Source organism: Trichosurus vulpecula, chromosome 1, assembly GCF_011100635.1.
Source record: "Trichosurus vulpecula isolate mTriVul1 chromosome 1, mTriVul1.pri, whole genome shotgun sequence".
In the NCBI taxonomy this organism is placed as follows: domain Eukaryota; kingdom Metazoa; phylum Chordata; class Mammalia; order Diprotodontia; family Phalangeridae; genus Trichosurus; species Trichosurus vulpecula.
This window is the reverse complement of record NC_050573.1, coordinates 498,884,225-499,172,582: the sequence shown is the minus strand read 5'-3', so window position 1 is coordinate 499,172,582 and position 288,358 is coordinate 498,884,225. Positions and strand designations below refer to the sequence as shown.

General features: G+C 41.6%; 1 protein-coding gene across 5 annotated transcripts; it reads left to right on the top strand.

Moving 5' to 3' along the window:
* Positions 1-94,267: 94,267 nt before the first annotated feature.
* On the top strand, positions 94,268-273,415 carry PEMT (phosphatidylethanolamine N-methyltransferase). Of its 5 annotated transcripts, none has more exons than XM_036741691.1 (7): positions 94,268-94,289; positions 112,892-112,999; positions 194,963-195,078; positions 224,644-224,789; positions 248,420-248,531; positions 266,939-267,013; positions 273,061-273,415. In XM_036741691.1, exons 2-7 carry the CDS (start codon positions 112,907-112,909, stop codon positions 273,116-273,118), a joined length of 600 nt encoding a protein of 199 aa, XP_036597586.1. In that variant the 5' UTR covers positions 94,268-94,289; positions 112,892-112,906; the 3' UTR covers positions 273,119-273,415. The 5 variants fall into 5 exon arrangements, with proteins under 5 accessions (XP_036597586.1, XP_036597583.1, XP_036597584.1 ...); XM_036741688.1 differs by lacking the exon at positions 94,268-94,289 and adding an exon at positions 94,768-94,868; XM_036741689.1 differs by lacking the exon at positions 94,268-94,289 and adding an exon at positions 94,774-94,882.
* Positions 273,416-288,358: the final 14,943 nt, after the last annotated feature.

The following is a 288,358-nucleotide window of genomic DNA, read 5'->3' as shown; positions in this document are numbered from 1 at the left end:
TTCTTTTCCACTACCCTGGCACAGGCTCTCATTGCCTCACATTTGGATCATTGCAACAAATAATGTGTTGGTTGGTCTTGTGAAAATGGATATGCTAAAGAATTGGAAATTGAGGGTTTGTCCATCAATCTGGGAATGGCTGAACAAGCTGTGGTATATGAATGTAATGGAATACTATTGTGCTATAAGAAATGAGGAGCAGACAGACTTCAGAGAAACCTGGAAAGACTTATATGAACTGATGCTGAGTGAAATGAGCAGAACCAGGAGAACACAGTAACAGTCATATTGTGCAATGACTGGCTTTCATAGGCTCAGCTCTTCTCAGCAATGCAAGGCTCTAAGGCAACTCCAAAAGACTCATGATGGAAAATGCCATCCACATCCAGAGGAAGAGCTATGGAGTCTCAATGCAGATGAAAGCATACTATTTGCTCTCCTTTTCCTTTGTTGTTTTGTTTTGTTTTGTTTTGTTTCTTCTTTCTCGTGGTTCCTCTCATTAGTTCTAACTCTTCTTTACATCATGACTAACGTGAAAATATGTTTAATATGAATGTGTAAGGAAAGCCTATATCAGATTGCATGCCATCTTGGAAAGGAGGGGAAGAGAGGGTACGAGAGAAAATTCAAAACTCAAAATCTTATGGAAGGGAATATTGAAAACTAAAAATAAACAAATTATATATATATATATATATATATATACACACATACATACATATATATGTATATGTCTTATATATATACATATACATATACATATATATATATATATATATGATATATAACTACCTTGATTCACTTGAGTTTCCCCTCGCCCCTTAACTATCCACGTAACTGAGAAGAATTGTACAAAAACTGGCTGTATTAGCTAAGATACAGAGTGACTTGACATACCAACAATCCTTTGTGGTGATCGAGAGTAAACCCAGCTGGACGTACAGAAACTCAGCAACTCTGAAGCCAATTAAGCTCATACCAGCCCTGAAGCAGACCCTGAGCCATTTGGTGGTTCATGGACCTTCAAGAGACATCCTTATCTTCAGAGATTCCCTTAACTGTTGGTTGTGGTGTTCTCAGAAACATCTTGTCTTATGGTTTTTGGAAACATTTCCTTATCTCATTTGTGCTTTAGACTTGAACTGCCCTGTCCTGCTTATCACCAAGAATGCCTCCTGATTTGTGTATCAAAGAGCCTCAGCTTTGATACCTAGAATTCCTCATTCCCCTGTATCCTGGATCTCCCCTTCCCCTTGGGAATGGGCCTCCCTGACTCATTCATTTCTAGGACCCGCCCAATTCCCTGCCTTCCTTTATTTGAAAAGTATAAATAACTCACCCTTTCTAATTCCCCTTTGAACAGATGAAAACAGTCTCACTGTTCCAAGTTGCAAGCTCCTTCTCAGGCAATAAATCTTATAATAAACATAATAAATTATAATATATATTATAATTATAATAATAAATCTTATAATCTTTGTAAACTGTGATCGAACTCTGGTTGATTCCAGGCCCCTCCTTTTGGACCATTTTTAACAGTTCACAAGGGTTTTTAATTTAACTGTCTCTACTGCAAGCCTCTCCTCCATCCTCCACTCAGATGCCAAATCGATCTACCTAAAGCACAGGTCTAACCGTGTTACCTCCTCTTACTCGATAAACTCCAACGGCACCCTATCACCTGCAGGATCAAATATCAAATCCCCTATTTGACATTCAAAATCATTTATAACCTGGCTCCTTTCTACCTTTCCAGTCTAGTTACACCTTACACTCCCCTCCCTGACACCTACTCGGTGATCCAATGATGCTGGTCTCCTTGCTATTCCTTGAATAAGACACTCCACCTCTGGATTCTGGCCATTTTCACTGACTATCCCCATGCCTGGAATGCTCTCCCTTATCTCTGCCTCTCAGCTTCCTTGGCTTCCTTCAAATCCCAGCTAAAATCCTACCTTCTGCAGGGAGCCTTTAATTCTAGTGCCTTCCCTCTGTAAATCCTCTCCAATTTATCCTACTTCTGCCTTACTTGTACGTAGTCGTTTGCCTGTTGTCTGTTTCTCTTATTAGACTGTGAGCTCCTTGAGATCAGGCAATATCTTTTATCTTTCTTCAAATCTCTAGTATTTAAAAAATGTTGATTGATGAACTGAGTTCCAGAGCTCTGAGCTGCAATGGACTAAAGCTGGTTGGGTATCCACACTAAGTCTGGTCACGCTTTCCCAGTCATCAATGGAGTGAAACAAGGCTGTGTGCTTGCTCCCAAGCTTTTTAGCATGATGTTTTCAGCCATGTTGTCAAATGCCTTCAATGAGGAAGAACATGGCGTCAAAGTCAGCTACTGCACCAATGGTAAATTCTTCAACTTGAAAAGGCTACAAGCCAATACCAAAGTGGAGAGAGTGCTGGTGCATGATTTTCTGTTTGCTGGTGCATGATTTTCTGTTTGCAGATGATTGTGCACTCAGTGCAGCCTCTGAAGCTGAGATGCAACAAGGTATGGACCAGTTCTCTGCTGCTTGTGCTAATTTTAGCCTAACGACACCAAGAAAACACAGGTGCTCCATCAGCCACCACCACACCATCCATACATGGAACCATCAATTACAGCAAATGGAGAAATTTTGAAAGCTGTGGATAAGTTCACTTACGTTGGTACTATACTTTACAGGGATGTACACATTGATAATGTACACATTGATGTACACATGCATTGCCAGAGCTAACTCAGTGTTTGGGAGGCTCCAAAAGAAAGCGTGGGGGAGCAGAGGTATCAGACTGCCTACAAATCTGAAGACGTACAGAGCTGTTTTGCTGATCTCGTTGTTGTATGCCTCTGAAACCTGGACAGTCTACCAGTGCCATGCTAGGAGACTAAATTGCTTCCATCTGAATTGTCTTAGGAAGATTCTGAAGATCACCTGGCAGGATAAGGTACCAGACACTGAGGTCCTTTCTCAAACTAAATTGCCAAGCATTCACACTCTGCTTCAGAGAGGGAAGCTCCGAGGGGCTGGCCACATTGTTCGAATGCAAAAGGTATGCTTGCCAAAAAGACTATTTTATGGAGAACTTACACAGGGCAATGCTCACATGGTGGTCAGAAAAAGCCATACAAGGACACTCTCAAGGTCTCTCTGAAGAACTTTGGAATTGGTTATATGCCATAGGAGACACTGGCACAGGACCACTCAGCATGGAGTGCCCTCAGAGAAGGTGCTGTGCTCTATGAGCAAAGCAGAATTGAAGGAGCTCAAAAGAAATGCAAGATGTGCAAATTTAGAGAATCCACCCCAAATGTTCACACAGACCATTTGTGCCCGACCTGTGGTAGAGCATTCTGAACTTGTATTGGTCTGATCAGCCACAGTTGGACACACTGAAACTTGACTCTAACATAGTGATGTCATTTTGGTCTCCTTTGAGAATGAAGGACAACAACCAGGCACCAAAATAGTGAGCCCTTGGGCATGGAAGGAAGGCTTAATGCTTGAGGAGGGGGGAGATTGGAAACTGCAGGATAAAGTTCCTAAACTTATCAGCAGTGGGATTAGACCCTGTGGGTTGCCACTGTGCTTCCAATCTAGATGAAATAAGGAGGCAGTCTCAAAAAAACAAAAAAAAGATACACTCTGAAGGGGAACCACAGGTTTAACAAGATGGTAGTTTGTCTCAAACAATGCAACTTTTTTTTTTTTTGACACCTGATTGCCAATGATGTGGCTTCTTCATCCACTACTGATGAGGGCAGAGTCTCTGGGAACCCCCTTGAACTGTCCTTGAATCTTCCAACTAGATCTGGTCTTCCTCTAAGGCCATAAGCCTTACATTATCATTAGGCCCAAATCTCTACCTAGCCTTGCCCTTAATCGTCCAGCTACTTCCCACCCTTGATACTATCAATATCCATGCCTTCAGCTACTTCCCACTCTTAATCCCATTCTCTTGGTTCCTGGAGTCTGACCTCATCTTGTCCTCCTTAGACTCCTCCTCAAGACCCTCCCTAAAGCCCTCCTCCAGTCACCCCAGACCTCCCCTCAATCCCTCCTACAATCTTTGTGTATATAATCTCCATCTTGCCTCCATGAAGGTGCTCAGGTTCAATCTAGCTCAGTAGGTTGAATCTGGCTGGCTTGTGAAAACAGGCGTCACAAAGGGTGGGATTTCTTAAGATGACCCATTATGGTGAATCCCTAATAAACTTTGTCTTTTCCCTTAGCTGAGAAGGCTTGAGTCGAATTCTTTAGGCAGGACCCAGCGAGTTAGTATTTTGGGGTCTCGAGCACCCCTAGAAACCTATGTTTTCTTACCATCATTATTTTTTTAGACCTTTTCACTACAAGGTATGATTTAGTATATATGTCACCCTTTTAGATTGGGTAAGGCAGTCCCAGAGAAAGGAAATTATTTACCCAAGGTCATACAGCAAAGTAGTGGTAACCCTGCCTGTTGCCCTCAAAGTCATTCCGCTCCAACCCCAATCCTGGATCTTTTCTCTGAGGGCTTTCCTCTCAACTAGTAGTTTGTTACTACCTGAAGGACCTAGCCATCCAATCCCCACCTCTAGGGGTAGTGTCTAATAAATTTCAAGGGTTTTCTTTTCCCAAGGCATTTACATTTTAATAGGAGTCTCTGAGCGACAAAATTCCCCTTTTCCAAGTGGAATTTTAGGCACAATTCCTGATCCTTTGGGGAAGGTGTAGTCTTACATCCTTCAAACTACAGAACAATATATCATTGGCTTCGCGTTCTGCCAAACAGCTTGGTGTAATGAAAAGATCACTGGTTTGTTGTTGTTCAGTCATTTCAGTCATGCTAGATTCTTTGTGATCCCATTTGGACTTTTCTTGACAAAGATACTGGTGTGGTTTGACATTTCCTTCTCCATTTTACAGATGTGGAAGCTGAGGCCGACAGGGTTAAGCGACTTGCCCAGGGTCTCACACAGCTATTAAGTGTCTGAGGCTAGATCTGAACTCAGGAAGATGAGTCTAGAGTCAGGAATGACTCTAGGCCCAGTACTCTATTCACTGTGCCACCTAACTGCCAACATCACTGGATTAAGGCTAAAAAACATGCGTTCAAGTCCCAATTCAGCCACTTACTAGCTTTAACCTAGTTGAAGTCTCCACAAGGAAAACCCCTTTAAATTTCTTTTCTGGGTCTTTTTTTTAATATCTCTGGCTGCTATAGCTGTGACCTACTGAGGGAGATGTCAGGACACATTTTAAGAAGTAAAACTAAGTTACAACCTTTCTGGACCTCAGTTATCTCATCTGTGAAGTGAGGGCAATAATCCCTGCCCTGCCTACCTCACAGGGTTGATGTAAGGATTCAGGAGGTAAATACACGTGGGTGATCCCCAAATTGTGAGAACACACAGCTTTGGGGATCATTGGACTTCCTAGGCAGGGCCAAAGTCCTGAAGAAGAACCCTGTGATAATCCCTAGGGAAGGCTGTGCAGACCACAGGACTCTCAGAGGAAGACCAAGTGGTAGCCCCCCTTAATTTGTGGGGATCACAGGGCCTCCTAGGGGTCAGATCCTAAGGAAGACCCAAGTGATGGCCCCTTAGGATGGCAGAAAGAGCACAAGGCTCCCAAGACAGGGCCGGAAGACCCAAGTGATGTCCCCTTAAGAAAGCTGTGCAGACCACAGGACTCCCCAAGGGAATCCAGAGTGGTAACCCTCTTAACATTGCAGTGGGGATCACAGGGCACCCCAAGGCGAGATTGGTGAGTAAGCCTTGGATGAGCTTTCACTGCCCATTGCTTCCCTTCACTTGACCTTAAAAAGATCCATGTGGTTTGCCCATTCTCACCCAAAAAAAGAGGAAGACATTTTATTACGTTCTTCAAGAGAGCGGGTATGGTACTCACTAGAACACTCACTTGGATGCAGCTGCAGGAGCAGGGGTAACCATTCCCTCCACTCCTGCTAGAGTTATGGTTACTTTACAATCTTTATATTTTACATAGTATTCCTAGGTTATACAGTTTATACAGGTAGGATAATAAAGATACAGAAGCAAAAGTGAAGTTAATTAGATTTTCCTTGTCTTAGTTTAGGATTAAACTACATTCTTTTACTTCGCCTACTTTCCCTCTTTAACATATGCAAATTATGCAAATCAGTAGGCCTGGATTCTTGACCCTAGATAAGCTTGAACTGGTTCAAGCTGTTTAGCCTCTCTAATTCTCCTGAGTGTCTTCTCAAAAAGCATGCACATGCGTACAAGCTTCTGACCTCTCACCTGACCGACCTTGAGGCCCGGTTTCTGCTAAAGCTGGGGTGGGGGAGGGGGGGAAAGTACACCTTTAGTTCTGTGGAAACAGAACTCCTCCTCCCATTTCTTACAATAATTATAATGCCCATAATAAATACATGGGATTATTAGAGGACATATAAAGCTGATACTCAAGGGAAGAACTGTGGGTTCTGCAAAAAAAAAAAAAAAAGTCCCTCTTCTGTCAGACCCTTACTGCTATCAATTCTCAGAGATTTCTACATTCTATATTCCAAGAGGCAGAAACCTTGAGGGAGCAAGGAACAAGCTATCTCTTCTATTTGAGATAATCAGGAAATTCCTTTTCAAGGTACACCTCCCTACTCCCCTACCAAGATGTACCAGCTCAGATGTTTACTTTTCCTGCTTCCTGCCCCAAACCTGTCTGGGTTAGGAGGACCCCACTGAGAGAATACACAGTGTACAGGAGAGAGAATGCTGGGAGGCTGGAGGGTGGGGGTTTCTCTCAGAGAGGGCATTGTCTTCACTGAATGTCCCACATTCCAGTCTGGATTAAACCTGTGACCTGGTTAAACTGACCTCTTTTAAGCAACCCAGATTCACTCTTGATTGATGTGAATTGTACCAGCAGAGACAGAGTTTCCATAAATAGAGAAGGGACTAAGAAAACTTAGAAGTGAACTAGTCCATCAGAGGAGTTTTAGAGTCAGGGAAACTGAAGTCCAGAGAGAAGCCACCTGCTGGAGATCCCATGGTGAGTTAGTGAAAGCACCAGGTTTAGAACTCAGGGCTCCCTCACTTCACTCCTGACTCCAGATGAGCTGACGTATAGGTGTTCTACTAGGTGACCTCAATATCTCTAGGCTCCTTGAGCAGAGATGCAATTATGGATCACAATACCTGAGGAAAATTCATCTGAAGGAGGAAAAGAGGAGGTTGGTCGCAGAGGAGGAGGAGCAGATGTGTCATTGCAGTTGTACTGGGGAAAAGGGGGAAGCTATCTCCCAGAGGCAGCTAGGTGGCGCAGTGGTTAGAGCACTGGGCCTGGAGTCAGGAACCTGAGTTCAAATTCCCCCTCAGACATGTACTAGCTATGTGAGCCTGGGCAAGTCGATTAACCTCTATTTGCTTTAATTCACTGGAGAAGGAAATGGCAAACCGCTCCAGTATCTTTGCCAAGAAAACCCCATGGACGGCACTGGCATGATATGGTCCATGGAATCGTAAAGACTCTAACACATCTGAACAACAGTTTGCAGAGAGTATAGCCCACACCTCTATAGGAATGAAAACAGGCCTCTGCATAGGAATGCCACAAGATACCACCAGCCATGGCAGTTGAGGACATTTGCAGACCTGCTTACTCTAGTGAAGAAATGGACCCAAACTGGAAGGCCTGAGCTGGGGTGGTGGCTATGTGAATGACAAGAGGGAGACAAATGAGAGGGATATCGCCGAGGTCGAATTAACAAATCTTGGCAACTGAATCTGTATGTGGGGTGAGAGCCAATGAAGGGTCAGAGACGACTGAGGTTTTGGACCTTGGTGATGAGAAGGAAGGTGGTACCCTTCCTAGAAACAGGGCAGTTACAAAGTCATTCTGCATACTATACTTCTCTTAATGGAGTTGAAAATCAAATTTAACTTTTTTTTTGGTTCCCATATCACTGTTGTATTTTGAGCTTGTAGATTATTAAAATCCCCAGATCTTTTTCAGATGGAAGGTTTTTCTAGTTATACCATCCCCATCTTGTACTTACGAAGCTGATTTTTTTTAACCTAAGTGTTGATGCCTATTATAGTTCATCTTATTAAATTCAACCCAATGTTTCAGACTTTCAAAGATACTGACGCTGCCATTTGGTACGTTAGCTATGTCTCCCAGTTTTATGTCATCTGTACATTTGATAAGTATGCTTCTGTGCTTTTATTCAAATCATTGATAAAAGTGTAAAAAGGCATAGGGCCAATAGCTCAAACCATCTCATAAGAGCCTAATATTTCAAGGCAAGCATTTACACCTGTGTGAGGTAAATAAAATGTGAAGACTTCACAGGGGAGATATGTATAAATACATATCATCTATATCTATACTAAGAAATGTTTAAAAATCAAGAAATAGGGAAATAGGGAATTGAAAAAAATTCTGAGGCCGTGAGAGTCTGATGGCTCCGCCTCTGGGAAAGTTTACCCTGAAACTTTCTGTTCTTTCTTCTGGTTCTGGTTTAAAAATTTGCTCAGTAAGAATAGGGTCACTGTGACCTGCTTTCCTTTACTGTAAAAGTACTGTAAGAGAATGGAGAGGGTCTCCCCCTCCCCTTATCCTATTCTCCTTTAGATTTATAGAAGTCAACTCAGTTGTAATCATTAACTAAGGGAATGGGAATTGGAGTTTCTGTGCCTCAATTTCCCGGTTCTTTGTCTAGCTTTCTTGCTCAGATTGTAAGCCCACCTCCCAGCCATTGGTGAGAAGGGTCAGAGGTGGGCGGGAATTCTCTTATGTTAGGTATAATTATGGATGCCTTGCTCCTTGTAAAGTGCCTCCCTTGCTGGATTCATTCTAGTGGGGGATGCCCAATTCTCGAGAATTGAATAAAATTTATTTCTGTTCCCACCCTGAGATGGCTCCCTATTAACTTTTAATTGGTGAGGGTCTTTCATCCCACATACACCTTAGAAATCAACAAATACTAGAAATCAGGGCTTGATTGAGTGTGTTGTTGCTTGTCTAGACTTAAGAAGGATAGAGAAAATCTTAATTCCAGTTAAACTTAAAAGTGTGTCATCTGTACATTTTCCCCATAAGAGAGCTGGTCGTTAAACATTTACCACCACATTCCTGGGCTAAACACAGATCCTTGGGACTCTCCATTAGGGACCATGGCAACTCTGACCCTTTGATGACTTTGGGTCCAGCTATTCAATCAGTTTGGAATCCACCTGATAGTATTATTCTCTGATCTCGTCTCTGTCTTTTCTTCAGGAAGAGATCGGGAGATTTTGTCAAATGCTTGACCAAAATCTAAGTAAATGCTATTTATTCCATCCCCCAAGTCTACCAGCAAAAAGATTAGTCTTGCTTGACTAATTCCTGATGAAGCCATGCTTGCTATGATCACTGCTTCTGTTTCTAGAGATGTTCACTCCATCTTTAATAATATGCTCTTTAATTTTTCTTTTTTGGGTTTTTTCTTTTTTTGGAGGAAGGCAAAGCAAGGCAATTGGGGTTAAGTGACTTGCCCAAGGTCACACAGCTAGTGTCAACTGTGTGAGGTTGCATATGAACTCAGGTCCTCTTTACAGGCTCTATTCACTGTGCCACCTAGCTGCACCCCCCACTTTAATTTTTCTAGAAATCAATGTCAAACTCACTGGCCCACAGTTTGCCGGTTGTATTCACTTCCCCTTTTTGAAACATTTGTCCTTGTCCATACCACTCCTATTCTCAATAGTTTTTCAAAGATACTAATAATAAATAGCTAACATTTATGTATCGCACCCACTATGTGCCAGGTACTATACAAAGCACTTTACAAATATTATCTCCTTAGAGTCTCACAACCCTGGGAGGAGGTGATATTATTATCCTTATTTTACAGTTGAGGAAACTGAGGCAAAAAGCAGTTGAGACTTGTCCAGGGTCACACAGTAAGTGTCTAGTGCTAAATTTGAGGTCAGGTCTTCCTGACTCCAGGGCCAGTCCTCTATCCGTTGCAGTGAGCTGCTAGGCTCACTTTTTTTTCAGGAGACGGGGATATTAGGATATAGCCACCAGGCATGGTGACTTAAACTCACCAAGAAAGGTAGGAGCTCTCTTACTATTTTGGTACTTATCTCAGGTGTCAATATCCTAATAGTCATTTTTTATTTGCCCAGAATCACAAAAGTGGTAAGGAGCAGAGATGGAATTGGCAACTGGGTGGCATGATGGACAGAACTCTGGACTTGGAGTCGGGAAGATCCAAATTTGAATTCTGGCTTAAAAATCTACTAGCTGTGTAATTCTGAGCGAATCAATCTTTCTCAGGCTCATTTTCCTCAGTGCTAAAAAGTAGATATTAGTAGTATGTAGTAAGGATGAAATAAGATAATATACGTGTTTGTCCTTTTAAAGTTGGTTGCTGATTTAAGTTTATTGAGATTTGTAAGAAAAAAGTTACTGAAGCAATTTACTTCCTGATTGTGAATTCTGAGACAATGATGATTTTTGAATGTAACAATCTGTCATAAACCAGGGAGATCTAAGCACCAGAACTGGTGTATGATTATGGGCAAAAATGATTTAGCAAATTGTAGACAGAAATGAGAATTTGATGACAAATTATAAATCAAGGTTAAGGTCATTCAGAGAGATGATTCAGAGTCTGAACCCAGAAAGATAAGAGAGAGGGGTGAAAGGATAGATTTCAGAATTTCATCAGTTAAATGTGAAGCTAGAAGTGATGGATACTAGTACTGCCGCCCTAGAAGAGGAACAGATTGGAAGCAGAACATCAGAGAAGACACTCAGTGAATCAGGTTTGATTGAGGTATCATTCCCAGTGAGGTGTTAGTCAAGCACATTATGGACCAACTCCTTCAACACAGCTTCCACTAGAATGAATGAAAGACATTAATTAAAAACCTATTTTCAACACTTCCTGGGGGCAGAAAGAGAACAATGACGTTTACAATTCCAGAATGGTGAGCTACCAGAGCCTATGAGTTTTCCTCACTCACTTTCCTCCTTGGAAGGTTTCTGTAAATGTTTACCCACCCTCACCCACAGATACTAAGTGAATTAGTGGGGGAATTGGACCTAGGTTTATGTGTGGATTGTGATGTCTCTAGTATTTATGCATCTGCTTTAATACAGATGAGTGTCTGGGTTGTTGTTATTTCTTTCGCCTTTGCTAAGTAAATAGTTATGCTTAAGATCTAAAAGTATCATTATTAGGGTTGTTGTTTGTCCTTCATTCTCCAAGAGGACTATGACTACAGGAAGGTGACGCTATGACTTGCGAGTGAATTGGATTTAAGTGAGGAAGAGCTGTACAAAGACATCAGCCTCACTTTTCTCCTCCTGAGTCATATACATCCAGTGGTAAGATACAGATCAGGATGACTGGAGATGGCCACCATCATTGTGATGAATGAATGGTTGTATACCTGGAAATGCATCAATGGGGTCTCAGGAGGTAAAGGAGTGAGTTGGGAGAGTATGTTTCCCCCTCAAAGGGGGAATTCCCCTGAGAGAATTTGAGAGTTGGGGGCAGTTAGGTGGTGCAGTGAGCAGAGCACCGGCTCTGGAGTCAGGAGGACCTGAGTTCAAATCTGGCCTCAGACATTTGACACACTTACTAGCTATGTGACCTTGGTCAAGTCACTTAACTCTAATTGCCCTGCCTTCTCCCCTCCAAAAAAAAAAAAGAGAATTTGAGAGTAACTGGTTAGTAGTTTTCTTTCTCTGAGAATCTAGTCTTGTCAGTGTGAGAGCAGATTAGAGAAACAGAACTACCCCAGAAAGTGGGCAGGTTTCCATATGCCCATATGAGAGATATGAGGGACTACACAGTGGGAGATATGCCCCAGTGACTGGTATATATGTTTAATAGTTGGAAACCTTAAAGGGCTAACTAAATGTTTTTATTTTGATTGTCATCACCATCATTATAACCCAGATTCTCTTACTGCAAATCCAGCATTTTTTCCATTAATGATAGGGCAAGTATTTGAAGGTTCCCTTTAGGGCAATGGAGAGCAAATGCAGGTATTCGAGTAGGAGAATGACAGAAAAGAATATTATTTGGGAAAGAGGAGTCTGGAAACTACGCCTGGGATTCAGGAGAAACTGAAAGTTATCAGGCAGTGATTCTCCGGCTCAAATGTACCAAGTGAGCCCAGGGGAGAAAGAAAATCTGTTGAGGGCTAATGGAATAATTTTCTCCCTTATCTTCCCAAGAATGATAAACCGAATGCTGTCCTCACTCCTCACTGCACTCCCCTCAACCTCCTCTCAAAGACTGTTCAGACAAATGACGGTCTAGAGGGATAATTAGAAAAGGGATTAAGGATTAATCCTTCCGGGGTGAATAAATCTAAGATCCTCAAGTGACTCAATTATTCCGTCCATGAGCAAGGGAGGTCGCAGAGAGGGCCTCTTGGAGCCGCTTCGCTCTCGTCTCCTGATTAGGGGCTGTGAGTAATGATCTCCAGATTGTATTTCCGGCTGGGAATTTGGGACCACGCAGAATAATTTCTCTTTCCTGTGACAACCCTTCAAATACTTAGGATCAGAGGGTTTTAGAGTTTAAAGGAACCTCTTAGGTCATTTAGTCCAACTCCCTTGTCTAGCAGGAAAGAAAATTGAGAAATGAAGTCATCTGGGTCAAAATGAAGTCAAAGAGAAAGTGTCATGACTCAACTTGAAGCCAAGCCTCCTGACTCACAAATCCATGGGACTCCTTACCACGAAGCTGCTCGAAGGTGGCTTTCTTTAGCTTCTCTAAGCTAACCACTCTCTGCTTTTTGAACTGAGCCTTGTAGCATGTTTAGGGAACCCTCACCATCCTTGCCATCACCTCTGGCCACACATCAGCTCTTCAATATTCTTCTTTAAGTGCCGTACCCAGAATAAACACAATACTTCTCATGAGGCCCAAACATGGGTACATCTTAGCAGGACTGTGATTCCCTGCCCCTTTATTCTAGAGTCACAGGGTGTAGTAGCAGTTAGATTTGAAGATCTTTCCCACCCATTAATAGGCCATGTGACCTGCTTACATCACAGGAAGCCTAAGTTACATCGTGGGAGAAGCTTCCTGACAGGAAAAGGAAGTTATGTCACAGAAAATGCTGAGAGAGAGAGAGAGAGAGAGAGAGAGAGATGTTATGGCTGCTGATGGCTGCCCTCATGATTGTTAGAACTGGACAGGCTGACTTAGCTGTGCTGTGAGTTTGTTTTGGGTAAGATCCCAGCAGGGGCTTGGAGAGGTTTTGGGATGTTGAGGTTCCATATTGTGATATTCTGTATTGAATGTTTTGGGTTCCTTGCTCTTATGATGAAGTGGACTGACTGGCTGTGGGAGCTGAGCATTTGGTTACGGGATAAGGTTCTCTGGTGTCTGAATAAATGGTTTACTTCTTCTACCTTCTATGTGGAGAGTCTCAGAACTACATAAGCATTTTGACAATTATCATCTACATTGTTATTATTGCCTTATCGTTACACAGGGGTGAGGAACCGGCAGCCTTGAGGCTCGGGCCACACTTGAGGACCTCCAGGGCCACATGTTACCTCAAGGCCACAGGTTCCTCACTCCTGTTTCAGATACTTGCTTCTATTATCGCAGCTTAAGCTCTTAGGATGATTTCATTCTCATCTTTTTCAACTGGGTTCAGATCAGAATAATCCTGGAACAAGTAGCTATCCAGCTACTTTTTTATATTTAATGTCTTGTGGACTTTTGAATCCTTGGATAAAATGAGTGAACCAACAAACAAATAAAGTATTGGGACGTAATCTCTTCTTCTGCAGGCTCTCTTCAAGTGTCTTTGTGACAACTCCACTTGACAGGTTGGTAAGGGTGATGCGAATGATAGGGTGTTGTTGTTGTTCAGTTGTTTCAGTCCTATCTGACTCTTGGTGACCCCGTCTGGGGTGTTCTTGGCAAAAATGCTGGAGTGAGGGGCAGCTAGGTGGCGCAGTGAGTAGAGCACCGGCCCTGGAGTCAGGAGGACCTGAGTTCAAATCCGGCCTCAGACACTTGACACATGTACTAGCTGTGTGACCTTGGGCAAGTCACTTAACCCCAATTGCCCTGCCAAAAAACAAAAACAAAAAAATGCTGGAGTGGTTTGCCATTGCCTTCTCCAGGTCATTTCGCAGATGAGAAAACTGAGGCAAGCAGGGTTAAGTGACTTGCCTAGGGTCGCACAGCTAGTAAAAGTTTGAGGCCAGATTTGAACTCACAAAGAGGAGTCTTCCTAACTCCAGGCCTAGAACTCTACCCACTGGTCACCTTGTTGTCCAAATGGCAGCTATGGCTGTGATACGAATGATGAACCAGCAGAAGAGTCTGAGAAAGGGTAGTTGGATAGGTAGGAAGCAGAGCAGGAGAACGTAGTACCACTAAAACTGGGAGAGGAGAGTATATAGAAAAAAGGGTGGGCAGCAGTGTAAAATGTAATAGGGAGGTTGAGAAGGATTAAAAATATTGTTCATACATCTTTACACATTGGTGTTATGTCCTGGTGATTGTGGGCAACAGTTCTGTCTGTGATATTGCCATGGTGCAGTTTGTTGGATTCTCAAAGATAATCTGTATTTGTAGTACAGGGATTTGTCATCTGTTACTTTATGAAGGATCTTGAGCTTCCTGTGTATAATTCTGGCTGGCTGCTCTGTTCTTCTAGGTTTTTAGTAAGTGCCAAATGTTGTGAACTTTGGTGTTATGTTGTACACTTTCTATCATTTCCTTGCATAATCATCAGCAAAGTATTCTCAGGGAGAGTTAGGAGCTGGAGTGTACCAGGTAGATCATACCACTGACACAGCCAATACCATCTTCCCTGAGACCTGAGTGAAGACAGACCAGGACCTTGGTCCTAAGAGTCTTGGGAATAGCAGTAATCCCCAGGCTACTGATCTGCTTCCAGCTGTCCCCTCCTCTCCTCCTACCCAGCCATAGAAAGTACCTTCTATCACTGCCACCACCACCACCAATTGCTCCCAATGTGCCTGAAGAAAAGACATGAGGCACATGTGCCAGGCTGGTCAAACCGCCATTACCACTTTAACTACCACCTCCCCTCAGATCCTAGTGGAGACAACCAAAGATCTTGTGCTGATGAGGCCCATGATTATCAATGCCTCTTAGCCCTACTTCCGGCCCATCTCCTAGAAGCTTTCATTGAGGGGATCATTCCTTGCAGAGAAGGGGCCTGCCATCCCACCAATACCAACCTCCAATCAAATGCCACCTTCAGGAAGGTGGGTCCAAGAGTCCCAAGAAAAGCAGTGGCTCATAGACCCTACCCTGCTTCCAACCCAGAGCCACAGCCATTTTCCAAAGGAGAAACCCTTCTGTAGATGAGACTTGGTCATTTCTTCATGTGCTGTAACCCTGCTTCTTTAGTAGCCAAACTACTGAAGACCCAATTCTTAAAGCCAAAGTCTTTGGAATTCTCAAAGGTTCATCAGGTACATATATAGTTTTATCAATGGAAATGACAGTAAAGATGTGTTCTGCTTTACTTCTGTACTGTAAGGACAGAACCACTGGGCCTTTCGATCTGCCCTGCAGCTGAACCTCCTTTATACTGCCTTTCCCATGTTCCTTGAATGTGTTGTCTCCAACTATTAGAATATAATCTCCTTGAACGCAGTGACTGTCTCTTTTTTAAAATCTGTATTCCCAGGACTTAGCATATACCATCTAATCACTTAATAAACGTTTTGCCACTCATCCATTCTATTTAGAAAGGACAATGATGGATTTAAGGCTAGATTAGAACCATAATAAGTGGAGCTTTGTGCTGTTTGGGTTTGGAGGTTTCTTTGGTTGAAGATAAAGATGAAAAGGAGTGTCCCACTCTTGGAATGTGGGTGTTATGGGTACTACAGACAGGGTCAAGATCATGCCTTCCCTCAATTCCAGTTACTGTCCTTAATTCCACCTCGACAGACAGACTTTTATTTGTATAGATACGTATAGTAAGAAGAACATCTAAGAGTCTCTTGCCATGTAGGTTTGTCTAGTTCTTTCCCTAAAAGGCAGGAAAACTGTCCCAGTGCCTTAATTAGCCCAGGCTCATGTTGACTCAGCTTCTTGATTGCTTAAGTGCATAAAAGTGAAGTCAGTGCCCTTAAGACATGTGAATCACCATACTCCTCCGACCTGCTGACCCGATATGTTTCTGTATGAAGACAAGAGGTGGCCATGTCTATCCTAGCCAAGCACTGTACCCTTCCAGAGGATTCTTTCCATGCAAACTTCTTTTTGTTCATTGTTAAATGATTTATTAGTGTTTCATCTCATTCCAGTATGGCCCCTGAGCTACCAACCCAGCCTGATTCCAGCCTGGAATATTACACTTGGGAATATTTGGGTAGTATTGGAACAGAACGGGATCGTGGCTCACATCATTCCCATTATCTCAGGATAATGTAAATACAGAGGATAGGTCGCTAGGATGGCCAAATATGGCAGCCTAGCACCCTGTGTGACAAGGCCTTTCTGGTGGCATTTGGAGAGAAAGGGCTCCACTGACATGAAGCAATTAGATAGGTAGGTATTAATGGACAAGGCAACATAGAGAAAGCCCTGGGTTGAGTTCTCACTGGTGACTGTCAATGATTCTAGAAGCTGAATTGTCAACATAAAGAAAATCAAACTCAAACTGGCTCAGCACACTCAGCAGCAAGAGACAAAGCCCTTGGCTTTTATTTATTTGTTTTTAATCATATGTGCCAGGCATCATGCTAAGCACTGAGGATGCAAACAAGGAAGGTGCCTTCATGGAGCCCACAGCTTTTTCATTAATCTTTTAGGCCATTTCTTGCAAAGAAGTTGTTACCAGTAACATGCTATTTACTCCTGCCATGAGCTTTTCCATTGTTCTTTGGGTTATTTGTTATTGTGATTTGTTTTCCATTATGGCTATGTTCTATGATTCATAGCCATCAATTGATCAATGAGCAAGCATTTATGAATCACTCACTATGTGGCAGGTACCATGCGAGGAATATAAAGACAAAGGAGCTTACATCCATTGGGGGAATACATGTTCAGAGATAAGTAAATTTAGGATACATACAAAATAAATGCAAAGTAGTTTCAAGGGGGAGGGGGACTCACTTGGGGGGGAATCAAGAAAGACCTTGAATAGAGATAGGGGCTTCCATAGGTGAAAGGGGGGATGAAGGAACATTCAAGGAAGATGGGAAAGACAGTATAAAGGAACATGGAGCTAGAGAGCACAAAGACACAGAGGTGAGAGAACCTCCTCCTGAAACCTTTGGCACCATCCTTGGTGGTGATCGCTGGAGCTCTTGGTTTTAAAAGACCATGACATGAAGGCCAAGGGGCAGCTGATAAAACTGATACAAGCAAAAGTAAAAGATGAGATGATGAGGACAAAGACTGCTTGGCCCTAAGCAGAAACCTAAAGGCTATGGTCAGGAAGTACCATCTCTGACCCAAAGGTTTTACTGGAAAATGTATTAAATCCTTCTGAGATCAAGGCTAAAAGAGAAAAGATTAGAAGCGAAGGTGAGATGGGGACCATCACTATTACTGGAGGTAAGGAAGCCTTGGGCTTATCCCAGGCTGGGTGAACTTTTGCCACCAAGGAAATAAGGAGGTTTCCAAAGAAGTTTAAAAAGCAACCTCATGAATCCCAGGCAATGGCTGCTGAGGACCTGGTCCAGTTGAGCAAATACAGGAATTCCTTCCATCAGCTTGGGGGAGGGGAGCTCTCAGAAGACTCATAAAGCCAATTAAATAAGTTAGATGGAAATCATTCTTTGTCCCTTGGCTAAGATGAGGGGTTGCACATACCTGGCCCCATAAAGATTAATTCCCAGTGCAGTCAAACTAGAGGGATATCAGCTACAGGTCTAGAGGCCCCATGCCAAAGTTAAAGTGCCCTAGAAATGGGTAGGGGGTGCTACCAAATATATAAAGGGTGGCTGGATAACAACTAGGTTACCATGATACTAATGGGCATATGGGGCAACCCAATTTCCAATGGAGAATTCAAGAGAGATCAAACCACCAAGGGGAAGGACATCCTCGCTCAGGTGGAAGTAAGTGGAAGACCTTTTTCTGAGGTCATAGTTGTGGCAGCTAATCAAGGCAAGTGTATTCTAGGAATGGGTATTATGAACTCTTGGGAGATGGTACCTTTACAGGCCCTTTTGGCAACCTCCATGATGGTTACTGTGGGTAGGGCCGATGAAAAACAGCGAAAGCTGATTCCTCTCTAGTGATGAATGTGAAGGAGGCCAGAGTACTTCATCATACCAGCTCCCTTTACAACAATCCTGAATGGTCAGTGAAGAGGGTGTATGGTACCTGGCCACTTACAGGGGACTGCAGTGAGCTTGACAAAATCATCATTGCTATTACTACAGCTATTCAGCACCTGGTCAGTGTGGCGAACCAAGTAACCAAGGGCTCAGGTGAGTGATATGGGGTTATCAGTCTCACCAATTCTATTTTCTTTCTCCTATGGTTAAGCCTAGTCAGAAACCATTAGCTTTCATCTTAGAAAGAGTTCATTATACTGTCACTATTCTTCCCTAGGGCTATCTGAACCCTCCCTCATGCTACCATATTCTAATGCGCAGGGACCTGAAAGAGTATTGATGTATACCACTGATGACATGATAGTGACCAGATCAGGCAAGATCACAGTGGCTGAAGCCCTAGTGGCCCGTGTGAGGAACAACAGGTGGGAAATCAATCCTAAAAAATCCAGAGTCCAGACCACTAAGTCAAGTTTTGGGAACGTACTTGATAGAGAGAACCTAGGGATCCTAGATATAGTCCAAAATAAGCTATTGACACTCATTTCTCTATAGCGTAAAAAGGGAGTCCAGTAGTTTATTAGATGGAAATTAGGAAAAGAAAATGGAAAATGACTATAATAGGAAAACAACCATTCCACCCAACCAAATTCTATGTAATTGTAATGATCAAATTTGGTCTTCAAAAGAGATGGAAAAAATGTACCTCCCTCCGGTCCTTTCAGTTTCCACAAGATTACAAGTGGGGAACCTTACTTTTATTTAATCAGATTTGATTTATATGTTGCTTTGTTTGCCTGAACTCTTCTCCCCCTCCTTTTCGAGTTCTTTGTGAAAAGGGGAGGGGACGGTCAAGGAATACATTCAGAAATGAAAGGAATCTAAAAACTATATATTCATACTTTTTATAAAATCTAGAATTCTATAGCCCAATCTATAAGTCTATATAATATCTACATCTATATATTCTATGCCCAACAAAGTCCCTCCTTTAAATTAAAGGATAAGGAAAGGTGAGCAAACTTGAGTTGATGTTCCCAATGCAATTGTATATCAAGAAAAAGCAACATATTAACCATACCAGTCTGATTAAGAATTGGAGGCTCTGATCTCTTGGACATTATATCATTGCCTTTCTCTTAATTTCAATTTCATTTCCTTTCAAAGATAACTAAAGGCTAAATTAATTCGTCTGCAGGAATTGACACACGTAACGCACACACGCACGTGTACCCACACACGCGCGTGCGCACACACACACACACACACATATGCAACTCCAGCATGCTGGGCTCAAAGATTCCTTGTGGTTTAAAAGCATCTGATGCTGACACATCCTTCTAGTCAGAAACTTCCTTAGGGCATTGCAAACCCAAGGGAATTCTTCCAGCATGAAAGCCCTGCTCCTCCCTATTCTCTATTGGCTAATAGGAAGTAGCTCAATGAAGCAGTCCAGGAGGGAAAAGGAAATAGCTGGTGCTGTAAAAGATCTGGTCTTATTATCCAAATATCAGCTGATAAAGGTCCTAATACTAAGGCAAGAGAGTGAAACTGCCCTTCTGTCTTCCTGTGACACACACCTCAAGCTGCCCTTTTGAGATTTTTCCCTTTTGGGGCTGTTCTTGGCATCCTCCATAAGCAAACACACACCATAACCACAACCCATGAACACCAATGTTGGGGATCTATACTAATTTCCTCCTGGTACCATATTCTTTGGAATGGGATTATAGAATCGTCCATTTAGAACTGTAAGGTATCTCAGGGATCATCTAGTCTAACAACTCATTTTCCATATGAGGAAACTGAGGCCTAGAGAAATGAAGTAACCCATCAGGTGGTAAGAAGCAAAGTTAGGATTTAAACCAAAGTCCTCTCAATCTCGGTTCAGTGGTCTGAGCTCAATTTTTTTAAAGTATTGAAATGATATTGTCCCTATTTTGTTTTTATTTTTATTTTTTTATTTTGTAACAGAGCTACTCAAACAGTAAGAGACATTGCATCCAGAAGAGATCAGAGACACACTTTTCAGATGGACATGGACCTAAAGAGGCAGTGCTCTAGCAGGACCTCTAGCAGCAAAGGAGAGAGCTAGCTATGTACTCAAGAGAAAGTGAGCCCTGGAAATCAAGTAGAGACCAGAGTTGAGCTGAAGAGAGGCCCGGACTCTGGGAGTCCAGCAAAGACATGGGACTCTGCGGAGCTGCATGAGGACCTCATGAGGAGAGAAAGGAAATTGCAGCCCTGCAGTATCAGAGATGTGAACTGTCTTGGTCATATGGATTCCTCACATCTGAGTCTTGCTATCTTTATGCTTTACATTTGTACCCTACCCTTCCTCCGATTTGTGGGAGAGTTCCTCACATTTATGAGGGGTGTGTTTTGTAACTACTTCCCTTACTAAAAATCTTAATAAATACCTTTACTAAGAACTAGTCATGTTAAAGGGAAGCATATTGGTGAGGGTATACATTTTGGGAGTACAGATCCACAGAATAACCCAAGAACTTGGGGGTAGCAGCTAACCCTTGGGAGTCTCAATCTGTAAGTGAGAGGGCAAGGCAGAGGAATAGCCAAGAGAGGGTGCCACAAAAGGAATGGTTGGAGGGGTAAGGCAGGAGAAGAGATAAAGTCAGAAATAAATCAGATATAAGACAAAGGGTATCAACAAAAATAAGACAAATGTTTTTGAAGCAAGAGCAGTATCTTATATTTGGTGGGGGAAGTGTGGTACAGACCTGACAGCTTAACATGCTGTAGCTACCCAGAGGTTTGAAAGAATCTTTAACAAATCTAAAAACTGCAGAGCCTGAAAGGCTAATCATGAAATAAAATAGCTGGAAAATAAGCACTTTTCCACCCCCAAACTCCAAAGAGGTCAGCTTTAAGAAGTCCCAGCAGAGACTCAGTGATTCCATACATAGAGATTCCATAAAAAATTCATTTCCTTTATGACTGTTTTCCCTTGATAATCTACTGACGTTCTGATTCTGGCTGCTTTCCAGGCCTCTGGTCAGAGATGTCTGACGTCACAACTATCCATACTCTTCATTCACATCATTAGGAACAAATGTTCATAGCCCTAGAGAAATAGGAGAGTCAGCAGCAGCTGAGCCTTCATTTCATCATTCTGTTTTCCCAATGATTGGGGCTAGAGAGATGGGAGAGAAGGTTAGGCAGAGAAGCAGTGCTATATAATTGAAAGGCTCTAAGGTGAACTAAGAGTGAGGGCCCCCATTTCCATATGCTTATAATAACAGTGCCTAAGCTACTTACCTTACAGGGCTGATGTAAGCACTCATAATGGACTTTAATGTGCTGCGCAAATGGAAAAGAGCTATACAAATTGAGGTGGCATTATTATTAGTTGTCAGCCTACGCGGCCTAATTTGAAGGGCATGAAGAAATCAGCTTTGCTAGAGCTTACTATCATGTCTGAAAGTCCCTCATTAGTGCTTCATTTCTTTGGCTTAAGGCTTGTTTCTCCAACTCCCCCTCCCCACTTAAATAAATGTTATTGATATCTTTTGTTTTTATATCACCAAAATTTTTCCTAGTATCCCTATTCTCCCCCTCCCAGAGAGCCATTCTATGTAGCAAATGTTGTTTGTTCTTCATTCTTAAAGAGGACCATGACATCAGGAAGGTGATGCCATGACTCGAAAGTGAATTGGATTTAAGTGAGGGAGGGCTGTACAAAGTCACCAGCCTCACTTTCTCCTCTAGAGCCATCTGGGTCCAGTAGCAAGACACAGATCAGGATGACTAGAGATGGCCCCCATATAACAAATGATAATTGTTTAAAGGAAGAAGAGGGAAAAAAAAGCAAAAAGCAATTAATACAGCGAGAAAGCCTAAAAATATATACAATGTTCCCTTTCTGTGAACCTCTCAGTTCTACAAAGTTATGGAGTGGGGAGGTCTTCTCATGTATCTTCCTTGGGGCCATGATTATTCTCCACAACTTTTCAACATTCATTTTCCATTGTTTTGTGCTTATTGTTCCATTTCCCAATTCTCCTTTTACCATGCAAAGCCACCTGGGGGGAGAAATAAATGAAGCCTAATCAGTCATTAACACCTCGGTGTGAATTACTCATTGACACCACAAACATGTCTTGCTAGGCCAAATTTATTTCTTATTGGGTTCCCCCCACAGGTTGCTAAACAAGCAGACCAGGGAGATTATGTGGACATAATCCACCTAGATTTGGTGAAATATTTGTACTATTCTTGTGGACAAGATGGAAAGATATGGACTAGATATCTGTGCAAATAGATTTGGAGAAAGTTCAATGGCTGACCTAGAAAAGTAGTCACGGATGGTGCAATGCCATGGTCACATCACATCTTAGGAGTTAAAGCAGGAAAGGACCTGGGAGGAGGGCATCCAGTGCAATCCCCTCCTTTTACAGATGAGGAAACTGAGGCCTAGAAAGGTAACCTGCCCAAAGTCACATTTGGCAAAACTGAGATTTGAATCCAGATTCTCTGGAACTTTTTCCACTGCATCATGGCAGAAGAGACTGCTAGTGGATCTCAGTTTGGCCATAATTGGATATATGGGGTAGAACATTGAGGAAGGGAAGAGAATAAGCATTTATTAAGTGCCTCATATATGCCTGGCACTGTGCTAAATGCTTTACAAATATTAGCTCATTTGATCCTCACAACAATTCAATGAGGTAGCTCCTGTTATATCCATTTTACAATTGAAGAAACTGAGGCAGACAGTGGTTAAGTGACTTGCCTAGGGTCACATTACAAGTAAGTGTCTGAGAGGGGATTTGATCAATCAATAAACATTTATTAAGTGTTTAATATGTGCCAGGCTCTCTGATAAGTGCTGGAGGTACAAAAAAAAAAAGACAAAAGACAGCCCTGCCCTCGAGCAGCTCACAATCTAACTCTAGGCTCAGTGTTCTACTCAGTGTGCCATCTAGTTGCCTGGAGTCAAGGATAATATTATACTTTTGAACCTGAGTTAACTAGAAGTGTGGAAGCATGTTGAAAACTTTTTAGCTTCTCTAGAGGTACTAAGAAGTAACATTTTTTTCAAAAGCCCTTTCCAAAATCCTTGGAAAACCTCTTGCCTTTTGGTGAAGGCCCAGATGAGATTAGATAACAAAATTTGTAGTTGACCCAGTTAACTCAGTTGATTGATTTCTCCCAGCTCTGTTCAACAGCATATGTGTATGAGTGAAAGAGGTGGCTATTGGGATTGACAATGTATAAGCATCAACAGGGCAGGGAAAGAGTTTGACTATGGAGTTGTTGAGACCAAGGAGAGTTGAATGCTCGTCAAATTACGAAGAAGTGACAATTGGCTATAAAAGTATTAACCAGGAGCTTAGTTAGGGTTGAGGTCAGTTAGAGGCATAAACATTTCCAAGTAGTTAAAAAGGAAAAAAAAAAGATGTTAACTTTTTATGGTAGCAAAGAAGCAGAAATAAAGTAAGTGCCCATGGATTGGTGAATGGCTAAAACAGAGTACATGTGTACCTTCATGTATGAAGATAATGAAATACTGTGCTCCAAAAAATGACAGTCATGATGAATACAGAGCACAGAAGCAGTGCTTTGTTATTCATTCATTCTATTTAGAGGAGATGATAATGGATTTAAGGCTAGACAATCAAAATAACAGCTAGGTGACACAGTGGATAGAGTGCTAGGACTGGAATCAGGAAGACCTGACTTCAAATCCAGCCTCAGAGACTAGCTGCGTGACCCTGGACAAGTCACTTAACCCTGTTTGCCTCAGTTTCCTCATCTGTAAGATGAGCTGGAGAAAGAAATGGCAAAATCTCTCCAGTATCTCTGCCAAGAAAACCCCAAATGGGGTCAACAAATAGTCGGATACGACTGAAAACGACTGAACAACAAACAACAAAAGAATCAAAATGAGTGTAGCTTGGTTCTAACTGGGCATAGAGGTTTGTTTCAAGATGAAAATAAAGGGAGCTTTTGACTGGGGGATGGCTGAACAGATTGTGGTATGTGAATATAATGGAATCTTACTGTGCTCTAAGAACCTACAGATATAATCAATACAGAAAAATAAGGAAAGACTTCTATGCACTGATGCTAACTGAAGTAAACAGGGCTGAGAAAACAATATACACATAGTCTCTGTGATATAAATGGAAAAAAGATTAACTGAAAAATAATCAAAACTGAATTATATAGAAATTATAAAGAACAAACTTGGTTTCCAAGGAAGAGATAGGAGAAGATAACCTTTCTCCATTCCTTTGCAGAGTCCTGGATCCGTAGGTATAGCACTGTGTACAGAAGATTAGATTATTTTCAATGTTTTGAGATGTTTTAACCAATTTTTCTTCTTTCTCTTTTTCTTTAATTTTTTTTTCTTTATAATAAGGGATGACTTTCTGGAAGAGGAGAAGAGGAAAGCTATAGGGGGAACTCTTGGGCACATAAAAACAAAAGATATCAATAAAAATCCATGTAAAAACTTAACAATAATTAAAAATAAAAAATGCAAATACCCAACAAATACTCTGAGATTGAAAATCCCAACCAGTTTGGAGAGTAGGGGAAATTGTGTGACTTCTAGCAAGCATATTTTATTTGTATTCCTGCCACAGCCAAGAGACCTGTTACTTGTATTCTAAGTTGAGAGAAATGGTTATTTCCTTCTTGTATTAATAACTAATTATGAATTAGGATCAAGGTTTTCCCCCCTTTCTACCTCTTTATCCAGAAATCCATCATTGTCAGAAATCTTGGACAAAGCCTTCCCCAAACAGGCTGACAGAATTGGTCAATTCCTGTTCATTCTGTTTGGTCAGACACATCAGGGTGGAAGTGGATTCCTCCTTTGATATGTATATTGATAATCTTTTGACCAAGTCTTGGGTGATCCAAGTCAGCACCCCCAAGACCCTCATCATAATGAGCCCATACCTCACTATATATTCATTTTCTCATTAATTGTTAACCAATCAGAGTTGATTGCCACCCTCAAGAATACCCATTCTTTCAAGGACATATAACTGTGAGCCCACCATCATAAACAGTCTTTGGCATTTGAGAGGGCCACTGACCAGTTTTTATTAATAAACACCCTAGCCTTGTTAATAAAATGATTAAATTACCCAGAAACTATGTCTCCTGAACTTTTTAAATGTCACAAAGCGTAGGCTGATCTACCTCCTGGAAAAGGTGAAGGAACTTGAAGAACTCATCTCTCATACTCCAGATTACTGGGAAGAATGAAGTGTTCTGAAAATAGATAAATGCAAGGCTTCGATGGGGAAGGAAAAAAGGAAGCTGAGGTAAGAAAGCAAGGTGACTCTTAGGATGTCAGAGAACATAATAATATTATTTTCGTATAATTATTCATTAGAAGTATAGTTATACTAGCTAGCATTTAAATAGCTCTTTAAGGTTTGCAAAGTAGGTTACACATGTTAACTTATTTGATGATTACAAGTTACCCTGTGAAGTAGATGCTATTATTATAACATTTACTACCAATAGCATTTTATAGATAAGAAAACAGACTGAGAGAAGATAAATGATTCACCCAGGGCCATACGGCTAAGTGTCTGGGGCAGTATTTGAACTCAGGCTTTCTTGATTTCCAAGTCCCAAACTTTACCCACTGTATCACCTGCCTGCACAGGGGAGAAAAGAAAAGAAAAGGACAGTTGTGTAATTGGAGCTTAAAAAACATTTTGGAGGTTCTTGTTGAAGAGGAAGGAGTCTGTTGCGAAGAAGAAGAAGGAGGAGGAGGAGGAGGAGGAGGAGGAGGAGGAAAAAGAGGAGAAGAAGAAGAAGAAGGAGAAGAAGAAGAAGAAGAAGAAGAAGAAGAAGAAGAAGAAGAAGAAGAAGAAGAAGAAGAAGAAGAAGAAGAAGGAGAAGAAGACGAAGAAGGAGAAGGAGTAGGAGAAGGAGAAGGAGAAGTAGGAGGAGGAGTAGGAGGAGAAGGAGAAGGAGAAGGAGGAGAAGGAGAAGGAGAAGGAGAAGGAGAAGGAGAAGGAGAAGGAGAAGGAGGAGAAGGAGAAGGAGAAGGAGGAGAAGGAGAAGAAGAAGAACAGGAAGAAGAAGAAGAAGAATGCCAAAGGATGGCATAATAGAGACAAAAAAGCTAGCAGGTAATATCATCAGTTAATGGGCAGAGGAAAAATTAAATAGCAGTAGTTGGTGATTTGATGCTTAGGGACACGGAAGGAGCTCTTTGTTGAACTGATAACAAAGATGTCTGTTGTCTTCCTGAGGCATATATCCAAGAAATAATAGAGAACCTCTCAAGGCTTTCCAAACAGATAGCATCTACCCACTTGTGCTTATTCATGTGGGCACAAATGATACTGCCAGAAGCAACCTAAAAAATGTTGCCAATGATTATGAAGTCTAAATAAGAAATTAAAGACCATAGGGAAACAGGTTGTGTTACCTCACTCTTGTCATTTGAAAGCAAGGGATGAAGAAGAGAAAAATTAATTTGGGAAGTGGAAATACTGTCTGAGAAGTGTCTAAAAATCAAGGCTTAAAATATAGGCATGACAGATTCCTAGCCAGAGATAGAGTACATCTAACAAAGGCTGGTGAGGATATCTTACTGGTTGTCTTACAAATCTAACCAAAGGGGCTTAAAAAGGTGGGGGGGGGAGTGGAGGAAGGAAAAGACTGCCTATTTAGTGCTGCTAAGATAGACACCATAAAGAGTAGCTATAATAAAGGAAGAGAATGAGATACCTAGAAGTTCATAGGAAACAAAATCCAAGAATGGAACCAGTAGTAAAAACCATAGCCTCGAATATCTACATACAAATGGCCAAAGGTTAGTGTATTGGCAATCAAGATGGACTCTTAGCACTTTTTCAACCAAGTGCCCTTGAAGAGTTTTGGCCTTCATCTCCTTGATTGAATTGGGTAACTAAGGTGGAGCTGAGGTGGGGCCCATGAAGGGAGGTCTGATTATATCTTCGATCCCAAGTAGGACCAAAACCCCTAGCTATTAGGTGCTAAGTTGATGTGGTCATGAAGCCCTCAAGGTCCTAGCAGGTGGTGCTAACTCCAGAGCCAACAGTAAGAGCGTAAGTTCTGGTCACTCAGATGATGTTTGATGACGAACTAAAGAGTGCATAAAAAGAAAAGACAGAGCTATTTGCTTAGAGCTCTCATTCTTGGTGGTGAGCAATTTGGAAGACTCTGGGCAGCTGTGGTAAGAGCCCTCCAGCTTGTAATCCCAGATGTTCAGACTTTGTTAAATTCTGGTAACTATGCATTGAGATTTGAATCAGACAAGGTCTGTCTGTTGATGTTTGTAATTTGTTTGTATTTGTTCTGAAGCTCAGGGTGCTGGCTTTTCCCCTGATCTAAGTGAATGATATTTGTATGTTGGATTAAAGTAAGATTGTTAACCCCTTAATGTTGCTTTCCTTAGTAAAGCAGATCTAAAGAACCTGGGCTTGCAGCGATCTATGAGCTGGTCGTTGTTGGTTTTACACCCGCACAGCGGCTGCTAGCCGGATTGTGGCAACGGTTAGGCAACAAGCAAGGTCTAACACAGAGAGGAAAATTTGTGTTATAAAGACACAACAGGGATTGAGACTCTGTGGAATGAAATTCATGACGATGGATGTGGGTAGGTATGGTAGTAGTAGTAGTAGGAGTGCTAGTAGTAGTGGTAGTAGTGGTAGTAGTGGTGGTAGTGGTGGTAGTGGTGGTAGTAGTAGTAGTCGTAGCAACGATAATACCAATAATGGCTAGCTACATTTATAAGATGCACTTTACAAATAGGAGATATTCTGATTCTCACAACAACCCTGGGAGGCAGGCAATATGATTATTATCATTTACAGATGAGGAAACTGAGGCAGACAGAAGTTAAGTGATCCAGGACTCAGGATCACATAGCCACTAAGCATGTGAGGTCAGAAGGGGTGGGTTAGTGCCATTTATTAGGAAGGCATACTGTGAGAGGAAATCAGGATCAATACGGCCAAGCATAGTGGAGAGTGTTTGAGTGAAGGTCAACAGAGGGAGAAATATACGTGACTCTATCACTGGAAATTACTCTAAACCACTTAGACAGAAAGCAGAAATAGATAAAGAGTCTGGGAAACAAGCCTGGCATTGGGCATGATATAGTAGTCATGAGGGACTTCAATGATCAAGTCATTTCCCTGGAGTTTTCTGCCTCTATCTCTTTTGTCTACCTTTCCACTCTCACAAAAACAAAGAACTAACAACTTTTTGACTTGCATTAGTGATAATTCCATTCTTCAAAGATGAAGGAATCATAAAGGGAAAACTTTATAGGACTGATCCTCATTCACAGGGAGGAACTAGTTTCTGGGAGTGGAAAGACAGGACTCCTGGAGTTTGTGAGAGAGGAGAGAAAATCTGGGGATAGTCTGACATGCACTCTAGATTTTGGCAAATAGATTTCAAATTAGGAAATAAATATCAAATTTAGGAGCAACATCTATTAGTCATCTATGGCATTAAGACTGGAAGGCCCCTTTCATATAGTCTAGGTTTTCCCTTAAAAAGATGATGAAACCATCCCCAAGACTTAATTGATGCAGGAGACTAAGGCTGAACAATTGCTAGAGCTTTCCAGTCACCTAAGGCTTAAAAGCCTAGGGCAGGGTGGGGAACCTGCAGCCTCGAAGACACATATGGCCCTCTAGGTCCTCAAGTGCAGCCCTTGAATTGAATCCAAACTCCACAACACAAATCCCCTTAATAAAAGGATTTGTTCTGTAAAACTTGGACTCAGTCAAAATGTCACACCCAAGGACCCCAGTGGGAGTCACTCCATAAGCTTGATGGACTTCCCACTGCCAGTCAAGTGAAGCAGACCCTTCTGATCCAATGCATTATCATGGCAATGAGGAGTTAGGGGGAGCTGTGCCCAACTAAACCAATGCCTATATCTGTTGAATATCCTTTCCATGCCATTTTTGAATAATATCCTCCCTTTATTAAAAGTTATATGGTCTACATCAAACATGTCCAATGTGGGAATTTTATTGTTTCACCAGCATGTTTATTACAAGAGTTTTTTCTTTTCCAGTAGAGGGGGGAGGTGGGAAGAAAAGAAAATACGTTTAATTGAAAAAAAATGAAATTAATACATGTAGTAAAAAATCTGTAAGTGTTTCATTTTTTCCAATCCTGAGTCTAAACCGCTAAACCAGCCTGAGTTAGGCCTGACCCAGAACAAAGGATCCCGTGGATGAAACCCCTACAAAGGGAGTTACCCCAGAGGAATGAGAGCTACTCAAGAATAAAATTCTGACCACATAAAGGGAAATAGTTATGAGGAAGAAAAAATTAGATATATCTGAAGATACGGGTTGTAGACACACAGGAATTCACCAACAAACAGCCTTAAAAATGAAATGTACAGAAGACGGGAGCAAGGCCAGGTAACAGATGATGAATTTAAGAGCATGGCGCACTCTGGAGAATAACAGCAGGAGTGTAAAAGCTCAGAATGAGCTGGGGTTTGTGAGGGAAATAACAGACAGCAAAGGATTTATTTGTTTGTTAAAGCTGTATAAGGGGCAGAAGAGAATCAAGGAGAGATGATACCTTGGCTTGAAGTGGATGGGACAATAAGCACAGTAATGGGCAAGGGAGAGAAGGCAGAGCTGCTCCTCCTCATTTTACTCACAATTCACCTTTATGCCAACAGAACGAAAATGACCAAGATGGGGTCAGTTGATTCCCAAGAAAAGCAAGGAGATGCTAAGAGAGCACCTTTTTGCCCTCAATGAAGGCAAACCACATGGTCCAGATGAATTATGTTTCCAGCCCTGAAACTGACAGATGCGATTGTTGAGCGTAATATTTGAAATATTGTGGAAAATGGGAGAGTTGCCACAAGACTGGAGAAAGGCAAATGTCCCAATTTTCAAAAAGCCAAGGGAACAGTCTGCAAACAACAAAAACCAATGAGTTTGCCTTTGATTTCTAGGAAAATTTAGAACAGATCATTAAAGGGATGATTAGTAGACACCTGGAAAAGGGAATGGTGATTACCATGAGTCAGCATTGCTTCATCGAGAACAGGTCATACCAAACTAACTTTGTTTTCTTTTCTGGCAGACTACCAAGCTAGTAGGTTAGGGGAGAACATTATGGATGCAGTTCACACCGGTTTTTGTTTTGTTTTGTTTTTGGAGGGGGGAAGGCACGACAATTGTGGTTAAGTGACTTGCCCAAGGTCACACAGCTAGTAAGTGTGTCAAGTGTCTGAGGTCAAATTTGAACTCAAGTCCTCCTGACTCCAGGGCTGGTGCTCTATTCACTGCACCACCTAGCTGCTCCCTTCACACCATTCTTAACCAAGATTGTGATAATGTATCTCACACTCTTCTTTGGAGAAGGTGAAGAGATGAGGACTTGATGACAGGATAATTAAATGATTCATAACTGGGTAGATGGTTGGACTTAAGTTAACATGGCAGGAAGTCTCCAGTGCAGTATCCCAGGGACATATGCTTTGCCCTGCAATTTAATATTTCGTCAATGACTTGAATGAAGGCATGATCACCAAATTTGTATATGACACAAAGGTGGGAGAGATGGCTAACACAATGGATTGTAGAGGCAGAATTGAAAAAGATTCATCTGTAAAGTGATAGAGGTGGATTTAGATGGCCTCTGATGGCCTCATGAAAACAACGACATTTATATAGTGTTTACGATGTGCCAGACACTGTGCTAAGTGCTTCACGATTATTATGTCATTGATCCTTACAACAACCCTGGAAGGTAGGTGCTATGATTATCATGGACATTCTACAGATGAGGAAACTGAGGCAACAGGGGTTGAGTGACTTGCCCAGGATCACACAGCTAGTAAGTGTATGAGGCTGGATTTGAACTTAGATTTTCCTGACTCCCGACCGCCAACACTCCTTTGGAGAGGGGATGGAGCATAAGTTCCTGTTACTGTTCTCTACTACTGTCAATCTCTCTGTCCACACCTCGGTTCAGTGTGGCCTCTACACAGTTACCAAAGTAATTTCCTTAGACACAGATCTGACCATGTACTTAAAAACTCCACTGGCTTCCAGTGACCTCTGGAAAAAATAAACTCTTCTCTGTCTAACTTTAAAGCCAGCTAGGTCCCAATCTATTTCATTATACATGACTCAATTTCTCAGTCTGGCTAAAGACTGACTGTCCTTTTTTTCTTCACACACGGAATACCTGATCTCCAATCCCTTCTTATTCTTCCTCAAGAATCCTTCACTTCCCTCCAGATACCATGTCTATCCTGGTAGAATGTAAGCATTTGGAAGAAGGGGTTGTTTCATTTTGTAGCTTTGTGTCCCTATCCCCTAGCCCAGAGCCTAACACATTATGAGCGCAACTTAATAAATGTCTGTCAATTGATTATCCTCGGCTGCTAACTGTCTATGACTGCACAAAGTGGTTGCTTCGTTTTCCTCATCTATAGAATGAATTTACAATAACCTGTCTTGTGGTCCTCAGACTGCGACGTCAGAGTGAGCTAACAGATCAAATGTACTTTGGAAACTGTAAATACAATGAAGCATAAAGTTGGGTCGACATTGGAATTTTCACTTAGAAATGGAGTCAAGATACTAAAGATAATTGGGGCTCCTTTTTCTACCTCACTACCTCCTACCCATTCCGTTTTTAGTGTCCCAGACCCCTGAATTCAGCCTTGCAATCTTCTAATAAGGCACCAAAGCCTTCAGTTTCCTGGACAGATGGTCATTACCTGGTAGCTAGCAATGGGCCTGGGGTCAGAGTGACCCACCAGGTGACTCTGCTTCAAAGCATTGTACTGCTGTCCCAAACACCTGCCCTTGCTCTTTGAATAGGCCCTGGAACTGATACAAGCTTTCCTAGCAACAGGTTGAGCCTGGCAACCAAAGCTGGCCCCTGGTGTATGTATGTCTATATGCATGTGGTTGTGAAGCTGTTTATGAAGCTGTTTTCTTCAAACTAGAAGCAAGAGAAAAAAGGAAGGACTAAGACTCTTTCTTTCTTTCCTTCCTTCCTTCGTCAGTCATGTAGAGGGGGAAGCAGGTGCTCTCTTTTCCCACAGAGAAGACAACCTGGGTATCGATCATTCAATCGACAAATATTTATTAAGGCTCTTTGCTAGCTGCTGTGAAATAGAACATAAGACTAAGTTCCTACAATCTACCTAGAGTTGCAAGCACCCAATATGGAAAGGTAACTGACTGTGCCAGGCAATATGCCCCAAGGGCCGAATACTCGCCATGTGCTGGGAATCGGAGTCTCAGGACTGGGAGATATCTGGGAGACCATCTAGCTAAATAAGAAGGCCTTCTTTAATATCAATTAAACAAATCAATCTGCAAGTATTATCCAGTGTCCCCTTGGCTACAAATGTGCCCCTGCTCAATGGACTCCGAACCCCTCTGGATGTTCCCACACAGCCCTTTCTACAGACGTTCCTCTACTTAAAATTCTATTTTTCCTTTATCGTTGTTCATTGTTCAGTCATTTCAGTCATTCAACTCCTTGTGACCCCATTTGGGGTTTTCTTAACAAAGATACCCCACTGGTTTGCCATTTCCTTCTCCAGCTCGTTTTACAGATGAGGAAACTGAGGCAAACAGGGTGAAGTCTACTATGTGCCAGGCACTCAATGCTAGGTTTTGGAAATATAAATACAGTACAATGAATAACACAGTTCCTGCTTGCAAGGGACTTACATTCTGATAGAGGAGATCACAAATGCATATGTAAGTATCTACAGAAGTATGAAGAGAATAAATACCAATGAATTAGGTTGGTTGTTGTTCAGTCGTTTAGTTGTATCCAACTCTTCATGACTGATATACAAAGTGTATCAAAGCAAATACAAGGTATTTATGCTGAGAGACAACATAGAATAGTGGGCAGACAGCTGGTCTTGGGGTCAGGAAGACCTGGGTTCAAGTTCTATCTCACACATATACATTTTGTGACCCTGTGCAAGTCCTTAAACATCTCAGTGCAATTCTTTAAGGTGATAGGGTACAGAGAAGGTGCCAATCTGCACTGGTGGAGGAAATTTCTTGTAGGGAGTTCCCTATACTAAGAAATCACAGTTCCAGTTATATACAGGCACACATGTGCACACACACTGACACACAAAGGGGAGGAAGAGAGGTGTGTTTGACTAAAGAGAAAAGGAAAGGCTTCATGTAGAAGATGGTATTTGAGTTTAACTTTGAAGGAAGTTAGAGATTTTAAGAGGCAAAGGTAAGAAGGGAATCCATTCCGGAGATGAGGGTGCAACTGATCAATAAATACATATTGAAAAAGGGCTTACTATGTGCCAGGCACTGTGCTAAGCACCGGGGATACAAAAAGAGGTAAAAGACAGTCCCTGCCCTCCAGGAGCTTACAATCTAACGCAAACACATAGAGATGGGAGTTGTTTGTGAAGAACAGCAGGAAGGCCAGTATGATGGACCAGAAAGTTTGGGAAGGGTGTAATAACCCTGGGAAAGGTCAGCTGGAGTCAGGTTATAAAGTGCAAAACAAGGAATTTATACTTCATCTTAGAGAAATTAGGAAGCTGTTAATTCTTACTGAAGGGTAGGAAAGTGTAATGTGGTCAGAGCTATTGTTTGGAATGATCACTTTGGCAGCTACATAGGGGATGAATTAGAGAGGAAGAAACCTGTGGCATTGAGACCAATCAAGAGGTATTGAAATGGGGGCAGCTAGGTGGAGCAGTGAGTAGAGCGTCAGCCCTGGAGTCAGGAGGACCTGAGTTCAAATCCAACCTCGGACAATTGACACATTTACTAGCTGTGTGACCTTGGGCAAGCCACCTAACCCTGATTGCCCTGCCCTCCCCCCTCTAAAAAGAAAAGTATTGAAACAACATAGGTTAGAGTAATGAGGGCCTGATATAGGGCAGTGGTGTCATGTAAGAGGAGAGAAAAGTTAACATGTTTTAGAGATACAACCAACAAGACTTGGTGACTGACTGGACATTACTAGAACAAGGAAGGTGAGGAGCTGAGGGAAGGGAGATTTGGGTTGAAGATGACACCTGGATTGGTACCTGGGCCAACTCGGGAGCAGATCTTAGAAGGATCATTGCTCTTTTAGCGCTCCAGCACCTGGCTCTGGCACATGGCAAGACCATGAAGGAGATCTAAAGTGTTTTCAGCAGCTGTCCATCAATATCCTCCTGCAGCATGTCTTCACTTATACCCTCTTGCTAACTCTGACCCATACCATGTTTCAGTCCTTTACCCCTCATACTTCTAAAACTCTCTTCAAAAAACAAACATAAAAAATACACAAATACAATAGCAAATCCCTGATTTATCTCTAGTTTCCTCAGCATACTCCTGTCGGTAGAATCTCTATTGGTAGAAATCTTTCCCCATCCTCCCACTCCCCCACTTCCCCATGATATCATCAGTGAAGGAAGCTTCCAGGTGTGGAATTCCTTCTACCAATTAAGATTCACATCTGTTCTATTACTTATAATCTTAGATGCCACCTAGAAGCAGCTAGGAAGACCTGAGGTCAAATCTCACCTCGGATACTCACTAGCTGTGTGACCCTGGGCAAATTACTTCCCAGGTTGTTGTGGGACCAAATGAGATACTAATTGTAAGGCACTTGGCACATAATATAATTGCTTATTATTATTATGCAGCTTAGGAGTAATTATCCAAGTCACAAAGCCAATATGTGCCAGAGAGAGAACTTGGACCAAGGTCGCACTGGTGGAAATGGGATAAGCCATTTAATGATGAAGTAATAATGGGTGATAGTTGCTAATGTGTCCCCTCGTACCTAACACTGTATGGATATTTCCTGAGCCTTCAGTGCCAAAGGAAACATTCAAATGGACCAGCCAGTAGAATTTAAAAGAGCTGGGACTACAGATAATTTTGCTTAGGGAGATACATGTTCATATCACACCACATGGAAAGCCCCCTCTCTACCTATGTATGACCAGCCTCATACATAGGGAAATAAAGGTGTCATGATGCAATAAATAGAATGCTGGTTCTAGAGCTGGAAATGAACTTAATTCAAATTCTTCCTCAGACATTTACTACCTGCGTGACCCTGAGCAAGTTACTTACCCAAGTTAAGTCTCAATTCCTGTGAAATCTATAAAACAGGAATAATAAGTCCAATAGCACCTACCTCACAGAGTTATTCCAAGGATCAAATGAGATGTTTGTAAAGTGTTCTTCGAATTGTATTAAAGCACTAAAGCACTATGCCAATTTCAATTATTTCCTAGCTATAACCATTCTTTTTAGCAAATATTTTTACATTACTTTGTATTTTATTTTTTCTCGATTATACGTAAACAAAAATTTTAACATTCTTTTTTAATTTTGAGTTTTTTAAATAATATTTATTTTTCCCAATTAAATGTAAAAACAATTTTTGACATTCATTTGTAAAAATTTGGAATCTCAAATTCTCTCCCTCCCTTCCTCTGCTTCCCCATCCTGGACAAGGCAATCAATTTGATTATACATGTGCAGTTATGCAAAACATATTTCCATATTAGCCACGCTGCAAAATAAAATGCAGACCAAAAAACCCAAGAATGAGAAAGTTTAAAAAAGTATTTAGTGAATATTTATTAAGCACCTTTGGGAGTGGAAGAGGTTATAGATTTGAATTAGATATGGTTCTTTTTCTCCTGGAGCTCAGAGTATGTACTATGGGAGATAAGTATAAAGATAATTAATAGCATCTCACATGCTATATGGTGCTTTAAGGTTGGCAAAGTGCTTTTTAATACATACTCTCGTTTGATCATCACTGTAATACCCTGGTGAGGCTTAAAGGAGTTATGTGACTGGCCTATGGTCATTCAGCCAGTAAGTATCTGAGGTAGGATTTGAATCTAAGTCTTCACTCTATAATCTACATAACATGCTGCCTCTTCACTAGAATGTGGTCCTCACTTAAGAGAGGACAAGTAGAATGATACATATTTCATAAGAGAAAGAGATCACCGTTGACTAGGGACAATAAAGGAAGGTTTCATGGAGCAGATGGCATTTGAACTGGACTGTGAAAGAGGGGTAGAAATTAGACAAGTAGAAGTGGGTATAGGGAGGAGTAGGGAGAGCATTCTGAATCAGTTAACTTTTTTGTGTTGTAGACCCCTTTTGTAGACTGGTGAAGCCTATAGATGCCATCTTAGAAGAATGTCTTTAAATTCATAAAATGTTTGTTGTTGTTCAGCCTCCATTTTCGAAGAGGACCAATAACATCACAGGTGATGTCTTGACTTGCACGTGAATTAGATTTAGGTGAGGCAGAGTTGTACAATGTTATCAGCCTCATCCTCTTCTAGAGTCATCAAAATCCAGCGGCAGGACAAGTCAGGATGACTGGCGATGGCCCAGGATGGAGTAGACATCTTGGTGTGTTCAATGTCTAACCGAGCTCCAAATGCTCCATGGGGCACACTTCAGCCACCTTCATGGCATTGGAACAAATTGTTCTTATCCACCCATCCTGCTGAGAGAAGTCTCCATGTGCTTAGGGTAGACACCTCCCAACTCACTCATAGGTTTAAAGCCTGTTGGTCATCCTCAACCTGGTTTAGCACATCTACTGAAACAGTTTTACTGGGGTGTAGCAACTGTGTATGCTATAGCTTCTTGGAGCCACAGGTGACAGTTGAGTAAAAGTGGAAAGCAAAGGTGGATGAGCAGATTTGAAAAGGGTTCAGCCATCCCTCACACCAGAGGTGCTAGCCCTCCCTGAATACGCACACACATACACATACACACACATACATACACACATATATATACCACATATATACATATACACACACATATATATATACACACACATACATATATATCTCAAATGCATAAAATATAAAAAATTACAAAGGAAACCAAGTATATTGAAATACAGTTATCAAAATACATATTTTAAAATCCAAGTTTACAGAGTCCAGGTTATAGAACAGAGGAGATTAGAAGATATCAGAATTCAGTTTAACAGATTGACCAATCTTAATTTAATTTAAGACAACTGATAATGAAATATGAGGTGTTCCAAAGGCACAACTTTTAGCATTACTGGCTTAAAACTGCACGAAGATCTTTAGAACAACTTGTATATTTCCCCTTTCTCCATAGAGAGAGGGTAGATTATGGATGTAGAGTGTTGCCCATGTTTGTTTGCTTTATACTTTCTCTTTGTTTAGAAGGAGTATTTTGGAGGCAGGGAGAATATATTAGGAAGTATAAAAATAAAAAGCACTAATACATATCATGAAAATTTTCAGCATTCATTTTTATAAGATTTCGAGTTCCAAATTTTTCTCCCTCCTCTCCCCTCTTCTGAAAATGTATGTAGTTTATACATATGCTAAGATGTCAAACATATTTCCATATTTATCACAGTTGTGGAAGAAGAAGCAGACCAAAAGTAAATAAAACCATGAGAAAGAATAAAGTAAGTGAAAATAATATGCTTCGATCTGCATTCTGAGTTCACCAGTTCTTCATCGGATATGGATAGCATTTTCCTTCGTGAGTCCTTTGGACTTGTCTCCAACAGATTTTTTTGAAAAAAAATTGCACCCATGTTGGATACATTTCTAGGCAATCCCACAGGGCTCTGCACTGGGCCCTCTTCTCTCTTCCCTCTATACTATTTCATTAAGTGATTTCATCAATTCCCATGGATTTAATTCCATTTCCTGTGTTGATGATTCTCAAATCCACTTATCCAGCCCTAATTCCTCTGCTATCCTCCAGTCTCACATCTCTAACTGCCTATTAGAACTAAACTAAAAGTCCTGTAGACAAACTGAACACATTCTCTTTCTCCCCAAATCCTCCCCTTCCTAATTTCTCTAGTACTGTCTAGGACCCAACAGTCCTCCCTGGCAGCGAGGCTCACAACCTAGGCGCTGTCAATAACTTCTCTCTCTCCCTCCTCATATCCAATTGTGCCTTTTTGCCAAGGCCTAACATCTTCAAAATACACCTCCTTCTCTCCTCTGACACCACCACCACCACCATGATATAGGCCTTCAACACCTCATGCCTGGACCATTGTGATAGCCTGCTGACTGGTACCCTACCACAGGTCTCTCCTCACACCAATCTCTCTTCTATTTAGGAGTCAAAGTGATCTTCCTAAAGTGTTGTTCTGACCAGGTCACACATCCCTCCAACCCCACCTCAATAAACTTCACTGGATCCCTATCACCTCTAGGATCAAATATAAAACCCTCAACTTGGCATTCAAAGCCTCTCATAACCTGACCCGCCCACCTTACACCCTGCCCCCCAGTCCATTGACACTAGCCTTCCTTGCTGTTCCTTGAACAAGAAAGTCTATCCCCCACCTCCAAGTATTTTCCCCTGGCTATTCCACACATGGAGCACTTACCTAGCTCATCTCTGCCTCCTGGCTTCCTTCAGGTCTCAGCTAAAATCCCACCTTCTACAGGAAGCCTTTCCTGATCCCTCTTAATTCTAGTCCCTCCTTCTGTTGATTCTTTCCAATCTATCCTGTATCTATAGCATGTTCATACACAGTGGGTTTGTATGTTGTCTCCTCCATTAGACTGTAAGCTCCTCGAGGGCAGGGACTGTCTTTTGCTAGTGCTTAGCTCAGCACCTGGCACTGTGTAGGTCTTCAATGATGTTTATTCATGGACTCAGTTCTTATTAAGCCTTAATCATTGAATGGATGCTGCCTCAGTCAAACTGAGACCATTAAAGACCTTAGCTTGAAAAGGCCAAGGTCTTCCAGTGCATCCTGGGGCATCTCCGGTCCATCTCCAGTTGTCCTGATCTATATCTGGCCACTGGACCCAGATAGTTCCGGAGGAGAATGTGAGGCTGGTGACTTTGCACAGCCCTGCCTCACTTAAATCCAATTCACTTGCATGTCACGCATCACCTCCCTGATGTCATGGTCTTCTTTAAAAATGAAGGACAAACAACAACCTCTGTGAACAGAAAAGAAGATGCCCACTGGGGCCCAAACTGGAATTGGCTAGTTGGGCAATATGTCTTTGTTTTCTTTCTTTTTTTTTTTCTTTGTCTGTCTGTCTCTCCCCCCCTCCCTCCCTTCTTCCTTCCTTCCTTCTTCCTTTCTTTCTTTCTTTCTTTCTTTCTTTCTTTCTTTCTTCTTTCTTTCTTTCCCTTTCTTTCTTTCCTTTCTCTTTCTTTCTTTCTTCCTTCCTTCCTCCTTCCTTCCTTCCTTCCTTCCTTCCTTCTTTCCTTCCTTCCTTCCTCTCTCTCTTTCTCTTCCTTTCCTTCCCCTTTCTTTCCTTCCTTCCTCCTTCTTTTCTTTTCTTCCCTTCTCCTTTCTTTCTTCCTTCCTCTTCCTTCTTTCTTTCTTTCTTTTCTTTCTTTCTATTTTTGACTAGGTAAAGAGGACATTCTCTGCTCAGTTCTTATTAAGCCTTAATCACTGAATGGACATTGCCTCAGTCCTTACTTGAAAAGGCCAAGGTCGTCCATTGCATTCTGGGCCACCTCCGTTGATCTATATCTGGCCATTGGACCCAGATGGCTCCAGAGGTGAAAGTGAGCTGGTGACTTTGCACAGCCCTGCCTCACTTAAATCCAATTCACTTGCATGTCATGGCATCACCTCCCTGATGTCATGGTCCTCTTCAAGAGTAAAGGACAAACAACAAGAACAGCAAACAATTGACTGACTAGCTGACAAAAGTCTGTTCCTTGCAGTTGTCATCTTGGTCTCATGGAATGGAGTATAAACTCACTCCCCTAGCAAGGAGATGGGGGAAGCACAATTTATGTTGGACCACGTTTGGAGGAACAAAGAGCTTAGTTCAGCTGCCTAATAGGGTAAGTTCTCTTTTGTGCCCAAGCCTCTCTTACTGTAAGTCTCTTTCCTCTTTTCTCTCTTATGTGAATTTCAGGGTATTTGTAAATAGTTTGGTTTTGTTTCCTTGGTTTTTACTTTCTGGGGCAAGGTCATCCCTCTGATGGGCTCAAGGCATGAGTCATTCAAGGCTAGAAGGGGGGTATGCCCCGCTCCTGAGGTCATCACCGCTGCTATCCACAACCAAGCAGGGTGACTCGTTAACAGCCCTGGGCACAGTGACTCTTAAAGACAGCTGGTAACAAACACACAGGTGGAGCAAGAGAGAAAACAACTAAACTGAGAGTTCACAGGTGAGGATTCATTTGGTTCAACAGAAAAACACATTCAAGCGCCTGCCATTATCTGGAACCTAGCATGTAGTCTTTGCACTTTTTTTTTAAAAAAGAATCTTTTTAGGCAATATGGGGATTAGGAGTTGATATACTTAGCAAACTTTTGGTAGTAAAGGTTACAGTTAAATTGTAAAGCATCAGTATCTTGAAGAATGGCACTTGAATTCATGTAATCCTAGAATTAGGGTAGCTAGGTAGATACAGTACCAGACCTGGAGTCAGGAAGATTCATCTTCCCGAGTTCAAATCTGGCCTCAGACACTTATTAGCTGTGTGTCCCTGGCAAGTCACTGAACCCTGCTTACCTCAGTTTCCCCATCTGTAAAAATGAGCTGAAGAAGAAATGGTAAACTACTCTAGTGTTTCTACCAAGAAAATCCCAAATGGGGTCCTGAAGAGTGGGACATGACTGAAACAACTGAACAATAAATAGGTCTCTAGGCTACTTACACCAGCAGCTCTAAATAATTTGGGGCCATTTCAATTGGGGATTTGCCCAGTTTTGCACCTCATCTCTTTAATTGTGGATTTAAAGGTCATGTCTCTTGAATTTCAAACATCAAAGTCAACCAGGAAGATGGTGGAGAGGGCAGGACAGTCTTCCTGGTCCTCATGAAGTCCGATCCAGTGGAACAGGAACTCCCTGAGAGCAGAAGCTATTTCTTTTTCTCGTATAGCCAGGGCCTGGCCTGGTCCTTGCATGGAGTAGCTGCTTCATAAAAGTTTTCTGTTTTTACTATTGCCACAGTGCTGCCTTAGGTGACACAGTGCGGTGCGAAGGGGAGTGCGTGACTAAGAGTCAGGAGACACGGGTTCTAGTCCTGGTTCCTCCATTTACTAACTCTGTGACTTTGGGCAAACTCTTTAAGCCTTACTTCAATTGAATGCCAAAAAAGGGGAGGGGGGGGATAATTTCTGTCTTATCTTTGTCATTTGGTTGAAAGTATCAAGTGAAGGGACTTTGGGAACTGGAAAGCACTGTCAAGTGTAAAGGAATGTGGCGATGTGACAAATGATGATAATCAGGAGGTAGCATAGTACAGCAGCAGCTAAATGGCACAGTGATACAGCCCAGGGCTTGGAGTCAGGAAGACCTGAGTTCAAATCTGGCCTCAGATGCTTACTAGCTATGTGACCTTGGGCCAGTCACTAACCTCTCTTTGCCTAGGTAGCCTAATGGATAGAGCGCTGGGCCTGAAGTTAGGAAGACTTGAGTTCAAATCTGACCTCAGATATGTACTAGCTGTGGACCCTAGGTAAGTCACTTTACCTCTGTTGCCTTAATCCACAAGAGAAGGAAATGGCAAACCACTCCAGTATCTTTGCCAAAAAAAAAACCAAAAACATAGACAGTCTGGTCCATGGGGTCAAAAGAGTCAGATATGACTGAACAACACCAAACAGTACCGTGGACAGAATCCTGACTCTGGAGTCTGTAACAGCAACCACACTGGCATACCCAGGATGGCTGCTAGCAGATCTGATTTTCTAAAGGAAGCACCTTTAAGGGGGTCAACAATCTTACTTTAAACATGTATACATATATACATATATATGTGTATATATATGTATATGTATATGTACACATATATATGTATATAGTGTGTGTATGTATATACACATTATGTATACCTTAGTTCAGGAGAAAAGTCAGCACCCTGAACTTCAGAGAAAATACAAACAGAAATTACAAGCAGAAAAAATAGCACAGATCAACAGACAGATCCAACGGTCTGGCCACAGAAATACATACATAGTTACCAGAGAGAGAGAGAGAGGCACCAACATCCGGGTTTTCAAAGCTGGGGGGCTCCTTAATGGCTACCCAGTTCTCATCTGGTCAAATCACACAAACATTCTTCCAATGAGTGAGCCCCCAAAGCAAAACCTCACCTCAGAGTATATATACCTTTCTTCAGGGCCAGAGGGCATCACAAACCCTCCTGATTCAGTGCCTAATTAGAGATTAGCAAAAGATTTGAGCCTTCCAACAAGCAAGCTTCCCCTAAGGCAATTCCTTCCCCCAGTGGGCTGGAGCCCAGTGAGGCCTATTAATGGGCTGGGAAGATCTTCAAATCCCAATCAGCATTACAGAGTCAGAGAACACTCATTCAAATTCCTCTAGTGTTTATTATTGGGGGCAGGGAACAAGCATTTATTAAGCACTACTATGTACCAGTCACTGTTCCCAAGTGCTTTACAAACATAATCTCATTTGATCTTTGCAACAACCCTGGGTAGGTGCTTTTACAATCCCCGTTTATAATTGAGGAAACTGAGGCAAACAGAAGGAAAGTGACTTGCCCAGGGCCACATAGCTAGTCAATGTCTGCGCGCCAGATTTTAACTCAGATCTTTCTGACTCTAGGCCTACCATTCTATCCACTTGACCTTGGACAAGTCACTGGAGCTAGTTCTCAGTTTCCTCATGTGTAAAATAAAGGAGTCAGACCAGATTTCCTTTGAGTTCTCTCCAGCTCTGTGTCCATGATTCTGTGATGATGATGAATCTTCTTGACACGTGTGGTCGCGAAGTCACTCTAGAAAGCCCCTGTATCACAGAGAAGGTCTAGTCTTACAGTAATCCCCCATTTCTGCCAGGCTTTCAGACGCCTCAGGCCTCTCCTCTGATGTCTCCTTGCCAATGCTGCCATTTCTTGCCTCATACATAATGATGATTGTGTAGAAGGGGGGAGGAGGGTGAGAAGGGATTTGCAGTCTCTGAAATGGGAATGACTAAAACATTAATGAATAAATGGAGGCCCTAAACAACAAATAAAAGAGCTGAATTATGGAAAAGTCAAGGAGATTGATCCCGAGATAGAGCCACCTGACTAGTGTCAGAATGAGGGCGTATTCCTGTGGGGACACAGTGAACAGTATCAGATGCAAATCTTCCTGGAATCGGGTTCAAGTTGACCTCAGAGCATCCAAGGTTCGCTTTAAGGACATTCTAGAACCACAGACTATCAGAGCTGCAGGGACACTTAAAGTTTGTCTATTCGAACTCCCTCCTTTCACTGCAGAGACTACAAAGCTACAGAATACTGAGGTCTTGGAATCGGAGTCTCTGAGCTGTGATATCACTTAGGCCAACCCTATCTTAATAGGAACTCCTTCTACACAAGTGCAGTCTCCAAGATTACACAGAAAGCTCTCTTAGCATCTGACTCTTTGACTCTGTGTGTGTGTTTGTGAGAATGTGTGTGAGTGAGTGTGTGTGTGCATGTGTGTTTGTATATACATACTTAAGCCATGATCTAGAAGATAGAAAGGAGTTCTAAGAAGGGACTATAGTTCATTTTTTAACAATATTATTTATATACATGTACACAACATACTTTATGAATAACAGAAAATGATTGTAACATGCCTTAAATAAAGGAAGGTAGATGCTATGCTTCCTCTGTGAGTGCGTAAGAAAATTCTTTTTTCCTAGAATATCTTTAAAAAAAATTTATGGAATAAAACAAGCATTTCCATAACATGGTACAATTTTTAAAAGATGGATTACACATGAAACTGCAAATCTACTATTTGCAATTTGCTATTCCTTTTAAATATACAACAAAATTATCACGTATATTTCATTTTTTCTGGCTTCCCCCCAAAGGCTACCATTAGACACAAACACACACAAATAAACACACATACACATACATATACATACAAATATATATATATATATATATACACACATGCATATATGTAAAATTATTCTGTACATACTTTTATCTATCAGTTCTTTCTCCGGATGCAGATAGAATCTTTCTTTATAGTTAATTTGGGTATTTATAATAGTAAAAATAACTTTTTTGCTCAAAAATAAACAATTTAGACTGTAGTTCTTAATAAATTATGAAGACTGGAGGCAGCTAGGTGGTACACTGGATAGATCATTGGCTCTGGAGTCAGGAGGACGTGAGTTCAAATCCAGCTTCAGACACTTGATACTTACCCTGGGCAAATCACATAAGCCTGATTGCCTCACAAAAAAAAAAAAGAAAGAAGAAACATACTATGTTTGTGTTTCTCAGCTAATATAGAAATATGTTTTGCATGACTGCACATGTATAATCTATATCAAATTGCTCGCCTTCTCAGAGTGGGGAGGGGAGGGAGAGAGGAAGAGGATAAAGAGAAGAGAGGGAGGGAGAAGAGAGGAAGAGAAAAGGAGAAAGAAAGGAGAGGGAGAGAATCTATCTCTAGTTCAATCCCTTCATTTCACAGAAAAAGAAACTGAGGTCAAAGTGGGGGCAGTCATTATTCCAAGGTTAGTCAGCCCAGTTCTAGTACATGATGGAAGACATCTGTTCTTTGTCCATGCGGAACTCGAATCCTTGACTAAGGCTCAAGACTCACACATGAGACTCACAAAAGAAGCAAAGAGGCAATGCTAGGCATTCCGTGGTCGAGTTCTACATTGTGTGGTGCTGAAAGAAATGCCATAGCACTTCAAAGGAGAGGCAGATCAGGGTGGGCTAGAGCCATCAGAGTACAGTTAAGGTAGGACTTAAGCCAGGCCTTGAAGGATGAGAAAGAAATGGAGTTGTGTAAAAAAACCAAAAAGGATCAGACATTCAGACAGGTGAAGCAAGGGGAGGAGGGGTGTGGCTTATCCCTTTGATAGAGGGAAGTGGGGCAGGATCAGGACCTGTGATTTCATTGGGATAGGGAGATGAGGAGATTCTCTCTGTTAATACAGAACAGCGCCTTCTCTGCACCTCGGAATCTTAGAGAGTTCTCTGGGGGCACTGAGACTCACCCAGGGTCACAAACCAATAGGTGTCAGAGATAAGGCTTGAACCCAAGTCTTAGTGACTTCGAGGCCAATTCTCTATGCACTGCTTCCTTCCTCTCTCTTTTTTAATTGATTAAAATACTAAAAAGCCTCCCCTAAGCGCCAAAGGAAAGAATAGCCCCAACTCCTTCTCTCTCCCTTTTTCTCCCATATTTACTTCCCCTACCTTTGATTTTGTTTCCCCAAAGCCTAAATTCTGGAGCTTCACTCTTTTGGGAGAAGTCTTTGGAGAGAGAAAAAGAGATTCTGGGAAGAAGTCACCATGTAGGAAGCCAGGCCGAGATCATTTACCACACTAGAGACTTTGGGAAATTCCCCCTTGAGTGAGATCAGAGCTTTACTCAGTTGAGCAGAGGTGTCCCCAGGGGTCTGCTGAGTGCAGCTCAAGTACACTCGATAGTGCCAGCTTTTAAGTTTTTAGTGTGAGCCTTTATACTTGGAAAATAGGCAAATGCTACAGATCAGGGCTTGATTTATTGTTCTGTTGATTGTCTAGAGTCTCCAGGGGTGGGGGGACCTGCGGCCTCGAGGTGAGGCCTTTTGACTTGAGTCCAAGTTTTACAGAACAAATCCTTTTATTAAGGAGATTTGTTCTGTGAAGCTTGGATTCCGTCAAAGGGCTGCACTTGAGGACCTAGAGGGCCACGTGTGGCCTCACGGCCGAAGGTTCCTCATCCTTGATTGTGATAAAGAAAATGGTAATAATGAATATTAAACTTTAAAACATTTCTTTTTTTTTTCCAGAGAGACATTTTACCAGCATATCTCTGTTGGGATCTCTCTCAATAGTCACAGATTGGAAAAGTAACATCTATTCTGTCTTCCAGAGCACAAATGTCACCATATCTAACCAGTGGTACAACACATAGAGCGCTGGACTAGAAGAGACCTGAATTCTAATACTTACTGCCTCTGTTATTGAGTGCCAGGTTTGATAGGAGGTTCAAAGGCGATAATGCATATAAAGGGCTAGCTAAATGTCAGCTGCCAACATGATTGTTATAACCACCTGTGTGACATGGGCCAAGTCAAATCTCTTCTCTGAGCCTTGATTTCTTCACCGTAAAGTGAAGGGCTGGGCTAAGAGCTCGTAGGTGCCAGCTGTAAGCAGCTTGGTGTTGCACTGGATAGACCCCTGGGCCTGGAGTGAGGAAGATCTCAGTTCAAATCCACCTCAGACACTTACTAGCTGTGTGACTCTAAGCAAGTCATTCCATCTGTTTGCCTCAGTTTCCCCAACTGTCTAATGAAGATAGTAACCTCATCTACTTAGCTTGGCATATAGGGGTTGTTATATAAATGCATATTTCTTTTCCTTGCCTTCCAACTCTCAATCTTATGTTCTTATGACACAGATGTTTCCTGTTGCCATAGCAACAGCAGCAGTGCTGATGGTGACAATCTAGTCTGCATTTGGGAGGAAGGAGTGGTAGCAGCTATCATTTCATAACCTTGGCCCCAAGATGGTAATCCTAGATTTCCAGGGGAATGTTTTCACTGCCTCAATAAAAAAAAAACAAAACCTACATAGTAGAAAGATCAATAGCCTAGGATTGAGGGGACCTGGGTTCTAGTACCAGCTGGCATTAATTCTCAGTGGGTTAGTGGGTGAGTCACTTCTGCCTCCATTTCTTGCTCTGTCAAGGGTTAGATGATATCCTTCAAGGTCTCTTCAAGCTCTGGTATTCCATAGTTCTAATCGGTAATGGGAACCCGGAGGTATGATCTACCAGATTCTATTTAAATTTCTTTCTTTTTTTTTTTTTTTTGGAGGGGAGAAGGCAGGGCGATTGGGGTTAAATGACTTGCCCAAGGTCACACAGCTAGTGTGTCAAGTGTCTGAGTCCGCATTTGAACTCAGGACCTGACTCCAGGGCCGGTGCTCTACCTCACTGCGCCACCTAGCTGGCCCATCTACCAGATTCTATAACCAATAGAATCAATAAAGCAAAACTGTATGTAGTCCTTCAGTCAGAGCACAGATCTTCCTGAATATTTATGCTCCTGACATGAAAGATGGAGAGATGTAGGAAGACAATAGTAAAGTAAAGTAGGATGAGATCAGGACAGTTTGGTGGCTGCTCAAATGATTATGAATGGTTCAAAAGCAGCTTGAGAGTGGTCAGCACTCAAGCGCCTTAGGAATTTGTTCTGAGTGCTTATCATCTTGAGATAATATACAGAAAGCACTCTGCGAATTTTAAAGCGCTGTATACCTGTGGTCTCGTTATTAAAGGCATACATGGTACGCATTTTTTTAAATGTTATTTGGTTGTGTGCATCTCTCCATGATCCATCCCATTGTGGGGTTTTCTTGGCAAAAATAATGGAGTGGTTTGCCATTTCCTTCTCCAGCTGATTTTACAGATAAGAAACACATGCTTAAGCCAAGTTGGATTTTGGGCAATGGCTCCCTATCCAAGGGAAGGCAATCTGGTGGGATCCCCAACAGGCAGCTTGTTAGTGGAAGGAAGAGAAGAAACACTGTCATTTTCACTTCTGGAATACCATCCCCTTCCCCTTTTGGTGTCTCCAGAGCCTACCAATCTTTCAAGGCCCAGATCAAATCTTGCCTCCTCTATGACCACCTCAACCCACACTCTGTACCACTCATTGGCCATCTAGTAGTTACTACTACATGACTACTAGTAGTAGTCATGTGTTAGTATCTTATTTCACAAATGAAACTGCAAATTCCTTAAGGTGGGGTGGGGGGCATATCTTATACTTCTTTCTACCCTTTGGGGTCTCATGCAGATACTATGTTCAATCATATATATGGATTGACTTGAATAAAATAATAATAACAATACTCTTATTATATAATGGTTTACAATTTACAAATTGGTTTCTTTGCAACACCCAGGAAGGTAGGAAGAATAAATTCTTTGTTATTTTCAGTCATGTCCAATTTTTTGTGACTCCATTTGGGGTTTCCTTGGCAAAAATACTGGATGGATTACCATTTCCTTCTCCAGCTCACTTTATATGTGAGGAAACTAAGGCATAGAGGGTTAAGTGACTTGTCCAGAGTCAGATAGCTAGTAAGTGTCTGAGGACAGATTTGAACTCAGGAAGATGAATCTCTGACTTCAGACCTGGCATTCTAACTACTACGCCACCTAGCTGCCCCCAATTTAATAGTTGCTCCTATTTAATAGTTAATAATACTAGTTATTATCAATATGGAAATGTGTTTAATAGGAATGTATGCATAGAGCCCATATCAGACTATATGCTGTGTTGGGGAGAGAGGGAGCGGAAAATTCAAAACTTATGGAAATGAATGTTGAAAAGTGAAAATAAATTAGTTAATAAAAAATTAAATTAAAAATAATACTAATTATCATTTAAATGACACTTTATGGTTTGCAAAGTGATTTACATATCTTATCTCATTTGATCCTCACAACTCTCCTGGAGGAAGTTATTATTATCTTCATTTTACAGAGGAGGAAACTGAGGCTGGGTGTTTTGTTTTGTTTTTTTTGCCCAGGATCACTCCGCTAGTAAGTGTGCAAGACAGGATTTGAACTCAAGTCTTCCTTACTCCAAGTCCAATACTCTTATCTCCTACTTATGTCACCTAGCTGTCTAGATAAGGAAACTGAGGCCCCAAAACTAAGTGACTCTCCCAACATTAGTTAAATTGAATGTTCTTTCTCCTGTAACAACACCACAAAAGCTTATGAAGAGATGCCGGACCACTTCATCCTCCTCCAGCCTGGGCCAGAAAATGAAAGCGAGCACTTGTCATTTCTCCATTCAGCGAGGGGAAGGTGCCCTGACCTGCTGAACTCCACATATGCTCCGAATTTCAAGAGGAAAAGTGGCTCACCAGAACCACACAGGATCATCTGAGCTCCCTGGGACTCACGTCTGGGACTTACCCATCAGCCTGTGGGTGGAAGGGTTTTCTCAAGGGGGTTCCCCAGCTGGGAAGAAAATGGATTCAGCTGTCTGTCTTTTGCCTTTTTCTCTCTCTCCTGGTGGTGACCAGGGAAGAACACTAGAACAGGATTCAGGAGATGCGGGTTTGACCGGGTTCTCTCACTGACAAGCTGGGTTTCCTCCTCCGTGAAACTGGAGAGATGGATGAGACTGTCTCTTATCTCTTATTAGATTATCTCTTCGGACTCCTTTTATCACTACAGCCTATGACCCTTGTGGAAAAAAACACTGAGACCTCAAATCCTTAAGTGACATGAGAAGGAGGATGATGGTGGTAGTGGTGGTGATGAGAGCTAACATTGTCATGGCACTTAAGTGGGTCAAAGGGCTTCCTATATATATATCTCATCTGATTCTCACAACGGTCCTGTGAGGTAGAGGCCATTATCTCTCATTTTATTGATGAGCAACTTGCTTAAGGTCATGTATTTACTAAATTGTCAGAGCTGGAACTCAAATCCAGGTCTCCAATTCTCCATATCTTTCCATTTCTTCCACTCCCTTCTGGCTAAATCGTTTTATGAAATGAATGAACTGACATTCTGGCTTCCAGATCAGACTGCTGTGTGTTTGGCTCGAGTCCCTTAAGAGATTTAAGGGAAGAAGGACAGAACAAGAATGAAAGAAAGAGGCCTGTCAGGATAGAGAAAGGAAGAGAGTGAGGAAAGGAGAGGAAAAGGTTGGGTGGGGGGGGAGAGAGAGACAGAGAGAGAGACAGAGACATAGAGAGAGAGACAGACAGAGAGAACAGACATAGACAGAGACAGGAGACAGAGAGAAACAGACAGAGAGACAGAGGACAGAGAGGAGGAGGAGGAGGAGGAGGAAGGAGGCGGAGGGGAGGAGAAGGAACGAAAGAGGGGGGGAGAGGGAGAAGAGGCAGAGGAGAGGAGAAGAGAGAGGGAGGGGGGAGGGAGGAGAGAGAGGGAAGAGAGGAGGAAGAAGAGGAAGAGGAGGAGGAGCGAAGAAGGAAGAGAGAGGAGAGAGAGGGAGAAGGGGAGGAGAGGGGTAGAGAGAAAGAGAGGAGAGGGAGAGAAAGGAGAGAGGGAGGGAGGGGGAGAGAAGAGAGAGAGGATGAGGAATGAGCGTTCTTAAAGAGCTATGGATAGGTGTGGATTTTGTTTTGTTTGTTTTGTTTGCTTTACTAGTTCCCACATCAGCCGAAATATAGGTGAATTCTGAATCAAAAGGCCTGAAAACAAGGATAAGGGTGTGAAAATATCGGACTACTTACAATGAGTCACCTCCTGAGTTCCCCAATCCAGCTGATGCATTGTTCAATCATTTCCGTCATGTCTGACTTTTCATGACCCTATTTAGGGTTTTCTTAGCAAAGATACTAGCATAGTTTGCCATTTACTTCTCCAGCTCATTTTCAGGTGAGGAAACTGAGGCAAACAGGGTGAAGTGACTTGCACAGCGTCATCCAGTTAGTAAATGTTTGAGGCTAGATTTGAACTCAGGAAGATGAATCTTTCTGACTCCAGACCTGACCTCTATCCTCTGTGCCACTAGCTGCCCCAGCTGAAGCTATAACTAACCATTTTGGAGCTCAGGGCGAATTATGTTCCAATTCAGTTGGAGGAGGAGGTTGCATTGCTTAATAAGACTTGGAACAACTTGGCTGGGTGGGATACAGGGATGATAGCAGCTGGGGCAGGTACTACCTAGGGGGACACACCATGAAGAGAGGAGGGAAGAAGCATTCAACATCTACTCTAGTTAGTTTTATTACTAACTCACGCTATACTGAGCTGTTTCTAAAAGAACCATGAGTGTTAATCAGTCTTCTTTCAGTTTTGGCTTCTGGTTTGACCAGGACTCATTACAACTATGCTTTAGCTTAGGAGGCTCTTTGACATGGGCAAGTTGTGAGGGCGGAGTCCTTGTCCTAATTGCCAACCTCATTGGTTGGAAGGGGGGTAAAACACATTAATATAAATTAATACTGTACTGTGGTTCTGTCTTGCCTACCTGAAACAGTTAATTATTTTACTGAATCCAAGTCATTTCTGACAGAGAGAGAGAGAGGAGGGAGAGAGAGAGAGAGAGAGAGAGGAGAGAGAGAGAGAGAGAGAGAGAGGAGAAGGAGGAGGAGGAGGAGAAAAGGAGGAGGAGTGGAGGAGAGGAAAGGAGAAAGGGAAGTAGGGAGGGGGGGAGAGAGAGAGTGGAGAGATGTCCAAATAGCAGAGTTTCACCATGCTGTCTGATGTCTCCCTGCCCTAAAAACAATTTTAGGGAAAAAAATCTTGAAGAAGGAAAAGATCATCATATATTGTAATACAATTTTGGGTTAACATTTCAGAATAGTCACTACTCTATTCCTTCCTAGACATTCCAAGGAGGGGAAGCGGTGTCCTGAGGGCCATGGTGTAACATGCTTGTAATCCTTACCACTGTGGAGAAGAAGGATGGATATCTAGAGCCTGGAAGTGTTGAACTACAGTAGAGTTGAAGACAAAATATGGAGATCCCCAGGAGCAGGGGCCCATGAACTTATTCTTAAAATCATTTTGATAACTGCGTTTCAGTATAATTGATTTCCTTCGTTGAGTTGTTTCAGTAATGTCTGATTTCGTGACCCATTTGGGGTTTTCCTGACAAAGATACTGAAGTGGTTTGCTGTTTCCTTCTCCAGCTCATTTACAGATGAGGAAACTGAGGCAAACAGGGTTAAGTGACTTGACCAGGTCCCATAGCTAGTAAATGTCTGAAGTCAGATTGGAATTCGTGAAGATGAGTTCCTGACTCCAGGCCCAGCGCTGTATCCACTGCACCACCTAGCTGCCCTTCCTTCGTTAGCCCATCTACTTTATTTTATGCAGTTGACATCACAAGACTGCCAAAGGGGAGCATGGCACAAAAAGGGTAATTGATTGATCTAACCAGTTTTGTGAAATGGCATACTTTTAACTTGTGACCAATCTAGGGATAAGGAATTTTCATCTTTAAGCTTTGTTTGAAGAAGTCACATTTCTATTTATTGACTTAAAAGCACCATTTTGACCTTTACACATAATAGCTAACACTTACATGTACTTTAGGATTAGTGAAGTACTTGCATATATTATTTTATATAATCCTCACAGCAATCCTGTGAGGCAGGTCCTATCTTCACCATTTTACAGGTGAGGGAATTTGGCCTGAGAAAAGCGAAGTGATTTTGCTCTCTGCCATCATACAGGGCTAATAAATAACAGAGATGGCATTTGAACCCAGCTGCTTGGGATATAAGGGGTGGGGGTGAGGATGAGGTGGGAGGATCCCAGTTCTGGGATCGGAACTATAGCTATTCCCTTTGTGATTTTGGATCCTATCCCTGCTTAGAGTCTTTCCAGGCGAAAAAGAACTCATTGGAACCGTGAACTGATCCAACCATTTTGGAGAGCAATCTAGAATTATGCCCAAAGAGTTATAAAAGTGTGTATACACTTCAACCCAGCAATGCCACTATTAGGTGTTTCCCAAGGTGATCAGGGAAAGAGGAAAAGAACCTATGTTCTAAAATATTTAGAGAAGTTCTCTTTGTGGTGGCCAAGAATTGAAAATTGAGGGGATGTCTTCTTGGGGATGGCTAAACAAGTCGTGGTATACGATTGTAATGGAATATTACATGATGTAAGAAAGCATGAGCTGGTTGATTTTAGAAAAACGTGGGAAGACTTGCACGAAATAATGAAAAGTGAAGTGAGCAGAACCAAGAGAACATTGTATGCAGTAAGAGCAATATTGTTCAAAGAATAATCATGAACAACCAAGTTATTCTGAGTTATTATTCAAATCAACTACAAAGGATGGCTGAAGGAAAGTGTTATATTCTTCCAGAGAAAGAACCAATAAAACAGAAGTACACATATTATAGTTTTACATCTATTTATAAATCTGTGTCAAATGGTGGCCTTCTTTAGTGTGGAGTGGAGAAGAAGGGAGACAGTTTGAACTTAAATGTGACAAAAATAAATAATAAGAGAAACTAGCCAAAAATCCTCATCCCAAGGTTGACTGATGCCTGAAATAGTCTGGAGAATGTTTCAGGAATCAAATACTCACTGGAGTAAAGAGTCATTTCCTAGGAACTGCTCAGTCCTTACAATCTCCTTAGAATAGGGGTTCTCAACCTTTCTCTCATCATGGACTACTTTGGCAGTCCAGTGAGACCTATGGATCCCTTCTCAGAGTAATATTGTATAAGATAAAATACACAGGATTACAAAGGAGAGCAATTATGTTGAAATACGTTCATCAAAATACTTTAAAACACAAAACAAAACACATTCACAGATCACAGGCTAAGAACCCCTGCAAAGGTGTTCAGGCCTTATCTTTTCTTTCTTTTAAATCAGCTCTGACTACAAGAAAGAGCCCTATTTTTAGTAACTTGCGTACTATGAATCCTGTGCTTAGCTTCAGGGAGACCTTTATGGAACAGTTATGAGTCATGGAAGAAATAAATGACAGAGACAGATCCCTGGTGACTAAGTCACAGAGTCCTGAAGATTAACCTTGGGCACCAATGAGGCATTGCAAATTTAGGTTGTTTCCATCAATACAGGTAGGCAGCTAATATCTCTCCATCTTTCCATACATCTGGACAAATTCAGCTAAGGATTATTGACGCCGACTTTTTTCAGGTACCCTGAGATGCCCACCCCTGCCATGTATATCTTCCTAAGGAAGGAAGCTATGGTAATATCTTGCCTATCTGGAACTCAGCAACTTTTCACACCCACATAACTAAGAATTTCAATTCAGTCAAGCAAATATTTATTAAGTCCCTACTCTATATGTAAGGGGGCAGCTAGGTGGTACAATGGACAGCGTGGAGGCCCTGGAGTCAGGAGCACCTAAATTCAAAGTTCAAAATGTGACTTCAGGCACTTACTGGCTGTGTGACCCTGGGCAAGTCACTTATAGGTTCCTCAGTTTCCCCATCTGTAAAAGGAACTGGAGAAGAAATGGCAAACCAGTCCAGTATCTTGGCCAAGAAAACCACAAATGGGGTCATGGAGAGTCTATCTGAGTGAAATGACTCAACAGCAAGGAAACATGTAAAACGACTAATTCCAGAGGATTATAAAGCTAGAGCTGGAAGGAACCCCAGAGCCCACCTAGTCCAAGCTCCTCATTTTACAGATGTGGAAACTGAGAACAGAGGAGGTTAAGGGACTTGCTCAAGGCGTCGTAGGTAGTAAGCCCCTGACGTGGAATGTGAGCCCAGGACCTCTAATCCCAGGCCAAGGTTGTACTGGATAATTTATAAGATCTCTTCAAGGTCCGATGTTCTGTGATTCTTTTATACTAAATGTATGATGCTAGGCATTAGGGAGAAAGGATATGGGGAGAAATTTAGGGGATTTACAAACAAAACATAATAATAGCTAACATTTATATAGCGCCTATGCTAACAACCGTGGGAGGGAGGTGCTATTGCCGGTTTTCATGTCTGACTCTAGTGACCCCATTTGGGGTTTTCTTGGCAAGATACTGGACTAGTTTGTCCACAGCTAGTAAGTGTCTGAAGTCACATTTGAACTCAGGAAGATGAGTCTTCCTGACTCCAAGCCCTGCATTCTATCCACTGAGCCACCTAGCTGCCCTCAGGTGCTATTATTATCTCTATTTTACAGATGAGTAAACTGAGGCAAACAGAGATTAAGTGCCTTACCCAGAGTCATATAGCTAGCAAGCATCCTTGGCTAGTTTCGAACTCAGATCTTTCTGACTCTAAGCCAATGGTCTATCCACTGTACCACCCAGCTTTCTCTGACAAAACTCTCCCCAAAACTTTATAGGAATATTATGTGTGCATTTAGTATGTACTTGGTGACAAATAAAAAGAAAAATCAAGCTTTTGAAGGTGATTTTTGGTCAGTACCTATGATTTCATCAGCCTAAGTAACTCCCCAGTGATGGAGTTCCCTCCCCAGCAAAGACCCATAACATTCTGCAACAAATAGTCTTAGAAAAAGGACTTCCTGGACTCTGAGAATTTATGTGCCTTGTCTGGGATCACACAGACATACTCTGTCAAGATCTAGATTTAAACCTAGGTCATCCTGCATTTTGAAACCAGCCCTCTATTTACTTGATTAAATCATCAAGCCAAATTTCCCCTGACCTAGGTGCCAATTATAAAGATGTACCTCCATGATTTTCTTTGAATGGTAGAGAGGACAGGATATGGTTAACGTTTTTTACCTCATTCTCCTCCACAGCTTCTAGGCTCTCAGTTTGGGAACATGGATGGTCTTAGGGACAAGTTGGAGAGATAGGTGGAGAATAAGAAATGTTGTATTGGTTTTGTTTGTGCAAAGCTTTTTAATTTATATAACCAAAATTACCTATTTTACATTTTGTTATACTCTCTATCTCTTTTTTGCTCTGAATGCTTCCCTTCTCTATAGATCTGACAGGTAGACTATTCCTTGTTCTTCTAATTTGCTTTATGTCTAAATCATGTACCCATTATTTGTATATGGTGTAAGATGTTGGTCTATACCTAGATTGCGCCCTATTATTTTCCAGTTTTTGTCAAATAGTGAGTTCTATCCACCTCCATTTTATGGGAGAGTTCATCCCATTCACATTCACAGTTATGATTGCTAACTCTGTATTTCTGTCTATCCAATTTTTCCTCCTGTTTTCTCTCTCTCTTTCACACCCTTTCCCTCCTTGACAGTGTTTTGGTTCTTTCTACCACCTCTCCTGGTCTGCTCTCTTTTCTGTCAGTCCTTGATCCCCCTTTACTTATTTTCCTCCCCTCCTATTTTCCTGTCAGGTAAGAAATTTCTATATTCAACTGATTATGTTATTATTCCCTCTTTGAGCCAATACTGATAAGAATAAGGTTTAAGCAATGCCCCTTGCCCCCCTCCAACTTTTCCTCCACTGTAATACATTTTTCATGCTTCTTCATGTGAAAAAATTTACCCCATTCTACCTCTCCCTTCTTTCTGCACCTAGTGTACTCCTTTTTATCATACCTTAATTATTTTTACAGCATTCCTTCAAACTCACCCTATACCCATGCCCTCTGTCTCCCTCTGTCTAAGTATATTCCCTCCAGCTGTATGTACTATTAGTGGTACAATTTTTAAGAATTACAAGCATCATCTTCCCATGTAGGGTTGTAAAAAGTTCAGCTCCATTGAATCCTTTATGTTTTCACTTTTTCCCTTTTAGGCTTCTCTTGGGTCTTGATATTGGAGATCAAATTTTTCACTGAATTCTCATCTTCTCCTTATGAAAGCTTGAAATCCTTATATTTCATTGAATGACCATACTTTTCCCTTGAAGAGAAATCTTAATTTCACTGGAAAGGTGATTCTTGGTTGTAGTCCTAGCTTCTTTGCCTTTTGGAATATCATGTTCTATGACCTCCAGTCTTTTAATATTGTAGCTGCTAAGTCCTATATAATCCTGATTGTGGCTCCCTGATACTTGAATTTTTCTTTCTGGCCACTTGCAGTATTTTTTTCCTTGACTTGATAGTTCTGAAATTTGGCTATGATGTTCCCTGGAGTTTTTATTTTGGGATCTCTTTCCTGAGGTGATCAGTGGATTCCTTTCAAGGCCTATTTTGCCCTCTGGTTCTAGGATATCTGGGCATTTTTCCTTTATACTTTCTTTTTATTGTTTTTTGTTAATAATATCATATTTATCTTTAGCGATATGCATATTTAAATATGAAAATGTACAGGTAAAACAATAATAAAATTAATCATTATCAGTTTCTTCAATCTTCATATAAGTGATCTCAAGATTCTTCACTGTTCTGGTTGTCCTTTTCTACTTTTTTTAATAAGCTATTATTTTTTAATATTTTTTAATATTTTATTTTCAGTTTACAACACTCAGTTACACAAGTTTTTTGAGTTCCAAATATTCTCCCCCTCTCTCCCCTCCCCGCTCAAGATGCCATGGAATCTGATACATGTTCTACATATACCTTCTCATTAAACTTATTTATACAATAGTCAAGTTGTAAAGAAGAATTATGACCAATGGAATGAATAATGAGAAAGAAACAAAACCAAAAAAGAAGAGAATAAAAAAGAGAGAGCAAATAGTTTGCCTCAATCTGCATTTAGACTCTATAATTCTTTCTCTGGTGTAGATAGCTCTTTCCATCATGAATCCTTTGGAGCTGTCTTTGAACCTGGTATTACTGAGAAGAGCCAAGCTCATCAAAGTTAGTCATCACAGAAGCAATATGTCTGTGGTAGTGAACAATGTTCTCCTGGTTTTGCTCCCCTCACTCAGCATCCTTGATAATTTCTTGAAAGATGCTGTCCAGGTCCTCCTTTTGATTATGGCTTGCAGGTAGTCCAATGATTCGGACATTGTCTCTCCTGTATCCTTTTTCTAAGTCAGTTGTTTTTCAATTTTTTTACATTTTCTTCTATATTTTACATTTTTTCTTCTTTTTTTCATCTTTTGCATTTGTTTGATTGATTCCTGATTTCTCAGATTTGTCAAGCTCCCACTTGCCCAATTCTAACTTTTAAGGAGTTGTTTTTCCTCAGTTAGCTTTGTACTTGCTTTTCCATTTGGCCATTGGACTTTTTAAGGAGCTGTTTTCTTCAGTGAATTTTTGTACCTCCTTTTCCATCTGGCCAATTCTACTTTTTTAGCAGTTGTTTCTTTTTCCAAGCTGTTGATTTTTTTTCATAATTCTCTTGCATCACTCTCATTTCTTTTCCCAATTTTTCTTTTACTTCTCTTACATGATTTTTAAGCTCCTTTTTGAGCTCTTCCATGAATTCTTTCTGGGCTTAAGACCATGTCTCATTTTTCTTTGGGGGCTTTGCCCATAGGTGTCTTGACATTGCTGTCCTCTTCTGAGTTTGTGTCTCGATCTTCTCTGTCACCATAATAACTTTTCATGGTCAGGTTCTTTTTTTTTGTTGGTTTTTTGCTCATTTTTTTTGGTCTCTTTCCTTTCTTTTAAATTTGAGCTCTACTCCCAGGTGGGGAACGGGCACTGTCTCAAGTTTCTTGTACCAGGGGCTGCAGGCCCTGTCTGTTTATCTGGTGGTGCACTGTTTCCCTGAGGCCCATGGGGGACCCTTGTGTCTGGTGCTGTGCTGAGGGGATGAAGTGGGAAGTAGCTGGTGCTGCTGGCAGCAGTAGGAGTCTGGCAGCTTACCCACTGCTGAGCTGGGGTCCTAGTACTGGAGTCTGGCATGTGCTGAGGCCAGTGGGGTGTTTCTGTGTTTCCTTGGAGCTACAATGAAGCACGTGGTAGTCAGGCCACTGGAAGCTACCTATTTGCCCAGGGCTATGCCGAAGCACAGGATGGGGGGAGGGGGTGGCCTGCAATGGTGGCTGTTTGCTTAGGCACCTATAGGGTTGGTGTCTGCCTGTTAGTCCAGGGTTATGCTGAAGCACCTGGCTTGGTGGTTCTTAGAGCTCTAGTCTTCCCACTCCCTGGCTATGCTGAGGCACATAGGGGCCGGGGAGGGGCTCTTGTATTGGCCTTTGCCTGATTTACTGAACTGGGGCTCAGGATTTCATGCTTGTTTGCTGAGGTGGGACTGTAGGCTAAGCATTTTGATCTCAATCCTGCCTCTATTTGTAAAGACTGATTATCACAGTCATATATTATTGCAGAAAATGCATTTCAAAGACTTTTTGCTTGGATGCTAAAGCTCCATATGGGTGGGGAAGACCAATTCCAAAACTTAGAAAGGTGTCCCAGGATCTCAGAGTTGAAGGGATTTTGGAAGCTTTCTATTATGAACTGGTCCTGACCAAAATTCCCTTTTACAGCCCCCAGAAATAGATCACTTGTCCTGTGCTTGAAACTTCAAGTGAGGGGATCTCATGAGGTGTCCTATTCCACTCTTGGATAGCTTTCTGTGCTAGGAATGTTTTCCCTACATAGAGTACAGTGATCAGCCACTTTTGCATCTTCCCACACCTTGGCAGAATAAACTCAGCCACTCATTCAGAAGGCAGCCCTCCCAATCTTTGAAGGCAATCATCATCTTTCCATGTTGTCTTCTCTTCTCCATGCTAAACAGTCTCACTACCTTTCATTTATCCTCATACAGCATGATTTTAAATATATCTAACATTTATATAGCACCTTAAGCACTGTACATACATCATCTGATTTGATCCTCCCAACAACCCTGGGAGGTAGGTGTTATTATTATTATTATTATTATTATTATTATTATTATTATGAGAAAACTGAGGCTAGGGTTGAACGGCTTGCCTAAGATTGCATAGAAAGTATTTAAGGCATGATTTGAACTCAGTTCTTCTTGACCCCCAACTCCAACACTCTTAGCCGCTGAGCCACCTAGCTGCCTCACAGTTTCAACCTTTAAAAAAAATGTGGTATACAGAACTCAAAAAAACTATATGCTGTAGTATATACATATATGCATATATATGTATATATGTGTGTATATATGTGTGTGTGTGTGTGTGTGTGTATGTATATATATACTGTAGTCTATAGAGTATAGACTATTAGCTATAGTCTGACCAGGGGAGAGTACAACAAGCCTATAACCTCCTGTCTTCTGGCCATTGTGCTTCTCTGAATGGACTTTTGAGATTGCATTAGTTTTGTTGGCTGTTATGTTATGGTACAAGCAACATCCATTGAGGTCTTGGCCATGTAGGCTTAGTTAACTTTCCTCTAAAAGGTAATGAAACCATCTTTGAGACATAATTGGCCCAGGACACAACATTTAAATCACTCACATACTTTGCTGGTTGCCCAAATACAAAATAACAAGGGAATAAGGAGTTAGGAGCTCTGTAGGCTTGACTTGACACATGATGCTGATGGGACATGCTACCTTTACAAATATGGCAGCAGGGGAGTTGTGCCCGATTGAATCACTGCGCAATCTTCATTCAATAATCTTTCCATAGTATTGTTAGGCAAGCCACTGAAGAAACTTGTGCTTTAGGTGGCTAAACTCCTGGTACACTGTTGTCCTGGGCATGGGGATGAATTCATCTACAGCAGGGTTTGGAGCACAAGTAGAATTTCATTCTTGATGCTCTTGGAAGGCTTCAGAAATTTAATAGACAGTCTGATGAATCAATAGACCAATGGGTGCTGAGGGCAAATCAATTAGAGCCAATGCAAAACTTCTTGGACACAGTGTTCTACCAGCTTAAGGACCCTATAGAAGACGACTGATGCAAAGTCAGTTAGAAGTCTCAGATGGGATTGTCCTTGTCCCTTTTAGGTGGCTGACATAGGGTGTTGTGTATGCTTGACTGCATTTTAGGCAAGACCTGACTCAGGCTAGTATCTTGCTAGTTTAGGTCTGATATTGGAACAAATTGAGACACTCAAAGATCACTGAACAATCAATAAAAGGAGATCTACTTAGACAGCATACTCAACAGGGATAAAGCCCTTAGCTTGGGTAAAATGCCTTCTGTGGTGACTTGCCCCGACCCTGGGATATCTGCAAGGATCCGACTCCATGTGAGAGGGACTCTTTTATCATTAGCTGACCAGGAAGCTGATTAAACTAGTACAGTTCCCATCACAGGGTATCTTGGTAGATAATATTGTTCCTACCATCTCTCTCTCTCTCTCTGGCAATCAGAGTTAAGTGATTTGCCCAGGGTCATACAGCTAGTAAGTGTTTGAGGCCAGATTTGAACTCAGGTCCTCCTGACTCTAGGGCTGGTGTTCTAGCCACTAGCTGCCTCCTACCATATTTCTTAAAGGTAACTTCCCTTCTACATCCAGTTTTCCTATGGTCAGCAGAGGAATGGGTCAAATTCCCCAAAAAGATGGGTTTTGGTGGACTTTATCTATGCCACTGTATCCCCCACCCCTGTATACACATGGCCTTACCACCCTTCATCACCTTCTACCTCATGACCAACTAGCATTGGGAGCAATTAGATTTTAGCTTCTGAGTACAAATTCGCCTAAGTGGTCTCAGGTTTAACAATGGGCTCCCCATACCACATCAATATACAGGACCAGACCAACTGGTAAAATTTGAGTGGGAGATTCAGAAACAGCTGAGCGGGCAAATAGCTGCTCTGGGGATGGCTGGGAGAGGCAAGGTGTCCACTGCCCCACTTGGTGGGTAAACAGTGATGACACCTCCCTCAAGGAGCCTTGGGCATTTCAACTGAAATATAATATGAGATTAATAAGGAAAAGACTAACGGCCAGTTATGGTACTAGGAAAAGAGTGCTATGCTATCCAGTGGGCCCTTTACCCCCACCCACACCTAACATACCATCTAAAGTCCCTAACTTACATGGGGTAGTATGTTAGTACTGGCAGCTGAGTTGTAATACCAGGGAACCCCCAGCAGCTCCATTCTGACATCTTAGCTTTCATGGGTGGTGAAGAGGGCACAAACCACCAAGCAAAGGGGTATCAAGAGTTCTTGGGTGTTGGTACTCATATAGATCTTATGGTAACTTCTGTGTCCACTATTGTGGTTAGAGCCAAATGCCTGAACCCATCAAGTAGTTAACAGGAAACCATACTGGTCCTGAGAGAAGGGAAAATTACATATTCTCCTTAGTGATAGAGACAAAGGAGCCCAGAGTTCTTGAATGTACCAGCTCCTCTTATAAATCCCATGGTGGGGGTGGGGGGCAGCTAGGTAGGGCAGTAGTAGAGCACCAGCCCTGGAGTCAGGAGGACCTGAGTTCAAATCCGGCCTCAGACATTTGACACACTTACTAGTGTGGTGACCTTGGGCAAGTCACTTAACCCCAATTGCCCTGCTTTCCCCCCTCCCAAAAAATAATCCCATGTGGTCTCCGAGGAAGGCAGATGCATTTAGCAACTGAGCAAAATTGTCATGCTGACCTGGTCCATGGGGTAAGCCAGGTAGCCCAAGCACCTCATGGAGTGGTATGTGATTGCCAATCTTGCTAAAGCCTTTTTCTCTATTACTATGATTGATATTAATTAAGAGAAGTTTGCTTTTGCTTGGGGAGGAGTCCACCTTCACCTTCACTGTCCTTCCCCAGAACTATCAAGGCTCTCTTTCATATTTCCTAGTTGTGCTCAGGGACCTTTAAAAGGCTCCCCTTCCTGAAGGCACTGAAGTCTATCACTACACTGATAACATAATGATGACTGGGCCAGATGAGGCCATGTTGGTAGAGGCCTCAGATAAGGTAGTGGCCCCATATGAGGAATAAGATGTGAGAGATCAACCCTAAGAAAATCTAGGGTGTGTGCTGATCAGTCAATTTTGGGGAAATGCATTGGATAGGAAGAACCCAGATTATTCTGAATTCAGTCTAGAAAAAGTTACTGACATCTGTCGGGGCATTGGACGCTGGCAACAGACCACAGCAGCAGGGTAGGCCCCAGCAGAGTGGCAGAATCATGGGAGCCAGCAGCAGCAGTAGCAGTGTTATTTTCAACCCAGCAGAGAATGCGGAAACTACTTATACCCAACAGTGTTCCTCATGCTAATCAGAGTGCCAGTGAGGCATGATTTGGAAATCACAGCTTTATCATCATGCCCCTGACTACCAGTGTTAGGCATCCCATCTTTCAGAAGCCAGGTCTGTGAAAAATCAGTACCACCCTAGGAAGAGAGAGGGCTCTCTGGTTCATCTGTTCTACGGAGAGACCTAATAAGCACAGGCTGCTTTGGAACATAGTACTTTTGAGCCTGTCTGGCCCTTCCCTATTCCATCTCCTGTGCAGAGTCACCCAGGGCCTTATGGTCCCTCCCTCCTCAGAGGGCCCCATCCCCCTAGGGAAATGTCCTCTGATCCTATTAATAGGCAGGTCTCTTTTCCTCCCAGATTCTTCAGAAAACTCCCAGAAAGGGCTGAGGGGAGGAGGAGGGAAGAGAACAAAGGATGGCATTGTTGGGATATACTTTGCTTTCTAATGACATTTCCCCTATGTCGTAGGGGAAATGAAACTGTTTCTGCGTAGCTAAAGTGAATGTGGATTTATCTGGAAGAAAGGACATTCCTTAGTCAACTTGGTGGTAATCCTGATTTCCCAGATGAAGGTGAGGGAGAATCCTAGCCAAGTCCTCATGGGAGAAAGGGAGCAGCCGTTCATCAGAGGTCTCTAAAAGGGCAAGACTGGCAATCTTATTAACCCCCCTCCCATAAATGAGGCTCCAAGAAAGCAGAAGGGCTGGCTGGTGATCTCTTAGCTGCCTTATTACAAATGAGTGATCTGTGATGAGGATAGGTGACTGTGTCAAAAGTATCATTTTTTGTGCCGTGGCCACTCTTATTCTTGGTACTGCTCACTGTACCCACTTTGCATCAGGAGACCCATGGTGAATGGCTAATACTTGTCATCACCCACCACTTGAACCAGATAGCTGAGATGCAGAACTCAGTCCTTCTGAAGACAACATAGGAAGCCTAGAATCTCTAGTCTTTATTTTCCTCTATAGTTGTTTGCTCCTTCAAGGGGCCAATTACATTGCTTGTTTGTCACCCTTTTTTGTTGTCTTCCCATTTTTGGTTTCTGTATTAAGTTCCCCCAGTAATGCCAAACTATGCTAGATCTTCCCAATTCCTAAGGTTGTTGTTCCACAGCAAGTTGCTCCATCCCTCAGCTGTGGGGCATTTTTTTTTTTTGGCTGTCTCCCATGCCTGCAACTCTTCATCTCCAGCTCCTGGCTTCCTCCAAATCCCAACTAAAATCTCACCTTCTACAGGGAGATTTCCCAACCACTCTTAATTTTAGTGCCTTCCCTCTGTTAATTATTTCCTATTTCTTCTATATATGACTTGTTTGTACATATTTGTTGGCTTGTTGTCTCCCCAATTAGACTGAGAGCCCCTTTTGTATCCTCATTCTCAGTACAGTGCCAAGCACATAGCAGGCACTTAATAAATGATTATTTTTTTTAATTTTTAGACTGTTTATTTTTAGTTTACAACACTCAGTTCCACAAGTTTTTGAATTCCAAATTTTCTTCCCCTCCCCCCTCCCCTTTCCCCCAAGGTGCCATGGAATCCAATATATGTTCTACATATACCTTCTCATTAAACTTATTTATACAATAGTCAAGTTGTAAAGAAGAATTATGACCAATGGAACGAAACATGAGAAAGAAGAAACAAAACCAAAAAAGAAGGGAAAAAAAAAGAGAGAGCAAATAGTTTGCCTCAATCTGCATTCAGACTCTGTAATTCTTTCTCTGGATGTAGATAGCTCTTTCCATCATGAGTCCTTTGGAGCTGTCTTTGAACCTTGTTTAATAAATGATTATTGATTAACTGATTGAAGTCAGGGTTGTTCAGTAATGAACCTAAGACCATTGGAGTGATGGAAGATCCTTTATAAAATCATAAGGACCATTTCATTACAGGGTAGGATGTGGAAGGAGCAAATCTACTAAGGTCCTTAAGAACAGGGACTTTGTGCTTGGCACAGTAACAGGCATATAGTAAGCACTTAGTAAATGCTCTTATCTATCTATCTGTTCTTTCTTTGTTTTTTGTTTTTTTGAGGGTGGAATGGGGTTAAGTGACTTGCCCAAGGTCACACAGCTAGTAAGTGTGTCAAGTGTCTGAGGCCAGATTTGAACTCAGGTCCTCCTGACTCCAGGGCCAGTGCTCTACTCACTGCACCACCTAGCTGCCCCTATCTATCTGTTCTTAAGCCTGAACCACCTGATTGGTCTGAGTCAGGCCTGCCCCAGAAGATATTACAGTGTTGACATATTGGCTTTTCCTTTCCTTTTAATCATCAGTCACATATTTCCAACAGCCTGTAGATATCTCCATTTGGTTGTATTTGTAGCACCTCAAAGTCAACATATCCAAGACTGAATTTATCATTTCCCCTCTTAAATCAATATCTCTTTCCCAACTTTATTTCTGTTTAACTGCCTAGAAGTTCTTCCCACTCACCCAGGTTCTGAAATCTCAGCCATCTTTTCCTTTTTCTTACTCCCTACATCTTCTCTCTCCCTTTTGTGATCTCCCAATCTAATTTGTTGCTATATTCTATTGATCCTATCTCCACATCTCCTGAAGATGAAACATACCTCCCACCTCTTGACAGAAAGGTAATGACCTCAAGATGTAAAAGGAGATAGATATGTATTCTCAGGTATGGCCAATATGTTTGCTTGTTTTGCTAATTTATTTTTTAAACATATTTGTTATAATAGATTGCTTCTCTTTGGCCAGGGTGTGGGGGGATAAAGATAGATGTAGAACTCTAGGCACTGAATGGTAGGGGTACCAATGTGTGTAGCGTGTGTGTGTGTGTGTGTGTGTGTCTGTGTGTATGTGTGTGTCTGTGTCTTTGTCTGTGTCTGTGTGAGGGAGGGAGGGAATCGATTTTCTTGACAGTTGGGGTAGAGGAAGGGTACTGGGTGCCTAGGAATAGAGAGAAGATGCTAGAAGGGAATAGACAGCACAGAAAGAGAATTAAGAAATCTAGAAGACAAAACTCAACCTACTCTGTAATTCTCTCCTAGAACACTCTGGTGCTAATGAACCAAAGGTCAAGTGCTTGAAAAAAGGAAGAGGGTTGCAGTGAAAAGGGAAATAGAAAGGAGCCCTGGATAATCAACAGACTGAATAATCAACCCCTGAATAATTGAGAATAATCTGCTATTATGATATGAGCCTAAGATGGAGGCCTTGAAAGTCAACTACAGCTTTTCCATATGGGGGAGGATCTGGCATTCAGTTCTGTACTGTGAGCAAAAAACAGTAATGCCCTTATTATGGCTGAGATGTAGGCAGGAAGTATGGATGTGGAAACAGGGTTCTCTGTTTTGATTCTCTGTTACTGACTTATTTGCTCTGTTCAGAATGGGAGAGGCTGGGGCGGATGAGAACTCTAGGAACCTCTGAGTGATTCTTGAAGTTATTGAGAAACATATTGAGAAGTCCTTAAAATAGAATAGTTAATGACAAGCTGGAGGAGAACATGGTTATAGAGCCTGCCACTCAGTTCTTGAAAGCTGTTTTTCTCCCCCAAAGGGCTTCAATCTATATTACTTTCATCTGTATTTGACACTTGGTACAGTCTCCTAAGGGGGCCCTGGGACAAAGCATAGAAGGCAGTCCCCAGCTGCAGTGGAGGTGGACAGTCCCAGTGGCTGGGGTGGATGGTAATTACTTCCTTATTGTTTTCCTGAACTCCTCAGGGGGAAGGAGCTGCTTCTCTCAACCACCTCCCGTCCTCTGGCAAAGTAGAAAAATGAACCTGACTTTTAGCAATGAAGTCAGGTCTATGCGCCTAGGGAAAGATATCTGCTGTACTCTTTCAATAATGGAAGCTGGTTAGTCAATCATTTCACCAGTGATTAGTAATGGCGCTAGCAGAAGTCTTCAGCTAATCAGGGAGTAAAGGCAGAGGACTTTGTATGTTGTTGCTGGATTCCCATTCCCTCTATCCTTCATCCTCTTCCCTTCTTTCCCATGTCCTACTGATGAGGCTTGGGTTTGAGGGGTGCTCAAGATCCCAAAATACTGCCTTCTCCGCCAAGGAAAAACAAAGTTTATTAAAGGATTTGCCATATTGGGTTGTTTTAAGAAATCTCACCACTTGTGCCGCTGGTTTTCACAAGCCAGGCAGGTTCACCCTACTGAGTTAGGTTGAATCTGAGCACCTTCATGGAGGCAGAGTGAGACTTATATACACAAAGATTGTGGGAGGGATCTAGGGTGGTCCTGGGGTGATGGGAGGAGGGGTTTAGGGAGGGTCTTGAGGAGGAGTCTAAGGAGGAGCTTGACAGAACTGGGATGAGGTCAGACTCCAGGAACCAAGAGAATGGGATTAAGGGTGGGAAGTAGCTGAAGGCTATGTGGAGATAACAGACAATGTAGGGCTAGGCTAGTTTAAGGATAACAGATTTGGGCATAAACACTTTGACAGGGTCAAGGGTGGAAAATAGCCTGACAATGGAGGGCTAGGTTACTGTAACCTAGCCTAGAGATTTGGGCCTAGCAATAATGAAAGGCTTATGGCCTCATCTAGTGGGAAGATTCAAGGGGAGTTCAAGGGGGCTCCCACAGTCTAAACCCCATCACTACTCTTAACAAATCACTTTGACACCTACTGAGCCAATCACCACGAGCAGGTCCATCTAGCACTATTCTGCATCTAAATTTTGCATCTTTTCATTCATTCCATCTTCATTTGTCCTAATTCCTAGGGAAGAGATGCCCCCCCATCTGCCAGGGGGTAAACAACCCTCTGGCTGGAGCCTTCTTTCTGCCTTCTCTCATTTCTTCTGGGATATTTGCTCCAATCTGTTTTGCCTCTCCCTTTCCTCTCTAATCTCCCTGTCCCCTTCCCCACCTCACCTCCTCTGGAGGCTTCCCTTCTAACTACAAACATGCCCATACCTTTCCAACTTTTAAGAACAGAACAAAATAAAACAAATGAAAAAAACCTTCCCCTGATCTGGCCATCTTTTCAAGTCCTTTCAGCAAAAATAAAGAAACAAATAACTTAGTGTCTGAAGAGTTCTCCACACTCATTGTCTCTACATCCAAACTACTGTATGTGTGTGTGTGTGTACATACATACATACACATAACCTGCTAATAATGAAATCCCAAGTCCTATTCCTCTCTGAAGAATGATACAGTCTCTTTGGTGCTACAACGTATAAATATAAGGTGACCAAAATGTAGTGACTGAGTTGTTCCCTTAAATGTGGTGATAAGTCAAGAGCAGGGACATGGAGAACACATGAACACACACACACACATACATATACATATATGGGGATATATATATATATATACACACATAGAGAGATAGATAGATTCATAAGCTCTGGCATATGCTACTGTTGTTCAGTCAAATCTGAAAACATGTGACTCCATTTGGGATTTTCTTGGCAAAGACACTGGAGTGGTTTGCCATTTCCTTCTCCAGCTCATCCTACAGATGAGGAAACCGAGTATTACACAGCTAGTAAGTGTCTGAGGCTGGACTTGAATCCAGAAAGATGAGTCTTCCTGACTCCAAGTCTGGTACTCTATCCAATGCACCACCTAGCTGCCAGCGTGGCAAATAGTAGGCACTTAATTAATGCTCATTGATGACTCTACCACTTGCCTGAAATTACTTTGTATGAAATCACCAATGACTTGCAGAGGCTTTTTCCTCCCCAGTTTCCCATGTCCTGGACTATCACCTCTAAGTTAATGAATCCCAAATCTTTATATGAGGCCCTGACCTCTCTCTAGGACCTTATTTCTTTATTACCTATTATTTAAGGATTTTATAGACTATCTAGTCCAGAGGTGGGGAACCTTATGCCTCACTGTTATACAAGAAGTGAGTGAGACACGCCACAGAGTATAAGTTTTGAATGGAGAAGTTTATTAGCCGGCGGTCATTCGGGGAAAATTCCCAAATCAAATGACCACGTTTGAAGCGAGAGGGTAGTTTATATAGACAACACAGGATTCAGTGCTTAATTATCTCTTGAAGTTTACATATGTTACTTTGCAAACTCAGCAAGCCTGTGTTATTTCACTTTTTATGACCATGATGCATTAGAGGAACCTCCTGAATAGATTGTAAATACAACATACCAGATAGCTGACAAAATGTCAACTGAAATTACAACCCAGGATCCCTGTGTCCATCTTGCCATAACTCCCACAACAAGGAAGGCTCAAGATAAGGCGGAAGTCATATAATTCAAAAGAATTTCTGGGGCTGAGGCTTTCATCTTTCAAGGCCATAGGCAGACTGAGGGATGCTCCAGCTGGGTTTGTTGAGAGGAGATAGAGTCGTCTCTCAGCCCACTCAGTTAGACAAAGGAAGATCATTAGGCTTTCCTGGTAATTAGCTTACATTCCTTGGAAATGTCTTAGGGGCCCAGGCCCCTTGCCAATGGCAGGAACTCAGTCTGTTTTTTTATATGCACACTGGAGTTTGCAATTAGGGGCTGGGAGCAGGGTTTTTTTAGCAATAGCTGGCTACTCAGGTATCACATCACAGCCACACATGGCCCTCTAGATCCTCAAGTGGCTCCCTTTAACTGATTCATTAAGGACCTAGAGGGCCACATGTAGCCTCCAGGCCAAGGGTTCCCCAACCCTGATTAAGATGAAGAAATTATAAACGAGAGAAATTAAGTGACCTGCCCAAGGTCACACAGATAGTAGTAAGTGGCAGAGTCAGGATTTAAATTAAGATCTCTGGTTTTATCCAGCTTTCTACTGCCTCTTATTCACAATCTTAAAAAAAAAATCTGTCAGTCAGTCAATTAGCATTTATTAGAGAGTTGAGCACTGGAAGGTTAAGTAAATTGCCCATGGTCACACAGCTTTTGGGGCAGCTAGATGTCACAGTGCACAGAGCACCAGGCCTGCAGTCAGGAAGATTCCTCTTCTAAGTTCAAATCCAGCCTCAGACACTTACTAGCTGTGTGACCCTGGGCATGTCACTTAACCTTATTTGCCTCAGTTTCCTCACCTATAAAATGAGGAGAAGGAAATGGCAAACCACTCCAATATCTTTGCCTAGAAAACCCCAGATGGAGTCACCACTGAAAAACAGTAACAACAAAGAGGATTATATAGGCTATTGTGATTCAGCCCGGGAACTTAATCACCATTTATAACTATATGTTCATAGTTCTGAATGACTTTGAAGGATCATGGGACAGGGGAAAAAGCACTTGCTCTCAAGGTCGAGGATCTGGGTTCAATTCCTTCTTCCCATGCCTACTACCTGTGTGATTTTGCACAAGCCACAAAATTTTACCTGGTCCTCAGTTTCCTATTCTGTAAAATGAAGGGTTTAAGAGAAGCAGATAGAATACAGGCCTAGGAGTTGGGAGGACCTTAGTTCAAATCTGGCCTCAGACACTAAGTAGATGTGTGACCCTGGGCAAATCACTTAACCCTAATTGCCAAAGAGAGAGAGAGAGAAAGAAAGATGAAGGGATTGGACTAGATGGCCTCTGAAGTCTTTTCCGGATTTAGATCTATGATCGATCCAATCGTACCATTTACTAATGGGCTTCTAGAACACAATCATTTGTTAGAGACTGCCTCTGTTATTGCAAACCACTAGTTCTGGAACCAGGAAACCTGGTTCTAGCATTTAAGGCAAGTCAAATAAGGCCCAATCCAATCTAATAAACCTTTATTAAGCACCTACTATGTGCCAGGCACTGTGCGAAGGGCTGGGGATACAATTAATACGACAAGGGTCTGCATTTTCTCATCTGTAAAATGAAGGGGTTGATGACTTTTCAGGACATTTCCAACTCTGGCATATATGTCATGACTCAACTGGACTATAAGCTTCTGGAGGGGTGAGAATGTGGGATAAAAACTCACTTGGATATTTCAAGGAGCTGTGATTTTATCAGTGTGGGTACAGTATACCAATTCCAAGAGTATACCAATTTATCAGTTATTGCTGTTCAGCCATTTTCAGTCATTTCCAACTCTTCGTGACCCATTTGGGGTTTTCTTAGCAAAGATACTGGAGCGGTTTGTCATTTCCTTCTCCAGCTCATTTGAAACTGAGGCAAACAAGGTGAGTGACTTGCCCAGGGTCACATAGCTAGTAAGTGTTTGCGACTGGATTTGAACTCAGGAAGAGGAATCTTTCTGACTCCAAGCCTAGCACTCTATCCACCTCACCCATTCACCAATTCACCCAATTTATCGGTATAGTAATTTAAACAGTAACTCCTCAATGTCTTTAGCAGTTGACCTTCAGGAGTTGTTCTGGCTGAAAAATTCATCACTCTGTGACCAGCTTGGTGACAGGACTCCCCAAAGCTAATGAGATAGGTCCTCACCTAACATACTGTGTTGAGGTTTAGGGGTGCTGGGACCCCAAAATAGCGACATGCCAGGTCCTGCCTGAATGAATTAAACCCAAGCCTTCTTTCAGAAAAACAGTTTATTATAAATCCACCACACTGGGTGGACTCTTAAGGCATCTGAGCATTTGTATTGCTAATGCAGAACCTGAGTGCTTTCATGGAAACAAGAATCTTACATATAGAAAGACTGAGGGAAGAATCCAAGGGTGGCCAAGTAGTCTGGGGGGGGTCCAGGGATGGTCTTGATGGGAATCACCAGTACCCTGGGGTGACTAGAGGTCAAATCTAGGGAGGATCTTGATGGAAGGACCAGTACCCCAGGTGACTAGAGGTCAAATCTTGATAGAAATGGCCTGTACCCAGGGGTGACTAGAGATTAAATCTAAAGAAGATCTTGATGGGAGTAGCCAGTAGCTTGGAGAATGGGATTAAGGGTGGGAAGTAGTTGCATAGTGATAATAAAAGGCTTGTGGCCTCTAGGGAACACTAGATCTAGTGGTGAAATCCAAGACGGCAAGGTCAGGTTTTCCAGGCCCCTTTAAAGAAACGGGACCCAAACTCTTTTTGGGGTAAGGTATTAACTGGACCCACCCTGGAAGTCTTTCCAGACTGGTTTTCTAGTATAGCCTAGAACTCCCCAACCAGATCAATGATATGGAGCCTCAAAGTAGGATTTTAGGGGAGGCACAATAATAATGTCACATACTTTTGTATTATCTGTTCCTACAGTGATTGAGATGAATCTGGACCCAAGAGTAGGTAATAAACTACAATTCAAGGGGAAAGACACTTTGGGATGTAGTAGAAAATATGTTGCCTGGGGAGCCTGGGTTCTAATCCTAGCTCTTCTCCTTACTACTTGTATGGTCTTGGGCGTGTCACTTAACTTTTCTCAGTCTCACTTTGCGCATCTGTAAAATGAAGGAGTTAGATTAGATCAGGATACTGGGCATGGTGGTCTGTACACACCTGTAATCTCTGCTGCTGTAGGAGATCTAAACTGATGGACACTTGAGTATAGCAGTTCTGAGTTGCAATAGGGCATATTAGTGCCCATGCTAAATCTAGTACAAATATGGTGACCCAGGGAGGGAAGTGGGGCACTAGGCTGCCTAAGGAAGTAAAAAACCAGTCCAGGTTATAAACAGAGCAGCTCAAAGCACCCTTGACCAGTAGTGGGATTGAGCCCATGAGTGAGGGGTGCACTTCCAAGCTGGAGGAAATAGGGAACCCAGCCTTAACCACTACTGTCCTGCTCTCTTCTCCCCTCCCCAACCCTCACCCCCAAGGCAAAAGAAGGCTAGATCAGGGTTTCTTAACCCAGGGTCTGTGAACTTAAAAAAAATAATGATTAATTTGATTTCCTTTTGCAATTCTATTTATGTATTTACAGACATTCTGAGAAGGGGTCCATATACTGTCACCTGAATGACAAAGGGGGTGGGGAACAAGACACAAAAAAGAATAAAAGTCCCTGGACTAAATGTACTTTAAGGCCCCTTTTGACTCTAAATCTAAGAACCTTTGGGATAGAATGCAAAGGAGCCTTTCACAGGTAAGGCCAATTTATCCTCGTCCACCCCTCCCATTATCTACACTAATCCCTAGACCATATTTTCCCTCCTATAAAACTCACTATTCTTTCTTCTTTCCCTTTGTCTGTCTGGTTCACAGCTGGAGCTTTCTCCATTCTCACCCCCTTTCCCAGCACGCTTCACACCTTGACAGGTGGTTTTCTGGCCAGAATTGCTGAGACCTGCCATTGTTGGCTATGTGTAGATGGGGTGCGGTGGGCAGCACAACAAGATACAATTCAACAAATGTTTATTAAATGCTTGATACTGGAAAGACATCGTGTAGGGCACTGGCAATTCATTCTTCTTTTTTTCCTTTTACACACACAGTCCGCACATTTAATTAGTTAAAAACCTCTAACAACATCTTTCAGGCATTAAATAGATTCCTGCCACCAGCAGCCGTGGGCCAGGCCACCAGAGGGAAAAAGGATGTTGAAGAGAGTGAAAAGAAGACACAGGCCAGGTGGAAGAGTATAGCACAGCTCTGTTTATTAAGCTGAGGGAAAGGAGGGCTTATATACTTTTTAGGCAAACAGATCAACAAGTTCTGGTGTGAAACATTTGTTACATTGTATGACTTCCTCATGCTTTGTTCACTTTTTGCTGTAACAATATCATGTTAACAGCCCACAGGTGGTGTTTAGCATGTGTGTGCTGAGTGGGTTTGGAGAGCCCATATCCTGAGTTATCAGCCCAAGGGCAAGAAGAGGCTTCAGTGAAAACCTGGCCTGTATCTTATCCCAGAATGGACTTTCTCAGAGCTGGCCTTCTACGTCTCCCCCCTTCTTTTAAGATCAAGCTTAAGCTAATGATGAGTCAAATAATGACATGTAGAAGACAGGGCCCTACGAGACACAATAGTGTTAGGAAGGCAAACAAGGGAAGAAAGTGGCAACAAAGTTGCTTTGACTTGCTTTAGGAGTTGCAATAACTCATTGGTGATGCCTTCAGGATCAATTCCTGGGGCTTTGCTGTATTCAATCAGGTGGGTGATAAATTCTAAATCACTTATATCTCATGTCACATTATGATTATGCCATAAATTTGTAGATACAGAGAAATAGGGATATGAGAGACAAGCTTGTACATAATAATCCTTCTCCCCCGAATGATGTGTGTACCATATACTGTGATTCACAGTGATAGGACCCATAGTGACCATGACACCCTGTCTGTCCAGACCAGACATCAAGTTCAAGGCTGCCTGGCAGCTTGGTTGTATTCCACCAGGCGGTGAGCCTAAGCCATGATGGAAAAGGCATACATGCTAGCGAGTCTTATTTTCTTTCACCACCAAAATCATCATCATGGCAAGAAGGGTAGTGAGGCTCTTGCAGCCACCCCTCCTCCTGGGTCTTTGGTTTCTTCTCCTCTTCTCTGTTCTGGGATTTTTCTGTATTTTGAGCGTGCTTATCCTGTTGGCCAACGTAGTCACAGGATCGCATGTTTTTTTCTGGGATCCAGATTGGTTTTTCTGCGTCATCTGGGGAGACACAAGCATACCCTCACCCCCATGTTAGTAACCTAACTGGCCCTTCCCAACATCCTGTTTTTGGGTCTTTCCACATGATTGGTATGTCCTCATCATTCCAGAACCTTTGTTTTTGTCTATTAAAATGTTTTTGTGCTGGGGTTAAGTTTTGGTTATCTGGTGTTAGAAAATTTATAGTATATAGCACTTGATCCAACCTTTTTCTTATCCCTTTTTCCTGCCCACCTCCCCCTTTCTTTTGTTTTTCTAAAGAGAATTTTAAAGTCCTTGTTACATCTTTCTACAATGGCCTGTCCTGTTGGGTTGTGTGGGATTCCCATGATGTGTTTTATCTGGAACGTGGAACAGAATTCTTTGAATGATTTGCTAGTGTAAGCCTGGCCATTATATGTCTTTAGAGTTTCTGGGACACTGGCCACCACGAAGCAGGCTAAGAGATGATCTATCACATGTGTAGAGGCTTCCCCTGATTGTGCAGTGGCTACAGTATATGAAGAAAAGGTATCTATTGTAACATGGATGTATTGAAGCTTACCAAATGGTTGGTAGTGAGTGACATCAGTTTGCCAAAGTTGTAAAGGCTTAAGGCCTCAACGGTTGATTGCAGTATTGGGGGGAGAGGGGGGCGAGGTAGATATGGTATATATTGTGGGCAAGATTTTACTATATTTCTAGCCTGTTCTCATGTGATGTGAAATTGTTTGTGTAGCATTTTAGAGGACAGATGAAAGCGAGCATGGGATTGTTGGGCTTCTATCATTGAAAAGGAGTCTGTGTTTAGTAGATCTGCTATTGAATTCCCTTCAGTCAATGGGCCTAGTAATGTGGTGTGCGAGTAAATGTAAGAACAGAAAACTGGCTCTCTTCAAGTTTGAATAAGATATTGCGAGTCAAGGAAAAGCTGATTTATAGAGAGATTTTGAGCAAATTTTCTTTGGGCAGTCTCAATATGTTAGATTACATAGACAGCATATTTGCTATCAGATATAATGTTAAGTGGTTCAGAAAAGTCCCTTAATGCAGCTATTATAGCGTACAGCTCATTTTGCTGTGTAGAGGAAAATGGTGTAGTAATAATTTGCTTTACATTTGGTGGGGAGAAATAGCATGCTCGGTGGTGCTGAGTTGCATCAGTGAATACTGTCCTAGCATGGAATATAGGGCAGGACTTAACAATTGTGGGAAATATCCACTGGTAAGATGTTAAGAATTGGAATACAGGGTGTTTAATTATTGAATCAATGGGACCTTGATAAATCATTAGAAAAACTTGCCAGTCAAGGTCATCAGCTAGTAGAAGCTCGACCTGTTCTTTAGTATATATGGCTGATGAACAGCATGTGGTTTAGTCCCTGTCAGCAATGGGACCCTTTTCAAGCTTTTCTGAAGGAGTTGAGCAACCATTTGAGGGTAAGGAGAAATGCTTCTTGAGGCTTGAAATGGCAAATAAATCCATTCTATGATGTCATTTTGTTGGTGTAAAGCCCCAAAAGGAATTTTTGGTGTAGGGAGGATAGTAACTTCTAGCAGGCACTTGGGATCAATCCTATATGTTTGGCACTTTTGAAGAGCCTCCTCAACTTTTGTCAGCTGTTGTGAGGCTTGTGGGGTCAATTGTCGAGGAGAACTGGGGTGTGGATGTTCCCTTAAGATCTTGAATAGTTCTCCCAACTATTGGGTACTTATTTGTAGGTGAGGACAAACCCAATTAATATCCCCAAGCAGCTTTTGAAAATCATTGAGTGTCTTAAGCTCTTGTCTACGAACAGAGATTTTTGTAGGTGCTACTGATGTGGGATTCAGTGTCTGCCCTAAATATGAATATGGAGGAGCAACTTATATTTTGTCTGGGGCAATGACGAGTCCGTAATTTTTTAATTGTGCCTCAGTTTCCTGTAAAATAAGGCTCAAAATCTCTGCCTGTGGATATGAGCACAGTATGTCATCCATGTAATGAATGAGATAAGCTTTGGGATATTTCTCTCTTATAGATTGTAAACCTGTGTGTTGGTAAGAAAAATGGGCTCCTTAGCACTTAGTTCAACAAGTGCCCTTGAAGAGTTTGGCTTTTGTTTGCTTTGATTAATTCAGTGTATTTCATTGAGGCTTACTAAGTGCTAAGCCCCAGGGCCCAAACCCCTATTAGGTGTAAAACCTTTCTGGGTGTGGATTGGCAACTAAGGTGGGGCCCAAGGTAGGGCTAACTTCAGGGAGGGCCTAGTTTACATGTCTGGGAGAGCAGAGGCTTTTAGACCACATGAGTTTAAGTCCGCCTCTCTGTGACCATTCTAGGTCACTTGGGTGAGTCACATGTGTGACTCACCCCTGATGCTGAAAAAGATATAAAAACCTGAGGCTGGCTGTTTTTCCTTTGGAGCTCTATTGCCATAGAAGTGGTGCACGTGACTCTGGGCCAGCCCTTGTTCTGAGCTCCTGGGCTGAACCTAGATGTTGGTAACTATGAATTGTATTGGGTCTGTCTGTTGATGTTTGTAATTTGTTTGTATTTTGCTCTGAAGTTCAGTGTGCTGGTTTTTCCCCCTGAACTAAGTGAATGATATTTGTATGCTGAATTAAAAGTAAGCTTGTCAACCCCTTCACCTTGCTTTCCTTAGTTAAGCAGATCAAAAGAACCTGTGCTGTTGGCAGCTTTCTGGGTGCTGGCTGTGGGTGGATCTTACACCCCCACAGAAGCTGCTGCCGGATTGTTGAAACAAGCTTGTGCAACATATTGTTGATACATGGTGGGTCTATTTTTCATCCCTTGTGGCAGGACTTTCCATTGGAATCTCTTGTGAGGCTCCTTGAGATTAACAGAAGGCAAGGAGAAGGTGAAATATTTATAATCTGTGGGATGTGATGGAATAGCATAGAAACAATCTTTTAAATCTATGATCCATAGAGGCCAGCCCTTGGGTATCATGTTAGGTGTGGGGAGTTCTGGATGAAGATTTCCCATAGTTTCCATTCTATCATTAATTTTTCTCAAATCGGTAAGCATTTTCCATTTTCCAGATTTCTTTCTTATAGCGAAAATAGGAGAATTCCAAGGACTGTGAGCTTTCAATGTGCCCTGCCTTTAATTGTTCATTAACAATATCGGTAAGGGCCTGTAGTTTTTCTGATGTTAAAGGCCACTGTTCGACCCACACCGGGGGCCCATCCTTCCAGGTTATCTTGGGCACCCTATTCTTAGAATTTATGACAGCGGCCCTTCCTAAAAATCCGGGGCTGGGGCGGGGGGAGTGAGTATAGTGACCTTCATATATCCCAAGAGGTCTCTCCCCCATAGATTTATAGGTAGATGTGATAAAACATATGGTTTGAATTTTCCTCTCTGTTTCTCTACCTCCCAGCTTAACCACCCTGCACTTTGTTTTGGGATGGTGACCATCCCTGCTCCTTGCAATGACATATCACTTGTTACTAGTGGCCAGGCTTTTGGCCAAAGTCTGTCTGTGGTGATTGATTCATCTGCTCCGGTATCTATCAATCCTTCAAATTCTATGCCTTCTATTTTTATTTTCAAAGTTGGTCTTTTTTCTGTAATATCTTGTACTTAGAAAGCCTCTCTTCCTGTGCTTCCAAATCCTTGTAAGCCCTGAACCTTCTGAAAATGATTCCCTGTGGTTTCATATTTTATCAAAATCAATTGTGCTATTCTCTCCACCTTTCTTATATGTATGGGATGTGGCAATGTTGTGCATAACAAAATTTTGATTTCTCCCATGTAATCTGAATCTACTACCCCAGGGACTATAATGAGCCCTCTGAGGGAGAAGCTGCTGTGTCCTATGAGAAGTCCCATTGTTAGGGTAAACAGTGGGCCATATACTCTGGTGGGGACAGAGAGAACTCCAGCAGACAGAGATACAGTGTAGTCATTTGCGGAGACCCGCACTGCCTGGAGTAGCATGAAGGAGGTCTTTTATGGTGAGGGGTAAAGTGTGTTCGTAGTTGGGACTGTCTGAGGAAGAACTAGGGAAAGGGTGGCCCTTATTGTTTGCCAGGGCCAGGGCTGGCCCCAAGAGTGGTTTCCCGAATTCGAACAGCATTCTGATGCCCAATGGTTCCCCTTTCCACACCTAGGGCATGGTGTGGTGGTTCGGGGGGCAGAGCTTTTCTGTATCCCTTTACATGGCTCTGTCCATTCCTTTTTTCATGTGTCCGGGCTTTCCACAGTTACAGCATTTTAAAGTGGTTTTTGGCTGCTGTTGATTAAAAGCAGCAGCCACTACCTCAGAGTGGTATGCCACAGTGCCCACTTTTTGGCATCTTTGAATCATTTCAGAGATGGTCACATGAGGTCCCCCACCTAGCAGGGCTCTCTTACAATCTGCATTACAATTTTCAACTACCAACTTTTGTAACAATATATTGGCAGCTTCTGTGTCCCCTACACTCCTTTGGATGGTTTGTGTGAGTCTATTAAGAAAGTCTGGGAATGTTTCTGTTGCCCCCTGTAATATCTTAGTGAATGAAGAGTTCTGGTCTGTTTTGCCGGGTATCCTCTGCCAAGCTGCCCTGGCACAGTTCATTATCTGTTCATAGGCATGTAATTCATAGGTGATCTGATCTCAGATCAGTGAATCGCCCTGTGCCCATAAGTTGTTCAAACGAAATGTTTACATTTGTTCATTGGTTTCTTTTTGACTGTTCTAGGCACTTTTCAAAAAATTTTGATTTCCAGACTAAGCAATCTCCTCCATCAAGTGTGGTTTTTGCTAGTGTGTACCAGTCTTGGGGGCATGTGGCTTGTCTGGCTATGTTTTCTATGATAGATTGTACATAGGGGCTATTGGCTCTGTAGTTGGAGGCCCCCTGCTTCAGTTCTTTAATTACTTTTAAATCTATTATTGTATGCTCCCAAATGACTTGTTGATGATTTTGAGGATTAGGTCTTTTGGTGACTGGTAAAGCAAGTGTCATTTCTATGGGCATGTCTTCTCCTGGTTCTTGAGCAATCCTAATCACTCTTTCCACTACTCCCTCAGGTTCATGGGATGTTAACTCTGCTGCCCAGATTTGTAATGGTTGACATCTACACGGGCACGGCAGCAGATGGAGTAACTTGTTCCTGCTGTGAATCACGTGTTTTTGTGATTTTGCAGTGATGTTCTAGCATTTCAATTGACTGCTCTTCCGCAGATGCTCCTGTGGCTACATCTATCTTTAAAATTTTTGTGGCTACAAGTACAACTTCCGGTTTTTGTAGGCAAATTTTTAGTATGTTCCAAATAGAAAAGGCTGTTACTGGAAAGGCTGCGGGCCCTACTAATCTGAAATATTCACTTACTTGGTTTCCTACAACCTCCCATTCTTTAAGATCCATTGTTCCTTCTTTTGGGAACCAGGGGCAACACCTTTCTACTGTTTCTAGAAATTCCTGTAATTGGGCAGTTGTTATTAAGAGACCTCTTTCTCTTACTAGCCTCTCTAAGGCTTTCATACAGTATTCTCGGTCCTTCTCTCCTGATTGCGTCTGCCCCATCTCTCTAATCCCTGTATAAACCTGGTGATACCTTAGAACGGGAAAGTGAAAGGAAAGGAAAGGAAAGGAAAGGAAAGGAAAGGAAAGGAAAGGAAAGGAAAGATTATCACCCTTATCTTAGTCGAATCTGCTTGCCTATCAGGGCTCCATTTTTGTCAGGGCCTCCCCTCGGGGGACTCACTCTTTCAGAGCCTCTATCCTCTGGTTTTGTCTGCTCCAGGTTCACCTTTAGGTCTGTCTGTTCGGGCACCACTTGCTGCCAGCGGCCGTGGGGCCAGCCCACCAGAGGGAAAAAGGATGCTGCAGAGAGTGAAAAGAAAACACAGGCCAGGTGGAAGAGTATAGCACAGCTCTGTTTATTAAGCTGAGGGAAAAGGCTTATATACTTTTTAGGCAAGCAGATCAACAAGTTCTCACGTGAAACATTTGTTACATTGCGTGACTTTCTCATGCTTTGTTCTCTTTTTGCTGTAACAATATCGTGTTAACAGCCCACAGGTGGTTTTTAGCCTGTGTGTGCTGAGGGGGTTTGGAGAGCCCATATCCTGAGTTATCAGCCCAAGGGCAAGAAGAGGCTTCAGTGAAAACCTGGCCTGTATTTTATCCCAGAATGGACTTTCTCAGAGCTGGCCCTCTACAGATTCCCACCACACTGAGCCTGTTTAAATTACAAGAAAAATCACTGTGCTTCAAAAACCAGTCCAGGCAGGCCATAGGAGGATGATGGAGAAGGAGGATGGATACAATAGGTATGGTCCTGGTGGGGGGAGACAACTTCTCACCCTTATGGCTGGTTAATTCCTAAGAGACTGGACCCCCAGAAAGAAAGGACTCCCTGGTGGGAGATGATTCTGATTGTCCAAAGGTGGGGGATGGGTATATACAAAAAGCACATCAGAAGAGATTGGGATGTATGTGGGGGAGATGGAGGGAATCAATAGGTTAGTGCTTTTTCCTATTAAGTTAGGCAATGTGGGGAGGGTGTTGGCAAACCTTAAACCTACCCCCTCACTTTTCAACCCCAACACAAGGAGAAATGAATGACATATGACCTTGGCACTGCCAACCATTGCTAACACAAAAAACACCCCATTTTCTCCCTCCGTCCCATGTGACACTCTATCATCCTTTCTACCCCCAACCAATGCCCTGTCCTGAGCTCAGTAACTAAATTTTCCCAAGGCCAAGGAGGTAGGTTCATTCATTCATTTGGTCTGAGCCAGGGATTTCACAGTAAAGGTAGTCTTCAGTGAGGAAGCCCCTTATACCGAGGCAGAGCTTTTGCTAGTCATCATCTTGAGAGAGTAGTTGTCTGTGTTACCCTAACAAATCAAGTAATTGCTCTGGGTCCCACATTTAGTATGTGACAGAGGCAGGGCTTAAATACAGATCCTCCCAACTCTGAGGCAGGCTCTTTATCCATTAGACTGGAACTTCTCACTGTGAATACAAAGACAAAATCAAAACAATCCCTAAAGTGAAGGAGCTTTCATCTACACTGAGGGTAGGTTGCAGCAGTCTACAGTGAGGCATCATAGTAGCACCATCTTTGCAGCTCCAGAAGGAGCATGACTATTAGTGTCTTTGGGGGGAGAGGAGAAATAGTAGAGTAACAGAGCCAGGTAAGGACCCTGAGAGACCAAAGGAAGAACCCAAGAGCAAAAAGCTTTTGGAAACCAGCTGAGGACAGGTGGTATGGGTTAAAGGGTGGTTTTCCCATATGATGCTTCTGGGGTCCTTGGCCCTGGTTTGAGACTTGAAGTATCTAGAAAATATATCATACAAAGACATTTTGAGAAAAATCACAGATTCAGTTAGAACATGACAGTGCTAATCAATCCCTTCCTTCAGCATAGTCTTACCTTCCTTGGCCTTCTAGTCTCTCCTGGTTCTTTAATTCTTGGTTTCTTTCATCTGATTACCATTACAACTGCTCATACAAAAGTTGAAGGAAATCTTCCGGGTTACATGATAAGAGGAAGTTATGCCACAGGAGTTCAATGATGCCTCCACTGTCCATCTCTATAAAGGAAAGGGAAACAGATCCTGTGATAATCAGTCTCTCAGTCATTACAGGCTAGATTCTTGCCAGAGTTCTCCTTAATAGGGTAGAGGTAATTACAAGACAAAAACTTGACCTTTAGGCAAGTTTCTCTAGTATGTAGGTGAAGGGTGAAGTTACAAGGGTAAAAAGTTTGGATTTACATGCATGGGAGAGTATTAAAACCTATGCTAGTCAACTAAGTCTTAAAGAGAATTAAAATCAATATTCAACTTTACAGAAATCATGTAAAATACATTAGTATATTAGCCATATCACAAAAAAGCAAGAAAACTAAAAAAAGTGAGAAAATTCTATTTCAATTTGCACTCAGAGTTAATCAGTTCTCTCTCTGGAAAGGGACAGCATTTTTTCATCATGAATCCTTTGGAATGGTCTTGGATTATTTTATTGATCAGAGCAGCTAAGTCTTTCACAGTTGAGCATCATTACAATATTGCTGTTACTGTGTACAATGATCTCCTGGTTCTGCTTACTTACCTTTATATAAGTCTCTACAGGATTTTCTGAAACCATCTTCAACCATTTCTTATAGCACAATATTACTACATCACAAACATATGCCACAATTTGTTCAGCCATTCCCCAATTGATGAGCTTACTCAATTTCCAATTCTGTGCTGCCACAAAAAGAGCTACTATATTTTTGTAACATAGGTCTTTTTTCTTTTTATTTGATCTCTTTGGGGTACAGACCTAGTGAAATAGGCAATAATAACAACGTAGATGATAATTGTCAAAATGCCTGTGTAGTTCTGTATCGCAAAGTATACCAGACTCTCCACATAGAAGGTAGAAGAAGTAAACCATTTATTCAGACACCAGAGAACCATATCCCATAGCCAAATGTTCAGCTCCCACAGCCAGTCAGTCCATTTCATCATAACAGCAAGGAACCCAAAACATTCAATACAGAATATCACAACATGGAGCCTCGATGTCCCAAAACCTCCCAGACCCCCTGCTGGGGTCTTCCCCAAAACAAACTCACAGTATACTAAGTCAGCCTGTTCAGTTCTAACAATCACGAGGGCGGCCATTAGCAGCCATAACATCTCTCTCTCCCTCTCTCTCAGCATTTTCTATGATATAACTTCCTTTTCCTGTCAGGAAGCTCCCCCCACCATGTAATTTAGGCTTCCTGTGATGTAAGTAGGTCACATGGCCTATTAATTGGTGGGAAAGATCTTCAAATCAAAATTGCTATTACACCTAGTAGCTGGGTCAAAGAGTATGCATGGTATTACAGGCCTTTGGGAATAGTTCCAAATTTTCTCCAGAATGACTGGCTTAATTCACAACTCCACCAACAATTCATTAGTGCTGCCTTATCCCCTTCAGCATTTGTCATTTCTGATAGATGTGAGGTATTACCTCAGAGTTGTTTTAATTTGTATTTCTAATAATTACTGGCTTAGAGCATTTTTTCATGACTATAGATTGCTTTGATTTCTTCTTCTGAAAACTGCCTGTTCATATCCTTTGTTGTTCAGTTGTTGACCTCACTTGGGATTTTCTTGGAGTGCTTAGCCATTTCCAGCTCATTTTACAGATGAGGAAACTGAGGCCAACAGGGTTAAGTGACTTGCCCAGGGTCACACAGCTAGTAAGTATCTGAAGCTGGATTTGAACTCAGGAAGATGAATCTTCCTGACTTCTAGGCCTGACACTCTGTCATTTGACCATTCATAAATTGGAGAATGGTTTTTATTTTTCTAAATTTGACTCAGTTCCCTATCTATTTGAGAAATGAAGCTGTTATCAAAGAAGCTTGCTATAATAATTTTGATACTATTATTTCATTATCTGTGGTATGTTTTAGTAAAATGTAGCTTCCCTTTTAATTAGGTTCTGTTTTAATTAGGTCTATTTTTGTTTTTTCTTGGTCTGAATTTATGATTGCTACCCTATGCTTTTTACTCCAGCTGAAGCATAAGAGATTCTGTTCCAGCCCCTTATTTTAACTCTGTGTGTATGTTTTTCTGTTGTAAGTCTGTCTTACATCCTTGTTGGATTTTGGTTTCCAGTCCATTGTGATATCTGCTTCTATTTTATGGATGAACTTATCCCATTTACAATCCCAGTTATGATTACTGTGTATTTCCCTCTATCCCAATTTCTTCTGTTCTTCCTTCTCTCTTTCTTTTTATCCTATCCCTCCTCAAAAGTCTGTTTTGCTTTTGACTACTACCTCCTTTAATCTGCCCTCCTTCTTATCCTCCCCCCAACTCCTTCCCTTCCTGTTTCTCTATTGGGTAAGATAGATTTCTATACTCAACTGAGTATGTAAATATATTTTCCCCTCTTTGAATCAATTCTAATGAAAGTGAGGTTCAAACAATGCCTCCCCCCTCCCATTTTCCTCTATACTATGAAAGATCTTCTTGCCTGCCTTTTATGTGACAAAATTTTCTCCACTCTACTTCTCCCCTTCCCTTCTCCCTCTCCTTCTCTTTCACCTCTTCACCTTTCAACTCACACCCATGCCCTCTGTCTATGTAGACGTTTTCTAACTGTAGTTTTAATAATAATAATAATAAAGATTTTAAGAGTTGCATGTAAAATCTTCCCATGTAGAAATGTAATTTAACTATGTTCAAGTCCCTTATGATTTCTCTTTCATATTTACCTTTTTATGCTTCTCTTGAGTCTTCTGTTTGAATGTCAAATTTTCTATTCAGCTCTAATCTTTTCATTAGGAATGCTTGAAAGTCCTTTATTTCATTAAATAATAATTTCTCCCCCTGAAGCATTATACTCAGTTTTGCTGGGTAGGTTATTCCTGGTTGTACCCTTAGTTCTTTTGCCTTCTGAAATATCATATTCCAAACCCTCAGCTCCTTTAATATGGAATCTGTTAAATCTTGTGCTGTCCTTATTTTGACTCCACAATGTTTGAATTGTTTCTTTCTAGATGCTTGCAGTATTTTCTCTGTGAACTGTGAGCTCTGGAATTTGGCTATAATATTCCTGGGAGTTCTCATTTTGGGATCTCTTTTAATTTTTATTTTACCCCCTGGATCTAAAATATGAAGGCAGTTTTCCTTTATAATTTCTTTAAATGTGACATCTATGCTCCTTTTTTTTTAAATCATGGCTTTTAGGTAGTCCAATAATTCTTTTTTTTTTTTTTGGTATGTCAGTCAGGGTTAAGTGACTTGCCCAAAGTCTGGGTTGGCTGTTATCCTTCATTCTCAAAGAGGACCAAAATGACATCACTATGCTACAATCAAGTTACAATGTGTCTGACTGTGGCTGATTAGACCAATACAAGCTCAGAATGTTCTACCACAGGTGGGTACAAATAGTCCATGTGAACATTTGGGGTGGATTCTCTAAATTTGCACATCTTGCATTTCTCCTGAGCTACTTCAATTCTGCTTTGCTCATAGGGTTTAGCACCTTCTCTTATGTGGGCATGCCATGCTGAGTGGTCCTGTGCCAGTGTCTCCCATGTCACACAATCAATTCCGAAGTTCTTCAGAGAGAGCTTGAGAACATCCTTGTATTGCTTCTTCTAACCACCATGTGGACACTTGACTTGTGTGAGTGCTCCATAAAATAGTCTTTTTTGGCAAGCGTACGTTTTGCCTTTGAATAATGTGGCCAGTCCATTGGAGCTGCGCTTTCTGAAGTAGAGTTTGAATGCTTGGCAGTTTAGTTGGAGAAGCAGCCTCAGTGTCTGGTACCTTATCCTGCCAGGTGTTCTTCAGAATCTTCCTAAGACAATTCATAGCGCTAAGACATAGCATAGCGCTGGTAGACTGTCCAGGTTTCACAGGCATACAACAATGAGGTCAGTAGTCCTTCCGTTTGGTAGTCAGTCTAATACCTCTTCTCTCCCACACCTTCCTTTGGAGCCTCCCAAACACCGAGCTAGCTTTGGCAATGCATTTGTCAACCTCATTATCAATGTGTATATCCCTGGAAGGTACACTACCAAGATTAGGGAACTTATCCATAGCATTCAAAACTTCTCCATTTGCTATAACTGATGGTTCCACATACGGGTGGTATGGTGCTGGCTGATGTTTTCTTGGTGTTAAGTGTTAGGTCAAAATTAGCACAAGCAGCAGAGAAGTGATCCATGCTTTGTTGCATCTCAGCTTCAGAGGCTGTACTGAGTGCACAGTCATCTGCAAACAGAAAATCATGCACCACCACTCACTCCACTTTGGTCTTGGCTTGTAGCCTTTGAAAAATTTGCCAGCAGTGTGGTAGCTGACCTTGATGCCACAATTGTCCTAATTGAAGGCATTTCACAACATGGCTAAAAACATCATACTGGAAAGCATGGGAGCAAGCACATGGCCTTGTTTCACTCCATTGATGACTGAGAAAGCATGAGAGCACTGTCCATTATCCAGAACCTGGGCAAGCATGCTGTCATGAAATTGATGCACAATGCTGATGAACAGAAGTTTATCCAGGCAACCAAATTTTGTCATAATTTTCCAAAAGCCCTCACAACTGACAGTATCAAAGCCCTTGGTCACACAGCTAGTAAGCGTCAAGTGTCTGAGGTCACATTTGAACTTAGGTCCTCCTGACTCCAGGGCCAGTACTCTACCCACTATGTCACCTGGCTGCTCCTAGCCCAATATCTTTCTTCAATCTATTTTCTCAGTCAGTTTTTTTTTCAATGAAATATTTCACATTTTCTTCTATTTTCTCATTCTTTTGATTTTGTTTTATTGTTTCTTAAAGTCTCAATTCTAATTTTTAAGGAATTTCTTTTGTTCCTCTTTTTTCATTTGGTCAATTTGGCTTTTTGAGAAGGTCTTTTCTTCAGTGAATTTTTGTGCCTCTTTTACCATTAGCCAATTCTGTTTTTTAAGTTATTTGCTTCAATATTTTTGTGCCTCTTTTACTAAGTTATTGATTCTCTTTTTTTTTCAGAAATTTACATAATTTTATTATGTATTGAAATGGAATAGCAAGTTGTACATAATAGATTTACAATTTCATGTGCAATCATATTTTTTCTTTTAATTGTACCATGTTATGAAAATGCTTGTTTTATTTCATAAAGTAAAAATAAAATAAATATTTTAAAAGAGTCTAAATATATGTGTAATATATTACATCCAAGGACTTCTGTCCTGAGCATATTTTCATTTTTCCTATTTGGAACCATGCTTTTTCTTTGTAATTTTGCTATATTCACTGTGTGTGTGTGTGTGTGTGTGTGTGTGTGTGTGATTATTGTTGCTATGTACACTGTAGTAGTCATTGTGTATATTGTTTTCTTGGCTTTGTTTCCACATCAGTTCTTGTAAATCTTTTGATGTTTCTCCTTATTCATCGTATTCACCATGTCTTACAACTCAGTAATATTCCAATACCATAATTTGTTTAATCATTCACCAATCAATGGACATCTACTTTGTTACTAATTCTTTGCTATCACAAAAAGTGTTACTATGAATATCCACATTCTTCTTATCCATGTAGGCCTATGATTCTTTTAGCTATTATTAGAGAGAGTCAGAGTTTTGTTTCCAGTTCACCTAAAACCCAGGGAAGGAAGATTCTATAGATGAGACTAGATTGTCCTATCCTACTTTAACTCTTCTGGAGTAAGAGCTAGCTGAGGCTTGAGCTGTGGGGCAAGGGGTTACTAGGACAATGGTGGATTTCAGAAAGCACCTGGGGACAAGTAGCGCACAAGGAGGTAAGCACAGCACAAACAGAATGTTAGGATTTTAGAGGTGCATACACAATGCCTTTGACTTGAAGGCTGAGATTTTTCTATGCAAAGTACCCAGGGTCAAGAGACAGCACATAACTAAATGTACAAGAAGCAGGAACAGCTAGTTTATTGAAACACACACTGACAAACCCATGTTATGGTAGAAAGAGCAATGACTTTAGAGTCAAAAATATTAATTTTGAATTTTGCATCTTCAAGGTTTTGTTTAATGGTGGACAAGTCACTTATCTTTTCTGACACTCATCTTTTCATGCTTCTCTTGATTCTTGTGTTTGAAAGTCAAATTTTCTATTCAGCTCTGGTCTTTTCACTGAGAAAGCTTGAAAGTCCTCTATTTTATTAAAAATCCATATTTTGCCTTGGAGCATGATACTCAGTTTTGCTGGGTAGGTGATTCTTGGTTTTAATCCTAGCTCCATTGACCTCCGGAATATCATATTCCAAGCCCTTCGATCTCTTAATGTAGAAGCTGCCAGATCTGGGGTTATTCTGATTGGGTTTCCACAACACTCAAATTGTTTCTTTCTGGCTGCTTGCAGTATCTTCTCCTTGATCTGGGAGCTCTGGAATTTGGCAACAATATTCCTAGGAGATTTCTTTTTGGGATCTATTTGAGGAGGCGATCTGTGGATTCTTTCAATTTCTATTTTGCCCTGTGACTCTAGAATATCAGGGCAGTTCTCCTTGATAATTTCTTGAAAGATGATATCTAGGCTCTTTTTTTGATCATGGCTTTCAGGTAGTCCAATAATTTTAAAATTATCTCTCCTGGATCTATTTTTCAGGTCAGTGGTTTTTCCAGTGAGATAGTTCACATTGTCTTCCATATTTTCATTCCTTTGGTTCTGTTTTATAATATCTTGATTTCTCATAAAGTCACTAGCTTCCACTTGCTCCAATCTAATTTTTAAGGTAGTATTTTCTTCAGTGGTCTTTTGGACCTCCTTTTCCATTTGGCTAATTCTGCCTTTCAAGACATTCTTCTCCTCATTGGCTTTTTGGAGCTCTTTTGCCATTTGAGTTAGTCTATTTTTTAAGGTGTTGTTTTCTTCAGTGTATTTTTCAGTATTTTTTTGGGTCTCCTTTAGCAAGTCATTGACTTGTTTTTCATGGTTTTCTCGCATCCTTCTCATTTCTCTTCCCAATTTTTCCTCTACTTCTCTAACTTGCTTTTCCAAATCCTTTTTGAGCTCTTCCATGGCCTGGGACCAGTTCATGTTTTTCTTGGAGGCTTTTGGTGTAGGCTCTTGCACTTTGTTGACTTCTTTAGGCTGTATGTTTTGGTCTTCTTTGTCACCAAAGAAAGAATCCAAAGTCTGAGACTGAATCTCGGTGTGTTTTCGCTGCCTGGCCATATTCCCAACCAACTAACTTGACCCTTGAGTTTTTCAGTGGGGTATGACTGCTGTTAAACCTGAAAATTTGGTTGAAGGAAACATCTAGGTGATAGAAAAATCCATGTTGTTTATTATTTTCCCTTAAAGCATAGCGGAGCTAGCTTACTTGTACGTACAAGGAGTCAGAGTATAAACTCTGGCTGCCTGAACAAAGCAATGAGAAAACTTATATACGTTATTTTAGCAGAGCTAGCAAGCCTGTATGACCTCATTTTTATGACCCCCATGTATGTTTAACCATGATACAAGAAGAGGATTTTCCTTAATGGAATAGATTGTAAATACAACAAATTAGATAGGGGCAGCTAGGTGGCGCAGTGAGTAGAGCACCGGCCCTGGAGTCAGGAGGACCTGAGTTCAAATCTGGCCTCAGACACTTGCCACATGTACTAGCTGTGTGACCTTGGGCAAGTCACTTAACCCCAATTGCCCTGCCAAAAAAAAAAGCAAAAAAAAAAAATAATAATAACAAATTAGATAGTTGACAGAGTGTCAATTGGAATTACTACCCCAGGATCTCTGTGTTTAATTTGCCATTAACATTCCACAACATAGTATATGCCCATAAAATATTAAGATAAGGAAAAGTCACATAATTCAAGATAGTGTCTGGGGTCAAGGTTTTCACCCTTAATGGCCATGGACAGAGCAAGGAATGCTCCATCTGGATTTTGTTGATATAAGATAGAGATATCTCTGAGCTTACTCAGAGAACAAAGAGACTGTTAGGATCAGGCTTTTCTTCTGGTTAAGTAGTTCAGGCCCTGAGTCTTATTGAAATTACAAAAATGATATAAAATAGTATAATATTTTCCACACTGCTTGTAGACTAAAGAGTTCTATGTTCCACGTTTGGGGGGGGGGTATGCGCCAGCTCTGCCACACTAGCACTCCTCCTTCCCCAAGAACCCCCAACCCGGACTGGGCTTAGATCTTCAGCAGGCTGTGCAATCCTGCTCTGATCTGCCACTTAATTCCTCCCACCAGGTGGGCCTGGGGCCGGAAGCAACAGCAGCTGTAGCTGCCCCACCTCCAATGCCCAGGGAGGGTGGCCTAACTGCGAACTCCTTTCACTCCCGCAGCTTTTCCCACTAACCTTCTTCTCCACTGTCTTTGGTGTTTGTGGGTTGAGAAGTCTGGTAACTGCTGCAGCTCCCTGATTCAAGGCGCTAGGGCCTGCTCCGCCCAGCTCCTGGTCTGGTTGGTCCCAGCCGCTCACGCTGGGCTCTACTCTGCTCCGCTCCCAGCTCCCAGCTCCTAACCCCCAGCTCCCATCTCCATGTGGGATAGACCTCACCCAGAGACCATCCAGGCTGTCCTGGGCTGGAGCCCTGCTTCCCTCTGCTGTTTTGTGGGTTCTGCAGTTCTAGAATTGGTTCAGAGCCATTTTTTATAGGTTTTTGGAGGGACTCGGTGGGGAGCTCATGCTAGTCCCTGCTTTCCAGCCGCCCCCTTAATTCTCTTTTCATAATTTTCTTGCATCACTCTTATTTTTCCCCCAATTTTTTCTCTATTACTTTTATCTTCCTTTAACTCTTTTGGGATCTCTTGTTAGGTTTGGGTCCAATTAGCATTTTCCTTTGAGGCTTTTTTTGTAGCTGTGTTCACTATACTGTCATCTTTATATGTCTTGGTCCTCACTGTCACTGTAGTAGCTTTTTGAAAATTTTTTTTTTTGTTGTTTGCTTATTTTCCAGGCTATTTCTTGATTTTGAACTTTATGCCAAAGTTAGGCTCTGTTCATCTTGGGGTGGGAGGCCATTGTCCCAAGATTCAGGCTTTTTCATGTTACTATTTTCAGAGCTAGTTCTTGGGGTCTGCAAGTTTTGGGACTTCCAAGTTGTTATGATCTGGGGAGATGTGTGGTCACTGTTTTTCTGGTCTTTACTCAAGAACGGGCCCTATTCCCTTGCAGCTACAAGCATTGGTGCTCCTCTCTGCCTTGAAATTGTGACCAGGACTCCTGCGCCCTTGTGACCAAGCACAAGTGCTCTTCACCCTGGAACTGTGACCCAGAACTACATATAGGCAACTTAGTTGCTAATCGGCACAAGCTGTACCCAGTGCCAGGAATGGGTCCTCTTTAACCTCTTTCTGACCAGTTGTCTGACCCCTCTACCATCCCTGGGCTGAGAACTCCTGAAGCTGTAACAGCTGCTGCTGCTCTCCAACCTGCCTCCAAGGCCTGCCATTTGGTGCTGCCACATCCTAAGCTTCAGGCCGCCCCCCCACCGCAGTGTCACAGATCTCTTTTGCTGACCTCCTAAGTTTTCTTAGGCTGAAAAAAAAAATGTCTCTCCCTGACCTTTTGTTGGTACTGCTGCTAACAAATGTGATTTAAGGTGTTATTTTAAAGTTATTTGGAGGGGATAAATAAAATTATTAGGATAGTTCAGCTGGGTGGTTGTGTCACCATCATCTTGGCTGTACAATTCTAGCTATTATTAAGTGACTCTTCTAAGGTCACACAAGTAGTAGATACAGAATGGGGATTTGAATCTGGCACCTAGGTGGCATAACAGAGCACCAGGCCTGAAGTCAGGAAGACTCATCTTCCTGAATTCAAATCTGGCCTCAGATACTTAGTAGCTGTGCAAGTCACTTAACCCTTCTGCCTCAGTTTCTTCATCTGTAAAATGAGCCGGAGAAGGCAACAGCAAACTACTCTAGTACCTTTGCTAAGAAAACCCCAAATCAGGCCATGAAGAGTCAGACACAACTGAACAACAACTCTGAGTCCAGTGTACTTTCCACCTCATGACTTCAAAATTTATGTATCTAGCCTCAGATTCTCCCCTGAGGTCCAATACCACATCTTCACCTGAAAAGCCTGCTGCCACCACAAACTCAACAGGTCCATGACAGCACTCATTACTTGCCTCTTAAAACTGCCCATCCTCCCAACCTCCCTATTACTGTTTATGAATCTGCCACCTGTAAGCCACCCAGGTTTGAACCCTGTTGTCTTTGAATTTTTTCCTTCTCTATTGGCTCACAACGAATCAGTTGCCTAGTTCTATAGAACAGCATCTTTTCTCTCCTCTTCACTCATGCTGCCATTGTCCTAAATTCAGCCTCTAATCATTTCTTGTCTGGACTGTGGCAATAGCTTCCCACCTGCTCTCCCTATTCCCAGTCCCTTTCCCTCTATTCCATCTTGCCAAAATAATCTTGCTCAGGCCTAGGCCTAAGTATGCTCAGAAGCTTTTAGTGGTGATCTGTTACTTCTAGAATAAAATGGAACTCTCTTAATGTGGCATTTAAGGCCCTCTTCAATCTAACTCCAGCCTACCTTCCTTCCTCATGAATACTTGAGTTCTGACCAGACTGGACTATTAACTGATCCTAGAATTCACCATGCCATTCTCATGCCTATATGAGTCTGTGGACTTCACCTATTCTATGATTGGAATTCATTTCCTCAAAGCCTTCATCTATTCCTCTATGAATGGAATTCACTTCCTCAAAGCCTGGTTTTGGAATGCATATCTCTAAAGCTACTTCCTCTGTGTAGCTTTTTTTCTGATCCTCCCTGGTAAACATGTTCAGTCCCTTCTCAGATGTTCCTAGAATATTTTGTTTGGATCTCCCCTTTGCCCTCATCATTGCTTACCTTTTGTCAAACATAATTTGTGTAAACTTCTTATCTCTTCTGAGAATATAAATGTGTCCTTACATTCTGTACCTGAACACGGGGATGAAGTCATTTATTTTATGTTTGTATTACTAACACCCAGCGCTGGGCCTTTCTCAAATACTAGGTGCTTAATAAATGTTCATTCAACTGAATCAAATTGAATACACTAAAAGGGGTTCCTGGTGAAATGGAAAGATTTGTTTTGAGTAGCTTCAGAGGGCAGAACTAAGAAAAAGAAGACTGAAAGTTACACAGAGGCAGATTTCAGGCCTGAGAACTTTTTAAGAAGTGGAGCCATTCAGCAATCTAAAGGACTTCTTTGTCGGGGAGGGAGCTCTGAGTCTGGAAGGGTTAGGCAGAGGCTAAATGATCCCCTCATTGAGGCTTGCAAGCAGGGTTTCTGTACTGGGCTGGAGCTCTCAGGTCAAGTTTGAGTCTAAGATTCAATGGTTTTATGATAAAACAAAAGTTCCTGCAGGGCAGTGATCAAAGAAGACTTCATTTGAATCACTAGGATCCCATTATAATTTATACACTTAATTTCTGACAAAGGATATTCAAAATTTTAACAAAGGGAAAGAGTGGGTGGGTGGGAGGAGCTTGGAGCCACCTGGTTGCATCAGTTACAGTTTGATCTCTAATATTGACCTTTCCCTATTTGGAGATAAAAATCAAACTTAAAAGAAAAACTTTGCTCAGACCTTGGGGAATGAAGGGCAAGGGTTGGGGCTTTGGGAGAGGAAAGTTCAGTAAAGAGTGACAACAGGGCTCCAATGTTACGGACACATAAGGATACAGTGGTGTTGTAAGGTTTTTTTATTTCTTTTCCTCCATTACTAATTTGGGTCCAGCAAGACTTTAATTATGAGAAAAGTCACTGATTCCCAATTATTTCTGTTGAGATAAGAAACTTCACCTAGTAAAAGAATTTGTGATAACACTGTGACTTGTAAAGTGCAGACTCCTCCCTTGTTAAAAGATTCTTTGTAAACTAGATCTGATGTGATTTCATTCTTCTGCTCTGTTTGAAATGTAAACCTCACAAGCACAGCTTTGTAAATTTCCACATCTATAATACAAAAATTGTATTTTTTTCCTTTATCCGTTTTATTTGACTGGAGACTATATAAACTTTCAGAAATCTTTTTCGGGGGATCCAGAATTATTTGAAAACTTTGGGCCTTTTCTGGAGCATATATAATAAACATTAGTTTTGCCTTCTAGATCTCTATTGAGAAGTATGATTGGTAGCAATACCTAAGAATCATTGGATATTTCCAAAACAATGGTTATTTCTCCCTCCTCTCCCTTCTCTTCAAAGGAATCAAGTAAGGCTGACATAACTCTGATGCTCAGTGTCAAGTTCAATGATTGACAATGGGCAATGATAGAGAAAGATACCTTGAAGCTTCCAGGACTTTACCCACAGCATATAGTCTGTCAGGTAACAAATTTATTTTTCCACCTACTACAGGGCTGCAAACAAGGCTGTGTCGGTCCAGAAGAACCATCTCTGCAACCAGTGATGTTTCCTTGGGGTTCGAAATGGGAACTGGCCAGGAGGCAGAGGTGAGGGAGGGGGGAAAAGGGCAATCAATAATTGATGAATTAATTATTATTGAACGATTACTTTGTAATCAGTGAGTTCTAGGACCAATATGGGAGACAAAAAATACTAAAATAATAATGGTCTCCGGTTTCAAGGAGCTCGGGGACAAGTTGGCAGAGAGGAGGTACTCATAGTTCTATTTCAAAATTCAACAGTTCAGTTCAGTTTGCACCTGCTATGTGCCTGGCACTTCTCTAGGTCATAAGGATCCCAAGACCTAAACGAAAAGTCCTTGCACTCAAGCAGCTTACATTCTCCCGACGAGAAGGAATGAATGAAAAGACCATGCAGACCTAGCAGTTCCTAACAGGATCACAATAAGGGTAAGATCTCCCACCTCCTGAACCAATCTCCCTCAACCTCTCCCTCTCTTCTCCTGGAAGGCTTTCTAAGTCGGCCTCCATCCATTCAATCTCCAGCAACGCACTCTGAAAGGCTGTGGGAAATAAAATGTTTTCTGCATGCTTTTGCTGCCTCCCACTAGCTCAAAAAAAAATTGATCGCCAGTTGCCCCTGGAGATTCTGGCATTTCTTCAGAATGGACTTGGGGGAATGGCACACCCTGTAAGTTTGGCTCCGGGTATGCCGGAGTGAAGGAGAAGACCTTGGATGAGTTTAAGGCCGAGCTGGAGGTGGGTGGGTGGAGAAGCTAGCTCCCAGACGCCGAGGGTGCGTGTCATCAGTTTTGGGTCTAACTGGGACTGTTTGTACTAGGCATGCACGGCCCCAGGCCAAACACCCGTAGGAGGAGGGGGGTGGGGAAGGAGGTGGAGAGGATGGGGGAGGGGGCTCTTTCCAGGACAAAGTCCACCTCCTAGATTCCCGCAGGGGAAGTTATTTATATCTACTCCCCCCTATCCTCACTTTCCTATCCCATCACCGGCAGAGGAGAGGGACAACAGGTCAGTAACCCCAGGTAGGATAAGAAGGGCCTCTGCCCTGAAGGGTTGCTACTGAGCGTGCATAGAACGGGGGAGCTGGGGGTTGGTGAGTCCCGGCAGCTGGACCCAGAGCCTACCCAGCCTGCCAGGGACCGAAGGACACTTGGTGGCTCTCGGGCACCTGAGACGCACCTTTGAAGTTCTCTTTAAGAGAGTGGGGAAGAGCCCCCTCCAAACTTCCTGGGATTCGTAGTTCCAGCTCCCCTGGTTTGCCTCCGGGGCTCGTGGAAGGCCGAGGAGGATGGGGAGGGAGCGGACTACATTTCCCAGAAGGCTCTGCGCGAAGCGTGTGAATCGGCATCCCGGGCGGCGGTGGTTAACCTGGAAAGTGCCAGTGAGGATGGGCGAGGAAATTTAGGAGCTAGTGAAGGTCGGGGACCCCTTTGATCCCCCAGACCCAGGGTGGCGGCGGCCTTGGGGGCATGGGATGAGTGGGAGGACGAGGAGGTGGAGGGGGAAGTCGGGAAAGACACGAGGTGAGACCATGCAGGGCCGTGTAGCGGAGTACGACTGCTGCGGAGGATTTGGGAATGTGGATTTTAACCAGGTACGGGGCGGAGCCAGGGAGGGAGGCGTGTACTGGGGGCCCGGGAGTGATGTGCGGAGTTGCCCACGTGAGGGGGGTGGTGGTGGCGGGGAATGCCCAGGTGTAGTAGGGTCTCTTAGGTGCACAGGTGCGGAGTCCCATAAGTGCAGGGGTGCAGAGCGCGGCACGCCAGGGCTTCTGATCGCAGGTGGCCCCACGGTGTATGTTCAGGGGACCACTCTCCCTCTCCGTGCCTCAGTTTCATCGCCCAGGGAAGCTGGAAACCCGTCGGCCTCCAGAGCCCTTGCGCTGAGAGCTGGTGGTGATTTCTCTCCCCGTCCTCCCCCTCCCCACCTTTCCTCTCCGACCCTCCCTTCAGCAAAATGTGAAGTTAAGAAAACTTTGTACAACCTCCTCCACTTCCCTCCCAAGCTGACCCTGACTCCCATTGGCGTCTTTAGTGACCTGAGCCCTTTCTCTGTTCTTCCTCCCCCAGCCAAAACTTGCTTTAAATAGCTTTCATTCATACTGTTCAGTTCATTCTAGAAACATTTGTTAAGCACCTAATATGTATGAGTCATTGGGGCTCAAATAGTACAGGAAAAGGCAGGCCCTGCCCTCAGTGAGTTTGCATTCTACTGTGGGGATGAGATGTACATCACTGTAATTTGAACTTCCTGTTGAGGTTGGTTTTTTAGCTAAGCGTTGTAGTAAAGCTAGGAATTCTAAGAGGTGATGGATGGTAAAGGCGAGAGAGCATTCTAGGCACTAGGACCTTGTGTGCAAAGGTAGGAATAAGAAGGAAATCAACAAATATTTAACGAGCACTAGACACAAATTTTTGCCTTTCTTTGTACTCACAGAGTTGAGCAAAATGTAGTTAGCGTTTAATAAGTGTTTTTTGTTTGGCGTAGACTTAGACAAGAGCCTTCTGATTGGTCTCCCTGCTTCTAGACTCCCTCCCATAGTAATCCCCCAAGTTGATTGAATCAACTTGAATCTGGGTTGAGTGGGACGTGGGTGAAGTTACCAAGGTGGACAATGCTGGGGCTGAGATACAAATTAAAATAATAGAATGACTGGAGGCTAGAAGACAGACTAGGGACTAAAGAAATTTTATCCCTGATAGTCTATTTTAATAGACTTGTCTATTTTATAGTCTATTTTAATAACTTGAGAGGAGATGGCCCCAAAACCATCAAGCTTAATCTTATAACCATTCACTCCTTTATCTTTGAGACCACCAGTGACTGGGGCATTGACATTCCATTGGGGGCAGTCCCTTTTGGTAAGTCATGGAGAAGGAATGAGAGGGAAGAGTGAACATTCATTCTCTTTCCTACTAACCCATTCCCAATGTCCAGGTGTCTCATACAGTTGTCTGGTTTCTGAAAGCATCTTATCTCTTGGGCATTCTGGAATGTGCCTCTTGTCAAAGCAGTTCTGAAGGCGACTTCTGTAAGACCTGCTTCTCTGGTTCAGATTACCTGCAGAGATTCTTAGATGTTTCTGCTATAATCTTTTGCAAAATAGATCAACACAATTTAGAACACCCTCCTAAATTTAGTTTTCCAATAACCAGCTCAAACATCAAGAACCCATAATTCACCCAAAACTTCAGAGAATTTAAGCTTTTACATATCCTATGCAATTTCTGTCTTTATCTAAACCCTGTACCTGCCAAAATAAGCTGAAGGAAAAATCTTAAAAAAGAAATCCATGAGGGCCTGACTTGTGAAAATGAGCCTTTCTGTTTCTTTTATTAATAGGAAAATAATTTTGCTTTCTTGACAGTCATCAATTTTATATGCCAATTTTTCATTTAATTTTGAGAGCTTATTACTAAAATATACTCAAAGCCAGAATTTCCCATTATAAACATTTGGAAGTCAAACACATGTATGTGTGTGTATGTATATGCACACACACAAATTCTAAGAGGAAAAAAATCTGATCCTGTTTCCCAAAGTTTGCTACTGCTTTTAATTTAAAAAAATTTTTTTTAAATAGAAAAACCTTTACAGCGATGTCTAATAATCCCTATCTCATGCTTCAGAGACCTAATCTTATACATGAATATATAACTATTAGGAAAGGAAGATGACAAACTGTTCAGGATGTGGAAATGATTATAATTTCAGATTGAAAAGAACAAGATCTTACAAAGTTGCATCCTATCATAGTAACTGTTACTTTACTGTTATTTTCCTTAAAACACATTCTACAGAATGCTACCCTGAAACTCACTTAGACATTTTAACATTTATAAAAGTATTCAAACCACAATTGGAAATTCGCAGTAGAGAAATTACATTTTAGTCTTTGACTAGTTTATGATGGCATAAATTCCCTGCAGATTTAGAATCCTGTCTGTTTCTTGTCTGCTTTCTAAGTTGGTCAGATTTAGGAGGCGGAGAGAGATTATTGCTCTGAACTCTTCACATAGAGGTAAAACTCCCCAGGTTGATCTGGTCAAGAAAACAGCTTTATTCACTCAAATAAACAGACACAACAATATGAAACACTAGTAATGAAGCTACAAAAGAAAAAATCCCCTTTCAGGCCAATAATGGAATTTAAATTAGCTTGCTCTTTGCTTTAGTCATTTCTCTTCCAACCAGGAAAGACATGGCTTCCTCAACCCCTCATAGGCTCTGAAGAGTGTCAGTATAACTCTGATTACACCCCCCCTCCCCCCCACAACCTCCACTGAGAGTCTTCCTTGAGGGAAAAAAAATGTCCTTCAAAAGATTGTCCTCAGGGGATTTACCTAGGCTTTGTATTGCCAGTTATTTCCAAATTGTCACACTGAACACAAAACAGCACCCCAGGACAGATGTAGACAGACAAAATTAACTTTTCCTCAATGGGGTGCCTGTCTTAAGCTCAGAAGACATTGGCACTAGGAGGGGAGAATCAGCTCCCTGTTTGTAGTACTTCACTGAAAATGCCCCTGGTGGCTAATTCCACAGGTGAACTCTTAGGGTTTTTCCCTGGAGGATTATTTCAGGTACTGAACTCTTTGCTCCTTAAATGAATTCCATTTGAGTGAAGCAGAGTTGCATAAAGTCGTCAGCCTTACTCTCTCTTCCTGAGTCATCAAAGTCCAGAGGCAAGACAAAATTCAAGACTACTGGCAATGGCCAGGGATGCAGTGATGATCTTGGCATCTTTGATGCCTGGCCAAGCTCTAAGGGATCCACAGTGCCTACCTACTCCATCTGCCTCTATGGCCATTGAAACAAATTGTTCTCATACACCCATTCTGCCAGGGAATGACTTCCTATACTTAAGAGTAGATATCCCCCTTACTTACTGACAGGTTTGAGGCCTATTGGTTACCCTCAACTTGGTTTAGCTGTCTGCGAAGACAGTTTTACTGGGGTGCGGCTGCTGGGCATATTACAGCTTCTTGGGGCCACAGATGAGAGTTGGTTGAATCAAGTAGATGCCAAAGATGGATGGGTAGCCCTCCCTGAACATGCTATACACCCCTGCATTTGAGTTAAATGGGTAATAGGTGAAGTTATTGTCCACAAAAGTGGACAGTACCAGGGTGGAGATACAAATTAATAGAATTAAGACTTCGGAGCTGTGAGAAATATAAAGAATAAGGCAAAGCTCCTGTCCTCGTGGAGTTTACTGTCTAGTAGGGGAGGGCAAGATTAAGACATAAGTAATTTGAAGTATGTAATGTGAAAATACAGTAAGATAGATACAAAATTCTATGGGAGTATAGAGAAGAAAGAAATCATTGCTGGCTGAGGGATATCATGGAGAAGGTGAAGTTTGTGCTGGGACCCTGAAAAATAGGCAGGAATTAGGTAGAACTGGTGGGGGGAAAGACATTCCAGTAGGAATAAAGGAAGCCCCCTGAGATCAGGGACTGTCTTTCTTTTTGTTTTAATTTGTATCCCCATCGATTAGCACAATGCCTAACACAACAGTAAGTGTTAATAAATCTTTATTGATTGGAGTCTGGAGAAAGGAAAAGCATATTGGGGAATACTGGGAGGCTCTCTAATAATTGATTGTAGTCCTGACCCCACTTCTAAGGACTCCACTTTTACATTTATGTCCGTTCTGAGGAAGTGTCTACTTAGATCACTTGCTTTCATTCTAAACAGTATTTCCTCAAAACAAACTTATTTTCTTGAAATTAAGTCTCCCTAACTTTTCTTACTTTTAGCAACAGGATTGGTATTTTTCAAGCTGGAAACTTCCTTTGGTGCTGCATTAGTTATCAAGTTCTTTTGATTTTTCTTTTGACTTTGTCTCTTGGATTCCTGCTGGGTCCATACAAACTAAGCCCTCATTTTCCTATTCTTTGATAACTTGAACACCACCTTGTCCCCAACTCTAGTCTCTTCTACTTAAAATCTAAATACCATATTTTAGGATGGGCATTGGTCAGCAGACATGTGACCACTGGTGGTGAGGAGACTTGAGTTCATTCCTTGGTAAGGGTTGGTTGAGGGATCTCAAAGTGGTTGGCTGGAAAAAAGAGGGGGGGGACTTGCACATTAGCTTTCTCTGCTTGAAATTAGAGTATGGCAAAGTGAGCACAATTACCCTTGATGTAAGGAAAACTTCCTGACTAAAGCTGTTCAAATGTGCAGTGAGTTGCCTGGGAGGTAGTGTTTTCCCCCCTTTGGGGATCTTCAGGCAAAGCTGAATGATCATGTGTTGGGTGTATTGTATCAGGGATTCCTGTTCAGGTACAAGTTGGAGTGGATGATGGTCTCTGAGGTCCCTTCCAAGTCTGACCTTCCAGTTGTAAAGGGGAGAAGTGTGAGCTAATTTTGGAGAGGTGGTGGTCAGATTGTAAAAGGCATGGAGTGCCAGTTTTAATTTTTTTACTGGTCCTGTGATTTCATTGGTATCAGGATCTCTTAGTGAGAAGATCCCTTTAGTAATGCAGGTAGGTGTCTTCTCTGCAAACTTGTAGTCTTGGAGGCATTGTTAAGACCCTGAGGGATTAGGGGTCAGAACAGGGTCTTGAATCCAGGTCCTACTGACTTGTAGGCTAGATCTCTATCTACTGTGCTGCCTTTGATCTATATTCAGTAGCTAATGGAGCTATTTTTGAGGGAAAGGATGACATATATTAACCTGGCAGTTTTGGATAGAATTGATTTCTATAAGGTCACCTGATCTCTAGTGGAGGAGGGAAAAAGTAGTTAGGTGGAATGAAGTAGTGAGGTCTTAGGGGTGGGGGTAGAAATAGGAAGGACATTCCAAGCCAGAAATGGGAAAAGCATGAGGCCTGTGGGAAATGATAATACATCAATGTGGCAGAGAGGAGGTTGGTGTAATAATCAATAACTCAAAGTAGTAGTGCTCTCCTTTGGCATTTGCCTTTTAGTTGGGATCAGAGCTGCCCAGATAAAGAAGTGACACACTAATGATAGAATTTTAAGCATCAGTCGTTGTGTGGTGGAAAATCTATTTCTTTTTTTTTTCCCTCCCTCTTTTTTTCTTCCTCCCTCCCTCGCTTTCATCCTCCCTCTCTTCCTTCCTTCCTGTAAGGAGTACTGCTTAGTACTTGTAGGCCAAAGAATTACTAGGTGATCCTGCTTGCAGCTTTCCCTTCCCATGCCCTTAGTGATATAACAGAGAACGCCGTCGAGCATTTGCAGGGTTCTGGGTTGAAACTATCCCTCCTGACTAAATATGCTTTGCCTTGTGGACCTGCAGCTGTTTTGAATGATTCTGTTAAACCCTTTATAGTAAATGGAGCTAAAAAGAAAAATCTTTACATGTTTTATATTGTATCACTAGTATCATTTCTACCCCATCTCCAATCCCTACATTTCTGATTTTAAGCAAAACAAACCAAAGTAAACCCAGTACCCAAGTAGGCAGGGTTAAAAGTTACCAGCTCCTGGAGCTGATGGTATGCACATGCTTACAGGGAGTGACTATATATACACAAACTAGCTTGTGTCCTTAGACAGGTGTCATTGGACCTATGCCCTGGCTCAGCTAGTGTCTATGCTTTTAAAAAAGTTTTTAAACCCCCTCCTCCCCCAGCAAAACCTGATCCTGTGGAATTAGGGTTAGGGGTGGGATATGACTGTTAGCCTTATGCAATCAAAGCAATAAAGGGCCCCTATCCGTTTTTTTCTCCGTGCCTTCCTTTCTCCACCATGTGATCCCATTACTCAACATGGTGACCATATGATGCAAGTTGACTGGCAGCTTGGCTGGAATGAGGACTGCTGAACTGGACCTAGGAGATCAGCTGCCACTGGTGCACAGGTTTTGTCCTCTGGAATGTTTGCAGATCCTCACAGGGGTTTGGAGAACACCTGCTGCAATAGGACACGTTAAAATACCTAGACAGCAAATCTGTGTTTTTGAGAAAGTCTATTTCAAACAAACTTTTTCAAATTAGTATCTGTGCAAGTCGACAAATAATCATTCTCTGCCTACTTTTTATGAGTGACGAAGAAAGCAGAAAACAGCATTCGTGTGCCCAATTTTGCGGTTTAGTTAGGGAGACAAGATATGTATGTATGCCTAAACACACTAACAGAGGAAGTCTTCAGTTTTAAATGCAGCGTGTTGCCAGAGACGAGGTCTTAAGTTAAAATTTCCTAATATTGGCAGTCTCCATTTTTAAATGCAATGTGTTGCCAGAAGTGGATGGAATCTTAAAGAAGAAACATGTAAGGCAAAATCCTGATGGTGTATGCTTTGTTCTGACTCGATGAATTGTTATCTTCAAAAACTTGGTCATCAGGGTAACAAGCGGATTGGCAGATGAAGGTGCTTTGAGGTAAACCCTAAGTCTTCAGACTGAAGAGTGATGTGATAAATAGTAGTAGCTTGTAGTAGTAGCTTGCATCCATAAATTATAAAGTGCTTTATAAGTGTATTAGGTGCTCTTCCTCACAATAACCCTCTGAGGTCCTAGGTTCAAATATTCCCCTGTCACTAGTTGAGTGACTCTGGGCAAGTCTGACATTTCTTTATCAGTAAAATGGGGGTAACAGTGCCTGTGATACCTACTTTACAAGGTGGCTGTGTGACTCAAAGGAAATCACGTGGTGTTGCTAACTTTTTTTTGGTGAGGGAAAGATCAGACAACATTTTATTATTGTGTGGAAAGTCCCTCTACCAGCAGACTTGAGGTCTCAGGGAACTGCCCAGGTTCCTGACAGGTTATGTACTTTGTGCATGATCACACAGCTAAGTATGTATTAGAGGCCGGTCTTAAATTCAGGTTTTCTGACTCCCAAGACCCACTCTCTATTTAATTAAAATATACTGCCTTTCTTTCCAAACCTTAAATTACTATTATTATTAAAGTGCTATCTCATTTTGTAGTTGAAACAGTTTCAGAGAAGTTAAGGGACATGCCTCACTAAGATCAATAGGGTCGGCAGGTGTCAAAGTAGAACTTGGATCCAGCTCTTACTGTAAAACCTGCACTGTGTTTTGGTTTTGTTTTTTTTTTTGGGGGGGTGGGGATGATGCAAAGTCAAATGACTAGTGACAAATACATTGACTTTAGTGAGGCTTGTACAGTTCTCAGAATCACAGAATGACAGGATAACTTGGGTTAGGTCACTTCATCCTTTCTCAGTACCCCCTAATTCTTCCTCTCCTTCAACATAGGGGGAAACCGCCCCTGGAACTCAAAGTGACTTTAACTCTTGTCCTCTACTGTTTGTCCTGAAGTCATGTGTAAGTTAAGTTTTCAATGCTATTGATTGGTCCACTGTAGATATTTCCCAGGAAAAACGTTGCTTTGAACTGTTCCCAGATTGCTGAGTAAACTAGTTTTCCCCTGTCAATCCAGTCCCCAAAGCAAATCAAGGTTATTCCTAACCATGGGTGTGTTATTAACTCAGTCCCTGAAGAATCAAGACATTATTTTGGGAGTCAGTAGAGAAGCAAATGTAGTATTAAATTCATCCCCATTCCCTGTAAGCATAACCATTCATACTAATATTCAATGGGAGTTTGTATTCTGCCTAAATTTTGTCTCCAGATTTTGGGAACTGGCCCAGAGCCATAGCCATCATTAACAGAGAGCTGACTAGTCTTCAATTTTTCTACATGGTGCCTGTGGGGGCACCACTCCCCCTGGCCTCCATAGCCTGACACTCCCTTCTGTACAATCCTGGAGCATTGTGTTTAGGTTGAACTGGGAGGAAGACTTAGCACCCAGGAAATGGAGGTTATCCTGTCTCTCCTTACAGGTGACACCCTCACAGGTAAGAGTGAGACCACAAGACCCTGTTCTTCTCAGGCATGGCTTTATTTTCCGTTCTCTATCTGGGTCCTGTCCTCTGCTGACCAGTCTCCCAGACTAGTGGAAAAAACCTTGAATTATGGGTTGTCAGGAGACCCAAGTTCTAGTCCTGACCTGTCACTAACAAGGTGTATGATCTTGGGCAGGGGTGGGGACCCTGTGACCCTCCAGATCCTCAAGTGTGGCCCTTTGACTGAATCTAGACTTCACAGAACAAATCCCCTTCATAAAAGGATTTGTTCTGTAAAACTTGGACTCAGTCAAAAGGCTGCACCCAAGGACCTAGAAGGCCACATGTGGCCTTGAGGCCGCAGGTTCCCCACCACTGATCTTGGCCATGTAACTTCCTCTTTCCTCTGTCATTCACTGATTTCATAGTATGGACCAGAGGTGTCAAACTCCTGGCCCAACTCCTGTGTGCCACCAAACCAGATTAAAATGTAATTGGGAAATGTTCAACAAAGTAAATACAAGTACAACAGAGATAATGTTAATTTGCAGTTTTCTAAGTCCAGCAGGGTTCCATTTCTATTTGAATTTGACATCACTGTAGACTAGACAGTCTTTAAGGATTCTTCAGCTCCAAAGTTCTAGAAATTCTAGGATGGAGACCAACTCCTGAGGTAGTGAGAAGGCATCAAGAACAGGGTGACTGCTTATTTGTTGTGGGGAAAAAAAATCTACACAGATGCCCTGAATGCCTGAAATCAGGCCATCACTAATTTGTTCCTCTGACTGTGTGCATAAGCCTGGGAGGTGGCAGGGTGTGAAGGATTCAGAGAAGGCCCATCTGGAAGTCTCTTTCACCCATAGAACTTCCAACCTTTGAATTAAGCATTGCCTTCTTCCTGCTTCTAAAATACAACCTTGCCCTGGATTCATTCAGTCTTTAAAAACAAAAAACTCATTTTCCTCGTCGTTTCCCAGCGACTCTCCCTTTGTTCCCATTTTCTAACTAGTCTGCTTAGAGGTAGGGAGAAGCTTCATTGTCATTCCTACTAAGTCACCCCCTTGATTCTGAAGCCTTTCACTGATGCTTTCTTTGACTTTATTGTGGCCATTACTTAAGTGGAAATGAGTTTACCTTTTGTTATGGGAAAGAGCTTGGCCACTTGGGATCCTTGGGTTGGGTGGAGGGTGGGATGATGGTCAGGCTGGTAAGGTGGAGAGGAATCAGTACCAAAAAAAGGGGAGCTAGGAGGTGTTACAGACAGATGTTGCCAACTCCATAATTTTACCAAGCGGCCAGCTGTGGTCAAGAGATCTGGATTCTTAACTTAGGTAGTTTTGTTACCCAGGGCAAGTCACTGACCTATCTGTGCCTACTACCTGATGCCCTTTCTCTTTCACTAGGAACTGCTGTGAACCCTTGCTTCCTGGTCTCTCCCACACCCCTCTCAGATGACTGGGAATTTCCCTTACCTCTGTTTTCTGGGTTCTTTCCTTCAAATCTCCAATTTTGGGACTAGCTTGGGGCAAAATGTTAGCATGTTTTGTCTTTGGCTTCACTTGTCTCCTCACAAGTGGCAAGATATTCTACTGGGGTGGAAAGGGATCTTCTGATCAGCCCTCATGTATCAGAATGAATAAGTTTCTCCTTCTCAGGAGTGTTTGATTTATAAAAGAGGGGCCTGCTAAGGGTCATGATTAATCCAAAGGAGTGAAATGCTAATTTCAAGCAAAATATATTTAAAATAGGGGTTCTTAAACTTTTTTCTGTGTGTCATGGACCCTTTTGACAGACTTTGTCAGATTTTTTTGACAGATTTTCCCAGAATAGTGTTTTTAAATGCATGAAAGGAAGTAGAAAGGAAACCAATTTTAGTGATTTGTAGTTATCAAATATTTAAATATTCTTGGTAAATATTTAAATGTAAAAAGCTAGTTTACAGAGCTCAAGTTAAGAATGCTTGATCTACACTTATTAAACTATGGGTCTCGACCCCATATGGGGTCACGAGTGGGAAAAGTTTTAACACACCCCGAAGAAGGATGATAATAATAGCTAACATTTATATAGGTCCTACTATGTTGTGGGGACTGTGATAAGTACTTTAAAATGATCTCATTTGATCTACACAACCCTAGAAGGTAGGTATCTATTTTTAATCCCCATTTTACAGATGGGGAAACCGAGGCAAACAGGTTAAATGACTTGCCTAGAGACATGCAGTTAATAAGTGTTTGAGGCTAGATTTGAACTCAGGTCACTGGGACTCTAGGCCCTGTGCTCTGTCCACTGCACCACTTAGCTGCCCTCACGGTGCAAGGAAATGATTTGAGGGAGTCAGTTCACCTAACGTTCTGATACCCCCCCCCCCCCAAATAACACACTGGCTTTGTCTATCTTGTCTAAGCATAAAACTGGCCTGGGGAGGCAGTGAAGTTGTTGACCACAGAACCAGTGAAATGTGTCAAGTCAAAACGGATCAATACATAGTAATACTATAGTATTTACTTTGTAGTCAAAGGATTTAGTGTTGGAAAGAAGCTGAGAGAGAGTTTTAGTTCACACTCCTGATTTGAGATTTGTTAAGCACTTTCCTCACAGCCACTCTCTGAGGTAAGTAGTGAAAAATATTCTCCCCATTTTACAACTGAGGAAGTAGGCTCAGAGAGATCCAGTGGTTTGCCCAAGGTTACCATTTAATAAATGCTGAAACAGAGGTTCTAGTTCACTTGACTTGACTCCAAATCCAATATTCTTTGCACAGACCATAGCTGTCTCTCTGCTGAAAGCAAATGAGCTGATGCCATTGGTTTGTACAGTTCCCTTGTCCATTCTCGCCCTGGATCTATGATCCTATGATCATTCTGTGATATGTGGTTGTATGTTTATGGTCTTGCTATCCGGCCTCTGACTGGGATCCCCATTGGACTTCCCTTTCCCACAGTATTGGCAAAATTTATCTTTATAATTCTTTTTACCTCTCGGTTCTATGCATTTGGTCTTCTTTCAAAGTTTCCATAGGCACTTCATGTAAGTACTTATGTGGTCAAGTCAATAAGCATCTATTAGGAATACAAAACAGAAAGAAAGGCAGTCCCTGCCCTCAGTAAGTTTATATCCTGGGGGAGGAGGGAAGAAAAGCTGAAAAGGGGTAGGGCAGAGATGAAGGTACTGGCATAAGGCATGATAAAAAGAAAGTCCAGAGTCTGGAATATAGCCTGGAGAAGAATGAAGAAATTGTTGACCTGGGCATCTTCCTTAAAATGGAGCCTCTTGGAGGAACCGGCCAATCAGAGAGAGAAGAGATGGTCTGAAGGTAGAGTGAGCTTCCAGGGTGAAGAGGTTTCTATGGCAAGGTAGAGAAAGTCCTGTAGATATGAGTCAGCGGTGCAGTCTGGAGGGGAATGGTTGGTTGTGAAGTAGCAGAAAGGCTGTTGAATTTGGAGTTAAGATCCCTGAATTTGAGTCTCAGAGCAGCAGGTATGTGGCTACTTCCTAAGTGAAGTCGATTTTGCGCAGGTCACATATGTGTGTATCTCAAATAGCGCCTTCAAATAGTACAAGGAGGGGAGGGATGGAGGGAGACAGTTTGGAATTTAAAATGCAACAAAAAAATAAAATACCTTTACTACCTCCATTGAAAGGTGGTTTCTAGGATCAAAGAAGATTATATATGTGAATATAAATTTTATACTTATAAAACCTAAAGTGCTAATGTGAAAATGTCAGTTTTTGTTCTTGTGTTTTAGGCTATTCTAATCACAGACAAAAGGAACTTAAATAACATTTTTAAAGAGGAACTAGAGTGCTTGACATTTTGAAGTATGAATGACCTTCTGAGGGTGAAACTGTCCTCTAGATAGGGGGAATGACTTTTCTGAACAGGGCACCCTTTCCAGGACCTCTCCAATCCTACCTTTGTTGGCCTGCATCATCTCTGGATAGGATCATTTCTGGTGCCCAGCCCAAAGCTGGGAAGCCAAGATGGGCCCTATGATCTAGATTCTTTCTTTTCTCCACTGTGCTTTTTTGCGTTCTGCTCTGTCCGTACCCTTTCCTCTATCTAGATGAGAAAGTAATGTGTATTTCATTGTTTTCCCTCCTTCCTCCTTGGCTGGGGTAAGAACTTTATAGATCCTAGTGGGCTTAGGGTAAAGGAGAGTGGCTGCCCGTAAAAACGCTCCCCAAAGACTGTCTGACTTCACTTGAATGAACTGAATGTTGAATTATAGCCAGTTCGTTCATATGATCTCACCAGAGAATGCAGTATCTATTTTGGATTCTGGCTAATAGGAATAACAATACAAGATATAATTAACAATTAACTATGGACAAAATTAATGTTTTTTATGATTCAAAGGATTCTTTAGGGTCTTTTCAAGTCTACAGGGTTAAATAGTGAAATGATTAGTTTTCATGGTGATAGATGAGCAAAAGGGCCAGTAAATAGGAATATATAGGAATAATATGTAGGAATAGACTAAAAATACATAATAATATATAGGAATAGGCTGATATACTATAATAATATACAGGAATAGGCTAATAAATCTGCTTAATAGACAGTTCTTGTTCCTATAGACTTCTGCTTAACAGAGAACTTTTACCTTCCTTTGTATCCCCAGCACTTAGCACAGTTTCTGGCACTGGCTGCTTAATAAGTGTTTGTTGACTGACTGATTGACTACTAGAACTGTTGGGAGATGAATTTAATGAGGAGTTGTGGTTAATAGTATAGGTTAGCTATCTACAGCACAGTATTGATGGGACAAAGGTTGGAGAGGTTTTCCAATCCTGGCTCTGGTTGTCAATGCAAGTAGGTGGGTGAGGCCTGGATTTAAATTCCATAGGCAATGAGCCCAAAGTGTTCTCCCCTTATCATTCCATTCTCCTACCAACTCTGAAACTGAGGCCACATATAAGGCCAGAACAGAAACTTAGTAATTGAGGTGGCTTCCAAGGCAGAGGCCTGTCTTTTACCTAAATACACATGGATGAGATGCTGCATCCTTGTGTGCTTTGGGATAGTGTCTGGGAATCTCAATGAACTGCTGAGCTTTAGGGGTGCTTAGGACTCCCAAAATAACAACACACTGGGCCCTGCCCAAATGAATTTGACCCAAGCTTTTTTTTCAGCCAAAGAAAAACAAAGTTTATTAAAGATTCACCATATTGGGTAGGCTCTTAAGGAATCTGAGCCTTTGTGACGCTTTTATTGACAAGTGGGCCAGAACAATCTGACCCAGATTGAGTGAGCTGGATTGAATCTGAGCACCTTCATGGACACAAGATGGATCTTATCTACAGAAAGACTGTGGGGGGAATCTAAGGGGGTGGCCAAGTAGTCCGGGGTGATGGGAGGAGGGGTCCAGGGAGGATCTTGAGGAGGAGTCTAAGGAGGATCTAAGGACTGGAGTGACTAGAGGTCAGACTCTTAGAACCAAGAGAATGGGATTTTGATAGGATCTAGGGTGAGAAGTAGCTGAAGGCTACCTGGAGATAACAGATAATGGAAGGCTAAGCTAGGTTAAAGGTAACAGAGATTTGGGCCTAGTGATAAGAATGCCAGATCAAGTGGGAGGATTCACGGAGAATTCAAGGGGGTTCCCAGAGCCTATACCCTATGGCAGTCATCTGCCAGCAATTGTAAAATGTTTTGTGACTCAACTGGGAAATAAGATATATAGGCAATGGGGTATAGAAATCTATCTTGCCCTATAGGAAAATAGAAGGGAAGGGGATAAGAGAAGTGGGGGGTGAGGTGGGGTGGTGGCAATAGAAGGGAGGGCAGATTGGGGGAAGGGCTAATCAGAATGCAGGTTGTCTTAGGATGGGGGAGGGGAGAGATGGGGAGAATATTTGGAACTCAAAATCTTGTGGTAGTGAATGTTGAAAACTAAAAATAAATTAATAAAAAATTTTTAAAAAAGGAAAAAATGTTTTGTTACTTCTTAACATGACAGCCCATAAAAACAAGGTCAGACCCTCAAATCACAGTGTTTAGGCTGCTGTTAAAACTAAGCTTCAACACAGAAATCTGAAGGAGACCAAATCTCCTGAGCTAAGTGCCATTTGTTAGTGGTTGGCAGATGCCCAATTCTGGAATCCCAGAAGGTGCCATTTGAGAAATAGACTGCCCCTGACCTAATGGCTGAATCTTTCCCAAAGCCTAGTTGCTGATACTCAGCCCCTTTCTTCTGCTTTCCCTGATCCATGAGCCAAGATTGCTTTTATTAGAGACAAAAGGGGCTACAGTCACGGTGGGGAACCTTCGGCCTCGAGGCGTGGCCCTCTAGGTCCTCTTAGTGTGGCACTTTGACTGAATCCAAATGGGCCGCACTAGAGGACCTAGAGGGTAGAATGGGGCTGAAGGTTCCCCACCCCTGAATCTAATCCCATCCCTTCATTCTGGAATGGAGGAAATCGAGGCCCAGAGTGGCAAAGAGACTGAAGAATACACATCAGCAGATCTGGAATCAAACCCTAAACTCCCCATCTTTCCAGCCGACTTTTGCTTCTACAAGGTAGTACACATCTAGCTACCCACTTCCATATGTGAGTCATCATTTGTTTGAAGGATGTAAAGTAAATTTACAGCACAGTCAATCCTGCACCAGACTGAAAAAGGTGGCCTTTAGATGGTTCATTCCACAGTTCCTTTTCACCTCTTCACCTTGGGTGATAATTGAAAGTTGTATGAACTTTAGCCCTACCCTGCTTTTTAGGCTTGTTTCAAACCTTAGTTTCTTCTGAGATGTTTTTACTTTTATAGTGATTTAATCCTGCAATCACTTCTTGACTGCCCTCTGAAGGACCTTGAAGCCCTGGAAAAAGAGAATGGCATTTCTGTCATCCTAGTGGTCTTAGTGATCTTTTCCAGGTGTCCTCCCTAGGGCATGGTGACCTGGGAAAGATTAGGAAGAAATGGAAGTTTAATGTTTGCAAAATGGATGTTTCAGGGACTCCAGCAGTTCCAGGCTGAGCTGCCAGGCTGTTAGAAAGCACTCAGCCCTCCAATCCCTCCCTTCCTTCCTGAAATCCACAAACTTTATGTGTCTTATCATACTGGGGGAGAAAAAGAGTTTAGCCTTCATTCCTATAGTTCCACATTTTCATTCACTCAATCACATTTTTTTAAAAAAAATCTGATTTTCATGGATATTTTATTTTTTACGTCACTTTCATTTCCCTCTCCCCTACTTTGTGAGCCATCCTTTGTAAACACAGGTTAAAATTGAAAGAGGAGAAAAAAACCCAATTTAACAAAACCAACACATTAGCCAGGTCTGACAGTATATACAATTAATATTCCACAACTATAGTTCTTCATTTCTGTAAAGAGGCGGAGAGGGGCCGTTAATCAGCTCTTCTCTAGGACTAAGTTTGGTCATCATAATTACACGCTGTTCAGTTTTCTTTTTTTGATATTTTCATTGTTGTAGTCATTGTCAATCATACTTTTTTCTCCATGCTTTGTACTTGGTGTCAAAGACAAAATATTAATACTCTACTTTGCATTTTAGGCACAAGTCTGCCAGAAATAACTTCATTCAATTGAACACTAATATCCAAACCATTTCTGGCTTGGGAGAGAGAGAGATGTATGAACTAACATAGTTCCTTCATGCCTTATTGTGTGTTTCTCTGTTCCTAGGCAGTTTTAGGTAACAGTAATCATGATGAAGAAAATCACAATATGTAAAAAATGTGGTTCTTGGTGTAACATTCCAGAATAGTTGAGTAACAAAGTCACCATCTCTTTCTTTCCTGAACCTTTGCCCTCTTGGAGTCTACAAAGAGATTCCTGTAGAGAATCTCTTCTGAATAATAGAAGAGAGAATTTTCTTTTGAAAGGAAAAAAGGACACTTCCTTTGGGTGGGTGTTTCTGGGGATAAATAAGATTAGGAGATGAGTCCTTTTTTTTTTTTCCCAAACTTCAGTTTGCATCTTTAATCTATTTTTTTTATGAAAGATCTTTTTGTTCTCAATCTACCCTGCCTTTTAGAAGGGGTATCTGGAAAGAGCTTTTTTTTTTTTTAGACCAGAGAAACATCATTAATATTTTTAGAGAAACTAAAAAGGAGATTTTTTATTGTTTTTTAGATTTTGAGTCTCCCTATCTAGATCAGACTTCAAGTACAGAGACCACTCACAGGTCTGATCCCATTCTGGAAGTTTTGATGTGTTCTTTTTCTGACACGAGTTGGTTTTCCCCTCCTTAGGCTAGGCAGCCTGGTGGCCTCCGCAGTCCCAGGGGCTTACCATATTGGTGCTGGACTTTAATGTGCTTTAATCGGCTTAGTTCTGCTGGAACTCAGAACTACTGACTTTGAGCATCTACCAGTCTCAACCTCCCTGGTAGCAGGAATTATAGGTGTGAACCATCACTCTTGGTTAAAGGAGGTTTTTAATATGATTCTACTCTGGGCACATGTGGCTGTTAGTTCTGCTAGAACTCAGAACTACTGACTTTGAGCATCTATCAGCCTCAACCTCCCTGGTAGCAGGAATTATAGGTGTGAACCATCACTCCTGGTTAAAGGAGGTTTTTAATGTGATTCTACTCTGGGCACCTTGTGGCTGTTGAAGTGAAGACGTTATCCTTGCCCAGAAAGAGGTCATAACACTTACAGGCAGCTAGGTGGAGCAGTAGATAGAGTGCAGGGGTGGCTTCAGGAAGACCTGAGCTCAAATCCAGCCTCAGACTTATTAGCTGTGTGACCCTAGGCAGATCACTTAATCTCTCTTTGCTTCAATTTCCTCATCTGTAAAATGGGGAGGATAATAGCACCTCTAATCCAGAGTTGTCCTGGGGATCAAATGAAATAATAATTGTAAAGTGCTTTGCACAGTGCCAGGCACCTAGGAAGGGCTATATGAATGTTAGCTATTATTATCAGTATTATTATTGTTATGTAGTGGGGGCTAGGCTAGGGAAGGCTTATTGGAGGAGGTAACAGTTGAGCAGAGCCTTGAAGAATTAGTAGAACTTAGGTAAAGAGGAGGGGAGAGGGCATTTCAGGGCAGGTGAATGGTATAAGCAAAGACCCAGGTAAGAACGAACATGGCAGGTATTGGGGTCTGGTAAGGAGATGAATTTGATTGGATTAGAGAAGCTTAGGTGAGGATTCTTCTGAGTGCGATGGCCTGGAGAGGACCCTTTTGTATCTCTTGGGGTCCTGAGATTTGAGCTTATGTCCTTCCCAGTGAGGCTGTCCCACTAATACAGCTGTGTTCCTTCCAGGCAGAACTTTCCGTTATGACCCGGCTTTTTGGTTACATCGATGTCACAGATTTCACCTTCGGGGCTGCCGTCCTCTGCATCATTTTCAATCCCCTTTTCTGGAACCTGGTAAGCTTGTTTGGCATGACACATGTTCATACTACATGGTTACTTACATACACCAGGTTGTCTCACTGTCAGATTAACCATGGACAGTATTTCCCAAGGACACATTAATTTTTTGTACAGATTCCCAGAAGGCAGGCAGGCAGTGTTTACTTTTACTCTTTTCTTTGGCCATATTGATCAAGTTTTGAGGCCCCGTTCCTTATCTTCCCTCCTTTCCTGCTATGGAGCAATGCCTGAAATGGAAAGAAATGTCTCCCTTTATGTTACAGTTACTCTTGTTATCCTTTGAAAGCAATAATACTGATAACTCCACACATCAGGTCATACAGAAATTACTTGTTTTCAACTTGAGATTGTAGGGCAAGGTTGGGGAGTTCTGGGAGGTAAGGTTAGAAAGCTGAGTGAAGGCCAGGCTCTTGTTGAGGGCCTGGAATGTTGGGCTGCCTGCTAAGATCTCACTGAAGAGCAGACCAGTGAACTTGGATGACTGACATGAATAAATACATTTGAGGTCCTTTCCTGTGTATCTGAGATCCTTATGCCCGAGTTAGAAATCTGACTCTTAGGGTAGTGCCTCGCACAGATGTCACCTGAATCAGAAATCTCTTGTGAGAGAATGTTACTATTTAGTGTTCCTTCAGCTTCCAGAATGGCCCAGAAACTTCTTGGTGTTCCAGCCCTGCCTCTGCTGAAGCTTGTGGGTCTCCTGGTTCCCTCCTCGCCTGGGGCTAAGTGCTTCCCTGAAGGGGCTACTGGCTAGGAGGCTTTCCTCTAGACAACTGGAGAGCTTCTCATCTCTGGTTCTCTTCCCTCCTCAGTCTTCTCTTGCTCTCTTGTCTTTTAAAGACTAAACCAAGCTAAGGATATGTTACAAATTAAATTATTAAATTCAAGGGCAGCAAAATGCCAAGTAGGCATTCTGTAAATCTCATCTTCAAAATGAGGTTAACTTAGTGATATCCTGGATAAGAGGAGTTCATACATTGTCAAAGAGTTAACCTTGTCAAGGGAATTTCACACCTTATGAAAGAAATGTAAATCCTCAGTGAGGACTTTTAGAATTTGTACAGTGAGATTTCATCAGTGTTGGAACACAGTGCAGTGAGGACTTGTTCATACAGCCCCCTCTCCCCACCCCCACCCATGCTTCCCAGGTGCTCCTAGCCAGGGTTGTGATACCCAAGTGATTTCATGGATGTGGAAGAGCCTTGAAATGGGTAGAGTGCTATATAGATGACCAGGATCATTATTTTTATATGAATATCCTTTACAGGGAGGGAGAAGTGACGAGGTTCAGTAGGAAGAGCAGATGCTAATTAGGTCCTTTGGTCATAGTGATGATGCCATCCTAGTCAGCTTTTGCATCATTAGAAGCACCCCAGCATCTCTGAAGCTCCTTTTCTCAAGCTTTGTCCGCAGGCATTAGAGTTAGCACTTCTGTTAGATGCTAGTTGGAAATTTTTAAGGATCTGTACCTAAATTTTGAAAATTATATCCTATATGGCCCATGTGTCCTCAGTTGTGTCCTATACAGCTTTCTGCAGCATGGGTAACAGGTCCCAGACTCCTGTATGTTTGGTGGCAACTGCTTCTTTTTGCTCTGTTGGAATCACCCTTCAAGAAATGGCTTTTAGGAAAAGAACCAGCCTAACCTATATTGGGTGGGGAAGAGAGAGGAAGGGAGGAAACCCTGGCCTCTCACAGTCACCCATGATGCTGCTCCGAAGGAGCCAGGTCTGTTATCCCTCTGGCTTTGGGTCTACATTATTAAGGCTTGTTTTGACTTCCATCTTCCCTGGAGCTTCCTAGTTCAAAGCTCCCCTTGTTTCAGGCCCTGTGAGGTCAGGCTGGATACAACCTCCCCAGAGTCCAGTATCCTTCTCTGAGGTTTCTGGTCTTTTTACGAAATCCTGAACACGATGGTAGAGTGTATTGCTGTTTCTCATTGGTGTTCTTCATCATTGCTCTTTCTGGTTCTCTTTTTAGACATACTTACTGTGGGATATGTGGGAAGGCTGGTTTCAGGTCACCATCTTAATCTGAAGTCTTAACCCTGGTGTATGAACCCAAATTCTCTGACTCCCAAGTCCTGTGTTCTTTCTACAGTATTACACTAGCTTATGCTGCTGAGGTACATCCAGTCCTGCCTTATATTTCAAAATTATTCTGGTTGGCTTCCCTCATCAAAGTTTTCATTCCTGTAGTGCAAACGCTCTCTACTTTTTTTGTGTCATAGACCCCCTGTGGCAGTCTGGTGAATCCTATAGACTTTTTCTTAGAATGCTTTTAAATGTATAAAATAAAATACCTGGAATTACGAAGGAAACACATTATATTGAAGTACAATCAAAACAATAAATATGTAAATATTAAAAATATTATCAAACTATTAGAAAGAAAGTTCATCGACTCCAGCTTAAGAAGCCCCTGCATTAGTGCATTATCGATTGTCACAGAGGAAAGGATCTGATAAATGACAAATTCCACATTATGGTGAAAGTAGATGACAAACTTAATTTTGCATTTGGAAAAATGGTATTTTTAATGCAAGGTAATTACTTTGGTTTTACATTTTTATCGATTTTGTTGTTAGTGTTTCTATATCACCTTCATTTCCAAATAATTTCTTCTCTTGCCTGTATTGAGCCTTTCCTTGTTACCACAAATTGAAAAGAACTAGAAAAAAAAAAACCTCAATTAAATAAAATTAATCAGCACATTGAATGAGTCTAATAGAAAAGGAAATGACCTACATGCATTCCTTCATTTCTGCAAGTAAAGGAGAGAGTTTCATTTTCTTATTTATCTTTTCACCATGGACAAGTTTGGTTAATTATGTACCATTTAGTTTCATTTTTATTGTTGTTACTACTTACGCTATGGCAGTTGTGTATTATATTTTCCTGGTTTTGCTTACTTCACTCAGCCTGTATCCAGAAAAGTCCTCCTTGCTTCACTGAATTCTTCATATCCATTGTTTCTTATGGTGTGATAATATTCCAGTACATTGATGCAACAAACTTTGTTTTGTTCTTAGGTCTTTGCTGCCACAAAAAGTGCTGCTCTGAACATTTTGGTATATATGTAATCTTTCTGTTATTATCAGTCTCTTTGGGGTAAATGCTTAGCAGTGAATATCAAAGGGTATGGACATTTTAGTTACTTTTTTTTAAGCACAATTCAAAATTGCTTTCTTATATGGCTGGACCAATTCACTGTTCAATAGCATATTGTTCTACTATCACCTATTTCAGTCTTTTTATCAGCACTGCCACTTTGCTGAGTGTGAAGTACACCCTCAGAGTTATTTTATTTTGCATTTTTTCTATTATTATTGACATGGAGTAATCTTTGATGTCTTATTAGGGGATTACTTTGTGACGGTAGGATATGCGACAGTGTATCAGGCCGGTGGATGATATGTTTCGGGACTGGAGGGTGTTTCTTGTTTCTCACCCCCAAAATCATATCATGTAGGTGACTACTATTGTAGGAATGGCTCTCACACTATTCATAACTCTGAATTGTTTTTTTCCTTGTCCAAAACTTTTCTAATCAATTCTTTTCCCTCTTTTTATATAAGATTATTAGTGGATGTTGACTGTTATTTATACAACATCACGAGATCTCTAGATGACATGAATTGCAATAGTTAGATCAAAATGGGGGCATCGAGTGAAGAATTCTGCCTGTGGCTTCATTAAAATCACGGAGTTGGAAGAGAATCTTTTCCCTTGTCTCTGAGTGGAACTGTATTTCTTTACCTGGAATGGTAGGTGGTCTGCTACACCTAGGGATGATGATGTATTACTGTCATTACCATTATCACCAGAAAGCTTTGGGGACAGGCGTTGGCAACCTATGACATGATTTCCACAGGCTCATGTTTGGGGAGCACGTAGGTCAGTTCTTCATCCTTACCACTTACCAATGTCATCTTCTTTCTCCTGCTATGATGGTTGGCATACTCACCATTTCTTTTTTCCCTTTTCCCTCATCTCCTAGTATTCCCCCCTCCCTTCTTCCCCTACTCCAGTTTGCTTTTTTTTTATTAAAACAATCTACTTTTGAAAGGTTGATAACGCTACCTGCTGGAGTCTTCTTTTAGATGCCTCATATCTAGGGAAAATCCCCACTGGCTTTGACTGTGCCTATTCGGGGTACCTTTCTACCAAGGGAAGGAGGGATCACTGATTAAGATTTGTAAAGAGTAACTAGCACAATGTAGTTGCTTGATAAATGTTTCTTGAGTTAAATTGAATTAAGTGGGGAGCTGGACTTTATGGCCCCATGTAGAGTTTTACTCTCATGTGCCTTGGTTCCTTGAGTAATCTCTGTTGCTTTCTTGACAGCTAGCTTGAGAGTAGGTTGTTTGATGATTGCATCATCATAGATGATAGGGGAGTATTGGAGATAAGGCATGGGGGATTGCATTCCTGTAATCATCGCCCCCAGAAAGAGCCAAGATTTTTGTTGCAAGTGGCAACGAAAGTAGGGGAGCTCATAAACTGCCTGATTCAGTAGTACTGTTTCACAAGTGATTTCTCAGCCTAAGGTAGTGCTGAGATGGATGGTAAACAGTTGAAGTTCAAGGCTGGAACTAGTAATTTCATTCACTCAGTCAGCAAACAGTTATTAAGAATCAGTTCTTTACCTAGTTATGAGGTACAAATTATAGAAAGGTGTAAACCTTGGTTTGTGCCTTCACTGACCTGATAGCAATTGATTTCAGTTTAAAATATGTTTATTTGATTTCAGTTTAAAATATATTTACTAAGTACTTATTTTGACCAGAGCATAATCCATGTGGAAAGATCAGACATACAGAAGTTTAAGAAAACTAACAATACCAGACAGTTGAAGGTTGGTCTTTTTTTCCCCTGAGGTGATTTTTTAATAAATCTGAAAAACAAAAATGTGTTGGGACAAATTAAATGTAATGGGAAGGGCAGGGGAGGCCCAATACAATTTTAAGAGTCTTGAAGCAATCTGATGGGTCTGTTCTGAGTGGGATGGCTTTATCATTAGGGACAAGGAGGAAAAGCTCATCCCCTCAAAACTAGAGCCCCTCCATCACGCTCTGGCTTGGCCATAGGATTACTCCAGAAAATGTCAAAATGACAATGGAAATCATGCTGCTCTTGTCAAATTAAGATTCTTTACCCTGTATGAATTCTACAGATTGACTCACTTCAAGGCAACCATAATAAAAATTAGCAGAAGATCCTTTCCCATGGCTTCAGGGCTAACCCTGGGGCTGCCCAAAGCCAGGCCTTCCTTAGTGCTCCACACTGGGGGGGGTGCCCTACAAGCACCTGATGGACTAACTTGGGGTTACTTACACTGAGCTGAGCTGTGAATGCCCTTCCCTGTCCTTCTTTCTCCTGCTTGTCTAGCACTGTCTCCTAGGCTTGCTTCCTTCCCGAAAGGGCCACAGTTTGCTGTGCTCCACTGACAGCCCCTCTTCCCCGCCCCCCCCCCATTTCCTCTCTCTAATCCCACTCAGTTATTTCGCAGATGTGTGTCACGAGTAAAGCAGAGGTTTGGTTAAGAACATGACAGTTGGCTCTGGGAAAACCATTCCAAGTAGCCATTCCACTGCTGACCCAGGATAAGCTGCAGTATAACGGAATACTAGCTTATGAGGGATGGGTGGGATTTGAATAGATGAAGAAAAGGATGAAAATAAGGTCCTCTACCTGGAATTTGTTGTTCAGCTGTTTTTCAGTCATATCCAACCCTTCATGACCCCATTTGGGATTTTCTTGGCAAAGATACTAGAGTGGTTTGTTGTTTCCTTCTTCCAGCTCGTTTTCTGAGTGAGGAAACTGAGGCAAACAGGGTTAAGTGACTTGCCCAGGATTTTGTAGCTATCGAATATTTAAGACCAGATTTGAACTCTGGAAGATGAGTCTTCTTGACACCAGGCTGGAACCTATCCACTACTCTACCTAGTTGTCCTTAAGAGTACCTAGCACAATGTAGTTATCTGATAAATGTTTCTCGAGTTAAATTGAATTGATAAGTGGGACAAAGCTAGACTTTATGGCCCCACATAGCATTTTACCATCTTCTACCTAGAGTACTCAGTTATATGCTTTCACCCCAGATCCATCTTCTTAGCCCAGTTCAAATGCCAGCTTTTCCATGAAGCCTTCATCAGTCCTCATCCAGACAAAAGGACCTGTCTTCTCTGTAATTTTTTTTCAACCAATAAGTATACAAATAAAAAAGGATGAGAGAATTCTTACTTTTAAGGATCTTCTGTCCTATCGGGAAGAGACGACACATTAAAAAAAAGTTTGAACAGAACAAATATGTAGCTTTAATACGGACTCCTGGGATCTTTATCCTAATTCCCATTTCTTTGGATCCCCAGAGGGCTGGTTACTGCTCCCTCTGAGAATTTGAGGGGTACCCCTGGAAGTTGGGATTTTCCTCTTTTTAAGTTATTGATTTGAGTCCCTGTTTTGATGTGTATTCCTAATATCAGTCCCTAGTGATTAGTGCCTCAGTGTGTTATTTACCTTGTTAACATCAATTAGCTTTTCCAAAGGGATATTTACTGAGAAGGTATAGCAAGAACAGAAATATGTACTTTCCCTCCAACACAGGGCCACACTTTTTGTTCTCTCTTCTTCCTTTACCCCCTTTAATACCTTGGGGAAAGTAAACTCAAACTTAAAGTGGCTGCAAAGAAAATTTACCCCACCAGATTCACTTTCGAATTTGGCATAGCCGCCAGGATGAGATTGCTGTCCTTGCAGGATCTCAGCTGCTGAGATCAGTTCACTACTGGGCTGGGTCCTGCAGTACTCTTGAGGGCCTCAGCGGTGCTTCACCAGGCTTGGCCATGGACTCCTGTCACTGGACCTCTGGTCCGCTGACCTTTCAAATCTCACAGAGTTATTTTGTCTCCAGTACTTCTCCATCTAAGAGTAGAAAAATGCTAGACATAACTGGTAAGGTAGCAACGATGAGGCCATGTGTTCATGGCTTCAGGTTGACCTGAGAGGGAAGAGTCAGTCACTGGCCTTGATCTTGCCCTTTTTAGTAACAGTAGGACTCGGCACTCACAGCTTCATGCTGGCTCTGGGTGAGAGAGGGCTGTAGTAGTTTGTCCTCCTCACTGGACACTAGGGAAGGAAAAAGGGGCTTCCTTCTGAGTTAACGTGGTTGTGTCCCTGCATTTTCTGCTCTTAGACTGTGAGCTTAGTAAAGGCAGAGACTTTTTATCTCCACTAACACCCAGTACAAGCCTTTTTACATAGTAGGCACTCAGGAACTATTTGTTGAATGAATAGATGAATAGATGAATGAATGATTTTGGAAGGCCTTGAATGCCAGGCTAGGGAATTTGAACTTGATACTGTGGGTAATTAATAACATGGTTTCAGTGCCTTCCCTGCCAACCTTAGCATCCTAAGAAGAATATAAGAATCCACGTCCAAGACTGAACAGATTTTATTGGGACTTGGGTAGAGATTGGGGCTGATTTAGGGGAATATTAATTTTTTGGCTGTGCTGCTGGGGCAGGAGATGCACTCAAGTGACAGCAGTCACTCAAGCAACGTATTCAAGAGAGAACATCATCTGTGAGGCCTGGCTCCTGCCATGCACAGTGTTAACATTTAGGTTTAGAAGCATACAGACTGTGATATGACTAATAGGCCCTCATTGCCTTTGGGCTGTGAATTATGTCTTCCCAAAGAACAGCCAGTGCCCTCTGTGCTCTCTGCTTCCTGTCTGCTGTGATCAGATGAACAAGAGCTTGCCCTGGCAGTCAGGAGTCCTAGATTGTAGTCCTGGCTTTGACCATAACTGGCTGTTGATAGCTTTGGGCAGTTCACTACCATTTTGGACATCAGTGCCTCCACTATACATTTTATAGGGGGTAAGATGAGAGGTTCCCAACCTTAAAGGATGATATCAAATTTTGTGGAACCTCTTGTGATAGTGATTGGCTTATTAAGTGCTTTGATTGAAGAAGCGTATAGTGACAAAGTAACAATGGGTGTTACACACATGGATTAGCAGTCCCTTTGCCCTTCTGCTTCCCTCCATTCTTACCTCCTGCCCTCTCAGAGTTGGCAATCCATTTCGGAAGCCACAGATAGGGGATGAGACTTGGAGTCTGACAGATTTGCCTTCACAGCTAATTCCTGACATATAACAGCTACGTGCCTTGTGCACGCAAACTTAGTCTCTCTGGTCTCAATCTGCCCATTTACAAAACAAGAGGATTAGACTAGAATCAAGAGTGGGGAACCTGTGGCCTCAAAGCCACATGTGGCCGTCTAGGCCCTCAAGTGTGGCCCTTTGAGCGAATCCAAACTTCACAGAACAAATCCCTTTGTTTTCAGTTCAGTTTCAAATCCCTTTGGAATCAGATTCCCCACCCCTGGACTAGCTGGCTTCTACATTCCCTTCCAGCTCTAAATCTGATCCCATGAATGGAGGCCCCTTCTGACTCCAGATCCTCCAATTAAGGGATCTTAGATTGTCTGTTGTTGGTCATTCAGTCTTTCATTCTCGAAGGGGACCAATGACATCAGGAGGGTGATGTCGTGATTTGTGTTTAAGTGAGGCAGGGCTGTGCAAAGTCTCAAAGAGGACCAGTGACCCTCAGAAGAGTGAGGTCTTGACTTGTAAGTGGTTTGGATTTAAGTGAGGCAGGTCTGTGTAATGTCACCAGCCTCACTCTCTCCTCCGGAGTCATGGGAGTCCAGTGGCAAGACATAGGTCAGGATGACTGGCAGTGTAGATAGCCTTAGCTCCCAAATAGTCCTCATGTTCGTCCATAAATACAGGTAAAACCCATTTTAGGCAACAGGTGTGTTCCGGAAAAGTTATTTGTAAAATCTCCGCCATTAGAACTACTCCTTCAGAATTAAGATAGGTGCAGTGGGAAGATAATAGGTCCTGGAGGCAAAAGGGCTAAATTCGAATCCTCCTTCTGGTGCTTACGACTTATGTGACCTCAGGTAAGTCTTCTAATCTCCCTGGGCCTCAGTTTCTTTCTCTGTGAAATGGGATGGATAGATTATATGGCCTCTGAGGTTCCTTTGAGCTCTATAGCTGTGATCCTGTGATCATCTGTAGAAATTCATCTGTTACTTGGGAGGGAGAATGTGTTCAGCCAGTAGCGCCATGTGGAACTATTTTATCAGATTAGTTGGGAGTCTGCCTGCTCCTCCCAAGACCTTCATGTCTACCCTCCGTCTCAAATCCTCCCTTCTTCAAGCATTACTGCTTCCTCCCTGGACCACTTGTTATCCCCAGCAGCCTAGAGCTTCACAAAATGCTGCAGTTAGCTGGTTGTAGGATTGTTTAACTTGTGCTTCTCAGTCGTGGTCACGTTGGGGTGGGATACGGGATATGAGATTGAAATCAGCAGGGCGGTTGGTCACAGAATGGGGGACTCTAAGCAGTGGCCTCCCTTCCCTGTGTCCCTGGGGACACTAATTCCAAGCGTGCCAGGGAGAGCCGGGCTCATTAAGAAGCTATCTAACAGCAAATGGGGAGATGAATGTGTTTATTGGCCTTGGACTTGACAGCTCAGTCTCTAGGGTTGTTAAATGACTGCTTTCTCCAATTTATAAGCTTTCAAAACTTCCCCTCATAGGCCTGCCTGCTTCCAGGCCAGTCTCAGCCCAGGCATTCCTGTTTCAGCCAGTCATTGTCACTTTTGAAATAATCCCGCACGAGATGAATCTTTTCCTGGCTAAGCAGGAAATATATTTGGCATCCAGAGTCTAAAGGAAATAAAGCCTAATGAAAATTGGGATGTCATTTTAGAGTAATTTAACAAACTGTGTTCATACATAAAAAGAGACATTTGGACCAGATGATCTCCTGGATCTTGTTCCTCTCTAACATTCTATTATTATGCTACCTACACATGATTGTTCTCTTTCCAAAATGGGGTGCCGAGGCTTGACTCTGAGATAGATGAAGCACAATGATTGATGTAAGAGAATATATAATTAGGATGTTAGTCACTATAAATAGGCTACAGTAGTCAATGGTTACGTTCCTGCAAAAAGTGGTGTAAAAGACAGCATCGAAGACATGTATAAGTGGAAAGGGAAGTGGACTGGATGTGCAGCGAGACTGTTTTTCATGAAACTTGAAAAGAATCAAGAGAAAGGCTTCTAGCGTGTTGTGTAGATCTATTATGGAGGATTTAGGATTTTTGTAAGCATTTATTAAGAGTTTACTATGTGCTAGGCATTGTGCCAAGCACTAGGGATACAAAGAAAGACAAAAAAGGCATATAAACAATTAGGTAGATATAGATATAAAGAGAGTAGATGAAAGGCTTTCCCAGAGGGGACCATCAGCAGCTGGGGAGCCAGGGATAGACTCTTAGCATAGGTGGGGTTTGCAAACAAATTCCTTCTCTCTTCCTCTTTATCTTTCTAGGTTTTTGAGATATTATTCTCTCCTGATTCTCCTCCCACCTATCAAACTTCTCCTTCTCGGTCTTTTTTGCTGGATCCTCATCCAGATTATGACTCTAACTATACATGCCCCTCAGGGTTCTGTCCTGGGCCCTCTTCTCCCTCTATACTCCTTCACTTTGTCACCTCATCAGCTCTGATGGGATTAATTACCATTTCCATGCTGATGATTTTCAAATCTACCTATTGTGCTCTCACCTCTCTATGGACCTCCAGTCTTGCATCTCTAACTGCTTTTCTGACAAACTGGATGTCTAGTACATATCTTCAACTCATCCTGTCTGAAACTGAGCTCATTATCTTCTCCCCTTAAATGCTTCTCACCTCCTACCTTTCGTGTTACTGTCAAGGGTACCAGCATCTTCCCACTCCCTCAGGCTCACAACCTAGGAGTCATCCTCGGTTCCTCACTATCTCTCACACAACTCCCCATACCCCTGCTCCCCCAATATCCAAGCCATTGCCAAGGCCTGTCAATATCACCCTTGTAACATCTCTCTAGTATGGTCCCTTCTCTCCTCTGACACAGCCACCACTCTAGAGTGCCACCACTGTCATCACCTCATGACTTGAACACTGCTGTAGCCTGTTGGTGGGTCTGCCAGCCTCAAGTCTCTCCCCACTCCACTCCATTTAGCCACTAAAGTGATTTTCCTGTAGTGCAAATCCGATTGTGTCACTCCTTCTCTATCTTTAATTATTTCTTATTTATCCTATACACAGTTTGTATGTACATATTTGTGACAAGTCACCCCCGGTAGACTGTGAACTCTTTGAAAATATAGACTGTCTTTTGCCTCCTTTTGTATCCCCATCAGTTAGCACAGTGCCTCGTACATAGTAGGTGCTTAATAAAAGTTTATTGACTGACTTGCTCTGCCCCTTGCCAATTCCCCTCCTTCCTTGGATGGTTGTGACTTTAGAATTTATCAAGGACCTTAGACTATCATCAGGTGCATGCTGTCACCTGCTTCTTTCTGGTAGATGTCCTCGTTGGGATTGCTTACTTTCCCCCTCTGCTAGACCCCACATCATAGCCAAGGCTATTATCATGTTCCTAAAGGAAATTTCCTGGCTCCCTTTTTCATATCCCTTCCACCTGAGCTCTTTGGTTGATCTCACTTTTCTTAGCTACTCTTTTCATAGCCATGCAGATAGAGTCATCTTTCCTTGGCACAACGTTCCCAAGTCTAATAGGCAGACCAAGCACAAGAACAAATGCCTATAGTGGTACAGTCAATCCTCAACTTCATGGGCAGTGAGTGGTGACATTCCTAGAAAATGGCCCAAAAGTCCAAAACACAAATGTTGTTATATTGAACCTATGGGAAATAAGGGGTTGGGTTCCCATGACCACTTAAGTGTTATCTTTCACTAGAGATTGCTGAAAATACATTTTTCTGCATACTATTTTTCTTTATAACAAAACATTAATTCTGATATACACTTTTCCTAACACAGTAACCATGAAATAATTCATAAAATGCAGTACACAAAATAAAATTGGTAACATGCAAAGGATTTTTTTTTGCTAGTAATTCCCTAATTTTTTAACCTTTTGTGCTAACATCTCAATAAAAAACCCATTGATTTCAGACAGCATTTGCTTTTCATAACATGAAATCTCTAGTACCATAAATACTGTACAGCAAATGAAATTCTCAAAACTAAAACATTTTTTAATCTGAATCTTACCTTCCACTTTATCAGATGGTGGCATGAAGGCATGGTACTGCATACTATACTACTATAAACCTCTCTACCTTGGCTACCCTCTGACAAATCAAAGGAGAGGTTGCTGGGACTTTAGTCGCTGCTGTCAGAAGATGCTGAGACTGGCAAGGTTTTGACATCACCTCCAACACTCTGTCCTTCATGGCTGGTGGATGGTAGTAAAGATTGTGAAATATGTATCAACTTGAAATGCTTTCCTTCTTTATTCAGACATAATGAATCGTTGATTCATTAACACCAAACTTGCAGCTAACTGCAGACATTCTGGTGCGAAGTTTATCTAACTCAACTTTATTTATTTTTTTCCTAATTATTATTTATTTATTTAATATTTTTAGTTTTCAGCATTGATTTACACAAGATTTTGAATTAAAAATTTTCTCCCCATTTCTACCCTCCCCCCCACTCCAAGATGGCATATATTCTGACTGCCCTGTTCCCCAGTCAGCCCTCCCTTCTGTCACCCCACTCCCCCCCATCCCCTTTTCCCTTACTTTCTTGTAGGGCAAGATAGATTTTTATGCCCCATTACCTGTATATCTTATTTCCCAGTTGCATGCAAAAACAACTTTTTTTTTGAACAACTGGTTTTAAAACTTTGAGTTCCAAATTCTCTCCCCTCTTTCCTCCCCACCCACCCTCCCTAAGAAGGCAAGCAATTCAGCATAGGCCACATGTGTATCACTATGCAAAACCTTTCCACAATATTCATGTTGTGAAAGTCTAACTATATTTTGCTCCTTCCTATCCTATCCCCCTTTATTCAATTTTCTCCATTGACCCTGTGCCTTTTCAAAAGTGTTTGCTTTTGATTACCTCCTCCCCCTATCTACCCTCCCTTCTATCGTTCCCCCTTTTTTATCTCCTTCCTCCTTCTTTCCTGTAGGGTGAGATACCCAACTGAGTGTGTATGTTATTCCCTCCTCAGGTCAAATGAGAGCAAGATTCATTCATTCCCCCTCAACTGCCCCCTCTTCCCTTCCTACAGAACTGCTTTTTCTTGCTACTTTTATGTGAGATAATTTAACCCATTCTATCTCTCCCTTTCTCCCTCTCTCAATATATTGCTCTGTCATCCCTTAATTTGATTTTATTTTTTTAGATATCATCCCTTCACATTCAACTCACCCTGTGTCCTCTGTCTAATATATATGTATATATGTATATATGTATATATGTATTTTCTCTTCAGCTACCCTAATAACTGAGGTCTCATGAATTACCCACATCATCTTTCCATGTAGGAATGTAAACAAAAGAGTTCAACTTTAGTAAGTCCCTTATGATTTCTCTTTCTTGTTTACCTTTTCATGCTTCTCTTGATTCTTGTGTTTGAAAGTCAAATTTTCTATTCAGCTCTGGTCCTTTCACTGAGAAAGCTTAAAAGTCCTTTATTTTGTTGAAAGTCTGTATTTTGCCTTGGAGCATGATACTCAGTTTTGCTGGGTAGGTGATTCTTGGTTTAAATCCTAGCTCCATTGACCTCCAGAATATCATATTTCCAAGCCCTTCGATCCCTTAATGTAGAAGCTGCTAGATCTTGTGTTATCCTGATCATGTTTCCACAATACTCAAATTGTTTCTTTCTGGCTGCTTGCAGTATTTTCTCCTTGATCTGGGAGCTCTGGAATTTGGCAACAATATTCCTAGGAGTTTTCGTTTTGGGATCTTTTTCAGGAGGCAATTGGTAGATTCTTTCAATTTCTATTTTACCCTCTGGCTCTAGAATATCAGGGCAGTTCTCCTTGATAATTTCTTGAAAGATGATATCTAGGCCTTAGACTAGTTCATGTTTTTCTTGGAGGCTTTTGTTGTAGTCTCTTTGACTTCTGGCTGTATTTTTTGGTCTTCTTAGTCAGCAAAGAAAGATTCCAAAGTCTGAGACTGAATCTGGGTGCATTTTTGCTGCCTGGCCATGTTCCCAGCCAACTACTTGACCCTTGAGTTTTTTGTCAGGCTATGACTGCTTATAGAGTATAGAGTACTTTGTGCCAAGCTTGAGGGGCTGTGCTGTTGTTTTCAGAGCTATTTCTGCACAGTGACCTCTGCCACATCAGCGCTCCTGTTCCCCCAAGAACCCCCAACCCGGACTGGACTCAGATCTTAAGCAGGCACTCTTTCTCTGATCAGCCACTTAATTCCTCCCACCAGGTGGGCCTGGGGCAGGAAGCAACTGCAGCTGTAGTTCTGTCCTCAGAGCTGCACCACCTCCGTCAACCTTCTCTTTGGTGTTTGTGGGTTGAGAAGTCTGGTAACTGCCACGGCTCACTGATTCAGGGTGCTATGGCCTGTTCCGTCTGGCTCCCGTGTAGTTGATCTGGGCGCAGCCCAAGCTGTGCTCTGCTCTGCTCCGCTCCCAGCTCAGTGCGGTAAAGCTTACCCAGTGACCACCGAACCTGTCCTGGGCTGGAGCCCTGCTTCTCTTTGCTATTTCATGGGTTCTGTAGTTCTAGAATTTGTTCAGAGCCATTTTTTATCAGTGTTTGGGGGAGAGCTTTAGGCGAGTCCCTGCTTTCCAGCCGCCATCTTCTCAGCTTTATTTTCTTACTAAGCCGTGTCACTGACTTTGCACACTTGGTCTTAGAGCCCAAAGGACTTACAGTATGTTTTGGGGGCATAATTACAACATAAAACTTGAGTTTTAAAGGTAAACATCAAAAATATGCCCACGTGCACAGGGAACTTTTAATTACGGTAAGGTGAACAAGACCAATGAAGCATCTAGTAGGATACCAGCTGCTCCATAAATTTTCCTGCATCGTGCCTCTCATTTTTTTCTCTACTGCACATGACTGAATGTGCACAATTGCCAATGAGAAAGTGAAAATTAGAGGTTATTTATAAAGTCATGCATGAATAATGCATGAATGTTGAGGACTGACTATGAAGGTGCTCAGGCTGATTTACAGCCTATCCCATGAGCAGCCAGAAGGGTCTACGAATTGGGGGACAGACCGCCATTAGCCTCTGGAAGGCTTTGATTGTGTGGATCTTTTTCTGGCTATTTTTTAATGGTCTCCACACCAGCCCCTCCCACTTGCTCAGGCAGTCCATTTTGTGGTTTACCTGCTGAGGTGTTATGTTCCTCACTTCATATCTTCCTGAGTTCTACAAGTCATTTCAACTACAGCTCACTTGGACTCTGAACTGTGCTGTCCTGTAGATTCTTGAAGTAACAGTTTTGTTTGCAGTACTTAGTTGACTGGTAAAGGTATAAACTGAGAGGATAAAGGAGCCAGAACACAGTGTGTATGGTGGTAGAATTTTCTGCCAGTTCCATTCTATGGTCTTGAGGTCTGGGGAGCAGGGACAATGTCTGAGTATGGTTTTACTGCTGCCACTGAATCATTAGAGAACGTGATGGGCCCTGTCTGGGATTGTGCCGGTGGGTCAACGCTGGTGGCAGGGTCAGTTAGGGACATTTACTTCAGCAGGTGGAAGGAGGGCTCCCTACTTTTGAGGCATTTGAAAATGAGAAAGAGAGTTGATCTGTTCCTTCTATCCATTTTAATTCTTTAATTTCCTAATAAATGCCTCTCCAAATGAGATATTGTGTGGTACCAACATGCATCAGTAGTAGGGAGGGACAAAAGGAAACCACATAAGACTTAGATGTCTAAAGGAGATCTATTAAAAGATATTATTCATAGCCTGCTGAAGACAAGAGTTGGGATGCCATGGGCCTCCATATTGGGGCCATCACCAATTCCCTACATTGTAGAGGTGGCAGTTCCACAGATGGTTTCCAAGCTTTCCCTTTTTCGTGTATAGGAAGAGTCTTAAATCTGCTGTGGGCTAGAGATATTCCCTTCTTTTGTGGGGGGATCCTAGCATGGTAATTGGTGGAGGAAAGTGTTATCTCCCAGGAATCAAAGATCATACTCATTATCCTTTATCACACTACCCTGTTTGAACATAGGAACCACATTTTTGCCAGCCTCTGGTCATACCAGCACCTTGCCCATTCTTCTTGGTCTTTTAAGAGACCAATAGTGGCACCTCAGTACTTGCATTTATTTCTAAGGTCTTATTGTATCCTAGGATGCAGTTCATCCAGAACGGTTGCTTTGACCTTACCAAGGGTAGGATTGCATATTCTAGCCCTTAATTTTGCAGTCATGCTTTGTTTGCTGTTGTTTGGTGTGCCACGTATATGTGTGCTTCCCCAGCTAGATTATGAACCACTTTAGGGAGGGACTGTCTTATATTTTCTGCGTCCTACAGAACCGAGCCCATGACTGGGCACAGAATTGGTACTTGTTATGTAATTGACAAGTCATCGTTTCAGAAGTGAATCAGATAAAGTCTAAGTTTCTTGAGGGCAGAGACGTGTTTCCCTTCGTTTCTTGATATAGTCTTGTTTAATTCTATAGCACCATTAGTCCCTTGGGGCTTTAGTTGTTGTATTCAGTGGTAGTACTGGATTCCAAGTGACTACTAAGCTGGAGAAAAGATAAATGGTGGGGTGGTTTGGATGGGGCTATAAAGGCTCAGGGGCAACTCTCCTTACCATCCTAGGATCACAAAATCATGGAACTCAGGAGGAAGAAGGGACTGTAGCACATTCACCTTCTTGCCTTGTCCATAAGGATGCTTGAGGCACAGGGCTTATGGTGTGCTCAGAGTCACACATCTAGTTACGTTAAGCAGAGTCAGACCTGAAACCCTGCCCAGTGTTGTTTTCTCTGTTATATTGTCTCTCCTTTCCCGCTTCTGTCCAGTACTGTCCCACCTAGTGCCAACTACCCAACACCAAGGCCTACCTTCCCTATTTCCAGTAACGTGGCCAAATACCAGTGCCTACCTTCCCCCTTCCAAATGCTTGCTCAGTACTGTCTGAAGTGGTTTTCCCTGGATGTTTTCCAGAAAGTTTTTTCCCAGCCATCTGCTTACAGGCAGGACCTGGCCTAGAGCTAAACACTTCAGAAGGGATCTTGCCAGATGATTCCCATTCAGGCATAGCTTCCCAGAGGCTCATTGACTGTAAAGCTTACCTAGTATCTTGTGATTCCTTTCTGGCTAGGATTGAATTCCTTTGCATTCTCAGTCCTATGAGAATATTCACTGTCAGGTCTGGAATTCTGATGCCTGGGAAGTATGAGGCTTACCTGCCCTTAGGTAGTGTTTGTAACCCAGGGAACTGTATTAATTTGGGCTTTCCCAGCTGCCTTTGAGAGGCAGTATGGTTCCAGGGATGGATAGCCAATCTTGGTCAGGACGACCTGGATTCAAGACCTGCTTTTTACACATCCTAGAAGAATTACTTAATCCCTCATTGCTCTAGGTAGTTTACGGAGTGCTTTCCTACAACAGCATTATGAGGAAGGAAAACCAGGTTTTGTTACTGCCCTTTTATAAATGAGAAAACAGAGATTTGGAGCAGTTTCATGACTTGCCCTTGGCCACATAGCTACTAAGAGGCAGAACTGGGACTCCAACCCAGGTCTTTAGATTTCAAGTCCAGTGTTCCTCTCACTGAACCGTGCTACATCTTCTTTGATACTGAAGCCCCTGGGAATTCTTATTTGACTTTTTGTATAGGGTAATGCTGGTTGTGTGGCAGGCTGGGGGAGAGGAGAGGAATACATATAGGCCTTTGGCCACGCACTACACAGGAAATAAAAACTGAACTGCAGATGGTGCGGTTTGGGATTTGACTGTTTGACCAATGCTGACAACTGCCATCGTTACTTAACTCTTCTGATTCTAGTGCACACTGTGAGAGTGGGGAGCTCTGAGGCCTCAGGAGGTTCCCTACCACTGCAGACACACAAGTACCAGTGTTCACCTCCGTGGCCTCCTCAGCTGTCTCCACCATGGCATCGTCTAGGTCGGGGAAGGGAGGAAGAAGAAAGGATGGAGGGAAGGATGGGATGGGAAAGAAGGAGGAAAGGGAGGGGGAGAGAGGGGAAGGGAGAGGGGCAGGAGTGGAGGGGAAGGGAGAAAAGGGGAATCCCTTCTGTGTTTTTTAATGTTACATTGCACCTTTTTGTTTTCCTATCTCTGTCCCCCTACCCAGAATTCCTTGTAACAAAGAGTTTATACTGACAGTGCCTGAAAGTGAATGTCTTTTTTTTTTTTTTTTTGGTACCATATGCAGTTTAATTTTTAAAAAATTCTGTTCTATATTATGAACTTGACAATCATCAACAAATTTTAAATACATTTTAGTGCACAAAGAACAGAAAAAAGGATTTTATATGCAACGATTAACTTTTATTGGGTTTCATTTTTGTGTGTGTCTATTAAATTTGACATTATAATAAAAGAGGCCCGCTTGTCTGAACTACCATCTGCTGTCTTCTGTGTTTTTTTATGGTCTTTTTCTCCTTTTTTTTTTTTTGCATCACTATCAATAACTGACCAACTCCCAACCTCTGATAGAAGGGCATAAATATAGTCAAACAAAAAAAAACCACATGTTGGCCCTGTCTCCAAATAGATGACTGGCTCTGTCCCTTAGTCTCTGCCTAGGCGCTGCCAATACATGAGAAATTTCATCATCTGTCTTATTTTTATCCTCAGTCTTCTGAAGTCCTATGTAGTCCCTGCATTGGTCATGATCCTGAAGTCTTTCAAACTTATTTCCTTTACATAATTTTGGTCGTTGTATATTAATGATTCCCCTGTTTCTGCTCATTTTACTCTGTACCAATTCATACAGATCTCAGAATTTTTTGAATGTGCCATTTTCATCAGTACTCACAGTGCAATAATATTCTCTTGCATTCATATACCATAATCTCTTAGGCTTTCCCCAATTGATGGGTACACATTTTTTCCCAAAGTATTACTCTACACATTTTTGTATAGCTAAGGCCTTTTCCTCTGTCTTTAACCTCATCGAGGTGTATACCTAGTATTGGTAAGGCTGGGTCAAAGAATATGCATAGTTTCATGATTTAAAAAAAAATTGGTCATACATATTTTGTGACTTTTTGGATATAGTTCCCAGTTGCTTTCCAGAGTGGTTGGACAAATTCACAGCTGACACCAACAGCACATTAGTGTGTCTGCCCTTTCACAGTACCCCCAACAATTACTGTTTTCCTTTTTTTGCTATGTTTGTCAATCTGATGGATGTAAGATTGTTTTAACTTATATTTCTATTATTATTAGTGATTTGGGGCATTTTTTTCATGTGGCTGTTGATAACTTCTGTTTCTTTCCTTGAGAATTGCTTGTTCAGGGACAGCTAGATGGTGCTTTGAGTAGAGCGTTAGCCCTGGAGTCAGGAGGACCTGAGTTCAAATGTGACCTCAGATGCTTGACACACTTACAAAACCAAAAAAAAAAAAAAGAGAGAGAGAGAGAGAATTGCTTGTTCATATTTTTTGAGCACCTGGAATAGATTCTTATAGATATATCTCAGTTCCCTATGTGATTTGGCTATTGCCCCTTAGTCAATGAAATTTGCTGTAAAAATTTCCCCCTCTTCCCCAGTTAATTGTTTCCCTTATAACTTAGCTTGCATTGATTTTGGCAGGGGAGGGGAGGGGAGGGAAGGGAGAAGGTAAGGCCCAAGGTCACACAACTAATAAGTGTCAAGTGCCTGAGGACAGATTTGGACTCAGGTCCTCCTGACTGCAGGGCCAGTGCTCTATTCACTGTGCCATCTAGCTGCCCCTGCATTGATTTGACTTGTGCCAAAATGTTTAAATTTTTTATCTTCTAACTTGCCCCATTTATTTTTATAATTAGTTATATTTCTTGTTTAATTAAGAACTCTACTGCTATTCCTTTGTCCTTAATATTTTTTTTATGATATGACCTTTTATATTTAGGCCACGTTTATTTAATGTAGCGTATTGTGGTATATGATGTGACATATTGGCCTAAAACTAACTTTTGACAGACTACTTTCCAGTTTTCCCAGTGTTTTTTGTTAAGTAGTAAATACTTATCTCAGGAGTTGGAGTCCTTTAACTTTTTTGGGCAGCTAGGTGACACAGTAGAGCTCTGGATCTGGAACCGAAATACCTGAATTCAAATCTGGCCTTGGATACTTGCTAGCTGTGTGACTCAAGGCAAGTCACTTAACCTCAGTCTGCCTCAATTTCCTGGACTGTAAAAAATAAGGATAATAGTACCTACCTCACAGGTTGTTGTGAGGATCAAATAAAATAATATTTGTAAAGCATTTAGCACAGTGCCTGGCACATAGTAGGTACATAATAAATGCTTATTCTCTTCTTCCTCTCCCACCTCCCGCTTGGTATTGAATACTATGATACCCAGTTCTTTTGCTTCTGGGGGTCTTGTGTATCTAATCTCTTCTGTTGATTAATTTTTCTATTTTTTAACCTGTATCAAAGTGTTCTGAGAGTATAATTTGAAATCTGGGACTGCCAGGCTCCTGTCTTTCCCCACTTTTAGAAAAAAAGGTATTATTTTCATTGAGATTCTTGACCGTTTGTTCTTCCGGATGACTTTTGTTAATATTTTGTCTGGTTCTATAAAGCAACCTTTTGGTGAGTTGGTTTGACATTAAATCTATAAATTTAGGTTAGTATTTTTATTCATGGTCTCATTTTATTCATTCAAGTATTCAAGGTACAACCACGAATAGTTAATATCTATATGGCAGTTTAAGTCTTGAGGTCTTTAATAGCAGCTGCCTTTTGGGGTTGTTGCAAGAATCAAATGAGATAATATTTGTAAAGCATTAAGCACAGTGCCTGGTACATAGTAGGGACCTAATTATTACTTGTTTCCTCTCTCCCTTTAATTTTCTAAAGAGTTTTTTCTATAGTAGTGATCATAGCATTCAGTGAATAAGCATTTATTAAATGGCTGCTATGAGAGATGCTGGGAAAGACCTCCTCCAGAAGGTGAGATTTTAGCTGCATCTAGAGGGGAGCCAGGGAAACTAAAAGGCAGAAGTGACTGGGCAGAGCATCCCAGGCATGGGAGACAGCCAAGGAAGGCATCAAGGCAGAAGATAGAGTGTTGTATTGAATACTGACAGATGGGTCAGTGGAGCTGGTCCACAGAGTGCATGCCAGGGGAGGGAGGTCTAAGAAGGCTGGAATTGTAGGAAGAGCCAGGCTCTAAAGATCTTTGAATGCCAAACAGAGTGGTTTATAATTGCTCCTGCAGATAATAGGGAGCCACCGGAGGTCATTGAACCAGAGAGATGAAACACCGTCATACCTTCACTTTAGAAGGTAGCTGAGTAGAGGATGGATTGGAGAGAGATCTGTGGCAGGCAGATGAGTTGGAAGGCTTTTGCAGTAGTCCAAGTAGGAGGAGGATATTCCATGGAAGGCTTGAAGAGAGAGGAGAAGGTTTGCAACAGAAGCTGTGGAGAGTGGGATAACGAATCAATTAGGGAGGAATAGAATATTTGCCTTGTTGTAGTGAGGTCTAGGTTGCAGTTAAGTAACGTAAAAACTTGGTTTTGTGATTTCTTTAAAAATTACTCCTGTAGAAGGAAGAATCTTACAACATGTTTACAAGAATGTCACATTTGAAACATGAAGACTTAAAGACTTAAAATGAAAGGCTAAAGTATCATTCTTATGCCTCAGGTGAATTCAGAAAGTCAAAGATGGCAGTCATGGGCTCTGACAAGGCAACAGTAAAAACAGATACAGAACCTCCTGACTCAGGAGAGCTCAGGATCTGCCTCTCCAAATTCTCCCAGCCCCTCGGAAATAGACATTAATGAGTAGAAAACTGCAAAGTAGTGCTGCTTTCCTGGGGGCACCAAACTGACTTCCTTGGGACTGAACCCAGAGTGTTGGGCCACACAGAAATAAACAGATTTACAATGTAGGAAAATTGGGGGTTCAGTCCCTAGAAGCCGCAAGCTGTAAAAATGTGAGCTTTCCTAGTGCTTTTATCTTTCAGATGTGTGGCTCTGAAATGTTTTCCTCTAAGTGAAGGCCTAGTTTCTAGAATCCACACAGAAGAGCATTGTGTGCTGGTTCTTAAGAGTCTGCAAGCAGTGCAGCTGCTTCTACACAGGAGGTGTGGCCCTCTTCCTGTGTCGTGGAATCTCTTCTGTAGCTGCTTAGGGATCTGATTTTGTTGTGACCACTGATTTTCATTGCCACCTGCACTGCTCACTGTAGGTACCAACCGGATGGGTATATGGTAACTCAGATAGGCAGCAGGCAAAGGAACATCTCCAACAGACTGTTAAAGCTGGAAAGAAGCATCATCTAACAACTGCCATATTTTTTAAAAAAATTTAATTTATACTTTTTTTTCATATTATGATCATTTAAAAATAAGTATTTTCCCTTCCCTCTTTTTTAAAAAAAATTAAAGTATTTTTGAAAATAGATTTTATTGCTGTTTTTTAAATTGTCTTCATTTCTCCGTATTCCTTCTCGTTCGCTAGATAGCCATTCCATATAAAAATAGGAAAAATAAGAAAGAAAATAAAAGAAAAAATTCAGAAAATCCAACCAACATATCAAAAAAAAATTTGTTGTGTGTAATGTTCCATACCCATGGACCCCAAGCTCTGCAAAGGAATTGGGGAGGACAGCCTCCACATTTTAAAGATGAAACTGAGGGGGGCTTCAAGAAGGGGCATGATTTGCCTTTGTTCAAAATTCACTTAGTGGTAGCCAAGACTTGCATCCTGATCTCTTGATTTAGTCTAGAAACAATAATAGCTGACTTTTTAAATAAAGTTCTTTCAACTTTACAAAGTACTTTACAGATACCTCATTTAATCTTTACCCTGTGACCTAGGTGCTATCATAACCTTCATTTATAGATGAGGAAACAGATTGCCTAACTTGCCCAGTGTTACACAATTAGTAACTGTCTGATTCAGGATTTGAATCTAAGTCTTCCTGACTCCAAGTCCAGCACCTGTCCTTATTAGTAAGCTTAAAGTCTAATGGGGGATACAATACATCATATAAGATAATAGTTGCTAGGGAAAGGACTTCTGGTCTAGTCACTGAGACTGAGTGGAGCCATTGGGTATGTCCATTCCATTCAAACTGGTAGTATTAATTTGATTTTTGTTCCCAGAGTGAGAGATGTCCCAGAAGGGACAGTGAAGATGGCTGGAGGCCTGCAGTGGTAGGTTCTGTTGACCTGCCGGATGCTAGATGGGCTGTGAAGCATAGTCTGGGGCCAGCTCAATAGAGTGGTCTAGGTGAGGTTTTTACTTACCCACGACTCAGGACAGCTTGGCCCTGGGACTGGGTCCCAGAGCTAAATGGATTAAATCCCCTGGGGTGGGGATGGGAATAGTTTCTGGAAGCCATGTTTTTATATGGCTGAATTTTAGAGTGTGTGTAGAGGGGTAAAAGTATGAGAAGACTGGAAAAGTAGGAAATGGTCAGGCTGGGAAGAGCCTTGAACCTCCAAAAGAGGGCTTGATACTTGCTCCTGTAGGTTGTCAGATCTGTGCTTCCGGAAGCTCACTGACATACCTGAGTTGGGGGTTAATAGGAGAGAGGCAAGACTTGAGGCCAGGAGATCAGTTAGAAAGCACTTCAGTAGTTCAGGCGAAGGGTGATAAAGGCCTGAATTAGGACGGTGACTCTGTGAGTGGGTGGAACACTAGATTATAGGAAGGTAGAAATGATGAGATTTGGCAGGCAGCCCATTGTGTGTGTGGGGTGGGTGAGAGTGAAGGGCCGATGATGAATCTTTTTTGGTTAGCACTCTGAATTTATGAGCCTAGGTGCCTGGGGAGATGGTGGTGCTCTTAATGGTAATGGGGAAGTTTGTCAGAAGGAAGGATTTGGGGTAAAAGATGATGAGTTCTGTTTTAGACATACTGAGTTTGATACCTATGGGAAGTCTAGTTCAAAGTGTCCAATTTTTTAATAATTAATATAATCAATAATATAAATAATAATATAAATTAATAATGAGTGATTCATTAATAATATTAATTAATAAGTTGGATGTGAAGGTTTGGAGTTCAGAAGACAGACTAGCTTTGAACCTGTGGCTCTAGGAATCATCTCCATAGAGAAGATAATTAAACATGAAGGAAATAAAAATAACGGAGAAGTCAAGGATTATCTAGGGAAAATATTTTTTTTTTCAGAATAAAATAGAACCACAAAGCTGGAAGGGGCTATAAGAGTTATAGTCTAATGCTGTCATCATTGGATGAACTGAGGCCATAGTGTGGAAGTGACTTGTGTAGGGTCTTACGGTGTATTAGTGGCACTTTAAAAAGTCTTTTTAAAATATGTGTGTGTTTGTGCGGGTTTATACAATAATAAGAGGATGGGGGAATATGTTAGTAAATACAGTGGTAGAAATCAAGCTAAGAAGAAACTCTGACTATTGGGCCACAACAGCTTTTTCGAAGCCCTCAGATTAAAAGGAGTGGTGAGCTGTATAGATGGAAAGAGTATTCACCCAGATGAACTCAGAAGTCTTTGAGTTATTGAAATATTGTGTAAGCATAAGCATAAGCTTGGGTCTTAGCCAGCGAGATAAGGCCTATCTTACCCAGAACCTTTTCTAAGTCATCGGAAGTTGATATGATGCTCTGTCCTTGGAATGACTTTGTGTTCAGGGAACACTTTACCCTGTGTCATCAAGGATTTCACACCTGTTCCTACTTAACCCAGAGTGGGGGCAGGAAAGAGATCTGATCCATTGGCTTAATTTTAAACTCTGGACCTACAAAGAGTAAGAAGCAGACGTCCTCCAGCCACAATGCTTTGCTAATTACAAAATAAACAGGTTTGGGGGTGGAAGGGAGGTGAGGAAAAAAGTCCAGTTTCAGATTGGAAACTTGTGTTTCAGAGCCTTTTAAAAAATGATTTTTAATTGATATCTTTTGTTTTTACCTCACTTAGTTTTCGCCTTGCATCTTTCTCCTCCCTTCCTAGATTTAAAACATTTTTAAGAAAAAGAGGAAAAAGAAAAAAATGTCGAAACAGATCAACCCCTCAAAAAAAAAATGTGACATTGCCCTCAGTATTGCCCAGGGACCCTGACCTCTGCAAAGGAGCAGGAAGAGATGCCTTCTCATAACTCTTCTCTGGGGCCAACTTTATTCTTTATAATCTTACAACATTCAGTTTTGATTGTTTTGTGGTGTTTTCCCCCCAGTTACGTGATTGTAGTCACTGCGTATGTTGTTTTCCTGACTCTGCTTATTTGGCATCAATTTATTTAGGTCTTTCCATGCTTCTCTATATTTATCACGTTTATTGTTTCTCAGAACGCAATAATATTCAATTGTATTCATGTACCTCAATTTGTTTAGGTCTTCTCTGATCAGTGGGCATCTACTTTTGTTTCTGTGTCTTTTCTAACACACACACACACACAGCTATTCTCAATATTTGGTGTATACAGAGTCTTTCTCTTTCTCATTGACCTGTTTTGGCTTTCCTAGCAATAAAATCTCTGGGTCAAAGTGTATGCACATGTTGGTCACTTTTCTTGCATAGAATTATTGTGCTAATTCAGCCCTCTACCAGCATGCATAGCCCTTTTTCATTGTCAACAGTGGACAGATCTATCTAAATTTGACCTGGAAGGCAAGGATTCCTGGGAGAAGGGGGCCATCCTCTGAGTAATAATTGCAAGGGCTCAGATTGCACCAGTCACTGACATTTTTATCCTTATATAACTAGAAAAATGTGCATCATGAATAACGGCTTTTGTGTCCACAATTTTATATTATCAGTGTTTCGTTTGTACCTAAGAGGAACATTTTTTTCTGGCCTTTTAGAATAAAATATGACCTTTCCTTTTGCTGAGTTGTTTGTGCTCAAATTTTATGAGGTAACAAATTGAGAAAACAGGAATACATTTAAAGGATTAAGCTCATAGTAGCTATTTTCTCAATCAGTGGATACCAATAGTGTAACTATATTAGGAAATTATTTGACATTAAAAAGGGATCCTCATGTTCACAAAGATTGGGAACCATTGCGTTAGCTGCTCAGTCATATGGTAAATTTCTTAGTCTAGGGGAAGGGTGTGATGGTATCACAGTCACATTCCCAGGTTAGTTCGTCTTTTCAATATTGCTGTTCAGATTTTACTGCTGTCCCAAAGTCTATATGCCCTTTACCTCATCCTCCCCTTACTGCATCTCTGACAAAGCTCTCTAGAGGGGGAGGGAAGGTGGGGAATGGGAAGAGAATAAGCATTTATATAGCACTTATGTCCCAGGAGCTGTCCTAAGCACTTTACAAATATCATTTCATTTGATTGTCAAGTGATTCTGTAAAGTAGGTACTGTTATTATCTTTATGGTTTATAGTGTTCTAGGTTGTAAGCCCCTAAATCAGTTAATAAATTTATATCTTGGTCCTACTTCATAGGTGACTGTGCTAGGAGGTATGGAACATTTAGGAGAAAGGAGAGCTGAAGGCAGTGTCTTGTCCAATAGCACCTAATTTATCCAGTGTTGCCGAATAAGAAGCTTTTTTACAACAGTAAATTTTCTAAATAGCCGATGATCACTTCTTTTTAAAAAAATTTTAATAAATTAATTTTTAATTTTTAATTTACAACACTCAGTTCCATGAAGTTTTGGGGTTCCAAATTTTCTCCCCCTTCTTCTCCTCCTCCCCCCCAAGATGGCATGTAATCCAGTGTAGGTTCTACATACACCTTCACATCGAACATATTACATAATAGTCCAGTTGTAAAGAAGAATTATAACCAATGCAACAAATCGTGAGAAAGGAGGAACGAAACCAAAAAAAAAAGGAAAAAAAAGGAGAGCAAAAAGTTTGCCTCCATCTGCATTCAGACCCCATAATTCTTTCTCTGGATGTGCATAGCTTTTTCCGTCATGCGTCTTTTGGAGCTATCTTTGAACCTTGCCTTGAGCAGAGAAGATCACTTCTTTAAGTGAAAAAAGTTGTTTTTTATTATAACCATGTCAATGCAGAGCTTTTCAAAGAAGTATCACACTTTCTTAGCTTCTTAGGTCACATGTATTGGAGACATGTTTTCTTGATGATACATACACATACATTGTGATGGATAGCTAGCATTTACATGGCACTTTAAGGTTTTAAGAGAAAAATTGAAGGTAAAAGAAAAAAGGGACGGCAGAAGATGAGAAGGGTAGTGTCATGGAAACCACAAACATGAAACTGGACAGACTCTGAGAGATGGTGGAAGATGGAAGGGCCTGGCACGCTGTGGTCCATGGCGTCATGAAGGGTCGGGCACGACTGAACGACTGAGCAACAAAGGTTTGCAAAATGTTTTCCATGGATTGTTTTCATTTGAGCCTCACCACTCTGTCGAATACTATTACTATTGATAATCTACAAAGCATCAGCTATTGTTCCCTGCAGTAATACGACGATGCCTTCAGGAACTGTTGAGATATAGAGCTATTTGCCTCCAAATCCTCAGATTGATACTTACTGAATTTTTGTCTGCTTTTTATAATTTTTCTGTTTTCTCCCTCATTATCAGGCTATCACTTCTAGTGGCTATCAGTGCACCTGTTCCTAGCAGTTTACTTCCATTCCCCTTTCTGATGTTTTGTTTCTTTCTTTTTTTTTTTGGAGGAAGGAAGGCAGGGGTTAAGTGACTTACCCAGGGTCACACAGCTTAGTAAGTGTGTCACGTATCTGAGGATGGATTTGAACTCAGGTCCTCCTGACTCTAGGGCTGGTGCTCTACTCACTGTGCCACCTAGCTGCCCCTTGATGTTTTGTTTCTTATCTTATCTGGAAACCACAAAACCAGACTTGTTAGAAGTGTGCAAATTAAAGAGTAAATGTGAGTATTTGAGGGTTTCTCCTTTGAGTAAAGCTTAGGCAATTTTAGCCTGGATTTTGGGACTTGTATCTTGATAATGTTCTAGATAATTAAGTTTCCTATATAAATTACTTCTACTTAAAGAAAGCAGTAGTTATACTTCTTTGCTAGTGGGTCATATGTAGGGGAACTATGGCTATGGTTGCTTTAATCTTCTGTTCATCTCGGTTTTAATTAAATGGATAATAAGAAAGATTATTTTATTACTATATTTTTTAGTGTTTTTAACATAAATAGGTTTCATATTTTGTCAATATTTTGCTAGATCAATGGACATAATTGTTTGTTATTTTGTTAGAAGTATGAACATTATGGTAATGGTTACCTCAATGACAATCATTCCTGATACATTCCTGAATTGACAATCTTGATCAACCATTTGGGGACCCCCTTCCCTAAGTAAACTTCGCCTCACAGCTCTTCAAAGCAATTTGTTTTTAATTTTTAAGTTATTCTTAATTCTTGAACTCTGGCTGTCTTTTCTACTTGCTTGGGTGGATATGAAACACCCATGTCCATTGATGCTAAGATCTGTGACTAGAAGTGAGATGTAAAAATCCCACACGTCCATTTGTTCATTCATTTATTCATTATCATTCATTAAATTTTATTGAATAAACAAACATTTCTGCCTTGTGACCTTGAGCAAGTTTCAGCCTCTCTGGGTCCCAGTTACCTTGTCTGGAAATGGGGGGGGGTTGGGGGAGCAGTTGGACTACAAGATCTCTGAGGTCCCTTTCAGCTCTAAATCTGTGACCCTATCACCCTTTTAAGTGTGCATTGAGTACACTGTGGGAATTACAGAGATAAATAAATAAGATATTATTTCTACTTTTAGTACTGTCCAGGGATAAAACATTTACACATACAAATATAATACAAGTTAGAATATGATAGTTACATAATAAGAATAAGAATTATTATGATATCGAGTGAAGTAGATATCCCTTCCATTTGGAGAAAATCATGAAACTGCTAATATTTGATCTAGGATTTGAGAGGTGGGGGATGATGAAGAAAGAGCACTACCGGTACATGGGAAACAGTAGGAATAAAGGTGCTGAGACCTGACAGTGTGGAAAGTATGGAGACTGGAAGTAGTATAGTTTGCTTCCACTATAGCGTACATGTGGAAATAAGCCTGGAGAGTTAGGTATGAAGAAGTCTTAACTGTCATCCTGCTGAGAAGACCCAAATGAAGACCCAAATAAGCCTAATTTTTCCTTTTTTTTTTTTAAGTTCATTCTGTGCTACAGTATAGTTGGACAAGGCAATCCCCCGAGAGTCTAAGACGTAGTACTCCCTGTAATAGGAAGAGATCAGATTGTACCATGTTGTTGGCCTCCATGGATGACAGGAAAACTATAAACGTTCTTGTCCTCAGAGGTCCACGGGAAATGTTCCAGTGGGTCAATTAACACAGAACATGATATTTTGAACAAGACTGTACCTAGCTGGAAGACAGAGTTCTTCTCCCAAATTTGTGCGTAGTCTACGAAGCTGCCCATTATTAAATATTCTTCCCAGGTGAAATCATACTACCTTGTGAAGGATATTGGATTTCTGTCAGGTTTTTTGGTGGTTTTTTTTTTTTTTTGTAGGTAGGTTCACATTTTCCCCCCCTTCATACCCTCTGGGAGAACTCATATAATGGTAGAATAAGCATGGAGTTGAAACTATTAAGAGGTCTCAGTTTGCAATGCAGAAAGGCTGTGGTTCACATCATGCTAACACATGCAGAGGACAACACACAGACTTAGATTCTCTTAAGAAACAAGACCCACAAGCCAAAAGTATACTCACAGAGACGCTCATGTAAGGCCCCAAACATGGGCTTTTGATGTGTGTGTAAACCCCTTCCCTTCTCTCTGTCTAAATCATACCTGTCCTTTGAGGCCAGGCTCCAGCCATCCGATCATAGCTCTGGAGCTATAAGGGATTTCAGAGGCCATCCGTTCCAACCCCCTCCTTTTACAGAAGAGGAATTATTAGGGAGATTAAATGATTTGCCCGAGGGTTATATAGGTAGTAAGAATTTCAACCTGGGTCTTCCATCTCCAGAGCCTATGTGCTTTTTCTACTGCCTTGTACCTCCTGGGAGCTTTCTCAGCCTACCTCAGATCTCTGAGTTCTCATAGTAATCATTATCTGTACCACTCAATTAGCATTTACCACCTACCGCCATTTAAGTTTTTTTTTTGTCTATAAGGCTTGCCTCCCCAACTAGTCTGTAAGCTCCTTAAGGCTAGGACTATTCTTTCCTTACTTTTGTGTCTTCCACAGTGGTACTTGTACATGTAAATTCCAATAGTTGACCAACCAATATGTATAAATCATCTAATATCACTGCTGTAATGGACTTGTAGGGCCAGTTGGTGACATGTGCTACCATTTTGCTTCCTTCTTTCTGGTTGTCTTCCCCCCCCCGTTGCTCTATCATCACAACTATCTATGTGACATTTAACTTCAATTGGGGGGAGTGGGAGGGGAGCTTCACTTTCTCCTTCTGTAAAATTCGGGGGAGGGAGGGATTGTTTTAAGTCAATGCAACAAACATTTATTAAAAGCCTACTTAGGTGCCAGATTGGGTGCTAGAAAACTTTTAAGTGCTCTCTAATCTCTGAGATACAGGGTCATAGATTTAGATCTTGAAGGGATTTTTAGGGTCATTTATTGCAACCACTTTCAATTCAGTAAATATCTATTAAGTGCCTACTATGTGTCAGGCACTGTGTTAAGTTCTGGGGATACAAAAAGAGGCAAAAGATGGTCTTGCCCTTGAGAAACTTACAGTCTTATGGGGGAAACAACATGCAAACAAAGCTATACCAAGGAAGTTATATATAGGATAAATAGGAAATCAAAAGGGGAGTGCAGCGGGGAAATGAGGCCCAGAGTGGCTTGTGCAAGGTCATATAAATAGTAAGTAGCAGAGTTAGGATTTGAACACAGGCTTCTTGACTCCAAATTCATCTCTCTCCCCTGATGCACCGTCCTGAATCTATGATTTTCATTTGAGAATGGTTTTAACTTGTCTCCACCAGTAAATGGATGTTGACTACAGTATGAATTAGCTTGTGTGCCTGCAACTAGTTATGGGGAAAGTAACTTTTTTATGTAAACACAGTGTTTTGTTTTTGTGAAAAGGGTTCCAAATTGAAACCTCTCTCAATAGCTCCCATGAGAAGCCTTGCTGATCACCTGTTTGGTTGGCTGCCTTTTCTGCGGTTTTTGGGAGGTGAAGGAGATCTGACCTTCTTGAAGAGGCATGCTTTTTGCAGCTTTGGAAACCAAGCAGCTAAATTCACTTGTGATTAGGGGGTTTGGATGGGGAGAAGCATGGATTGATTTTTTAAGAGACATTATACATGTGGATATGTACGCTTTAAAACAAAATTTCAGTGCACACAGCCTGCTAAATTTTTTCCTGTTAAATTAATTACCAGGTCTAGGTGCAAATTGCTTTGCCTCATTTTTCTGCATTAAAATGGGCAGTGCTAGTGTAGAACATTAGGTACCATATTAGGAACAGGACCACATTACCAGCTTGCTGAAAAGTGTACTTGGAGTACTATTTATTTGTGGTGTTTCTGGAGCAGGATGTATTTCAGGACAGGACTGCCTTCTCGGGCCTATTCACCTGGTGATCCGGGTTTTTCACTCACTGAGAAAGAAACTTGGAGTATGATGGACTTGGTTAAAGACACTAGGATCCAACCACTATGATTGCATTTCTTTCTTTTTCTTTTTTTAAAGGAAAGAAGAATAACCCCAGTAGGGAGGAGACTAGGTCAGCGTGTGGCAAATGAAGTGATCCCAACTTAGCACTGGCTGCAGCTGTGAGGATAATGAGGCAGGCCTAGCTGGCATATGAGCTGAGCAATTAGGAGAGACAAATTGGATATGCATAGCCTACCTCTAAAGTCATGGACATCCAAGACTTCCTTGTACCTTGTATCTTGTCCTGAAATTCAGGCTCCTCTTGGCAGTGGGATCTGCCAGCTCATTTCCCTAAATTGTCTCTTGGATCCAAGGCTTCCTCTCCTTTCCTACTGCCATCACCCAAGTTCAGGGCATCCATTACATGCTCTGTCTTTGATCATTACAATAGCTTCCTAACTGGTCTCCCTGCTTCTGGTATTTAACCCTTTTTACCCTATTTCTGCAGCTCATCATTGATGAGTCCCAACTATGTATGTGTTTGTAGATTTTCCTCACCACAATTAATCTCTCCTACCTCTGGGATCTCATGAAGCTGTGTGTTTCCTTCTCTTGTGGAGCTTATCATGTTTTACTTTCTACTGGAATTCAATAGCTTCTTGAATACAAAGATGGTGACTTGGTCATTTTTGTATGTCTCCTCAGTCCCCAAGCAAAAATTTTTTTCTGCTACCTGCTGTGTCCCTAATAAGCCGCGGTCCACTGTTAGAAACCATGCTGGTTCCAGGTCTGGTGCAGACTCTTCTCCCTCCTGTATCTCATGTTTGTGTGATCATTGAGCTGGCCTTCTGCCCTTTCATGGTTCTGAGGACAGTAATATGTAAAAGTGGGTTCTGTCCTCTGATGCTGTTTTGACAGGTCTGGGTTGAGATCCCACTGGCTTCGGGCCCTGTTTACTAATGTTTATACTGGCTTCTCCCTTCGCTGATGTGTCCTAGCTTAGAGCTTCTCAATATATATATTATTAAATTTAAATTTATTTACTTATTTTTAAGTTTATGGAATAAAATAAACATTTCCATAACATGGTGCAATAAAAACTGCAAATCCACTAAGTACAACTTGCTATTTCTTTTAAATACACAACAAAGTTATTGTGTAACTTCTTTTTTTTCCCCCTCTTTTTTCTCCCCCCTCCCACCTCAGAGTTGGCTAAAATTCGACACAAATAGGTATGTATATATATGAAAAATTATTCTTTTCTCTGGATGCAGATAGTGTCTTTCTTTATAGTTAATTGGGTATTTGTAATAGTTAAAACGATATATTTGCTCAAAGTCATTCTTAAAACAATATTGCTGTTACTTCACATAATGTTTTCTTGGTTCTGCTCATTTCACTCGTTATTATTTCATGCAGGTCTACCCAGGTTTTTCTAAGATCATTGAGCTCATCATTTCTTATAGTACAGTAATATTCCATCACAATCATATACCACAGTTTGTTTAGCCATTCCCCAATTGATGGGAATCCTTGCAATTTCCAGTACTTTGCCACCACAAAGAGAGCTGCTATAAACATTTTAGAACATATAGGTTCTTGTCCTTTTTCCCTAACCATCTTTGGATATCAACCTAGTAGAGATATTGCTGGGTCAAAGGATATAGGCAGTATATGTATATATAAAGAGAGAGAGAGAGAGAGAGAGAGAATGGCAAGAGAGAGAGTTCCTGAATATTTAAAGCCCCTCAAGATTGGGCTGGATTCTAGACCCCCCCATTGAGTCACGTCTTTGTCCCTGCAGGCTTCTGGCTGTTTTCTTGTGTAGTCTTGAACAAGATGGCAGAACTTACTGCTGATTCTCTTTGGTCTTCTTGGTCACTGTTCTTTGTGCCCCTTTGGAAATTTGCTGGAGTGGATGTGGGAGAACCTGCCTCCTGTCCTAAATGCTCTCCTCTAGGGGAATTCATTTATGTAATGATGCAAAGTTTTGAATTTTGTCTAACATTGAACATTGAAGCTTTAATATCTTGTGCCCTGTGTGCATAACCCAACATCAGACAAAAGTCATCCCAAACCACTAGGTAATTTCCTAGTTGAGGGAAATCTGTAGGAAGCCAAAATGCAGTAAGTGCCAAGGAATTAATGCTTTGTTCAACTTGACCTAATTCCTTAGAGCTAAGGCCTTTTTTAGCAATGGCTTGTGTGTCCTGCCTTGGCTAGTACTGGCATGCCTGTGTAATTATGGACAGGACTTTCTTTGTACTTAGTTACCTGTACTTAGTTACCAACCGGCGGCCCTTACCTTTCCAATCCTTTCTGGAGCCAGAGAGTTAGGGGAGTCCTATTTAAGGTACTTCCAGAACCCCTGTTGCTGCCAGTGATCTTGAGACCAGCTGTCTTATTTTTGGGGAATGCAGAATGAATCCCCATTGATACCTGAATTATTATTGTTTCCTTCCTTCCTTCCTTTTTTCCTCCTTCCCTCCATCCATCCCATCCTCTATTATAAGTGTGCATAGCTTCCTTCAGATTTTGCCCATAGGGCCAGGAATCTGTAGGGTTCACCTTGCCTGTGTATATTCCAGAAGAGCAGGGTTCTCTAGTTGAGAACTCTATCTTGATGATCCATGGGTGTTGTAGGAGTAAGCTAGAGGTAAGTTGCAGACTTCTCAGGTCTCTGTAAATCAGTTTGTGATAAATGATGGCTTCAGGCTTGACTAACCCTGTGTTTGAGAAGTGTCCGTGTGAGACATTTTTTTGTCACTAACATATTAGGTAGCTAGTCAGTGAATGCAAATTACATGCAAATAATTCACATGGCCCTCATGACTAATTAACAGATGGAAGGTAGTGCTTGGAGACATAGAAGGGCCTAGCAATTTTTTATCTTCTTTGGAAGTAGATGGGGGTATCCAGTCTAAAGAAATAAAGTAGGTACACTTGCCTTAGAATAGCTTATGCTAGAGACTAGGAACAGAATCGTGGATTTGATGAGAATAGCATCCAGCACATTTGGGAGCTTGGCTCACATAGGACAAGAAAACCTAGAGAAGCAATGATCTCTATGGACAACTCTATGCAACCAGGGAACATTCCAGAGAGTTTGATTAGTGGTGATCGGGCTTGGATAACTTCCCAACAGCTCAGGAACATTTCCCTAGTGCCAGGCATTGTTGAATTCAGTAAGTGTCCCTAATCTCCTCCAGCTTAAAATTTTTTTGATCCTGTGGTATGACAGTTTTATCCCTATCTGAAGGCAGGAGATGAACAAATTGACTTCTAGGGATCTTTTTTCAACTCATCAACTTCCTAGAAGTTGATGGTTCCTTTGGGGGGGAATAAACTGTTCTTGTACATCTTAGTAGGGGGCAGGTAGGTAGGGCAGTGGACAGAGTGCTGGGCCTGGAGTCCGAAACACCTGAGTTCAAATCCAGCCTCAGATACCTACTACCTGTGTCACCCTGGGCAAGTCACTCAATGCTGTTTGCCCTCAGTTTTCTCATCTGTAAAATGGGCTGGAAAGAGCTGGAAAAGGAAATGGCAAACCACTCCAGTATCTTGGCCAAGAAAACCCCAAATGGGGTCATGAAGAGTCAGACATGATGGAACAACACCACCAGATCCTCAGTTCTCCTATACACACGCTCCTTCCTTGGGTATTAGATGTTAACATTTTCTTTTCCTTTTTATTTCGTAAATGATAGTACTGCATACAAAATAAATACATTAAAGTGGGATTGTTGTTCTAATCTTTTTACATACTTGCTTGGGTTTGGTTCCTCTAGCTAGAAATAGTTCTTTCTTGGTACACCCAGGCCAGGTGTTACGGGTCTCCTGCAGAAGCACATAAACAGCATTAAAGAAATTGGATTGTTATCTGGGTGTGTTATCACAGGTGACTCTGAGGTGATACATCTTGTGGAGGTAATCCTACAAGTCCACTGTGAGGTAAATGCATTGCTTGCCCGCATCTGGGTTTACCTTAGCAAGACTTTTTTGTCTCAAACCAGGGGCTTAAAGGCCAAGAGACTGGTGTCATGTCAGTACAATTAATACACTCAAGATATTTTCTTTTTTTTTTTTTCCAAGATTAACTGGAAGGCAGCTTAATTAAGCAAACTGCTTCCCTCAATGTGGTCTTTGCCCTGAGAATAGTAAGATTAGCTGCATCCAACCAACTTGGTTCCTAATATTCAAGGGCCACCACTGGCCCAGAATGACCTTTTCTGAGGCCTAGGGCACATTTATGTAAAAGAGCTTTGGTGCAAGGCCTTAAACCCTAACCTCCCTATACGAAGTCCATCAAATCCATTAAATACCTACTATGTGAAGGGCACTGTGCTAAGCACCGGGAAGAGGCGAAAGTCCCTGTTCTCTAGGTGCAGTCTAATGGGGAGACAACATGCAAACAACTCTATACAAACAAACTGTATACAGGATTAATAGGGAATACTCCACAGAAGGAGGGCACTAGAATTGAGGGGGATTAAGACAAGCTTCCAGTAGAAGGTGGTATTTTAGCTGGGACTTGGAAGGGAAACTGTTAGGAGAGAGAACATTCCAGGCATGAGGGACAGCCAGTGAAAACACCCAAAGTCAGGAAACAGTATTTTGTTTGAGAAAGAGCTAAGAGTGTTACTAGATCCCAGAGTATGTGGACATTGGGGAACGTAGGGTATAAGGAGACTGGAACAATGGGGTGGGGAAGAGGTTATAAAGGCCTTTGCCTGCCAAGCAAAGGATTCTCTATTTGATTCCAAAGGTAACAGGGAGCCACAGGAGTTTATTGAGTAAGGTGGCAGCATGGTCAGACCTTCACTTTAGGAAGATCACTTTGATAGCTGAGTGGAGGACGGAGGGGAGTAGGGAGAGACTTCTGCCAAGGAGACCCACCAGCAGGCTTCCAGCAGTAATCCAAGTATGAGGGTATAGGGGCCTGTACCAGGGTGGTGACAGTGTCAGAGTAAAGAAGGGGACCTATGAAAGAGATGTTGTAAAGGTGAAATTGACAGGCTTTGGGGATAGATAGGATATGGGGGGGTGCGGTTTGGAGGTGACCGAGAGTATGAAGTCAAGATGACACCTAGATTGTGAGCCTGGTTGACTAGGAGGATGATGGTGCCCTTGACATTAACTGGGAAGTGTGGGAGAGGGGAGGATTTAGGGGGAAAAATAATGAGTTAGTTTTTGTACATTTAAAGACATATACTAGATGTCCAGTTTCAGATAGCTAATAGGCAGGGGGAGATGCAAGACTGGAGGTCATCAGGGAGATTAGGATTGGATAAATAGATTTGAGAATCATTAGCATAGAGATGACAATTGAATCCATGGGAGCTGATGAATTCACCAAGTGAAATAGTATAGAGGGAGAAGAAAGAGAGCCCAGGACAGAGCCCTGTGGGACACCCACAGCTAGCAGGCATGACCTGGACAAAGAACCGGTAAAGAAGGCCGAGAAGAGGCTGTCAGACAATTAGCAAGAGAAGTAGGAGAGAGTGGTGTCCTGAAAACCCAGAGAGAGAAGGATGATGGACAATGACAGAGGCTTCAGAGGTCAAGAATGAAAAGGATTGAGAAAAGGTCATTAATTAGATTTGTCAATTAAGAGATAGTTAGAAACTTTAGAGAGAACAGTTGCGGTGGAATGATGAGGTCAGAGACCAGACTTTAGTGAGTTTAGGCGTACAAGGAAAGGGCGTGGAGGTATCTATTGTAGATTGCCTTCTCAAGGAGTTTAGCCACAAAAGGGAGGAGAGGTATGGGACCCTAGCTAGCAGGGATGGATGATCCAAGTGAGGGTTTTTTTCAGGATGGGGAGACATGGGCGTGTTTGTAGGCAGTAGCGAAGTAGTCAGTAGATAGAGATTGAGGTTAAGTATAGAGTGGTGGGGATGCCTGTTGGAGGGTAAAGAATAGAATTACATCACTTGTGTTAGTAGAGGGGTTTGTCTGGGCAAAGAGAAAGGTCGCTTCATTATGTGAATGGGTGAAGGAGGAGATAGTGGCAGAAGACATTTGGATGATTTGAGTTGAGGAGGAGGGGAGAAGAGGGAGCTCTCAGTGAATAGCTTCATTTTTTTCCCCAGGAAAATATGAGACAAGGTTTTCATCTGAGAAGGTGGGGGGAAGGAGAGTCATGGGAAATTTAAGGAGGGATGAAAAGATTTCCAAGAGCTGCTGTGGTGAATGGGATAGTGAGTTAATTAGGGAAGTGTAGAAGTATTGCCTTGCCCAGTCGAGGTTAGCAACAGATTTGTAGCGGATCAAATCAGCAGTTTTGTGATTTTTCTCCACCTAAATCCAGCATTATATATTACAAGTGAGGGCAGTTGCTGATGGAATGACCCAAGGCCAAGGCTTGGCGGGGCAGGATGGGGCAAGGGACTTGAGGACAATGTAGAATGGAACTGGCTCACTAAGGGGTCAGGATGGGCAAAGGAGGAGAGTGTAGCCAGTGCAAGGGTGATAGATTGAGAATGAATTGAAGAGTGGAGGAATTGGAGGTTGTGATGTGGATAAAGAACAGGGTTTGGGGTTGCAAGGTAGAGGGAGTTGTGGAATGACAATAGATTATGATCAAATGAGAGAATTTCAATTTATGAATGTAGAAGTGGTGCATATATAGGTGATGGCAAGATCAAGGATATGGCCATCTTTGTACGTAGCTTACGTGGGGTAGAGGAGTAGCTCATGGGAAATGACCAAATTGAAGAACTGTGAGGTTAGAGTGCTTCAGATAGATCACTCGTACCCTGGAGAGCCCTATACGAAGTACTGGTTTATAGAACGTGGATTCACAGAGCTAGAAGGAGTGTTAGAAATTATTTTGTTCGGCTCCCTTATTTTATAACTGAGTAGATTGAAGCTGTGGAAGGTAGATGGGCTTTCGTTGTGGTTCAGTCATTTTCAGTTGTGTCTGACTCTCTGTGACCCCATTTGGGGTTTTCTTGGCAGAGATACTGGGGTGGTTTGTCATTTCCTTCTCCAGCTCATTTTGTGGATGAGAAAACTGAGGCAACAGGGTGCAGTAACTTGCCCAGGGTCACAACAGCTGTTAAATGTGTCACTACACGTTGAGATTATTCAGTGATCGTGCTAAAATTCAAACTCAGGTCCCCTGTTGGCTATATGTAAGTACTGTTTCTCCCGTACAAGGGTACCTTTTAACAGTTTAACACTGAACTGTTCTCTACCTTTCTGCAGATACAGACACTTAAACAGGTACTTACATAATGATAACACACAAAAGATAGAAGTGAAAGTGATGCGTCAGAATGGGCAGACATCAGAATGTGCCATTAATCTGGGAACATTCCTTGGATGAAGGGGCTATTGCTTAGGTGAATGTCAGGAAGCATGTACCTCAAGTCTGGAGCAATAGAAAAATGATTCCCTACTGTTTCAGAATATCTGTGTCTGCTTTTCATTGGTGTTGAAACTTGATCTTGTATGTGTGTATACATGTACACGTATGTACATATATAATGTGTGTATGAGAATCTTGATACGTGAAAATCTAAATTTGTAAGATAGATAATTCAAGTCCATTCAACAAAACCAATATTAATAATAGATAAGTGTTAAATTTTCTTTATAGGAGTTTTTTGCTTTACAAAAAATATTCGCAATGAAATTTCTTTAATTATAGAGCCCCCCAATGCATTTTAAATTGGATTTGATTTTTAGAATTTCACCTAACAGATCATTTTTCTAGGGACACGGCTATTGCTTGAAGTCAGGAACAAGGGGACATTGGATTGTTTGGCATAGCATGGCACTCTGGTAGGTCCCTTTAGCCCCAGGCAAGGACGAAGCTTTAGTTTGCTGGGACCGTTCTTCTTGGAAGTAACTCCCCCCTCCTCCCTTCACTTATCCTATTCCCTGGCACTAAGGTCACCTTGACCTAATCTGTGTAAGTCCTGCTCCTCCTACCCAATGCACCTGAGCAATACCTCTTGTTTATTTAGAAAGACACTTTGGACTGGTGCTCCCCAGCCAAGACTTTGGAGAAACCCCTTGCTTCACTTCCTCCTTTCTCTATTTCTCTTTGACCTTTTTTCTTCTTATTCCCTCCATAGCTCATCCTCATTTCTTCTTTCATTTATCCACCTCCTCTTCTTCCTTTTTTAACCCTCCTCCCTTCCCCTTGTCTCTTTTCAGCCTTTCCTTGTTCTTCCTTTTCTTCATACTCTTCCTCCAGAGCGCTTTATGTTAACTATTCCACTTTAAAAGTTAAAGGAAATTACAATTAATTTTGTCTGAAGAAATTTTGAGAACTTCCTTATTGCTCCCGAGATGAGTAGAGACATCTTCAGGGTTTCATAAAACCAGAGCTACGTATTGTAGTCCAGCCACTTGGCAAAATAGAGTCTTGGTGCCAGCTGCAGGGAACGGTTGTTGAGGGTTAGGGGTGCTGGGACCCCAACATAACGACAGGCCAGGTCCTGCCCAAATGAATTCAACCCAAGCCTCCTTCAGCCAAAGAAAAACAAAGTTTATTAAAAATCTACCCCATTGGGTAGACTTTTAAGGAATTTCAGCATTGACTAGACTCTCAGGGAATCTGATTCTTTGTGACGCATATTGACAAGTGAGCCGAATTGAATATGAGCGCCTTCATGGAGGCAAGATGGATCTTGTATACAGAAAGACTGTGGGAGGGATCTAGGGGTGTCCAAGTAGTCTGAAGTGATGGGAGGAGTCTAAGGAAGATCTTGATGGGACTGGGGTGACTACAGGTCAGACTTCAAGAACCAAGAGAATGGGATTAAGGGTGGGAAGTCACTGAAGGCTACCTGCAGATAACAGACTGTGGAGGGCTAGGCTAGGTTAAGGGCTACATAGATTTGGGCCTAGTGATAAGAGATCTAGTGGGAGGATTCAAGGATAGTTCAAGGTGGTTAGTTACCCTGTATCTTGCTTAGGACCTTAGGTGTGGTGAATCACTTGGCCTTTTTCAGCATCAGTTTTCTTATCTGTAAAATAGGGCTATTATAACACCTACCTCACTTTATTGTGAGACCAAAGGAGATAGTGTAGTGCTTTGAAAACTTAAAATAAAATGTTATATAAGTGCTAGCTATTACTGTTATTTTCCTCCCCCCACTAGGCCTATGTGTGTTCCAACCCCAAATTCAAGGGAAGAACTGAGGCAGAATGAGCTCCGAAGTTCTGAGTATTTGCTGTCCCTTTCTTTCCTAAAAGGCAGCTGACATTAAAACTAGCCAAGGACATCCTGTTTCAGGGATAAATATCTTAAGTATCTTCATTTAAAAAAAAGTGTTATCGATGCTTTTTATTTTTATATCACAGTTACTTCTAGATAGACCCCTCCACCTTCCCGATCCATCAAACTTCTTCTTGTAAAAATTTAAAATAACATAAATAGTTCACCAAAGTCAGCAGACACATCTGCTTGTCTGAGAGTGTCAGTAGTACTTCACAACTGAAGTCTTCTCATCTCTTCTCCAGGGCCAAATTTAACCATTCTTAAATCTAATCCAAACCTTCTTATGGTGTCCCTATAGCAATATCCTAGAGCTGTTGGAAAGGGGGAGGGGAAGTACTGACTTCATGGCTTAGCCCCTAATTTGGATTTGTTCTCATACATTTGTAGTTTTAAATTGCAAGTAGTTGACTGTCAGTCTAGCTCTTCATCCCCAGGAACTGAAGCAGCTCCACGCACCTTAACTCTAACTATGGGGTTTACTGGTACTATCCATGCCATCTGTGACTTCCCCGGAAAAGATCTATGTATGCATCAGCTCTGCCAGCCTCCCAATCTCTCAGCTGTTTGTCATATGACATGTTACAGGAAAACCAGCCCTGTTTAGAACCATAGGCTAGTCCTAGGAACCACACAGGCTAGGGAGAGCTCTGTGTTATACTAAGAAGGGCAGAGGGAGATTGTGTTTGTCCTTCCTTCTCAAAGAGGACCATGGCATCAGGGAAATGATGCCATGACTTGCAGTTGACTTTGATTTAAGTGAAGGAGGGCTGTGCAAGGTCACCAGACTCACTTTCTCTTCCAGAGCCATCTGGGTCCAGGATGACTGGAGATGGCCCAGGATGCAGGAGGGCAGAGGGAAATACGGCATTGTTCAAGTACCTACCCCAGCCTGGGCTAAGCAGACCACAGGCACCTTTTGAATTTACCAACCCTGAGGAAGCTAGATAAAAGTAAACACAGGGGTTGGTAGAACTCCTTTGGTGTTGGGGGTGGTCACTCATGGATTCCTCAGTCATTCTAGCCCTTTCTGAAGACCTGTGCCCATCTGCCTTTGGCAGAAGGGCCCCAGGATGGCCCCAGGATGGCTAGATTGCATTGGTAGTGTACTTCTTTGCAGTGGTACCCTTCAGTTCTGCATTTATGAAGTGCCTGTACTAGGCACTGGGGCATGCAAAGACAAAATTTCCCAGGTCCAGAAGAACTTCCATTTAACCAATCTTCTGATCTTGATTGGCTTAGGTAGAGGATTGGATAGAGGACAGGGTTCAGGACCACAGGGTTTCTAGTCAGAGACAACCTTAGTACCTCAGTAAAATAAGGCACTAGGTGCTAGGATCACAGACTTATAACTGAAACTTCCCCAACAAATGGTGATGGGGTCTGAAGCCTTCTAGTAAAAGGCAGCCCTCTACCTCCCAAAATGGCCCGTTCTACTTTTATATAGTGTCCATGGTTAGGAAACATCAAGATTTATAATTGGAAGGAAGAGACAGTCTAGTACAGCCTCCTTGTTTTGTAGACAAGAGAGGCCAAGTGACTTGCACAGTTTAAGAGAGCCAGGATTGGGTCTGAGAGTCTGTGGAAGCACTCTTTCTTGTCTGCTGCACTTCAAGGACACGGAGATAATAAGTGATTTTCCCAGAGTCACACAGTACAGGTACAAGACCTGGGACTCAAGGCTGGGCTATCCTGATGGGTTTTGAACTTTGTGGCCTACATAGTAACCACAGTTATGGGTTAATCACAAGTTTGCTTTTGCCATTTTGAGAACAGTACGTTATCATAATAATATGTATATAAAAAGTTACACAGGCAGCTAAGTAGCTCAACGATTAGAGCTCTGGGCCTGGAGTCAGGAAGATGTGAGTTCAAATCCAGCCTCAGACACTAGCTGTGTGACCCTGGGCAAGTCACTTAACCTCTATTTGCCTCAATTCGCTGGAGAAGGAAATGGCAAACCACTCCAGTACCTTTGCCAAGAAAACCCCACAGACAGTATTGGCGTGCTCTGGTCCACGGGTCACCAAGAGTCGGACATGACTGAATGACAACAAAAAATTATGCACGACCACATGTGAATAGGGATGCACGTGACCCCCATGTTGGTAAGGTGTGGGATTTGAGTTTTGTTTTTTTTTTTTCTCATTAATGTGATAAGCATTGCCATTTAGGACAAAGTATCCCTGTTGCTAGGAAGGACAGGTAGGCATTAATGAGAGGTAATGATAATAGAGTATAATCAAACAGGATGTAGGCCAGTTTCCCTTTTACTCAGGTAGTTTTATTCTTTCTTCTTGGGAAATAAGTTCTAAGGAAAAGGATTAGTGATGTAGATCCAACGAAGTGACGACTTTAAAAGAAAAAACCCAGCCTAATTCATTTATGTCCAGGTCATCGAATGGAAATATAAATATAGCGATTGAAAAGTTCACAGAGAAGTTTATTTTAGGCCTTGTCTGTTGGATTTTACTTACATATGTGATTGCTAGGCATCTTCAACTTTTGCCTTTATTTTAAGGGTTGCTTTGTGATTCCTCTTAAGGCATTCATTGCTTGTACTAAAAAAGAGATGACTAGGCTGATATAATTTGCTGTAGAACTCACAACATTAAAAAGGAAGGTACTTGAGAATTCTCACCTTGAGGGTTATGCTCAAATTGAATGGGGAAATTCAAAGCAAATACAAGCTCTATCTGGTCTTAATAGAATCAATATGTAGAAGAGGAGTAACCCATGACCAAGTTTAGCTAAAGAGCAAAAATGAAAGGAGATGAGGTTTAATAATAAATACTATGTAATGAAAGGAGATGAGGTTTAATAATAAATACTATGTGTAAGTACTGTGTTACATGAGAGGCAGCATGGGACAGTGGATAGAGAGAGGACCTTGGAGCCAGGAAGACTTGAGTTCAAGTCCCACCTGTGACACCTAGTGGCTACAGGACCTTTACATACTCTAGGCAGCCCTCCAAGGCAACACATTTCAGAGAAGGTGCTGAACTGCACTGATAAAGGAAGGTTCTCACCAGAAGCTCCTTCTATGGGTGAAATCATAGGTCTAGTCCATATTCCTAACGTATAGGGCAGGATCAGATGTAGGCATAGAAGTCAGCAGTAGCTTCAGGTTGTATGTTTAGGGTACATGGTGTTCAGTTAGTGTATGAGTTTGTTACCACTAAAAAAACAAAATGAAACAACAACAGAAAAATCCCAGGTATAATTGACTGTGACTACATCATTTTCTTTGAGGTACTTTTTAAAAAATTTATTTGGTATTTAATTTTTCCCCACTGACATGTAAAAATAATTTTTAACATTCATTTTTAAAACTTTGAGTTCCAAATTCTTCCCCTCCCTCCCTCTCCCCATCCCCCCCCCCATTGAGAAGGCAAGCAATTCTATGTAGGTTATACATGTGTAGTCATGCAAAACATATCCATAATAGTCATGTTGTGAAAGAAAACATAAACCAAAAAAAGGGTACTTTTTTTTTTTAAGAGTAGGGTAAGGTTCATTCAGGAGGCATATGGTACCTATAACAAAAGCCCCAAACTTCTCAGCCTCGTCCAATTTTCAGAATATTTAACAGGATACAGATAATAGCTAACGTTTATATAGCGCTTACTATGTGCTAAGCACTTTACTTGGATCCTCATAACAACCTTAAGAAGTAAGTACTATTACACAGAGCTGGTAAATCATCTGAGGCCAGATTCAGACTCAGGTCTTCTGATGCTAGGCCCAGCACTCTCTCCACTGTAGCATCTCACTGCCCTGTAAGAGAACAGCCGTCAGTGTTGCCTCTAATAGTTACTTATTCAGATTGACAGCAAACTGTAGTGGATAAAAGGCTGTCTGGAAGTATATTTGTGGCTATTTACATAAGCAAATTACTGCACCTCTTTGTCCCAGACTCTAAATTACAGGCCTTACAGTTGAGTTGCTGATCTGCAGTCCATATGGAACACTTCTTATGCTGATGAAATCAGAGATTCCCCCCAATTCAGAGGGCACTGACTGTATCTTACCCCCACCATTATTACAGTGGGAGTAGGTTTCCAGCATTTATATTTCATTAACATAATGTTTACATATAACTCTAGGCACTTCTCTCCAGAGGTTTCTTTTTCCTCTCCTGTGTCTACATGAAGTTCCCTTAAGTGATAATGGAATTATGTAGATATCAAGGGGACTTCCATTAGGGAATTTATTAAAAGATACTGTACATTTGCTAATACTACATTTAATTTTCAAAATTTACGTGAGAAATTAAAACATTTTCAACTAAAGAAACAATGTGGTTTAATAGTTGTTATTTCTAAACGACAAAATAAAGTCTTACCACATTCCAGAGATAATAGTGTTTATTCACTTCTTTTCCACCCCTTGTCCAAAGTAATTGAATTGGGTCTTAACAAAATGCTTAAAATAGTAAATTCAAATAGATTAGAAAATGTAGAGATATTAACAAATTCTTATAAATATTTTTAAAGTTGAAGAAACTTTAAATAAAGGAATCATGGCCAGAAACTGTATTATTCCTTTATGAGTTTGACTTTTATTCAGTGTATTTCAGTATAAACAAAATAATTCGGCATGATTTGGAGACACTCTCTTTCACCCCACATCAAAAAGACTCTTATTATACTGGTTTAGGACATAGCATCCACAGCTCATTTTCTACATGGGGGAGGTCATTCCATCTGGGGTCTTCCTCACTCTCCCTTGCCTGTCCCTTGCACATAAACATGTAAGAGAATCAACTCAAGTAGAAGTGGAATACCCAAGAAGATTTCATGGAGGAGGAGAGATTTGAGCCATGCCTTGAAGTATGGGGCGGACGTGATAAGCGGATGGAACCGAGGAGAACATTCTAGACTTAAGGGTCATCATGTTTCCTTTTGACAGGCTGAACTGGTCTTTGGAAATTACAGTCTAGGATCATTCTGGTGTGGTCAGATCGATAGCAGGTGTAGTTAGGGTTGGCCTGACACAAGGAGTAAATGCCCATGAAACTCTTTTCCCCAATGTCTGCATCTTAGCTCCATTCACCAGTGCGCATCTCCTGTCCCATCACCCCACAGACTTGCTTGAAATTCCACCTTTAATTATTCCTTTGGATTGGGTCCCTATTAACATGTAAATATATGAATTGGTAGGGGAATAGTGGTAAGGGACCAGGAAATTATCCTTTAGCACAAATTAATACTTAAAAATAAATGAGTCAAGCAGACTACCTTCATTCTTGAGCTCTTAGTTTTAAAACTGTAAGGAACTTTAGAGATCTTCTAATCCAACCACCCCATTTTGTAAATGAAGAAACTAAGGCCCAGAGAGGCTAAATACTTACCCGAGGTCACACATGCTATAATTGGCAAGGCAGTGATTTGCACTCAGGTCTTTGGACATCAAATCTAGTGCATTTCTCATTGCACCAGGCTGATAGCATAATTTTTTCAAAGGGTATCATCATGTTTTCCTCTACTCCGAAGGCAATGTTAAGCAGAACAAAAAGACGTCTTGCTAGCAAGAAGCTTGTTTGGGGGACCCTCCCTTTGCGTTCTGCCCTTTTTCACCAGTATATCATCCCCTCCGGCTTCTGCTGTAATTTTACCCTTCTGTTGACTGAGAGGTATTTGTTGGCTGCTAAAATCAGATGATGCTTTCCAGTGAGGGATTTGTAAATGGGGGATGGAACCTCCCAACACTCAAGGCTCCATGAGCTCAATCCAGCCACAGACCAGAAGGTGGCAGAAATGTCTCCTCATCTTCCTCAGAGAGATCCCACCAGGGCCAATCCCTCTCTGGGCCTTTCAAACCTCCGCCCTTTCATAGGCTCTCAGAGTTGGAAGGTTACCTAGTTCAAATGGCACTTGATGAACCCACAATGCCTGTTTGCTTTGCACGTAAGTTGGTACATAAGAAACCACAATAATTCACCCACACAAATCTCTGGCATTTAGTGCTAGGTCAGGAGACCTGGGTTGAAATCCCATTCCTAACCGACTTTGTGATCTTGGCCGAGTTACTTCCTTTCTCTGGGCCTTAGAGTAGATGACCCCCTAAGGCCTCTTACAGAACTGTGGCTCTTTCCTACTTCTTTGTAAGTCCTCTCATTCTTTGTTCCCTGTTCTTCTACCATCCCACCCTCCCTTGGACATGTGGCTGTGGATGCATGATGCTCCACGTGGCTCCCTGAGCCCTGGAATGCAAGTACCACATTCATGCTGTTCTCCGGAAGAGTCTTAAATGTCCTGAGTTGTCTTTTGCACACAGCTCAGACATTATGTAACTGTTTTGCTTGACAACTTGAAGCTCAGGTCCCTGGTGCTGCCTCCCATGGATCTGTCCTCTCTCTGCTTGGAGCCGCTTAGAGTGGTTGTAGAGATGCACCGGGGAGCAGTGGAGGAGGGGGGAGGGAAGAGAGTGGAAAATCACACTGTGTGCTTACTTACTCCCCCCCTCCCCCAATGGTTGTGTGTAGGTGAAATCAGGTTAGTAATTACTAAAGGTAACCTTAGAAGGAAGAAGTCACAAGAAAAGGTATGTGGAAGGAAAGAGCGTTGCGTCGTTTTACCTTTGAATTAGTATGGGATTTGTTAGCTTAGCTTCTCCCCACCCCACCGGGTTCCTCTCTGATTCAGTGCTATCCGTCAGATGCCTGGTTCCTATAGCAATGTGGAGTAGTGGGAGTGAAGTACTGTTATCACTGTAATATAGGGATGACTCTGGGGAAAGCAGAACACAATTTTGTTCAGAGGCGAAAGCAAAATGGTCTTTTAGAATGAACGTCAGAGCTATACTTGTGCTGACTGACCTTCTAACAAAAAGCAGGTTCAGAAACACGAGCTGGTATCATTTATAGAAACCCACATGTAACCAGACAAGCTCCCAGTCTGTTTCATGGCATCCTTGCAGGTTCCCTTTCAGGGGTTCATGATAAATTTCTACCTAAGAAGGTGGATCTTCTTTTTTTCAGTTTATTAAATAATAGCTAAAGAATCACTCCTGAGTCAGATAGCTTAAACAATCCTTAATACCGGTTGCATCTTGGCTTACCCTGAAATCTAATTGTTGTATATCAAATCTTATCCTTACATGCAACAAGATTTGCTTTTTTAAAGCAATATTAGAGTCATTCTTTTTGTAAGGTGGATCAGTTTTTTTTTTTATCAAATTAGCTATATGGCTGGCGAAGCCACTTAATTTTTCTGGGCTTCAGTTATTCTGTAAAATGAAGGAGCTGGACTAGAATCAGGGATGGGGAACCTGCGCCCTTGAGGCCACATGAGGCCCTCTAGGCCTTTGGGTGCAGCCCTTTGACTGAATCCAAACTTCACCAAACAAATCCCCTTAATAAAAAGATTTGTTCAGTAAAACTTGGACTCAGTCAAAAGGCCACACCCAGAGATGTAGAGGGCCACATATAAGCCTTGAGACCACAGGTTCCCCAGCCCTGGAGATGATCTCTAAAGTTCTTTTGAGTTCTGAGGATCTTTGTAACTCTATGATTTTAAATAAACTAAAAGAATATTTTATTTGCTAAGATTGGGGATTCATGTGCTTTTCACATTATTTATAACAATATCAATAATAATGATAACATAGTACCATAAGATTACAGAAATCAGTAGATATTTATTGAATGTCTATTATGTACAAGGTACTGTGCATCTATAGTTATACTGTGGGTCTCAGTGGTTTAATGAGGATGAGCTCATTGGTCTTTCAACATCCCTTTGAGACAGGGATTTTAGGCTTTTGAACTGGAAAGGATTTGGGAGATTTCTCTAGTTCAGCCTCCACATTTTATTTGTGAGAAAACCAAGAGAAGGGATATGACTTGCCTAACAAAGTAAGTCTCCGAGCTGGGATTTGAGCCCACCTCCTCTGACTCCACATCCAGTGCCATAAAATTCTCTCCCTGATTTTGGGCCCCCGGGACCCATGTTGAGATGGAATGGGAAATAAGATCGATGGATGGGATATTTTCAATGATGAAGGGAGGGCAAGGCTTAGATCAGGTAATTCTAGTGTTTATGGATGGGGATGTTAATTTTTTGTTTTTTACTGTGGAAGTTTGATAGGGGTTAAGGGAAGTTTGATAACTTCTTGAGATTAAAGTGATGAGACCGCTGTTTTGGACTTTGATTATGTGCAGAAGACTAGTGGTGCCCCCTAAAAGGTGTGAACGTGGAATTGAGATGATTCTGAAAGGTGCCCTGGGCTTGGCAGACCCATTCATGCCTTGATGAAGATGAGTACATTGTCATTTCAGCATTGGGGATACTTTGAATGACTTAGTCTGTTGTGTGAATCAGAGCCGCCTTTTTGTGTTAGGCCTAAGAAAGCAAGCACATAGAACTGTCAGAGTTATAGAGTAGGAATATCCAGGAATTGTTTAGTACAAGCCAGAGACTTAAGAATAGACTTTGGTCCCTTTGGATGGAGGGGTGGTGGTGAAGTCTGTCCCAGGAACCACATACACTGCCCCTTCCAACCCTGGAGAAGGCAGTCATGAAGAGCCAGCATTGGTGTCTCTCTTCCCCTTGAAGCTGCTGTGTCCTGAGTTATGGTGGATGAGTGTCAGTTCTTGGGCCCCTGAGTTCCTGGACCAGGTGTGGAGAGGCAGTAGTACAAGTACTAACCTGAGAGATGATGGTTATGGAGGAGAACTGCCTCACTGAGGGGTGAGAGTTCCTGAAGCCCAACCTTTTGGAGGAGGGCCCAGTGTTCTGGATCGAGCACACAGGGCTAGAATGGGAAGGTCAGTAAGGTACCCAACTATGATGATGAAAGACAAAACCTTGAGTTTGCCCTTTGCTACTACTGTGAGTTAGTTGGAGGGTGTAGGTCAATTGAAAAAACAGTTTGCTTGAAAAGAGGCTGGCAAATAATGATAAATTATTAAGGCCAAAAAAAGAGACAGTGCTGCCTCAAAGACGTTTACCTTCTAATAGGGAAAACAACAACATTGATTCTATGCCCATGTTGAATGATAGGAAGCTCAGATTCCATGAGGAATCTAAACCTTTAGAGTAATACTTTGAGATTGGAGGCCTACATAGGTTCCTGAAGTGAAGGTAAAACTTCATGGAATATTAGGATGGGCTATTATGTGTCCTTTGTATTTTCTGCATTTTTTCTAGGGGTTGAAATAAAGCTGTCTTATATCCAGTATTGTGAACCTTGGTGCTTACAGCATACCTGGGGACTTTTTACTCACCTTTTTGGAAACCCAGACAAAACTTTTGTTCTGAGGTTCCCAGGGTAAAATCAGGAAGGGGACACACAATAGACCATAAGGATAAGATTTGGGACACAGGCCCTTAAGATTGGACCTCATCTTGATAAACCCAGAGCTTGGGGTTCTGGACCACGGGCTCCATTGCTATTTATTAGAAAGGTGGAATTGAAGTGGAAGAACCTGGAAACAAGGGGACCAGTCATAGCACTAATCTAGGCATGAAATGGGGATCTAGACTAGGATGTTGACCATAGGAGTAGAGAGGAAGAGACAAATGCAAGTGTCATTTAATGAGGAAAACAATAGGATTTGGTGACAGAATGGATATAGAAAGTAAGTAAGGAAGAACCTGAGGTAACAACATTATTTCTAGTAACAGTCACTGGAAAAGGGTTTTTATCACTGACAGACATGATTGGGTATGGGAGCAAATTTTGGGTGGAGAGATGATGAATCACTCATCCTTGGAGCTCCTGCCCTGGGACCCAACCATCTTGATTCGTGACTGAGTGAGTACAGAGTAGCCCACTTAGCTCCTTGTATCTAGCTGGTCTCAGAACTCAGGCCATGCTTCATCTTCACATCCCATCCAGCCTTCCACCCAAGCTATCTTGCCTTCACCTGCCACCTTACATGTAAACCCCACCTTTCTGAGCTTTCCATCACTTCATCTGGGCATAGAATCAAACAAATTGCTTCTGGAAAGGGTGTGTCAGCTGACTGCACTATAGATTAACTTATCCTTCTTATGGTTTTCCAGACCAAAACTCCCTTCCCTGGCAACCCCTCCCCTTCATGTTGTTGTTTTCCCTATTAGAAGGTAAACTTCTTTGAGGCAGGCATTGTCTCTTTTTTTTGTCTTAACATAGTGCTAGGCATGTAATCAGTGCCATTCATTCATTTTGGACATGTTGAACTTTTAAGGTGATAGTGGAATATTTGTCTTGGGTGACACTTGGGAACAGACAGTCTTTAGCTTAGTGAACTGCATATAAAGATTGTCAATAAATAAACATTGAATGAAAGAAAAAAGATACCTGGGAATGAAGATGAAAGGTCAGGGCTGGCAGTGAAAATTTGGAAGTCACTCATGTTGTGGGAGCCAGGGAAGCAGATGAGTTTTCTGAGAATTTTTATGAGCATAGAGAAAGGGGCAGAGAGCCGAGATCATCACATTGTTGTCCTTGAAAATGTGATGACTTACGTGACATTTCTGAGTTTCCTAATCTAAGCTCAGCTTGGCCATGTACGTTTTTTTTTTTTTAACTATGGGCAACTTACTTGTCTGGGTCTCGGTTTTTGTAGCTGTAACACAAAGGCATTGGAACTAAGCTCTTAGTTCTCTTAATGCTCCAGAAGTTTATGATTCTGTGTCTATTCCTTTTATCATTTTTAGCTCCCTGTGCTAGGGATTCCATTCAGATTAGCACAAGTGTCTTACACTGTCACAGCCCTTAGTACCAGCCAGTGTCAAAACTCAGCCTGTAATGAAAACTTCGTATATCCATAAACTCCCAACTTCCCTTAGTCTTGAGGTATGTCACTTAAGGCTTGTTTAAAGACTGTAGAAAGGTAGATTTCCCCAAGTATTTTGTAAATACCGACCTTGTGCCTTCCCAGGTTGCTGTGTTATTTATTATTCTTATTTCAGGGTAATCAGTTGCAAGCTACAGGCTCAGACTGTAATCATAAAGGATAATAATTAAAAAAAAAAAAACAACCAACAACTAACCGACTTGTCTCAACTTCCAAGCCTGGGCTGGTTTGTTTTCCAGAATCAGCTGTTGTAATGGCAAAGTTGAGCTGTTCCAGCTAATGGAGGTAGCATCAGTCTGCAAAATCAATTCTTCAGAATCAATTCAAGAGCACTGAGTGTCAGGTGGGACCTTGATAGATGCACTACCAGCATCTCCCAAATGCGGTGGAGAGAAGATTGTTCCGTAATTAGGAGAAAGCAGCAACAGTCAAGTATTGTTTCAGCAGCTAATTAAGGTTCCCCAGACAGGACACAGACGGCTTGCATACTATTATCTCATCTGCCCAAACACCTTGATGATATTTTAGAAGAGCTGGCCATGGGGAGAACGCATTTAAATCATCTCATTAGAGGTGGCACCCAGGTGCCTGTTATTGTTCCCAGCTTGGATGAATTAATTTTCAGTTTGTTCTGTTCATTTTCACCTGTCTTTTTGGCCACAGTTGAGTAAGTGAGACAAATGGAGTAGAGTTCTTTGACAGATGGTGGCAAGTGTCTTTAATTCCTTTTTGTTGGGGAGGGGGAAGGGACTTGAGGTAGGTGCCTGTAATTATCCCTAATTTACAGCAAGGCTTTTTTGTTTTAAGCGTATGTAACCCAAGGAGAGAGATTGGTACTGAACCCCTAACTCTTCGGGCTCTCTCTTCGTGGGTTGGGACTAGCTTAGAACTTCGTGAATCTTTCAGAGATCAACTCAAGTACCACCTTCTACAGAAGGCTTTTCTTGTCTCTCCCTCTTCACCCTGCACTCCGCCTGAAATGCTAATATTCCCCTCCCTTTACTTTGTATTCTCTTTTTTTTTGTATTTGTCTGTATATGTATAAGTTTTTCTCTTCATGAGCTCCAGAGTACGTGCCTTTTCAGTTGTTTCCAATTATTTGTGACCCCATTTGGGGTTTTATGGGCAAAGATACTGGAGTGGTTTGCCATTTCCTTCTCCAGCTCATTTTACAGATGAAAAGCCAAGGCAAACAGGGTTAAGTGACCTGCCTAGGGTCACACAGCTAGTGAGTATGTGAGGCTGGATTTGAACTCAGGAAGATGTCTTCCTGACTTCAGGCCTGGTACTCTATCCAGTAAGTGCTTAATAAATGCTGAATGAATTCTTGTTGATTGGTTGTCAGTCAGTAACCATATATTAAGTGCTTACTGTCTGCCAGGCACTCTGCTAAGTACTGGATTTACAAATACTAAAGAGAGAGCCCTTCCCCTCAAGGAGTTTAAACTCTATTAGGGGAAGAAAACACACGAAAGGATGCTGAAAATAGGAGTGGGCGGGTAAGGAAGGTGCCCGGCATGGAAGATGTCCAGAGGAGTGCAGCCAGGTGAGAAATGAAGAGACAGCTGACCTGGATAGCCTTCTCCAGTGGAGGTTTTGGAAGGATCTCTCCATTCCGCTCTTCATTCAGAAGGGAACAGAGGGTGAGGTTGAGATGTGAGTACCAGAGCTAAAGGAATCTTCTGATGATGAGGTTCCTCAGGATATGGTTGTCGTCTTTACCCATTTGCAGGGTGTGAAGTAGAACCTCAGAGTTGTATGAGCATTTTTCTTACTATTAGTGATCCGATATATACTTTAAATGATCATTGATGGTTTGTGATTCCTCTTTGATAACCATTTGTACTTTTGACCACTTATCTGTTACAGAATAGTTCTTGGTTATCAATATTATATCAATTTCCCACATTTCTTGAATATCAAATTTTTTGCTGGAAATTTTTTTCTCACTCTACTTTTTCTTCTTTCTTTACTTATTTTTTTTTGTGCAAAAGATTTCCAGTTTTATAAAATTGAATAATAAGTAATAAAAATTAGTTGCTTCTGATAACCTGTTCTAATGACTGTATCAGTTTTTTATAAATATGTCTGCCAGTTTGTCTTCTGACTTATTTCTAATAATTCTTTTTTTTCTATTGAATTTTTGAGCTCTTGGTTAGGGTGCACTAAAGATGTTTAGCTTTAGTTTGAAGCATTCAGTTCTCATTTAAAGTTTTGGTTTTATTTTTTTCCGTATTGGGACTTCTGATTTCATTCTTTATCTCTTCCTTCAATTCTTTTAGTAGGCCTTGTAGATATTCTCTTCTGTGGTTCTAGTTATATTTATGGCAGAATTGTTTTCTTTTGCTGTTTCATCTTGTGATTCTCTTATCCCCATAGCAATTTATCATTGTAATTTTTCCTCAGTCCTTCTGCTGTTTTTCCCCCTATGGCGGATTACTTTCATCCCTCTATTTTAGCTGTTGCTATGTCCTTTTTTGTTCTTTTGGGGGCGGGGGCAGGGGAGTGGGAGGTGTTGTTTTTCATTTTAAGAGGCATTGTGTTGTTATAGTGGCTAGAGTGTTGGACTTGAAGATGTAGGTTTAATTCTGCCTCAGACAGTTATTAGCTGTGTGATCCTAGGCAACTCAGAAAACCAGTTTCCTAATGGTAAATTGGGGATAATAATGGCAACTATCACTTTTATAGATGGACTCTGAGACCCAAGAGTTGAAATGACTTGGCTAAGTTAGCTAAGGCAATGAGTGGAGATTGTAAAGAGGCACATCTCAATGTAAGGGCACTGACGATTAGAGCTACCTGAGCACGAGCAAGTACCCCATTGCTTTAGGTCTTCACACTGATAGCTGGGTGACCCCTTACTGGGCACATTGTAGTAGTGTTCATGTTTAACTATGGGCTGAACTTGATGATCCCTGAGATGTCTTCCTATTCTGAGATCCTGTGATTGTTGTCAGAGAAGACTTCTTAAAGGATTTAGTTTTAAGCTGGCACATGAAGGAGGGGATCTAAGGTTAGGGATGTAGGCTGAGAGCAGATTTTAGATTTATTCCTCCCCCCCCCCCCCAAGGTGATTGCAAAATTCCCACATGTCATTCATATGTAGGAGGAGAAATCAGAAGGGGAATTGGTGCTTTTGCAACAGATTCTCACAAGCATAGTTCAGCTTGGTGGAAATCCTGATCTCTGGCCAAACTATATAGGGTCTGTTTTACAAATTGGTGTGTTATTTAGCCTTTAACCATGAGGTGTTTAATGGTCCGGTTTTATCTCATCAGCCACAGATTCCCCAAAGTTGGGGGGAAAACAATTCCCTTCTTCCCTCCCTCCCCTAAACATAATGACAATATCTCAGGGTCTGTGATACAGTCTTAGGGTCCAAGCATTTACATTTGATGGCAAAGTACCTATAGTCGGACAACCTCTGTCTTTAGTAGGGATTGGAATGCAAATGGGGACTTCCAGTTGAAAACTTACCTCACCCTCCCTAGCCTCATTTGTTAGCTCACCTTGTCACACTGCACACTTCATCTTCCTAACTAGACTGTGTCATTGATGATAAGGTAAAGAAGGACAGGGAATTAGGACTTCTAAGGCCATTTTTCTCTGGAGATATTTCCTCTCGTATGAGAGTTACAGTCTGCTTCCTTTGGGAAAGAAAACACCATCACCCTATTAGCTTTGGGAAAGGACTCTGTACATTAATAGCCCTCTTGACATTGGTATGAGGGCCTTCCATCCCTTTGTTTCAGTTTTTGTTCCTTTTTTCCTCCCTCAATATCTTTCCCCCTTTTCCACTCTTCTCTTCCCCTGCTCTAGAGCTGAAGAGGCTTATAATACCTCAGGGCACTCTCACCCCCACCCATCCGCCATATCCATTTATAGAAAGGATTATCAGGAAATTCAGTTTATCTTATTGTCCCAAAGGATGTGAGTGAGTTTGCATGAGAGAAGTTATGTAAACATCACAGTTTGGAAACTGGTACACTTTAGAGGCAGGAGCCATTGAGTTCATTCAGTTGGCCAGGATTTATTAAGCACCTGGAGGACACTGTCTTAGTTGTTATGGGGCGTATAAAGAGAGATAGATACAACACTGAGCATCTGCCTCTTTCTCCATTGTGTTCAGATAAGACATGTACAAAAGTAAATTTAAAAAAGGGCCTGAAATGACTTCTTCATGACCCTGTTTGGGGTTTTCTTGGCAATGATAACTGGACTGGTTTGCCATTTCCTTCTCCAGCTGTTTTATAGATGAGGAAACTGAGGCAAACAGGGTTAAGTGACTTGCCCAGGGTCCCACAGCTGGTAAGTATCTGAGGCCGGATTTGAACTCATGGAGATGGGTCTTCCTGATTCCAAGCCCAGTGCTCTATCCACTGCACCACATAGCTGCCCCATGGTATGGATAGTGAGCTCAGAGGAGGGTGAGATGGCATAGGTGGTCAGGAGAAGTTTCACGGAGAAGATGGAGTTTGCACCCAGGGTAAATGTAAAGAGGAGGGAGGCATTTTTAAAGTATTAAAAGGAAGGCATGAGCAGAAGGTAGGAGATGGGAAAAGTGGCAAGGAGACTGGGGTAGGCAGAAGGTAAATTAGCAAATTGAGAGAGTAGGTTACCTACCCCGGATGATGGAGAGTTTGTATAGTGGAGGAAAGGGTGGTGGGAAAAGGCCAGAAATATAGGATAAGGTTAAAATCGGCTACAATTTTATAGAATCAAAATTAACAGAGCTTGAAAGGACAGGAGAATCAAGTCTCTACCCAAAGTGTAAATCTCTTCTACAACATCATGATCTAGTAGGAAGAACACTGGATTTGGGGTCAGAGGACCTGGGTTCAAATTGTGTGACCTTGGACAGTTATTTGTAAAAATGATAGGTTGTATTACGTAATAAACTTTAAGTGAATTTAAGTGATCCTTGACAAGTGATTTTTCTGCTTGAAGGATTCTAGTGAAGGGATCTTCAGTAGCCTCCTAGGTATAACCCATTCCATTTTTGGCTACCTTTAAGTTTTTAGCAGGTTTTTCTTATTTGGGTGGATAGATGCCAGGCCTGGAGTCAGGAAGACTCATTTTCCTGATTTCATGTCTAGACTCAGACACTTCCTAGCTGTGTGACCCTGGGCAAGTCATTTAACCTTGTTTGCCTCAGTTTTCTTGTCTGTAAAATGAGCTGGAGAAGGAAATGGCAAACTACGCCAGTATTTTTGCCAAGAAAACCCCAAATGAGGTCATGAAGAGTTAGACATGACAGAAACGACCAAACGTCACCATCACTTACTGTCATGGTCACTCTCCTCTCGATACTTTTCGGTTTGTTAGTTTTCTTTATAGAATACAGCCCTCAGAATTGGAGCCGGTGTTCCATTGGTATGGGCTGAATAGGCAGAGGATAGTGGGGGCTATTATACCCCCTTGCTCTGCATGCTACTATTGACGCTGCCTAAGATTAGACAGTGGGCAGCTAGGTGGTACAGTGGATAGAGGGCCTGGCCTGGAGTCAGGAACACTAATCTCCCTGAGTTCAAATCCAGATACTTCCTAGCTGTGTGACCCTGGGCAGGTCACTTAAACCCATTTGCCTCAGTACCTTATCTGTAAAATGAGCTGGAGGAAAAAAATAGCAAACCATTCCTGTATCCTTGCGAAGAAAATCCCAAATGGGGTCCCAAAAGGTGGACATGATATGAATAACAAAAGATTAGATTAGATAGCATTTTGTTTTGACTGCCACATCACACATGGAGTTGATTCACATTGAGTTTACAGTTGGGTAGAAAAAAAAAGTATACCCCTGGGTTTAAAAAATAGTTTTGTTTTTTAAATAAACTGCTTTATAGCTATGTCTCCTTTAGCTTGTAAAGTCTACATTTTGGACCATAATACACGACTGTTGTTAGCTTTGATTCCCTCATAGTGTATTGACCAGTCTTCAAAGGATTATTTCATGTACAAGTTTGATAAGCATTTTATATGTTCTGGAGAACAGACCAAGGACAGACACTTCTGAAGAATCTTAAATGTCCGTTTAAAGAGTTTGGATTTATGGCATTCTGTGACTTTATTCTCTGGTCACTGTGAAGCCACCAAAAATTGTTGGGAAGGGGAATACTACAATGAAGGTGGTATTTTCACAAAATTTATGACAACGATATGTGAACTGAATTGGCATTAGGAAGAGACAGGACTGGAGACAGGGGGGCCTGTTAGGAGGCTATTGAAATAGCAGAGGCATGAAATGCAGTGATAAGAGCCTGGAGTAGGATGGTGGCAGTGGGGAAAGGTGAGAGAGGTGGAGAGACAGCCTGCTGCCAGCAGAAGGTTATTCATGGCTGCTTCTTCTCCCCTGGGGGTTGCCTGTGTGGCTGCTTGATTCAGATACTGGATGCAACTAACTGTACAACCAGCAGGCGGATCTCATGCTATACCCTTCAATTCCTACCTCCTTCCTTGGACTGCATCCTAATGTCAGGTACTGATATTTAAAAACAAAACCATCAGTGCTTGTGCGCTCTCTCGCTCTCTCGCTCTCTCTCTCTCTCTCTCTCTCTCTCTCTCTGTCTTCCTCTTTTTCTCTCCCTCTACCTCCCCCCCCCTCTTTGCCTCTCTCCTTCCCTCCCTCTTGAAGAAACAATGAAAGACAGTTCTAGAAATGATAGTAATAGGAAAAGAAAAAGAAATCAGAGGCACAAAGAAAGGCAAAGAGGAGACAAAAGTCTCCCTATTTGCTGGTGATATGATGGTTTACTTAGAAAATCAGCTGAGACTGAGATAAAGGCTTCAGTAAAGTAGCAGTATACAAAATAAACCCACAAAAATCTACAGATTTTTAAAATCACACCAACAGAATTGTTGGGAGCAAGTAATGGAAAGGAAACCCCATTCAAAAGAGCTGCAAAATGCGTAAAATATCTGAAAGTCAATCAACCAAAGCACATGCAACACCTGTATAGATAGAATTACCAAAAAAAAAGGCAACCTTGAAATAAAGAACAGTTTTCAAAAATGGAGGGATGTTCAATATTCATGAGTGGTCCATTCTAATTAATTGCTTTGATGCTTCTCTGTATTCACCATTTCTTATAGTCATTGTTGTTCAGTTGTACCCAACTCTTCATGATCCCATGGACCATTCTGTCCGTGGGGTTTTCTCTGCAAAGATCCTGGAGTGGTTTGCCACTTCCTCTTCCAGTCGATTAAGGCAAACAGAGGTTAAGTGACTTGCCCAGGGTCACACAGCTAGTAAGTGTCCGAGGCAAATTTGAACTCAGGAAGAGTCAGATGCAACTGAACAACTGGATGACAACAGTAAGAAACAATAAATACAGAGAAGCATGAAAAGACATGAACTGATGCACAGTGATATAAGCGAAAGCAGGAAAACAATACGTTTTGTGACCACAAAGTACATGAAAAGACATGAACAAAACAATTGAAACTGATGTGAAGTTATAATGGCCAAGCTTGGCACCAAAGAAGGAATGCAAAGAGGATTCTTACTCCTTTCTTTGCAGAGGCAGGGAACGATGAGTGTAGAATGGTGCTTATAATGTCAGACTTTTATGATGTGTTGGATAGTTTTGCTGAACTGTTTTCCCTCCTCCTTTTTTGTTATAAGGGATGGCCTTCTGGGACAAGGAATAGGGAGATGAAACAATGTGAAAACAAAAGATATTAATAACAGGGGTGGAGTTTTTTGGGTTTTGTTTTTCTTTTCCAAAAGAGAATATACACCAGGAAGGCAGCTTTGGTCATTATGACAAGATACAAGTGGCCTTTTTCATGTTTTTTGGATGACTTTAGAGCAAGGATCTTGGTTAGACCGTTTGGACCAAAACATTTGTATTTGATTATTATGAATATTATTCATAAATTGTATATTCATTTTAACATTAATTTTACCTTATTTTAACAGTATGTTGGGGGGGTTGTTTTTGCTTTTTGAAATTCTATTTTGCATTCTCCCATTTGATTCTTCTAGGAGCATCCTTTTACTAAAAGGAGGGTGCATTTTATTTCCATTTTGTCGATAAGGAAACAGGAAGTATAGAGAGATGAGGTGACTTGGCTAGGGTAACAATTAATTAGTGGCAGAATTAGAGAGTAGAACCAATATCTTCTAACCCTAAGTCCTCCAATTCAGGGCTCTAAAGTTTTTTTTTTAATTGATGCTTTTATTTTTATACCACCTATTGCCACCCCCACCCTCCTACATAGAACCTTCCCTTTTATTTCTTAAATAAGTTTCTTATAAAATTCTTTTTTTTACATCACCATATTTTCCCCAGTATCTCTTTTCTTCCCTCTCCCAGAGCTATCCCATATAACAAATAATATTTTTTAAAGATGGGGGTATGTGGTGGGGGGGGAGAGGAAAAAACTTAACATAACTGATTAACACATTGGAAAAGTCTGAAAGTATGTGCAAGGTGCCATACTCATGGATCTCCCTCTGCAGAGGAGTAAGGTGGGGGTATCTTCTCAGATCTCTTCTTTCCAGCCATGTTTGTTCTCTGTAGTTTTGCAACATTCATTTTTGATTGGCGGGGAGGGGATCTTTTTATTTATATTGTCATTGTATATATTGTTTTCATGGCTCTGCTTACTTCATTTTGCATCAGTTCATGCAGATCTTCCCGTTCTTCTCTTATGCATCATCATTTCATGATAATGTGTTCACAAATCTCATTTCTTAGAAAACAGTAAATATTCCATCACATTTGTGTACCACAGTTCATTTAGCCAATTCTTGAATTTTGGGCATTTACATAATTCCAAACTGTTTTCCAAAATGATTGTACTGTTTAAAATGCACTACCCGCCATGTGCTAGTATACTTTATCCTCCCACAACCCCCTCAACATCAACTATTCCCATCTTTTGTCATCTTTGCCAGTTTGCAGCACGTGAGGTAAAACCTCAGAGAACTCTCCCTTTTAACAAAGAAAAACAGTTAAGCAAAAATAAACTATCAAATAGATGTCATAGAGAGCATATACAACATTCTGTACCATCTCTCTACTAAGAGGGACAAAGTGTATTTCATCCTCAGTCCTCTGGAACCAAGATTACTCACTCCATTCTGAGTTCTGATCTTTTTTTTTTTTAATTGAATATCCATTGGGCTCAATTTTGCCAAGTATGCCAACTTGAATTGCATCTTGAGCTCCTTTATTTTCTGAACACCATTCCATACCTTCTTGCGGTTTCTGGTGGGTACACAATAGTCCTGTGTCAGTCAAATTTACTTTCCATTGCTTTATATTTGAGAAGAAGGGTGAGGGATTCCTCTGAACCCCCGCCTTCCATTTCCTTCTGTGCGTGTCCCCTGAGGCAAATCCCACTTCCTGCTGTACCTCCTGGATCTCCAACTTCGGGTGAGAAGAACAAAATCTTCCTCTCTCTGGGCCTTCCATTTCCTGCTGTGCTTGTCCCACTAGGGCAGGCTGCTATATAGACTTCCATCTGTGCCATTTATTCTGCCTCTTACTGGCAACCTAATCTCCCCGCCAGGATGAGGGGAACTGCCAGTGTAAAGAAGAGCGAGCTTTTCCCTTTGACTTCAGAACTTTTATCTCCAACTGTGCCTGTTCCTTGATGGAAAAGATAGAAGAAAGTGGGGAATGGGACTTTCAATTCCTATCATGCAGTTTAGGCTTCCATCTCCTTCTGGTAAGTTTCCTGCCTAATCTCCAGCCTTTGAAGGGAATGAGAATAGTGAAATAGGGATTCCCATCTGACCATCCGCCTTCTGTCTCATCCTACATTTGTGTCCAGCCTGGTCTCCAGCTTGATCTGAGGGAAGAGGAGTGGCAAGTTCTATTTGATCATTACTGTTCTCACTTCTGGTCTAGCTTACACACCCCAGTGATTCTAAACCCCTTTAAGTTATCATACCAGCCCCATTCATCATCCCCTCCTACCTGATTGCTTATTCCCATCCCCCACAACGCTTTGACCCCAAAGTTCCAAATGCCTCCTACCCCTTCCACTGTGCCCTCTGGAATGTCTATTCCATAGCCATTCCTCCTAATCTTCCTCCTAAATCTTTTCCTCTCCTACTTCTTCTGTCTTCTAGATGTTACTGAAATCTGGCCTTTTCCAGTAACATAATCTTTTCTGGACACCTTTTCTAGTACTGGTTGCACCTTCACCACTTCTATTTCTTGGTAACCTCTCCTTTGGTTTATGCAGTTCATATCTACCACCCAATCAAACTATTGTCCACAGACTTTCAGGTCACTCCCCTTCTTCAATGAGTTCAGTATCTGGCTCACAACATTTCTGTCTTCCCCTCATGTTTGGGGTCTAAAGCATACATATTGATTCTCCCTCAAATACTTTAACCACCTGCTCCTTTACCCATTTGCTCCCCATGACCTACTCCACCCTACCTCAGCCCCACACAGAGATGGTCCTACCCTTGATCTTGCCATACGCACCACCTCTACATTCAGGGATTCCTAAATCCCTTTATCTAACCATAATCTATTGTCTTTTCCCCTCTTCCTGTGCTTCCCTTCCCAAGCCCTGCTCTTTGTCCACGTACTCCCTCAAATCCCGCAGATCTCTTCCTGGCCATCATTCCTGCATGCTTTTTTTTTTCGTACTGACGCTTTACTTTCCATATTGAGCCTTCTCCTGAACTCCTAGTTCCCTGATCATATCACTGATTGCCGATTGTTTCCTGACAAGCCTAGGTCTTGGATGATTCCCGCTATTCTCCACTTCTGCCCCTACCCATGTGCTACTGAATTAAGGTGGAGAAAATTGTGCAGTTATTCTGATTGAGTACACTACAGATTTGTGTTAATCAATCTCAAGGGGGCCCTTACTGTTGCTAGGCAACCCTACTGTACATCCCTTACTAACTCACTATCCCAATCTCCGCATCAGCTCTTCCAAACTTTTTCATCCCTCCTCAAAATCTCCCTTGGCTCCCTCTCCTCCTGCCTTCCCAGCTGACAACCTTACCTCATATTTTACAGAAAAAATTGAAGCTATTCACCACGAACTCTCTTCTTTATCTCCTATTATTCATATGCTTTTTGCTACTATTGCTTCTTTTACCCCTGCCCCACATGAAGAGGTAGCCTTACCAAAGCCACCTTACCACAAACTAACCACCTTCACAAGTGATTCTGTTCAACATCATCTCTTCCAAGGGAATCTCCACTCTCCACTCTCTGTCACCCCCATTCTGTCCTTTATTTTCAGTCTCTGTCTACTCGATCCTTCCCTACTGCCTACAAACATGCCTGTATCTCCTCCACCCTCAAAAAAACAAACCAACCCTCACTTGAGCCTTCCATCTCCACTATTTATTATTCTACGTCTCATCTGCCCTTTGAAGTCAAATTCCTTTGAAAGGGGGAGCAGAGTCAAGATGGCAGAGTGAAAGCATCATTTTTGCCAAGCTCTCCCAACATATTCCTTCCAGGTGAGCAGAACCAGAACATTGTACACATTAACAACATCGTGTGATGACCAACTTAGTTTTTCTCAGCATTGCAAAGATCTAAGACAATTCCAAACAACTCATGATAGTAAATTCTATTCACATCCAGAGAAAGAACTACGGAGTCTGAATAGAAATTGAAGCAGACTATTTTCTCTTTTTTTGTTGTTTTTGGTCTTTCTTTCTTGTGGTTTACCCCTTTTTTCTGATACTTCTTTTACAACATGACTAATGTGGAAATATGTTTAAGATGATTGTACACGTGTAGCCTATATCAGATTGCATGCTGTCTTGGGAAGAGGAAGGGATTTAGAACGCAAAATCTTATAAAAGTGAATGAATGTTGAAAACAAAAAATAAATTTTTTTTTTGAAAGAAAAAAACTGGAGTATAAAAACAAGGCTCTTAGCCCTCCATTTTAATGGACTATGGTATCAAAGAAAGCTCTGTGAAGATTGTCAAGTACTGTATAAACATAAAGTCTTTTTGGAAAAACCGATGAATCTTTAAAAAAAAAATACTCCTTCTAAAACAACCCCCCAAAAAGGCATCAGATGGAACCCTGGGCAGAAAAGCCAATTAAAAGTCACAGTGACTTATTTTTCCTGCTCAGGGCAGCTTAGGAAGACAGAAAGAGAGGGCTCCAAGAAAGGGCAGCTACAAGTGCCTCTCCTTTCTTTCCCCTCACTTTCTAACCCTTTGTAGTTCAGCTTCCAGCCTCATCATTCCACTGAAACTGCTCTCTCCAAAATTGCCAATGATCAATTATTACCAAATCTTGTGGCCTTTTCTCAGTCATTCTCTCTGCAGCCTTTGACACTCTTCTCTTTGATATTCTCTTCTCTCTAGGTTTTCAGGACACTGCTCTCCTGGTTTTCTTCCTTCTACTTATCAGACCACTTCTCATTATCCTTTGCTGGACCTTCCTCTCGATCACACCTTCTAACTACTGGTGTCCTACAGGCTTCTGTCCTAGGCCCTCTTCTCTTCTCCTTCTGTTCTACTTCACTTGGTGATTTCATCAACTCCCATGGATTTAATTAATTTAATTTTGGGTTGGTTTTTTTTTTTGAAGCAATCAGTGTTAAGTGACTTGCCCAGGGTCACACATTTGTTAAGTGTCTGAGGCCGGATTTGAACTTGGGGCCGGTGCTCTATCCACTGCACCACCTAGCTATGCTAATAATTATCAAATCTACTTATGCTCTTTTAAACTCTTCGCTGATCTCCAGTCTTGTATCTCCAGTTCCTTTCCGGACTTCTCAGACTGGATGTCCAGTAGGCATCTTCAACTCAACATATCCATAACATAACATGTTATCTTTTCCCCGTCCCCTACCTTTCCTATTACTGTCAAGGGCACTACCATCTTCCCAGTCCTCCAAGCTAACAGCCTAGGTGCCATCCTCAGTTCTTTGCCATCTTTCACCTCCCTTCCCCCTTCCTGCCCCTATTCATTCTGTTGCCAGGGCCTATTGATTTGACCTTCACAACATCTCTCAAATATCTCCTCTTCCTCTAATACTGCCACCTCTCTAGGACAGGCCCTCATCACTTTATTCCTTGATTATTACAGTAGCTTCCTGGAGGGTCTTCCTGCTTCAAGTCTCTCCTGTCCCCTAGTCACCAAGTGACTTTCCTAAAGCACAGATCCAAACATGTCACACACACACACCGCCACCCCACACACACACTCAGTAAATTCCAGTGGCCCTGTATGGCCTCCAGGAGCTAATACTAAATGTTCTGTTTGGCATTCAAAGCCCTTCATAGCCTAGCCTCCTCCTACCTTTCTTGTCTTCTCACACCTTTCTCCTTAACACATACTCCTTGATCCAGTGACACTGGCCTCTTCGTTGTTCCTCAAACAAGACATTCTTTCTCTCAGCTCTAGGCATTTCTCTGGCTGTCTTGCATGCATGGAGCACTCTCCTCCTCATCTCTGCCTATTGGCTTTCTTGGCTTTCTTTATGCCCAACTTAAAAAGCTCTTTCAAACTTTTCCATGCTGGGCAGTTCTCATTTCACTGGCGCCTTGGTCTCTGCCCCCAAGGGACTTTTTGGGAGACAGAGCTGGCCTCAGCTGATTAGCAGTATGCTTTATTTGAAAGGCCTGGTGGAAACACACACTGCCGTACTGCCCAACTTTTCTCTGGTCTTTGGCTGAGCACTGCTACAGCTGCACAAGACACAGCCACACTGTAGTCCCAGCCAGAACAAGCTTCCACCTTTTGGCTTTTCGTGAGTGGGTGGAGAATGGGAGTAGAGTTGAGTTCTGTTGTAAGTCTATGGGTTGGTTTGTGCAGCCTTGCCGGAGTATGGTGGTCATTGGGGAGGGGGTGTTGAGTGAGTGAGTTAGGCATTAGGGATCAGTCTTTGCTGTTGGATCATTGGGTTGTTACTTAATTAGGTTTCTTGGTGTCTTAGCCCTTGGAGAAGCTAGACCTTGCTTTATCTCTTGTGCATAATTCCTATTTGGGGAGTTTTGAGAGGTCCTGAGTGTTGGAGAAGTTTCTCGTCCTCCATCTTGTTATATTCTTTTCATGTTTTTTTATTTACATACTTCAGGCCATTGTGTATATTTTTCTCTTTGTTCTACTTTCCTCTCTCTTATCAATGCATATCAGTCTTACCATGTTTTTCTGAATTCCTCACACTGTGGTATTACATTCATATACCACAGTTTCTTCAACCATTCCCCAGTTGATGGACACATTGGTTCCCAGTTTTTTGTTTGTTTTGCTACTGCAAAATACTGCCATGGATGTTTTGATAGATTTGGGAACAGTATATTCTCTCTTCTGACTTCTTTCGGGTATATTTCCAGTACTGGGATTATTGATTTAAAGGGTATAAGGAGTTTAGTAACTTTTCTTACATAATTCCAAATTGTTTTGCAGATTTACTGCATAAGTTTGTAGTTCCACCATCAGTGTGTTAGTGTATCTGATTTCCCATAACTCTTTCAGCAATGACCGTGTACATCTGTTTATCATCTCTCATGAACTAGGCCTGGTGTTCTGCTATCATGAGGACCTGAGCCAAAGTGCATTCGTCTCCTTTGTTTGTTAAAGGATGCAAATGGAACCACTAGCAAGGATGTGTAATGGCTGAGCACAGATCCCCATCTTCCTAATACTACTCAAAAAACCACCATGTGTGATCCTGGGTTAACAGAAGTCACTGCCCAGTGGGCCGTGCTTTCATGGTCTAGTACTCTTCCAGTTAGCCTCACCCCCCAGGGTCCTGTGAAGAACAAAGGACAAACTACAACCTGTGAGCAGTATGGGCTGCCCCACTGGGGACCCAACTGGCCAATTCCCTTCTCCCTGTCCTTCTCCCTCCCCCAGGATTGTTTTGGTTTTTTTGATTTGGTAAAGGAGGCCATTCTTTGTCTCATTTCTTATCTAGACCTAATCATTGAATGGGTGTTGCCTTAGTCAAACTGAGACCTAGGAAAGACCTTAGTTTAAAAAGGACAAGGTCTCCCATTGCACCTGGAGCCATCTCCAGTTGTCTTGATTTATACCTTGCCACTGGATCCAGAAATCTCTGGAGAAGAAAGTGAAGCTGGTAACTTTGCACAGCCTTCCCTCACTTAAGTCCATTTCACTTGCAATTATGGCATCACCTTCCTGATGTCATGGTCCTCTTCTAGAATGAAGGACAAACAACAACATTTAGCGTAAGGTAATCTTATGGGCAGCTTGGTGGTGCAGTGGATAGAATCAGGAAGACTCATCCTCCTGATTTCACGTCCAGCCTCAGATACTTATTAGCTGTGTGACCCTGGGCAAGTCACTTCACCCTGTGCCTGTTTCCTCAGTTGTAAAAAGAGCTGGAGAAGGAACTGGCAAACTAGTCTTTGCCAAGAAAACCTCAAATGGGTTTGGACACGACCTAGTTCCATCTTGTCTTCCATAAGCTTAGCTCAATAATATCTGTGCCATGATTTTTTTAGAGTGCCTGCCAGCAATTATAAGGTCTGTTTTGGTGTGAAATGAGATCACAAAGTTGACTTAATGTGCACTTTTCTAATTATTAGTGATTTAGAGAATTTTTAAAAAAATGATTAATGGCTTATATCCTTTTAAGACAGGTTCATATGCTAGATCATCTATGGGGGAATGTCTTTAAATATATATATATGTGTCTCTATTTACTGTATTGTATAGGTAAGAGACTTTTATCAGTAATAGTAGGGTTGTAGATTTAGAGTTGCAATTTATGATGAAAGATTTTTTTCCCACTCAGAAAAAGAGAATCAGCAAGGTTCTCTTTTTGCTCTAATTTTATTTTAATTAGCTTTGCTTTTACAAAACTTAGATTTTTGTCAGTTTTGTCTTCTGTGATCACCTTTCCAGGGATTTTCCCCCGCTATCTCGTACTATCTTTTAGGGGAGGCACGGAGGTATTTGTCACTTTGCTACAAGTATTGATTTCAGTTCCCTCATATCTGAGTGAATCCTTTTACTGGGAAAGGATACCTGACTGATCCTGGCTCTGCTCTCATGCTATAAGCTGACTCTGGAGTAGGGGGTCAGAAAGCCTTTGTCCTAGTCTTTGTTCAGTTCAGTTTATTATTTCGTCACTAAGAGCTTCCCATGTGCAAAGTGCTATAGAGGCTTCATAATGAAAAATACACGTCTTGCCTTTAGGATGCTTATAATGTATAAGAGTAGTTATTTTACACACACACACACACACACACACACACACCCCACTACCACTACCATCACCATCACCATCACCATCACCATCACCATCACCATCACCACCATCACCAGAAATACAAGGCAGGCTGTGATAAATGTAATAGAAGAAGTATAAACAGAGTGCTCTTGTTGGAATGTAAAGGAAGAGATCACTTTCATCTAGGCTAAAGTTCATGAAAGACACAGAAGTTGAGTTGGATTTTGAAGGTAAAATTTTACCAGGGGGATTTATATAGGAGTAGAGCCTTTTTACATATATGAGGGTGCATATACATAATGGAGGAGTTCTGATCAGTAGATCAAAACCACTTTTCCACCCCACATATCTGGGACTAGGATGAAGACCTTGCTTTACTCAGAAGGATTCCCAGGAAATCTAAGGGAACTCAGGAAATCTCCCTAATTTTAAAGATGAGGAAACTGAGAATCAGATGTTATTTACCTAGTTGTGACGACTGTGCTACTTGCTGCTACTGTGGCTGTGCAAGGCCAATAACACCAGCACACAGAAGGACTGTTAGCACAGATTCTTTAATCTGCTTTTCTAAGGAAAGTAACTTTAAGGGGTTTACAATCTCACTTTAATCAAACATACATATATCATTCACTTGGTTCAGGGGAAAAAGTCAACACCCTGAACTTCAGAGCAAATACAAACAGAAATTACAAACAGAGCAAAATAACATAAATCAACAGATAGGCTTCTATATGACTGACCATAGCAACACATACACAGTTACCAGAGAGAGAGAGAGGAGCACCAATATTTGGGTTTTCAAAGCCAGGGGGAGTCTGGTCTGGTCAAATCACACTACACTCTTCCAATGAGTGAGCCCCAAACGAAATGCTAACCTCAGCATATATGCACACTTCTTCGGGTCAGAGTGCTTCACACCTCTCAAGGGCTTCACACCTAATTTGCAAAAGGGCGTGGGTCTTCCTACAAACAAAGGCAAGACTCAGTCAAAGGTACTTGATTGCCTTGGTGCTGAGAAGCACTCCAAAAGAAAAAAAAGTAAAAAATCTCACTTTGCTTGCCCTTAAGGTTGTAAGTAGCAGAGACTAGATCACAACAAATTTTTGTGGTTTTAAATTTATTGCTTTTCCTCATTACGCTATGATGATTCTACATGATATATTCTCCTTCAAAATTAACGCTCTCCTGAGACTCTGGACATGGGAAGAAGTTGACCTTTGTTTCCAAAGACCAGTCCCACTCCACCCCAAAGAGGGATTCTGTCATGAAGTCCCTTGCAAAGAGGAGTTTCCAAGCATATCCTTGGGTTCTAGGGAACTGATCCTACAGCCAGAATGGAAATTTCCTTTTTGACATTTCTCTAGACATAAAGAATAATTACACCTTTATTTCCATTACAAAGGCTTACTCTTTAAGGCAAAGCTGTTGGCACCAACTCATCACCTCTTCAGCTTAGAACTGCGCTCATCTCCCTACCATGTAGCTGACAAAGCATGGATTAGTGTGATGTTTTTCTTTTCTATCTAGTTACCACACATTATGCACTACTTCCTGTGTTATCCTCATCACTTGTATGACTCAAAATCCCTGCTGATAAATTTCTTATTCCTTCTTATATGTAACATAAAATTATACTTGAATGCCACCAAGTTAATGGGGTTGTTCTGGTAAGGGTCACATTGAACATTTATCTTCTGCTTACATAACAACCTCCAGATGGGCTCAGCTGCCTCATTGCATATATTTAAGCAATAGAAGCTTAAAATAAATACTTCTGGGGTCTGAGAACTGTAGCCAGCAGAATCCCATGGTGGACACCATTGAGACATTTTCTCTCTTCCCTTCACGTAGTTTTTTGATTCATTTATTAAGCATTTGCAATGTACTGTGCCTACTAATGCCCACTATTTTAGGCACTGAGGTAACAAAAATAAAAATGAAGTGGTTCCTTCCCTCAAGGAAGTTACATTGTAAATGGATAAACAGCACGTACATAAATACATGTGCAACTATACCCAGAATAGGTAGAAAGCAAATATAAGGCAATTTGGGGGGTGCTGAAACAGCAGCTGGGCTTCAGGAAAAGCCCCCTGTAGGAGTTAGCCCTTGAGCTGTGCTTTGAAGGAAGCAAGGTGTTCCAAGAGATGGAGATGAGAAAGAAGAATAAGAGTTCATATGAAGTTAAAGTCCCCGGTGAAGTGTTGGTTTGGGTAGCTAGCCCTAGCTCCGTGGCCAGCCCAAGAGTGACAAAATGTGAAGCTGCCACATCTTCTTTGGTAATTTTTTTTTCTGTTGTTTTCCTGGGGCCCTAAAGTAATCTAGGATCTTCTCCATCAAAATAAGTCTTATACCGCCCCGCCCCCCCCCCCCCCCCCCCCCCCCCCCGCTCAAACCTCCTCAAATTTCTGCTAATCCGAGCATTTATTTTGAATATTCATTCAACAGATTTATTATGTGCTATGTACAATGCATCGTGATGACATTATTAATCTGACATTTATTCATTCAACTAACATTATGTGCTGTGTATAATGCACTGTGATGGCTGTTATAGAGATATTAAAATAAATATGAAATGACCCCTTCCCTCAATCTAGTTTAGGGTATTAGACATATACATAGATACATATAATTTAGATTAGGATATGATAAATGCATAAGAGGGGTACCGGTCTTACAGCATCCTACTAGGTAAGTGTTCCCTTTTACACATCACAGTTGGATCTCAGTGTCACCCCAACAATAGGAACTGCAAGTGGTAAGTTCTGTGACAAGTCACCCTTTTGGGGTTGGGAGATAATTTGGGACAAAAGGAGCTTGTTTCCCCATGTACTCTCCTCCCCTGTTCAAGTCCTTTATTTTGTTTAATTTTTTTTACATTAAAAAAATTCTTTTTTTAAATTTATTTTTAGTTTTTAGTTTTCAACATTTATTTCCACAGGATTTTGAGTTAAAAATTTTCTCCCCATCTCTATCCCCCCCACTCCCATCCCAAGATGGCATGTATTCTGATTGCCCCTTTCCCCAGTCTGCCCTCCCTTCTATCACCCCACTTTCCCCCCCACCCCATCCCCTTCCCCCTTACTTTCTTGTAAGGCAAGATAGATTTCTATACCCCATTGCCTGTGTATCTTATTTCCCAGTTCCATGTAAAAACAATTTTTTTTTAACATTTGTTTTTAGAACTTTGAGTTCCAAATTTTCTCCCTTCTTCCCTCCCCACCCACCTCCTTGAGAAGGCAAGCAATTCAATATAGGTTATACTTGTATCGTTATGCAAAACACTTCCATAATAGTCATGTTGTGAAAGACTAACTATATTTCCCTCCATCCTATCTTGTCCCTCTTTATTCAGTTTTCTCCTTTGACCCTGTCCCTTTTCAAAAGTGTTTGCTTTTGTCAAGTCCTTTATTTTATAGATGTAAAAACGGAGGCTTGGATAGATTAAGTAACTGCTGTTAAGTCACACAGCTCACTGTTTTGTTTTTTCTAGCACATGACATTTAAAGTATTTCATGGGAAGAAGAGGAGTGGGGGAATAGGCTGCATTTTGTCACATGTACCGAGCATGTAGATTAGTGAATTTCCAAAGGAACCTTTTATCGGAAACCTTCAGGTCATTCTGTGTAAGTATTTGCCTATTGAGGCTATAGGTAAGACTAGCCTTTTTATTATCAGTCACTTACTCAAGCAATAAGTATTTTTTTCCACCAACCCTCCAACCCCCTTCCTTTTTTATTCTTTGTTATTTGGAAATGCAGGAGGAAGAAACACCAGTAAAATATTGTTTAAAAAATGTACACATAGCAAACAGGGAACAAGATGGCATTACTTGGTGTTAAAGTACACTCTTCCTATCTTTATTTTTTATCGTGAAGTTAGCAGTTATCAACAAACACAAACATTTCAGGATACAAAAAACAAAACCAAAGAACTGACAACCAAGATACTTGGTAGTAAAAGAACAGCTGGCTCCATTTGTGTCTCTTTCCAAATTCATGTTTTCTTCTGTGCATTTAAACAGTGTTTTATTGAATGTTTTTGTGTGCCGAGCAGTATCCACTAACTTACCACTCTGCCTTGTACATTAGAAGTCTCCCCTTGTAGCAATTCGTCATGTCTGAGAATGCATATCGCATTCTGCATCTTGAGCTTATTACATCTTTCTCAGTAGGTGTGAGGTATGTTTCATCATCGGTGTTTTGAAATCCCCATTGTTTGCTGCTCTGATCAGTTATTAGTGTTGTCATAACTTTTTTTCCCGGTTTCGTTGATTTCATTCTGCATCAGTCGGTACAAGTCTCCCCATGTTTCCCTAAATCTATTATATTTGTCAGTTCTTATAGCATAACAACATTCCATTACATACATATACCACAAATTGTAGCTTGGAGAGATGATTAACAGATTGTCTCTGAAAGACATTTGCTAAATACATTAAGAATGCTGCATTTTTACTGCCACAACGGCCCCCAAGAATCACAAGGACCAAAGAGAGAGCCCACTTGATATGGCATAAGCATGTTATAATCCCCATTCAAAAGAAGCAGGCTTGCAGGTGACTCAATAGATAGATGGGGGATATAAGCTTTCCAAAATCTGAAGAGTCCAGGAAACCTCTGGGCTTCCTTCTTGAAGGTGCAAATGTCAATAACTTATTATAAACTACGCTCAGAGTCATCTTAGATCTCCCTAGCTAACAGATGCCTAAAAATGTCTGTGGTTCCAAGAAACTGTAGCATGTGCAGTGGCCACACTCCAGTAAAACCATCTCAGCAGATGGGTAACTGACAGGCCTCAAATTTGTCAGCTAGTCGGGGGATGTCTACCCCAAGCGTATGAAGGCTTTCCCCAGCAGAATGGGTGGTTGAGAACAGCTTATTCCAGCAGCCATGAAGGTAGCCGAAGCAGGCTCTGTGGAGTGCTTAGAGCTCGGTCACACATCGACTACATCCCAGGCCATCTCCAGTCCTCTTGACTTTTGTCCTACGACTGGACTTCAGTGACTCTGTAAGAGTGAATGAGGCTGATGTCTTTGTACAACCCTCCCTTACTTTTAAATCCAATTCAGGGGCAAGTCAAGACATCACCCAGGATCCACTGCTTTACCTCAACGTGGTGACGTCATTGACGCTCTTCAAAAACGAAGGATAAACAACACAACAACAACATCCCTAAAAACCTAACGGAGCACCTTGTCCCATATATGAGCCACCATCTGGTCTAGGACCTTGGCTCTATCCAGGTAACATTACGTTGTCCTTATAATGATGGACATCAAGGTGCCACCAGGAAGTGGGGCTTCTTTCAGGTCACTCCCCACCTAATTGTTGCAATATAAAGAATTCAGAAAGCCTTTCTGAGCTATGATGAAAGTATATTGAACTCTTTCCCAAGTTAAAGCAAATTGCTTTTGACCGGTCTCAGTCCCAAGAATGGAGAAGGCATTGGCAAGCTCAGTATTCCCTTACTACCTGCCCCGGTGCTACCTACCCCTGGTCTACCCTGTGACAAGGTCAAGAAGGGCCACATGAATAGGTATAATTTTACCAGCTTGCTCTAATCTACCGTCGATCACTGGGTGCCATCCATCTTCTTCACCAGCCATAAAAGGGAGTTTGTATAATGAAGTACACTAGCTTCCTTCATCTCCATTGCTTGGAAGGACAGTTCTGTCACCCTTTTCCTCCCAGGACCTGATTTTATTTAATAATAACTACATGGGGAGATTCAGGCAATTTCAAGGGCTTCCATTTATTCCTACCCACCATAACCGTCGTAGAAGCCACAATCCAGTCCAGGTTGACTCTCAAGTACTCATATTTTCAATGCTAAAAATACATTTCCCCTGAAAAATGGCTGCAACTAAGACCCAAACAAGGGCTTTTTCATCCACCTTCCTCTGAACAAGGGTACCCCTTCCCTTGTTGGTTTTCTGTGCTCCTTCCCTTCCCCTTCTCCCCTGCAAATTCCCAGTCAAACCTCCAGTACTCCTTTGAAATTGTTGAGGGACCTGTGGTATTATAACAACATGGCTGCTTATATTTGGTAGTCCAACCCCAACTCCCCTTTCCGACATTTGGTCACAGCTTGCCCTGTGGTGCTGCACTTAAAACAGTATAGACCTAGGGGAACTTTGACCCTCAAGCTAAGTGGGATTCATTGCAACCATCCCTCAAATATGAATGAAAAGACTTGAGTCTTTTTTTAATAGTTTTTTTTTCAAATTACTTGTAAGGAAAATTTTTATTTTTTATAAAATTTTGAGTTCCAAATTTTCTCCCTCTCTAAGACAATAAGTAATTTGATATAGGTTAAAGTGCAATCATGTAAAACATATTTCCATATTAGTCATGTTGTGAAAAAAACAGACTAAAAGAAAAAAAAACATGAAAAAAAGTGAAAATAGTATACTTCTCTCTGCATTCAGATTCCATCAGTTCTTTTTCAGTGGGTCTGAAAAAACAGGTGCTGTGGAGGAATAACCAGATGGAGTAGAGGGCAGAGTTTCTCTGGCTGTCCTAATTTTGTTGGGTCAGGAGGACCCTTGCTGCCCTAGTGTGGGATCTCTTGATAAAAATTTACTGATACCTATATCGTTTGTTAGTCTTCTCATCTACCCTATACTTTAAAAGCCATACCAAAAGCTTCTTGTGGAGGAGAGAATCATCATCCTCTGCCCACCTAACATGGTGGGCATCATGCCTACTCCCTTCTTCACTAGAACATCTTTTTATATGGACATGTCTATTTATCTGAACAGCTGCAGAATTTCTGTAAGGGCAAGCAAAGTGGGACTTTTTGCTGTTTTTTTCTTTTGGAGTGCTTCTCAGCACCAAGGCAATCAAGTGCCTTTGACTGAGTCTTGCCTTTGTTTGTAGGAATGCCCACACCCTTTTGCTAATTAGGTCACAAGAGGTGTGAAGCCCTCTGACCCTGAAGAAGTATATATATACTCTGAGCTTAGCATTTTGTTTGGGGCTCACTCATTGGAAAAGTGTTGGTGTGGAAGTTCTGGGTAGCTGTTAAGGAGCCCCCCAGCTTTGAAAACTCAGATGTTGGTGCTTCTCTCTCTGGTAACTATGTATGTATAACTTTGGTCAGACAGCTAGAAGCCTGTTGATTTGTGGTATTTACTCTGTTTATGTTTTTCTCTGTTTGTAATTTCTGTTTGTATTTGTTCTGAAGTTCAAGGTGCTGGCTTTTCCCCCTGAGCTAACTGAATGATAAATGTATGTTTGATTAAAGTGAGAATGTAAACCCCTTAAAGTTCCTTTCCTTAAAAAACCAGAGAGTCTGTGCTAGCAGCCCTCCTGTGTGCTGGGTGTTGTTGGTCTTGTTGCTGGTCTTACACCTCCACAGCAGCTGCTAGCAGCATTGTTGTTAAAAATTTCCTATTCAGTCTTCACCAGTTGTCTTGCCTGTATCAAGATTCTTTGCTCCATGGAGTACCTCATTTAGCTGGGGTCCTGCCCCAAAGGCAGGATATAATTGCACTACAAGCTTACTGGTCATTAGGAGTGGGAAGGGGAAAGGAGTCCTGAGAAAGGAGTATAAGTCCAGTTCTTCAGATCCAGCTCTTGGAAAAATTTTACCCTCTCCCTCCCTTGCTTGTTCTCTTTCAGGACATGCTGTAGAGGGAATTCATGACAAAAGGCAGGCCCCATCTTAAAAGCCTTCAGTTGATTCAATTCATCATACAAGAACAAATGATCTCCAAGCTGCTCCAGTCATGAATTTCTGCATCTAATAAACACTCATTAGACCACACCCTCAGTAGTCATTGTTTTAAGGCTTTTTTGGCTTGCTGCTTAAATTTGTTTTATAGCTTGCCAATTCCTTAATGTTAAAAATCTGTCTTCTTTTAGACTTCTTACTTGAAGTCACTCCCCAAGAATTAGTATGGAGGGTGGGGTAAGTAAGAGAGCAAGCCTGGGGCTCTTTTACCATCTGCTCTAATTCTCATGTATGATTCCCGCAACTTTTATTTTCATGTTTTATAATCCTAATTTCTGCAGGGCTCAAGGCATTCTTCAAAGAAACCTCAGCAGGGGGTATGTTTCCAACCCTAGCCTCTTAGACCCTTCTTAAAGGGGCCAGCCTAGTTTGCTGCTGAAGTGACCACCTTGTAAAGGCAGTATTAGGAGAAAAGAGAAGGCAAGTGAGGGGTCTGTGATAACAAGGAAAGGAGTAAGGAGCTATAGCTTCATCCAGATTGCTCCTTCTCAACAACAGCTCCCCAGCTAAACCAGGACAGCTCCTATCTCAGCTACCGAGAGGCGCTCAATTAAAATGTGCACCCTTTGCACCCAATATTGGCTGTTCTACTGTCCTAAGGATGGGTGCGATTTGAATTGGTCTTCCTTTACTAAAGATGGGCTTTTACCAATATCTAAGTGAGTGCAGACTTGCCTACTGCCCTAAATCTGGCTGCCTCCAGGCCAGACTATGCTTTACTCTCTTGCTATCTGCCATGCACACCGTGTAGCTACTTTCCCCACACTATATATTTGGTAGGTGACATGTGGATTGAGCTCTGGGTTTGGAGTCAGGAAGACCTGAGTTCAAATCTGGCCTCAGTTTCCTTAACTGTAAGGTGGGAATCATAATAGCACCTACTTCCCAGGATTTTTGTAATGTTCCAATGAGATAATCAATAACCCATAAACATTTATTAGGTGCTGTTGTGCACCAGGCACTGTGCTGTGCACTGGGGATACAGAAAGATGCAAAAGGCAGTCCTTGCCCTCAAGAAGCAGACAGTCTAACAGGAGAGAAAATATACATGCACATATATATATATATGTATACACACACATATACACATAGATGCATACATAAACACACACGGGATAAATAGGAGGTAATTAATAGAGAGAAGGCACTGGAATTGAGGGGTTGGGGAAGGCTTCCTGTAGAAGGTGGGATTTTAGTTGGGGCTTACAGGAAGCCAGGAAAGTCAGTAGTTGGAGGAGGATTTAGTGTTCCAAGCACAAGGAACCCAGAGAAAACATTTGTAAAGTACTTAGCAAAGTGCCAGGCACATAGTTGTCACTATATAAATACTAGTTTATATAGTGTATGTGTGCATGCGTGTGTGTGTGTGTGTGTGTATAAATATACACACACATACATACACACATATATACATATATAGATATATATATATACATACACTTACTATATAAATATAAAAGTTACTATATAAATACTAATTATTATTACTGATTCCTCAGGAGACTGGCAAGCTTACCAGCCTACTAATAAATCAATAGGATAAAGGCCTCAGGCTACACTTCTCATTTCTCTGTTAAGCTGGGGGTACTTCATCACTTTTTGTGGATTTCACCCCCTTTGGCACTTTAGTGAAGCCTATGAACCCCTTCTCAACATAATGTTTTTAAATGCATAAAATAAAATACATGGGATTACCAAAGAAACTATAGTGAAATACAAATATTAAAATACAAAAAAGTGATATATTAATATTTGTGCTTCTTTATTAATATGCTAAGTAACAAGAAAAAAATTTAAAATGTGGACAAGGCAAAGTTAAATTTTATTTCTTAAAGTTATCAGTGTGAAAATTATTGTTGCTTAGCTTGAATAAAACCATTAAACTCTGAGTGGTCTTTGATGTGGCCACAAACACATTGTACTGGATATATAGTTGATTTGGATTTTTTTGTTCTGATGGTTATAAGTGTTAAAAATTCTAGTTTGCCAAAATGTCATTGCAAATGCAATCACAGTTTCTGCAGCTCACTTTATTCATTTATTTATTTATATATTTAGTTATTTATGGGTAACGATACACAACTTTATTAATATACTGCATGTGGGTTCTAATAGATGGAAAGTCATTTTTGGGGGGTGTTTTTAGTTGCTTGAATTTGAAAATCTCATTTTCATCAATGGTCATTTGCTCCTGGGGCAGATACGTAGAGTTCCAGAGTTGTTTTTCCCCGTTGCACTGCAAGGAGAGAAGCAAGGGTGAATGAAAAACATCATTTGGAGGACTGGAGATTCCATCTGTAGCATTATAAAATGCTATATGCCCTCTTTCATAATCAAGGAAAACGCCCATCTTATAAATAGGTTGGCTTACATGAACTCATGATTTGAACACAGTAGGAGAAAGTTGTTTCCCAATTGGATGGATACAAGGGTACTTTTATCCCAAGGTAACTTGCAGCCATTTCTCTTCCTTCTGATTGATTCTTTACAGATGCCCACTTCCCATTCTTTTGTATTCCCCACCTCTATTTCCCAGTAGTGTTTCCCTGAGGTGAAGCTCTGGGTAGCCAAGACACAGAGAGCCAATTCAAATCTTTTTGGGTTGTCAGGCACACCCTGTGGGACAGAAACATATTCAACACTCTTCAAATCATCAAACAGGATGAGATGAGGGTTAGCTGTTTCAGGATCCAGCATTATATCCCTGTGGAAAGTCAGCAGCATTTCTGTCATGCCAGGGATGGGGTACATGGTCCACATAGGTGAAGCAGTAACAGGATTTTGAAGAAGTAGCTCCTCATTGCTTTCCAATATGCCTTTCGCATCCAGGAGCATTTCAGTGGGAAACTTCTCCAGATTTTTCTCTATTTCTGACATTGGCAGATTGTGGATCTGTTGGGTCGTTTTTGCCTGCCCTTCCAACGTGAGCATTTCCACGGGCTGCTTCTCTGAGTTTATTGGCAGATTGAGGATCTCTTAGGACTGGCTGGCCTTGCCCTCCTCAGCTGCCAAGCTGTCTCCTGCTTCCTTGTCCACTCCTTGCAATTGTAACCGTTCTTCCTCCACAAAGAACTGCTGCATTTTCTCACATTCAGATACAATCAAGCCTTTGAGAGTTTGGCCCTCCACCTCCCAGAGTGCCTGTCTCATTTTCTCCCATTGCAATTCCAATAGAAATTTTTCTTTCTAGATGTTGGTGCTTCTCTCTTTGGTAACTGTGTATTTATTGCCATGGTCAGATAGAAGCCTCTCCGTTGGTTTGTATTATTTTGCTCTGTTTATAGTTTCTGCTTGTAATTTCTGTTTGTATTTGCTCTGAAGTTCAGGGTGCTGACTTTTTCCTCTGAACTAAGTGAATGATATATGTATATATGAGATTGTAAACCCCTTAAAGTTGCTTTCCTTAGAAAAGCATATCAAAAGAATCTGTGCTAGCAGCCCTCCTGTGTGCTGGTGTTAATAGCCTTACACAGCCACAGTAGCGGCAAATAACATTGTTGTCACAGCAACTCAGCTCTTCCGCTGAAACCTACCTAGTTATCTTGGGGTGTACTGGCTTGATATCTTTCTCAAAGACCAAGTCTTAAACATGAGCCTTAAACCCACTTCACTCTGTATCTCATGGCAGCTCACTTTAGAAGGCAAGGATAGTCTTCTTTCAAGGAGCACCAGAATTCTATGAGACTTTTTGAGTCGAACTCCAGTTGTAGTTAGTTCTTGTTCTAACTTCAGTTAGAGGTTAGTGAAGAATAAATATGTAATTTTTCCCACTCAAGTTCATGTGCCACCCCACCCCCAAATTTGTTCAAGAGCTGTCGGTCCAGGCTAAGATCTTACTTTAAACTTTAGCTTCCCTTCCCCTCACACCCCGAAGCCTAAAATGCCTGTTCCCACTGAGGAGATTTAGAGAAATGGGAGAGAAGACCACTATCCCCTCCCCTGTATTGTGTGATTTTTTTTTTTGTCTGGAGTTCACTCATGCATACTTCAAGGTGGCCAGAAGCATGCCACCCAGAAGGATCAATTGCCTAATTTAGGGGTGGATCCCTGGCAGTGGAATATATCTAGGCAGCTTACTTCATGGAATTAATTATTGACTTCTCCAAAACCAACTAATAGTTTTTCCATCTAATTCACTTCTGGGAAAACCCAAGTTGAACTGGAATCTATACCCTGATAACTTTATTTTTGGGATTTAGACACAATCATACCTTCAGCCAAAGTGGAAGTGCTATTGTTCAGTCACTTCCGTGTGTCCAATTCTTCATCACCCTATTTGAGATTTTCTTGGCAAAAATACTGGAGTGGTTTGTTATTTCCTTCTCCAGCTCATTTACAGATGAGGGAACTGAGGCAGACAGAGTGAAGTGACTTGCCCAGGGTCACACAGCTAGTAAGTGTCTATGTACCAAGCACTGTGCTAAGTACTTTTACAAATATTATTTCATTTGATCCTCACATCCCTGGGAAGTAGGTGCTTTTACCCACATTTTACATTTGAGGGAACTGAGACAAACAGAGGTTACGTGATTTGCCCAGGGTTACACAGCTTATAAATGAGGCCAAATTTGAACTTGAGTCTTCCTGACTCCAGGCCCAGGGTTCTATCACTGCTCCATGATCTTTATTGCAGGGTGGGGGGAAAGAGGAAGCAACATGCACACAGGTAAGTCGATGGAAAGTAATTTAGGGGGTTGGCAGTAACATCTGGTAGGAATAAGGAATAGCTTCATATAGGGTATTATACTTGTGCTGAACCTTGAAGGAAGCTAGAGAACCCGAGAAGCAGAGATGAAGAAAACATGCATTTCATGCATGCAAAGCAGACAGAGGAAGGCAGAGATGAGATGGAATGTCCTGTATGAGGAACATCATGTGCACCAGCCTGGCTGGAACATAGAGTAGATGGAGATTAAGGTGCAGTAAACCTGAAAAGATTGGCACAAAGCAGCTTCTGAAGAGCTTTCAATGTCCAGCAGAGGAGTTTGGGTTTTGTCCTAACGCAGTACAAGGAGCTTCTTGAGCAAGGGAATGTTCCTATGCTTTAGTGCCCATGTGGAGGGAAGAGACCTGACACAGAGAAGTTAATTAGGGGACAATTGCAATAATCCAGATGAGGAATGATGAGGGCCATAGTGGTGGTCACATGAGTGGAGAGAAGGATGTGAGGAACCCTGGCAACTGATGATCTCAGGGATAATGAGAGGGAAGAGCTGAAGAGAGGACTCTCGAGTTTGCACACGTGGATGACTACAAGGATAGCGAGAGATAGGAAAGCTAGAAAGGTGGTTGAGTTTGAGAGGAAGAATGAATTTTGTTTTGTATTTGTTGCTTCTGAGATGTATATGTAACATGCAGTTCTTCAGAATGTCCTTATAATTTTAGTACCGTAAGTGGTTTTACAGATGAGAACGAAGCTGAGAGTTTCAGTGATGTAAGGAAAAACTTAATCATTAGAGATGTGTGGAAGATGCTTCCTCAGGAGTTACTAGGCTCTCCCTTCCTGGAAGTCTTTAGGTAGAGCCCGTATTGTTGGAAACCTTAAGAAAGGGATTCTTGATCAGATTTGAAGTTGGACCAGCTGACCTCTGAGTCAGACCTTCCAGCTCTGTGATCCTTCTTTGTGACTGGCTCAATATCTTGTGGCCAGTAAGTCATGGGGCAAGAAGTGGAATCTAGGTCTGTCTAGAGCTCTTTCCATGACACCAGACTGAATGAATGTGAAGTCTAAATTATGGAATATAGCATTTTCAATATGTTTGGTTTTTTTTGCTTTTAAACACACGTAGTAGTTTGTGTCATCTAATGAAGGTCCTTAGCCTATTCTAATAGATAAACATAATTTGTAATTAGCATACTCATTTCTGTATGTAAATGGCGATTCTAAAGCACTTAGAAATCATTCAGTATTCCTAAATAGTTTAATAATACCACCCATCACCACCCCCTTACAATATTGCTTAAGCTGTTAATTTATTTCAAAGATAGCATGAAGACAAAGTGAATCTTGCCCAAAATTTTGCTTTCTCTTATCTGCAGTATATAACACTCGTATTTGCTGCAGCAGCTGACCTCCTTTCTAATTTGCTCTGGTCTGGGAAAACAGATAACTAAAGCTTTTAATATTGTCTACAAACTAAAAGTCAGTTGAGTCTAACGGAAGACCTCTGAGTGGAAGGCATGAACTTTATCTCTGCTTGGCTGCTGCAAGGACTTTTTCTGTTTCCTTTCCAGTCCTTGGCTATGTTCTAGACAGTCCATTTCATCTTAGGTCAGTAGCCCCAGCCATACAACATCAACCTATGTTGCCAGAATAGAGATCTTTACGTCACCTGTTTTCATAAATAAACATGACGTATCAGTTGATGTGAATATATTTGGCTAAAGTCACTGAATGTTCACATAAAATGGGTTGGCAGGATTTCCTAAAATATTTTCTCCTTCTTCTTTCTCATCTGTAGGTTGCAAGATGGGAATACAAAACACGCAAGCTGAGCCAGGCCTTTGGGTCTCCCTATCTCGCGTGTTACTGTCTGGGCATGATCGTCCTGCTGCTGAACTTCCTCCGATCTCACTGGTAAGCCATTGCCTTCTCCTTGAGCTGCCCTCTTTTCTAGATCATCCTATCCATCTCCCAGCGCAGTAATTTCTGGCCGTTTTGTAATCCCGTCTGCCTATATGGTGCGTTTCAGCTTTTCCTCAAAGGTGAAATTCTTCCAGTTCCCCCAGTTGTTCCCTGCCCCCCTCCCCTCCCAAACAAGCCTGTTTTTAATTTAAATAGCAAATAAAAATTTTTAATGGTGCAGTACCTGGAAGAATGTAGGGGATATGTATTAAATAACTCACATTTAAGTGGTGCTTTAAGGTTTAGCTTTAAGCTAATTACAAATCATGTTTATCTATTAGAACAGGCTAAAGACCTTCATTAGATGACACATACTACTATGTGTGTTTAAAAGCAAAAAAAAAAAAATTACATTGATAAAGCTGTATTCCATAATTTAAACTTCACATTCATTCAGTCTGGTGTCAGGGAAAGAGCTCTGCCCATACCTAGATTCCACTTCTTGCCCCATGAGTTCCTGATCACAAAACAACTCCCCCCCCCCTGCCCCCCAAAAAACCAAACAAGCCTGTTTTTAATTTCAACAGCAAATAAAATTTTTTTAATGGTATGGTACCTGGAAGAATGTAGGGGATATGTCTTAAATAATAACTCACGCTTAAGTGGTGCTTTAAGGTTTACAAAAATGCTCTCTTCACAATGAATCTGTTGGGTAGATAGAATATACTTGAACTGGGAGATGGAGAGTTATTACTCCATTTTACAGATGAGGAAACTGAGGCTCAGAGATTAAATTGCACATTTCTGATCATATCACCAGTAAATGTTCAAGGCAAGATTCAAATCTAGGTATCCTAGACTCTAAATCTAATGATTTTTCCATTCTTCAGTGCTACTTTGTAAAATGAAATGGATAGTATTTGATGGATGGAGAGAGAGATCGGTTGATTGATAGATAGAATGATGTGACACACCCAGGGTTGGCATCGGTGCTATAAAAAGCATAAGTATCATCTAGCATTGGAAAGGGAACGCTCAGAGGGCTCAAAATGGAGGAACACAAGAAATCTCAGCTTCTTCACTCATTCTGCTAAACTCTTTGCAAAATGGGTGTAACTGTAGTGATCTCTATCACCAGATAGGGGCGGGGGCATTGCTCGTTGAGAATCAAAGGTGCTAGAGGACTGGACTGATGATGAGTTAGAAGGTGAGTGCCAGAAGGACCTTGGGGACCACCCAGTGCAGCCCCCTTTGCTCCAAGATCCAGGGGAAAGGAGAATTATCTTCTCCAAGGTCACCCAGCTAGTTGGTAGCAGAGAACTTTCATCTCTAAATCACAATCCAGTTTCTTTGTAGCCTTCACATTTACTTCCCTGTTTATGGTCTAGGCTAATAGGGCCAGAGATAACTAGCATGAATAAACAAAATCCCTAGATAAAGCATTAGTTTCATTCTGTCCCTCTGGCAGTCTCCAAAGAGGTACATTCTTAAAATCAGAGGAAAAACAGATAATCCACCCATTGACTAATCTTTTCTTTTGTCTCTGAACATCAACTTTCTTACTGAATATTGGGGCTTCAAATATCATCATCATGTATTCCATCCTTCTGCTTCTAGAAACTTCTGTCCTCCAATCACCTCAGAAAGATGAACCAAAATAGTACCCCTCTGGAAACAGAAGGTGACCTGAACTTAACTCCCAGGTGTATCAGATTTTCTGCATTACCTGGAGTGAATGTGTCCTTTGCAGCCTCCCTCCTCTTCTGGCAGAATTTGTCTTTGTTGACCCTTAGTTCTCATCTGTCTTTGTTCTTCTCTACTCCCACTCAGAGCCCTTATTCCACCTACCCAGCACTGTACTTTCTCTATTAATTGGACCTTATCAATTTCCTCAAAGCCACATAAGATGACAGCTGGTAACTGAATTCAGACTAATCTACTCATTGGGGCCAGTGGGTTAATGTCCTATGTAACCATTTAGCAGGGAGGGCATAGTGTCTTAACCCAAAGGAGAAACAGTAGAATGATCGGGGTTGGTAGAGAGATATTTTGAAATATGGGTCTCTTGTAAGCCTCTTTAATGTAGATGCCCATTCATTTTGCTTATGTGTAGAGCCAGTCCTGCCTATTTCGAGTTAGAGGTGGAGGCAGGACCTTGGGTGAGAAGAACTTTATTGTGTCATAAATGGGTATTGTTTCTATACTACTCAGGTTATCCCAGGTTAGTACCTGCTCTTCTCATTTGGGCATCATATAATTTATGTCCTACTGACTACTTCATTAGTTTGGTGGCTAGGGTCATGGGATAGGCCAAGAAGTATGTTAGAGAAGATAAGAAGTTCTTTTGTAAAAAGGAAGTTTTAGATTTAGGATTATGAAAAATCTCCTACGTTAGCATTATCCCAGAGTGGAATGAATGGACTACCTTAAAAACTTAACAGGCTTCCCCTCAGTAAAAAAATTTTAAAGCAAAGGCTGGGTGACTGCTTTTTGGCTGTTCTTCATGAAGCCCTGGGGTCCATCGGCTCTTTACTCCCCCAGAAGCAGCTGAGGCTGCAGCTGGAGCAGGTTCGGTGGTGGCTGAAAATCTCAAGGAGTCGGGTTCCCATTACTGCCCACACAGAACGTACCTGCCTAGAGCTGTAGGGTTTTTTTTTTTAACTTTTTCAGTCATTATGATAATAAAATGTAAACATGCATGAGTAGGAAGAACAAAGTGTACTTCTGTATTTTCAGGTTACCTCACAAATGAAAGTCTCAGGTCCTATGAAGTTACATAGATCCATGGTATAGTGTGTTAGCTGACAGTCTCACAGGACCCTCTTGTTAAAGTGGAGAATTCCACGACCCATGATCCTTTCCTTTGAGTGAAGCATTGCCCTCTCTCTTCTTTCTATTTTTAAAATATAAATATTACTAGGAGGGTATAACATTAAAACCCTAACACATTTTTCTGAATGAGTTTGTCAGAGCCTTTTGTCTTTGAGGGAGTTGGGGGATCTGAGCTGTAGTCCTTTCTGTTCTACTAACTATTTGACTTAGGCCGTCTCTGGGTCTCTGTATCTTTCTCTATAAAATGAGAGGTTTGAACTAGATGATCTGAAAGGGCTCCTTCCAGCTTTACCACACATTTTAGTTTCTGTTTTGCCTTAAGCTCATTTCTCTGTCGTTACCCCCCTGGACCACTGAGATTCCTGTTTCTTTCTCTTCATTCCTACCACGGCACTGTGTCTGAACATTTGAGGATTGTGCTGTGCCAAAAAAGTACAGAGTGTTTCAAGAAATTGTTGCTCTTAGCTGGAGAAGATAAGCATTGAACCAGTCCTGATTTTAATTAAAGATGTTCTCCTATTTCAATCTTTTTTTTCCCCTAGGAATGGAGTGAGGGAAGATGGGTCTAGGGGGAAACTTCCCTAGTGTCCAGAAGAACTGAGTGTGAGGCCCCCTATGTGAGTCAGCCCTATTAAGGAGGTCCTCAACAGGACTGCTTTATTTAGTTATGTAATTACAGCTCTCTTTTGACCAAGGCATAACAATTATGTTAAAACAAGTCCTTGACAGGTAGTTTAAGCTGAATTCTTTCCATCAGCAGCAACATTCTCTCATGTCCCAAGTGATATTACAGAACATTCTCTGTCACAGTGGGACTCAGTGTAGCCAATGGGGGTAGGGATTAGGATCTGGTTTCCCTGAGCTCACGGTTCTCTTTGTTGCCAAGAAAGCGCAAATCTGAAAGTTCTCTTCTGTTCTGCCTAGATGTTGGTTTTAATAGATGACTCTGTGACACTCATGTTCCTCCATACTGTGTCTGTGCTGGCTGAAAATAGCCAAGTCCTCAATAGGGAGTGAGAGAAATTCTGTTCAAGTTGATTCTGGGACACTTTGGGGTTTGTTTTATTGTTATATAGTATTTTATTTTTTCTAATTACATGTAAAGACAATTTTTAACTTTAATTTTTTAAAAACTTTAAGTTCCAAATTTTGTGCCTCCCTCCCTCAAAAGGTGAGAGTTTTAAAGAGATTATGTATATGTAGTTATATAAAACATACTTCCATATTAGTCAAGTTGTGAGAGAAAGAAACATATCCAAAAAAAAAAACATGAAAAAATAAGTGAAAACAGTAAGCTTTGATCTGCATTCAACTCCACAGTTTCTATGGATGTGGATAGCATTTTCCATCGTGAGTCTTTTAGATTGTCTTGGATCATTGTATTGCTGAGAAGAGCTAAGTTGTTCATGGTTCATCCTAGCGCAGTGTTGCTGTTACTGTGTACGACGTTCTCCTGGTTCTGCTCACTTCACTTTGCATGTAAGTCCATATAAGTCTTTCCTGGATCACTTTGAAGAGCACAAAGCAACTTCTTTGATCTCTGTGACAGTATGTTCTGTTAAAACGGAAGAAAAATTTGAAAGTGACCAAGTTGAAGGTAGGTGGGGCTCAGTGTCTTGTCATGGCCCCAGAAAGATATGTAAGAACGTTGGATTTAGTTAGAAGGGACCTTAGAGGTCATTTAATCTGACCTCATTTTACAGAAAAAGAAACAGACTTGGAAAGGGGGGGGTAACTTGCCCAGAGTCACACGGGGAGTAAGTAGCAGATCCTGTATGCTTCACTAATTGGCCAATCAAATCCCACTTGCCCCTCAAGCCCCGCCTCCTTCTAATTTACTTGCCTAGCCTCCACTGATCTCTGCCCTGTCTCTCTCCCATACAGTTCCAGTGGTTTCGACCACCTAATGTAGGATTTAGTTGGGATTTTTATGTTCTTAGTTGTCTTGGGTGCATTAATTTTGTTTTCCCAGTTTGATCATAAGCTTTTTTAGGGCCAAATAGGTCTCCTCTGTATTGTTAGAGGTTGAGAAAACCTTCCTATTGCCACAGTGCCAAAATTTGTACCATTAGAGATTGATATCCTTAGCTTTGGAAGGCTAAATTCAAGTGTCCCTTATTAAAATATAGGTGTTTCCATGAGAAATATCTGTGATGTTAAAAAAGGCATCAATAAAATTTTTGAAATATGTACAAACACATACATACATCCAGTGTTCCTATATGTATATGATGCAGATGACCCTGGAATCCTTTTAAGCCATTATCTGCTACTATCTTTGCAGGATTCAATTTGTCAGATACTTAGAACTGTTTCCTGCTGGAACAGGTTGTTACGGGACAGGTATTATATCTCTGCATAGGCAAGGGAGAAGAACAATAAAAGGGGTGGAAAGAGAGAGCCCCAGAGACAAATTTTTCTAGACTCCTAAGTTTGCTAAGAGCGGAGCCCATTAGATAGATAAAACCAGTGTCTGTCTTGCCCTCAATTCTCTTGCTGGTTTTGAGTATAGATAAGGGAAATTCTGATCCTTCTTTCTTTGATTTAGGCTAATTTTGGTTAGAGCCTCTCCCTAGGACCTGAGCCATGTCTCCATTGTGAATGAGTACTATTGGAAAATGGACCCTATGACACATAGAAGGGCAGTTTTGTTACTAAATGTGTTACATTTAACATGGGAGGGAGGACAAGAAGCACACAGAAGGTCTTGTTTATTGTTTCCCAGTCCTTGCAAGCAGCACTGCAGGATGTCCTGAAGGTACACCTGGCGCATCAAAATGCCTTAAGGTTTGTCCCTTCCCTTTGGCAAGCTTTTGACTAGGAGTGTGTGTGTGTGTGTGTGTGTGTGTGTGTGTGTATGCCCGCATATATATGTGCACATACATACACACGTACACATACATATAGATACATACACATGCCTACATATATAGATAGATGGTAACAAGTATGCCCCCAGTAAAATAATGAATAACTAGTCAGTAAATCAACAAACACTTATTTGGTGCCAGCCACTGTGCTAGACCCTGGTGGGGAGGTACAAAGACAAAAACCCAGAACCTGACTTCATGGGGGGAAACTTGAGCTGAGGATAAATGAGAAAGCTTGGATAATCAGAGAAGAGAGGTGGGCATTCTGTGGAAGGAGAATAGTTTCCACAAAGGAGCGGAGTTAGGAGGGAACATGTTGATGGTATGGTGAGGCAACTAATCTGAGTAGAGCAATGAAAGGTAAGGTTGAGCAGGTAGAATGGGGTCCTGAAATCCAGGATTGACTGGATGCTGTAGGACAACCGTTTAAAAGATTTTTATGCACGGGAGTGACAAGCTGTGTTAAAATGTAGAATGCTATTAAAATGTGAGTATCGTTGCTCTTCTCTGTTATTCAGAGCTTCAGTCTTTCCCTCCTTTACTGTTTGGTTGGGGAGAATAGACTTGGTTCAGCAGCCCTGGAGCACAGGGATTGGGCAGAGAAGGAATTATTTACACGATAACCCAGAAACCTGTGAATAATTGACTTTGGTTGGCAACGCAAAAAGCTCAGTGGATGAGGGGAAGCAGTGAAGAAAATGGTCAGATTGGTCTTGTTGGAAGAAACCTTTGTATATGACTCTGTTGTTATGAAACCTTATTTCCTGGATTGGCTGTTTATAGTGCAGTTGGCTCACCTCTTCCCAGTCAGTCCTGCTTGTCCAATTACTCCTCAATAACATGCTGCTTTTGAAGAGTCAGCTGTGGGGAAATTGTAGCAGCTTCCTTCCTTAGCAATCCCAACATTTTGTATTATTGAACTCATCTTATATAACCTGCCCATATTCCTGGCAGCCTACAAACTGAGTAGAACAAATGACCCACCCATCTGCCCCTAAACTTTCTCTTCTGCTTGCTTGCTATCACTGCCTTTCAAGTGAACATCTCCTAGGACATTAGGAAGAAATTTGTTGTTCAGTCGTTTTCATTCGTGTCTCTGTGAACCCGTTTGGGGTTTTCTTGGTAGAGATACTAGAGTGGTTTGCCATTTCCTTCTCCAGCTCATTTTACAACTGAGGAAACTGAGGAGAGTAGGGTTAAGTGACTGGCCCAAGGTCACACAGCTGGTTAAGTGTCTGAGGCCAGATTTGAATAAAGGAAGATGAGTCTTCCTGACTCCGGGCCTGGTGCTTTATCCACTTGCACCCCCTGCCTGCCCTTACAAAGAAAAGAGAGACATACTAATTTGGGCAGAACTCAGAATTTCCAGTCTAGAGCTTCTCCCGTGACTTAAGATATTTCTGGCTTGTTTCTGGACAGCTGCCTTCGTTCCTAAACTGGTAGCTCAAATAATTGCCTGTTGCTGTGGTCATTGCCAACTCCCATCATTTTGTATGATCAGAAGAAGGATTTAGAGATGTGGGTAGCCACAGAGGCACTGGTGTGCAGAGACTATTCTATGCTGCTCTCCCAAGGCCATGGTTTTCTGTTGGCAGGGACCTCTAGAGGACATTTTAAGTTCTCTTTATATAAACACGTATCATCATCCCCTCTGGGTCAGCTCCACAGTACCTGCAGACCTGGATTCTCTCTCTGGCAGGGGCCACTAATGAACAGATAATGGGAGAACAAGATTGTCTTACCCCACATGTCTGACCAAGGATGACATCCTCCTTTTCTTCATGACCTCTACCCTATGGACCAATATTAAGACAAAGAAGTTATTAAGACAAGATGGAAATAGTTTTCTCTCAGATGTTTTTGCATTATTAAAGTTTTGCATCACTGTCAGATTTTTTCTTACATGTGTTATTACTTTTTTCATTATGAAGTTAAGTATTCCAAAATGAATATATTTTGTAACAAGATTCTGTCATTGTACAATGTTTTCTCTCATATCCTCCACTGACTCCTTTGCTGATCTTTTCATAATCTGTGTTAGGGAATCAGAGTATGCTTCATAAAGTTAATAATAAATCAAGTATTTGTTAAGTGCTTACTATGTGCCAGGCACTTCATTTCCCAAATAACCCTGACCTCCCTTAACAACAAGATATAGATATGTATATCTAGCTTTTGAATTTTCGTGAATAACGGGAAGAAATTAAGAATAATTAAACCTTAAGATAATCTAAAACTTCACTGAGCTATTTCCCTTAGCCTCCTTCCCCCACAAGACCATTTACTAGAGTTGATCATTAAAAGCAGCACTGATTCAATTAGAGTACCCAGGTTTGAATCCCAACTCTGCCATTCCTGTGTGACCTTAGACAAATCACTTAACCTCTCTTGGCTTCAGTTTCTTCATCTGTAAAGAGGAGGGGGCTGGATTAGATACAAAGGTGGGGAACCTGCAGCCTCGAGGCCACATGTGGCCCTTTAGGTCCATCAAGTGTAGCCCTTTGACTGAATCTGAACTTCATAGAACAAATCCCCTTAGTAAAAGGATTTGTTCTATAAAACTTGGACTCAGTCAGAAAGCTACACCCAAGCACCTAGAAGGACCTGAAGACCATATGTGGCCTCAAGGCTGCCGGTTCCTCACCCCTGGACTAGAAGATCTCTTAAGATTTCCCGACAGCTTTAAATCCTTTAAATTATGATCCTGTAACCTGGAACCAAAAATCCACAAAAGAATAACCAAACAATAAATTCTCAAGTGTAGTCCATATATGACATTATGACTACTTTGTAGCTTTACATTTGTTAGTCTGTAATTTGACGAGGCACATTATTTTCACTGGAAGACAGAGGTATTTAGAGGCCCTTTGCCACCAGGTATTTGGAACCTCCAGAAACTGGAACACCAGTGTAAGTTCTACATGTAGGATATATCCTGAATGCTTCTCATCTCCTGACATCTTGGAATGAGACCATATCACTGGTTCCGAGTATGAGTTTAGTCCAGTCAGGGATTTACTGACCAAGACATGCAGTTAAAGCTCCCCACGGCCTCTGTGTCTACATCCCTGGTATGAGGAGTGACAGTCCACACTTGGGCTGTATTCCATTGTCACAGTAGCACGATGGGACATCTCAATAGCTGATTCTTTCCACAACGGATGACAGGCAGATTCTCCTAACTTTTACTCCTTTAATCTCTAATTCAGTGTCAGTGTTTGCTGAAGCAAAGTGTTTGTCTCCCGCTTCCTCTTACCACACTCTCATTCCTATATAGCTTACCCCTACACTTCAGCCAACTCTTTGTGTGACCCCGTTTGGGGTTTTCTTGGCCAAGGCACTGGTTTGCCATTTCCTTCTCCAGCTAATTTTACAGATGAGGAAATGGAGGCAAACAGGGTTAAGTGACTTGCCCAGGGTCACACAGCTAGTAAGTGTGTGAGGCCAGATTTGAACTCAGGTCTTTCTGATTCCAAGCCCCAGTACTCTATCCACTGTGCTTATAAATAGAAGCAAAAAGGAAGATAGCCCTTGCCCTCAAGGAACCTACATTCTGTTGAGGGAAGGTAACACATAAAAGGGACCTGAAAAGTAGTAGGGAGAGTTACATGTGCAGAGGTGGCAAAAGTCTGCAGAAGGAAGGGTGGCTGGTCTCAATCCTTCCTCAAAATGTAGGTGTCACAGAGAGCTTGCCAATGGGAGAAGGTACCCTCAGATACCCTGGCTTCCAAATTCTTTGCAATTCTCATGGGCTACAAGACTTTACTTCAGTCACCGATAGGTCAAACCTTAGATTTCACCATCACCTACAGTTGTACCACTTGCATGATAGAAACTTTAGAAATTCCCCTTCCAAAATCTCTTGTCCTTCTATAGCTCTATTCTTGCTCTATCTCATTTCTCTTAACTATTCTCACTCCTTACTGTGACTTCCATTCACTCCATCTCCTTTTTCCACAATCTGGTCTCACTTTCTGTTATTCAATTTTGTTTCTCTAGTTATATTCAACTATACATTCTTCTTCACCCTGGAATCCCTTCTCTGACACATGGGTCTGATTCATTTCAAACCTTTCCAATCTTCAGCCTTGGGTTTCTGCTCCTCCCTTATTCTACCATCTTTGCTCCTACTCCTATGTTGCCGAACATGCTAAATCCACCATAAATTAATGTCATTTAATCTCATCTGAGATTTTTACACAGTGATCCTCTTATTCTATCCCAGCAGATTATCACATTCCCCACAGTGACTATTAAAAAGTCTTATTTCCTCCAGCCTCACTATGCCAACCTAGCCCCCCTTCTCAGTAGATGACCTCATTTCTTTCTTTAAGGGGCCATCTATTCTTCCTACATACCTTCAAACCTCCCTATATCTTTGCTCATCTTTCCTTTTTCTCCAGTCTCTGAGCAACCCCTCTATATGTTGGCTTGATCTCCAGCAGATTGCATCTCCAATCATCCTCCACCTCAAATCGTTGACCTTTATCTATTGACTGCTTCTTTCCTAGCTGGCTTCAGAGTTGCCTGAGTCTCCCACATCCTTAAAATCCACATCTTACTGTCCCCATAAGCTATTGTCCTATGTCTTTAGATGTGTCTGCCTTCACTGACTCCCATTTCTTCTCTCACTTATTCATCTGTTTGGAATCTAATGTTTCCTTCTCTTGTTTCTCCTCTCTCTTACCTGTTGGTCTGATCCTTTGATGGCTCATAGTCTTCATCCTGTCTTCTAAGTGTGGGTTCTCCTAAAGCTCTGTCTTGGTCTCTTGTCTCCCTATATACTTTCCTTTGGTGAACTCATGTGATGACTCTCAGATCTGTATATTTAGCTCCAGTTTCTTCCCTGAGCTCCAGGTCTCCATTCCAGCTGCCTGCAGGATATTCTTATCTGAGTGTCCTGCCAGCACCTTAAACTCCTTGTGCCAAAACACAATTGATCATCCTGTCTACACCTGCAGTTCTCCAAACTTCCCCATTTTTGTCAAGGGCTTTAAACATCGTTCTAGTTGCACAGATTCATAACCTTGTTTATAATCTTCTTTGATTTCTCTCCTCTATCCTTTGTATTTGTGCAGCACTCACTGGCAGCTAGGTAGCCCAGTGAATAGAGTGCTGGGCCTGGAATCTGGAAGATTCATTTTCCTAAGTTCAAATCCAGCCTTAGTAACTTTTGTGTGACCCTAGGCAAATCACTTAACTCTGTTTGCCTCAGTTTCCTTATCCTCAAAACAAGCTGGAGAAGGAAATGGCAAACCACTCTAGTTTCTTTGCCAAGAAAACCCCAAATTGGGTCATGAAGAGTAGGGCATGACTGAAAATGACCGAACAACATTCATTGCCTTCGGTGTTAGAGGACCTGGGTACAAATTCATCCACCTGAGCCTCCTCATCTATGAAATGAGGTTAGCCTAGGTAGCCCCAGAGGTTACTTGTAACTCTAGATCTTTGCTCTTGGCCACTTTTTGTCCACTTTACCTTTACACCATCTCTTGCACCCACCCCCTTTTCTTTACTCATGCAGCCAACACCTTGACCCAGGCCTTCTGCACTTCTGGCCTAGATTCTTCCAGTAGTCTCTTAACAGGACTTTCTTGCCATCTCTCCCCTCTCTAATCTATTGTTACTGAAGCTTCAGAATTAACATTTGTAAAGGCACCTGTTGGACCACCTCACTTTGCTTTTTGCTCTCTTCTTAATTTTTTTTATTACATTTTATATTGAATGAAACCAACAAAAGCAAATCAAAACACACTGGCTGTCAGCATTAATGACTCTCCTTGTTAACAGGGATTGATTGGCAGTTTCTCCATCACCAGTGGTTAGGGTGTCAGGGTGATGCTTATAGCTGGAAGCTATAAAGAGAAATAGGTGGATTTCTTCAACACCCCCACTCACTCTCACTTCCAGCCTGAGACTGTGATTACTCAGGAAAGGGAAGGAACAGATCAACCTGCCTCGCAACTCCTAAAACATGGCTTGTGGCTTAGAACGGTTTGGTTCGTTTTCAGCTTCAGACTCTCAGGAGACTGACTATGAGGTAGTTCAGAAGGAATCATTGTATTTCTACACTGGTGACAAAGTCTATATTCTTATCAATGTCTTTCTCTGGAAACTTTTTGAATGTCACCATTGTGCCTAGCCTAGGGTTCTTTTTTTCCCAGTCCTCTGAGTTCCTCACACTTAAATTCACTAATTAGCCACCTGGGGGAGAGATTCGATGTGGAGAGAGATGGAGGTCATGGAACGCTAGAGGACTTTTGCTTTCCTTTATCTTTTAGGGCAAAAATGACAGCCTGCCTGTCCACATTGTTGGTACCTGGGGAGACGGATGCTGACTCAGAAGGACAGCAGTGAGGGACATTGGATTTTGAGAGAGAGGCAGAGGCAGTAAATTGAACCTATTTCTGGAAAGCAAACAGCCTAGCAAAATCACATAGATTGAGTTAATTAGGATAAAGTTTGTTATTGTGTATTAATTAAGGCTCATATTGAGAATCTACTATGTCATGTTCTCTATGCTGTGTACTATGGGAGATAGAAGTAGAAGTCTCAAAGAGCACATAGTAAGGTTGAAGAAAGCATACATACATTAACACATGTGTAAAGAAAGACAGCCTGGCAAACAAGATAACTCAATGAGCAATGATTTTAAAGGCAATCGGGGTTAAGTGACTTGCCCAGGGTCGCACAGCTAGCAAGTATCTAATGTCAGATTTGAACTCAGGTCCTCCTGACTCCTGTGTGTGTGTGTGTGTGAGAGTGAGTGTGTTGATTCAACCCTCCTTTGTCTGGTTCAGATTAGAGTGAGGTTTGTGTGAAGCCTGGTTACCGTACTCCTTCCTCAATATTTGTATACTCATTTCTAGCATAACCCATTTATGAGAAATAGTAAGTTTTGTCAATCCTTCTTCTTTCTTTCTTCTCTTGTATTATCCTTTCTTCTTTACATTTTCTTTCCTGTCTTAAGACCATCAAAACTGAACAAAATACCCTGGGGGGCCTCCTTTCATGTTATTTAGCTTCCTCTGTGACCTGGGGAAACATCTGAGTTCTCATGGGTCATATGTCTCTTCTGTTCCTATTGTATTGTAAACATTCATCATTATTCGGCCCATTCTGATTGCTCAAATGTATATTGCTTTTTAGATTTCTCCTGATTGCTGAGTGTGCGTTTCAAAATTCTTTTCATCCAGAATATTTGCATGCCCTCTATTCAGTTTTTTTAACTGTAGAATTATACTCAGTGTTGCAAGGAAAATTATACTTGGTCGTAATCCCTTAACTTTTGCCTTTTGGTAGATCACATTTGAATATGTTCTCTACTATAGTAGCTGCTGCCAAGTCTTGTGTGATCCTGACTGTGGTATTCAAACTGTTTATCCTGTCTCCTTGCAGTATTTTTTCTTTGACTTGGAAGCTCTGAATTTTAACAATGACAATCCTAGAAGTTTTTATTTGAGGAGTTTCTTTCAAGAGTTGGCCTGTGGACTGTTTCTATTTTTATTTTGCCCTCTCATTTTAGTAGATCTGGGGAATTCTTGTTATGATTTCTTGAAATATAGAATGTAGGCTTTTTTATATGATTTTAAATTATCTTTCCTTAACCTGTTTTCTATGTCAATTTTTGGACACTTTACATTTTCTTCTACTTTTTTATCTAAAAATCTTTACTTTCTAGTACTTTTCTCCAGAGATCTCATTTCAATTATAATTGTTTTTTTTTTAATCTCTTGTTCCATTCTTTGCAAATCCTTGTGACCAAGACATTTTTTTTTAATGTTCTATTTGTGGTTGTTGTGGAATTACTCTTTCTTTCTGGGTTTGAGTCTTGGGTATCCCTGAATCCATAATATTTTCCTGTAGTGTTTGGAATCTTTTTTCTATCATTCATTTCTCCTGCCACAGTTCCTGATTTGGGAACTTGTGCTACAACTCTTCCTACACTCTCAGATGGTCCTTGTTTGGTCCTGATATTGATTGTCTGGGTTACTGCCATCTTCCACTTTCCCTGTTGTGTCTCCTCTCCAGAGTTCTGATTTTGGTACCCTTCTCTCTCTAACCTGCTCCCTTCTCCCTCCCCCCCACTTCAGATTGATTTCAGAATGATGTCTTTGGGACCTTCTGAAGTTCCTCAGATCAGAGTGTGTCACACTTCCAGTGTCCTTAGGGATCCTGGTTGGAGCACCGCACCCTGGAACGTCCTCATTTGAGAAAAGATTCCAGTTTTCTAGTCCTCAGATACTGCACTGTCTAAGCTTAGGGTGTCTCTTTTCTGTTCTGGCAGTAGGAATCTGTTTGTTTATCTGTATGCATGTAGGCTTTTCTGGCAGTACCCCTTTTCTAGTGCCCACAGGAACCAGGCACTGGCTGTCTTTTTGTGCAGTCTTGGAATTGATAAAGGCACGTACTATAGTTTGTTTTTGGATTTCTCCATCATTTTTCGTTCTGGTGCTCTTTTTAGATCTTTGCAGATCTTTGGCTAGGGCTGGACTACTCTATGACTATTCACACAACCGTTATAACTAAAAATTCAGCTGGGCTTTAAAAGTTTTGGATCGATTGTGGGAAATGGACGTCTGGATAGCATTCCAGGGAGGGGAGCGCAGCAATAACATCAGGGTGAGAATGAGCATGAGTTATGTAGGAGAGAGCAAGGAGACCAAGCTACTACAAGGAGTAGATGAAGTACCTGCTTTGAGGTAGAGGGATTCATTAGATTGAATTCGCTCCTACTCCTGTATTAAGGGCTTGACAGGTTGGAGGAAGAACCACAAATATCATAGTAATAATAGCATTTACATATAGCACCTTCTATGTGCCAGATCCCATGCTAAGTGCTTTACCAATATTATCTCATTTTCTCCTCACAGCACTCCTAGGAGGTAGATGCCATTATCCTCTTTTTACAGCTGAAGAAACAATCTAAATAGGTAAAGTGGGCCAGGTTATGGTGGGCCCGGAGCCACAAATAAATCAGTCATAGTTATGGTGATAAGAATTTGTTCTTCCGTTCATTCAGCATGAATTTAACACCTGCTACACACCAGACACTGTGCTAGATCCTGATGCCTGTCTCTAGGCCTCATCCCAGATTGAAAGAGACCTGTGTGATCATATAACTAGAATCATGGGATGTTCGGTTCAGACTAACTCTGGGATCATGTGGTCTGCTGTTGGAATTCAGAAAGGAATATCATTGTGGTGTAGGACGTGACCAGCTGGTTGATTTGGACTTATGAAGGAAGATGCTCTCCACTTTCAGAGACACAAATGATAGGAGGAAATAAGCATAGTACATTCTTAGATATGTGTGTTTGAGTATATCTTTGTACGTATGTCTATGTTTATGGGATATCTATGTATATTTATATCCATGCATAATTATAGCCTTTTTTGGGGTTGGGAGGAAGAGGGGAAAAATAGTTATAAGTACACAACAGAGAACAAAAGAAAACCAATAAGGAAGCAAAGAAAAGCTGGCCAGCTTTGAAAACCATGTGCGATATATATTTATATGGGTTTTCTTGAAATGAAAATTTATTGTTTTACATTTAGTCCTGTCTTATGGTCTGCTGTGTACATGGCAGTGTTTTTTTCTTTTCCTTTTCTCATTTTATATTTGAGTATAAAATAAAAAAAATTACTACAACAAAGAGAGATCATATAGTCCTACTACCTCATTTAAAGACCATCCTTTCTTCACATTTATAATTGAGATCATATTTCTTGTCTTCTCATTGGGTAGGGGAGGGGTGGGAGGAAGAGTTCAGAACTTTAAAAAAATTTAAATGGATGCTAAAAATAAATAATAATTTTTTTAAAAAAGAAGAGATGATAATAAAAAATAAAGATGTCCTTTCTATGTAAATGTGTCCACAGTCACACAGGGTGTTTCCAGAAGAGTCAGAGGTAAAACTTTTACTCTCTGAACTAACATAGACCGAGAGCAGCCTCATGGAACAGGATTCCCCAAGTGTTTATAGGGCCTTGTCCAATCTGTCTGAATGAACCCAGAAGAGTGGCTTTGTGTATAGGAAAAAGGCAACGGTAGCCGGAGGCAATGGAATCCTTCCTGCCTGCTGTGATTGCTGGTCGCCCAGAGCAGTTCCCAAGGAGTCTTTAGCAACCCTGCAAAAACCCCTCACATTCAGGCAGGGTAAACAGAAATTCTGTTTGGGGAAGGACGCCTTGTTGCCAAGGTTCGAGATAGTCCGTTATCTCTGGGCAAACAGTACCACACCTCCCTGTAACCTAAACAGGAGACTGCAGCCAGACACCTGGATTACAGTGGGATGTGTTTGTACTGCCTACAAAGCGTGAAAGGGAAAAGTATACAAGGGCTTAGGTGGCTCAGGTGGGGGTGCCCTATCAAAACAAAGTACATATAGCTCACACACCCTCACCCATAATCCTCACACCCCACCCCACCCCACTCCAGGGGGCAGATAAAGCGAGAAGTCCTTCAGCTAGGTGTGACCTGGAGCAGGATGTTACCAAGGGCTTATCCCACTGATGAGTTTAAAGGTCTGGCCCTGTTCCAACTAAGGAATGTCCTCCTGTACATTGGGACTAGCAGTGTGGCCTGGCCTTGATTAGTGGGCTATGGGTACGTTTTTTATTGTTTTTATTTCCACCCTTGACTAGAAGAGCTGGCAAGGGTAGCCTTACACTCAGTCCCATAGCCTGTGGGATAGATTCCTACCATTAGAATTCCTACCATCTAGAATTGCACTCTCTCCTTTAGGAGGCTCTCCTTTTGTAGTGCAGCCACACCCTGAGAAGTGAAACACAGTAGTCCCTAATAAATACACCCTGCAAATTACTTCAAAAGAATACGGAAGAGACTCAGGCAACAGGAGAACCTTGGCAGCCTGAAGGAGAATGAATTAAAAATGGGTGCCTAAAGATACCAAAACCTCCCCTACTTCACAGTTTTGCAGAGGACCGGTCTTTACCTCCTCTTGGGTAGCAATTACAAAAGTAAGAGTAGCGGACCTTTGTGTAGTACTTTAAAGACTGCAAACAGCTGGTAGAGATCCTGTTACCCCCAGTTTACATGTGATGGGGAGTCTACCACCCTGAGGGTCCTCACTATTCATTGTAGAGGAAAAGGAAATATAGCCATAGCTTCAGCCCTATTCATTAGTAAATCACCAGAAAAAAAACATTTTAAAAATTAATATTAACAAAAAAACCAAACAGGAAAATCTATGCAATTAAAAGGGAAGCTATGTAGTACATTGGATAGTGTTGAGCTTAAAGTCAGGAAGACCTGAGTTCAAATCCAGTATCAGATACTTATTAGTTATATGACCCTGGGCAATCACTTAACCTTGATTTGCCTCAGTTTCTTCATCTATAATATGGGATAATAATAGCATCTACCTCCCGCTGTTGTCATGAGGGCCAAATGAGATAATAATTGTAAACCATAAGGCCTCGCACATAGTAGGTGCTACGTAAATGTCAGCTGCTGTTATCATTATTATTATTAACTCATAAACCAATTGAAAATAGTCTCCTCCCCCCAGCCTCCAACTCAATTTTGGGGTGGGTACAGGAACTCCCTCTTGAGGCCCTGGAGGGCGGGAGGCCTTCTTTGTGTCGTTGCTAGGATGCCTGTCTGGGCAGTTTCTTGCCTCCTAACCTGTACGCCTGGGGAGATGAAAGAGAAAACTGCCCTGGGTCCCAGCTTGAACAGCCCTCTTGGGCAGCTCCTTCCCTGCTCGTCTTTTACCGAGGGAGGCTGCCATCGTAGCCAGCGCCATCTCTGTTGCTGTCAGCCCCAGAGAGCTGCCTCTTCGCTTGGCATGTGAGGTAATGAAGATTCGGGAGTCTTCCTCTCTGCACAAAGCCTATTCCCTCCTATGCCCATCATGCCCTGCCACGTAAAATTGTCTTTCATAAACCTGAAGAAGGTGCCAGAAACACTGGTGAGGAGGACACAAACAATTGTGTCCAATTCTTATTGCCTTAGCAAAGTCCTCCTCGCCTTTATGTGCAGGAAAGGAAACTGAGACCCACAAAGTGACTTGCCCATGGTCACACAGCCTGTAAGTGGAAGAGCTGGGGCCAATGCCTAGATGGGATGATTCCTAAGTCCAGTGCAACAGCCAAGGTCACAAACTTCCCTGTAAAGACAGGGAAGACATCCTTCTTCCTTATTTTTAAGGGGTGATAAGGAGATAGTATATTGCAGTGGATAGAATGTAGTACTGAAAATTAGGCGGCATCCTAGCCTTGGTGTTAAATAGCCATTTAACCATACAGAAGTCAGCTACAGCTCTGGTCGTCAGTTTCCTCACTCATGGAAAGTGAACGAAGTCTCTGACCTTCTGACTAACCAGGCTTTTAGTGAGACTTTCATGAAATAATGAATGTGAAAAACACTTGAAAAAGTGCAAAATGTCATACAAATACAGGTCATTATTTTGGCATTGGAGTTACTTTAATCAGGATGTGGAGTTTTATTTTCTTTTTTGTAGTGAGAGTTTTGTGAAGCTTGAAAGAAAGTGAGAGGCAGGATTAGATCACTTGATGCCGAAGTTGAACCAGACCCTCTTTGCTCTCCCTTATCTGATAAGTAGAAGTAGTCACGACCTAAGCATCTCTAATTTAAGGAGCCTGGGTGGGAGGCCACCTCCTCCCCTCCCTACCGCCCCTGTTACAGGACTTCCCAGATTTCATATAGAGCAAGAAAGAAGTCCCAACATCCTAAGGTTTCATTGGTGGGAGAAAAAAAAAAGACACCATGCAAACTTCAAAAATAGAACTGAAAGTAAATAAATAATCACTCTCTGCATGTCCATATACTACACCTCTCTGCCCCTATACTGATTATTTTCCAAAGGAAATTGCCTTCTATTGCTTTATTGTATTACTGAGCTAGTGGCCCAAAAGTGCTACTTGTTCCTCCATTAATTTTATGTGTGGAAAGAACTGTACCTTCTCTTCTGAGTGGGAGAACTGGGGACACCAAATATTGACTTAATTGGATTTGAAATATATGATTCCTATAAACCAGAAATTATGACCATGGAGTATACTCGTTCCAACCACGGGGGAGACAAAACTGCTTAATGGTTCATAGGGAAAGAGTCTCAGAGGGGGAAGGACCTCAGAGGTCATTAGCACAACCCGTACCTAAGCAAGAATCCTTTCTACAACATGGCTGAAAAAATGGCCATTCAGCTTTTATTTGAAGACCTCCGGTGATGGGAAATTCGGGAATCCTCTGAGGTAGCCAATTCTTCTTTTAGACATTCTCAATGTTAGAAAGGTTTTAAAAAGATTTTCCTTAGATTGAGCAGAAATATGCCTCCCTGGGACTTCCATCTGTTAAGCTTGCCTTCTGGAGCCAAAAGAAAAATCCCTCTTCCTCCTGAAAACCTTTCAAGTATTTTGAAGACGGTTACATGTTCTACTCCTTATCTCCTTATCTTGTCTTCACCAAGCTAAACATTCCTAGTTTCTTCAAACCATGATCTGTAATCCTTTGGCCACATTTGACATTTATATGGTGCTTTAAAGTTTCCAGAATGCTTTCTATGTGTTATCTCATTCGATTCTCACAACAGCCTTATGAGGGAGGTGCTATAATTATCCCCCATTTTACAGATGATGAAATAGGCTTGATATTCTCTGGTTTGCCAATGCCCTCCCTAAAATTTGTTGTTCAGAACCCAGTGTAATCTGACCAGAGAAAAGTAAAGTGAGACCATCACCCATATCATTATGACTTCTGTGCTTCTGTTAATGTGACCCCATAATGAGTTAGCTCTGTGTGTGTGTGCGTGTGTGTGTTTGTGCATGCATGCATACGTGTGCACACATGTCATGTCACACTGTTCACTTAGGTTGAGTTTGTTGTCCATTTATGGAATCTCAGAGTTGGAGGGGCTTTAGAGGCCATCTGGACCCCTCATACCTGAATGAGAATCCCCTCCGTAACATATCTAACAAATGGTCATCCAGCTTTTTCTTCAAGACTTCCATTGAGACCTCATGACTTCTCAAGAAAGCCCATTCTCATCTTGTTATAGTTTTTCCTTGCGTTGAGGTGAAATCTTCCCTTTGCAACTCCTACCCATTAACTCTTAGTTCTACTTTTGAGGATCAAGCCGAACAAGACTAATTCCCTCTCCAGGTGATTTTTTTTTCAAGTACTTAAAAGTAGCGTCATGTCCTCTTTTTAAGGCTTCACTTTTCTTTCTCTTCTCACCTAAATTGTTGTCAGGTTATTTAAGTCATAGCTGACTCTTTGTGACCCCATTTGGGGTTTGCTTGGCAAAGATACTGGAGGGGTTTGCCATTTCCTCCTCCAGCTTGTTTTACAGATGAGGAAACCGAGGCAAACAGGGTTAAGTGACTTACTCAGGGTCACACAGCTAGTAAGTATCTGAGGCCAGTTTTGAACTCATGAAGATGACTTCCTGATTCCAAGCCCAGTGCTCATATCCACTTCATAACCTAGCTGCCCCAGATATGCCCAAGTTTATTTATCTAATCCTCGTATTTTATCATCTCAAGGCCTTTGACCACCTTCTTCCTGATATGAAATACCCAGAACTGAGCACAATATTTCGCATGTGGTCTGACCACAGCAGGACAGACTGCAATGGTACTATCACCTCCTCGTCCCAGACACTATAGTTTACAGGCATCTCCCCTGTCTCTTAAAAAACATTTAGGACAATATTGGCCTTTATCCAGTTCAGCATCACTTCTCCCATTTTCCAGTATTTCAGAGATCAAAGGATGTTATTCATGTGGGCCTGAGGACTCAAACTCATCATGGAAAGCTAGGCATTGCCTTACCATCTTCCTATATAACTTGGATCTCAACTCCCTGTTGGTCAGTTTTTATTCTCTCTTTTCTAGTCCAAAGATTATTCTCCTTGGAGGAAAAGAAATAGAATTCAAATAAGAACTAAGCAGTTTTGTTCTGTCCTTTCCAGTATTATCCACCATGAACTGTAATCTTCTCTCTCCTTTGGTATTTCTTTTTCCCTCAATTTTTCAGGGAATAAGGTTTTAGAAATACAGGGAACAAGTCAAGAAACCCTCTGTACCAATGTAAATAAGCAAGGGTTCTGCACTTTTTTCTGAGGTCTTAGAGACTTGCCTGAGGCCCTGAGAAATTAAGTGAATTGCCCAGGGTCACACTCAGGGGTACTTGGATGCAAATCTTTCCAAGTCTGAAGCCAACTGTTCACTATACCATGATGCCTCTTTCCCCAAATATGTAGGTTTGGGGGATTTTTTTAGGTTATATTGTCCTTACATTTTCTCACCAACCTCAGCCCATTCTGAGCTCCTGACATTATTCTTCCATAGCTACATCCCCGTTTGCTTCCCATCTGCATTTGCTTCCCATTCTACATCTCTCTCTCTTTTTTTCCATCTAAGCTGATTGATAAATTCTCTGTACATCCACTCTGGTCTCTTTAGACATAGGATATTTTCCCTCCTGTTGTAATTGTTTCCGTTAATGTCTTCAGAATTTCATTCTGGAGAATTTCCTTTTCTCTAGGGCTAACTTTCCTGGTAGAATTTTAGGCCGTGAGATTCTACCTGTCTATTCTTTGAAAGCTTTGAAATATGCTTTCCTAAGGTCCTGTTTGTACAAAAATATTTATAGAAGCTCTTTTTATGGTGGCTAAAAATTGGAAATCAGAGGGACGCCCTTCAATTAGGGAATGGCTAACCATGCTGTGGTATATGATTGTAATGGAATATTGTTGTGCTAAAAGAAATGACAAGCAGGATGATTTCAGGAAAACCTTGAAAGATTGACATGAACTGATGCATAGTGAAGTGAACAGAACCAGGAGAACATTGTACACAGTAACAGCAATATTGTTCAATGAAGAACTGTGAATGACTTAGCTTCTCTCAGCAATACAATGACCCAGGAAAATCCCAAAGGACCTGTGATGAAGCATACTGTCGGCCTCCAGAGAAAGAACGGATATTAATTGAATATAGACTGAAGCTTGCTATTTCTTACTTTCTTTTTTTTCTTTTATTCGAGTCTTCTTGTACAAGATGACTAATATGGAATTATTTTACATAATTGCACATGTATAACCTATATCTGATTGCTTACCATATCAGGGAAAGGGGAGGGGAGGGAGGGATAGAATTTGGAACTCAAAACTTTAAATAAAAATGTTGAGAAATATGCTTTCCTACAATCTGGCTTGTATTTGTGACTGTGCCCTGATTTTCTCTCCTTTTCTGTCACAAGTTTCTTAGATGAAGCTGGCACTTTTCCCACAAAGTTCTCATCATTTTCACCGTAGCAACCAGTTTCTCCTTGTTGGCAAAGATGCGCTACAAAACAGCAGTTCCTTTTGTTACTTCCCCTACCTTTGGAGGGATGAAATTATCATTAATACAAGTCCAGACACGATTGGCTGTACTACTTTTGTCAGCAGATGTTCAGATAATTCAAATCCCCCATCACTGCTGTATTCTGCCTCCATACTAGGCTTCTGGTCCATTTCCTAAATGTCTTAATGCATTTCCTTTTCTGTCCAAATGGTCTGGAGCACATTCTGATGATGATTTCGATTCTGCTTTTGCCCCTGCCCATCCATCTTCACCCATATGTTCTCCACCACGCTTACCCCTCTGGCCGTTAGATCTCCCCACGAATTTCTTTTGAAATTCAGTGCTGCTTTTCCTTTTCTCTCCTCTACCTCTCCAGTTCCTTTTGAATAAGGCTTACCTTTGTAGAATTAGATTACATTCTGCCAGATCTCAATGGACCTGCAAAGTTAAGTTTGCCTCCTGGCCTTAGGATCATTGATTCCCTATGCTCATTACCCATACCCTGTGTATGGATATCTGAAACTGTGGGTTTTGGTATTGGTTTCTTTCTTAGATTTTATCTGTAATGAATTACTAGGTCTATCTGCTACTGTGTTGATTTACCTTATAGTTAGCTACTCCTCAAGTAAAAGTGCCACAGGACTGGAAAGGACCAAATGTCCCAATTTTCAAAAAAGGAAAGAAAATAGAATCCATAAAATAAAGGCTAATATACTCGATTTCAATTCCTGGTAAAATTCCAAAACATGTTATTAAAGGAGTAGTTAACAATCACCAAAAACAGGTCGTGCAGGCTAGTTTGTTTCCTTTTTTGACAGTGCTGCTATTGTTTGTCCTCCCGTGATATCAGAGAGGTGATGCCATGACATGCAGGTAAATTGGATTTAAGTGAGGGAGGGCTGTGCAAGTCACCAGCCTCACTTTCTCCTCCAGAGCCATCTGGGTCTGATGGCAAGATATCGATCAGGACGACTGGAGGTAGCCCTGGATGCAGTGGGAGACTTTGACCTTTTTACTAGGTTGGTAGATGAGAGAAATGTTGGATTTATCTGTATTTTAGCAAAGCATTTGGCATATTTATCATTGCAAGATGGAACTGATTCGGCACTAGTTGAGTGGCCAAACCTAAGGAAGAGTCATTATCATGGCTCAATGTCAACTTGGAAGGAGTCTCCAATGGAGTACTCCCCCACCCCCCCAGGGATCTGCGTTTGCCTATTGTTTTACATTTTTATCAAAAGTTAGAGGATCGGAGCTGGCTAAAACACTGGATGAAAGAATCAGGACACAAGCAGATCTCAATAGACTAAAATCTGAGCCACATCCAAGAAGATGAAAGATAGTAGGGATAAATATAAACTTTACATTTGGTTTCAAAAAAATCAACCTAACACATCCAAAATGGGGACAAGATGGCTAGATAGCAATGACTCTGAGAGGTATCCGGGTGTTTTAGTGTGCTGCAAACTCAGTGTGAGTCACCGGTGGAACATCATGGTCCAAAAAATTGATGTGATCTTGGTTTGCCTTGAGAATCATAGTGTCCAGGAACAAGGGAGGGATGGGCCTGTGATACTCTGCCACTGGCAGACCACATCTGGAGTATTGTGTTCAACTCTGGGCACCATATTTTTTAAAAATTTATTTATTTATTTTTAGTTTTCAACTTTCAGCTCCATAAGATTTTTAATTCTAAACTTTCTCCCCCTCCCTTCCCTCCTCCATTCCCCCCTCCCCAAGACGGTGTGCAGTCTTATATAGACTATACATGCACATTCATATTAAACATATTTTTACATTAGTCATGTTGTAAAGAAGAATTAGAACCAATGGGAGGAACCACAAGAAAGAAGAAACAAAACAGACCAAAAAAGAGAGCAAGCAGTATGCTTCAATCTGCATTCAGACTCCATAGTTCTTTTTCTGGATATGGACAGCATTTTCCATCGTGAATCTTTTGGAGTTGTCTGAGCTCCTTGCATTATTTTTTTTTTAACCTTCACATTAAACTTATTTTCCCAATAATCAGGTTGTAATGAAGGATTATAACCAATGAAATGAATCATGAGAAAGATGAAACAAGACCAAAAATAAAATAGAATTAAAAAAAAAAGAGGGAATGGAATAGTATGCTTCAGTCTGCATTCAGACTCCGTAATTCTTTCTCTGGATGTGGACACCATTTTCTATTGTAAGTCTTTTGGAGTTGTCTGAGGTCCTTGCATTGTTTTGTTTTGTTTTTTTAACCTTCACATTAAACTTATTTTCCCAGTAATCAGGTTGTAAAGAATTATAACCAATGAAATGAATCATGAGAAAGATGAAACAAAACCAAAAATAAAATTAAAAAAATTAAAGAATTAAAAAGAAAAAGAGGGAGTGGAATAGTATGCTTCAGTCAGCATTCAGACTCCATAATTCTTTCTCTGGATGTGGATAGTCTTTTCCATCATGAGTCTTTTGGAGCTAAGGTACCTTGCATTGTTGAGAAGAGCCAAGTCTATCAAAGTCAGTCATCACACAATGTTGCTGTTACTGTTGGCACCACGTTTTAGGAAGGCCTTGAATAGTTGGAGAATGTCCAAAAGAGGGTAACCAGGGTAGTGAAGGGCCTTGAGATCATGCCCCATGAGGAAAAATGAAAGAGAAAAAGGGACATTTTCCTAAAATAGAAATCATTTAGGGGAAACATGATAGTTGTCCTCAAATATTTGAAGCGCCGTGTGGAAGAAGAATCAGACTTAATTCAACTTGACCCCCACGGGCAGATATAAGAATAATGGATAGAATTTGCTGCGAGGCAGATTTAGGCATCATGTAAGGAAAAAATGTCCATCAAAAGGAAAGGAATACTACAGAAGTAGTAGTTTCTCCCTCACTGGAGGTTTTAAAACAAAAGCTGAATGAATGGTCGTTAGTCAAGCGAGTTGTAAAGGGGATTCATGTTGATTAGACTAGGCAGCATCTAAGGTACCTTCCAGTTCTAAAATTCTTTGATTCTTTTCTCCTCCCAAACCCAACCACCACTAACCTCTCATACCCCCAAAATAATATTTCTATATGAGAGATGAGGAAATTGAATGCCGGGGAAACTAACGTCCCCAGGGTCACCCAGTGGCAGAGGTAAGACTAACCAGAAAACAAATCTTCTGGCTCCCAGTCAAATGATCTTTTCCCACCATAATACTGCCTATCTATTATCTTATCTTCAACCAGGTTCTAGCAGAGCTTCTTAAACCATGGGTATAGGGTCATGACTCATGGTTAAGAAGTGCTGAAGGGATCACAAGTGGAAAAAATTTAAGAAACCCTGGTTTAGAATATCTCTGAAAAAGAAAAATTATACTAGTTTGATCCATGATCAAAAGCCAAGAAATCTTCTGTATCGGGCTGAAAGATTAACATTCCTTCCTCCCCACTCCCCCTTTTTTCCCCTAAAGCAGGAAGCCAGCTATTCCAGACTTTTTAGGTGGGTGACTTGGGTTGTATTCTATCAATTTTGATTTCAATTCTAACTTCAGAAAGGACACGGACTCCTCTGGAGCATCCCTCCTACCATCTCTTCCCACCAGGTCCTCATCTTCTCCCTTTTGCCTTCCCTTTATCTCCTTCTTTGTTCCCTTTCCCCCAACTAATCAATAAAAAGGTCTTTATTGAGAGCCTTAGGAGTAGCACTATGCCTAGTATAAAACGCTTCCTCAAAGGCAGGAAGATGTGAGCTCAAGTGCTGTCTGTGACACATAGTGGCTGTTGGAGCAAGTCACTTAACCATCCTTTCCGTGTCCTAGGGATTTTGCCAAGACTTTAAATTCCAAAATGTGAAGGGAACATGATTTAACAAAAACAATCATTGATTTTTATTGGTGGAGGGAATTTTCCTATACCAAAGAAATCACAGATCTGGTCTAAAAAGAAATATGGAGAACCTACTAGCTATCATTAAGTGCCAAATTATATTGTATGGGGTAGAGAGAAGAAATGCTTTGGGCTGAAGTTGTCAGGAAAGGCTTCACAGAAGGTAGAATTCAAGAGGATACAGGAGAGATGAAATAAGAAAGCAGGAATGAACGTGGTGTGTTCATAGCACTGGGAAGTGATCTGGGAAGCTAAAACAGAGCTTGAGCGTTGGCCGAGTGGAATGAAAACATTGAAGAGAGTCTTGAAAACCAAGCCAACACATTCGGACTTCGTGTGATCTTGTCATCGCCCTCCCCCACCCCCAAATTCACTGTGGGATATAGACAGCAGTGAGACAGGAGGGGCCGGGACCAGTGATCAAGAAAATCACCAAGTTATCTGGCAGGATAACACAGGCAAAGAATCAAGGTGGGTGATGGGGAGAGGAAGGAGTTCGGCCAAGACAGGTAGGAATTAGTAGATAGCTTTCATATAGATTAAGTGTCCAGAGTCTGGATAGGCCATTAACGAACAGGGCTGATATCTGAACCTCAGGCGAAGCCTATGGACTGTTTGTCCTGTTTATACCTTCTTTGTGTTCAGTGCTGGCTCCACAGATAGTCTAGTTACTAAACTTCTTCAGCTTCTTTCAACTTCTTCCTGTTGCCCACAAAGCATTGGCATTTTTAGCTTTCTTTTCTTTTTTTCCCCTCTAGTTTGTTTCCTTGACGATCTTGTCTATTCTCCTGGCTTTAATTACCCTCTCTATGCAGATGACTCCCACATGCATGCATATGCAGCCCTGACCTCTCCCCAGTTTCCATTCCCACATTTCTAGCTGTTTGTTGGAAGCTTCCACGTGGATTTCCCACTGGCATCTCACTCTCAGCATGTTCTGATCTCAAATTGTCATCTCCCAACACCCATACTTCCTCCAAATTTCCCTATTTCTATTTATACACCACTAACCTCCTAGTTACCCCGGCTCAAAAGCTTGAAGTTAGCTTTTACTCTTCCCTTTCCCACAACCCCCACATCCATTTTGTTGCCAAGCCTTTTGTATAAGATAGTTTGCACTAGTACCCTTCTTTCTACTCCCACTACTACTAGGCAGCTAGGTGGTACAATGGATAGAGCTCTGGACCTGGAATCAGGAACACCTGAGTTAAATCCAGGCAAGTTACTTAACCTCTGCCTCAGTTTTCACATATGTAAAGTGGAGGTAATAACAGTACCTACCGCCCAAGGTTGTTGTGAGGATAAAATGAGCCAATTTTTGTAAAATGTAATACGAATGCTACCCTTTTTTTTTTATCATTACCAACCTATCCAAATTCTCATAACTTCATGTCTGGACTATTATAATAGCCTTCAAACTATTCTCCATACCTTAAGTGTCTCCCCTTTCCAGTCCATCCTTTCCTTCCCTGAGGGATAAAAGAAAAGCATGTCGTCCTAACGTTCAAGGCCCTGGTTTGCTTCCTTCACCTCACACTTCTGCCCTCTGCAAACCCTAATTCCAAGTTCAATGAGAAAACATGTGTTTCTTGAGTCAAGGATGTATAATGGGGAAGGGGGAGATAAAGCTGGAAAAGTAGATTGAGAACTGATTTAGATGGCCTTTCAGTGCCAAGTTGAAGAGTTTGGTTTTTCTCCAGTAGGCCATGGAGAACCACTGAAGGTGTATGAGCCTCCATGTCTCAGGGCACTGGGCAGCAAATGTGGTCTGACCTCTGCAGCCTATGGCCCATCCGTCCTGCCAGATTACTCTCTTCCTACTAAGGCCTTTGGAAATCTAAAAGTCATCTCTCTTTGGCCTTCTGTGAAGCTTTAGCCGAGCAGGTCGAACGTTCAAACAACCTGGGAGAGAGTGGAAAAAGAAATGTTCATAAAAGCAGTCATTCAGTCCCTTGGCACAAATGCCAGATGCAAAGCACAATTTCCTTCCTCCCGCCAAGAACAGAGGGATCAGAACTTTGCCACAAAATAATCCATCTTATTGATGAGATCGAACTAGGAGAGGAAACACCAAAACCAGTTTCTGGGGAGGATCCTTGCAATATGTTGGTATTGGAATCAAGCTAGACCATGGTAGAATGATCTGAAGTAGTGCGCTCTTTTCTTGGTGTAAGGGAGAGAGTGGCAAGCTGGAGGGTGACCATGATCATGAGGGACCTAGAGCCAATGTCACATAAAGGATACTTTTTTTTTTGGAGGGGGGAAGGCAGGGCAGTTGGGGTTAAGTGACTTGCCCAAGGTCACACAGCTAGTAAGTGAGTTAAGTGTCCGAGGTCGGATTTGAACTCAGGTCCTCCTGACTGCAGGGCCGGTGCTCTACTCACTGCACCACCTAGCTGCCCCTCATATAAAGGGTACTTGAAGGAGCTGGGCATGCTATGCTTTTGTTATTGTTTGGTCATTTTCAGTAGTATCCGGCCCTTCATGACCCTATTTGGGGTTATCTTGGCAAAAGATACTAAAATACTTTGCTGTTTCCTTCTCCAGCTCATTTTACAGATGAGGAAACTGAGGTAAACAGGATTTTGAGACTTGCCCAGGGTCACACAGCTAGGAAGTGTCTGAGGCTGGATGAGTCTTCCTGTCTCCAGGCCCAGTGTTCTATCCACTCCACCACCTAGCTGCCCCTATACTGTGCTTAGAAGAGGAAAAAAACGACTAACAAATATACGTCTTTGAATATTTGAAGGTCTGTTTTGGGTAAGAGGGATTAGATATCTGAGTGGTTCCAAGGGTAAAACAAGGATTAATAAGTGGAACAACTTTCCAACCCTTCGGGCTGTCTAATAATGAAATGGGCTGCTTTGGAAGATAGCGAGCATCTCATTGCTGGAAGTACTCAAGTAGAAGGATGTGTAGAATGAGTGGAAGGCTGAACTAGAATGACTGTTGAAATCTCTTCTGATCATGAAATTTTCTGCTTCTCTGCCAATAAATGTGTATGTGGAGTCCATTCTTCATCACAACCTCAGCTCACTGCGGAGTTGCACTCTGATCCACTCTCCCTGTTAGAATTTCCTGGTCCTGTGACCTCTTCCCTCAGAGATTAGCCTTGATCACCTGGAGTAACTTGATAAGCCAAATAAAACTCGTGTTAATAGCTGATAATGATTTATTATTATGAATAAAAATAATAACCCATATTTGTATGAGGATTTTGCACTAAGTGACTGGTAAGGTCTCTTCTGAATAACTGACTTCCTTTAAATCCCAACTGAAATCCGCTCTTCTAGAGGAAGTGTTTGCTATTCGGCACTTTCCTTCTCTTAATTATTTGCTATTTAGCCTCGATATAGCTTGCTTTGTATGTATTTGCTTGCATCTTGTCTTCCTCTTTAGAGCATAAGCTCCTTGAGGGCAGGGGACTGTCTTTTGCTTTTTTTGTATCCCTAGTACTTACCACAGGGCCTGGCACAGAGTAGGTGCTTCAGAAATGTTTAGTGAATGGACTTGAATCAAATACTTTGAGTCTTCATAGGGTTCTACTGCTATGTAGAGTCAGCCCATTCTGGGTATGACAGCTTTAATGGACTTGGCAAATTTGAAGGGATAGGTCCCTGGTCACAAGCCACAGCTAAAGCTTCTGTGTCTTCATCTTGTCTTTTCTCCTCCTTCCTTCTAGCTTTACCCAGGCCATGTTGAGCCAGCCGAAGATGGAAGGGTTGGACTGCATAGGGGCCTACTATGTAGGCCTCGTCATCCTGGGAGTTGGCATCATCTTTGTGCTCTCCAGCTTCTATGCCCTTGGATTCGTTGGGACGTATCTAGGTAAGATCTTGAAGAGCTTGTGACCGAGCACCTGACCCTGTAGCCTGTGTCCCTACCTCACCCAGACAGAGCTGGCAGTGGGGGAGGGTGGGGAAGCTCTGTTCATTCAGTATCAATTATATTCTCAAGCTCGACTGCAAATGGCACCAGATAGCTAGCTCTGCCACCTTATCTTAGTAGGAAAAAACTCCCTACGAGAAGGATCCTAAGAGAATAAGACTTGGGTTCAAGAATTCTGGTTTCCAGATTTAATTGAAAAAACAAACAAACAAACAAACAACTATGTGACCTTAAGGGAGTACTTTATTCTGAGCCTTAGTTTGTAAAATGAGGAGGTTGGCCCAAAAATCTTCTGAAGTTGCCTGCAACCCAAGCATTCTGTGAGTCTGTGAATGCCTTGAAGAAATATTTGAACACTCAACATGTTGAGAGAATATTGTTTTGGCAACTAGGTGCCATGGGCTATAGAAAGCTGAATGAAACCTGCTCCCTGCCCTCTAGAAGGATGCTACCAGACAGAGTCACAGAAACTCATGGCTGGAAAGAACCTATAGCCCAGCCCATATCCAAACAGGAATCTCCTTCCCAGTTTACCCCACAGCTGGTCATCCAGCCACTGAATCAGGACCTCCAGTGATAGGGAACTCAGCCACCTTCCCCATCAGCCCATTCTGCTTTAGGAGCGCTCTAATAAGTAGAAAGTTTTACTTTAGATCAAGCCATCATCTTAGATCAAACACGTCATTCTTAGACATCCTCTTTAGCACCAAACAGAAGAAATCTAAGCCCTCTTCCGCAGGTTAATATTTGAATATAATTATAATTTTTCTCTCTCTCTTTAACACCGAGTCTTCTCCCCACCACTAAATTCCATCAGTCTTCCAATCTTGGTATGGCTTCTAGTCCGTGAACCATGTAAATTCAGGTTCTGTCTCCTTGGCCATACTTTTTTGTCAGCAACCTTTCTAAAATGTGAGCCCTGCAACTGGACGCTACATTCTAGATCTGGTGATCTAGGTACAGAAGAACGAGAATCTGCCTCATTCTGGATGCTCTTTCTTTCAATGGAGACCACGATTGTGTTAATTTTTTTGGCTGCTTTGTCACCCTTAACTGATAGTGAGCTAGCAGGCCATGAAAAGCCTCTGGTCTTTTTGACATCCATCTTGTCTAAAAAAAAAAAAAAGAGAGAAGACATAGAAAGATAGCCAACAGGATAAAGCACTAAATGATAAATTTTTGATATAGACATTGGGTACGCTAGGTCAGCTGTAGGAGAGATTGCTAGAACCTGGGATGAACCGGAACCACAGAATCTTAGAACTTTAGTGTTTGAAGGGGCCTTTGAGGAGCCATCCGGCTCTCTTCCCAAAAGAGAGTCACTCCATATCACTAATGTGTGGTCACCTGGCCTTTGCTTGAACTTGAACACTTCAAGGCAAGGTATTGAACTCCATTTCTAAAACCCTCTAGTTGTTAGAAAAGTTCATTATAAGGAAGCTGAGAGCTATTACGGGAAGACCTCGGCCTCGTCCTTCCTCAGGGAAGGGCTCATGAAAGAAATGGGACTTGAATTCTGCTGGAATGAAGGAGTGACTGGTTCTAGGCATGGCTTTGCCACTTAGTAGCCAGGTGACTTTGGACCCATCACTTTACTTCTCTTGCCTCAGCTTTCTCACCTGTAGCATAAGGGACTCGGATTATTCCTTCTCCTCTACCTCCAAATGGAAAACAGCGCAGTGACTTTTAGAGTGTAATGATTTCTTTTGTCTTTTTCTTTCTTTTGGCAAATAGTATTTTGTTTTTCTAATTATTTGTAAAGATAGTTTTCAAAATTCATTTTTTATAAGATTTATGTGTTTCAGACTTTTTCTCCCTCCTTCCCTTCTATCCTCCCTCCCCAAGATGGTAAGCAAACTGATACAGGTTATACATGTGCTGTCATGTAAACATATTTCAAGTGGAATGATTTCTATTCAACCTGATTTACTCTTTCCACAAAACTCCCAGGGGTTTGTTTTTACTGGAAAGCAAAGGACAGGAGTCAAATAGCCATGAAGTGGAGGAACTCCAGCCTAGTTAATTCTGGGAAAGACTCCTGTCCTAGCAGGCCTCTTGAAGTTAGCCTGAGAATAGACTCTTCCCGTGTGCAGCAGTCCAGTTTCCTATAAAGTAGATGAGTCTGCACCTTGGATGAGATCCTTTACCTCTGGATGGAGATTCCAGCCCCCAGATGAGCCTGAACAGGTCTGGCATAGGGCTCCCTTGCTGTAGTTTGCTATTAATATTCTTTACTCATGGGTCCTGGTTTTCAGACCAGGCAGCCGCTATTTGATGTCCGGAATCGACAACACAGGTTCTGTAAGGCTAGACAAGGCACCTGCACCAATGACGTCAACTTGTGCCTCTGTCTTGGAAACCAGCAAGTGGAAAAAAACCTATGGGGAGTCAGGGGGTGAAGGAGAAAGAGGAAACTTGTCAGAAAGAATAAGGATAAATCTTGGGGGAAGAAACCTACCTAATTTTATTTTGTCTCTCCTTTAATAGTTTTGAACTTTATCATTATTTGTCCTGAGTTTTACTGCCTTCAGTGTTATTTTCATTTATATTGTTGTGGCCCGTGGCCTTTGGGTTTATTGTTCCTTTGGCTCTGTTTTATCAGGCCATACAAATCTTCCCATTTTTTTCCAAATTCTTCATATTTATTATTTCATAATTACATTTATAAATCAGTTTCTTCAGCCATTCCCCAGTCATGAGACACATAATCTGTTTCCAGCTTTCTGTTATTACAGCAGTGTTACTAAGAATATTTTGGTGCTTAGGAGTCCTTTTTTCTGTCATTGACTTTGTTGGAGTGTAAGTGGCTCTCAGGCTCATAGTAGTGGGCTCATGGGATTAGAGAGTATAAATAATTTACTGCCTTCTCAAATAATTCCAAATTGTTTTCCAGAGCATTTGGACCTATTTATAGCTTCATTAGCATTGAATTAATGTTTTTGTCTTCCAATAGCCCTTTCAACATTGGCTTTTGCCATCTTTGGCAATTTGGTGTGAAGCAATACTTCAGGGTTATTTTAAATTACGTTGCGTTGCTCTGATCATTCATAATTTTGAACAATTTTCAGATGTTTGTTTATATTTCTTCTTTTGGAAGACTTTTTTCATATCCTCTGATCTCATGTTTACAGGGAAGTAGAGCAGGAGAGAGAGAGAGAGAGAGAGAGCGGTGATCTTTGAGATGTAGAAAAACTCAGGTTCAGAATCCCCTAAAGCAGTGTTGAAGTAAGAAAAAGAGGACAAAATGATGTTTCCATGTGTCATTATACTTGGATAAAAAGAAAGTGGATTGGTTAAGGTGTCTTAATAATTAAAGATAAAGAAGGGTACGTGGTAGACTGACTTTAAAGCCTCTAAGACTAGAGCAAAGGAAGGTGGGGTTAAGGAGGAGGCCAAAATTATTTGAAATGTAGAATTGAAAAGGAGAGGGAACTTGGAGAAAATAATCTCAATTTTTTTGAGCGAAGTATGAGTCAAGGTACTTCACCTAGAGGGAGTGGGAAAGGTAGGAGTTAGTGGCTTTGGAGAAGAAAAGGTTTGGAACAGCTGCTATGGAGAGTGGGGAATCTCCAAATAAATGGGAGTGAGTTTTCTTCAAAGCTCAGCTCAAGGACCACCTTCCACACAAAGCCTTTCGTGATCCCCACAGCTGTTAGTGCCTTTCTCTCCACAACTACCTTTTACTTTACTTAGTATGTTTGAATTTTGGATATTATTTTATGTGTACACATTGTGTTTCTTGATAGAGTGTAAACTCGTTGAAAGCAGGGACTTTATGTATTTGTATCTCCAGGAACCAGCACAGTGCCTGGCACACACTTAATAAATACTTGTTTATTGATTGACACTAACCAGTTTCTTCGTATGAGTACATCTTAATATACAATGTTCCTTTTCCCTCCGACGCCTTTAAGTATTCTGTTTCTACCATTCAATTCTAATTCTCATCTGTTTAACCCCCAAATCACCTATGGCCACCACGGTCCCCTGGATTATGGGAATTCCCCATTGCTATTCCCCTTATAATCTTTTACTTGGCAGTAATAAGACATAAAAATCAAAAGTAGCTCCTCATAAGGAAATGATTGGGGACTATAATCTTAGGATCATAGAATCATGGGGTCATAGATTTAGAGCTGGCAGGGGGACCTTAGAGGCCATCTCGTCCAACCCCTAAAATTTTCAGGAAACTGAGGAGACTGAAGCCTGGAGAAGTAGTGACTTGCTCATGGCCATGCAGGTAGTTAGAATCTACTACCTTTTCCAATGGCCACCCAGAGCAAAGACCATCTCCTGCTTCTTCCTTGCCCTCCCTCACCTTGCTATCCAATTGGTATGGGAAATGGTTGGGGTGGAAGTCCCTATGCCCTCTGGGTGGAAGGAGGAAGCCCATTAAAACTATTCTCAGTCCGGTCTTTAGATTTGCCTATCCTGAGTGGAATTGGCCTAGAAATGCTGAAGGAACATTGTGTTTGGCATCAAATGTAGGGTGAGGTGCTTACCAAGGGCTGTGAGTCACTCTTCTCAAACAAGGTTTCTGTGCCAGGTGGCTCTTCCCCCACCGCAGTGTTGGCATTATCACCTCCCCTCTACCACCACAATACCACTTCCTGCTTCCTTGGAAGAATAAGCTTTCTAGCAGTCCTGGGGCCAGCACCTCAGGGTTTCCTTTGCCCTTTGTGCCTTCACAATTGCTGTGATGCAGTTAGCAAAGGGCTCCAAACTTACTCTTAACTGGATCCCGAAGCAGTGCCCATTGTAAAGGCTCTTTGCCCTATTTTTCCACCTCTGATTAAGCAGAATTGGTCTCCTGGAAGGGAGACAAATTAGGATCTTCCTAGATGAGAATAGAATGCCTCTAGGTTCTGTAGCCAGGGTGGACTCTAAAATGTTTCTGAGGATCTCAGATTTGCCTTATATATGTAAAGGGGAGGGGTAGAACCATAGAATTTAGCAGGGATAGTTCTTGGAGAAATGGTAAAAGTGGGCATAGTTTGATTCCATCACTCCCGGCCCATCCCCCATCTCTTTTACAAGCTCCATTATAGTGATTTACCCAAGTCCTAACTTACCCTCTTCTTCATCCCCTCAAGGCCCCAATCTCTGCCTTAGAAAAAGACAGTATCTCTAATCCGGGGAAGTTGAAGACATCCTCCTTTTCCAAATTACACATTTGTTTTTTGAGCCTGGGTCTTCCCATCTCTCCTGGACCAGAAGGTCAACAACCACTTATACATCCCAATGCTTACAGTATAGAAGCTTTAACCTGTTCCATTTTTCTGATCTAGGCTAGTTCTCCCATCTTTACACACCCTGGTGGGTTCCCAGGGGCTCAACATATTGGCACTGTACTTTGCCCAGACACTCAGTCAACTTTAGCCCTACTACAATTTAGACTCCCCAGACTCAACTCAACTGAGCCTCCAGCTTCAGCCTCTCCCAGCAGCCACCTTGACAGCATTTTTACAAGGGCCTTCCTCCGCACAAAGTTCTATCCTGATGTGTCATCTTGATTGAGAGATGTCTTCAAGAAGGTCAGGCTGGCAGGTCCTAGTAAATTTGCCTATTAGGTAATGAATACTTTGTCCTCGGCAACCCGTGAAATGAAGAACAATTTTTAAAAAGTCGCCCTCATTCCTGTATGGCTTCCTGCTACTATTCCTGCAGTGATGAGGACAGAGTAGCATAAAAGAGTGAGGACTGCACACTTTTTAAACTGTCTATAAACATTAATTTAATTATTTATAAGAGTTAATAAATATTAATTATTGGTATTCTAAGCACTTCACGCTGATTGATTGATGTGAGATCTTTGTCCGATAACAATGATAAAAACTACTGGAGAAATTAAACCATGTCGATATTGACATCTTGTTATCAGTGAAATCAGAAGATATAAAAAAGGTGAATCTAAATTGGTGTGTAGCTAATAGGTTCTCCACAGAGAAACAGATAGATAAAGGAGTTGATTTTTGTCATTTGCCTTCAAGTCACAAGAAACCTTATTTCTTGGGACACTTAGTCCTCTCAGCTTATGGTGAATATAAACAAGACAACCCCAGCTTATGTAGAATCTGTTGAAGAGCTGAAGGGGTACAGAAATTCTGTGAAGAATATAATAGCTCTTCTAAATCAAGTTCGTATCTAACCACATACTCAGTAAGAAAATAGGGTTTGGGATTATAATCATGGGTCCAAAGTTAGTCAGCCTTTGGTCTTTGTCAGGCACTGTGCCAAATATTAGGGATACAAAGGAAAAAGTAAAAACAGTCCCTGCCCTCAAGGAGCTTATGTTCTAATGTGGAGGGCATCATGTAAATAAATAGGCATCAACAGAGTAGATGGAAGGAAACCTTTTGTAGCTGGGGGAACCAGGAAAAGCCTCCTGCGGAAGATAGCATTTGAGCTGAGTCTCGACGGAAGATTCCTAGAGGCAGAGTTGGAGAAGGAGAGCATTTCAAGCATGGAGGACAGCCCATGGAGAGGAATGGAAACAAAATGGAGTATCGTGTAAGAGGAAGAGCACATAGATCAATGGATTATAGAATGTATAGGGGGGAGTAAAATATAAGAATATTGGAAAAGTAGGAAAGGGCCAGGTGGTGAAGAATATTAAATGCCAAACAAAGCAATTTATATTTTACCTAGGAGATAATAGAAAGGCACTGGAAGTAAGCATTTATTAGACATTTACTATGTGCCAGGCCCTTAAGAATACCAATAATTAAATTAATGTTTATTAACATTATAAATAGGGGGTCATGTGGGCAGACTTACACTTTAGGAAAAGCATTTTGATAGGTCAGTAGATTGGAATGGGGAAGAGAAAAATGAGGCAAGCAGACGAGAAGTTTGAGTGATGAGGCCCTGAGCCAGAGAAGTGGTGGTATGTATAGATAGAAGGAGATACACACACACACACATACATATGTATATAATGTATGTTTGTATATATACACGCACGTGTTTGTGTATATGTGTGAATAAAGAGAGAGATGTGGTGGAGGTAGAAAGATGAAGATGAAGGCTGATAGACTACTGAAAAGCCTTCTATAGAGAGTCAGAAGAGAGTCAAGAACAACATCACAGTGATGAAATTGACCATATCCTAACAGATAAGAAACAATTGATTACTAAAGTAGGAATTCATTTCTTAATTGGTTTTCTGCATGCAGTCAGACAAGAGAAAAGATAAAAATCAATACCAAATTAAAAGTAAGGAGAAGATGAGAAGACGATGTGTAACAGTTCCCAGGCCAATTTATTTTAACAAGCTATTGACTCAAAAAAAATGGAAAGTCAGGTCTTTAATTTTCACTTAGAATAGGTTATGATATAAATTACTTACACTACAGCTACAAGGCCAAAAGAGCGCAGAAACTGTCTCAACCAGCAGACACTTGATTATTTTGCTTGTCACCATTCCACATGGCAGCCAAGAGGAGCATTGGTTTAGAGTCTAAGCTCACTTATAGAACATTATACATAAAGACGGAGGAAGACTATACTAAGCAGTACCACCTTACAAAACAATGAAAAGTAATGGAAGGGAAAACAGACCTGATGAAAATTTGGTAGGAGACCTAAACAAGTTATATCACTTGAAGAACATGTACAGATTTGATTGGAAAGAAGGCAATAAGCAGATGCAAAAATGAGTGATTCTGTAACAGATTACCCCTTTTACTGATAAGCTACTTTCAGCTGCCACATTTAGATTCTCTGACATCTCAGTACCTGATGAAATGGCCCTGAAGTTAAGGTGGAGAAGGGCAGACAGACTTAGTCAAGTATGTGCCAGAAAAAAAATTCATGCTGAGAATATCTCAGAGAAGCTGATATCAGAATAATGGAGAAACTGAGGCACTGCATCATTGCCAAATAAAGCTAGTGACATCAGCAACTACAAACATGTAACTTGACTTTTTCAACACCATAAAATTTTTATGAGAATGTTCTGTTGAGGATATCCTGAATGAAAATATGACAAAGAAACAGTTAATCTTTCATAGATTTTCTGCAGAGAATATGTTTTACAGTCACATAATTGATCCATGTGAAGTGTAAGAAATGCAAAACCATTCTGTTTATTAGTTGTTGTTCAAGCATTTTCAGTCATGTCCAATTCATTGTGACCCCATTTGGGGTTTTCGTGGCAAAGATATTAAAGTGGTTTGCCGTTTCCTTCTTCAACTCATTTTATAGATGGGGAAACTGAGGCAAACAGGGTTACGTCACTTGCCCGGGGTCACACAGCTAATAAGTGTCTGAGACTGGATTTAAACTTAGGAAGATGAGCCTTCCTGACTCCAGGCCCGGTGCCCTACCCACTATGACACCTAGCTGTGTCTGTCTGCTAGTTACATAAAAGCATTTGGGTAGAACAAAATCTAGCTTCTCCTCCAGTAAATTGTTTTTCATGTTATGTTAGGATCCAGAGTGGTAGATAGAGAACCCCAAGATGTGTTGCTCACACCAAACTCAGGTCAGGAACTTGCATGGTCAGAGCAGGAAGGTAGCTCTCAGTCTTCACTCTGGATCAGAACAATTTGGGAACAATGAAAGCTTGTGGGTTCTCGGCCTGAGCTAGCCCTGAAATCCTGGAATAATGTCCCCCAAAAATGGTAGATACAGAGCCAGGCTTAGAGTCAGATAAACCTTAGGTGCAAGTGCCATCACGACGCATACTGGATGTGTGACCCTGGGCAATCCCTTTAACTTCTCACTGCTTGGAAGGTGTTGGCCTCCACTGATAGACTGAAATTCAATGGGGATTACCCAGACCAATGACATCATAGGTTCAGTCCCTGTTCCTATCCCTAGCCTATGTTAGGATCATACAGTATTCCTTAATAAATGCAGCCGCAGGTATAACTTTGACTCTGTATCATCACTACAGGAATGGTGAATTAGGCCTCCCACCTCTTGGCAAAAGTGAGAAATGATGTATATGTTGATGGGGTTTTTTTTTCCCCATTTTTAAATTTAAAAAGCACCAAATACAGTGCATATTTCCATATACATTGTTGAACCGGAGATTATACATAAAACTAAGAATCTCTTTTATATAGAGCTAGCTTTCCTTTTTATTTATATAGTAAATTTATCAAAGCCGTCCTGCTCGTCTGTTATTTCCAATGGCCTTTTTTCTGTTGTCGTCTCATTCGAAGGATGTGGGGGCATGGGGTGGAATTTCTATTGCTAGCCCCTCCTCCCACCTCCTCTCCTACTAAAAAGAAAAAAAAAACTTGTAATGTATGCATAGCCAAGCCAAACAGGTTCCCACGTTGGCCATGTCAGGAAGCTAAGCAGCATATACTTCATCATCAGTACTCAGGAATTATGGCTGGTTATTATTGATTGAGAATTCTTAAATCTTTTGAAATTGTTTTTCTTTACATTGTTGTGATAGCTTCACTCTGTATCAGTTCGTACAAATCTTCCCAGGTTTCTCCAAAACCATCCCCTTCTTCATTTATTGTAGCAAATACTATTCTATCCCATTCATATACCATAATTTGCTCAGCCATTTTCCAATTAGTGGAAGTCCCCTCAATTTCCAGTTCTTTGCCGCCACAAAAAGTTTCTATAAATATTTTTGTATATTCTTCCTTAATGGGAAGTTTGCTTGTAAATGTTTTGTAGTCACTCCCTTCTTCTGGGATTGTGTTTTAAGCGTATCTGTCACTTTTTATGGCGGCATTCTCTTTTTGGTTACTCATTCTTCCAGCCTACTTCCTAACTTCAGACATTGTGTTAGGGATGTTGCCCTTCTTCCCTCTTTATGGTGGCATTCTTATTTAATTCCCCCTTTCCCTTCTTCCCATTTTCTTCATATTTCCCTGTTGAGTGATGTATTTCTGTACCCAATTGTATATATCCTTCCCTTCTTTGACCAGTTCAAATAAGAGTAATGCTCGTGCCTCCCACTCCCCCCACTCCTTCCACTTTGTTTGTGTATACTATTTATATACCCTAATTATTTGAGATAATTTTCCCCATCCTTCTTTTCCCTTCCTCCACTCCCCAATGTACTCCTCTTCTCCCCTTCCCCCCCTTTCCATTCTTCTTTTAAGATCATCAAAACCCAGACCCTCTGTCTAATTAGACTCCTTCTCTGGCACCTATGCTGATAAGGTTTAGAGGAGACCTATGTATCCTCTCCCCATAATAGAACATAAAAAGTTTATCCTTGTTTAGTTCTTTATGATTATTTCTTAATGATTTCTTATGATTCTTGCTCCGGTTTACCTTTTTATGTTTCTCTTTACTCCTGTGTTTGAATTTGAGAGTTTCTACACAGTTCTGGTCCTTTCATCAGGAATGCTTTGAAGTCCTCTGTTTCATTAATGGTCTATTCCCCCCTCAGTAGTATTATACTCAGTTTTGCTGTGTAAGTTATTCTTAGTTATACGCCTATATCCTCTGCCTTCTGAAATACTATGTTCTATATCCCTTATAATGGTGGCTTCTAAATCATATGTTATCCATTATGAGTCTTTAGTATTTGAATTCTTTGTTTCTCTCTCTCTCTCTCTCTCTCTCTCTCTTTCTGGCTGCTTGCAGTTTTTTTTCTTTAACCTGGAAACTCTAGATTTTGGCTAAATTGTTTCTGGAAGTTTTCATTTTGGTGTTTCCTTCAGGAGGTGAATGATGGATTCTTTCGGTTTCCATTTGGCCTTCTAAGAAATCTGGGCAGTTTTCTTTTGTGATTTCTGGAAATATGATGAATGGGCTCTTTTAGTCGTGACTCTCAGGTAATCCAATGATTCTTAATTTTTTTTTCTCCTCAATCTATTTTCCAGGTCAATTGTTTTGTTATGATACATATTTTCTTCATTTTTCTTTAGTCTTTTGACTTTGATTTAATATTTCTTGTTGTTTCATTAAGTCTTTAACTTTTGTTTGGTTCGTTTTAATTTTTAGGGAATTTGTTGATTGGTCAAGGTTTTGTGCCTCTTGTACCATGCTATTAATTCTTTTTCCCATTCCTTCTTCCAAAGTTCTCATTTCTTTTCTAATTTTTACCTCTAGCACTCTCCTTCTCTCTATAAAAACATTTTTTAACTCATGCTTCATCTCTTGCAGTAATTCTAATTGAATGTATGCCCAAGCTGTGTTTTTCTTTGGGGCTTTGTGTACAGATGTTTTGGAATCACTATCTTCTTCTGCCATTGTGTTTTGAGCATACCTATTGCCATAATAGCTTTTTCTGGTAGGATTCTTTTTTTTGTTTGTTTGCTCATTCTTCTAGCCTACATCCTAACTCCAAACTTTACAACTGGTCTCTTCACACTTCTGAAGGAAAGGTCCTGCTAGTCCTGCTGCTGCTCTCTTGGGATACTGGATATTGTGTTATTATAGCTTTCAGTACCAGATCAGGCCAGGGACCTATAAACTTTCAGTACTCCCAAAGTGATCCAATCCAGAGTAAAGTCTTCTTATTGCCCCCTTGTTCTGAGCTCTGCAAATTCCTAACCTACTATTGGATCTGATGGTTAGGCTGCTGCTGGACCCAGCCAATATCAACCATCTGAGAAGCTCTGCTGGGTCTGAGTGACAGAACTGCAGGCTCCCCCTTTGTTCTGGGATTCCTTCCCTGGTTGTTCCTCTTTAGGCTTCAGATTCATCTATAGACTCTCTTCTGTTCCTAGGGTCAGTGCCATACTACTACTCTTTGCTTCTGAACTTGTTCCTCTCAGCCCAGGGCCTGTGGCTGCTCTTTACCCTGGAATATTCCCTACTCTAGAACACCACCTCTGGCGGCAGATTCCCTTGCACAGTTCACCTTGGATCTGTGACATGAAACTAGGCAGTGGATGACAAAGCTGCAATTTGGCACCTGTTCCCACACCCTGTGATGCTCTGGATGATCTGGAACTTCCTCTTGCTGTGTTAAACAGTCTCCCTGGGCTCCATAGTGCTCTGTGTGTAGCTTGCTTCAGACAAGATCCCACCCCCAGCATCCATAGACTTTTCTGTCTATCTCTCTATGCCAACCTGGCCTGGAAAAATGACTCATGACTTTTTCTTGGATTTTTCCATCAGGATCAAGTCTGGTGCATTTTCTAGATTTGTTTGGTGGGAGGACTGTACTGTACTTCTTCCTACTCTGCCATCATGGCTCTATCTCCCTCTCACTTAGAAAAACATTTTTAAGCTTTTAAAAACTCTCACTTCATCTCTTCCAAGAGATTTGGGTGAACTTACTCACAAACTGTATTTTTCCATGAGACTTTGCTTATAAATATTTTGTAACCATTCTCTTTTGAGTTTGTGTCTTGAGGTCCCTGTCACCATAATAGCTTTTTGTGATGGGATTCTTTTTTCATTTGCTCACTGTTCAGCTTTCTTCTTGACTTGTGACTTTATATAAAGGCAGGTCTCTTTACACTTCCAGAAAGGAATGTCTTGGCTGAGTTTGTGCCCTCTAGGGTCCTGCTGCTGCGTTCTTGGGAGTTTTGAGTATTGGATTATTCCAGGATCTCATGGATAGCTCAGGCTGGGGACCCACAGACTCGCAGTGCTCCTAAATTGTTCTGATCAAGAGCGAAGACTGATAGCTGCCCTCCGGCTCTAAGCTCTGCAAGTTCCTGGCCTGGGTTTGATGTGAACCACACACCTATGGGCTTTCCCCTACTTGGAGTTCCAGTAGATTGCTACTGGATTTAACCATTATCAGCCAGGTAGAAAGCTCTACTGGTTCAGAATGACAGAATCAGAATCTCTCTTTTCTCTTTTTTTAAGATTAATTTATTTATTTGTAGTTTTCAACATTCATTTTCACAAGATTTTGAGTTAAAAATTTTCTCCCCATCTCTCCTCTCCCCCCACCCCAAGATGAAATATATTCTGATTGACTGTTCCCCAGTCTTCCCTCCCTTCTATCACCCCACTACTCACCAACCCCCATCTCATTTCCCCTTACTTTCTTGTAGGGCAAGATAGATTTCTATACCCCATTACCTGTATATCTTATTTCCCAGTTGCATGTAAAGACAGTTTTTAGCATTTGTTTTTAGAGCTCTGAGTTCCAAATTCTGCCCCCCACCCTTGCCCAAGCAATTCAATATAGGTTATACATGTGTTGTTATGCAAAACACTTCCATAATAGTCATGTTGTGAAAGACTAACTATATTCAGAATCTCTCTTTTCATCTAAGATTCCTGCCCTGGTTTTTCTGATGCAGGCTTCAGACTGTGCTAGAAGCTAGAACTGAGACCCTACTAAACTCCCACACATACCTGCTGCTTGCCTCAGATTTTGACTCTTGTTCAATGTGCAGCCTACAGCCTGGGACCACTCTTCACCCTGGAACATCACCCCTAGACAGAAGTCCCCTCTTCATTCTACCTTGAGCTATGACTTAGCACTGGGTAGTGGCAGAGATGCCAATTGGCATCTACTCCTACACAATCCCTTTTTTACTGGCTCTGGGACATCTTCTTGTCCTAGTGTACTATCTCTCCTTGTACTGGAATGCTTTGAATGGCGCTTCCTGATGAGACTCTGCTCCTGGTGTCCATGACCTCTCTGTCTGTCTCTCTGTACCAACCTGCATTAGAAAAATGACTCACTTTGATTTTTTTTTTAATTTGAGGTTTCCCAATCAGGACTCAGTCTGGTGTATTTTCTGTTTCTGAGTAGAAAAATCGTGGGGTAGAGATCAACTGTACTTCTTCCTGCTCCACCACCGTTTAGGCTTCCCCTGAAGTGTGTTTCTTGAAAGCTAGATATTGTTGGATTCTGCCTTCTCATATATTTTGCTATCTACTTCCTTTTTATAGGTGAGTTCATTCCATTCACAGTTGTGATCCTTAATTTTGTATTTCCTTCCATGATATTCTCGTATACTTTTTCCTCTCTTTGCTTCACCCACTTTAGGTAGGTGGAAGTAGAAGATGGTGGTGAGAGAGGAAGGTATTCAGCATTAGTGATCTATGCTTGATGCTATTTGTACTCTCTGTCCCCTCTCTTCTCCCCCCTTGAACAGATCCCAATCATACCTTCTTACCCTTTCTTTTGTTTTAATCTACCCCCTTCACAATCTACCCTTTGAGGATGAAGTTCATTTTGTTTATGACTAGTCCCTCCCTGAATCTTCTCTTTCTCCCCTTCTCCCAGTTGCCTCTTGTTTCTCTATTGATTTAAATGTATTTCTTCCATAAATTCTTTGTATTTACATATATGTGTGTATTTTCTATATTCCTTTGACCAGTTCCAATGAAAGTGAAATTCAGATGACAATTACTTTCCTTACCCCTTCCTCATTTATATACTCTTCTACTTGCACTCCCAGAATATATATGAGATACTTTCCACACAGCCTCAATTTCTCTCCCTTTAGCTCTCTTTTCCTTTCCCTTTTCTTTCTGCTTTTAAGATCATCACATATCAAAGTTATTCCTTCCAGGTGCTTTGTGTCAATTAGACAATTGATTCTTCTTTCCCTTATTAAACAGTAAACATTTCATCCTTGTATATTCCCTTTCCAATTGCTAAAGTGAATTTTTATTTTTCTCTTGACTCCTGTTTTTGCATTTCAAAGTTTCTATTCAGTTTTCTTCTTAGGAGTGTTTGAAAATCCTCTATTTCATTAAAGGTCTGTTTTTTTCCTCTATACGTTGTACTCAATAGGTGAGTTCTTCTTGGTAGCAAGCTTTTATCTTTTGCCTTCTGGAATATCACTTTCCAAACACTCTTCTCTTTAGAGTGGTAGCTGCCAAATCTTGTATGATCTTGACTGTGGCTTCTCAGTACTTGAAATCTTTCTTTCTGGCTGCTTACAGTATTTTTTTTTAATTTGACTAGGAAGTTCTGGATTATGACTATGCCATTCCTGGGAATTTTCATTTTGAGGTTTCTATTTTCACTTTACTTTCTAGTTCTAATAGGTTTGGAAAGTTTTAATGCAGGATTTTTTTGAAAAATGGTAATAAATCTCATTTTTGGGTTGTTGCTTTCTAGGCACTTTTTAATATGAGATCTGATATCCCCTTTTCTCTTTTTTCCCCAGTCTTTTGATTATTTCAATATTTTCTATTTCATGGAGTAATTAACTTTTATTTGATCCATTCTGATTTTCAGAGGGTTTGTTCATTGGGTAAGTTTTTATATCTCTTGTACTCAGCTGTTAATTCTCCTTCCAAGTCTGTTCTCTATAGAGTTCTCATTTTTTCCACTTCCTCACTCTAGAGCTCTTCTTTCATGTATAGTATCATTTGAAAATTCTTATTTCATTTAGTCCAGTGCTTCTTAAACTATGGGTCTCAAGCTTAAGAAACGCTGAAGGGGTCGTGAATGGAAAAAACTTAAGAAGTCCATTAAGTTTAGTTATCTTTGTGGCCAAGCAGTGTTTTTCTTTGAGATTTTGCTTGTAGATGTTAGAGAGTCATTCTCTTCTTTTGGGTTGGTGTCTTGGGCGTTCCTGGCTCCATAATAATTCTCTATCATCAAAAAAGCAAGTGAGCCCCCCTGCTGCTCCCTACCAGCAGATAGCAGTTAGGAGCCCTGTGGCTGTTTTCCCCCTGGAACTTTTCCTTGGCTCCCAGTTGTTAACACTAAGTACATTTCATGGCAGCTTCTCATTCTGCATTCCAAGCAGAATGAGTTTCTTTGTGAGGTGACACTTCCCACAAAATGAACTCTCTTTTACTAGCATGTAGAGATGACGTTCAAAACACAATTCCACGTCATTTTCTTGCATTCGTATAGCAGACCCATTTTGAGCAAAGGGTTAATCAGTTCCTAAAGTCTTGAAAGTCCAAATTCTTCTTGAAACTCAAAAGTTCCCCTTTACTTCATTTGCATAACAGTGAGCATAATTCATTTTTATTTGCATGAAAGGAAGAACAGCAGGTCAAATTGATCCAAGATATTCTTTTTCCAAGTGCTCTGAGTCAGAGGAAGTAAGACACAGGATGGGGTTCAGCAAGTAAGATTAGGGGGCAGAGCCAAATTCACAATGGCAGTGTTTAGGGGGCAAGAAGATTTTTGTTTAGAAGTGTGCACAGCACCACACAGTTGAAAAGAGACTCAGGCACAGGACTGGATTTAATCTAAGTGGACTCTGTCCTAGCTTCAGGATTCTTTTATCCAGATGCCAACAGAAACAAAAGCATCATCTGTACAGAGGCTGGCTGTACTGATGGAATACTTGGAAAATCCCAAGAAGAATATCCCTGAAACAAAAATGATGTTTCCTGGCCTTAAGAAAGGTGAAAAAAGAGATTTGATAAGATATGGCAAAAAAAGCTACCAGTGAATAATAATTATCTCCTGCTTTATTTTTTACCAAAAAAAAAAATGTCTCTTGCAATGAGATTTTCTCTTATTTTACATGTACTGTAACTCTCTCCTATTTAAATTGGTTTCATCAATCAGACAGCTTGAATCACGAGTGGCTCTTTAAAATTTTTGTTCATGATGGTCTCAGAATACAGATTGAAGCATATTTTTTTCCCTTTATTTTCCTTGCCATTTTTTTGAGAGGGAGGATTGAACATGGCTCACGTGGAAATATTTTACGTGGTTTTATATGTCTAATGGCTATCACAATTCTTGCCTTCTCAATGGATGGAAGAGGAAGTGGGGAAAAAGAGAAAACTTAGACATAAAAATAAAATTAATGCAAAAAGAAATTCGTGCATCAGTCCTCATAAAGGAATTGTGTAGATTAAGTAAGATTGTGTTTAAATGAATATTATTATTTTCAGTCTTTTGATCATAATTCCAGGTACAACTAAATTATTAGACTTTTGTTTTTCTTTTGAAGGATTTGATTAAGCTTGATGTTTCATTGAGTCCAATTTTTTTTTTTTTTAAAACAAAGGTAGTTGTTTCCACTTCTCAGTATCTTAGAAGGATTTTTCTTAAAATTTATTCTAGCATCATGAATTTATTAAATAATGGGAATCACCTGCTTACTGATTTTGTATGCCTTTAACTTGGAGTGTATTTTGAATAAAATAAGTTACTCCTAGTATTCAAAATCCTCTTGGTAAATCAGTGTACCTCAGCCTATCCAAAGCCAAGAGCTAAAGCCAGTGCACTCAATTAAAATAAAAGTAGGCATTTCCACCTTAAATTCCCTAATTTTCCATATGGTAAACATAAATAATAGGTCTTTGATTAAAAATAATGTTTTTCAATTATTCAAAGACATTTCGTTCTGGCTATTGTGTAACAGTCCTGAGTAAAGAATATCGCACCACATTTTATAGTGTGAATGATCTTCGAACGTCAAATGTTTAAATATTGTAATTAAGGTGTGCAGATTGTAGATGATATGGCCTTCTGGTGAAATAACTGGTTTTAGCTATGTTGTACCTTAGGATTGCCTTCAGAAATCTATTAAAATTGTGTTTTGCATGACTGCTCATGTATAACTTACATCAAATTGCTTGGCTTCTCATTGAGGGGGGAGGGGAAGAAGGAACAAAGGAGAGAATCTGGAACTAAAAAAAATTTTTAAACTGATATTAAAATTTTTTATATGTAATTGGAAAATAAAATATTGAAAAAATATATTATTTAAAGGTTGCAGACATGTTATACGGTATGTGAATAGTAGGCCTAACTTAAATATAGGTGAGGCGGCTAGGTGGTACTATAGATAGAGAGCTGGCCTTGATGTTAGCAAGACCTGAGTTCAAATTCAGCCTCAGATACTTTACTTGCTCTGGGACCTTGGGTAAGTCAATTAAATTCTGTTCCTCAGTTTCCTCATCTGTAAAATGAGGATGTGACTAGCACCTACTTCCCAGGGTTATTATTTTTAATAACATTTTTCCCAGTTACATGTAAAAATTTTTAATGTTTTTTAAAAAATTTTGAGTTCTAAATTCTCTCTCTCACTCCCTCCCTCCCTTCCCTGCTTCCTGAGACACTAAGCAGTTTCATATAAGTTACACATGTGTAATCATGCAAAACATTTCTATTTTAGTCATGTTATGAAAGAAAACTCAGAAGAAAATAAAATAAAAACAAAATAAAAATAAATATATTTTATAATAAATAATACAAATAAATAAAAATGAAAACAAATAAAAAAACCAAAGAAGTGAAAAATAGCATGCTTCAGTCTGTTTTCAGACACCATCAGTTCTTTCTTTGGAGGTGGATAGCATTTTTCATCAGGAGTCCTTTGGAATTGTCTTGGGTCATTGTATTGCTTAAAAGAGCTAACTCATTCACAATTGATCCTTATGCGATATTGCTGTTACTGTGTACAGTGTTCTCCTGGTTCTGCTCACTTCACTTTGCTTCAGTCATGCAAGTTTTTCCAGGTTTCTCTAAAAGCATCCTGCTCATCATTTCTTTTTTTTTTTTTCATCATTTCCCATAGTATTCCATCACAATCATGTACCCCAACTTGTTCAGCCAGCCCCCAATTGATGGCCATCCTTCTCAGGGTTATTGTGAACATCAAACGAGATAATATTTGTAAAACTCTTTGCAAACCTAGTATATGCATCCTGACTAAGGCCAGTTTGGCTGGATTGCAGAGGAGGTAGGAAAGGTAGTAATGTCCAGTGGAAAATGGAAAAAGAATTTGGGGCCAAATCGTATAAGGCATTTAAAACTAAACATAGGAGTTTATATCCTATCCTAAAGGCAATATGAAGCCGCTTAAGTTGGTTGAGTTTGGTGAGTCACATGATCAGATGAAGAGGTCTCAAATTAATTATAGAACATTATAGAATTAGTGTTTTGTATAGCCCAGTGGGAGGTACAGACAAATCCAGAGTAGAGACGGCTATAAGGTTCAGGTGGATGGGAGTGAGGGAGTATACAGCTGGGGTTGAGGATGAGTATTTGTTCATTGGCAGTCAGGAGTTCAGTATCATTAGGATAGGGAGGGTACAGGGAGGTGGAAGTATGTTAGCCATTGGGGAATAAGTCCAGGCAGCATAGCAGAGGATTCGAGGGGATCTGCTGATGAAGGGAGGTGATTAAAAGTTTTCAAGATCTGTCCTTGGCCAAGGCCCTCAAAGTCTTCCTCATTTGCTCGGCCTCATTGCAGGCATCGCTGGTTCCTCAGAACTTCCAGAAGCCTGGCCTTTAACAGGTACAAGCAACATCTGGTGGTGCTTTGACCCAGGGATCATCAGGATCCTAATGACAGGGCAAGCGATGGTGTGTTCTGGGACAAATGAGTTGGCAAGAGGCAGCGATCAACTGGTAGATGAAGGGAATTTTGAAAGTACAGGTCTGTCTAGGCAGGTGGCACAGTAGATAGTTGGACCTACAATCAAGGAAGACCTGAGTTCAAATCCAGTCTTAACTAGCTCTGTGACCCTGGACAGATCACTTAACAATTGTCCATCTCAGTTTCCTGATCTGTAAAATGGGAACGGTGATAGCATGCACACACGCGTGCACACATACACACACACACACACCCAGGCTTGTTATGAGAACAAGGTGAGATAATATTTGTAAAAGCATTTTTTTAAACCTTGCAGCACTATATGAAAAAGCTCAGATGATGATGATAGCTTACCCTGGTTTTAGCAGTGCTTTCTATAAAGTATATCATACTTTTCTAGTGGAGAATATAGAGATACATGAGCCAGCCAATGAACTCAGAATATTCAGAACTTGTTGGATCACCAGTCAGAGAGTATTCTCATGAATGGCTCCACGTTTACGTGGCAGAAGACTACAGGGATCCATGCTTGGCTCTGTACCGTTTAGCATTTTTATCAGTGACTCAGGTAAAGGCACGCATACATAACTAAGGCATGGATGACAAAATTAGGTTGCAAAAAATCTTAACAGATTAGAGGATTGACCTCTCTCTAATAAAGTGAAATTTAGTAGTGATGGGGGCGGGGAGTGGGGGGAATCTTTATATAACATATCTCTGATAAGGGTATCAGAAGTATATAGGGAAGTAGCAAAAATACATAAGGACAAAAGCCATCCCCCAGTGCAAACTATTAAAAAAGCATATAAACAATCGTTCTTAATCATTAATAGTAAGATAAGACTAAATCAAAATAACTTTAAGGTGTTACCTCACACGGCAAATTGGCAAATATAACAAAACATGGGAATAGTCAAGGTTGGAAAGGTTGTGGAAAGACAGGCACACTGCTGTAGTATTGATAGAGCTGGGAATTGGTAGTCATTTTGCAGAGCAATTTGGAATTGTGTGAAAAAAGGGACTAAAGTTTCCATATCCTTTGACCCATAAATCCCGCTGCTAAGTATATACCCCAAGGAGGCCAAAGATAGAAAAGTCCCATAGGCACAAGAATATTTATAAATAGCGGCACTTTTTGTAATAGCAAAAAATTAAAAACAAAGCAGATGTCTATAGATTGGATAATCCTAAACAGATTATGGACTTTGAATATTAATTTTACCAAATTGTTTCCAGAAAGACAGACCTCAATTCTGCAAATGCAAATAAAACACAATGCATCAGTGGAATCTAATTCATTTTTAAAAATAAGGTTTATTGATGCCTTTTGATTATATATCACAGTTATTTCTGTAAATATCTAGATTGAAACTTACTTTGCAACAAAGCAATTAAGCAAAAGCATCAGATTCAGTGCGCCGACAGCATCTAACAGTACGTCTATATGACATTCTGCCAATGGACTCCTTTTCTACAAAGGAATTCTGAGGTCTTCTTTCAGGTAATAAGGAGCAGAACAGCTGAAGGCCAAGTACCTGTCCCCAGAAGCTGACAGAGAAGGACAAAGGGAAATCCTGAGAGTTTAGAGGAGAGGAAGGAGGTTATAACCCTTTCTGACTGGGCGTATGCATGTCCTCAGTGAATCTGAATGGTAATGAAAAGATTTTCTCACCTGCGCGCACACACATGCACACACACACACACACACACATGCACGCGCACACACAGAGTCCACAATCATTCAACCCTGTTGGTAGTCTAAACATTGCCAGGCTTTCACTGTGAGGTTAAGAGCTCTGGCAAAGTTTATTTTCTCTGTGCTTTGGGAGAACTTGTGGGGGCAGAAAAACCTCCACCTGCTGGTCCGAACAGTACATTATCTTGGCCCTTCAACAGTCTTATTATATTTAACTTCAAAGAGAAAATGACTTCATACAATGTAACTTCCCCCAAAATCCATTTATTAAAAAACAAAACAGCCATGTATGTGTGTCGCCAGTTCAGTTTTCATCTAGAAAAATCATAAAACTTAAACAGTAACATTTTAAAATTCACTGTTGGCTCAAAAAAAACCCCAACTATTAAAAAAAAGGCCATCTTTTTTCTTAGAAAGACTGTTTAGTGGCAGGATGTACCTTGCAGAAGTACAGCTGAGGGGGGAATTTTAAACTAAACAACGGGTAGAGGTGAACCTAGGAAATAAACTAAATAAACATAAAGTTGAAGTATTTTTGCACAAACAAGATCAGTGCAGCTAGAATTAGAAAAGAAGCAGTAAGTTGGAAAAAATCATTGCAGGAAATATCTCTGATAAAAGCCTAATATTCAAGATATATTGGGTATTGATACAAATCTATAAGAATAAGAGCCACATTTGCCAATACATAAGAAATTAAAGGATATGAACAGGCATTTTTCAAAAGAATAAATGCTATCAACTATATTAAAGAATGTCCCTGAAATACTAATAATAAGAGAAATACCAATTAAACCTGAGGCTTCACCTCACACTAAGATGGTGGCACTGTGAGTGGAGAGAAAGGGATAGGTGCAAGAGATGGAGTGGAGGTAGAATAAACAAGACTTGGCAATTGAATAAATTTGTGGGTCAAGGGAGAATGAGAAAGAGAGGTTTATGCTGAGATTGTGAACATGTGTGGCTGACTGGTGGTGCCTTCCTCAGAAACAGGAGAATTTGAGAGAGGAGTGGGTTTGCAAGAAAAGATGAGTAAGTTCTGTTTTGGACATGTTGAGTTTGAGATGTCTCTCAACATTGGAGATCCAGTTTGAAATGTCACTAGGCAATTGGCGATGTGGGAGAGACTGGAGTTGGATCTATAAGTCTATGAGTCATCTGCATAGAGAAGCCATGGGAGTGGATGAGGAACCTTTAGAAAGAAAAGAGGGGAGAAGCCCAGGACAGAGCCTTACAGAGCAATAGTATTTAGGAGGTGTGATACAGATGATGATCCAGCAAAGAAAATGAGAAGGAGCCATCAGACAGATAGGAAGAGATCCAGAAAAGTGAAGTGTCACTAAATCCCAGCAAGGAGAAAGGACACAGAAGGAGAAGGTGACTAACAGTATCATCTGCAGCAGAAAGGACATTTACCACCACAGTAACGGAATTGCTTGAGGGGAATGCAGGCTCAAGTTTTTAAAGATGAGGGACACCATATAGAAGGAGCCATTGGATAAGGAGAGAATAAAGGTGGGAAGTGGAGTCCAAATGGTGAATGGAATAAATTCCTGTAGGAAATGGAAAGGGTTTCTGTGGGGACTCTTAGAAAATCAGTTAGGGAATTCCATGTAGCAGCGAGGAGCCAGTTGAGTTTCATTTATAGTGGACCCTCTTAGCTTGGTTGTGTGACTTTCTTCAGCAGGCTTCAGAAGTATGTAAGTAGAAATAGCCAAGTCAGGTGGTGGAGGTAAGCTAGGGTTGGACTTACCACCACAAGAGTGATGGCAAGAGATTCTTCAACAAGTGTACTGTGGATCTGGTCAACCATAGGATCAACAGAATGTGAAAGGAGTAGGGGCTGAGGTGAATAGGGCTGATAGGAAAGAGAAGTAACAGGAGAAAGAGGTTTCCACCTCAGCAGATGGTAACTCTGAAGTGCAGGAATAAAAAAAGAGCAGGAGTTCAGAATTTGCCTATGATGGAATGATCAGGGATCATTCTACTTTCCAAGGAGCTGTGGTAACTGAGCATGGAGTTGGTGTGATGATTACTTCAAATCCTGGAGTACTGGAGTGGGGGTGTTCGAAGCAGAAAGTACCATCCAGCTGTCTGAGTCAGTTGATGGATTTTTGAATTCTCAGGACACATTCAGAGTCAGCTCTGTAGCCTCTTCCCAATAGGGGATGAGGCACACCCAAAAAACAACCTGCCCTTGGGGAAAACACTGCTTTCCCAATCTCTGAGTCATTAGAAGTTCAGGCTTTGCAGTGTCTTTGGTGCCCTGAGGCTCAGGAGCTGGGGTGAATGCGAGACCCTTTTCTGAGGCTGCATAGTCCAAATTAGAACCTGTGTCTCCTGATTTATGGTCCTGTCTTCTTTTTACATCATTCAAAGTGAACTGTTGGATTGTTTGGGGGTTGTATGTTTTTAATTCTGGAGAAAATTGATCCACTATGTTGTAAAGTCATCTTCCCTCCCTCCCAAGCCATGTGTCACTTCATACTGCTCAGTGAGGACATATGTTGCTTTGGGCCATCTCTGTTATTATTAAACTTGTACATGTGTCCCTCGGTGATCCTGTAAACTCCTTCTGGATCGCAGATGTCTTATACATCTTTCTATTTCCCAATTCTCCTTGTCCTTGCTCTGTAGCTAGCAAGTTATTAAGCATATGGTAGACCGTAATAAGTATTTGTTGAATGAATGAATGACTCTCCTGGTCCTGTTTCTGTCCATAGGTGATTACTTCGGAATCCTGAAGGAAGCAAGAGTGACATCGTTTCCATTTAATGTCTTGGACAATCCCATGTACTGGGGGAGCACAGCCAACTACCTGGGGTGGTCAATCATGTAAGTATAAGTCTATATTTAGTCTTTTGCTTGTAATTATGAATCCCATTCATCTTACTGTAAGATCCCAAACTCTGTTGTTAATAATGCTATCTGTTGTCAATATTATTACTAATCTCCATAATTAGATTTTTGTTATCACCAGTTGTTAATTGTTATCAATTATTGTGCCTAAGATAGTTCATAGAACATAGTAGGTGTTTAGCAAATGCTTGCTGATTGATTGATTGACTTAAGGGAAGAAAACATGGCTTATTCAGAATTTGAAACCTAAAACAGACCTTAAGGACACATTCTAATCCTGTTATGTTACAAATTGAGATCCAGAGAAAAGAAGCGGCTTACCTAGAGTCACATAGTAATGATAGAGAAGGGACTAAACTCAAGTCTATAATTCCCAATCTCTTGTTCTTTCCTGCTTTTTTTACTTTGGTTTTTTGTTTGTTTGTTTCATTTTCTTTCATTCTATTGTTCTTTTCCCTGCTTCTTAGTTCTCTTATAATATGTAGCCGAGTGCCTTCACAGGGAGATGCTCCGTAAACATGAAATCAGGCATGACATTTTGATCTTTTTAAGAGGAAATCCAGGACAGCTGGGTGGCACAGTAGACAGAATGCCTGCACTAAAGTCAGGAAGACCTAAATTCAAATCTGGCCTCAGACACTTACTAGCTTCATGACCCTGGGCAAATCACTTAATCCTGATTGTCTCAAAAGAAAAAAAAAAAGAACAGAGAATCCCGGATAAATGCTGGGTTAGTGGTCCCCCCGACAGATTTCATGTTGACCCACATGGGAAGCCCCCTAGGGTGTTGGTATTAAGGATTATTGTAGAGAGGCAAGGAGGGTATTTTTATAGACAGGTCCATCACTTTTCCCACAGTGGGAAAAAAAAGATCAGTGACTGCTTAATCACTTTTGAGGGTCAGAGCGGTCTAGAGGACAGGACTGTGAGTCAAGGCACCTGGCTTCGAAGCAACTCAGTGACAGCAGGCAAATCACTTCACATCTTTGGGATGCCCTTTCCTCCCCCGTAAGATGAAGAAGATGAACAAGATGATCTCTTCAAGCCTCTTTCAGCCATAATGTTCTATGATTTTTTGATTTTTCTCTTAACCAAGGAGATGGGTGTTGACTCTTAGCTGGGCAGGTGTGGATTCAGTTGATGGTAGCTGACATTTGTATGGTGCATTACCTATATGCTGTCCTTTGAGCCTCACAGCAACCTTGTATATGCTATCGGTATTATTATCTCTATTTTACAGATAAGGAGACTGAGGCCCAGAGAGTTGATGTCGCTTAGTAATACTTCCAGAAGCAGATTCTTAATCCAGGTTTTCCTGGCTCCAAATCCAGCACTCTATCTATCTCTTAGGCCAAATCGCCCCTGATGCCTGGGGCTGTCATTTGCCTGGCTGACAGTAGGTGCTTAATAATGCATGTTAATTGATTGATTCCTTTGTTCAGACACTGCTCAGTTAGAAATCAGCCCCAGATAGGCAGCCTCTGTACACTTATTTATGGGGCTTTTTGCGCTATCCAGGAAAGTGTACAATACTATAGTGTGCAGAGAAGCTGGTGACGTTCATAGGGAGAGAGAGTTCCCTATAGCAATGAAATCTCAAGTCTCTTTCCCATCTCTTTCCACCAATCCCATTGCACTTGAAACAGAAAATAGATATTAAAATTACAAGATCCTGAGTATGTTTAGGAGATGGCTAATGACCCTTATAAAACCATTTCAGCTATAACAAAGCAGCGTAGGTATTAGCAACAATTTCAGTCATCAGGTTGATAACACTGGGGGGGCTGGTAGACCTGAGAAACAAAACAGACTCCAGCCCAAGCCGTCAGGGATTCTGGAGGCCTCCAGGCAAAGAAAGCCAGGAGCTTGTGTGAAAGGATATTTTCATGTATTGGAAGCTGGGTCTACATATCATTCATTCGTGGAGAAGAGAAAATCATGGTTATTGGGAAATGTGTTCTGAGCTATTCCAGGCCCAGTGAGAGTAAGTAAACCTTCCTGCAGAAACCCGAAAGCTTTGTTTCACTGTTAATGGGGAAAAATCCTCATGGGGCCCTTGGAGATTATAACTTTCTGTCAGCCAGGGAGTGCTTAAGGAACCCAGATCCCCAGGTGAGCTGCTAAGTAAGCCTTAGGGACTCTCAGGAGAAGGACTCCTATTTACTGTTCGGTGAGGGAAACCCATAGCTGCTACTGTCAGGAAGCAGGGGTGGGAGGAGGCTAGGAGGCAGGGGGAGAGGGAGGGAGGATTGATTGTGGCCTGTCTGGGAGCCCATTAAAGATGGGCAATGTTTCATGCAGGCCCTACGTTGCTGACCAAGCAGGACTACTCGTAAATCTTCATCGAAGGCCATCTGTCTCAGCCCCTGGTGCCCTTCCTCTGCGTAGCTTCAGAGAGAAAGTGGGGGTGGGGGAGAGAGGAGGAATTGTCCTGGACTGTATTAAGACACAGAGAACCTGCACAAAGTGTTGTATAAGCTGAGGACCTTGGTTAAGAGTCCCAATTCAAATTGTGCCATTACTTACTTTCCTCAGTGAGTGAAGGGAACTGGGGTACCATGAGAGACCTGAGCATGGAGTGGTGCTGGAACTTTCATAACTTTCATACAAGCCCTGAGATGGGAGGATGCAGAAAGGAGCGGTGGCAGTCACTAAAAGGAAGCTTGACTGACTTCACCATTTTTCCAGGCTTTGGTCCCAGATTTCCTGTGGAAGGTACCAGAAAGCCAGGGTCCTCTCCTCACTTACTTTCCTTTCAGGAGGTCTTGAGTTTCCTCAGCCTATGTAGCCGGAATAAAACTAGAGGTGGCTGATACTCTCGTGACCCTTGGATAGATGCAGAAAAGCCCATCTTCTCATCTTTCTATTTGACATGCTCCATCAGAAAGGAAAATGAGACCATTTGGATAAATACCTCTGTCGCTCGGGCATTGAACTAAACTGAAGCAAATTGTCAGCCAGAAACTTGGAGTGAAGTGAGCTAATATGCTGAACTCCAAAAATTATTTTTGTTGATTTTTAACTAAACCCCAAACTGAACCAAAGGTTTTTTGGATTGTTTTGGTTTTTTTCCAATTTACTTCTTTTCCTCCTGCTCCCAAGAAATTCAGTGAACTAGTTCAAACTAGAATCAGTGGACCAAAATAATGTAAGAACTTCAAGATTATCTCTCTTTTCCTCCAATCAGAAGCAACATGGTGTAGTGGATAAGTGAGCCAGCTTAGAAGCCAGGAAGACCTGGGTTCAAGTCTTGCCTCTGACACTTATTGGCTATGAGATCCTGAGTCATTTGACCTCTTAAGGCCTGTAGGCCCGTGGTATCAAATTCAAGTAGAAGTGTATCCCTGCCATCCCAATTACATTTTAATCTTGTTCTGGCCACACTGAGAAGTTTTGTGGGCGCCGCCTCCCCCGAGTTGGATGCCGTCGTTCCAGGCAACCGTCCAATACTATAATGTGCAGAGAAGCTGTTGACCTTCATAGGTAGCGAGAGTTCCCCGTAGCAGTGAAATCTCAAGTCTAGAACCTGTTTCTTTCCTCCAATCCCATTGCACTTGAAACAGAAAATAGATATTAAAATTACAACACTAGAACTAGAAGGGGCCCCAGAAATCTGGGTCGGCCATTCATTTTACAGATGAGAAAACCAAGGCCTAGAATAATGAGATGACTTCTTAAGGTCTCATGGTTAGTCAGCAGTCGATCTGGGTTAAGAATCCAGAGCTCTCGCCCTTCTGCCTATTCCCCAGATTGGAACAGAACCAATCTTTGAATCGATCTGTGTGTCTGATATACAACTGGTCGCACTGGTTTTCAGGACCCTTTAAAAACAAAGAAAAATGATCAAGGACTTTTGGTTAAGAGACTAAAGTCCCTACACTGCCCCACAGGGAGCCTTATAACTTTGGTTTTACTGAAGATGAAGATCTTTACTAAGATGCGCTCCCTCCTCACCTCAGCCTGTAAGAATCCCTCTCTTCCTTCAAGATAGCTCAGTCATCACTTTCTATGTGAAGCCTTTCCAGATTCTCCCAGCCACTACATATACATACGTGTGTGTATGTCACACATATATACACATATATCCATATATATGTATATCCATATATATATTCATATATATGTATATCCATATATATATATATATATAGTATAGCTCCCTAACTACTTTGTATTTATTTATACATTTATTCTGTATGTACTTGTAGGGATTATTTCATTCCTTGTATTTTTATCCCCAAAATCTAGCCCAATGCCTGCCAGGTAATAGGCTCTTAATAAAAGCTTTAAAAAAAGAAAAATCTTCCTACCAACTTAGAGCTGCTATTAGACAAGCCAAAGAGAGGCTTTCTTTGGCTATTTTGAGCTTCTTGGAAGAAAGGTGAAGCCAAGGTGTTCATTATGTGATTGTCTACAATCAAGAGAAGGCTTGGGTTCGTTAGCCTCATTTTATAAGCCATGCTATTGAGACCCAAAGAGCACAGTACAGTGCCACAGGTCACAAAGCCAGTGAATGCCACTAGAACTCCTGCCCATAAAACCTACTGGTTCTCATATTTAAAACAAGACAAAAATCACCACTTGTACCCTTATCCCCAGGAAAGGAGAGTCATTGCATGGCATCCAAATCTGGGCAGAGGTAATTTTACCAACCTTTTTCCTCAACCTTTTGAGGAAGTAAATAAACAGGTAATCAAAGGGGAAGCACAAGGATGTCATTTATTTAGACTTTCAACTTAATTTGTTTAGACTTTGCTAACTTAAAAGGTTTTTTTTTTCTTTTTAATTGAATGTTTTGTCATTAATAGAGAAGTAGCTTAGTGATCAGAAATGGGGACCAATGGATACTTCTTTGGGCACTGAAGTATAAACAATAGGATCCTGAATGCTGCTCAGGAGAGAGGGGTGGTTATGACACGGAAAAAGGATTTAGGAGTTACTGCTGGCTGTTCCCCAAAGTATCAACCCCAAAGCTTTTATCAGTCACTCATATTTGTGAAGTTCCCATTAGGCACTGGTGATACAAAAACAGTCCCCATCATCAAAGAACTAGGGGGACAACATTTACACATATAAGGTATACAAAATAAATACAAGGTAATTTTGGCAGGAGGGTCTCAGAGCCTGAGTGGGGGGTGGAGGTGGAACGTGGAAGGGAAGTCAGGAAAGGCCTCATAGAAAGAAACTAGGGCTTCTGAGTAGCTCGGGCTAGAAGGGGATGCAACAATTTGTGCAAAGACGTGGATTAAGAAAGAAAAGTCTACCAAGAAGGGTACCAAGCTATGAGATACTTATCACAGAAAATTCCATGCAGTTTTGGGCATTTTCCTTCAAGGAAGTAGAGAGAGGGAATAGAAGTGATCAAAGAGTTGGGTGTTTTCCTATGAAGAAAGACAAAGAAAAAGGCCTATTTAGCCTGGAAATAGAAAGGAAATATGATGAAGAAATCTTGCAATAGAGGTTTGAGAACTGAATGACGTTCCGGAATTTATAGGTCAGAGGGACAAACATTCACTCCCAGCCCAAAGAAGAGATTTGGACTATTAAGGTCTTTGAACTGGGAGACGTGGATTTGAGTCACGAGGGGGAGATTTTGATAATTCCCGTTTAAAACGAAAACAACAACAAAATAGTCTGCAAGTGAGCATCTGCCAGGTTTGCTATAGAAGGAATTCCTCTTTGGATGAAAGGTCAGACCAGATGACCTGTAAAGCTCCTTCTAAGATTCTTTGAGTGAAAGAAAGAAAGAATGTAGTGTTGTGCAATTGTAAGAAATTATTATTGTTATTATAGAAAAGAATCTTATTTATAAGCAGCCTCCTCTCTATTTTCTGAGATGTACCTGTGTACAGCATAGTGAGGGGAGGGGAAGGTAAGAAGTAGGGCAAAGGGATGGCCATATTTCTACTGACATCAGAGCATCCATTGTCTCAAAAAGATAATCAGCTCCCCACCACACATGAACAGGTCCTCACGTTATTAGGAGCTGTGAATCCAGGGACAATGTCTTATTTTTCCTTGTAACCCTCCCCTGTCTCCCAACACCTAATACAGTGCTCTGAACATAGTGAGGATTTTGTAAATATTTGTTCAGTTGAATGGCTTGGTCACCTACCCAAACTCTCCCCAGATGACATGCAAAATCCTGTTAGAACTCCCCTTGACCCTCCAGGTTTTGTTTTATAATTAACAAACCTGACAAGGCCACCATACTGGGCAGACATGGAGGATATTCTCTTGGCCCTTTCCTCATCACTGACCTAGAAGGGAGTCTGTGAGAAATTTAAAAATTGTGTACCAGCTCCAGTATAGAATTTGTGGTACCCAGTGCCAAAACTGAGCAGGTATTGGGAACTCCCACTGGTTACAGCCTATTGACTTTGAAGCTGGCAGTCTAGAGACCTCCCTCCCTCAATTGATCCAAAACCATTAGCCCATTAACTGTTAACCTGTAAGAACCAGCGTATTCCAGCCTGAGGATCAGAAGGTAACTATAGAAATAAATTGGGGAAACAGTATGACGGTGGCTATTTCTAGAAACAGGAAGCAGATGTGGCTATGACTCCTCAGCGTTTGTCACGAAGGAGCTGTTCCTTTTCATTAGCCTTGGAAGTCAAAAGTAAGTCACATCCATGAAAAAATACTTTGAATGAGGAGACAGTAGGATTTTCGTTTCAATTTGCACTCAGCTGGGCATGTGGGCCATTCTGCTTAGATGGATGATGAAGAACTTCTTTCCCTGCCCTCTCCTGTAACCAGGGCAGAGCCAAACGTGCAATGGCAATTTTAGGGTAGGGGAGGAGGAATCACAAAGAAGTACTGAGTCCCTAAACTCCGCATTCTTATTTAGCCAAGATATCAGAACTTAAAGCATAGAGCTCCAAGAGACACAGATGAGGAGAGTACAACAGTTCACTCCCCACCCAGAGGCCAGTGAATCTTTTAGGCACCAGATCTTTAGGCTGCATGGAATATTCAAGAATAGATATCCACTGCCACTATCATTACCACCAATAGTGCATAGGGAAATCTCATATGCATTCATGTCACTGGTTTTCCCCTAAGAGGAAGCTTACTAGATTAGGGTATTAAGGAGGCTTTGAATACTAGTATGGTTCAATGGAAGGAGCACTGACTTTGGAATCAGAGGACCTGAGTTCAAATCCTTCCTCTGTGTGACCTTGCTAAGTCACTCAGCCTCTGTAGGTCTTGGTGTCCTCATCTGTAAAATGAGGGGGTTGGAGTAAATGGCCTTCCAGCTCTTAATCTATGATCCAATGATCTACTGGCCAATGGACACTGAAATTCATAATAATAATGGTATATTAGAACTTCCATATGATACCAAATACTATCAGTCAGAGTTCTGCTTAACATGGATGTCTTCAGTGCCCAGGGGCTTGATTCCTAAAGTTTTGAGAGGTCCTTGTCAGGAGGCAGTTTCCCCTATAGAAGCTGGTCCCATGGTAAGAACCCTGAAAAAAGCATTCTAGGAAAATTCCATCGGAGGACTGATAAGGTGTCACATGAAATAACCCCAAGCGAAGGCCAGCAGGCCCAATGGCATGTTCCAGTTTTGAACTAAGGCCTTCATCATAAGCTTTCTCCTAAACTAAGTACATCCTTGCATAAGGCATACACAAGCACCTAAATGGGGCCTGGAAGTCCCGCTGGATGGTAATTGGGTCATGATGCTCACGTAGAGAGTAGCATCGGGTTGATTTGATTCTCCACCATGATCCACCAGGATTTGGTCTCTGGCCATTTACTTGCTTTAGCCTTTTTGTTTCTCTTTCTCATATTGGACGGCAAGTGTCCCAGGATACACTGCTCTTCTCTTTTGTCTGTGCCCCTCAACAATAACCACAGGGAGTATGTGATACCAGGTAGTGACAGGTTTGGGGATGGAAATTTCTACAAACTTTGCTAAGAATCCATCTGTCCCCACATACTTCTCTTCTAGCTCCAAGTACCCACAGCATCATAAAATGTTAGCTCCAGAAAGCATTTCATCAATTTTTCTTATCTAACTTCCTCATTTTACAGAGGAAAAAACTGAAGGGGATATGACTTGGTCAAAGGAAAATAATTTAATATCAGGTCTCCTGACTTCCAATCCAATACTCTACCCCCTATGTCATCTGTAAAGGCCTTGAAAATGGGAACTGGAAGATTTCATTACCCAGCCCCACTTATATCAACTAAACTAGAAAAAAATCTCCAGAAATTAGAGGGGAAGGTTCGGGGTGGCGGGGGGAGTATTGTTTTCAAAAAGAGCTGTTTTGATTCATACTGATTAGACGAACAGTGGGCCAGGGTTGGCATCAGAAAGACCTGGATTGGCTTACACTCTCAGCGCTCAAGAGAACTCTCCAGGCACTGCTGCTGTTCTACTTTGATACAGGGAATTTCCTCTATCAATGGAATTGTACATCTGAGTCCCCCGACTCCCCCACCCCCAATTAGATGTCCTGATCAGTAACCAATTCATAGAGTTGTAGAGCCACAATGTCAGCGCTAGAAAGGACCTTCAAGATGAAATCATCAGCTGCAACCCTCTCTTTCCCTAGAGAAGAAAGAAAAAGGAGTCCCAGTGAGTAGAGGATATGCTTGCCTAAGTCAGCCTCCTTATCTGTAACATGAGGATGATGATAGTACCTACCTTCAAATGACAGTGTGTATATGTACACACACACACACATAGTGCTATGTAAATGTCAGTTCTTACTGTGATTATAGAAAAATCATCATCTTTAATCAATGGAGTCCAAGCAAAAATGGTCCTGGGACAACTCACCTGCTCTTTAATTCTTGTATACTAAATGTTCTATGGACATTTGTGCAGGTGGATCAAGATGCTGCTTTTTTTATTTGAATAAAGTATTGATTGGCATGAAAGCTTATCTTCAGTAAGCTTGGTATAACTAAAGGAGCAAAGCAGATGACAGGGACAGTGTGTGCCTCATGCTGCTCTTCTTCCAAGACCCAGTGGTGTGAGAGCTTTTTGTCCCTTCCCCCCTCCTCCTCCCCACCCCCAGCTCAGGGATTGAGTAGTTGGTAGCATAATGTCTGTCACTGTTGTGTCCAGGCAGTGGCAGGTGACACTTTAGCCTGTGATGGCATACCATTTTCACCATTGGTTGAATTCTCAAGGATATTTGGAGGGCTATATTTGGGAGTATGAGGATTTGTCATTTGTCAGTCCCTGACAAATAATTTTATCCACCAAGGCTTGTTCAGTTAGCTAGCCATTAGGTGCTAAATTTGCATAGGTGGCCTTGTGGTCATACAGTTCCTTGCATAATTTATGTTGGTACTGTTAATAACAGAACCAGTACCACAACCCTGATGATAGCGTTCTCACCCTTCCAACAACTTATCATAGAGGTGTGTGTACTTTGTGTGCCATGAAATAAACACCTGAACTAGCAGCTATGGAATCTGCCAGATAATAGGAACACCTGCCTCAAATGGTTGAGGATCAAATGAGTTAATGTGTCTAGTGCTTTGTCAGCCTTAAAGTGCGATATGAATACTAGCTATTAAGAGTATGTGTTTGTTTGGTATGTCTTATCAAGGAATGATTAGCTAGTATGTTCACTAACAGGGGCCCTTTTCCCCCCTTATCTTCTCCTCCTCCTTCTGATTATTTATTATGTCCAATTCTTCCCTTGGGCTCCTGCTTGATACTTTGGGGGCAGTAATGGTCTGGGATAAAGATTAGATGTTTCTAGGAGCAGTGAGAAGGCTTGGAGATTATCCCCCCACACTACCACAGCCACACTTTGTACCCAGGAGCCCTTGTCTGACTCCTGCCTGTGGCAGCCCAGTTCTCAGGTATTTGCTAATCCCAGCTTCTGCTGCATTGATTTAGACATAAGTGCCCTGGGGACAGGGAGGAAGGTGAGATGCAGGGGAAAGTCTCTTGGTGTTCCCTAGTTAGAGCCGCTGAAAACTGATGCATTCTCCCAGCCAGAGGAAAACATAGAGTTCTTAACCTTGAGTCTCTGAACATGTTTTGAAAAAACATTTTGATAGCTTTACCTCTGTATGATTGGTTTCCTTTGTAATCTTATGGATTTTAGTTAATGCAGTGTTCTGAGAAGGTGTCCATAAGCTTCACCAAACTGCTAAAAGATCTATGACACACGAAAAAATATAAGAACTCCTGACATTGAGGATTCTTTGCCAACGCAGAAGCATATATTCTAGCCTCTGTGGCTTGTATGACACCCTTCAGGACCTGGCAGTCAAGAAGTCAAGTCACTGTGGTTGTATTGAGTAACTACTATGGGCCTAGTAGTGTAAATGTATGTAAACTCTGAGTTCTTATTCCAACCCTCACTTGCACTGCCTGGCTGGGTCTCCAGGCCTGTCTGTCTGTCTTTCTCTCTGTCTCCCCCTCTTCTCTGTCTCTCTCTCTCTCTCTGTCTCTCTCTCTCTCTCTCTCTCTCCCCTCTTTCTCTGTCTCTCTGTCTTGGTTCTTGGGCTACTGCTGAGAGGTATAGTGTTTTCTAATGCCACCAGGCGTGGAGCCCCCATTCCTGTGTCTACTCAGTATCCTTACCCTTGATTAGCTCCCTAATATCATCTAACCCAATTAACATCAATTAGCTTTTACAAGGGAATATTTACTTCAAAGATATAGCAGGAACCAAATTATAAAAACATTTCCTCAAACCAGAGCATACTCTGTTCTCTATCATCTCAGTCCCTAGAGAGAATGAACTCAGAATTAAAGCTGGTGCTATAAAAGCATTTACCCCTCAAAATTCACTCCCAAATGTGGTCTTACTGGTGCTTGAATCCCCTGCCTTGCTTGCAGGACACAGCATCTCAGCTGCCAGGTCAATTCCCTGCTGGCCTGGATCCCTAGTTGCTCTTTGGGACCACATGGCATCTCACCAGCTTGGCCACAGCAGTATATGCCATGGATTTCTGGTAGCTCTTCAGACCTTTGACCATCTCACCAGAGCAAAGAGGATACAAAGAGGAGATGACCCCATCCCAGACACAGGCTTACCTAACAGCTGGGCCAAGGAAAAGAAGAAGCAGGGAAAGAAGCCCCTTACCAGCCCCCCAAAGCTCAGAAAGTTGTCTTTCCTTACACCTCATGACCAATAGGAAAGAGAGATTTGGCCTATTGGTGCCTTGCCTATGCACACTCGTTTCTGGCTCAATGGAAACATCAAAGGCAGAGCCCCCCATTCTGTACATTCCACACGTTCAGAAGCCGACTCCCAAAGCAGGCTCTCCTAGCATCTGCATGAGTTGCCACCAAATGGAGCAGTCTGTAGCCCATGTGCAAAAGTGGAAAGATTCACTAAGATTCACTAAGCATCGACATGGTCCCCCGCACATTCTCTTAGGACTGGCCTTTCATCGGTCAGCCCCCTATTCCAGAAAGACAATTGAGGCCAGAAGGCCCACATATCAGTCTGCACCCGGTCACTAACTGTGTCCTTGTGAGCTTCCGTTTCATCATAGGTGAAAGTGTAGGTTTGACCATGTGAGTCAGTAAATTCCAGTAGTGTCCTATTATCTCTAGGACCAAATTTAAACTCCTCTTTTTGACATTTAGATGACTTTCCATTCTTTCACATAGCTCCTATCTAGTCACTACAATCCAGCCATACTGGCCTGCCTGCTGTTCCTCACACACAGTACTCCTTCTCAATGCCATTGTATGGACTATCTCCCATGCCTGCCTGGAACATTTACAATCCCTCCCTCTGCCTCTCAGAATCCCCGACTTCTTTTAAGACAGCTCAAAAGCCACCTTCTGCAAAAGGCCTTTCTTTTCCCACTCCTCTTAGCTGGTAGGACCTTCCTCTTTTAGGTTACCTTGTACCTACTCTGTGTGTGTGTGTGTGTGTGTGTGTGTGTGTGTGTGTGTGTGTGTGAGAGAGAGAGAGAGAGAGAGAGATGCCAATGCACAAACATAAAAAGGTGTGTATGTAGATACATGTTTGTGTAGTATGTATGTGTAGATGTATATATGTAAAAACCTTTATATAGTATATATGAAGGCAGGTGAGTTAGGTAAGTATGTATACACACACACACACGTGTGTGTGTGTGTATTGTCATTTTTCTTTATTTCTCCAGCTCTTAGCACAGTGCCCGACACACACGGAACACTTTTCGTAAATGCTTGTTGATTGATTGTGGGAATAATCCTCCCACTCAGGATTGTTTTGAGGATTAGAGGAGGTCATGAATGTGGAAGGGCTTTGCAAGGTTCCAAGCTGTACAGAAGGAGAAGAGATGGGCTTTGGCCTCAAGGAACCTTCCATCTAGATGGGGTGATGGTACTAACATACAAGAAGGATTGAATAACAGTACAAAACAGTAATCTGAGAACTATCACAAGGCAATTTATGAGAAACAGCTGTTATCTCTCTTCTCATTAAACGCACAGTCTGGTTGTTCCCTTTCACACCCCACCAGAACCTAGAAGGAACTTCCTCCCAACTCTATAACTAGCTCTTTATCTGGGACGTGGTGGAGTGCAGAAGATCTGGGCCAGCCCTAGTCTTCTTACCCTTCCCTGCCTAGAGGCAGCCAGGATAGCAATGGATAGAGCACCGGATTTGGAGTCCAGAAAACATGAGTTCAAATGTGGCCTAAGATACTCACTAGCTGTGTGATCTTAGATAAGATCTGCTATTTACCTCAGCTTCCTGATCTATAAAAATAAAGGCCATAATAACACCTGCCTCACAGACTTGTTGTGAGGATAAATTGAGATATTTGTAAAGCACTTTGCAGACCTTAAAAGCTCTCGCTCTCTCTCTGATAGCCATCATCATCATTATTACGATCATTATCTGTAATGATTTATTATCAGCCTGAGGGGTCATCATTAGTAGAGAGTTCTAGGAATCTGCCATGTTCTGTTCTGAATTTTTATTAGTTACTTGGAAGAAGTTACAGATGGAGCATGTATCAAATTGGTAGCTGACACAAAGGTGGGAGGAAAAGGTATTACAGCGAAACACAGAGGTAGACTCCAAAAAGATTTCAGCTGACTAGAATGCTGAGTCAAGACTAATGTAAGTAGTGAAAGCCAAGCCCCTGAAATAAGGGATCAGGTTCACTTTAGGGGCCTCTCTCATTCCACAAGTATAGAACATTGCATATACATCTCTTCAGTGTGGTAATCCGTTAGATCAACTGAATTTTCTCTCTTTTCTTTTTCTTCTAAAATTTTTAAAAAATATTATAAGAGATGGCTCTCTGAGAGATACAGGGGAAAATCTAAGCAACAGAAAAACAGAAAAATGAGTAAAATTCTGTTTTTTTTTTAAAGATGCTATCTCACCCCAACATAGGGGAGATCCCCCTAAAGTGCATTACCATGGGGGAGGGGAGAGAAAGCTATATGCCTGGAGTGAGAAGTAGATATTTAGTGATAGATTTGGACTAGGAGAAATTAGTGCATTGGGAAACCATGTTCTCCAAAAGTATCTGTGTAAGCTCCTCAGGGGAGGCTGACTGGGGATGAGAGGGGGGAACGAGAATGACATAGCCTCAGAGATGAAATGTGAGAAAATTGGTCATGTCATGGATAGAGAGTAGGACTGAGACACACAATTTAGGACGTAGAGTAATATTTTACCATGAGACTGTTTCTGTCCAACATTGCTTCCCTAATGAATTGATATTTCTGTATGTATAAGGCACAACAAAAAGCCAACAAGTCATCAGATATTCAATAAGTGCCTACTATGTGCTAGAAACTGCTGAGTACTAATGATACAAAGAAGAGCCAAAAAGAAACTCATTGTTCTCAAGGAACTTACAGTCTAATGGAGAAGGATGGGGGGAAATGGATGATGAGGCGAAATCTATAAAGGCAACAATATAGAAATTAGTTAGAAGAGGGAGCTCAGATTCAGTCATTTGGAAGCTTTAGCCCCATAAACAGACTAAAGAACAAGGAAAGGTATAGCATGTTAGTAAAAGAAAACTCAGAATAAACTGAAAGAGCACAGAGATAGCAAATAGAACAAAACAAAGGAAAACTTCTCTTTTAAAGGCACAGTAAAAGAAAATTAAGACACGTAAAGGAGACAGGATGGGAGACTTTTTAACTAACCATTTAACTGAGAGATGAAAGAAAAGGTGCAATATAGGGGAAGAAATGAGTAACTAAACAAATACAAGAAAGAAACAGAAATGAAATACAAAAACTGGGAAAGGATAGGCAAATGGGGGCAGAGAAAGGAGAAAGAACCTGTGAGGAATAAGGAGATGACAGGCTCAGAGAGTCAATAAATATAAAAAAAAAGAAAAGATGCTAACTATATCCTTTACAGACCATAACACAATAAAAACAGTAATTTGTATAAGGAGCACAAACAAAAGATAGAGAGTTAAATGAAGCCTTCATAACAACATCTTTCCCCGCTCCAATCCCTCCCCGCCTTGATTAAAAGTAAATGCTTTCATTATTCATTTCTCAGCAACTTGCCATTTTGTAAAGTATGAATCCTTATAGTAAGGGAATGCCTTGAAGTGACATGTCTTACCTTGGGATAAAATAATAAAAGTAATGATCTGCCATTTGTCGTTGTTCAGTCGTGTCCAACTTTTCATGACCCCATTTGGGGTTTTCTTGGCAGAGATACTGGAGAGGTTTGCCATTTCCTTCTCCAGCTCATTTTACAGATGAGGAAACTGAGGCAGACAAGGTTAAGTGACTCGCCCAGGGTCACACATCTAGTAAACCAAGTCTGGCTTGGTTTGCACTTCCCAACTGCCCAGCAGTACCTTAAAGCTTATAAAGCACTTTTACTCGAGGAGGCTTAATAACATCTTGAATAATGAGTGGGTGAAAAAACAATATAAACAATAACTTTATTTAAGATGATGAGACAGTGTATCAGAATTCCTGAGATGAAGCAAATGGGCCTCAGAGGAAAAATTGTATCCCTGAGAACACTAATTAACACAATAGAAAAAGGAAGATTTATTGAATTGAACATATAATTTAAAAATTAGAAAACCAACCCCAAAATGCACCAAAAAAAAGAAATCTTGAAAACCAAAGCAAATTTTAAATTTCCTCTTTTGGGGTAGGGGGGCAGGTGGTAAACAAGAAAACAAAAGACTGATAAAAACTAAAAGCCGATTCCTTGAAAAGATAAGCAACATCAATAAAATGTCAGCCAACCCAACATTTGAGAAGGAAAATCAAATTTGCAAAATAAAAAATGAACAAAATGAAATCACAACAAACAGAAATAAAAATAATTATCACCATGTACACTCCTGTATCATCCAGACTTGATAGAGTGGTCAGTTAGTAAGCATGGGATATGTGCTGAGCGCTGAGGATACAGAGAAAGCAAAAAACAACCCCCATCCTTAGGGAGGTCACCATCTAATAACAGGGGAGAAAAAATGCAAACCAGCTGTGGTGTCACCCTGTCTTTATTTATTTATTTATTTATTTTTACATTACTGCGGGTTTGTAACATTGCATATAATGTCAGGGTGTGTGTGTGTGTGTGTGTGTTTTATTTTTTGGTTAATTTTATTGCCCTTTTTTTCCCTCTTTGTTAGAAGAGAATGGCTGTCTGAGAGGCTGTCTACATTTTTCTACAGTAGAAAACAAACTCCTTGAGGGCAGGAACCACTTCATTTTTTTTTATTTGTATGATGGCACAAGGTTGGGTACACAATGAAGTGCAATGAAAGAATGAATAAAATGTGTTCAGTAAATAGGTACCAGATATATAGTGAAAGATGAGTATCTCATTTTCTTTTTGACTCCTCTGTCATGCCTGAACTTTGAGCATGGGGTACCCAAAGCACTCTCAGGTACACAGGTGCTCCCTGGGCTGGACTGAGGGGATGTGCTGGCACTTAATTATATTCATCATTACCACCAACAATAAACATTTATAGATCACATACTGCATGCAAAGCTTGGTGTTAGCTCTTAGAATGCAAAAATATCAAAGCCACCATCCTTGCCTTCAAAGAGCTCAAGATCTATCTAGAAAACTACTCCACAGCCCCCATATTCAAAGAACGTTTCTGGTCTATGTACTATTCTGAAGTGGCCTTATTTAGTGTATGTGACTGAGCAAGTTCAGGGTGGTCCAGTCATCTACAGAATAAACACCGTCTGGCAAGGGAGGATAATATTAACAGTTCCTGTTTCTATTATGTGTTAAGATTTAGTGGTTTTCTCCCAACCTGTAGCCTGTCTGCCTCTCAGTGACCAATAGCCAGAAGGTGTCTGTGATTTACCTAGAGAAGGGTGAACCTCCCACCCCCTGAGCCTGAGACCCTCATCCTTGTTTTGGGAACCTTACAATTATTTTGAATGTAAGGAAGCTTTCTTGGAGGCAGGCTTGGGACAGTGGAAATATTACTGGCTGTACTGAAGACTTGGACTCCAACCCCTGCTGCTTATTAATACATGACTTTGGACAAATCATTTTACCCTTTTGGGCCTCAGTTTCCTGATGTGTAAAAGAGTAGTTGGACTGGATGTGCTCCAAGATCCCTTCCATCACTAAAGCTGATCATGTGACCTGCTGCCTCTCAGATCTCCTTCAGAATCCATAGAGACCCTGAAGACAGATATGAATAAAGCAGGAAGAAGTAGCACAGGGAAGGGAGCGTTGAATTTGGAATTAAAAGACCCAGCTTTTAATCCTCCTCTTACTTACCAGGGATGCCAAAAACTGTCGCCGTTTCATGACATGTTGTGGTGGAACTGTCTCAAAGAATTCAGTCAGACCACCTTTAATCCAAGTATAGGCCTTTATTGAGATGGACACTTCTCGTGAAGCAGGCTAAGTTCCAAGAGGAACCAGCAACTTCAGAGAAAGCAAGATGGATTGTTAGAGGGTAAAGATGCAATTACATAAGAGAAATTCTGAATATTAAAAAGGCAGGAGGGGTTTGCTGAGGGATTAGGTAATAGGGGAGAGGTTCCAGCCATGGTGGAACTGCGTATGCAATTACCCACAATGCATACAGAAAAACCCATTGGGGGGCTATGTATGTATGCTAATGATATTATAATAAGCTTCTCTACATCATAAGTTCACTATAGTGAACCCATAGGTCAGTTTTTTACTATTGCTGCACAGGTGCCTACTTAGGAGTTTGGGGTCCACATCCTGCTCGGGCATCCTGGTGGTGCTGCTTTCTGATTGGCTGAGTATTGTGGTCCTGTCTAAGACTACGTGGATGTGGTTGTGGTTGAGTGCATGGACACACCTGCTATTTCTGCGGGAAATATGAGGAGTGGGTCTGGGGGTGATGCCTAGCTAGAGGCAGTGGCTGGGATCCCATCACATGGACACGCCTGCAGTTTCTGTGAGAAATATGAGGTCGTGGACACACCTGTTGGTCTAGTGAGCAGGGAGGCATATATGAAGAAGTTAGGATAGTGAGTATGTGTGGGGCAGGTGGCTGGGTAGGGGCACTGGGCCTGCTGTCCAGTGGGGCCTATAAGGAAGTTAGAATATTGGGGCTGGGGGCACCTTTATTAGGATTCCATCAGTTGAACTACTTCCTCTCTCTCTCTGGGGCTATTTCTTCACTTACAAAATGAAGAGGTTAAACCAGACAAACCCTGAGTTCCCTTCCGCTGCTCAAAACCAGTGATTGCAGGGGGCAATGAGAACTCCTCTAAGTGAAGAGAGCCACAAAAGCTAGTTCATTTTCATTTTTAAGGTAAAATCTGCTGTGAAATCAAAATAATGGAGACTAGATATAGTTATCCTTTCCACATCGAGTTTTTCCCCATCTTGGTTTTGATATATCTCAGGTTGGCAGAAGAAATTAAATGAGAATTTTAGGAGTTTTGCAGAAGCCTCAGATGACACAGAAAAAGTTTAGAAACTCAGAAACGCATAACCTATACGTATAGTATTATATATCAACATATTTTATCTTTTAATGCCATAAATATACCCAAAATTTACAATAAGATACTGTAAACATCCCACAAAAGAGAATTCAGACTTCTTCTCTGGTTCAAATGAGGGCCAAAAAATTTTAAGAGGATTTAAGAGCCTCCTCACCAGCAACGTAGAAGGTAGGATTGTAGTTTGCTTCCTGAAAGGAGAGGGGGACCCTCCCCTACCCTAAGCTCACATGCTTAAAAAATGACATATATAGAAATCATGGACCATCAGAATTACAATGAACCTTCAATGGTCTTGGAGACCATCTGATCTAATTCCCTTGTTTTGTAAGTGAGGAAACTGAGACCCAGAGAGCAGTGTGACCCATTCAGAGTTATATAGCTCGTTAGGGTCAGAGCCAGGGCTAGAACTTTGTGCAAGTACTTACTCAAGCATTCTCTCTTCTCCCTTCCCCTCTCTTCCTCTTCCTCTCCCTCTCTTTTCCAGGAATGCCAGCCCTACAGGCCTCCTGCTGACGGTCATTGTGGCTCTCACCTACACAGTTGCCATTATGTATGAAGAGTAAGTAGCTTTGAAGCATGGTATCTTTAGCATGGAAAAGCATATATCCCTCAGTCTGAGATGGACTGAGGAGGAGGGGAGTAGGAATGAGACAAGACAGAGCACTGGCCCACTTCTAGTTTCCTGACTCAGAGAGAATGATTGCTTCTTCATCTCAGAAGGACAGTGGGGCCTGAGTCATGGCCCAGGGAACTGGTCTGACCTTTTGGGTGCCCTCACTCGATTCATTAATCGCTGTCGGTGTCACTGGTAACTGGATCTGTGGCCAGTGAAGAGGAAGGTAGAAATGAGGTGACTTTAGTATCCACCTGGGGCAGGACACAGCTGGCTACACATCTGGCTTCTCTCCTGCCGTTGGGTGAGGGCTTTGTTAATTGTCATCTCAGGAGTGGAGCAGATGCCCACCCCCCATCTCCCTGCCTTCCCCTGCTCCCTTCACCCACATTTCTTTCTCCTGTCATTATACTGCCAAACCACTCAGTCCAATTTTCCTGTGTGTGAAGAAACTGCTTTATTTCTGTCAGTGGAAATAATGAGGAGACAGGCTGTTGGATAATCACAGATACACAGAATAGATTCTCAATCCAATTTTGAAAGGAGTTCTTACTAGTAGTTAGGCTCTCCTGGTTTCCCTTATTCCATGACCCTGTCCCAGCAGAGAAGTAGACAAAGGGAAATGGGTTGTACTGACCAGGCCCAATGACACCTTGAGCTTGGAGCTTGGAACCTAATGAAAGGAGGACACCCTTATTCGAGAGTCCATAGCAAAAAAAGTAGTCTCTTTGCAAAAAAAATGTATTAAAAACTAGGAACAAGGATCAGTTAGTCAGCCAAAAATGTTTATGGACAGAATTCTGGAAAGATGTTCCATCTCACCACAACAAATAGTATGAGACCCAAGATGCAGAAAACTGAGCAATAACAAGAAAAGGATAAGTGAATGAACCCACCGCAAAGTCATTCTTACAGAAGAGGTAACTGGAAACCAACTCACCAGCCCATCACTCTTACAGCTCCCATCACCTCTATCCCTTCCCTCCCCACCCCCAGCATTGGACCTGTGGCCAACTCTTGTGGCTGTGACAGCTTTAGGCAGAATCTTTCAGTTACTTTTGGCAATCCTCTAGGGGGTCCCCATGCCCAGAATGGATGGAGATCTCCTCACTTACTAGCTTCGCCTCATTCCCCCATTACTGTCAGTGTGCTGGCTTGGGGCAGCCTTGAATGACTAGACAATTTTAACCACCAGACTTTGGAAGTTGGCCCTTTGGTAGAGTGTTTTCTTCTGCCAGGAGGAGTTAAAGCCCACGAATCAGAACAGCTCCATAGCTCAAGGAGAAGAAACTTGGGGCATGGCTGAGGAGGCTAGAGGACGAGAAAGTGGAGGAAGGAAGACACCAGAAATATGGTACTGATTAGAATTAATTAACACAGCACAGGAGGAAATGGGGCCAGATGAGAGAGGGAGAGAAAGATGAAGAAGAGCAGTACATAGTACTCTCTGCATAGTAACCCTCCTCTGATCCTTTTACAACTAGCCCAGAAAGTCAGTTGCTGGAGAATCATAGCATAATAAAGGCTTAGAATAGGCCTTCCTGCATTGTACAACTGGGAATCTCCCTATATCAGTGTCCCAGCTGGTCACCCTCATTCACTGAGGAAAACAGATGTCATCTACCTCTGATAGTCTTAGGGAACAGGCAGCAAAGGTCGATGCCAGACCTTCGAAAGGAAAGGCATTGGCAAACGAGCGACTCCTCAGCCAGGGTAAGGTAGCAAAGTAGATAGAGTGAAGAGTGCCAAAGGCTGGCTTGGATAGGTGGGAAGCTTTCAGGAGAAAAGGCTCAGGCTGCAAAGGAAGGGGAAAATCTCACCACAAACTCTGCAAGGCCCCAGTAACAGCAATGGTATAATTCAAGTATGGCTGGAAAGAGCAGTCAGAATTAAGCGAAAAGAGCAGAGAAATGAGGAATCCGAGCCCTTAAGGAAAAAATTAGCAAGTCTAATCCAACAGTAAATTATCTGTAGAGTGTCTGGCAGAATTGGAATGCAAAATGCAGAGGCAGAAGGAGAAAGAGTGGAACAAGTTTTGGTTTTTTTTTTAAGAAGATTAGACTATATGAGAGCCTCTAGAAAACTAAAATAATACTAAACAGGAAAAGCAGAACACCCTTTCCCCATTATTTGATAGAATTAGAGAAATGTTACTTAGAGCAATGAGACAAAATGGCAAAATTAAAGGTATGAGCACCCAAAGAGAATACAGAACTCTCTGTTTTCAAAAGCATGATGGTATACCTTTTAAAAAACTGAATCAGCCCCCAAAACCCCCCTAAATTGGGATGATTAATAACTACAGCAAGATAGCAAAGACAGAATAAATCCCTAAGAAAAATCAGCAGCATTTCTCTACAGTATTTTCTTAAAAGGAAGAAATGAAATTTAAAATAGAAATTCCATTCGAAATATACATAAAATATTTGGGAGTTAACTTAGAGGCATAGAAAAATTATACAAATCCAACTGCAAAGCACTCTTGACAGAAATAAAGAGAGATTTAAATAATCGGAGAGATATTCACCACTTAAAATTGGCCCATGCCAGTATAATAAATATGACAGTACTATCTTAATTTACAAATTTAACGTAAAGTACTACTTTAGTTTACAAATTTAGCCAATCAGGTTACTGTGGAAATGCCTTTTTTTTTATTTTTAGAACTAGACAAGTTAAGTCAACAAGCCTTTATTCAACACCTTCTGTGTGCCAGGCACTGTGCCAAGCACTGGGAATGCAAAGAAAGGCAAAAACAGCCTCTGCATCCAAGGAGCTCATCATCTAATGGGAGGGAGAACTTGCAATATATATAGCTGAGAGAGAGGAGGAGGGGGTGCTATAGGAAGCTTGAGGTTGGATGAAAAGGTAAAGTAATAATCCATTGAGAAGAACAAAAGGCGTAGAATCTCGAGGGAGATAATTAGCGAAAAAGGTATGAATGAAGGGGACGTGGTATTACTAGACTCAAAACAACTATTTGGTGCTGATTAAAAAAAAAAAACAACTAGAAAAGGAGGTCACTGAACTAGATTATTTAATTAAGCAAGAATCAAAGCAATGGGAAAGAGTAGCGTAATGTTTGATAGACCCAGGCACACAAATTATTGGGGGAATGACTCCTCTATTTTTACAAGATCTGCTAAGAAAACTGGAAGGCAGTTTGGCAGAAATTAGGTTTATATGAACACCTTACAGATAGGCATTAAACACACAGCCTTCAGCCCCATCAAAGCCACACTCCCAAATACAATGGAACCAAATTAAAATTTAATGGGAAGTATTTAACAAAATAAACAAAATACAATAAAACACAGATATTATTAATATGTGGTTTTCTAACTCACTATGCAGCCCACAAGGATCCTTATATATGGCTTAGTAGCCCCCATTTCTATTTGAGTTTGGCATCAGTGCCAACAGCATTAGCTAAATATAAAAGAGAGAGGTCTGTGGCCATGCCGCTGTGAACACCCCAGATCTTGGCTGATGGGAAGCTAAGCAGGATCGGGCCTGGTTAGTACTTGGATGGGAAACCTGTGTCACATGTCATAAAGTCTGATTGCAAAATATACATGGAGTCATTCCATGAACAGTTTTCAAAAGAATTGCAAATTTTAAACAACAACATGAAAACATGCTCCAAATCACCAATAGCAACAGAAATGCAGATTAAAGCAATTCTGTAGTTGACAGACAAATTGACAAAGATGACAGCGGTCACTGTTGAAGAGACAAGAGGATATGAAGAAAGTTAGACTGCCCCACTCTAGATGGAGCTACAATTTGGACAATTAATTAATCTGGACTTGAATTTGGAATTCTGCCAGAAAAGTAGCAATATCCTCAGGCCCATCTGGCCCTCCTCCCAGGCAAATACCCCAAGAATGTCTAAGACAGAAACAAAAAGTGGACCAAAATATTTATAGCAGCATTCTTTTTATCAAAGGAACTGGAACTAGAAACAACGTAGGTCCCCAATAATTGCAGAATGACTAAAAATAAATTAACCATGATATATAAATAGAATGGAATTAATATTCCATTGTGTAGTAAGAAATAGTGAGTGAGGAACCCGGGAAGTATGAGAAGATTTGTGTGAACTGAGATAAGCCAAGCTAAGAGAACAACAAACACAATAACTACAACATTGTAAACAAAAAAAGATCACTAAAAGGAAGTCAAACTATGCATAATTGACAAACCAACAAAGATCTCAAGGAACAGACAATGAAATAGACTTACTACAGAGAGAAGGGGGGCTACTGGGACCGAATATTGTATACTGGTCAGCTGTTGTCACACTATCAGATATGTGGCTCCAAGAAGCTGTAGCTTACATAGTGGCCACAGCCCATAAACCCATCTAACCTACAGGCCTTAAACCTGTTGGTGAATTAAGGGGGTGTCTATCCAAACATGTCAACACTTCCCCTGACAGAATGGATGGATGAGAACAGTTTGACCATGAAGGCAGCTGAAGCAGGCTCTGTGGAGTGCCTGCCAAGGTCATCCACTAGATCCTAGACCATCTCCAGGTGTCCTGACTTTTGTCCTGCACCAGACTACAGTGACTCAGGAAGAGAGTGAGGCTGACAACTCTGCACAAGTCTGCCCCGCTTAAGCCCAATTCATGAACAAGTCAAGACATCACTCGTGAGGTCGTTGGTCCTTGTCAAAAATGAAGGGTGAACAACAATCAGATATTTTTACTTAATTTTTTTTCTTTGTCACAAAAGGGGGTTCAAAATGGAGACAAGCATGAAATGACTATATCATAAAAGCAAATAGCAAAATGTAGTAAAAATATTATTCGTGCCTGCACCACTCTGTGTGACCCTGCGTCAGATCCTGAGGGAGTTTGAGAGATGGCTAGGAGACTGCCCCTGTCCTAAAGGACGTAGCTTTTTATAGGGGAACTAAGACTTGCACACAGGTGACTAATAGAGATATTGCAATGTGGTGAGTGTCACAGTTAGTAAGGACTGGAAAGAGCTTTAGTTCCTAGTTCATCTCGTCCTACCTCCTCATCTCACAGATGAGAAAACTAGAGAAGTGGCTTTTCTAAGACAGATGAGTAGCAGAACCAGGATCCCAAATCCAGCAGAACCTCCATTATACTGTAGCTCCTTCCTCTATGTACTGGCATGCCCCGGAGAAGCCTTCCCACAGGACATGGGATCTGAGTTAGACCTTGAAAGGATGATAGGATTTCAGTAAATGGAGATGCAAGGTGAGGAAAGGGAACTGCCTGAGCAAAGTCAGGATGCACGGAGAGTATCCCGGGAATGGTGACCCCACTCTGTCTGCAGTTGTGGGGAATGATGTGAAATGTTGCTGGAAAGGTAGATTTCGGGGCCATATCATAGAGGGTCATTCTAAAGAATTTGGGCATAATCCCTTAGGCTGTGGGGGATCATTCTGAAAAAGATTGATCATTATGGTCCCCCTTTACCAAGCACAATGTTTTATATCTCATCCCCAAAATTGGGGGCAAAGAAAGGGACTGGAGAAGGCAGATAAGACTACCAAAAAAGTGGGATATCCTCAGCCTAAACACCACATCAGACCCCCTAACCCTAAATAGGGTGCAGAGGAGAACAAGTGGACAAATCCAAAGTGCAGCTTTTGTATCCTAAGGCAAACAAGCCTTTAGCCCATGAGCTCATCCATTCTATGAGGAAGCTTAGTCTGTAATTCCTGGGGTCTGAGAAGGGTGCTCTTGGGCAGGGGCTGAGAATGAAGGAATCTGAGAAGGGTGCTCTTGGGCAGGGGCTGAGAATGGAGGGGTCTGGCCGAGGGCCACCTAAGTAAGAAGGCTTTGTTGCCTACTATACTACTAGTATCTGGATAATCTGAAGAGAGAGAAGATCTTGCTTGAAAAACACTTGGCTAATTTTTTGTCTCATCTCTGCCCTCTCTTCCCCATCCCTTCCTTTCCCCCTACTCTAATCCTCTCCTCTCCCCCCATCCCCCCCAAAAAATCCATACAGGCCTTTCACTGAGGAGATCTACCGGCAAAAATCTCCGAAGTCAAAGAAGAATAAATAAATGCTGGCAGGATTTGTATTGGAGAATGGGTGGTGGAAGGAGTCGGCTGACTGCATTGCTGGAAGCCAAGCTCTGTCCCCTACTTCATGTGTTGGATAATTTCAAGTGAAATGCTTGGTGACTACCTGGGTACTTAACTCCAGTCCCTCCCCACCCCCCAGGGGCTGGGAGTGGTAACATAAGGTGCCTTTTGAAACAGCCTCCTGGAGGATGGGGGTGTCCACCACTGAGTACATGCCCTCACCCACCCACCCCCAACTTCCCAATTCAATAATAAAAAAGCCTAATTCATATCTACTTCTCTAGTCATCTTTCCATACACTAAGAAGGTAAGAACAGGGATTCTTGGTATCTTGAATAACCAGCAGGCACTGAGTAAAACCTACAAAAGTAATACAGTTAATCCCTTCCATAACTCAGGGGTTAGGGACATAGTGCCCCTGCAATCTGGAAAATCTATGTAAGCTTTTTGTGCCTTCTCTTCATACCAGAGAAGGAGTCTGAATTTTCTTTTTTTTCTGGGGTGTTTATAGTACCTTATTATAAAATTTGGGTTAAGAATTTGGTTATAGACTCTGCGTCATCTGCTGGCCTTCTAGCGTCATCCACAGCCTCCACAAAACTCCCCCAAAATTCCCATTTAATTTCTTATGCTGACCTAAGATATATCAAAACCACAATGAGGAAGTCTCAGCGTTGAAGATATAACTGTATATGGTCCTGGGGAAAGGTATGCCAGGAGAGGCAAGATTGTCTAGCTAGGGAAACATACCCCCGCCTGCCCCACCCCCACACACAGAGTCAGGAGTGTTTATAGAACTATTACCTCCACTAAACCAAGGTTCTCAAGCCACTGGAAGACTGGCTGCATCATGAGTAGAATAAATTTGGACGCATCTTTTGCACCGCACAAAAAACCTATACCCATTGGCCAAATGATGAGACCCTTACAGACAAGTCAGACCTAGGATAAAGTATGGTTTGGGTATCTGGGGAATGAGGCTAAGAGTCTGGTTGTATTAGACAGGAGAATGAGAGGTGAAATGCCTCTACTCCCAAGGCTTTGTGAGGCAGTGCAGGAAGGTGGTGAAGAGCCCTGGACCTATTCTGACATTTTGCCCCAGGCACACAGAATGGAAGACTTTAGGAATTGTATTCCAATGGAAAGACTTGAATCAGAATATGAAGCCAATTATGCCTTACATTTCTACAACACCCAGGTAGGTAGGGTAGATGTCATCACTCCAATTTGACAGACAAAGATATTGACGCCCTAAGCTATTAAGTGTGTGAGGTTACAGTTATGGTACCCAGATGGAACTAGTATCCAGGCAGCCAGATAAGCCCCATGCTCTGCCGATGACATAGGGGTTTGTGTTTCTTTTTTAAAGTGTAGTATTCATTATTCACATTGGCTTTCACAGGTCTCTCTATTTCTAGGCCTTTGTCCTACTACCACAAATGTGTATCTAACTTGGGGAGAGAGACTGTCCTGTCAAATCAGCCAACATTTATTGAGCCTACAATGTATAATCGTGTGCCATGTAGGTTCTTGGGTGAGAGAGAAGAGTGGAGAGGCTGCAAAGACAAGAGTAAGGAGGCCTCAGAAAGTTTGGAGAGATAAGACTATGAAATACTAGTGAATGATATAAATTTAATTATAATGCAATATGTATATTTGCAATAGGATTTAATTATAATACAATATAATTAAATATTATATTGGATAACCCAAACAATAAGTGCTGTAGGTCAAAAGAGTAAGATCACTGTTGCTGGGATAAATTAGGGAGGCCTTCATGGATTAGGTGGGACTTGTCTGAACCTTAAAAGATGAGCAGAAGAGGGCTGGGCCAGCTCTTGTTTTCAGTAAGCCAAGGTAACACAGGGAATGTAGTGAGCTTCAGTCTAGACAATTCCGTTGGAAGGGGAAGGGGAAGGAGGGAAACAAGCATTTGTAGGGCACCTACTATGTGCCAGGAACGTGCTAAGTGCTTTACAAATATCTCATCTGACCCTCACAATAACCCTGAAAGGTGGGTGCTATTCTTATCTTTATTTTACAGTTGGGAAACTGAGGCAAACAGAGGTTAAGTGACTTGCCAGTAAGTGTCTGAGGCCCAATTTGAACGGAAGTCTAGCCGATTTCCAGGACCAGTGCTCTAACTACGGCCCCACCAAGTTTCCTTAAGTGGCCTGCAGAGGGGCTTTATTCCATTCTTCTCATCTTATTGCTGACCTCTGTTTCTCCTTTGAGATGGACTGAATTCTTCATTCTAGTGTCTCCCCTAATGTATAGGTTTAACTGACCGGTGTCCCAATCTGATCCAGAGGCCTCCTTCTTTTTGATGCTTGTTTGTGGTCCCGTCTTGTTGGTTTGCCCAGTGTTTCAGGTGCTAATGAGAAGGCGGTGTGGATGATCTCAAAATGGACCCCAGGCACAGATTGTGCCTTTAATGATGACTTCAAGATCTATTGGTAGGACCCAGTCTACTAGTTAGGTGTCCTTGTCAGTATCATAGATTTTTTAGAGTTGGAAGGGGCCTCTTATCATGTAATCTAGGCATGTTCCCTCTTCTTGTGGCCTCCGGTAGTGTTCCATTCTCTTCTCCTGCTGCTTCTCCCTGATTCTGATAAGTTCTCTATACCCTCCCCAAACCCCAAAGCCTGAGCAGGGCCCTGGAATTAATTCCACAAGTGAATAACACCATGCCAGGATCCAGCTGACAATAATAAAGGTCAAGGCTGATGTCTCCTGGCCTTATGGTTAAGTTAAAACCAAAGACCGTCTCAGAACTCCCCAATGTCAGTGTTTAGAGGAAGCCACATGAAAGAGACCAGAGGAGAAATAAGGCATTCCAAGAGCTAGACAGGTTATTGTTTCTCAGATCCAACCTGGGATCTACTTTGGTACTCCTGTCCTTTAGTCTTCCCAGCCCCTTGATGTTTGTCTCCTTCTGTCACTTGGCACCAAGCTTTAGGCAGCACTTAAAGCCCTGGGTTGAGCCTCACTGAATGAGGCTTCTTCGGTTTCCACTATTAATTCCCCGCACCTCCCTACTGTCTGCGTCCCAGTGCATAGTCATCAAACAAGCAGTGTTAATCAGTAGACATTGATTAAATGCCTACTAAGGGCTGGGAATGCAATTGCAAAAATAAATCTTTGCCTTCAGCTTACAATCTAAGGGGGGCAGACAACACATAAAAAGGAAGCCAAAAAGCAATGGGGAGGGTGAGGGTCACTGTGGAGAAGTCAGAGAAGAAATTCCTTGTTCAGGGACAAATAACATTCCACCTTTTGCCAAAAGTAAAGAGCAGAATCTGACATTCCCAGGCCACTCATACCCCCTTTTTGCCCATCATTTTCAGACCTAAGATGGTGGTACACCTTATAAATAGCCGTTCCCCCTCCTTTTTTGTCTTAAAGGAAGAACTCATGAGGACAGCTGTCCCAACAGTAGGAAAAGAAGTTTCTAGAGGGAGAGAGGACCCCATCCACAGTGAAAGTATGGCAGCAGAGGCTAGGTGACCATCTGCCAGGGATACCAAAAAGGGGGGGGCCCTGCACTATGTGAAAGACTGAATTAGGGACTGAATTATTCTTCTAAACCTGAGATTCTTTATGGCCAGTCACAGCATTGAACAATGATATATACCACAAGTTGAGCTTTGCTAGATTACATTAGAGGTGGGGGAGGGAGAAGGAAGAAGTTCCATCTTTTTCTGGGGACAGTAGGAAGGTCTGGTTATTCCCAAAGGGCATCCAGATCACACACAGGAACACACATTATCCTCCTTCCTCCACTTCTGTTCCTCTTCCCAACACTACTTAGCTTTAATTGAGTCTCTTGCCCTGGAAGTTGAAGGAAATTATTTCACTGGTTGGGGTTTTTTTTTTGGTGGGGGGGAGGCAGAAGGGGGAGGGTAGACACCAGACTTATGATTTCATTGGTATTGGGAACTTCAAGTGAGGGAATTCCCTCTACCAAGGCAGATCAGCACCTATTCTGCCATTTGTTTACAATTGTCTGGGGACACTGAAAGGCTAAAGGTTTGGCTAGCCTCAAACGATCAATGTGTATCAGAGGCAGAACCTGAACCCAGGTCTTCCTCACCCTTCAACCAGCAGGTTTCTTGAAAGAGAGATGAAGAGAAGAGGAAAGTGAGAATGAGTGAGCATGACCTAGAGGCGACATGTGAAAGCCAGCCAAGGTTGGTCTCCAGTAAGGAGATCTCGGTTCCAGCCCCAGCTCTGCTACTCAATAGCAATGGGACACTGGATAAGTCTCTTGACGTCTCTCAATCTCAATCTCCCCATCTGTAAAATGAACATAATAATGCCAACCCTGGCTCCCTCCCAAGTTTATCATGAGGATCTAATAAGGTAATATATGAGAGAGAACTTTGAAAAAAGTATTCAGTGAAAAGGGTTATGGCAATTTTCAACATTTCATTTTTTAAAATGTTTGAGTTCCAAATTCCCTCCCTCCCTCACCTGGGACAGTAAGCAATTTGCTGTAAGTTATACATGTTCAATCATGCAAAATATCACCACATTAGTCATGTTGTGAAAGAAGACAGACCCAAAGGGAAAAGAAAGATGAAAAAAAGGAAAGGGGGTACAGACTATGGCACATAGTAGGAACTTAATAAATGATAGTTGAGCAACTGACTGACAGGGATAGGGGCTCCATCAACTCTTTAGGGTAAACAAGGTTAGGAGGCTGATGGATACCAATAAACAGAATAGAATAATAGTCTGCCCTAAATTAGGGCTCTATCAGCGGAGCCAAGATGGCGGCTGGTAAGCAGGGACTAATATGAGCTCTGTACCGAGTCCCTCCAAAAACCTATAAAAAATGGCTCTGAACCAATTCTAGAATGGCAGAACCCACAGAACAGCAGAGGGAAGCAGGGCTCCAGCCCAGGACACCCTGGATGGTCGCTGGGTGAGGTCTATTCCACACGGAGCTGGGAGCTGGGAACGGAGTGGAGCAGAGCCCAGCCTGAGCGACGTGGACCATCCAGAACAGAAGCTGGGCGGAGGGGGCCCTAGCGCCCTGAATATGTGAGCTGCGGCAGTTACTAGACCCCTCAACCCACAAACACCAAAGACTGCGGAGAAGGTTAGTGGGAAAAGCTGCAGGAGTGGAAGGAGTTTGCGGTTCAGCTTCCAGCCCCGGGGGCAGCGGAGGTGGGGCAGCTACAGCTGTTGTTACTTCTGGCTCCAGGCCCACCTGGTGGGAGGAATTAAGTGGCGGATCAGAGCAGGGGTGCACAGCCTGTGGAAGATCTAAGCCCAGTTCAGGTTGGGGGTTCTTGGGGAAGGAGCAGTGCTGGTGTGGCAGAGCTGGCGCATCCACCCCAAATGTGGAACATAGAACTCTGTAATCTACAAGCAGTCGTACCCCACTGAAAAACTTAAGGGTCAAGTTAGTTGGCTGGGAATATGGCCAGGCAGCGAAAACGCACCAAGATTCAGTCTCAGACTTTGCATTCTTTCTTTGCTGACAAAGAAGACCAAAACATACAGCCTAAAGAAGTCAATAAAGTGCAAGAGCCTACACCAAAAGCCTCCAAGAAAAACATGAACTGGTCCCAGGCCATGGAAGAGCTCAAAAAGGATTTGGAAAAGCAAGTTAGAGAAGTAGAGGAAAAATTGGAAAGAGAAATGAGAAGGATTCGAGAAAACCATGAAAAACAAGTCAATTACTTGCTAAAGGAGACCCAGAAAAATACTGAAAAATACACTGAAGAAAACAACACCTTAAAAAACAGACTAACTCAAATGGCAAAAGAGCTCCAAAAAGCCAATGAGGAGAAGAATGTCTTGAAAGGCAGAATTAGCCAAATGGAAAAGGAGGTCCAAAAGACCACTGAAGAAAATACTACTTTAAAAATTAGATTGGAGCAAGTGGAAGCTATTGATTTTATGAGAAATCAAGATATTATAAAACAGAACCAAAGGAATGAAAAAATGGAAGATAATGTGAAATATCTCATTGGAAAAACCACTGACCTGGAAAATAGATCCAGGAGAGATAATTTAAAAATTATTGGACTACCTGAAAGCCATGATCAAAAAAAGAGCCTAGATATCATCTTTCAAGAAATTATGAAGGAGAACTGCCCTGATATTCTAGAGCCACAGGGCAAAATAGAAATTGAAAGAATCCATCGATCGCCTCCTCAAATAGACCCCAAAAAGAAATCTCCCAGGAATATTGTCGTCAAATTCCAGAGCTCCCAGATCAAGGAGAAAATACTGCAAGCAGCCAGAAACAAACAATTTGAGTATTGTGGAAACCCAATCAGAATAACCCAAGATCTGGCAGCCTCTACGTTAAGAGATCGAAGGGCTTGGAATACGATATTCCGGAGATCAATGGAGCTATGATTAAAACCTAGAATCACCTACCCAGCAAAACTGAGTATCATGCTCCAAGGCAAAATATGGATTTTCAATAAAATAGAGGACTTTCAAGCTTTCTCAGTGAAAAGACCAGAACTGAATAGAAAATTTGACTTTCAAACACAAGAATCAAGAGAAGCATGAAAAGGTAATCAAGAAAAAGAACAAGAAAAAGAAATTGCAAGGGACTTACTAAAGGTGAACTGTTTTGTTGACATTCCTACATGGAAAGATGATGTGTATGATTCATGAGACCTCAGTATTAGGGTAGCTGAAGGGAATATGCATACATATATGTTTATGTATATATATGGGTGAATGTGTATGTATGTATATATCTATGTGTGTATGTGTGTATATATATATATATATGAGAGAGAGAGAGGGAGAGAGGGAGAGAGCAGACACAGGGTGAGTTGAAGATGAAGGGAAGATATCTAAAAGAAATAAAATCAAATTAAGGGATGAGAGAGGAACATACTGAGAGAGGGAGATAAGGAGAGATAGAATGGGATGGATTATCTCCCATAAAGGTGGCAAGAGGAAGCAGTTCTGTGGGAGGAGGGGAGAGGACGGATGACGGGGGAATGAGTGAACATTGCTCTCATCAGATTTGGCCTAAGGAGGGAATACCATACATACCCAATTGGGAATCTTACCCCACAGGAAAGAAGAGGGAAGAAGATAAAAAAAAAATGGGGGGGGATGATGGAGGGGAGGGCAGATGGGGGTGGAGGTAGTCAAAAACAAACACTTTCAAAAGGGGACAGGGTCAAGGGAGAAAATTCAATAAAGGGGGATGGGTTGGGAAGGAGCAAAATATAGTTAGTCTTTCACAACATGAGTATTGTGGAAGGGTTATACATAATGATACACATGTGGCCTATGTTGAATTGCTTGACTTCTTAGGGAGGGTGGGTGGGAAGGGAAGAGGGGAGAGAATTTGGAACTCAAAGTTTTAAAAACAGATGTTCAAAAACAAACAAAAATGTTTTTGCATGCAACAAGAAAATAAGATACACAGGCAATGGGGCGTAAAAATTTATCTTGCCCTACAAGAAAGGAAGGGAAAAGGGGATGGAAGGGGAGTGGGGTGACAGAGGGGAGCGCTGACTGGGGAACAGGGCAACCAGAATATACGCCATCTTGGAGTGGGGGGGAGGGTAGAAATGGGGAGAAAATTTGTAATCCAAATGCTTGTGAAAATCAATGCTGAAAACTAAATATGTTAAATAAATTTAAAAAAAAAAAGAAAAGAAAAATTAGGGCTCTATCAACGGCTGGGATTTGGAGGAGTAGCTTGTGGTCAGGGTTCCAGGAGAAGTCATAGACTTTTTTTTTGGAGGGGGGAAGGCAGGAGTTAAGTGACTTACCCAAGGTCACACAGCTAGTGAATGTGTCAAATATCTGAGGTCGGATTTGAATTCAGGTCCTCCTAACTTCAGGGCCAGTGCTCTACTCACTGGGCCACCTAGCTGCCCCCAAGTCACTGTTTTGTTTTTTTAATTTATTTAATATATTTAGTTTTCAGCATTGATTTTCACAAAAGTTTGAATTACAAATTTTTTCCCCGTTTCTACCCTTCCCCCCACTCCAAGATGGCGTATATTCTGGTTGCCCCATTTCCCAGTCAGCCCTCCCATCTGTCACCCCACTCCCCTCTCATCCCCCTTTTCCTTCTTTTCTTGTAGGGCAAGATAAATTTCTATGCCCCATTGCCTGTGTATCTTATTTCCTAGTTGCATGAAAAAACTTTTTTTGTTGTTGTTGTTGTTTTTGAACGTCTGTTTTTAAAACTTTGAGTTCCAAATTCTCTCCTCTCTTCCCTCCCTACCCACCCTCCCTAAGAAGGCAAGCAATTCAACATAGACCACATGCATATCATTATGTAAAACCCTTCCACAATACTCATGTTGTGAAAGATTAACTATGTTTTGCTCCTTCCTAACCTATCCCCCTTTATTGAATTTTCTCCCTTGACGCTGTCCCTTTTCGAAAGTGTTTGTTTTTGATTACCTCCTCCCCCTGTCTGCCCTCCCTTCTATCATCCCCCCTTTTTTATCTTCTTCCTCCTCCTTTCCTGTGGGGTAAGATACCCAATTGAATGTGTATGGTATTCCCTCCTCAGGTCAAATCCGATGAGAGCAAGATTTACTCATTCCCCCTCACCTGCCCCCTCTTCCCTTCCTATAGAACCACTTTTTCTTGCCACTTTTATGCAAGATAATTTACCCCATTTTATCTCTCCCTTTCTCCCTCTCTCAATATATTCATCTCTTATCCCTTAAATTGATTTTATTTTTTTAGATATTATCCCTTCATATTCAACTCACCCTGTGCCCTTTCTCTGTGTGTGTGTGTGTGTGTGTGTATTTATATATACCTACATATATACATACATAGCCACACACATATGTATATATATGTATACACACATATATGCATATTCCTTTCAGCTGCTATGATATTGAGGTCTCATGAATCATACACCTCATCTTTCTATGTAGGCATGTAAACAAAACAGTTCAACTTCAGTAAGTCCCTTATGATTTCTCTTTCTTGTTTACCTTTTCATGCTTCTCTTGATTCTTGTGTGTGAAAGTCAAATTTTCTCTTCAGCTCTGGTCTTTTGACTGAAAAAGCTTGAAAGTCCTTTATTTTATTGAAAATCCATATTTTGCCTTGGAGCATGATACTCAGTTTTGCTGGGTAGGTGATTCTTGGTTTTAATCCTAGCTCCATTGACCTCCGGAATATCATATTCCAAGCCCTTCGGTCACTTAATGTGGAAGCTGCCAGATCCTGTGTTATCCTGATTGTTTTTCCACAATATTCAAATTGTTTGTTTCTGGCTGCTTGCAGTATTTTCTCCTTGACCTGGGAGCTCTGGAATTTGGTGACAGTATTCCTAGGAGTTTTCTTTTGGGGATCTATTTGAGGAAGCGATCTGTGGATTCTTTCAATTTCTATTTTACCCTCTGGCTCTAGAATATCAGGGCAATTCTCCTTGATAATTTCTTGAAAGATGATATCTAGGCTCTTTTTTGATCATGGCTTTCAGGTAGTCCGATAATTTTTAAATTATCTCTCCTGGATCTATTTTCTAGGTCAGTGGTTTTTCCAATGAGATATTTGACATTGTCTTCCATTTTTTCATTCCTTTGGTTCTGTTTTATAATATCTCGATTTCCCATAAAGTCACTAGCTTCCACTTGCTCCAGTCTCATTTTTAAGTTAGTATTTTCTTCAGGGGTCTTTTGGACCTCCTTTTCCATTTGGCTAATTCTGCCTTTCAAGACATTCTTCTCCTCATTGGCTTTTGGGAGCTCTTTTGACATTTGAGTTAGTCTATTTTTTAAAGTGTTGTTTTCTTCAGTGTATTTTTCAGTATTTTTTTGGGTCTCCTTTAGCAAGTCATTGACTTGTTTTTCATGGTTTTCTTGCATCATTCTCATTTCTCGTCCCAATTTTTCCTCTACTTCTCTAACTTGCTTTTCCAACTCCTTTTTGAGCTCTTCCATGGCCTGAGGCCAGTTCACTGATTCAGGGTGCTAGGGCCTGTCCTGCCCGGCTCTTGGTCTGGTTGGTCCTGCTGCCTCCCACGCTGAGCTCTGCTCCCCTCCACTCCATGCACCATAGACCTCATCCAGCGACCATCCAGGCTGTCCTGGGCTGGATCCCTGCTTCCCTCTGCTATTTTGTGGGTTCTGCAGTTCTAGAATTTGTTCAGAGCCATTTTTTATAGGTTTTTGGAGGGACCTGGCAGGGAGCTCACACAAGTCCCTGCTTTCTAGCCGCCATCTTGGCTCCACACCCGGAAGTCCCCAAGTCACTCTTAATGGTGGTACATTAGATAGAGTTCTGGGTCTGGAGTCAGGACGACTCATCTTCCTGAGTTCAAGTCTGGATGCAGACTCTAGCTGTGTGACCCTGGGCAAGTCACTTAACCCCATTTGCCTCAGTTTCCTCATCTGTAAAATGAGCTGGAGAAGGAAATGGCAAACCACTCCAGTATCTCTGCCAAGAAAACCCCAAATGGGGTCACCAAGAGTCAGACACAACTGAAAAATGATTTAACAACAGCAACAACACATGAGATGACTGAGACTTTCCTGTGTGACACATCTCACTGTAAAGAGGAATACAGTATAAGGTGAATCCTTCTTGAATTTTGAAAAATAAATTCAGTATTGAAGTCCTAAAAGGACTTGATTGCTTGGGCCTGGAATGCTCTCTCTGCTCAGATCCTTCCCACCCTTCAAGGTTCAGTTCCCAACTTACCTTCTTCCCAGCTCCCATGGCCCTCTGTCAAATTTTCAAGTTAGCAGAACTTGTCTGTGGTCCGTCCAGCCTCCCAGGGCCCAAAGTCACATGGGAGTATCACAGTTATGGTGAGGTTCCAATGAGAGAAAATATGTAAATTGCTTTGTATTTTAATTTTAAAGAGCTACGTGAATGTCAAGTACTATTACCAGCTGCTCTCTCCCTGCCTCCATCCCCTCCTGCCTATCAAAATCTGCTCTCATAAAGTCATCTCCTCTGAAGAACTAATCATCATTTACAGTGTGATCCCAGGGGCATTTTTAAAATCAAAGAACAAAGCCTTAAAGGGGAAAAAAAAAAAGAAATGGTGGAATTTCAGGTCATCTTCTAATCGATGAGAAAGTTACTTTAGGGGCAATTTCTAAGTATTTCCAAGAATGAGGGAACCATGGCATGTATGTGGCTACCTGATCTCTTATTTCATGAGGCCATCCCTGGACCTTTTCCGTACAACAGAGACAAATTTGACCATAACGTAGCAGAATTCCTTGTGGGCATAGACCACGGATAGACAGAAGTCATCTGCACAGATAGTGTAATCTGAGGAGCATGCCCCAGAATATCTCTACCCTCTGAATCCCTGACCCCTCACCATTCTCTCCCTTGACAGAAAGGAGCCAGGCTTGAAGAACAAAGGTCAATAGGGCCATGGAATTCACTCTTCTAAAGCTTTGTCTCCGGGTGCTTCTTGGCCATCCCCTTCTTTTACCCCACTATTCAGGACCAAAATCCATTGATCCAAATACTGTTTTCACCTTATTCCTTCCAGCTGAGGGTCAGATGCATGGAAGTTAAGAAAATGGATGGGTTGGCCTTTGAATGACGCTCCCAAGCTCAGGATTTTGTGACATGAGGATTCCCTGGAGCCCTCCACCAATCCAATAATGATTTGTGCCTCCATTCAGTGTAGGAGTTCCTTCAACTCATCTAGAACTTAGTAGAGAAGTCTTGGAGACTCAGAGAAATTAAATTACTTTCCCAGGCAGGATCACAAAGCTAGGGAGTGTCAGAGACTATATTTGAACCCAGAACATCCTGACTTAGAGGCTATAACTTAGATATATTATACTGGGTTGCCAGAATGCTCTCAAGCATTATCTAGTTTCAGGTTCTTCCTCTTTAAAAGGAAAAAGAGGACAAAGTCAGAAAGGTTGTGAGACCTTGAGTAAATCACTTCCCATTGATGAGATAGAGTGAAGGCCAGTTACAAAATGGAATTGGTTTGCTGTGGGAATCAAGAGAACCAGATAGATTCTATCTCATGGATGCTGACTCCATCTTGTGCTGCCACATCCATGGAAAACTCGATGCTATAAGCCATCTATTGTTGCATAAATGCAGGTGGATGCGACGGATCAGCACCTCTCAATTCTGGGATTAGAAAGACCCTGAAACCTACTTGTCCCCCTCCCAACTTGACAGAAACTAACTCTTAACCCCTCCCAACTTGGAAAGTCCCTAATCCCTCCTCCAATCAGAAATCAGATTGTTTTCTTAAAATTAATTGACTTTATTTGATCATTCTTAATACATAAAAATCTGTCTCACTCTGTATGCAGGGTCTGTGGACTGACTGGAGTCCACTGACCTTCTTATTACACCTGCCTTACTAATAAATCATACTGTTTCCTTGGTTATTATTCATCAACTGCCACAGTTTTTGGTGAAGCCAGCCAGGGTGGGACTTGATAAGGCTATAAGACCTTGGGTAAGTCACTTCCTATCTCTGGGCTCTAGAGGGGGTTGGACAAGATGGCCTCCAAGGACTGTTTCAGTGCCAGTGTTGTAGGTTCCAGGTGATGAACCTCTGTTATATGCTGGACACTATGAGAGATGAGAGACTCTGTGACCGTAGAAGAGGACCATTTGGTCAGAAACAGTGGCCTCATACATACAGCACACCTCGGAAGAACTATTCAGGGAAGTACATGACCAAGCATCAAAGTGTGTGGGGCCAATAATAAGTACAATAAGTGGCCGGGGGGGGGGGAAGAAAAAACGAAAAATCAGCCAGGGCTGTGGTTACCAGTGAGAGTGGAATCTGAGCCAGGTTGAACTGGGCAGAAGAGACAAGGGGGGCTCACAGGGAGAGGCCAGGCAGGCTCTCTTCGCTCAGTACTCTCTGTGCTCTGTATTCCAGCACAATTAGATGCAAGGCTGAGCCCATCTCTGGTTACCAGTGACATTTCCTCCCTAATCCCGAACAGCCTACAGGCCTTTAAACTATATCAGAAAGTGTGGCTGCTGAGGGCCTCCAAATGAACACAACAACAATGCTATTGTTGTTGTGATAAGACTGCGGTGTCCCCTTTTCCCTCCTTCCCTCCCTTCCCCCCCAACACTCTCACCCTTCATCAACACAGGGAAAAAAATACCAATGACGACAAGAATAATACTGATTCCCATTTGTATCATGATTCGGTCTGGATTTCTCACCAGGCTGTATTCCCACTCCCCAGCGTCTTCCATCCCTTTTATGTGTTGTCTTTGTCATTGGATGTAAGCGCCTCGAGGACAGGGACTGTCTTTCTTGTTGCTCGTCCCTGTAACCACAAGACTTAGCCCAGGGTCTGACCCGTGTTGTTATTATTGTTATGGAGTCATTTTTCCGGTCACGTCTGACTCTTTGTGACCCTGTTTCAGGTTTTCTTGGCAAAGACATCAGAGTGATTTGCCATTTCCTTCTTCAGCTCATTTTCCAAATGAGGAAACTGAGGCAAACAGAATTAAGTGACTTGCCCAGGGTCACACAGATGGTAAGGGTCTAGGCCAGATTTGAAGTTGGGTCTTTCTGACTCCAGGCCTGCACTCTATCCACTGTGCCACCTAGCTTCTCCTTTAATAAGTGCTTAATAAATGTTTGTTGATGGAGTGACTTGGAATCAGGTCCCCATCTTACCTCTGACACCGATTGGTCTTGTGACTTTGGACAATTCATTTGATTGCTCTCAGCTTCAGTATCTTGGTCTGTACGGAAATAATGGCACCTGTAGTATACACTCCCACAGATCTTTCAGAGAATCAAATGAGAAAATATATATAAAGCATTTTGCAATCCTTAAAGTAAATATTAACGGTTATTGCCAACATTAGTAGTCTTACAAAGTGCTTTACACAAGCAACCTATGAACTGGGTAACATGCATTCTTATCCCCAGGTAACAGATAAGGGAACAAGGCCACAGAAACAACAAAGTCATTCCAGGGCCCTGACTCTTGCCCCACTGACGGTGCATCACTTGGTCACCACAAGGCCTGTCCACGTTGTCTATTCCAACCCTTGCCCCTGCTCCCTAGAGAAGAAGGAATCAGTAAATTGAAAAGCAGATGCAGTGTGGTGGAGATAGCCCTCACTAGATTCAGAATCAGAATCAATCAACAAGTCCTTATTAAGCACCTACTATGTGCGATGCACTGGGGATACAAAGACGAGAATGAAACAGCCCCAGAACTCACAGAGCTTATGGGGAAAACAACAAGTGAACATACCAAGTGAGTGGATTGTGGGGAGTCTGTGCTTGGCTACCTGCGACCTGTGCAGCTTTGACTTCTCTGGTCCTTACTTTCCTCAGACCTTGAGCTCTTTGAGAGCTGGGATTGTTTTTTTGCCTCTCTTTATTTTAGCCCCAGCACTTAGCAAGGGGCCTGACATATAGTAGATGCTTAATAAATGCCTGACATGCAACCATCTTTTTTTATGGTACTATGTTATGGAAATGTTTGTTTTATTCCATAAACTAAAAATAAAATAAATTTTAAAAAATAAATGCTTGATGACTGAATGATGGGTTGAACTAGATGCTTCCTAAGGTCCTTTCCAACTCAAAGTCCTTTTAATTCTCAGATCTCATGGCTTGCCCCACGTCACACAGCTAACTGATATCAGAGCCTGACCTCAAACCCGGGTCTTCTGATCCTTGCTAGTCCCATACTCTTAGCACCACTTCTAGAAGTGCCTGAGGCCCCCGATTTTTAGTCCTGCTTCTTAGCCTCACTACTCTGGCCCTTGACAGAGAGGGGCTATGGCCTCTACTGTTTAAGTTTAAAGGACAGGGTCCATAAGGCCAAGGAATTCAACTGCAGTCAACAGCACTGACTGAGCACTTGTTATATGGGTTAACCCCACACTAGGCGTTAAAGGGTGCTGGGGGATGTAGGTGGAGCATGAGAAAAGTAAAACATTTGTCCCTCTCCTTGAGGAATGAGGCAGATAGGAGACAGTTAAAGAAGAATTCACAACTAAGTCCATGTTTCTCCCAAGCCCAGAAAGTAGCTTGGGATGGGCATGCTGGTGCCTTGCCCAGGAAAGCAGAGAATAGCAGAAAAAGGACCAGTAGTGGGAACAAGGTACTGGCTAGACCAGAAGAAGTGACCAGAAGCCAGCAGCTTTGGCAGTTGGTGAGAACGAAGCACAGCCCACAGCTCATTTCCACCCCTTTCATTCCCACACCCTTCCCTTGGCTGCCTGAAGAAACTTCTCTCTATTTTTCTTCCTGTTTTCCTCTC

Excerpts from the sequence above, each read along its gene's own strand:
- PEMT (XM_036741687.1), top strand. The coding sequence starts at position 95,335 with ATGAGTGGGAGGACGAGGAGGTGGAGGGGGAAGTCGGGAAAGACACGA. Across the intron at positions 224,790-248,419 it reads ATTCGTTGGGACGTATCTAG|GTGATTACTTCGGAATCCTG; the intron begins GTAAGATCTTGA and ends TTCTGTCCATAG. Across the intron at positions 248,532-266,938 it reads TACCTGGGGTGGTCAATCAT|GAATGCCAGCCCTACAGGCC; the intron begins GTAAGTATAAGT and ends TCTCTTTTCCAG.